A 243,793-nucleotide genomic window follows, 5' to 3' on the forward strand; every position below is an offset into this window, starting at 1 on the left:
ATGAGTTTATTTCATCTGTCAGCTGCGGGTATATTTTAACAAAGACTGGGGGAGCTAGACCCCACACTTCATGGGAGAAATATCAAGAAATGTGTGGTCATCTTTTTTTTTTAAGAGATGGGGTCTCAGTCTGCTCCCCGGGCTAGAATGCAGTGGCTATTCACAAGCATGATGGTAGGACAATACAGCCTTGAACTCACAGGCTCAAGCAAGCCTCTTGCCTCAGCCTTCCAAGTAACTGGGACTACAGGCACATGCCACTGCACCTGGCAATATGTTCATCTTTAATCCACCATGCCATTCTCAGGGTAAAAGGCAGTAGACATTCTACAGAGAGTGGTATGACAGAAAGGGAATTCTGTTCCCTTTCTATTCCAGAATTAAATAGATAGGAACAATAAACTAGTAGAAATTGCTACAGTTAAGACATATAGTTAAGGAAATTATTAAAGCTAATGTGGATTCCAAAAACATATGAGTATATTATAAACAACTTCACGCCAAAACATTTGAAAATTTATATGAATATGAAAATTTTCTAGAAAATACAAATTATAAGACTGAGTTAGGCAAAAACAAAATGAACTGGGTAGTCTTATGCTATGAAAGAAATTGAATCCGAAATCAAACATCTTGCCGCATGGAAAACTCCAGGCCCAAATAACATCACTAATGATGACTTCCAGTCATTCAAGGAATAAATCATTCTAATCATATCCAAGTCTTCCAGAGAATAGAAACAGAGGTTATAATCCCCATATTATTTAATGAGGCTAGCATAATCTCATGTATGATATATGTTTATTAGATAAATTGGCCTGTAATTGCTTTTTCTTATGCTGTCCTTCTCAGCATATTAATGGCCCAATTTTGTTAGTATCCTTTAAGATTTTAGTATCTTAAAATATGGCTTACATTATATATTTAATATTAACATACTATCAAACAATGATTAAACATTAATCCATGTTAATGCATGAAGCTCAGTCCCTCTCAAGAAACTTAAAAGACATAGGTGATTGGATTCCAGGTGATTCTTTCTCTTTTACATTTTTTGATATGACCAGGATAAAAAGGGTTTTTGATGTGAGAGTGTATTCTGTTTTACTCTCCTTTTCTCTTTTCCTACTAAAGATAGTTTTGTCATTGCCCATTTGGATTCTCCCTTCCTACTTTCTCATGAGGATTCCTTCCTTGCTGGACCTGTTCTTTTGTGATGCAAAAGTGTAAGAATGAGACAATGGAGAGTCCTTAGCCATAGAGGCTATGCTACTTGCCATTGAAAGTAATGGCAAAAACCACAATTACTTTTGCACCAACCTCACATATAACAAAGACCTGGGAGGGGAAGATGAAGTGATCCAAAGATCTGGGTTTCTGGGAAGGTTTTGGGAGTTTCCTAAGAGTCTTCAGAGAAATAACAAAATCAATAAGAGGTGCAGCAAACCACCATGGCACATGTATACCTATGTAACAAACCTGCACGTTCTGCACATGTATCCCAGAATTTAAAGTATAATTTTAAAAAAGAGGTATTTTAGAAAGTATAGTTTGGTAATATAAATTTGATCATTATTTTTGGTCTGTAGATGCAAGTAAATATTAAAATTACTTTTCAGTGACTGTTGCAGTAGTAGCTAACCTTATAGTGCTAGTCTTTGCTAACTTATGACGCCCTTCAAAGACTAATATGGAGCACTACAAGGAACATGTCCAATTTTTACACTAACAATTTAAAAAATACAAATTTAACCAAGATATCAGCTGGGGGTCCCCTGTCCTGAACTGAGGAAACTTGACTTGATCTTGCTACCCGAGAAGAACCGAGGTTCTCCTGGTAACAAGTGACTTGTCACAAGAACATGGGGTTTTGATGAGCAGTTTTATTAGTTGTCAAAAGTAAGGAGAGCACTGGGACTATTCTCCAAAGCAGTGTCTCCCTGAGGGGAAGTGACAGGAGGGTTTTATGGGACAATGGAGAGGGGAAGAGGGTACATCACTGCATAGAGAGGAGGGGTCCCACTAGCACAGATGCATTGAGTCATCATGCCAGCACATGATGTTATGGTAATGAAGCCACAGCTGGTCCTCGGATGGAAACTTTAGCATGGCAATGAGGAAAGTTCACTCAGATTCATGTATAAATGGATCTGTCAGGAACTGTTTTCAACTGACTAGGTGGTCACATACCACACAGGGCTTGAACACCGAAAGCCTGTAAGATAGGCTGCTATAAAGCAGGTAGATTGTTCAAGGTGGATGAATTCCTATAGTCCTCAGAAGACCCTCCCTGTCTGTTTACAATCTGATTTCTAACCTATAAAAACACTTCCAAAAATTACAACAAATTCCTGAAGGGTTTATGTTCTCAGAACCACTTTTTCCATCCTGGTTGCACTGCTGTGTATACAATATTACACAAAGCTTGAATCTAGATATGAAACTCAACACTCTCCTCAGTGTGCACACACACACGCACAGATGGCATAAAGCATTCACGAGTTTAGTAGATTTCGAAGGAGGAGATAGGAAATAGCTTCTATCTCAGCTATTCAATTTCCCAAAGAATATTAAGGCTGAACTATTTTTGAATGCTCTTTTGCCACTTTACTATTGTAATATAATTACAAGTTTTCCCCAACTCTCCAGAATCCCTGCCTTCCTCTCCCCTTCTCTTCTCTGTCTTGTACAGAGCAATTTTCCCTCTTCTGATGATGAAAAAATAATAGCTAACATGTATTGAGTACTTCACATGCTTCAGACACTGTGTTGTTTCACAAGTATTACCATGTTTATTTCTCACAACCACCCTAGGAAGTAACTGTTAATATTATTGTCTTTATTATTGATGAGGAAACTAGAAGATTTAGTGATTCTTCCACATTCACACAGCTAATCAGTGGCAGAGCTGAGATTTGAACCCATACAGTCTGATTCTAGAGCCTGTCCTTTGAGCCACTATGTAATACTGCCTGCAACTATAACATATGGTTTTGGCAACTGCCAAACCCTTTCCACAAAGTACAATTTATCACAAATGAGCTTTTTACCCTGAAACTCTTCTCACTGTGAGAAGAATTCTGAGACCAATAATTGTTAAGATAAAATGTTTTCTCATCTCACTATCTCATCTCACTACACTTAATTTTTTTAAAACGTGAGACATAAATTTGGCATGGAACAAGGTAATAATAAACATATAAATAAACAATACAAATATAACTATTTGATCACACTAAGGATATTTATACTGATAAATCAGTGCTCAGACTCAAGGCATAATTATCTGCTTGGGAAAATCGGAGAAGACAAGGGAAAAGGGTGGGGAGCAGAGAGGATCTGAAATGATACCTGTATTCTAAAATAACTTAGGTCTGGGGATACTACCTTCATTATAAAGGTAGAGTCACGTGAATAATGCCATTTCCTACATGTACAGCTTTGGTGGTCTCAATCTATTAAATAGAGATCAGAATGAGGAAGTACAGGCAGCAAACAATAATTAGGAATTAGATGAAGTGGAAGGAATTCATTGTTCTCTATAAGGCTTTGTGTTAGAGACCAGCTGAGGGGAGGCAACCAATAATACAAGATTCAAGGTAGAAGATAGATCTATTGATTATATAAACACATAGAGAGGGACCTGCAAAGGTGTTCTTTAGGATATGAGCCCCTAAATATGAGCGTCACATGAACAACTGAAAGTATTTGTACAAACCAGGGTTTTCTAGTGAAAGGAAGAGAGAGATTGAGCTTAAGGAATTGCCTTACAGATGGGTGCAATGGCTTACCTTTGCACTCCCAAACACGGCACTTTGGGAGGCCAAGGAGGGAGGATCACTTGTAGCTAGGAGTTCAAGACCAGCCTGGGCAACATAGAAAGGGAATTCAAGACCAACCTGGGTAACACAGAAAGACCCAATCTCTATTTTAAAAAAATAAAAAGGAATTGCTTTACCTTATGTGACAGACTGGCAAGTCTGAAATTTGAAATTCATAGGGCAGGCTAGAAACCCAGCCAAGATTTCTATGTCCATTGTGAGGCAGAATTTCTTCTTCTCTGGGAAACCTCAGCTTTTGTTTTTAAGGCAACTGATTGGATGAGGCCAACTCACGTTATCTAGGTCAATCTACTGAAAGTCAACTGATTATAGATCTTCAGCACATCTACAAAATACTTCTATAGACTAATATCTAGATTAATGTCTGAGCAAACAACTGGGTGCCATACCTAGCCAAGTTGATTAATAATTGTAACCATCAAAGTATTCTTTTGAGACATTAGATTCTAGATCTGGAGACTAGAAGGAAAGATTTATGGTGCAACAAGGGGATTTGGCTCAGTAAGGAAAACTTGTGACTGAGGGAGGGGAGCCAGGCTGATGTGAAAGTAGTGGACCTTTCTTTGAGAAACTAGTGAAATGGGAGAATATATGTAATAAGTTAGAAGAACAGGGTTTTAAATGTTAGGTGAAATAAGAATTACCTGGGAAATTTGTTATAAATCAAGATCTCTGCATTTTTTTATTCCATAAGTCTGTTTTGAAATCTATATTATAACAATGATCCCAGGTGATGCTGATGCAGGTCACACAAATATGAAAATTGAGGAAAAACTGATGTTAATGACAGACATTCATCCCATAGCTAAAAATGAGTTCCTAAACATAATACAATCTCAATGAGGACAAGCTTCACCAACTGAAATGATAGAGTGACCAACTAGACCTGAATTATATCATCCCACAGAACGAAGATAAGGTCCATAAAACAAAAGAAAATGATAGCCTAGATATGCCAAGCAAATTTAATTTCAGAATAGCCATTCTTGAATGTACGATGGATTCAGAACAAGTCACAATTGAAAGCCAATTCAGGATATGGCCTGTACTCCACTTTCTATCCCTACGCCTATCATTTGTTTATGGTAATAAAATTAGAGCATATCACAGAGAAATAGAACAAAGTAACTGCAATGCTAAGTGAACAGTTTGTTCTCTGTACCCAGTTTTTCAAACTGCTGTTTATGAAAAACACAACTGCATTCTTTTTGCCAAATGAGATGCTCACCAGTTTGAATGACTTATATAGGATATATTAGAATGCAAGCATACCAAAGACAAAGCTCTGATAGAAGATGAGCTTGAAATAAAATTTTAATTGAATTACTGTTGTGGAGAGTAGAATCAAACTTTCATCTTGTAAGACAAAGCACTATTATTACCATGTGTTTGAAACTGCTCTTGTAGCCATGCAAGAAGAAAAATAAAAATCTCTCCCTCTTTGAACTTAATCTAATTCATAATTGCCAGCCAAAGACCTCTAAGTAGTTTCCTATCATTTAGAATCATGAATTTCTAGACTCTTACATGAATAAGTGGCCTTGATATTAAATCCAAATATCCAAATCTCCTACACAATATATTGAGTAAAGGTCTTCAGGCTTTAAAGTTTCTGATGATGGGAAAGTATTACCTCAAAAGTACCTCTGTACACTTAGCAACACTAATTTGAAAGTTCCTATCTTTGATGTATTCTGTTTTCTCTCACTTCTTTCCCACAATAACCCTCTGTATTAACCAGGGCTTTCCAGAGAGACAGAACCAATACGATATATGTTTAAATAAATAGATGATACGTAGGAAGAGGATTTATTAGGGGAATTAGAGCACATAACTATGGAGATTGAGAAGTCCCACAACAGGCTGTCTGTAAGCTGGAGACCCTGGGGTGCTAGGTACGTGGCTCAGCCCAAGTTCTAAAGCACCACAATCAGGGAAGACAAGAGTATATTTGTCAGTCTGAGGCCAAAGACCTGAGAATCCAATGGGTGCCGGTGTAAGGCCTAAAGTCACCATGCTGGAGTCTGGAGTTTCAATGTCCAGAGGCAGGAAGGGGAGAGTGTTTAAGCTCCAGGAGAGAGAGAGTGGCAGAAAGGGAGAGGAAGTTCTTTCTCATCTCTTTTGTTCTGTCCAGGCCCCCAGCCAATTGGATGGTATCTGCTCACATTGAGAGCAGATCTTCCTGACTTGATCCACTGATTCACATGCCAATCTCCTCTGGAAACACCCTCACAGACACACCCAGAAGTAATGCTTCATCAGTTCTCTAGGTATTCCTTAATGCAGTCAAGTTAAAATTAACAGCCACTTAAAATTAACTATCACACCTTCACTGCCACTCCATCCTACCCCTTACCTCCAACAAACAAAAACAGCCACATACATACAGACACACCCCCCATCACACACAGTCCAACCTCTTGGGGACCTTTGAAAGCACTGATCATGGCAAGGAAGCAGACAAGCAGGGCTAGAAAACATTAATTGTTACTCCAAGAAATACTATGGATTCCACATGGTAATCTTTATCAAGTTTAGAATACTAATATTTTATTGAAAGCCTGAGAAGTAATTAATTTTCAGTTTATTGTTTGTTTGTTGAGGGACTTTTGCTATGTTGCCCGGGCTGGTCTTGAACTTCACATCTCAGCCTCCTGAGTAGCTGGAATTAGATACTGGTGTCACTGTGCCCAGCTATAAACTCAATATTTAATCAGAAAAGAGACTAGAGCTATAATTATAATGTATAAGGCAAATTGGCAACTGTTTTCAAGCATTATGAGTTGTTCGATCCAAAATTTTTGCTTCATTCTTTATAGTGAAAGCATCTAAGAAAGTGGGAAGGATGAAATATAATTTGATATTAGACTGATGAGAATATAGATAAATAACTAACGATGTGATTTCTGAATAGGCAGATCACATGACTCCTCATCACATAAGCAGACATTTTGCAACAGAACCTTTAATGACACCTTTCTTTAAAATGAATGCTCAGATCGTATACATTGATAATTCCATATAAAATGTGGCATGGCAGTTAGTCAAGGTTCTTGATGCCTTCTGGACATCTAATTAATGCCCCAGTGTTTCATAAAAGATGAATCAAGTTAGATAATACTTAACCAATTATTTTGTAGCTATATTTTAAAGCTATTACCTTGTAAAAATAATTTCTTGAAAATATACACATTTTATATATAATATAAAATTTTTCTAAATTGTTTAGGCTCTTTTTACAAACATTAATAGGAAGAATATTAATTTTTTCCAACCTGAAACTACTCATGGATTGAAGCGGCACTGTTGGTAAAATGCTGTTGGTAAAACAGCATTATTTACTGGCATTTCTTTAAAACTTTACTGAAAGTTAACAGTAACTACATCATAGAGCTTATAATTATATTTGCAAAGATAATAGTGAAAAGTGAATTTCCTTTGTATAAAAGAAATCTTGACCTAGTCAAATAAAAGGAAAAGGAATTAGAAACTGCTTCTGCTATTTACCAGCTATGTGACAATGAAAAAGTTATTTATCTTCTATAAGTCTTGGTCTCTTCATTTGTGATAGAGGTATAAGTTATTACTATTAATTACTGTCATTATAGCATTTACAGCATTGTTGTGAAAATTATAAATATTTTATATGAAATAACAAATATAGTACTTGGTACATAGCGAGCTTCAGTAAATCATAGCTGTTGTTGCTGTCATCGCTTCTGTTATTTTGAGTGACCAAAAGTCAAAGAAAAAAGATTCAAAACAAAAGCAGAAAGTTTGACTAGTTTTTCTGTAGTTTTGCTATTCTTTTGATTTTCGAAATTGTAAGTATTAAAGTATCATACTAATATAAGAATTCTTATGCTGACAAGCCTAGGCAACACAGTGAGACCCCACATCTGAAAAAAACAATTGTTTAAACTAGCCACGCATAGTGCCTGCAGTCATAGCTACTCTGGAGGCTGAGGTGGGAGGATTCTTTGGCTATGATTTTGCCATTGCACTCCAGCCTGGGTGACATAGTGAGACCATTCGGAAAAAAAGAAAGAAAGAAAGAAAAAAGAATGCTTATACATATTGTCAGCCTCTAGAAGAATCTTCTTAATATATAGTACAACATTTATAAATAAATATGCAAAAAAACAGAGGAAGGAATTATCATCATATCATTTAAATAAGGAAATTGGGCCTCGGAGAAGTTGCTGCTTGATCTTGATCACAGAACAAGTGCGCTGGAAAGTCAGAACTTAAGGCCAGGTCTGTGAGACAAGTTTCAGTGTTTGGAATAAAAAATTATGAAGAAAATTGAAGCCAAAAAACTTTTCTATTAACAAAAGAGTGGTCCCATCTAAGAATATAAACCAAGAGTATACAAGCAAAGATATACAAGCAAAGATCAAATTATTTGATTCGTCATAGATCCCAAGTGAAAAAGATCACCTCTTACAATTCATATTATGTTCATAAAATGATAAAATCAAATGCAGGATCTGCATAAGAAAAACCTCTTAAATGTTTTCATTAATTGTTAATTATTTACTTATAATAACATATTAACTTTAATTTATACTTAAATTATAAATATTAATATTGTTATATTTATATAATATATATCTTACATAATATAATATCTAATTATTTATTCTCAATATTTGCCAGGAAACATATAGCTATAACATTCACTACAGGAGAAAAGTCACTTAAGTCACTCTTCATTAAAGTCACTCTTTATTAAAATATGCTTCACAGTCCATTTTCTTTATGAGTTGAACTATTATTTTGTAATACCTAATATAAACAATTATGTGACTAAAAATTCATCAAAAGAAATGGTTTTCTCCCCTTAAATTCCAGTTGGTCTGTCAGTGTACTGAGGAGTGTGAATAGAGCTAAGAAGATGACTTAGCTGATCCACCAAAAAGGAGCTCAATAAGTACTTGTTGATTATTTGACTGACCTGTCTATCAAAGCTAAAGAAAACTACTATCAGCTTAGGAGCATTTCAACTTCAATATTTTCAGCTTGCTATATTCAAAAGCTATCCTGAAGAAAGGAGATTTCCTTATTTAATAATGCATTTTAATTAATAAAGGACAAGGCATCAGATGGTAACAAGCAATTATGGTTATATGAGAAAATGTCATACTTCTTGGATGCATACTAAAATATGCTGGTGTGTAAGAATAAAATAACAGTGTCTGGAACTTGCTGTAAGATACTTTAGCAAATGAATATAGACCAGAAATGCATATATATTTTCACCAAAGACATGTACAGGAATGTTAATGGCAGCACTATTTCTAATACCAAAGACAGGAAATAACCCAAATGTTCAACAGATTTAAAATTGATAAACAGTGGTCTATACATTCAATTGAATACTATACTACAACAGAATGAACTACAGCTGGGTGAGTCTCATAAACATAATGTTGAGCAAATCAAGACAGATGCAAAATATATACTATGTAATTTAATTTATATAAAATTTCCAAAACAGGTAAAACTAATCTGCTTTGATAGAGGTCATAATACTGGTTACTCTTGAAGTTGGGAATAGTGATGGAGGTGTCTGGATGGAGTAAAATAGCGAGGGGGTGTAAGGACGGAGAGAAAGCTTCTTCTCCACCCACTGAAGATTTGTTACAATTACTGACAATAGACAGATTTTAAAAAGAAAAAAGCATACAAATTTATTAACAAACATATGGACATGGAGTCCTACAAAGATGAGACTCCAAGAAGGCCTAGATGGTTGAGGCTTACATACACTCTTCATAGGGGAGACAGAAATGGAGAGTTTAGGCAATTGGGAGGGGTAGTAAACGATTTTCAGGGGAAATGAACGAGCCCAGTGCTCAAACAATTTTAAGTGAGTGATTCTCTTTGGAAATTGAATGGGACCAGAGAACAGATAACAGTTTGGGACAAAGTTTGTGTGGGCCCTGGGTGTGCTGTTTAATGCTTAGTCTCTTTTTCTGAAATATGAGTTTTATTCTTTTCCGTCTAATGAAATTTCAGGGAGGGGATTGAAGGCAAATGTGTTCCAATTTGGTGGGTCCAGATTTTAGGTAGATAAGGGAATTTCAGAGGACGGTTTCATCCTGTGGTTTGGGAAAGAGAAAACTGAGAGGCAGAAGGTCAGGGCAAGGTCACAGAGACATTGAGGCTGCTGCTTTAGTTCAGCATGTAAAAGTGCCATGTTTTTATGTATTGCTTTCCGAGCCCTGTTAAATTAAGTTTAACATAAAGTTGTATCTTTCATTTAAAGGTTTCTATAACTTAACTGCATGTGTAAACAGACTGTAACCTACTCTTGTGCCAATCACCGAGTTTCCGCCAATCAAAAGTAGCCAACTCTTCAAGCTGGGTTCAAATAAGGCAAGCTCTAATCTGTAACCAATCTGACTGTTCCTGTACCTTACTTCTGCTTTCTGTATGTCTCTCCTTTTTCTAGCCATAAATCTTCTTTGACCACACATGATAGCACTGGAATCTCTCTGAAGCGAAATTAGGTTTGGTGGGCTGCCCGATTCACGGATCATTCTTTGTTCAATGAAGGTCTGTTAAATTTAGTTTGTCTAAGGTTTTTAACAGACCCAAAAGGGGCATTAGAAATCTTGGGGTTTTGCTGATGTTCTGCTTCTTGATGTAGATGCTTATACTGGTATATTCTCGTGGTATATGGGACTTTTCCTGTATTTGTTATCTTTAAAAAAAAAAAAAAAAAAAAAAGTTTGTGTAAAATACTTCTGAAACCAAGTAAAATGTTGAAGCGATCTCTGGAAAGTCTCAGTAACTGTTAAAATTGGGTGATAAACAGCTGAATTCTACCAGAGGTACAAGGAGGAGCTGGTACCATTCCTTCTGAAACTATTCCAATCAATAGAAAAAGAGAGAATTCTCCCTAACTCGTTTTATGAGGCCAACATCATCCTGATACCAAAACCTGGCAGAGACACAACAAAAAAAGAGAATTTTAGACCAATATCCCTGATGAACATCGATGCAAAAATCCTCAATAAAATACTGGCAAACCGAATCCAGCAGCACATCAAAAAGCTTATCCACCATGATCAAGTGGGCTTCATCCCTGGGATGCAAGGCTGGTTCAACATATGCAAATCAATAAACATAATCCAGCATATAAACAGAACCAAAGACAAAAACCACATGATTATCTCAACAGATGCAGAAAAGGCCTTTGACAAAATTCAACAGTCCTGCATGCTAAAAACGCTCAATAAATTCGGTATTGATGGAACGTATCTCAAAATAATAAGAGCTATTTATGACAAACCCACAGTCAATATCATACTGAATGGGCAAAAACTGGAAAAATTCCCTTCGAAAGCTGGCATAAGACAGGGATGCCCTCTCTCACCACTCCTATTCAACATAGTGTTGGAAGTTCTGGATAGGGCAATCAGGCAAGAGAAAGAAATCAAGAGTATTCGGTTAGGAAAAGAAGAAGTTAAATTGCCCCTGTTTGCAGATGACATGATTATATATTTAGAAAACTCCATCATCTCAGCCCAAAATCTCCTTAAGCTGATACGAAACTTCAGCAAAGTCTCAGGATACAAAAATTAATGTGCAAAAATCACAAGCATTCTTATACACCATTAACAGACAAACAGAGAGCCAAATCATGAATGAACTTCCATTCACAATTGCTTCAAAGAGAATAAAATACCTAGGAATCCAACTGACAAGGGATGTAAAGGACTTCTTCAAGGAGAACTACAAACCACTGCTCAGTGAAATAAAAGAGGACACAAACAAATAGAAGAACATATCATGCTCATGGATAGGAAGAATCAATATCGTGAAAATGGCCATACTGCCCAAGGTAATTTATAGATTCAATGCCATCCCCATCAAGCTACCAATGAGTTTCTTCACAGAATTGGAAAGAACTGCTTTAAAGTTCATAAAGAACCAAAAAAGAGCCCGCATTGTCAAGACAATCCTAAGTCAAAAGAACAAAGCTAGAGGCATCACACTACCTGACTTTAAACTATACTACAAGGCTACAGTAACCAAAACAGCATGGTACTGGTACCAAAACAGAGATATTGACCAATGGAACAGAACAGAGTCCTCAGAAATAATACCACACATCTACAGCCATCTGATCTTTGACAAACCTGAGAAAAACAAGAAATGGGGAAAGGATTCCCTATTTAATAAATGGTGCTGGGAAAATTGGCTAGCCATAAGTAGAAAGCTGAAACTGGATCCTTTCCTTACTCCTTATACGAAAATTAATTCAAGATGGATTAGAGACTTAAATGTTAGACCTAAAACCATAAAAACCCTAGAAGAAAACCTAGGTAGTACCATTCAGGACATAGGCATGGGCAAGGACTTCATGTCTAAAACACCAAAAGCAATGGCAACAAAAGCCAAAATTGACAAATGGGATTTCATTAAACTAAAGAGCTTCTGCACAGCAAAAGAAACTACCATCAGAGTGAACAGGCAACCTACAGAATGGGAGAAAATTTTTGCAATCTACACATCTGACAAAGGGCTAATATCCAGAACCTACAAAGAACTCAAACAAATTTACAAGAAAAAAACAACCCCATTGAAAAGTGGGCAAAGGATATGAACAGACATTTCTCAAAAGAAGACATGCATACAGCCAACAGACACATGAGAAAATGCTCGTCATCACTGGCCATCAGAGAAATGCAAATCAAAACCACAATGAGATACCATCTCACACCAGTTAGAATGGCAATCATTAAAAAGTCAGGAAACAACAGGTGCTGGAGAGGATGTGGAGAAATAGGGACACTTTTACACCATTGGTGGGACTGTAAACTAGTTCAACCATTATGGAAAACAGTATGGCGATTCCTCAAGGATCTAGAACTAGAAGTACCATATGACCCAGCCATCCCATTACTGGGTATATACCCAAAGGATTATAAATCATGCTGCTATAAAGACACATGCACATGTATGTTCATTGCAGCACTATTCACAATAGTAAAGACTTGGAATCAACCCAAATGTCCATGAGTGACAGACTGGATTAAAAAAATGTGACTCATATACACCATGGAATACTATGCAGTCATAAAAAAGGATGAGTTCGTGTTCTTTGTAGGGACATGGATGCAGCTGGAAACCATCATTCTCAGCAAACTATCGCAAGAACAGAAAACCAAACACCGCATGTTCTCACTCATAGGTGGGAACTGAACAATGAGATCACTTGGACTCGGGAAGGGGAACATCACACACCGGGGCCTATTATGGCGAGAGGGGAGGGGGGAAGGGATGGCATTGGGAGTTATACCTGATGTAAATGACGAGTTGATGGGTGCTGAGGGGTTGATGGGTGCAGCACACCAACATGGCACAAGTATACATATGTAACAAATCTGCACATTATGCACATGTTCCCTAGAACTTAAAGTATAATAAAAATAAATAAGAAATAAAATACAAGAAACTAAAAAAAAAAAAAAATTGGGTGATAAATATGTGGGGATTTATTTTACTCTTCTACTTTTTTTGAAATTTTTCATATTAAAAAGTTAAATGTAACTTGAAAAATACTATATCATTAAGTGAGGATCTGAGAATGTAAAGTTTATGTACCCTTCAGATACACAAATTTAAGAATTTAAGTTATAGGTTTATAAATACATATTACATTGACTTTTGTGAAAAATCATCAAGAGTCTGCCCCAAATATCCTTTCCCTATATACACAACAGTTTGTTAAATTAAATTGAGCCACACACCTTAGAGAGATTACCAGGCTAACACAAATATAATCATATTCAATTCCAGCATTTCCTTATTAAAGAAGCTGAAGAAGTTAAACCAAATTGTCAACACTATAACAAAGGTTGGACACCTTTCCTGACACCTGAATAAAATAGTTATGCCTAAGTGAGTTTTATTAATGTTTATGGTGTGCATTATAAAAACTAATTATAAAAGATTTGGATGAGAGTGGGATGAGAAGGAAAAGGAAAAGGAAAAGGTTAGTGGCTTCAGAGCAGTACATCTACAATTTTCAGCAAAGTCATTTCAAATTTAGATGCACGTAGAGTTGAACAAAATATTATTAGGCTATTGATTTTAAAAGGTAAAGAAAAATTTAGCCTACAAGGAACAGTACAATATTTCATTAAGTTAACATGAAACCTCAAGAGTTTGCTGAATAGAACCTACTGGGTGTGCATGCCAGACACATTGTCTTTCAAATTAGACCATTTTTATACCCACTATGAAGAATGCTCTTTCTGAGTGTGTCATTAGTTAAGCTTGCAAGCTTAAAATGGTGTTCTCATGGTACATGAAGAAATAATTAATTTCCCCCTCCTCTTTGTTTTATTTCTATGAATATGCTTTTTGCATTACATATAATCAGAAAACTTGATGTCTGAGGTGAGGCTGAACATTAACAGCTCTAAGTATTGATTTTTTTTTTTTCATTTTGAAACCATTTGCTAGATTATTTGAAACCATTTGCTAGATTATTCCTACTTTTTTTGCCTAACTGGATTAAAAAAAAAAAAAAGTTTTACAGCAGTGAGTTACAACAGAAGTCAGTTTCTTTTCAAGCAAACTAGCACTGCTTGTTGCTTTTTTAATGTCAAAGCTCAAAAGGAAATCACACCTAGTTTCAGGGTATATGAATTGTAGTTAATAAACCATTACTCTCTGTGAACATTATGATTCTGGGCTCCTACTATTACATATTCCTTAAATTAAATTTTTTTTTAAATCTCTCTCCATTCAGTACAAGTAGAATAGGCTTAACAGTATGTAATTGCTGATCATTTTTGCCAGATATTTTTATTAGAATTACATAGTAACTGTTAAAATGGGTTTGCATTTTCTTCGGGAACATTAATTTTTGGATTAAATAAAATACATGGTCTTATTTTAAATCGGGTTCATTTTATACAATACACCAAGTTTTAAATGAGCTACCCTACACTTAATGTCATTAGTAAACAATGCACTTAGTCACACAGGAATACCAGGCTCTTGCATTTAAAACACTTCAGCATCTTGTTATGCCAGCCAAACCCCTGCACAGTGATGTAAACTAACAATAGCTACTTACATAACTGAATGGATATAGAAATACAGGTTTTCTAGAACAGACACTGCCTCTTGTCTAGCCTCTCTAGGACAAGGTCAAAATAGTAAACATTATCTTTATATGTTGAATCTATTTGGCATTTTCCCGGGGAAATTGAGAAACTGTTTGTTACCCACATGTTTTTATAGAATTCCAGGGAAAGTCTATCAAATGAGATTTTCCGGATGATTCTTAGCTCTAGACCTTTATTAATGTATGTCACATGATTATCATAGGTCACACGTCTGTTATGCATGGGGCTGACTGTCTACAATGTTAACATCATCCTATTATTAATAGCCAATGATTATTAAGCATTCACAAGGCAATGTGGTAAATCCTTCACAGGCTTAATCTCATTAAATATTCATAAAAGCCCTTCAGTAGATTATACTTCTACTTCATTTCTTCATTTTACAGAAAAAGAACCTGAGACTGAAGAAAGGACAAACAATGTGCTATTGGTTATACAACTGGAAAATAGCAAACTTGGGATTCAAACTAGGTTTAACCAACTCTAAACAGAAAATCACCCTAGCAACTTTTCTAGCTTTTTAGAATACTGACTTTTTCTTTTTTATTTTGTGTCTTCTATTTAAAAGTAGAGCACAAGCATTAGTTGGTAAACTGAAAGTTGCAGCACTAAATCCAACACAATTGAAGTATCTATGCAAGTTATTTGAAAGTGCCTTGTTTTCTTTATTTGAAATAATCATCAAATTGTGCTGCTTTTATAAGAGACAAAATAATAAATAAAAAATAGGAGTTACTCAAAATTTTTCTTAAATTTAATTTCTTAGTTGCTATCAATTATCATAAAGATGAGAGTTCAGATTTTTGAAATAATAACAATATAGAATACACTAGGTTTGTAAATAAGAAACGGATTGTAAAGTTTTTGAATCACAGATACTCAATGGGATAAAAATGTACAAGATCATCTCATTCCTTTCTGCTCACAACCCCAAGCTCCAATCCACTCTCCATAGCACACACACACAAACACAAATACTAATCGAATGCCCTGTAACAGCATTTCCATAAGTGAAGACTCCATCTCTGATTAATTGCTGAGAAATAAAGGGAAAAGGAAACTCTGTCTTAGGTGGAAGCTTATTCCATTTTGCAGGTAGTTCCAAATGCTTAAATTCATCCAAAAATAATGCTTGTCTCCCAGTGTCACTAACTATGGTAACTCTAAATTTAAAACAAAAATTGCCCCAAATAATAATTGCAACATTAATAAATAAGTTGTCTCCCTCTCTTTCTATTTTTCCTTGTGAAGTTTTACCTCTAACTTCTTGTCTATGATTTTAATGTAATCTTAGAAGAGTACACAGACAAACATGCTTTCAATGGGTTTATTTAAATGAAAGCTTCTCAAAATTTCTCACCTCAATAGCCATCTTAGAAAGGCCTTTTGTGGTGGAGCTTGCAGTGAGCCAAGATCGCGCCACTGCACTCCAGACTGGGCTACAGAGCAAGACTCCGTCTCAAAAAAAAGAAAAAAAGAAAGGCCTCTTGTGAGTTATGCATGCCAAAGAGATTTAACTAGAACATATATAGTGCTTAATTTTTGCACATGAAACATTTCACAGCTAGTTTTCCTATGAAATCCTTACATTTACATATATGTATTTGCAAAAAAAGCATAGATTTATACACACAATTAAAACACTTAAGTTTATTGCACACTAAAAAATTATTTTGTTTTATGATAATGAGCAAAAGGAAAAATAAACTTTTATAAGTTTTAAATTAATAATTTACATTATACATATTTTTAAAGAATTAATTTAGTTTATAGATTTATATTATGGCTCAATAAGAAAGAAAGTTTCAAATTGTTTTACCTATGTTGTAACATCAACATAATCAACCAATAGTAGTAACATCTAAAAGACTAATTTAGGCTGGACACTGTGGCTCACACCTGCAATCCCAGCACTTTGGGAGGCCATGCGGGCGGATCACCTGAGGTCAGGAGTTCGAGACCAGCCTGGCCAACATGGTGAAACCCCATCTCTGCTAAAAATACAAAAATTAGTCAGGCGTGGTGGTGGGTGCCTGTAATCCCAGCTAGGGAGGCTGAGGCAGGAAAGTTGATTGAAACTGAGAGGCAGAGGTTGCAGTGAGCCGAGATTGCACCACTGCACTCCAGTCTGAGTGACAGAACAAAACTCCGATTCAAAAAATTAAAATAAAATAAAAATAAATAAAAGACTGATTTGGTTCGTAGGCATAAGAGTACATTTACATAGATAGGTTAGGTTCTAGTATTCAATAGTACAGCAGGGAATTTATATTTAACAATAATTTATTGTATATTTCAAAATAGCTAGAAGAGAAGAATTGTAATATGTTCAACACAAAGAAAGAATAAACGTTTGAGGTGATGGATACCCCAATTACCCTAATCTTGTCATTTTACATTGTATACATGTGTCAGAATATCACATGTACGCAAAAACTATGTACAACTATTATATATAAGAAAAAATACCAACAAAACAAAGCAAAATGAACAAGAAATAAAATATTATAGAATTAAAAAAAAATCAAAGATCAACTCTCCTTCCTGAAAAGCAGTTCTGTTTTCTCATTTCAAAATATAGTATTATAAAAAAAAAATGCTTTGTCATTTACTTTCGAATATTCTTCAGGTGTGCAGATGGTGAATAACTTTGTTTTTGTTTTTGAAACACACTTTATAACTAAATTATAGATTTATGTAAATGCTATTGCTCTGAGAGTCCATTTGCTGTTTAAGAGAGGAGTGATTTTCTTATCTTTGTTTATTTGATATATTAGAGAGAATCTTCCCTGCATATTATCCACAGGTTAAACTTAAGAACAAGCCCAATTAAATTACTTCAAAACCTGGCACCAACCAAATAGGGCTAGCAGTTTTCTATCCATTTACTACAGAAAATTACCGCAACAAATTTTTGTCAGAGAGAACTCTCATTTTTAAGGCAAAATTGAATGATGTTATTAGTAGAATAAGTAGGTTAATTAAAAAGTTTGTTGTAGATAAGTATTGTTATTATCTAAATTTAGATTAATGCTTCAAGTTATTTCTGCTGCTAAAAGATAGCAATACTAAAATTGATCAGAAAATTTGAGATAATATTTGAAGTTAGTGCCACTCACATAGTAACAAATGTATTTTTGAGTTATTTATTTTCAGTTTAAGCATCAATGAAAAAATAAGATATGTCCCTAGAGGAATAATTTAATTTATGTGACTCGCATCTTTAAATATCTAATTACACATATCTAAATAAGATAGTTTTACTTTCTAAATTGTTTTTCTCCTAAATCATCAAAAATATTTTTATTAAAAACTCTGGTGGGAGCCGGGCACAGTGGCTCAGATCTGTAATCCCAGACTTTGGGAGGCTGAGGCAGGATAAAACTTGAGGCCAAGAGTTCAAGACCAGCCTGGCCAACATAAAGAAACCCCATTTCTACTAAAAAATACAAAAGTTAGCCAGGCATAGTGGCGCATGCCTGTAATCCCAGGTACTCGGGAGGCAGAGGCAGGAGACTTGCTTGAACCCAGAAGGCGGAGGTTGCAGTGAGCGTAAGAGGCAATAATTAGAGTAAACAGGGGGAAAAAGCCAGAAAACTCTCTAAGGGGAAAGAAAAAAGTAGGTAACAGCAAATAAGAATTATCCCTGTTGAAGGTGTAGGGAGGGGGGTTTGGTAATTCTGGAAGTAGCCTCTTCCCATGATGCGATATCGTAATACAACAATAAAAATGCAGAAACTAGAGCAATAAGTAAAAACATGAATAAATTTTATAAAGAATTGTATAATGTTGAGTAAAAGGATACAGTACAAAAATACACATTGTATGGTTTCATATCTATAAAGTTCAAAAAAATATATAACTAAATTACAGCACTGGAAATCAAGATAATGTGCAGAGGCAGTAATGATTGGGAAGGGGTATAATCCATACTGGTAGCATTTTGGCAGTGTTCTATTTTTTTGACCTGGACAGTGGTTTTATAAGTTTTGTTTTGTGTTCAGTCGTTGAGTTATACATTTATACCTTGTGTACTTCTCTTTATATGTGTTACATTCAAAGTGGAGCAAAACAAAAAGTATTGATAAAAAAGGTCAAGCCCAAAAAGCAATGATATACTAGTAAGACTCAAAGCCAAACCGTAAACTTCAATTATCAAATTTTTAAGGCTCACATACTAATATCAATCTGTGAACGTGGGTAAGTGGGACTAAACGACAGGGGAAAAAAAAGTTTATTTAAAAAAATAAAACCAGTGAATTTAAAATGAAGGTCAATTTTGAGAATTTTTTGCTGAGATTAAAGAAAATGTTTTATATAAACATTAAATGCAAACTACTAGCATTGGACTTAATAGAGAAACAACAGACACATTCCCATTAAATCAGGAATAAGTAAAAGATATTCTTTACCACCATTATTGTTTAACACTCATGCATTCATTCAACAAATATTTATTTAGAGCCAACTGGTGCTAACCACCATTTTAGAGAGGACAAATCTTTGTATAAAAATAAATATCCCACTTCCATAAAGACCACAGTATTAAGAAAAAACCAATAAATACATAAACAAATACTAGATGGGAAAAACAGCCATGGACGAAAAATAAAGCAGGGTAATAGAGATGGAATGAGATAAATTGGAGTAAAGGGTGTAACATTGTTAATTTATATAAAGTGATCAGGAATATCATCTCTGTTAAGATAACACTTGGGTAGAGACTTACAGAAAGTAAGGGAGCAAATCATGGCAACATGTGGAGGGGAATCATTAAGACATTAGCCAATGCAAACACATATCAGAAAGAGTAAGCAGAACAAAAATTGGAATGGAAAAATAGATTATCATTATTAGTAGATACTAAAATTGTTTATCTAGAAAATGCAAGAGAATCAGCTAAAAAGCTATTTCAAACACCAGTAAGACAACCAGTATAATACTAATATACAAATAAATAGGCTTTATATATTCAAACAACAATTTAGAAGATGTAATGAAAAAAATTAAAACAACAAAAAGGATAAAACATCAGGAATAAATAAAATAAGAAATATATTAGCTTGATATGAGGAAAACCTTAAAATGCCACTGATGGATACAAAACAGGAGGCAATTATGTGGAAAGACATATCATGTCCCTGGAAAGAAAAATTTAAGTTTATAAATACTTTAATATTCTTTAATTTTTAAATTTTAACTTTATCCCAATAAAAATAGTTAGACAATATTTTTTTAATTTCAGAAGGTGCTTCTAAAGTTCATACAAAAATAATCAAAAAAGAATAGCCAGGAAATTCTGAAAAATAAAGGTACTGAAGTAGGAGTAAAGAATGTTTCCAATTCCAGGTATTTTGTCATTGAAAAACTACAATAGTTAAATTAGAATGAGAAAGAGAGAGACATCATCAAGGTGGCAGAATAGGTGGCTCTATACTTTTCCTCAACCTACAGACACATTGAATAAACAGCACAGATGGATCAATTTCCTCTGTGAAATATACAGACACTAATTGAGAGACTCCTGCACATGGGGTGACTGAGAGGATACTGATATCAAAACAGATAGGAAAAGCTGAGTCACACACTTGCCATAAACCCCATCCATAGCACAGTGCCATACAATTAGGAGGGAACTGCTAAATTTCAGCTGAAGAGCAATGAGTTTGCACGTCACATCTAGTGCCCCAACTTTTCCAGCTGAGGCCTGAGCAACTGGCTCCTAACTCATCTGTCTCTGTGAGCTAGCAGCCTAGCACTCATTAGTCCCCTCGACGAACAAAGAAAAAAGAGGTAGTTTAGAATGGATGCACAGACACTTCTTGTAGCACTTCCTCCTGGCTCAGTGCAGAGTAAATAGACAATAAATTCCAGCTCCCAACTTCTTCCTCAAAGAAATTAGACTACATATCTAATGTATTAACTTTTCTGGCTGCTGCCCAAAGGTTGGTTCCTAACTAGCCTCTCTTTAGGAGCTATGGGGAAGGCAATTGCTAATACTCTTAAGAGTGTGAATGAGTATGTAAGCACTCTGTGGCTCATCCCCCTGGATTGCTCCAGCAATAAAACAGAAGTCTTCAGCTTCTACCTGGAAAGAGCTGAAATACTACCCATCTGGCCTCTCCCCATCTTAACTTTTCCAACTGCTGCCTGACAGTGTGACTTGCAACTCATCTGTTTTAGGCCACTGACAGGACATAGCATGCTCTAGTTTCCTGGGGGTCGATAAGAACAAATATGGTGGGTTTGGGAGAGCAAAAAGCTTCAGTAAGTACTGAGCATCTCTGGTCAGGCTGATGAGGTTCATCTCCCCTATAAGGCCAGTATGTGAAGATGCAGTGATATGGTTTGGATATGTGTCCCCAGAAAAATCGTCTGTTGAATTGTAGTCCCCAGTATTGGAGGTGAGGACTAGTGGGAGGTGGTTGCATCGTGGGGGTGGATTCTCACGAATGGTTAAGCACCATCCCCTTGATGCTGTTCTCATGAGAGCGAGTTCTCATGAGAGCGAGTTCTCATGAGAGCAGGCTGTTTAAAAGTATGCAGCACCTCCCCCTTCACTTACTCTTGCTCCTGCTTCTGCCATGTGAGACACCTTGCTCTCCTTTACTTTCCCCCCATGACTGGAAACTTCCTGAGGTCTCTCCAGAAACAGAAGCTGCTCATTCTTCTGTACAGTCTGTAGAACTGTAAGCCAATTAAACCTCTTTTCTTTATAAATTACCCAGTCTCAGGAATTTCCTTACAGCAGTGAAAGAATGGACTAACACACTGAGAAAGGTGGCTGATTTATCTGATACACAGAAGCCAACACAAGAGTCAAAGAAAATGAAAAAACAAGGAAATATGCTTCAAATAAAAGTTAAGATAAATCTCCAGAAACAAAATCTAATGAAATAGAGGTGTATGATTAATCTGATGGAGAAATTTTTAAAATTCTCATAAAGAGGCTTGCCAAGCCTAGGAGAGCAAGGGTTTAACAGTGAGAATTTCAACAAAGAGACAGAAAATATTTTAAAGTACCAAACAAAAATCATACAGCTGAAGGATACAATAACCAAACTGAAAAATGCAATACAGAGGTTTCAAAAGAACATTAGATCATGGAGAAGGAAGGATCAGCAAACTAAAAGACAGGTTATTGGAAATCTGACTGAGAGAAGCAAAAAGAGAAAAGAATGAAAAGGAGTGAAGATAGCTTAAGGAACTTAAAGGATACAAGAAAGCAGCCACTGTACATAGTATGGGAGTTCCAGAAGGAAAAGACAAAGGGGAAAGCAATTATTCAAAGAAATATTAGCTGAAAACATCCCAAACCCAGAGAAAGAAAAAGACATCCAAATCCAATGAAACTTAAAGAACATCAAGTAAAAATGCTGAGATTACAGGTGTAAAGCACCATGGCCAGCCAAAACTATGACATATTTTATGTAAGCATACCAAAGAAAATATCTATAAAAGTCACACAAAAGAAAAGAGAGACACGAATCAAAGCCTATCAATTAACAGAAAAATAACAGCTGGGCACAGTGACTCACACCTGTAATCCCACCACTTTGGGACACCAAGGTGGGAGGAACACCTGAAGCCAGGAGTTTGAGATCAGCCTGCAAAACACGGTGATACTCTGTCTCTATAAAAAATAAAAATTAAAAAGTAGCCAGGTGTGGTGGCACATGCCTGTTGTCCTAGCTGCCTTGGAGGCTAAGGTAAGAGAATCACTTGAGCCCAGATCTTGAAGGTTGCAGTGAGCATAATCATGCCAATGCTGCACTCTAGTCAGGATGACAGAGTGAGATCCTGTCTCAAAAAAAAAAAAAAAGACAAAACATACACTATGACAGCAAGAGAGAAAAAGAGGGACAAAAAAATTACAAGAAAAACAAAAGTCAACAAATTAGTAAATCTGTCCTTATCAATAATAATTAGTTAAATGTAAATGGAATAAATTCCTGCATTAATCAAAATTTTCTAGAGAAACAGAACCTATAGGATATAGAGAGAGAAATGGAAAGAGATTTATTATGAGGGATTGGTTCATGCAATTATGGAAGCTAAAAAATTCCATAATCTGCTGTCTGTAGACTAGAAACTAAGAAAAGCTGATGGTGTAATCCAGTTAAATCACAGAGGCCTGAGACACAGAGGAGCCAATAGTGTAAGACCCAGTACAAGGAAAAGGGCTTCAAAATCAGAAATGCTGATGGTTTAGGGCAGGAGAAGATGGATGTCTTAGCTATAGAAGAAATAAGAAATTTGCCCTTCCTCCACCTTCTGATCTATGTGTGCTTTCAATAAAATGGATGATGCCCACCCATGTTTGTGAAGTTGATCTTACTTCAATTTAAATGCTAATTTCTTCTGAAAACATCTACACATACACACAGAAATAATGTTTTCAAGCTACCTGGACATCCTTTGGAACAGTCAAGTTGACACATCAAATTGTGAGACAACATTAAGCAAACTAACATCTGCGTAATAATAAACTTCAAAGGACAGGAGAGAGAAAAATATTTAAGAAAATAATGACTGAAAATTTCCCAAATCTGGAAAACACCACCACCATTCAGGTGTAGGAAGCTTGGATATCATCAATCAAATTCAATGCGAAGAAGAAATTGTCAAGAAAAAAAATCATAATCAAATTAGCAAAAATCAAGTAAAAAGAAGGATTACTCAAGCAGTAGAAAAAAAAAAAGAAAGAAAGAATCACATTCAATGACACGCAAATATGGCTTTCAGCAGGTTTCTCAGCAGACACCCTGCAGGCCAGGAGAGAGTGGGATGCTATATTCAAAGCCAAGGTGGGGGGCGGGGGGCGGGGTGGAAAGAACTACTCACCAAGAATACTATACCTAGAAAAGCTAACCTTCAAACATGAAGAAGAAATAAAGAGTTTCCAAGACAAACAAAAGCTGAGGAAATTCCCCAATACCAGGCTTATCTTACAAAAAAATGGTAAAGGGCATTCTTTAAACTTAAAGAAATGGACACTAAAATGTAACAAGGAAACATCTGAAGATATTAAACTCATTGGTTTAAAAAAAGGAGAAAGAAAACCTCTTTTTCTTTATAAATTACCCATCCTTGGGTATGTCTTTATCAACAGTGTGAGAACAAACTAATACAATAAGTGGTACTGCATAGTGGGGTACTGCTGTAAAGATACCCAAAAATGTGGAAGCAACTTTGGAACTGGGTAACAGGCAGAGATTGGAAGAGTTTGGAGGGCTCAGAAGATTAAAATGTGAGAAAGTTTGGAACTTCCTAGAGACTGGGAGGGCTCAGAAGACAGGAAGATGCAAGAAAGTTTGGAACTTCCTAGGGTCCTGCTGAATGGCTTTGATTAATATGCTTATAGTGATATGGACAATAAGATCCAGGCTGAGGTGGTCTCAGATAAAGATAAGAAACTTTTTGGGAACTGGAGTAAAGGTCACTCTTGCTATGCAGAGACTGGTGGCATTTTGCCCCTGCATTAGAGATATGTGAAACTTTCAACTTGAGAGTGATGATTTAGGGTATTTGGCAGAAGAAATTCCTAAGCATCAGAGCATTCAAGAGGAAGTATAGCATACAAATTTGGAAAATTTGCAGCCTGACTATGCAATAGAAAATAAAAACCCATTTTCTGGGAAGAAATTCAAGCCTGCTGCAGAAATTTTCATAAGTAACAAGGAGTTGAATGTTAATCACCAAGAAAATGGGGAGAATGTCGCCAGGACATGTCAGAGACCTTCATGGCAGCCCCTCCCATCACAGGCCCAGAGGTCTAGAAGGGAAAAAGTGGTTTCCTGGACCAGGTCCAGGGCCCCCCTGCTATGTGCAGTCTAGGGACTTGGTGCCCTGCATCCCAGCTGCTCCAGCCATGGCTAAAAGGTGGCAAGGTACAGCTCAGGCCATGGCTTCAGAGAATGCAAGCCCCAAACCTTGGCGGCTTCAATGTGATGTTGAGCCTGCAGGTGCACAGAGATCATGAATTGAGGTTTGGGAACTTCTGGCTAGATTTCAGAGGATGTATACAAATGCCTAGATGTCCAGGCAGAAGTTTGCTTCAGGGGTGGGGCTCTCATAGAGAACCTCTGCTAAGGCAGTGCAGAAGGGAAATGTGGGGTTGGAGCTGCCACACAGAGTCTCCACTGGGACACTTCCTAGTGGAACTGTGGGAAGAGGGTCATCATCTTTCAGACCCCAGAATGTTAGATCCATCAAAATCTTGCACTGTGCACCTGGAAAACTGCAAACACTCAACATCAGCCCATGAAAGCAGCTGGGAGTGGGGATATACCATGCAAAGCCACAGGGACAGAGCTGCCCAAGGCCGTGGGAGCCCACTTCTTGCATCAGCATGACCTGGATGTGAGACATGGAGTCAAAGGAGATCATTTTGGAAGTTTAAGGTTTAATGACTGCCCTGTTGGATTTCAGACTTGCATGGATCCTGTAGCCCCCTTTTTGGCCAATCACTCCCATTTGGAATGACTGTATTTATCCAATGCCTGTACCCCCATTGTATCTAGGAAGTAACTAACTTGCTTTTGATTTTACAGGCTCATGGGTGGAAGAGGCTTGTCTTGTCTCAGATGAGACTTTGGACTGTGGACTTTTGAGTTAATGCTGAAATGAGTTAAGACTTTAGGGAACTGTAGGAAGGCATGACTGGTTTTGAAATGTGAGGGCAAAAATGATTTGGGTGGAGCCAGGAGTGGAAAGATATGGATTGGCCATGTCCCCACTCAAATCTCATCTTGAACTGTGGCTCCCATAATCCCCATGTGTCATCAGGGGGACCCAATGCAAGGTAACTGAATCATGGTGTGGGCTTCTCCTATGCTGTTCTCATGGTAGTGAATAAATCTCATCAGATTTGATGGTTTATTTATAAAGGGCAGTTCCCTGCACATGCTTTCTTGCCTGTTACCATATAAGACATGCCCTGCTCCTCCTTTGCCTTCTGCAATGATTGTGAGGCCTCCGCAGCCACATGGAACTATAAGTTCATTAAACATATTTTTCTTTGTAACTTACCCCATCTGTGGTATGTCTTTATTAGAAGTGTGAGAATAGACTAATACACACACATACTCACATACACAAAAACAGACAAACAAAGAAAACAAGAAACAGACCTCAAAACAATAAAGGCCATATACGACAAAACCACAACTAACAGAATACTAAATACTAAGTGAAAAAATAATTGAAAGTCTTTTGTCTAAGATCTGGAACAAGACAAGGATGCCCATGTTCACCATTTTTATTCAACAAAATCCTGGAAGTCCCATTCAGAGCAGTCAGACAAGATAAGGAAATAAAGGGCATACAAATTGGAAAGGTAGGAGTAAAATTAGCCTTGCTCACAGATGATATGATCTTATATTTAGAAAAACATAAAGACTCTACCAAAAAACTCCTAGAATTGATAAATGAATATGGTAAATTTACAAGATACAAAATCAACAAAAAAGTCAGTAGTATTTCTATATGTTGGCAGTAAAAATCTGAAAAATAAATCAAGAAATCAATCCCTTTTATTACAAGAGCTATACAAAAAAAAGCAAAAACCTAGGAATCAATTTAGCCAATAAAGTAAAAGATCTCTATGAGGAAAACTATAAAACACTGATGAAAGAAATTGAAGAGGACACACAAAAATTGGAAAGATATTTCATTCTTATGGATTGAAAGAATTAATATTTTTTAAACATCCATAAAATCCAAAGGGATATACAGGTTCAGTGTAATCCATGTCAAAATACTGACAACATTCTTTACAGAAATAGAAAAAAAAAAATTCAAAATTTGTATGGAATCACAAAAGACTCCAAAGAACCAAAGCAATCCGGAACAAGAAGAACACAGCTACAGATATCACATTACCAAACTTCATAATATACTCCAAAACTATAGTAACCAAAATAGTATTGTAATAGCATAAAAACAGACACAGAGACCAACGGAACAGAAAAGGGAACCCAGAAATAAATCTACACATATACAGCCAACCCATTTTGAACAAAGGTACCAAGACATATACTGAGTGAAGAATAGTCTCTTTAATAAATTGTGGTGGAAAAATGGGATATCCACATGCAAAAGAATGCACCTAGACCACTATCTCTTGCCATATACAAAACTAAATCAAAATGGATTAAAGACTTAAATGTAAGACCTGAAATTATGAAACTACCAGAAAAATTATGTGAGGAAATGCATCAGAACATTGTTCTGGGCAGATTTTTTGTGTAAGACCTCAAAAGGACAGGCAACAGCAGCAAAAATAGACAAATGGGATTACATCAAGCTGAAAAGCTTCTGCACAGCAAAGGAAACAATCAACAGAGGGAAGACACAATTTACAGAATGGGAGAAAATATCTGCAAATTATCTGTCTGACAAGGGATTAATAACTAGAAGATATAAGGAACTTAAACACCTCAATAGCAAAAAAAAAAAAAAAAAAAAAAAAAAAAGATCTGATTTTAAATGGGCAAATTAGCTCAATAGACATTTCATAAAAAAAGACATAAAAATGACCAACAGATATATGAAAAAGTGCTCCACATCAGTAATCATCAGAGAAATGCAACAAATACATGAAAAAATACTCAACATCATTAATCATCAGAAAAATGCATATCAAAAGTACAATGAGATATCATCTCACCCCAATTAATGGGTTATTATCAAAAAGACAAAAAATAACAAATGCTGGTGAGAATGCAGAGAAAGGAGAATATTAGTACACTGTTGGTTGGAATGTAAATTAGTACAGCCCATTATGGGAAACAGTATGGAGGTTTCTCAAAAAAACTACAAATAGAACTACCATATGATCCAGCAATCCACTGCTGGGCATTTATCCAAAGGAAAGGAAATCAGTATATCGAAGACACATCTGCACCCTCATGTTTATTGCAGCACTATTCACAATAGCCAAGATATGGAATAACCCTTGATGTCCAGCAGCAGAAAAATGCATAAAGAAATTATGGTGTATACACACAATGAAATACTATTCATCCATAAAAAAGAACAAAATCCTGTCATTTACAGCAACATGAATGGAACTGGGAGACACTATGTTGAGTAAAATAAACTAAGAACAAAAAATTAAACACTGTACATTTTCATTCATATGTGAAAGCTTAAAAAAGTTTATCTTAAAGAAGTAAAAGGTAGCAGGGGGCGGTGGCTCAAGCCTGTAATCCCAGCACTTTGGGAGGCGGAGACGGGTGGATCACGAGGTCAGGAGATCGAGACCATCCTGGCTAACACGGTGAAACCCCGTCTCTACTAAAAAATACAAAAAACTAGCCGGGCGAAGTGGCGGGCGCCTGTAGTCCTAGCTACTCCGGAGGCTGAGGCAGGAGAATGGCGGGAACCCGGGAGGCGGAGCTTGCAGTGAGCTGAGATCCCGCCACAGCACTCCAGCCTGGGTGACAGAGCGAGACTCCATCTCAAAAAAAAAAAAAAAAAAAAAAAGAAGTAAAAGGTAGAACAAAGGATACTAGAGGCTGGGAAGGTCAGGGAAAGGAGGGAATAGGGATGATTTGTTAAAGGATACAAAATTCTAGCAGATAGAGGAATAAGTTCTTGTTTTCTATAGCACAGTAGGATAATTATAATTAAAAATAATATAGTGTATAGTTTCAAATAACTAAAAGAAGGATATTGAATGTTCCCAATGCAAATAAATTATAAATGTTCGAGATGACAGATGTAGTAATTACCTTGATCTGATCACTACACATTATATGTATTGAAACATCACTATGTGCCGCATAAATATGTACAAATAATATATGTCAACTTTTTAAAAGTATACTATATTAAATATAAGGAAGAAATGATATACCTTAAATATATACAATTCTTATTCATCAATTATATTTCAATAAGGTAAAAATAATTTTTAGAGAGTACAGAATTTTGGCATATGAACATATGTGTGTATATGGGTATGTGCATATGTATATAATTCATATATGTATACCAATGAAATATTAATAGACCCAAATATATATGGAAGCATAACAAATGATAAAGAAAGCATTAAACACTGAGGTAGGTGGATGGTGAAGATTGGCTTCTTTCGTAAGTAGTGTGCAAATACATACCTGGACAATATGGCTTTGGATCTGCGTTGCATACTTCATACTGAAGTAAATACTAGTTGGATTAAAAAATTGTATTGTGAAAACAGAAGGTCATAAAAGATCTTAGAGTGAGGAAAGCCTTTCTATGTATGATTTTTACAAAGAGGTTCATTAAGAATATGTAAATTAACTAATAAACTCATAATTTTCTAAATAATTATCAATAACCTAGAACAAGTCAAATATATACATATTAGAAAATCATTACCACTCATGCTACAATCAGTTGATTTCTTTAATACAGAAAAAATAATATTTTTTAATTTTTTAGAAAGCTAATCTCCCAAAATAGGCAAAAGACATATAAGCACTTTATAGGAAAAAAATGGCCCTCAAATTATGAAATGACTTCACTTTCCCTTAGAATGTGCGAAATGCAATTGAAAAGGAAAATGAGATACAATTCCAACGATATGATACAATTTTTTATTTATCAGGTTGGCAAATCAGGATGTTTGCTTACACACTGTATTATATTTTTCTGTTTGTCAGAAAATAAGCATTTTCATAATTTGTCAGTAGGAGTGTAAATTGACATATGTTGTCAACATTTTTAAAACATAAATCATTTTATTAAGCAATTCTACCTCTAGGTATTTGTCCTACAGATGTTCTCATACAAATGAAAAATGACACATGTATACAGAAGTACTGAAACGTTGGTGATAGCAAAATATTAGAAAATCTTAAATGCCTATCAATAAGAAACGAACTGTATATATATTATAGGGCATTAAAATAGAAGTTTCTCCTGAGACATATATGAAGTTCCAAAGATAGACTGTTATACATAGAACTTACAGAGCACATTTTAAAAATAATCACTATATCAAATTTTAAAACTTCCGTTCAACAACAACAAAAAAATCAACAAAGTGAAAAAAATCCCATATATAATGGGAGAAAGTATTTGCAAATCATATATCAGTTCTTATATAAGATCTTAATAGCCAGAATTCATATAGAACTACAATGCAGCAATAAGAAATCAAATAACCTATTTGTAAAATGGGCAAACCAGAGCAATCAGACAAGAGAAAGAAATAAAGGGATCCTCATCTCTCACCTTACATAAAAATCAACTCAAGATGGATCGAAGACTTAAATCTAAGACCTGAATCCATAAAATTTCTAGAACATTGGAAAAACTCCTCTAGACATGGGCTAAGAATTAATGACAAAAACCCCGAAAGTAAATGCAACAAAACCAGAAATGAATGGACCTAATTAAACTAAAAAGCTTCTGCACAGCAGAATAATCAGGATAATAAACAGATAACAAGAAAATATTGGCAAACTATGCACCCGGCAAAGACTAAGATTCAGAATGTGCAAGGAACTCAAATTACCAAGAAACAATCACATCAAAAAATGGTCTAAGGACATAAATAGACAATTATCATAAGAAGATATTCAAGCAGCCAACAAACTTAGGAAAAAATGCTCAACATCACTAATCATCAGGGAAATGCAAATCAAAACCACAATGTGTGATACCACCTTACTCCTGCAAGAATGGCCATAATTTGAAAGTCAAAAAATAGTAGATGTTGGCATAGATGTGGTGAAAAGGGAACACTTTTACACTGCTGGTGGCAAAGTAAACCAGTACAACCACTATGGAAAACAGCATGGAGATTCCTTAAAGAACTAAAAGTACAACTACCATTCAATCCAGCAATCCCACTACTGAGTATCCACCCAAACAAAAAGAAGTCATTATATGAAACAGACACATGCAAACGCATGTTTATAGCAACACAATTCACAATTGCAAGGATATGAAAACAACCTAAGTACCCATCACCCAGTGAGTGGATAAAGAAATTATGAGATAGATAGATAGATAGATAGATAGATAGATAGATAGATAGATAGATACACACACACACACACACACACATACACACACACACCCTGGAATACTACTCAGCCATAAAAAGGAACAAAATAATGTTTTTTGCAGCAACTTGGATGGAACTGGTGGCCATTATTCTAAGTGAAGTAACTCAGGAATGGAAAACCAAATATTGTATGCTCTCACATGTAAGTGGGAGGTAAACTATGAGGACACAGAGGTATAAGAATATAATAGTCTTTGGGGAAGATATAATGGTCTTTGGGGAATGTAGTGGGGAAAGCTTGGGAGGTGGTGAGACATAAAAGACTATATAGTTAGTACAGTGTACACTGTTAGGTGATGGGTGCACTAAAATCTCAGAAATCACCACTAAAGAACTTACCCATGTAACCAAAAACCACTTGTACCCCAAAAAGTATTGAAATAAAATTTAAAAATAAAAAATAAAAATGGGCAAAAGACTTAAGTAGACATTTCTCCAAAGACGATGTACAAATGGCCAATAAGCATATGAAAAGATGCTCAACATCACTAATCATAAGAGAAATGCAAACCAAAACCACAATGAGGTATTTCCTCATACCCACTAGGGTGACTACAATTTAAAAACAGAAAATAACCAGTATTAGCAGACATGTAGAGAAGGTGGAACTCTCGTACACTGTTGGTGAGACTGTAATATGGTGCAACATCTTTGGAAAAAAGTATGATTCTTAAAAAACTTACAAATACAACAACCATATGATGATCTACCAATCCCACTTCTGGGTATATATTCCAAAAACTTGAAAGCAAGGACTTTAAGAGGTATTTGCACAATCATGTTTATAGCAGCACTATTTAAAATACCAAGAGGTGAAAATAACCCATATGTCCGTTGACAGATGAATGGATAAACAGAATGTAGTATAAAGATACAAAGGAATTCTATGCAGACTTTAAAAGGCAGGAAATCCTGTTACATGATACAACACGGATAAACCTTAAAAACATTATGCTAAGTTAAATAAGGCAGCCACAAAAGGACAAATATGATTCCATTCATATGAAGTATCCAAAGTAGTCAAATTCCTAGATATCAGAAGTAAAATGGTGATTATCAGGGGCTGAGGAAAGAGGAATATGGGGATATAGTTGTTTTAAAATGTTTCAGTTCTGAGAGGCAAAAAAGTTCTAGAGATCTATATTGCAGCAGTATAAATGTAAACACTACTGAACTGTACATGTAAAAATGGCTAAGATGGTAAATACTATATGTGGTTTTTACACAATACAGAAATTAAAAATACAAAATCACTAACACATTTTACTTTTTGAATATTTGGTATCACTATAAGCACTTTACATGAATTGATTCATTTAAATGTTACAAATCTATGAGAACATTATGCTATTATCTCAATTTTATGGAAGAGAAAACTGAATTTCAGAAAGTTTAATTTCCCTTGTAACAGGCAAATGTGGGGTATTGTCTATTCTCACCTTGCCATAAAGAACTGCCTGAGACTGGGTGATTTACAAAGAAAAGAGGTTTAATTGACTCACAGCTCTGCATAGCTGGGAAGACCTCAGGAAACTTACAATCATGGCAAAAGGGGAAGCAAGCGCCTTTTCACAAGGCAGCAGGAGAGAGAGGAGGGAACAAGAGCAGGGAAAACTGCATTACAAAACCACCAGATTTTTTAAGAACTCACTCATTAACATGAGGACAACATGCAGGAAACTGCTCCCATGATCCAATCACCTTTTGACACATGGGGATTGCAATTCAAGATGAGATTTGGGTGGGGACAACAAAGCCTCACCATATCAGGCAGAATGTGAATGGGCTCGTTTATTTCTTGAATCTGTGCCTCAAAATACTAAGCTATACTACCTTTTCTTTGCCTATTCAGAACCAGTTTCAAGACTAGTGAATGTCTCAGCTGGATCAAGGATACAAAAATAGCTCAGCGTATGGAAAGAGGGAGGATTTTGTGAAGCAATTTCCTTGGAGAGAAATGCTGCACTGATATAAAGAGAAAAGAATGAGGGATGTTCCTCCTTGAAGCTCAAGGAAGAAACAGGTACAAAGGCAAAATTTAAGGGGACTATCTTTGATTAGTATGTATAGTGCTGCTATAAACATTCATGCGGAAATTTTTCTTGGGTATATCAATAGTGACAGAAAATAGAGTAGAGGTTGCCTAGGCTGGGGGTGAGATAAGGAAAAAAGGGAGTGGCTGCTGATATGCTTTTTAATGGGGTGATTAAAATGTTCTAAAATTCTGATGGCTGAAAACTCTTAGAAAATACTAAAAATTATTCAACTGTATTCTTTTAATAGATGAATTCTCTTTTTTTGGCTCTTACCACAAATTGCTTTATAAAAGAATAAAACATTGTTGATACTATCAGCAGTATATATATGGTATGCCAATTCCTCTCTGCAGTCTTGCTAGTTTGGGATGGGCATTCTTTCTCTTTTTTTTTATTTCAATCGTTTTGGGGGAACAGGTGGTGTTTAGTTACATGAATAAGTTATTCAGTGGTGATCTCTGATATCTTGGTACACCCATCACTCAAGCAGTGTACACTGAACACAATATGTAGTCTTTTATCCTTCACCACCTCACAATCTTCCCCCTGAGTCCCCAGAGTCCATTATAAAATTATTATACCTTTGTGTATCTTAGCTCCCACTTATAAGAGAACATATGATGTTTGGTTTTCCATTCCTGAGTTACTTCACTTACAATAATGGTCTCCAACTCCAACCAGGTTGCTGCAAAAAACATTATTTTGTTCCTTTTTATGGCTTAGTATTCCAGGGGATGTATGTGTGTGCGCGTGCATGTGTGTGTGTGTGTGTGTGTGTGTGTATCACATTTTCTTTATCCACTCATGGGTGATGGGCACTTAGGCTGGTTCCATATATTTACAATTGCACATTATGCTGCTATAAACATGCATGTGCATGTGTCTCTTTCATATAATGACTTCTTTTTCTCTAAGTAGATACCCAGTAATGGGATTGCTGGATTCAACGGTAGTTGTACTTTCAGTTCTTTAAGGAATCTCTATACTATTTTCCATAGCAGTTATGCTAGTTTACATTCCTACCAGCAGTGTAAAAGTGTTCCCTTTTCACCACATCCATGCCGACATCTATTATTTTTTGATTTTTAAATTATTGCCATTCTTGCAGCAGTAAGGTGGTATTGCACTGTGGTTTTGATTTGCATTTCCCTGATAATTAGTGACGTTGAGCATTTTCTCAAAGGTCTGTTGGCCATTTGTATATCTTCTTATGAGAATTGTCTATTCACATCTTTAGATCACTTTTTGATGGGATTATTTGAATTTTTCTTGCTGATTTGTTGTAATTCCCTGTAGATTCTGGATATTAGTCCTTTGTTGAATGCATAGTTTGCAAAAGATTCACTCCCACTCTGTGGGCTGCCTGTTTAGTCCACTGATTATTTATTTTGCAGTGCATAAGCCCTTTAGTTTAAGTCCCATCTATTTACCTTTGTTTTTGTTGCATTTGCTTTTGGTTTCTTGGTCACGAAATCTTTGCCTAAGCCAATGCCTGAAGAGTTTTTCCAATGTTATCTTCTATAACTTTTATGAACTCAGGTCTTAGATTTAAGTCTTTGATCCACCTTGAGTTGATATTTGTATAAGGTGAGAGATGAGGATCCAGTTTCATTCTTCTTCTTGTGACTTCCCAGTACTATTTATTAAATAGAATGTCCTTTCCCCAATTTATGTTCTTGTATGCTTTGTCAAAAATCAGTTGGCTGTAAGTATTTGGGTTTATTTCTGGGTTCTCTATTGTGTTCCATTGTTCTATGTGCCTGTTTTTATACAGGTATAATGTTGTTAACTGTAGTCTTGTAGTATAGTTGAAGTCAAGTAATGTGATACCTCCAGTTTTTTGTTTGCTTGTTTGTTTTGCTTACTATTGCTTTATCTATGCATGCTTTTTTTGGGATCCATATAAATTTTGGATTGTTATTTCTAGTTCTGTGAAGAATGATGGTCATATTTTGATGGGAATTGCACTGAATTTGTAGATTGCTTTTGGCATTTTCACAATATTAATTCTTCATTAACACAATTTAATAATATTCTACTTATGAACATGAGATGTGTTTCCATTTATTCGTGTCATCTGTAATTTCTTTCAGCAGTTATCTAGTTTTCTTTGCAGAGATCTTTCACCTTCTTGATTAAGTATATTTCTAAGTATTTTATTTTATTTTTTGTAGCTGTCATAAACATTGACTTCTTTATTTCTCAGTTTGGTTGCTGTTGGTGTACAGCAGTACTCCTGATTTGTGTACATTGATTTCGTATCCTGAAACTTTAATGAATTCATTTATCCAAACTAGAAGCTTTTTGAATGAGTCTTTAAGGTTTTCTAAGTAAACAATCATATCATTCTTGAACAGTGATAGATAGATTACCAATTTGGATGCCCTTTATTTCTTTCTCTTGTCTGATTGCTCTGACTCGGACTTCCAGTACTATGTTGAATAGAAGCGGTAAAAGTGAACATCCTTGTCTTGTTTTAATTCTCAGGGGATTTCTTTCGAATTTTCCCTGTTCAGCATAATGTTGGCTGTGGGTCTGGCATGGATGGCTTTTATTACCTTAAAGTATGTCCCTTCTATGCCAATTTTGCTGAGGGTTTTAATCAAAAAGGGATGCTGGATTTTGTCAAATGTTTTTTCAGTGTCTCTTGAGATGATTATATGATTTTTTTTTTTTACTTCTGTTTATGAGGTGTATCACATTTATGGACTTGCCCATGTTAAACCAACCCTGCATTCCTGGTATGAAACCCACTTGAACATGTGTATTATCTTTTTGATATGCTGTTTGATTCAGTTAACTAGCATTTTGTCGAGTATTTTTGTATCACTGTTAATCAGGAATATTGTTATTTAGTTTTCATTTTGTTATGTTCTTTCCCGATTTTGGTATTAGGATAATAATGGTTTCATAGAATGATTTATGGAGAATTCCCTCTTTATCTTTTGGAATCATTTCAATAGGGTTGATACCAATTCTTCTTTGAATGTCTAATAAAATTCAGTTGTGATCTCACTGGTCCTGGACTTTTATTGTGGTTGGCAATATTTTATTACTGTTTCAACTTCACTTCTTGTTATTGGTCCATTCAGAATTTCTATTTCTTCCTGGTTTAATCTAGGAGGTTTATATATTTCCAGGAATTTATCCATCTCCTCTAGGTTTTCTAGTTTGTGTGCATAAAGGTGTTCATAGTAGCCTTGAAAGATCTTTTGTATTTCAGTGGTATTGGCTGTAATATCTTCCATTTCTTTTCTAATTGAGCTTTGGATGTTCTATCTTCTTTTCTTAATCCTGCTAATGATCTATCAATTTTGTTTCTTTTCAGATAAAAAGGTTATGTTTCATTTATTTATTTAATTTATTTTGTATTTTTTTGTTTCAATTTCATTTAGTTCTGCTTGATCTTTGTTATTTCTTTTCTTCTGCTGGGTTTCATTTTGGTTTGTTCTCGTTTCTCTAGTTCCCCGAGGTGTGAGCTTTGATTGTCTATTTGTGTTCTTTCAGACTTTTTCATGTATGCATTTAATGTTATGAACTTTCCTTTTAGCACTGCTTTTCCTGTATCACAGAGATTTTGATAGGTTGTGTCACTATTATCATTCAGTTTAAAGAATTTTTAAATTTCCATCTTGATTTCATTGTTGGTCCAAAAATCATTCAGGAGCAGATTATTTAATTTCCATGTATTTGTATAGTTTTGATGATTCTTTGGAGTTGATTTCCAATTTTATTCCACTGTGGTCTGAGAGAGTACTTGATATAATTTCTATTTTCTTAAAATTTGTTGAGACTTGTTTTGTGGTTTATCATATGGTCTGTCTTGGAGGATGTTCTATGTGCTGATGAAAAGAATGTATTTTCTGCAGTTGTTGGGTAGAATGTTCTGTAAATATCTGTTAAGTTCATTTGTTTTAGAGTATACTTTAAGTCCATTATTTCAATCTTGATGACCTGTCTAGTTCTATCAGTGGAGTACTGAAGTCCCCCATTATTATCGTGTTGCCACCTATCTCATTTCGTAGGTCCAATGGTAAATATTTTATAAATTTGAGAACTCCAGTGTTAGGGGCATATATATTTAGGACTATGATATTTTCCTGTTGGACTACTCCTTGTATCATTATATAATGTCCCTCTTTGTCTTTTTAAACTGTTGTTGCTTTAAAGTCTGTTTTGTCTGGTACAAGAATAGCTACTCCTGATCACTTTTGGTTTCCATTTGAATGGAATATCTTTTTCCACCCCGTTACCTTAAGCTTATGTAAGCCCATGTGTGTTAGATGACTCCCTTGAAGACTGCAAATACTTGGTTGGTAGATTTTTATCCATTCTGCCATTCTGTGTCTTTTAAGTGGAATACTTAGCCCATTTACATTCAACATCGGTATTGAGGTGTGAGGTAATGTTGTATTCATCATGCTAGTTGTTTCCTGAATACTTTATTTTTTCATTGAGTTATTGTTTTATACATCTTGTGAGATTTCTGTTTTAAGGAGGTTCTATTCTGGTGTATTTGGAGGTTTTGTTTCAAGATTTAGAACTCCCTTTAGCATTTCTTGGCGTGATGACTTGGTAGTGGCAAGTTCTCTCAGCATTTGTCTGAAAAAGACTTTAACTCTCCTTCATTTATGAAGCTTCATTTCACTGGGTACAAAATTCTTGGCTGATAATTATTTTGTTTAAGGAGGTTAAATAGAGGACTCTAATCCCTTCTAGCTTTCAGGGTTTCTGCTGAGAAATCTTCTGTTAATCTGATAGGTTTTCCTTTATATAGAGTACCTGATGATTTTGCCTCACAGCTCTTAAGATTCTTTCCTAAATCTTGACTTTAGATAACATGATAACTATATGCCTAAGTGATGATCTTTTGGCAATGAATTTCCTGGGTATTCTTTGAGCTTCTTGTATTTGGATGTCTAGATCTCCAGCAAGGCAAGGAACATTTTCCTGGAATATTTCCTCAGATATGTTTTCCAAACTTTTAGATTTCTCTTCTTCCTCGAGAACAACAATTATTCTTAGGTTTGATTATTTAAAATAATTCTGCACTTCTTGGAGGCTTTGTTCATTTTTTAAAATTCTTTTTTCGTTGTCAGATTGAGTTAATTGAAAAGTCTTGTCTTTGAGCTCTGAAGTTCTTTCTTCTAACTGCTAGAGTCTATTGTTGAAACTTTCCAGTGTATTTTGCATTTCTCTAAGTGCGTCTTTCATTTTAGAAGTTGTGATTGTCTTTTCTTTATGACATCTATTTCTCTGGAGACTTTTTTTATCCATATCCTGTATTTTTAAAAAATATTTCCTTAACTTGGTTTTCACCTTTCTGTGGTGCCTCTTTGAGTGGCTTAATAATCAGCCTTCAGAATTCTTTATCTGAGAATTCAGAGATTTCTTCTTGGTTTGGATCCATTGCTTGAGAGCTAGTATAATCTTTTGGGGGGTGTTATAGAAACTTGTTTTGCCATATAACCAGAATTAGTTTTTTGGTTCCTTCTCTTTTGTGTAGACTATTTCAGTGGAAAGGTCTGAAATTCAAGGTCTACTGTTCAGATTCTTTTGTTTCACAAGGTGATCCCTTGATATGGTGCTCTCCTCCTTTCCCTAGGGATGGGGCTTCTGAAGAGACAGACTGCAGTGATTGTTATTGCCCTTCTGGGTCTAGCCATCTAGTGGGATACCAGGGTCCAGGCTGATGCTGGGGAATTTCTGCAAAAAGTCCTGTGATATGATCCATCTTCAGGTCTCCAAGCCATGAATACCAGTACCTATTCCAGTGGGAGTGGCAGGGAAATGACGTGGACTCTGTGGTAGTCCTTTGTTGTACTTTTGTTTAGTGCACTAGTTTTCTTGAATGCTGGTTATGCTAGTAGTGAAGTTGTCACAGGAATGGGCTCAGGACCTCTAGTTAGTTAAGTGTTGTAGGCAGTGGAATTAGCTGTTGTTTTCTCCTTTTTTGGAGCAGGGTTGTTCTGAGTTGCTATAATGGCGAGTTGGTTGGCCTCTAGTCAGGAGGTGGCACTTTCAAGACAGCACCAGCTTAAGTAGTAGAAGGGGGATAAAATCTTGCCCTACACCAGCCAGGATGAGTACTCACATTTCTCAGGTGATGGGTGGGGCTATAGAGCTCCCAAAAGCTTATGTCTTTTGCCTTCGGCTACCAGAATGGTAGAGAAATATTACCAGGAGGGGGCAGAATTAGGCGAGTCTGAGCTCCGACTCTCCTTGGGCAGGGTTTGCTGCAGCCACCATGGGAGATGAGGATGTGGTTGTCAAATTAATGGAGTTATGTTACCAGGGGGATTATGGCTGCCTCTGCTACATCATACAGGTCACCAGGGAAGTGGGAGAAAGCTGGCGGGGACAGGCCTCATCCTGCTCCCTCATCCTGCCAGCAAGACCAGTCTCACTCCCACCGTGGGCCCCCCAACCACACCAAGATTATATCCAGGCAGACGGCAAGCAGGGCTGAGATCTTGCCCCAGGCTACCAGCCTCCCCACTGAGAAAGCAACAGGGCTCTCAGGCCTCGCCCTTCTCTGCCTGCCCGCCCACCCTGCTACCCACACTGTTGGCTGTGGCTTCTGTGCTGGTGTCTGCACTTCCTGTTCATGCTCCTGGATTCTGCTCAGGAAAATTCATGCTCAGTTGAAATTATTACAAAGTTTAGCTAGGAGTTTCCTTCACCCTCTGGCCCCTCCCCAATTTCACTGGCTGCCTTCTCTTCTCCAAGGACCTCTGTGAGATAAAGCTAGGAATGGTTTCCTTGGGCTCGAGTTGGGGACCAGGAGTGCCTATGGGGCTCTTCCCACTGCTTCTTCTACTTTCATATTTCGCTCATCTCTCTAAATCTGTTTCAGCTTTAAGTAAGGTTAAACCCTTCTCCTGTGATCTGGATTTTCAGATTCCCCAGTGGGGATGTGGGTTCAGAGGCAGACTTTTCCCCCTCATACTTTGGGAACTCACAGTTGTGCTGTCTCAGGGCATTTTCCGCAACAAGCCACGTCTTTCAAAGGGTCTATGAATTCTTTCAGATTTTCTAGTATGTTCCAGCGGTGGTTCTTGGAGTAGAGGTTCACAGTGTGAGTCTCCAGATGCTGTTCTGTCTATCCAAGTGGGAGCTGCATGTTAATCCTGACTCCTAGACTTCATTTTGGTTTTTTTCCTGTGTTAATAGATGAATTCTATGACATGTGAATATCTCAATAAAGCTTTTATTAAAATTATTTAAGGTGATGCCAAAAACACAGTAATCAAGATAAGAAATAGTTTAATGCAAGATTTGAAAAAATAAAAATGCAAAAACAACCCATGTTAAGCAAAATATCAAAAAGGTAAATAAAGACAGGCTGTTGTTTGCTTTATGACCTTACAGTATTGGGTGATGAAAGAGTCATTTCCAAACAGCCCTTGTTGCAGGGCAGAAAGCCATACGTCCTTCTCACTGGGTATATTTATGTGGGTTGACAAAAGCACACAAACATATTAGACAATAGTGAGACTTTGCATAGTTATTTGGTGTGTGTGTGTTTGGGTGTGGGGAGAATTTTAAACTTTTTTCATTTTGTTCAAAATATGGGAGGATATTTTGATAAGTGTACATAGGGGTGCAGGTTTTTATTCTGCTTCAGGTGCCAGTGTGGCTTGGCAAGGTAGTGGGAAGGAGCTTCTGTTGGGACCAGTGAGATAACTTAAGATGTGTTCCCCGCAGCGGCCCAACTATCTGGGAGCTGAGAAGTTCAAAGGGTGACAAAAAAAGCTAACTTACCACTTGATAGTGATATCAAGAGAGTTCTGTGTTGAGAATGGCCCACAGTCCCAAGCTTGGCAGGATAAAACATGTAATTTTTCCAGGTCCAGTTATAGATGGGAGAGAGAGAACCAAGTTGAGGCAATCTTTACTTAACCTAAGAGGGCTATTGGTAACTGGCAAAGAATGAGGGGACTCATCACTTGAGCCACCGTGTAGGATGGACTGTCAGAGAAATGTAAGTTGAAACTGGAGAGAAAAAGACATGCCGAAGGAAAAGGTTCATGTCTCATGTCAAGAGGGGTATATTTGATGGGACTCAGCAGGGAATCTCTGAAAAGCCTACCAGGGAGAGTTCGTTTTAAACATATGCCAGGTCTAGAGAACATGAAGAATGCAGCTTAAGAGAGACCAGTCCACATTTCTTGCTCTTTCCCATTCTCCTAGCTCTGAAATCCTAAACTCTGAGGGCTTAGAAACCAGCACACTTGAAGGTGCGGGGAGGCAGTTTACAAGGGCTCCATAAGGAAGAAAAGTTTCACATCAAAACAATTCTGTTGCCCTTTTCCTCTGCAGACTTCTAACATAAAGTTTGTTTGGAGAGTAGATTTTTTGTTAAATCTATTTTGAATTGCTTATCTCTGGATGGGTGCAGTGGCTCAAACCTGTAATCTCAGCCCTTTGGGAGGCTGAGGTGGGCAGACTGCTTGAGTCCTGGAATTCAAGACAAGAACCACCTGGGCAACATGGTGAAATCCCATCTCTGTTAATAAATAAATAAATAAATAAATAAATAAGAAATTGAATTGAATTTCTTATTTCTGAATTTTGAAAAATCTCCGGCATGTGCATTCTGATTTTTGAATTTGGTCTGGGTTGTGACAAAGTGACTTTGGAACTGACTCTTGTTTCTCAAGAGGGAGCAGGGAAGTCATGAGAATCTGCCCTAATTCCCACCTAGAGGCAGGCGGAGAAGATTATGGGAACTGAATAAATTTTAAAGGAGTGTAGGCAGAAACAAAAGTTTATTCATATTATATCTCATGAGCTGAGTTACATAATTTATATATGAATACAAAATGAAATGTTATGCACAATTCAAAAGAGTGCAGAAGTTGAATAAGTTTTTATATGAAACCACCTTCAAGATACAATATTTTAATAAATATTAAACTGTGTATGCTATGTGCTATTAAGTAACTTAAGACTAAAACAATTATTTAAAGATGAATTTAAAAACAGAAGAATGGAGAAAAGAGGGATTGCAAACTTAAGGAAATATGAGATGGAAACAATATCATTAAAGAACTAATAATAAATTTCAAAAGCAAGGAATAATTGAGATAGTAATAGTAAATACAGATTTTTTTTTTAAAAAAGGGATGACATTAAACAACCAGCAAAAAGCTCATAGAACTGGAGAACTGACAAATTCTGTGCAATACAGCAATGTATTTTAGGTACAAAAAACAACAACAACAACAACAACAACAAACCACACACACATACAGAGGAACAAATCAATGTATCCAAAGATATAATAAAAAACAAAAACAAAAACTAATGAAGAAACTTTCTCTGAAATGAAGCAAAAATTTAATCTTCAGATTGAAAAGGAACATATATTCCAAGGAAACTTGACACAAACACTCAACCCTGAGGTAAGTCATTATTTGGTTTCATATCATTCCACAGTAACATTCATAACAGAAGCCATTGGAAAATATCTAAGAAATTTTGAAGGAAAAGAAACATAATGCAATATTACAAACCTTCAAGGTATGCAAAATATCCATGTATATAAGATATAAAACTGCAATAGATAGAGCTTATAGATGTCTTCAAACATGCACCCTTCTCCACTAAAGAGAAAACCAGATAAGTACACATTACTTGATAATGAAATCCAGCTACTTAAGAAATGACTGAAAGGTAAGAAAATGAGGAAATACATAAGGTCTTGAGTGAACATCAAATCCATTGAAAATATATTTAAATAATTATAGAATAGAATATAAATGTGTAAACCTTGGCAATATATAAATAAATATTATAAATAACAAGATCAAGAGGTGGAAGAGGGGAAAAAGAAAAGGCCAATGTCTGTTTTCTTTCAGAACAGGAAAACAATTGAAGCCATAGCAATTAACATATGTACATTTTAGAGCTATAATTTCAACATTTTAATGTTTTCAATAATCTCTTCTTAACTTTTAGATGGATCTCTTAAAAAATACTACATTCTGTACTAAATAAAACATTTATTTGAAGTACAGAATTCCACTCCAATTCATTTCAGCTTCATTTGGCTTCTTTCTACTTCAATACTTATTTATAAAAATAGCATGTATTATATGTTAATAATGGTTAAAAAAAGGATTTGGAGTGATTTTTTTAAACCTCTTTTTACTTTTCTGCATGACTTGAACTCATTATAATGAGCAAGTGTTATATTTACAAAATCAATAGTAATTTTTCTTTTAAAAATGAACAAGAAAGATAAAATCAGAGAGACATTTAATTTTTTCAACAAACTGATTTTCAGCTCAATAAAGACAATGTTGTAATTTAATTATTTCTCAGACTTAAGATTTTTCTCTGCACTTGGATAGATCTCATCTCCAAATTCCAGATAAGCCCTTCCATTTGAAAATCCTTTGATTCTGTAAACATAATTTAGCATGCAGAATAAGTCCTAGTACTTAAATTACTGACTTGGCTGCTAAATCAGCAGCATAGATGTGATCCAGGGTTGGAGCCAGAGGAAATGATGAAGGTTTGAGACTAAATATTATTACATGATAATAAGAATGCAAAAAATTGCTTTTACTTTTTATAAAGCCATATTTTGATCAGTTCCTTGTGCTTATACCTGTACCCATTTCATGTGAGTTGATCACCATTTCTTCATTTAGGGTATGGAGGTCAGGTTTTTATCAATGCTTTCCTCATACACATTAAGCGTGAAAACCAATAGATACAGAACATGAACTACAGAACCACATACACTTTTTAAATGGTACATTCATACAGGCTACTGCACAGTAATTCCCTCCTCAATCTCCTTAGAATTTTCACTACATTACATGAATTTCCTAAGGTCAAAGAGCCTGACACATTTTTATTTGTATTTTGTCTTTGTGACTCCTAGATAATAGATATTTTTACAAATACATGTTTACCATGAGAATTTGTTTACTCACTACCTAGATGTGGAAGGAAGAATAATGCCCCCCACCCAAGATGTCCACATTCGAATCCTCAGAATTTGTAAATTTTTATATGGCATAGGAGAATTAAGGTTGTAGATGGAATTAAAGTAGCTAATCAGATCAGCTAGAGATAGGGAGATTATCCTGAATTATCTGTGCAGACTCAAGGTAATCATGAGGTTCCTTATAAGTGCAAGAGGAAGGCAGGAGAGTCAGTGTCAGAGCGATGCAACATGAGATTCAACCTGCCACTCCTGGTGTCGAAGATGAAAAGGGGCCAGAAGCTAAGGAATGCGACTGCCCTCTAGAAGCTGGAAAAGGCAAGGAAATAGATTCTTCTCTATTGTTAACAGAAGACTCTTAGTCCAGTAAGACCCAATTTGAATTTCAGACCTTCAAAATTTTGTGTTGCTGAATTGCGTTGTTTTAAGCCAGAAAGCTTATGGTAGTTTGTTAGATAAGCAATAGACAATACAGTAAAGGTTAAAACGAGACACAGTGTTCTTCCCTGGACCACATTTCTGGATGTCCATGAATACAGGGTATCCCTTGGGAAAAACTTAAAGTTGCTGTCTTGGGCCACTTGTTCCCTGTCAACACCCTACTGCTCCGTCTGGGTAGCTTTGCTTCATAGAAACCATAGAATTCCAGGGCAAGGTGGCCAAATAGGAACAGTTCCAGTCTGCAGCTCCCAGTGATATCAATGCAGAAGGCAGGTGATTTCTGCAGTTCCAACTGAGAAACCCAGCTCATCTCATTGGGACTGGTTAGACTGTGAGTGTAGCCCACGGAGGTGAGCCAAAGCAGGGTGGGGGCATTGCCTCACCTAGGAAGCACAACAGGTCAGGGAACTCCCTCCTCTAGCCAATGGAAGCCATGGGGGACTGTGCTGTGAGGAATGCTGCATTCCGGCCCAGACTACACTTTCCCCATGGCCTTCACAACCCACAGACCAGGAGTTTCCCTCAGGTGCCTACACCAACAGGGCACTGGGTTTCAAGCACAAAATTGGGCAGCTGTTTGGGCAGACACTGAGCTAGCTGCAGGAGTTTTTTCATACCCCAGTGGTGCCTGGAATGCCAATGACACAGAACTCTTCCCTCCTGTGGAGAGAGGGCAGAATACAGGGAGCCAAGTGGTCTAGCTCAGTGGATCCCAGCCTCACGGAGCCCAGCAAGCTAAGATCCACTGGCTTAAAATTCTTGTGGTCAGCACAGCAGTCTAAAATTGACCGAAGACGCTGGAGCTTGGTGGGGTAAGGGCATCTGCCATTACTAAGGCTTGAGTAGGCGGTTTTCCCCTCACAGTGTAAACAAAGCTGCTGGGAAGTTCAAACTGGGCAGAGCTCTGCAAAGTTGGGAAGTTCAAACTGGGCACTGGGAAGTTCAAACTGGGTGCTGCTCTGCAAAGATGCTGTAGTCAGACTGCCTCTCCAGATTCCTCCTCTCTGGGCAGGGCATCTCTGACAGAAACACAGCAGCCTCAGTCAGGGGTTTATAGATATAACTCCCATCTCCGGGGGATAGAACACCTGGGGAATGGGGCGGCTGTGAACGCAGCTTTAGCAGACTTAAATGTTCCTGCCTGCAGCTCTGAAGAGAGCAGCAGATCTTCCAGCACAGAACTTGAGCTCTGCTAAGGGACAGACAGCCCCCTCAAGTGGGTCCCTGACCCCAGTGCCTCCTGACTGGGAGACACCTCCCAGCAGGGGTCGACAGACAACTCATACAGGAGAACTCTGGCTGGCATCTGGCAGGTGCCCCTCTGGGACGAAGATTCCCGAGGAAGGAACAGGGAGCAACCTTTGCTGTTCTGCAGCCTCTACTCATGATACCCAGGAAAACAGAGTCTGAAGTGGACCTCCAACAAACTCCAGCAGACTTACAGCAGAGGTGCCTGACTGTTGGAAGGAAAACGAACAAAGCGATACCATCAACATTAACAAAAAGGACGTCCACACAAAAATCCCATCCGAAGGTCACTAACATCAAATACCAAAGGTAGATAAATTCACGAAGATGAGGAAAACCCAGCGCAAAAAGGCTGAAAATTCCAAAAACCAGAATGCCTCTTCTCCTCCAAAGGATCACAACTTCTTGCCAGGAAGGGAACAAAACTGGATGGAGAATGAGTTTGATGAATTGACAGAAATAGCTTCAGAAGGTGGGTAATAACAAATTCCTTTGAGCTAAAGGAGCATGTTCTAACCCAATGTAAGGAAGCTAAGAACCTTGAAAAAAGGTTAGACTAATTGCTAACTAGAATAACCAGTTTAGAGAAGAACATAAATGACCTGATGTAGCTCAAAAACACAGCATGAGAACTTTGTGAAGCATACACAAGTATCAATAGCCAAATCGATCAAGCAGAAGAAAGTATATCAGAGACTGTAGATCAACTTAATGAAATGGAGTATGAAGACAAGATTAGAGAAAAAAGTAGAAAAAGAATGAACAAAGCCTCCAAGAAATATGAGACTATGTGAAAAGACCAAACCTACATTTGATTGGTGTACCTGAAAGTGATGGGGAGAATGGAACCAAGTTGGAAAACACTCTTCAGGGTATTATCCAGGAGAACTACCCCAACCCAGCAAAACAGGCCAACATTCAAATTCAGGAAATACAGAGAACACCACAAAGAAACTCCTTGAGAACAGCAACTCCAAGACACATAATTGTCAGATTCACCAAGGTTGAAATGAAGGAAAAAATGTTAAAGGTAGCCAGAGAGAAAGGTCAGGTTACCCACAAAATGAAGCCCATCAGACTAACAGTGGATCTCTCTGCAGAAACCCTACAAGCCAGAAAAGAGTGGAGGCCGACATTCAACAATCTCAAATAAATGAATTTTCAACCCAAAATTTCATATCCAGCCAAACTAAGCTTCATAAGCAAAGGAGAAATAAAATCCTTTACAGACAAGCAAATGCTGAGAGATTTTGTCACCACCAGGCCTGCTTTACAAGAGCTCCTGAAGGAAGCACTAAATATGGAAAGGAAAAACCGGTTCCAGCCACTGCAAAAATGTAACAAATTGTAAAGACCATCCACACTATGAAAAAACTGCATCAACTAACAGGCAAAATAACCAGCTGGCATCATAATGACAGTATCAAATTCACACATAACAATATTAACCTTAAATATAAATGTGATAAATGCCCCAATTAAAAGACACAGACAGGAAAATTGGATAAAGAGTCAGGACCCAATAGGCTGTATTAAAGAGACCCATCTCACGTGCAAAGACACATATAGGCTTAAATTAAAGGATGGAGGGATATTTACCAAGTAAATGGAAAGGAAATAAAAAGCAGGGGTTGTAATCCTAGTCTCTGATAAAACAGACTTTAAACCAACAAAGATCAAAAAAGACAAAGGAGGGCATTACATAATGGTAAAGAAATCAATGCAACAAGGAGAGCTAACTATCCTAAATGTATATGCACCAAATACAGGAGCAACCAGATTCATAAATCAAGTTCTTGGAGGCCTACAAAGAGACTTAGACTCCCACACAATAATAGTGGGAGACTTTAACACCCTACTATCAATATTAGACAGATCAACAAGACAGAAAATTAACAAGGATATTCAGGAGTTGAACTCAGCTCCAGACAAAGCAGACCTAATAGACATCTACAGAACTCTCCACCCCAGATAAATAGAATATTCATTCTTCTCAGTACCACATAGCACTTATTCTAAAATTGACTGTATAATTGGAGGTAAAACACTCCTCAGCAAATGCCAAATAACGGAAATCATAACAAACAGTTGCTCAGATGACAGTGCAATTGAATTAGCACTCAAGATTATGAAACTCACTCAAAACCACACAACTATGTGAAAACAGAACAACCTGCTCCTAAATGACTACTGGATAAATAAAGAAATTAAGGCAGAAATAATAAGTTCTTTGAAACCAATGACAACAAAGACAAAATGTACCAGAATCTCTGGGACACAGCTAAAGCAGTGTTTTGAGGGAAATTTATAGCATTAAATGCCCACAGGACAAAGCAGGAAAGATCTAAAATTGTCACCCTAATGTCACAATTGAAAGAACTAGAAAAGCAATAGTAAACAAATTCAAAAGCTAGCAGAAGACAAGAAGTAATTAAGATCAGAGCAGAACTGGAGGAGGTAGAGAAACGAAAAACCCTTCAAAAAACAAATCAATGAATCCAGGAGCTGACTTTTTGAAAAGATTAACAAAATAGACTGCTAGCCAGACTAATGAAGAAAAGAGAGGTGAATCAAACAGACACAATAAAAAATGATAAAAGGAATATCACCACTGATCCCACAGAAATACAAACTACCATCAGAGAATACTATAAACACCTCTATGCAAATAAACTACAAAAATCTAGAAGAAATGGATAAATTCCTGGACACTTACACCCTACCAAGACTAAACCAGTAAGAAGTTGAATCCCTGAATAGATCAATAACAAGTTCTGAAATTGAGGCAGTAATTAATAGCCTACCAACCAAAAAAAGCGAGGACCAGACAGACTCACAACCGAATTCTACCAGAGGTACAAAGAGGAACTGGTACCATTCCTTCTGAAACTATTCCAAACAACAGAAAAAGAGGGAATCCTCCATAACTCATTTTATGAGGCCAGCATCATTCTGATACCAAAGCCTGGCAGAGACACAACAAAAAAAGAAAATTTCAGGCCAATATCCCTGGTGAACATGGATGCAAAAATCCTCAAGAAATACTGGCAAACCAAATCCAGCAGTACATCAAAAAGGTTATCCACCACAATCAAGTTGGCTTCATCCCTGGGATGCAAGGCTGGTTCAACATATGCAAATCAATAAACATAATCCATCACATAAACAGAACCAATGACAAAAACCACATGATTATCTCAATAGATGCAGAAAAGGCCTTTGATAAAATTCAACAACCCTTCATCCTAAAAACTCTCAATAAACTAGGTACTGATGCAACGTATCTCAAAATAATAAGAGCTATTTATGACAAACCCACAGTCAATATCTTACTGAATGGCCAAAAATAGGAAGAATTCCCTTTGAAAACTGGCACAAGACAAGGAAGCCCTCTCTCACCACTCCTATTCAATATAGTATGGGAAGCTGTGACCAGGGCAAGCAGGCAAGAGAAAGAAATAAAAGGTATTCAAGGAAGAGAGGAAGTCGAATTGTCTTTGTAAGAAGATGACATGATTGTATATTCAGAAAGACCCATCATCTCAGCCAAAAATCTCCTTAAGCTGATAAGCAACTTCAGCAAAGTCTCAGGACACAAAATCAATGTGCAAAAATCACAAGCATTCCTATATACCAATAAAACACAGAGAGCCAAATCATGAGTGAACTCCCATTCACAACTGTTATAAAGAGAATAAAACACCTAGGAATAAAACTTACAAGGGATGTGACTGACCTCTTCAATAAGAACTACAAACCACTGCTCAAGCAAATAAGGAGGATACAAAGAAATGAAAAAACATTCCATGTTCATGGGTAGGAAGAATCAATATCATGAAAATGGCCATACTGCCCAAAATAATTTATAGATTCAATGCTATCCCCATCAATCTACCAATGACTTTCTCCATAGAACTAGAAAAACTACTTTAAATTTCAAATGGAACCAAAAAAGAGCCCATATAGCCATGACAATTCTAAGCAAAAAGAACAAAGTTGGAGGCATCATGGTACCTGACTTCAAACTATACTACAAGGCTACAGTAACCAAAACAGCATGGTGCTGGTACCAAAACAGATATTTACACCAGTGGAACAGAACAGAGGCCTCAGAAATAACACCACACATCTACAACCATTTGATCTTTGACAAACCTGACAAAAACAACCAATGGGGAAAGGATTCCCTATTTAATAAATGGTGTTGGGAAAACTGGCTAGCCATATGCAGAAAACTGAAACTGAACTCTTTCCTTACACCTTATGCACAAATTAACTCAAAATGGATTAAAGACTTAAACATAAGACCTAAAACCATAAAATCCCTAGAAGAGAATCTAGGCAATACCATTCACGACATAGGCATGGGCAAAGACTTCATGACTAAAACACTAAAAGCAATGGGAACAAAAGCCAAAATTGACAAATAAGAGCTAGTTAAACTAAACAGCTTTTGCACGCAAAAGAAACTATCATCAGAGTGAACAGGCAACCTACAGAATGGGAGAACATTTTTGCAATCTATCCATCTGACAAAGGGCTAATATCTAGAATTTATAAGGAACTTCAACAAATTTACAAGAAAAACCATCAAAAAGTGGGCAAAGGATATTAATAGACACTTCTCAAAAGACATTTATGTGGCCAATAAACACATGAGAAAAAGTTCATCATCACTGGTCATTAGAGAAATGCAAATCAAAACCACAATGAGATACCATCTCATGCCAGTTAGATGGCAATCATTAAAAAGTCAGGAAACAACAGATGCTGGAGAGGATGTGGAGAAATAGGAACACTTTTACACTGTTGGTGGGAGTGTAAATTAGTTCAACCACTGTGAACAACAGTGTGGCGATTCCTCAAGGATCTAGAACCAGAAATACCATTTGACCCAGCAATCCCATTACTGGGTATATACCCAAAGGATTATAAATAATTCTGCTATAAAGACACATGCACACAAATGTTTATTGTAGCACTATTCACAATAGCAAAGACTTGGAACCCACCCAAATGCCTATCAACGATAGACTGGATAAAGAAAATGTGGCACATATATACCACGGAATACTATGCAGCCATAAAAAAGGATGAGTTCTTGTCCTTTACAGGGACATGGATGAGGCTGGAAACCATCATTCTCAGCAAACTAATACAGGAACAGAAAACCAAACACTGCATGTTCTCACTCATAAGTGGCAGTTGAACAATGAGAACACATGGACACAGGGAAGGGAACATCATACACTGGGGCCTGTCACGGGTTGGGAGGCCAGGGGAGGGATAGCATTAGGAGAAATACCTAACGTAGATGATGGGTTGATGGGTGCAGCAAACCACCATGGCACGTGTATACCTATGCAACAAACCTGTACGTTCTGCACATGTATCCCAGAACTTAAAGTGTAATTTAAAAAAAAAAAAAAAAAGCCATAGAATTCCAAAACTGAAAAAGCCTCTGCCCTTGGGATACCTGCACTGCCCTGTCTTCCAAGGACCATGCACATGGGCCACATTTCCATCACTTCCCATCTGTTGCCATTCATTTCTGAGGCCTCAGTGGTGTGGGTGACAGCCACAATGAGACAGCCTATAGTGTACAATAAAGACAGGATGTCTGAACATAGAAACCATGCAAGAGGTTCATTATCCAAAGGATAAAACATTCCAGGGAAGGTTTCAATCTTTTTTCCTTGTGAATGGGAAGGATGTTGGGCGGGGGCGGGTAGTGGAAGAAGAGGAGCAGACTAGACACAATCACAGTTGGCAAGTAAATCCTGTAGCAAAAAATTAGCAGATATCCAGACATATAGATGGTGGTTTAATATCAGAGAAACTGAAAGGCAGTATTGAGCTCTAGGACAGGTGATGAATAGTATTTGTGAATGGGGATACCAGTAGGTTAATGTACACGAATCTAATACTCATTAGCAAAGCAAAAGGAGAAAAAGGCAGGAGACTGCATACCAGAAAATTATGGTCAGAGTAGAAAAACCTTTAGGCTGAATCAATACTAGGCTGAAAACTTCCAACATAAAGATTCATATATTGTTCTTACCCAGAGATAGGTGTCATCTAAATGTAGGGTTGCAATTAAATGCTCCCACTAGGGAATGGTATAAAGCTATATGAGCAGGCTCCAAGCTAGTCATTATTATAATTACTGTTGTTAAAACTTAATACTTCTGAGTACCATTCTCACTGAAGCCTTTATTTATTAGAAAATACTGGGTGAGAATAAATTTAACCAGATAAACTAATTGAGGCAGCACAACTCAGTACAGAAGTAACTTCTCAATCTTCCTTGGACTGCTCAGGTTTTTTTGTTTGTTTGTTTGTTTGAGACGTAGTCTCGCTGTGTTGCCCAGGCTGGAGTGCAGTGGCGCTATCTCGGCTCACTGCAAGCTCTGCCTCCCGGGCTCACACTGTTCTCCTGCCTCAGCGTCCTGAGTAGCTGGGACTACGGGCGCCTGCCACCACGCCTGGCTAATTTTTTGTATTTTTAGTAGAGATGGGGTTTCACCATGTCAGCCAGGATGGTCTCGATCTCCTGACCTTGTGATCCACCTGCCTCAGCCTCCCAAAGTGCTGGGATTACAGGCGTGAGCCATTGCACCTGGCCAGACTGCTCGTTTTGAACTCTTGCATACCTGAAGGCTGGAGAAGATAACATAAACCCATCAGCAACAGTAGTTTACCATAGCAAGGGATCCCATTTGAGGGGACTTTGGAAGGGGTTTTCCGACCATGAAGGGGTGGTTTGAAAAAGCTCCTTAGCATGACTCTATTATACACCACCTCCTGTCAATCCTGCATCACCAGAGGGAATCCATCTCCCTGCCCTGCTGAAATCACTGCTGTAGTTTAAAGTTGGCCTCACTGGGAATGAGAAGACCAGATTTTGAGTCCTGGCTCCACAACTAATTTGACTTAGACATTCCGGGATAATTTATGACCATCTGCAGCAGAATCACCTATTACACTCATTTAAAAATGAAAATTATCTACCCATGTCAAAACGACTCTGACATTATTGCTCAGGGTCTCCATTTGCATAATCAGAGGTAAGAATTTAGCATTATAAAGATTGAAAACTTCATATTGTAAATGAGTTAAACACGTTATTACTACACTTCTTTGGTTTCATTACCTGAGAAATAAGAAGTTTACACTGGAAGGTATTTATAGTCCTCCTAGTTTCTCAGAGTGGGAGAGTAGTAACAGGGAATTTGGAACCAAAAGGATATAGGTTCCACTGCGCTCGTGGCTTAAAACAATAAACATTTACTATTGCTCATGGACCCATGGGTCAGCTCTCCTGATCTTGGCTAGGCTCTCTCACATGTTTAGGAATTGGTTGGCTTCTAGGCTGGTTGGTCGCAACTGTATGGCCACAGCTAGGACAACTGGACTCTTCTCCATATCATCTCTCATGTTTTACCAGGCTACTTTAGGATCATTTACATGGTGGTACCAGGGTAACAAGGGAGAGGAAAAGTGAAGGACTCTTGAGGCCAAGGTTCCAAACTGGCATGTTGTTACTATTACCACATCCTGTTGGTCAAAGCACTTTACAAAACTAGGCCAGATTCCAGGAACGCAGAGAGAGACTCCTTTCTCTTGATGGAAGAAACTGCAATCTCAGTTACAAAGGACGTACTCCTTTGTTCAAGCCTACAGCAGTGGTTTTCAAATCTTAGCTTGCATCAGAATAACCTGAAGGGCTTGCTATTAATAAAACATAGGTTGATGGGTCTACCTGAGTTTCTTATTCAGTAAGTCTTGCATGAAGCCCAATAATGTGCATTTCTAACAATTTCCCAGGTGACGATGGTGCTGGCTATGGATCACACTTTGAGAAGCATTGGTCTACAATAGAGTCTTCTACTCTATGTAAAACAAATTAAAGTTTAACATATAAGGCTGTGTTCCATGGTTCACACCTGTAATCCGAGAACTTTCAGAGGCCGAGGCAGAAGGTTGAGGCAGGAGGATGAGCACTATTGTACTCTCTACAAAAAAAATTAAAAACAATTAGCCAGGTATGGTGGCATGCTACTTGGGAGGCTAAGGTGAGAGGATTAGCTGAGCCCAGGAAGTCAAAGCTATAGTGGGCTATGACTTCACCAGTGCACTCCAGCCTGGGCAACAGAGACCCTGCCTCTTACAAAAAGAAAAAAACGAACACACATAATTTTATTTCTAAGTGCTTTATTTCTGGCATAGCTTAACATATATTATTCATGATATATTTCTCCCCTAGTAAAATATGAAATTTAAAAAATCTAAATACGTTTTAGAGGACTTTGACTTCCCCTTTTTTTCTGAAAAAAATATTCTTTTTAATATTCTACCTTGAACATATAATCAACTCTAATCAATCAGAAACCACTGAATGATTTTACTTCCTCTCTCCCCATGCCTACATTCTATCCCCCTCATGATTAACACAATTAGGTGAGTAGGGGAAGGTCTTGTTGAATCAAATGAGAAAATTGTCTTTTATATTTTGTTAAAATTAACTAGAAACAAATTAACTAGAAATAATTGAATAACTGAAGGCTACATTCATAGTCTACTTACTTATTACACAGATGAAGTAACAGGCTCAGAGGAGTTGAGTAACTTGCACCAAAATACTAATTTTTTTTCTAATCATCTGTTTGATGTGTCATAAACATATATGACCTATATCAATAGTAATCTACCTTCTACTCTGATCTTTGTTCTCCAAGTAATGAAATATCTCTGGAGATCTTTCGTAAACTCACAGTTAATTGTGATTTCCTGGTTCTTAGAAAATACATCCGGGTTTCTATTCTTTATTAACGAGAGAGAGAGAAGTAATTACTAGGTTCTTACCTATTTTTTAAGAACATTTCCCTGGGAAAACGGTCATTAGTTACATTATACTGTGGAAAATGAGACTTAGATAGGCAGAGATTTACCTATTATCACACACTGGAACTAGGCCTATTTATTTTAAGACCAAATTTTTTCCACTGCATCAAACAAAATGATAGATAAATATCCAGATCAGCCTATGTTAACTATCCATGATTAACTCATAATTAGCTAAATTATTTTTAGATTTGCAGTTACTGGTAGCAACGCCTATAAATGGCCTAATATTCTTTTCATTTTACGTATTTCAAAACCTTGCTATTTGCCTAATATTATCATAAGTAATGCTTATTAATCACTTACTGTATGCACAGCATTATACACAAACCCCATGTTTATTATCCTACTTAATATTCATGATAACTCTCTAAGAGACATACTATTTTTATATTCATTTAACAGATACAAAACAGACTGAAATGATTAAAGAAACACTCAAATCACACAGCTAGTAAGTAGTAAGGTTGGAGCTCAAATAAAATTCGGTTTGATTCAAAGTCTTACTATCGTGTCCGTGGCACTATTCTGTCTTGCTACTTGTACATTTTTTTTAATCAACTAAAGTGATAGTACTACAAAAATAGCTTTGAATCAATTGAACACTGAGTCTTTTTCAGAATAAGAAATTTATGACAGAATGGAAGGGGAAAGGTGAAAAAGAAACATCTGGTTTATTCAAAGAAATTAAACTGAAAATAGCTATGAGACTGACATGTTTAGCTAACACATGTGACCAAGTGTGTGGACCTCCAAAGCAGTCCCTTAGGAAGATATATCTTTATGTGAAGGATGCCATCCTTGCTATAATACATTTCAGACATGTTTTAGGTCTTATTATTTTGCGTATATACCTAGTTTTTTGTAACAGCAATGAAAAATCCTGTAGTATCTAGTTTTTAAGTGATTGCTCACTTAATTTACTTGATTTGATTCTGAACAACGTTTTAGGTATTATCCTAGATTAAATCCAATCTTCAGAGAACATACTATTGCCATATTGCTGACATTCTCCTAAATTGTGATTCCCATTGTAAACATGACTCCTAAAGAGGACATTTTAAATTGTGTAGAAACCAGTCGCGGTGGGTCATGCCTATAATCCCAGCACTTTGGGAGGCTGAGAATGGACGATAGATTGAGGCCAGGAGTCTGGGGTTACAGTGAGTTATGATTGCACCATTGCACTCTAGTTTGAGCAACAGAGCAAGACCTTGTATTACCAAAAAAAAAAAAAAAAAAAAATTGTATGGAGCTATGGCAGCAAACTAGGATCATCAATTAAATAAGTATTTATCATTTTCCAAAGTAAATATTCTAAATATTTCAATATATTCAAAATAAATACATCCCAGTATGTTTATTTGAAAACAAAAGCAAAAATACATTATGAAAGGAAAGATAAAAGATATTTAGACAATATAAATATTAGGTTCAGTCTCTTATAGTACAATTATGGAACTTCCTCAAAAAGAATTGTCAGTTGTGGGACTTTAAAAAAAAAAAAAAAGTCCTTACAAACCCACTCCAGGTTCAATAATTTGAGCAGATCATCCAAACTCAAAACGGTGACCTAGTCATAGTGCATGGGCGGACTCTCAGAAGAGTTTTTTTTACCTGAAATTCTTCAAAATGACTGACATTCAGGGTCATATAATCAAGGCAGATTTTATTTAAAAGCAGAAAACCACAACAATCATGGCAGACATGTCAGTATCATAATATTCGGAACATTCAGCTAACTATGGCTTAACTAAAGAGCAGTTTATTTTTTCATATACAATAAGATGTCTAAAGGTCAACAGTCCAGGACTAATTCAGGAAGTCAAGTTTGCAAACCTGGGTTCTTCCTATCTTCCTTCACTATCTTTCAGAGATTGGTCTTCAACTGGTCCATAACTGCAAGATGGTTGCTCTAGCTCCAGATATCACATATATCACATAGGAAGAAGCAGGTAGGACAAATGCAGCAAAAAGTGGTGGCAGTTGTCACTATTAGTCTTTAATCAGGAAAACAAAAGCATTTTCAGAAGGTTCCTTAGCAAATACGTATTTACATTTTTTCTTTCTTTGAGACAGAGTCTCACTCTGTTGCCTGGGCTGGGGTGCAGTGGTGTGATCTCAGCACATTACAACCTCTGCCTTCTGGGTTCAAGCAATTTTCCTGTCTCAGCCTCCCAAGTAGCTGGGATTACAGGTACACACCACCATGCCCAGCTAATTTTTGTATTTTTTAGTAGAGATGGGTTTTTGCCTTGTTGGCCAGGTTGGTCTTGAACTCCTGACCTCAGGTGATCTGCCCACCTCGGCCTCCCAAAATGCTGGGATTACAGGCATCAGCCACCACCCCTAGCCGTATTTACATTTAGTTTGCCATAACTATGTCAAACAGCTACTACTAGATGCAAAGAAAACTGGGAAATGAAATATTCAAATTTCCAGTCTCTAAATTAGAAAAAGACAAGGAGGGAGGAGGTTAAGAATTAACATCCAGTGAGGCAAATTACAATATCTGTCTCAATGGGACTGACATTTTACTAGGCAGTATGTTTTTACACTTTGTATCATTAAATCATCACAACTGTAGGAGCTGGTCCTTGTTCTTTTAATTTTACTAAAGAAGGAAGTGTGATCCAGAGTCATTAAGAGAATTGTACAAGTCACCCAGTTTATAAGCATTGGAACCAATTTCTATATGACTCTAGAAACTGCTGTCTAACTTGGGTAAAGAAATCTTAACAGCACGCAAACAAATGCTTTCTGAAAGACGAAGTATTGAACTTGCTTTTCAAAGGCAGCATGCAAGACAATCTTTAAAATCCTTACTGAATTCTTGGACATGATCTTGTTCTTACATGTAGCAGAACTTGTTGAGAACTTTCTAAAAGGATAGCCAAGGTCGCTTGGGATGAACAACTGTATTCCATTAGTCACTGAAGCCCTTATATGACTTTCAACATTCACCCACTAGTAGGAGATTTATAGACAGTGAGTTACTTATTGAATACTTAGCTTATATATTTTCCAGACTTGGTTTGCTTGTATTGATTGCAATGTAGTCCTTGATGTATGCCAAAGAAACTCTTTTGCCCTCAATTTTTTCCTGCCATACATAATGCAGAGCCTGAAATATATCACATCTATAATCCCATTAACAAAAATAGGAAATAGAACGTATTACCGTGTTCAGATATTAAACATCTTTTCCAAGTGGTACTAACACTGTCATATAGGTTATTATGGGAGAGGCTAGAAACTTTTGGTAGGACAAACATTTTTGCAGGACAGTAGTTTTTTAAAAACATATCTAAAGTGTTTTGGGGGGCTTAATATCTTTACCTCCCAGAAAAAAAAAAATGTATTTATATTTAACTGTATAATTCTGGCCAATTTGGTACAACTGTGTTCCACACTTGGCTCAAGTTCTCCTTATTAAAGCTGAGTGAGTTGGTAAGTCTTAATAATCTCCAATGGTATTAACTTTTCCCAGGTGCAATCTTATGTATCACAAGGTTAATACATTTGGTGCATAAACTTATGGGAGCTGTTTTTATACATCTTAAAATTTTCATTTGTTAAAAGCCCGGTTTCTAAATTTATGGTTCAATTACTTAAGTCTGTTTTTCAAAGTTTAAAGAAAATATCTTTCTTCCATTAGTTAGCATTCCCATTCCTTCCATTTTCCCTGACTAAATAAAGTTCAAGGTTAGAGAAGTAGACAAGAACAGAGAAAAATGAACTTAGTAAAGTGGCTATCTTCCAGGATGCCTACCATCATCATTGAAAAGTCCATTGTAAACAAACAAACTTACCTGGCCAGCTAATGAGCTACTTTTTCAAAAATATCCTAGTAGTTTTCAATCAAGATGACATATTCCAAGAAAAGTATTTAGTATCTTGCCCACCTAGGTTTTAAAGAAATGGAGAACCTTAATAATAAACTTTTGTTATGATTACAATTAATAACATACTACAAAATCAATTAACTCTCTCCACTCCCAACTATTTTATACTTATCTTTTTCATTATGCAACTTTATTACTAAAACAATGTAAGAGGAAATGTTTGGACAGTTTTCAGATGCCCTTACAAAGAACTATTTACATAAAAACAATTATTTTGCTAATTTCATACAATTATACATCATATATAATTATCTGTAATTCTTATTTTTACTCATTAAGTTATATCACTAAGGACTTCTTTTAGGCAAGCTTAAGTTGGTGTTACTGTTAGTAAATTAATTAATTAGTCAATTAATTTAGATTTCTCACTAATTCCAACTGGCCTTCTCTTGCCCCCTACCCTTTCCTTTGTATTTAATTCTAGGAAATATGCGAACAGAAGTCTGGTACTACCTTCAAAACATACAATTGTAAAAAGGTGGGAAACGCAATTGGTTAAAAAATAAATAAATAAATGAGAGGACACTTCTGAGGCCTTGCAGGTTTATGACCTGAAAGAACCACTGAGGTCAACACCACAGTGTTCCTTTCCTTTGCTGAAAGCTTTCTGACAAGGTCTCTCCTTCCCATCTATTAAAAGCGGTTTCTTATTAGAGGCAATTAAGAGCTAAAGGTTCTTTTGCCTTCCCCATGGATCAGAAGCTCTTCGAGGAGTGGCATAAAATCTTTAGTGCTATCCCATGGCCTAGAGCAGGCTGCATAACCTACACAAATTTTAACTGATTAATAAATGGCCGACATAAAAAGGGAGAGATGCTTCATTAGACATAAATACCCTGTTTACTCTCTGCTTCTTGCTTTCTCTTACTGCTATAAGACATCAATGATAAAAACATAGAAGTCTATTGCACAGAGTCAGAGAAGTGGTGCTCCATAAACTCTAATAAACATAAATAAATGGCATCCACGCGGTTCTGCAGAAATCGCTCAGGATGTCTGGAAGGTGCTCTGTAGCCACATGAAGAGCGTACAGCATCATAGTTAAGTTGGAAACGGGAGGCTGAATGTAAAATAAGTATACTTGTCCACATAGGGAAATAAGTAAGCCTGTCCTATAGCAGAAAAACCGATGCCTGTGAACTAGGTTCTTGGGACCATTAACAAAACTGAAAGGGGGTAAAATGTCAATGGGGTGGTGTCAGTGAGGTGGCAGTGAAACAAAGATCCAAGGCTCCCCTTAAAGGGGGGGGAAAGGAGAGTTTTTTTTTTGTTTTTTTGTTTTTGCCTCCCTGGGGCAGCATGGCTAGCACAGGCAAGACTGGAGACGTGAGACGTGAAGAGATGCAGTGAGACATGAAGAGACTGGAGACGTGAGACGTGAAGAGATGGAGTGACGTGAAGAATGGAGTGAGACGTGAAGAGGATGTCGGTCCGGAGAGAAAGGGAAGAGAGAGAGAGGCGGGGGTCTAGTCCCCAACGTGGTGACTAAGCTGCGCACCTGTGGGGCCGACGCTCTGAAGCGGGACGGGGGTGTTGGTCCAAAGGGGGACCCAATGGCCGGGGGAAGGAGCCCTCGCCCGACTAGAGAGTCTCCGACCCTGACACTCCCTGGCAGCCCTCCCGGGTGGGTCGGACTTTCTTTCGGTCTGGTTGCAGAGTTCTTCCCCAACTGGCTGCGCGCTGCCTGGATGCAGAACTTACTCCTGCAATCTCGGCCCCAGCCGGCGCCTCTAGGGCTGGTTTTATTTTGCTCTTCTCACCGTGCAGCCCGCCCCCGACACCGTCCCGGGCACTGGGAGGAGGGCGGCGCACGTGCAGGCGGCGTCCCGCGCCTCATGAGCAGCGCTGAGTAGGCTACGCGTGTTGACCGGCAGTTGCAAACTATTGGCCAGTTAACGTCCCGCTCGCTCCTCCACCCAACTCCACCCCGTTCTTCTCGCCCCTTCCGCCTTCGTTTTTCGATTATTAGGATCTTCTTCCTTAAGTGTTTGGATAAATTCGCCGTCCGTAATCGGTTCAGTTGGAAACTACCCGATGGTTTTCGTACTTTTTTGAACGCTGACTGCAGAAAATGGCATAGGGAGGTGGGGAAGAGGGAGGAAAGTGTGTGTGCGCGCGCGAGTGACAGGGGACAGAGACAAGAGATGGGGGGGAGAGAGAAGAGAGAGAGAGAGAGAGAGACCCCGAGACCTGAGGGGAGGGCAGGGGGCTTCCCTCTCCTGGAGGACGGACAGAATGATACATGCTGTCGTTAACAGTGTTGACCCACCCAGACCCCACCCTTCGGTTGCATCCATCATACAGTCATTACAAAGAGGTAGCGCTGTCACACTGCTTGCCCTGCTCCTGGGGCTCTCGGCTGGCTTAATGAGGTGCACCCAGCCGAGGCTATTGTGCAGCTCGAAAGAGGCAGGAACGAGACGGCAACGATCCTAGCAGCTGCTCGCAGCAGCAGCCAACCCCAGACCTCAAGTGGATGAATGCCTCTGGAAGTGTTTTCTTGGAGGAACCCATCAGGCAGTGGAAGACTGTGGCAGGGCTAGTGAACTTAGATGGGGATTTCCTCTCCTGCAGTTGAGCTGGCTGGAGGCAAGTGCAGTCACTCGGGTAATCGCGGGGATGCTGGGGGCGGGGGTGGTGGTGGTGGTGGTTTTAAGCCAGTCCACGGTCAAAAGGCGGCTTGGATCAATTTCCCCTCCAACCACTCAACTGGCCCTTTTACCTTTTGTTTTGTTAGTTTGGCTTTTCCCACCCCCACCCCCTCCCCGGTGTGTTCTGAACCGTGCTTCTTGCTCTGGGGTTTGATTGTGCCTTTAAATGTAATTCTGATTGGTGAATGTTCTCTCCTTTTTGTTGTGATTACTAGAGATACTTTAGTCCTGCCTTCCCAGTTCTGCGCCCAGCACAAGCAGTTTTGAAAATTTAAGTGCAAAAAGCATGACAAAGCAATATGAGGTTGCCGTGGTAAGTGAACTTTTAAACCGAAAATTACCATTTCTTCTCGTCTGCTCGGTCTGTGGGTGGTTTGAAGGGGAATCCTCACACACAAAGGGTTGGGGGCTGGGAGGAGGGGGTGGTTAAACAACAACAAAAAGAAACCCGTAGAAACCAGTAGTGCTAATTTTTTCTCTCTACTATGGTCAGTGGACAAGTTCTATATTTATATGTTTGATACTCTTGGGATGGTCATAGGTAAAGTGGGTGAGAGTTGGCAGTCAGCAGGGGAGAGGTGCAGGGAAGGAAGGCGAAGGGAACTAGGTTATTGTCTGGTTTCAAAAGAACTTTGTAGCTCTGACTTCCTGAACTCGGCACATCAGCTGGGTCATTCCTGATCAAAATCCTGAAGAAGAAAAGAAACAATGGGGTCATCCTCAGCCACTACAACTATCTCTGTGTACTCTCCTGCAGTTAGACCATTCTTCCTCACACTTCCTCAGGTAGCAACATTTGAAGTCATTATTCTTAGACAAATTTTAAATACTAAATGATGATGAAATAATACATTTGCAAAGTTGTGGTCTTAAAAGATTTGAGACTAGAGAAAGGAATTGCTTATTAACCCTTCTTCCCACTGCCCTTTCCTCTCCTCTCCTCCCTCTTCCCATTCATCCCACTTTTTAAAGTGTACAGATTCATTTAAGAGTCCTTCTTCAGCATCCGTTCCTAATCCCTTTTGTCTTTAATAGGAGGTATATTCCAGGGATGGACTTCCGTGTTTTGCCCCTTTATCTCATTCATTTTCCAAGAATAGGTATCCAACACAGTATTTGTGACAATGTAAACAATTCCAAGTTTGGTAAAAGACAGCCTTTGCTCTGGAGAATTCTACATTGTTTGGCCTATTCTGCACTTTTAAAAAAGGATTAATAGTGTTTAGTAGTCTTAAAAACTTTCAGTTGCCTTTTAACTTATCCAGGGCTGTTGCCATGGAGAGAACTGGGATGCCCTATATTGGAATGGACCTGACCATTTTCTGATGAGGCAAGGCCATCTAAGTTTTCTCATTTGAAGGATGGGATGGAAACAGAAATAGCCACTGAAAGGAATTGTTTTGTTGAGTCCATTCTTAATTATCTTTTTTATGTGTATAGATATAATTGCATGTGCCTGCATTTCTCAAGCCCTATTCTGAAATACTTTTAAATTGTAAACTTCCCATGATCATAGAAAACACAGAAAATAACTTAAAAAATGATTGTATTGCAATACAGCTTAATGTATTTTAGTGGGCATATATTTTAATAACTTATTTTAACAACTGACTTATTTTTTGCCTATTCTACATGAAGTTACTGTAGTTCAACAGTAACTACCACAGGAAAGTGATACCTTATGCAGTCAGCTTCCAAAGTCATCACTATTGATTTTAGTCTAGCTGTTGGCAATAACCATCCTTAAAACAGTTTTTGAGAGCTAAAACACCAAAATGGTTAAACTACTAATTTGTTGGTACAAGAGGAATCAATTCAGTAAAATTTGTGAAAAAAGAAGAGTTTATAGTATTTTATATCTTTGTATTAGCAAGAATTTCAGCTGAGAAATTTGCTTTTTCTACCCACTAATATCCTTAGACCACAGGCAGTCAGCTAGCAATGTTCTTAACTATATAATTAATTTTACATCATATTACTCAACTATCACAGGATTTAATTTTATAATTCTTAACTATACTAACACTAACTGGGGTTTTAAAATAAACATCTTGAACTATATATATACAGTGCTAAACAAAGAATTCATTATCTACTACTGATGTATAGATATTTATAAGTAAATATATGTCCTGTATATATGTAAAATTAAATTACTTTGACATGTGGAAAAAAACAATTTTATTCAGAGTTATTTTAATCATAATCTCAAACAAGCCATCAGATTTACTTAATTTTTACCTAAACACTGAAAATACTGTTTTAGTTGAAGTAATTCATTAAAAATTATTATTTAAAATAAGCTTGGTAATTGAAAATTATCTTCTAAATAATTAATAGTGCATGTAGTTTAACTGCCTTTAAAATATTTAGACTTTTTAATGCTATATATTTAATGCTATATATTCCTCATACTTTCCTCACCATAATTCTGTGCCAATTTTAGGTTTGCTAAATATTCTTAACATGGAAATTTAAAATGTAAAAGTACAATTACCAATTTTTTTCTACAAAATATGAACATTTTTATCTTCAGTATAATTGCTTTTATACCAAAATTATAAACGTTCTATTTATGTTATTGGCACATTGGAAATACAGTGCTCATGTTCTGATATTTTTCTTGAAACTCAGTTTATTAGAATAAGTTTAACAAATAGCAGAAAGCTATAATGTTCATAAGCACAAAATTCTTAAGTGTTTTCAACTAAGCAATACTCTCATAGAAAGTCATTGCTTCCAATAACAGTGACTTACTTTAAGTGAAAAAGTATTCATGCATAAAGGAGAAAAGTGAGATGTATGAAGTGGCGGTGAATGGCAGCCAGGTTATCTAATGGTACATTGCAGGTTTTGCCTTTGTACCATATCCAGGGGATGCAATGTACCTGCAAGCATAAAAGCAAAAAAGAATGGCTGAAGTGACATTATAATTTTAAAAATGCAAAAATAATCTTCATTTATTGTTTCTAATTGGTATTAAATGTAGTGTGTATCCTATGTCAAATATACAATCTAAAATCTCAAAGAAGTTGACTTTTAATAGTTAACATGTGTTGTCTACCTGCTATGACTCTTAATAGTTAACATGTGTTGTCTACCTGCTATGACTCAGTCATGAATTTAATCATATATGTAAGTGCCTTATATGCAATATCTCAGCTAATCTTCAGAACACTTTAGGTGGTAGCTTTTATTTCACTTAGAAACTGAGTACCTAAAGTAAGACAGCTCATGAACCATAAAGTGAGGATGTGAATCAAAAATCTATCTAACTCAAAAGTTGGATCCAAAGTCAAACAAAATGACAATCAAATAATAGAAAGATAAGATTTTAAAAGGCCTTCCACATAAAGCTCACATAATTGCCACAAATTCTGAGGGTAGGAATTGCCTGTCAATCTTGGCACTTTTGCAATACAACATTTTTGAAGAAAAAAGTTTCTCTGAAATATTTTTAACTGTACCCAAATTGGGTTTGGATAAATTAGCCTGGTTTGTCTGGTTATTTCTCTTTTGGGACATTAATTATGGAGAATTTATTATATTCTCGATTCTATTCCAAAAACAAAAGGAGAGAAAGATTAACTCAGTTATAGCGACAAAAGTATTTTAAAATAAATAGCAAAAATACCTACTAAATAAAAGGAAGACCTAACTGTACCCAATTTTCCTTAAAAAGGAACTTAAATAAGCCGAGTGATTTTAAAAATTTTAATGACTAAAATGGGATTTAATTTTTCATTTTCAAGACTTTTAAAATTTTGATTACACTTACATTTGGTAATGTAATAAAATCTTATGATTTTTATAGGTAGCAAATCATTTGATATTTTTACGATAATATGTATTTTCTAAGCTAGAGTTTACTTTAATATACTTAATCAATTAACTTCTAATCACAGTGATTAAGGGGGATTTTTTAAACTGCCCTCATTTCGTGAACTAAAGAAACATGTAAGTGATACAGAAAATAAAAAGTTTTAAGTAGGGCCCTACTATATGATTCCTTTTTAAACATTAAAGATGATAGACTCTCTAGTAAATACAGAGAAAACATCCTTTCCCATCAAAATGCTCTAAGTTTGACCTTTTTTATTTATAAAATCTTTGGACCTGAGAGATTGGGACATAAATATTGCCTATTCTTGGGTTTGTTTATTAGCTTAGATGTGGAGTAGAGATTGTAAGATTTTATCAAGGTAATTCATTCAAGCCTCTTTAAGTAACAATGAAATATGTTTAAGGACATCATTGACATTCAACAGAAACCTGCTCAATATTTCACTTTTCACCTGAGAAGAAATAAAAGCACTCAGAATAACTCTATCTGCACTATATGCAATAAATGGGCTCCTGAGTTGTTTTGTGTAAATCTTTCTTTAAAAATTGCCTTTTTTTAAAAAAAAGCAGAGTGCTCACATGTTAAAAGAGTATTTGAATTAATGATCTTGTTATGTGAATGACTTAAAAAAATTGATACATCCATTTTATAAGTTTCAATTTTTTATAAAGTGAAACCATCCAAATTAATCATGTTTAAACCTCATTACTGTGAGAGTACTAGTAGATTTTTTTTAAGTCAGATAATTTTGGAATTTTAAGAACCAGGTTATAAAGGGGAGAATTATGAGGTTTGAGCATTTCAACCCCACAGTATTCTAGCATTCAACCACTCTGTTTCACTTTGATCTTGGAAAAACCCCTGAATTTTTACCCCTCTCAAAACTAATTTTAGTTACTGGTCTAATTTTAAATAAAATTCAGGCCACTTTTTTTAATAGCTAATAAAGTGTTCATATAATTTTCTGTTTCATCCCTTGATGTGGAAATTTATATTACATGATTATGTACTAAAATCATACAACCATCTATACAATTTTTCTTTCCATTCAAATTCATTAGTGCACAAATCTGTCTATATAAATGATGAATATATGTAACTATACATATAAAAGTTATGGTTATAGCAATATGAAGCTAAAAGGGGAAGTTATTGTTCAGCTTTAAATTTATGATATAATTAATTCCTCAAAACATAATTTTATCTAATGATAAGAATATTAACTATTACTAACTACAAATCCAGGAGTATTTTAGGATAGGTCTTCTGGAGTCTATTTTCTTCTACCTCTCCATTATTGCTTTGTCATAACTGTACAAAATGATAATTTCACTTGGAAAACTGGTAGGAAAAATGTGAATTATGTTAAAAGTAAGAAAAAAAGAAAGGATCTTAAGGAAGTTCCTGCATAGGTCCTGGAATCCTTGAAGCTATGCACCACAATTATCCCTGTAAATCCTTTTGAATATAAAATCATCACATTTTGTGTTCAAAGTAAAGTTATATGTTGTAGATTTTCAAAGCCTCTCAGAGCATTACAGAAAGGGCAGAGTAACACAAGCTAGATACCGCCTCACTTGACAGACATTGACAAAGCCTGAGAAGGCAGTGTTAATGCTTTTAATTTTTTAAAAATAGAGATTATAAAGTTAATGAAACCTGAGGTCATTACCATTAAGAACTAAGAACTCAGCTTTTCAAGTGTTTTCAGTAAAAATAATTAACTATGGGATAGGTAGTTTAAAGAGCTGATTAACATTATAAATATTTAACAAAATCTAAAATACTACCATGATCCTTTGTTAAAGATAATTAGAGCTAAGATTGCTACAAAAATATAGACTTTTGAATTTCTAATTTCTCAGTGCTTAATTTATCATTAAATCTTACACTGTTGTAGAGATGATATTTAATATATAAGTTTGATTCCTACCATGAATACCACATTTTGATGTCTTAGAATGCAGTGAATGATACACTTCACTCAGCAGACATTATTACATGCTTACTGGGTTAGGCACAGTGCTAGAACCTGATAATACTTGGCTGGAGAAGATGGCTGTGCTGTCAAGTAATGCATACTCTGTGTAAGAGATAGAGATGTCAACAGATGGTTATAACGTAGTGAGATAATTGGTATCAGAGATATGTAAAAAGTGTTTTTAGGAGCACAGAAGAAGCTATCGCTAACATGCCTGTGGTTGGCTTTAGTGTGGTGTTCAGGAAGGCTTCTCAGTGGCGGTGGAATTTTGCTTACTGACTTTTTTTTTTCCATTTTAAAGAAATGTAACAGTGGCTCTTCAAATAATATATAGAAAGATGAAGTATATATTTTTCTTGTCTTTACATATTGATATGTACTTATAATGAGAGAGAACAAGTTTTCTGTGTAGGATGCTGAGTTGTTCAAGATTCATTAGTGTAATTTCTCAGATACACTGCCTTTGACAAATGTGCACAGCCGGGAAAGCCTTTAATATATTGATTATGTTAGTGTTTTGTTGCTAGTAGCATAATGGATAAAGCAAAGGCCCCATTTTCATTCTTCTATGCTCTACCAAAAAAAAAAAAAAAGTATCTTGTAAACTGTGAAAGGCACACAAAAGCAGATATAATTAAATAATGTAAATGATGAGGGAGGTTGCCTGTGATCTGGGCTACAGTTAGAAAGGGGGGTGTAAGAAAGAGATTGTTTGAGAGGAAATGATATGAAAATATTTTAAAATAGGAAACAGAGTTCTGTTTTATAACAATAGATTATCAACTTAAGCAATTTCACTTTCCTTTGTATTACTTTCACATCTGCAGTGGAGGAGAAGGGAAGTACTATTAATCTGAAATTTTCCTTATTTATAAGTAAGTTATACCAGTGATCAGAACAAAATTTGTTTCTTAAACTCCTAAACACGTGTAGTTTTACTGTAAAAAACCTTCACTTCAGAGTGATTAGTACTTTGTGTGAATATCATTATGCATTTTGCTCTCTGATATCTTGACAATACAGTTTAGCTTATTCCCTCTGGGATTCTCTCCTGGCAACAGTTTTTTATTTCCCTGTGTTCATTTTTAGGAAAATCCTCTCAACATTGTTATAAGTATTATTTTATAGGAAGGAAGTATGTAAAATACTCTTGAACTCATTTTACTTGTGAGTTTGAATAGCATTCAGATTAGAATGATTTCCCCAGAATTTTGTAGGCTTGCCCAATCCAGCTGTATATTTTATATGCTAATGTAAATTCTATTTTTGTTCCCCTTGGGGGTTTAAGTGATTATAATTGTTGCTCTTCAAAAGCCAAACAGATGATGATTGCTGCTTCAGGAGTATACCAAAAGAAACTGGCTTTCATTAAACCTGCTCATCCACTTCCTAATTATCTCCATTTTATCTAGCTAAGAAGCAGGAAAAAATGGCAAGTACAGTTCATTGAAGCCAGTTCAGTTATTTAAACATCGCTTTATTGAACTAGCAGGAGGTGTTAAAGTAGGGGGAATGTTTTCATTCTAACACTGATATGTAGCCAGTGGCCCAACTCAAGAGTTAGTTGAGCATCAAATGCCAGAGGCCATAGAGAATGAGAAGGGAGAGATTTTGAGTTATTCTGAGAGGAGTCCTCTAGTGGATGCAATAAATAGTGCTGCAGTGACAGCTATTCTGAAATATTCTTTTTGTTTGTTTTTCTTTCTATAAAATTAAAATGGAGTTAGCTATTTAGTATCCACTAAGAAGCACCCAGAAATGCACTCTGAGTGAAAAGGAAATTTCCTATATATGTGAAAAAAAAAGAGATATATATTGATAAATTCTAAAAGGACAGCAAATTCCTGAGACTGGCCAATATCAAGGGTGCCTCAGGTAACATAAGCCTTGAGATCTGGCCATGAGTCAGAAAGTAGATTCTCATGGAGGCTGGTTTTCCTCAACAGGGAGACCGTCTCTACCATTTGGGGGACAGTGGCTCTGAGATCTGTTCTCCAGTCTTCTAGGGTGGCCTTGGAGTTGAGTTGCACTGGAACTTGTTTCTGATCCCTTTACTGGCTGTCCTCCTGATGGCACAGAGAGGGTCCTTGAACTCTCACTCAGGGGAACAGAAAAATGTCAGAGTCAACAGCTGTTCAGCTTCCAGCTGTGACAATGCAATTCTCTGCTGGTTAAACGAAAAACTCTGAAGGGGCTCTTTCCTCTCTGAAATTTCAAAGAGCCACGTTTTTGAAACTAATTGTCTCAGGCAAGACTTAGATAAAACCTTATATTCATAAACAAAAAAGGAAATGGAAGGTTCTGCATTTTCTATAGATTTTCTTTTTCGTGTTCCATGATATTTCAGCAAGTGTCAGGCAATTTCACTTTTTGAAGTTTTAACATAGAGTTCTTATCTGATGAGTTGATTTTGAAATTTTCAAGAATCATATTGAAAAAGAAAAAGTTTACTTAAGTTTAAAAAAGGAAATATGTTCCTGACAGGCATTTGTATAATTTACTAGAAAGTTATATACATTAAAAATTATTTTCCTCTAATTTCTCATGCCAATAAAAAATTTTTCCAGTGTTCTTAGATTTACTTTTCTTTTAGCTTTACAATAACCCTACAAAGTAAAACAAGTAAACACAATCATTCGCTTTATATGTAGAAACACAGTGATTCACAAAAAGTTTAAAAACTAGAATCTGAGCATACCAACTCCCTCATCGACATCTTGACCAGCATCTCCTTGATCTACCAACAGCTTGCCAATACATGATGTTGAATTATATTTAGATTGCAGAGTCATTTCTAAACCCCGAGGGTAGGGAGTCCCCAGAGAATAAGTATTGTCCCAATGAGCCCTAAGGTAATCTATGCAGTTTGCATTCTTAAATCCACAGAGAGGATATAACAATAGTCTTGTTCTCTAGAAACTCTAAATTAAAACTCTGTCTGGTGGTGTAGCAGCATTGGAATTTCTCTGAATTCCAGTATAGAGATATGCCAGGGTATAAATCACTCTGGTTTCCTACCAAGAAGGCCTATAAATGCCGTAAGTCTGAGAATGTACCAGCTACACCCAGACTTGCCCTAGGAACAAATGGTGGAAACTATCTGATTTGTTTCCTCACCTCCTTATCATCTTCTCTTGATACTTTTAGGATCTGACTGTCCTTTGTTCCCCTAGGCTTACACTGCCACCTTTACTGACATTGCTAATACCCAAGATCTACTAGGACATATCTCTTTCCCTTCCAAGGTAACAGGTTGTTCATCTAATAAATTAGTCTCCACTGAGGGGAAGATATTAAGGAGAGTCCTGATTTCTGTTAATATTTAAAATTGGCTCTTAAGGAAAATGTGCGTGTTTCTGTTAAACAATCATGGTGAGTAACTTGTGGGGTGGTCATGTCAGTCCAACATGTATATTTTTCTGGTAGTTTTTTTTTTCTTAACAGCATGGCACCACCTGATCTCTATCATTGAGGAGAGTGCTTACTTGAAGTAGCACAGTTAGAAATGAACTAACTCAAAAGGAAAATATAACTGAAAAAACTGATTAAGTAATTTTGGCTTATCTGCCTATGTTTATTAAATAGAAGTAACAAACATAACAAACACTAGAATATATCTATGCCAGTGGAATGACTACAATTTCCCAGGGTTATCTCACAGGTTCTTTCATTTTACTAACAGGAAGTTGTAGAAAATCACACTTATTCTGTGACCTCATAGCAATATGAATGTAAATAAAATCTTTGAAAGATATCCTAGTTAAATCTTTTTCAGTATAAAACAAAGTATAAAATCGGCATTTTTTCCAATTAATCTGCTCAGCAGAGATAACAGAACCAAAATAGTTCAAGCCACTGTTTAACCCCATGTAAATTGCACAACTGAAAAACCTGTACTGATTTTTGCTCTAAATCAGTTGTTCATCAGAATCAACTGTGGAGCTTTTCATACACATATATGCTTAGATTACACCTCAGAATTACAGTGAAATCTCTTGAGGTAGAGGGGAAGCATCTGAACTTGAAAAGAAAAAACCTCACAGGTAGGTTGAGGCATTGTTGCACAGCCATGTGTGAGAATCAGTGGGTTTTCCTTTATCCAGTTGTGTCATCTAATGAAGATTCACTCTGTGCCAGGTACTTGACAAATACTTTAGTCACTTAATGCTCACAACAGCCCTAAAAGGTAGGTTATTTTTAATACCCATTTTAAGAATGAGAAAGCTGAGGCTTAGAGAGGTTGGGCAACTTGCCCAAAGTCATATACCAAGGACACAGGAGAGGGAGAACCAGAATTCAGGTCTGCGTGAATACGTTTAACCGAGACAACCGTGAACTTGAAAGGCCTTTTTAATATACAGATTCAAAATGTATGGCCGTATTTTATAGCTGTAATTTCCAACCTAGAAGCTTCAATTTTGCTGCTTTGATTACCCTAAGAATATCTGGAGCGTACAGGGATTGTTTCATTTTATGGCCTTAAAAGAGAGCCACTATATTCATGTGAAAGAAGACATGGTCTAATAGGTAAAAGATACTTTAAAATTATAGGTAAAATGTTTTGCTTTCTTTATATAAAGGTCATAGATGACTTTCTATCTCAGTTCTTAATTCAGAAACTCAAGGAGCTGCTGTAAACTACTGTAATTTCATTGTAAAAATTATTCAGATATGAGGCAGAAGAGCATGATTTTCCTTTCAGGTCAATTTCTTATAAAAAATAATAATTGTGTAAAATCATTGCTGATAAATGCAGTTTCCAGTGTGGACTGTGCAATTTTAGGATTTGTTCTTTTTGATTTGGGACTGACACCAATATTTAGAATAGTGATGACTCATGTCTAGGACTGAAATTTGTTTTTCATGGGTTTATATAGTTTTCCTCTTGAATTGCACCAAAAATGGTTTTTTAATTGGCTTTAACTCATGCCCAATAAATTGGACGAAAATTGATTGCCGCAGTCATGTTTGGTTTAAAATTATTCAAGACTGCACCATGAGTCAAATGAGTGCCTGAGTGAGGGCAGCGACACTTTACGTCCTCTGTATATGACAAATAAGTTTTTTTTTTTTAAATGGTCGTCATTCATATCTTACAATTAATATATGTCTGTGGTTTATAAAACTTAAAAGATAACAGAACACATTAAAATACATCATATTAAAAAATAAGTTTATTTTTGTATTTTTTCTTAGTACCTTCTTTTCTAGTTCTACCAATGTCATAAATCTAATAACAGTATTCCTTTTAAGATAAATAATACCTGTTAGATAGCTGTTGTTAAATTCTTGGTCATGGTATTAGAATATTTCTAAATAGCAAAACGAAATAAGTAAGAATGTTCAGAAACTGTGCCATCAGTCACAGTTGAGATATTGAGCCAGTTTTCCATTCTCTGAAGAGTGATTTTAAAGACAAAAATTAAACAATATGAAAATTGAATTAACTCAGGTGACTGTTTAGGACATTGAAATAGCAATTCACTAATGGTACCTGTCTGGAAGCCAGTTTTTGTTCAATCTCATTATAATTATTTACTGTATTATGGTTTTCACTTACTTATATGCCATAGAAATATAAGCAAATCACTTTAAGGGTTTTGCTGGCTGGGAATGAAGGTTCGTTTTATGAGATTCTTGAGCAATTTGAGAAAAGATTTAATAGGGAAAACGAAATGATTAATTCATTGAAAAGAAGAACATTCCTTGGCCATAATACAGATAGTAAGTGAAAGAAATAATTTATTTTATGGTATATAATTAATATTAGGCAATTTTAATTGGACAGGATAGTTATACCTGATATTGTTGTCTAAGAAAATGGTAGAGCAATTTCTGAGATTTTTGTCATATCTATTTTTCATGTGTATTAAATCTCAATGTGTTTTTATAAGTGAATGTTACTGTGTTTATAAACTGTAAAGCTCACAGGGTGTTACTCTGACCTCTCTCTTTATCTAAGTTGTCTTTTAAGAGGTCACTGGTCCTTACCATCCAGCATCTAGCACCTGCTCCCACCTGGTGGCTGTAGGCCCTCAAGCTTGAGCTGTAGAGTTTTTTCTTTCTGAAACAATAAACTACCTGTTTTTCTGATTTATGAATAAGAATGCATGCTCAGAATTTTCACAAACCCAATAATGCAGAAAATGTAAAGAAAAAAAGTGACTATAAATCCAACTCCCATTACCTCAAAATAGCCACTGTTTAGTGTTCTAGTAAACATCCTTTGTATGATGTTTAATATGCTTAATAATCTTTCATAAATATCTTCACATTTCATTACATAATAAACACTACTTTTTTAATGGCTTTGTAACTGTTTACTATATGGAGTAGACATCTTAAAATATGTAAAAGCTAAGTAATTAAACCACAAAACAATGTTACCTGCTGGTTAGAACAGTCAAGGACATCTTATATAAAATATTTCTCAAAATTCTATTATATTTGACCTGAATCTTTTTAAAGGAACAAATCATCCAACTATAAATTTTCTCTCTCTTCTATTTGTCAGCAGTAGAGAGCATGGCAAGGTATAGGAGTATGATTATTTCTGAAATATAAAGGAGAGCTTTATCTGTTTATGTTCATTGTAATATCTATTTTCCGTAGGCTTTTGTTCTCTTGCAAGTGTTATGTCATCTGTAATTTCTGTTTTATTTCTTTAAAATTACAACATTGTACATCTGGAAGTACCTTAGAGGTACTCTAATAAATAGTGGCTAAGGAAGGACTTGGGCCCTAGAAACAGCCTGTTTATGGTGAAATCCCAGCTCTGTTAATTTCTAGCTGTGTTATCTTGGGCAAATTACTTAACTTCCTTAGTTTCCTTATCTGTAAAATGATAAAATTCTTGTGAGGGTTAACTGATTTAATGCATGTAGAGCATTAGAATGCCACCTAGCTTACATTATTATTACTAATCTAGTCTCCTCCCGGGAATCATGAAGTTTAGTCAGAGTGACTTTCTGAAGAGAATCAGCTAGTTAGTGGGAGAAATAATACTAGGACTCATGTCCCCTTTCTCCACATCTAGAGATCTTTGCTTAATGCCACAGTGCGTGCTTTCCCAGCAGTGTTTTCAATGCCCTCCCTTAGGCACAAAGGTATCTTAGAGGCATCCAGGGCTATGTAGAGCACCAGCCTGACAGGCTTTTGTCCCTGGTTTCTCTCCCTCACAGCTTCTGTGGACTCGTCCGTGGGCTCGTTGTCTCAGAAACATTATATGCTGAGAGCCCTATCTCTTTCCCAGTGCTGGTGGAAATATTTTGGCCATCAAAACACTTTCATTATTGTCAGTGTCATGAACCCTTCTTCTATACCTGTCAGTCTTTTCCTCATATCTATTATAGTCTGACTCTGCCACCTCATTGCAAGGAGTCTCGAATTTTCGACGAAAGCTTCTTAACCCTGCTTATATGTTGGTTCTAATTCCTCTACCTTTGGGTATCTTTCTGGTTGGCATTTCTAAAATTCACAGTTGTCAATAGGTGTATCCTGTTTCTAATAGTTGTATATCTGTACTTCCCTCTACTGGCTTTCAAAGCCAGCATAATGTGACAACACAATACCCACAAACCTGATTTCCTATGCTTTGTAGCCTACTTCTTCTACTATAGACAGGCTGGTATACTCCAACAAATTCTTGTAATTTTCACCTCTCAACCTCCTTTTATTTGCTCTAAACCCCCCCCCCCCACACACACACACATGCATGCACATACACCCAATTGAGTAGATTTATATAAAGACCTTTTAAAACCAATGACTGAACACTATAATATATATGAGTATTTTCCTCTTTCATACAAACCTTACAAAGAGGCTCAAACTTTCATGTATCCTTTTGATATAACTAATATGGAGACACATGTATCTTTTCATATTCATTTTACATCTAGAAATATTAGTATTCAGTATACATCAGGACTCTATAAGTTAAATAATAAGCACTGACATAAAAGAAAGTTTTTTATTGTTTGCACAAGGAATCTAGAAATACCATCTAGAGGAAAAAATTCACAGTAAATTGTGTCAAAGTAATTCAAGGAAATGTCTATTTGTTACTCACGCAGCTTAAACAGTCTATAACACCATTCATTTGTGTTACATCTTCCAACTCACATTTACAAAAACTGACATTTCAAGCAACCATATTCTCTAATTTCTCATACTAGAATGACAATGATCAAAGGTATAGAATATTATTTCTATTACAACAGTATCCTCAGCCTCATCAGAGAAATGGATTTTCTACTTAATCACATCAACATGAAGAGTTAAGAGGGGTTAGTGTGAAATGGCAATAAACAGCAGCACTGGCTGTTCTGTGTGCATGCGTATGTGTTTCTTCTTGGTGCTAATTACACTTGCTCATAGAAGTCTGGCAGTCACATGACTGGGCTTGACCTTGAGTGGATCAATTTTATTAAATTATATGATACATTTAAGATGCAGACAGATGCCCATTGAAGCTTAAAACAAAAACATTAAGTCTGTTTTCTGTTGTTACCTACAATGAATTTAGATCTCTAAAAGTTTAAGGTTCATTCTTTTATAAGGCTGCAAAATATTTCCTTCCATTTCACTTACTCACTGAACACAGCTATAGCTCCATCTATATCAATTCATAGCAGTGTAAGCCCAGGAGGGAACTGCAAAACTATAAAGCATAAGCAAGTTTTAGTATTCTTCTGATATTCTATATTTTATAATGTCAAGTGGATGTTAGTTATACACTTTTGTTTTATTCAAAACAAAAAAAAAACCATTATAAAAAGCCCTTTATATAATCTACCTCTATATTCCTTTAGATATTTATTCTGATAGATTTTTCAAGCACCATCTAAATAGAAAACTAGAGCAGAAAATACTGTTAGCCTATGTAAATGGAATAAAGATAATAGCCTATAAAAATATATGTGGAAATGGGAGAATGAGCCGAGGGAGAGGTGAGTGATAAGTAGATTGGAACTAGTTCCTTTCAATGCCATAAATGAGTAATAACCTTTAAAATCTTGCCTTAGAAATTAACACATAATTGTAAATAAGAATAATGTATGCATATATAAAATTGAATAATAAAAGTGTCTCAACATAAAATCAAAATATTTTAATTTGATTAGACTGTGATGGTATATATTTGACTCAACTTGATTTCATCAAGTAATTAACTGAATTATAAGCTATAGTTAATGCCAAACACTAATGTTTGAGCCTAACTAAAGTAACAGTAGCCATAATTAATGCCAAAAACAGTAAGATTGCAGAAAGACTGACATCCGGGAAAACTATTTCTATTAACCTTAGAAATGTTACCTAAATTCCTAATGCCTCTGTTATGCCCCCTGAAAATGAGAGATAATTTATGTCCTTCTTTACTTCCTGGGGTTACAGTGATAAATATGTAGAAGTACTTTGAGCTTTTTGTGATAAAAGGTACGATAAAAATCTAAGGTTTTTTTTTTTTTATTATATCAATCAAATGGGATCTCAGACTCAGTTCCTTTTTGAAGACCCACAACTTTTTATGGGTGAATCATGAAATTGTATTGGGAAATATATTGAAGTCACATAACAGGGCAGATAGAAGACTTTATGCCTTTTGGTGCCTTTTAAACTTGGTTGCAATTAGAAATGTGAGATAATATTTATCATGAAATATATTAGTTGGGACATTAATGAGAGCTAATGAAAATATTTAAGAGACAGTATGCAAAGGCAGGAATTCTAATTCTGGCTCCATCAAATAAATGTGATAAGTTACCATTTTTGTTCTCATAATTGTAGTTACCATATATTGACTGCTTCCTCCATGCCAGGAAGTTTTGAGTATTTTATACTGATGATTACATCTAACCTCACAGTGATTCTAAATTAAGCATTATTATCACAATTTTATAGATTAGAAAATCAAGGTTTAGAAGCAATAAAGTAACTTGTCCAAGGCCCCGTGAAATCAAGTTCAAATCCACGTGTCTAAAGTCAAAACCCAAGCCACTAGCAATTTGCAAAACTGTAGCTCCTAGAAGGATAATATCCCTTCTATGATATTCCTACAAAAAGGAGTAATTTTTTGACAAGTTATATTATTTAAAAAGTGATTTTGTGCAAAAATTTGTAAGGATAAAAAATAACAACAACATAAACCAGACACACTGTGAATATGCATTATACAATATATTAACAGAGTTATTTAAACCTCTCAAATTTTCTATTTACTATCATTTCCTAAAATATAATCTGATTTCCTTCAAGCATTTATTGTCTCTAATCTAATATTGTTATTCTGGCACATGCTAGGCACTCAGAGGATGCTGAATCAAATTGAAATGGGCCTTTTGTCAAAGATTAAGAAAAATATTTAGAAATACTAAGGGATTATGTATTGCTCCTTTGACCCTTACCTGATGATAAATGTTATATCCGGAAGGACATAATTAGTTATGTGTGATATTTTTGGTAATAGAATTATAATCAGTCATTAAACAAAAACATTAAGACTTTTGGATATTTCAAAAGTTTCCAACATTTTTGCCTTAATACATCATAGGAAGATTGTTTGCCTTAAAAATATAATATCCCATTTCTCACAGAGGGGGATTAATAATTGAAAATCCTTTAAAAAACTAACTTTACATTTTTAGTTATTTTTTATTTTTCATCATTTATAATGAATTGCTATGCCTTTAGAAACCATATATAGCATTCGCTTTGTGACAAAAAAGTATATAAAAACAAGATTTTTTATACTAATTTCATGCTAAAAGATTTTATGTTCATAATGAAAATGTCACTTCTTAAAATTATCTTAGTTTTGAAACGCTATAATTTAAATTTATAAAGTATCTTCACATTTCAAACTTAGCGACAGTGTATCTTTTCATCTTTATGCAAATTCACATCTTAAAAAAGTCTTACCTGTATTAAAGAATAGTTTAAGCTGTCCGTTGTGTGCATATTTTCAATTTGATTAAGAAAAAAATAAAAATCATAGCTTAAGGGGCTTATTAAAGCTGGTAATTCAAACTGTTTTCTAACAAGCAGAAAAATATCTTTGTTATCAGATTATTGGAGATAATATAATACTGCCTAAAATGCTGGAATTCATTAAAATAATATTTCTTAATATACATATATAGTAGCCATTATTTAAACCAATATAACTTTATGGAAAATGATGGTATGGAAAGGAAAAGTTAGCTTACATAACCATAAATTTCTCTCTCATTAAAGGATACACAAGGCACAAATTCATCCATACACTTAAATTTAAAAGAATAAAAAAAACCCAAACACCTATTTTTTGTTAGATATGAAGGATTTTTGCATATAACAATTCAACAGAAATGTCTTTGAGATTTCATGACCTATATTTATTTGCTTACTACCCTATGAATAATCAAATAACAACTTCAAAGTTTATAATTGTTTTTAATTCAAGTAGTTTAATAGTTGCTAAAATTTGTGACAGCATGTTAAAATTTTTCTCATCATTTTTTCCAACAAATTCATTTTTTATTTTTCCTTAGCCTAAAGTGATATAAGCCTTTATATTGTCAGTTAAGTGCATTCTGACATTGGTCACATTTTTGAAGTTAAACAAAATAAAAATTGATTCATTTTCTAAAGCTGCATTAACTATGTATTGTCAGCTGAAGGTAAATTTTATAAATGTTTCTAAGACTTAAAATGTAAATGCCCTTGTGGAAAATGCCATGTATCTTCTCATACTTGCTATGCACCTCATAAATGGACACCAACGAACTTGCAATTCACTTAAGACACAAAGAACAAGGTACAACACTAAGACATTAATGAATCAAGACGACAATGTCACTGGCTATATGCTGGTCATTACACATATTAAATATTTGTGAAAACATCTATTTAAATAATGCATAAAATTTCAAACCTCATATCCCAAAGAGCAGCAGAAAAATGTAGATATAAAGTGTGCGGTAAGAATCAGGTATGTGTTAGAGTACATACCTGGGATTTTTTTTGTTTCCTGTATTATCCTATAGTAATTACCTGGGTAAAGGGAGGAGGGAGTTGAAAAATAACTGTTATTCCTGTAAGTAGGTAAGCAGATTCTTTCCTGTAGATGACAACTTCTTAGGCTATTGTAAAAATCATCCTGGAATCTCTCCCGTGGCCCTATCACTGCAACCAAAAGGACAGGTTAACTTCAATTTATGGTAACTCCTCTGTATCCGGTTGATCTGCTTTTCTTTCAACGATAGGAAAACTTTAGAGTCCATTTGATATCCACTTCCCCTCACCCCTGCTCAGATGAAGACGGAATTCCCTTTTATACCAGACTGATTTAAATTGTCCCTTGATCTCTTATCACACCAAACTTTACACAACTCCATACTGTACTTTTCAATTTGTTTATTCATAGTAGCTATGATTAGGAATCATGGCCAGATGCTGTGTCCCTTTTCCACTTCTCCTCACAGCTTCCCTTCCCCAAATAATTTTTAAGCCCCGTGGGCTTTTTCTTCTCTCTCACTGCCCCCTCCCACTACATTTTTTTTAAAACAATATTCCATTCCAGGCGCCCCCTCTGCCTGCCGAAAGCATTTTAATGACAGTTTACTTTAGCGGTCTATCAGCAGACTGCTGCCTCTGCCACCTGAATTTCAATTTCTTAATTTACAGCCCAGATAAAACAGAATGGAGCAGGATCTGGGCTTCTCTCTACATTGGGTTGGCCTTATCAAGCGTGAAGTTTGGCGCATTGCAAACCTATTCAAGTGATTATCTGTTGAGGACCTCTCGAGCCATCTCCATCTCTGCAGCGGGCTGATAAGACAGCTGTTTCTCTAGCCGCTGTGTCTCCCCGGGCCTCAGTCTTCTTCTGATACAAACTCCGCCTTTGTCACCGTGGCCCGGTGCCGGCACTTGCTCTGTGGGGCAAGGGTTTGATCTGAACACACGTGGGGGTAAAAGTGTGAGCGCGTGTGAGAGCCGAAGAGGGAGGAATGAGGGGGGGAGGGCCAGGAGAGCGTGAGGGGGAGGAGGGAAAGAGTTAGAGACCGGAGGGAGGTGGGGGGCAGGGCGGCGTGCCGAGCGCCCTGGATGGCTCTGATTGACTGGTTGCTCAGCCCGGCTTTATTATTTCAAATTAGACGTGTATCGCACACAAGTGGAAACATAAATCTTCAATATAAGAAAGAGCCTCCGAGCATCGGAAGCAGAAAAACCGTTTCATCGGAGGTCCCGGTAAAGGGGCCGGAGAAAAGACTGATTACTACCAGCTGAGACAGATGGTTTCCTTTAACTTTGGAAACTGCTATTTTTAATTGCTTGTATTAATTTTGCATGAGATGTATCGGCTCCAGGGGGAAGCTTAAAGAAGGCTGTTAGTATCCCTGAAAGAAACGGACCTGAGGCTCTGATTTGCCCTTTTTCACCTCCGGTTTTTGTTTTGTTTGTTTGTTTTTTGTTTTTTCCTTCACCCTCGCCTAGTCGCCTAGATTTTCTCTTTGCATGCTCAGGAAAGACGTGAGTCTATCCTCCTAAAAGTTGCTATTGAGTAAAAGACGGGAGGGAAATCTGGGGACATTTGTGAGAGCGTCTACATAAAATAATCGTCGATCTGAGGCTGCAAATATATTTCCTAGACACTCTGGGACATGTGCAACAGATCTTAGTCTGAATATCTGCAGGCAAATCATCTAAAGGAGAATGAACCTCATACATTGGTCCAGGAAAAAAAAAAGTGTGTGTGTAGGTGGGGGGGCTGGGAAGGGAGAACCAACCTAAGCTGGTCTCAAAGATTTACCGCGACACTAGTTACATTTTTAAAAAGAACATTTAAATGAACAACTCATGTGTCTTTAAGTTTGAACAGCAACCTCAGGATTCAGGGGGAATATTCGTTGAGTGTGCTCTCTTACTTTACAGTCTTTCCCCCTTGAACAGGAGTTTAAAGACACAATGTAAAGAGAAAGTAAAGGATGTTTGAGATCCCGCTCACTGCCGCCCCGGCACTGTCCCCAACGAAAGTGTTTGCAATGTAAAGAATCTTTCGCAAAATAGTCTTGGGAGTCACTCACCTTCGAGTAAAAGGCTTTACCCCTTTGCTAGGGGTTGGAAGGAGCAGTGAGAAGAACCGGGGGAAGGGAGCAAGGGTGAGCAGATAGGCATTTTTGCTGCAATTCCAGCTGGGAAATTCGAGGATTAAAAACTCTGGAGCAGGTTTACCAGACTTTTCGAAGACTACCTGGATTTGCATTTATTTTGCATGAACACTCTGAAGAAAGGCGGGCTCACGCCGGCAAGGGAGTGTATGTAAAAGAGGACAGTGGAAGGTGCGCAGCCAGTTCGGGGCTCTAACTCTCCTGGCGGTTTGTCACGATGGCTGAGTCCTAAGAAAAGCCAGCCTAAGTCAAAATAAATGAGTTTCTGTGGAGTAGGACAGTCTTTTCCACAAAGTCCCGTAGAAAGAAACATTCCCAAGACGCGCAGTTTCCGTGTCTCACAGAAAGGGACAGAAAACACTGTGTCAAGCTTTGCAAATCTTAATTTGAGGGCTGCTCGTCTCTGTCCATGGTGCTAATTCTTGCCTCTCTCTCTTGCATGGTTGCCATGGTATAAATTCACACTGGTGTCAATTTTCACAACTTTTCCCCCCTTACAGTGGAAGGCAAGTCCACATACTACTTTAAGAAGAATAAAAGAGTAATCAGCAAGGTATATGATATCTGTATTTCTCATGCAGACATTAAACTATCACATGTCCAATATTATGAACCACAACCCCCTACTCCACCAAACTAACACATAATATTTTTATTCACCTAAGAAGGTTTACTGTTGGAAATTACTGCCTTAAGCCAAACATTTAAGCTCATTTTAATAGTTTAACTTCTTTGTTTACTTAAAAAACGTTACAAGTAGTTTATAGTAACCTTTATTATAAAATGTAAAATCACTCCCTCCTTTGCCCCCAGGACCTCTAGTGTAAGGGAGTTATTTATCCTAAAAAACATTTTCCACAACAGCTTTGCATATTCTTGTGAATAAATGTTCTTTTATATAGAAACTTTAGTAAAAGAATCAAATTCATTACTTTTTCAGTTTTGAGAACAATTCTTTTGCAACTTTATCCACCTCACACTTTTGCTCCAAGTTCGCAGTCACTCCATCTCTCCCTTTTCTGCTGCAATTCAAAATAATGCCAGAAACTTGGAAGATATGTCAGAGTTCATATGACTTAATCATATTCAAATGTCTTTTAAATATTTTCTAATGCAAATTCAGATGTTGTGGATAATTATTTTACCAAACTGAGTGAAAAGGGGTTCATTGCATTTTTTGCTTATTCTTAAGTGAGATGTTTGCACATAGCCTTCATTAATTAATCGCAGGATAGTATGTATTTGTTAATGTTTCAAGCTATGAGACATGAAAGTGAAATCTACATCCAGATATCACTTGTTTTAAAGTGGCTGTAATCAATATTTTTTATTCTTAAAAGTTGAAAAAGTACATGTTACTTATAATACATCTATCCATTTAAAAGTTTTAAAATGTAAAAACATCTGTTTTAATGAGGAGGTAAAATAGTATTTTAAGATACTTTCACTTTTTAAATTAAGTCCCTTTTACCTACATAAAAACACAACATATTAGGGATGACAATACTTTGAATAATATTTTGTCACTCTTCCTGAACTGAAAAAAACCCATAAATACTGAATCTACAGAATTTAGCATTTTGCATTTGAATGAACAAGTTTACTGTTTTCCATGTAATTTCTTTACATAATACACATGCTAGATTTTTATTACTCCATGTCACTCCCAGCTTTCCACACCTGCCCTATCATTTTGGGTTATCTACAGATAGATATCATAGTTATCTACAAATCTTTTTTGTGGATATAAACATGCACCCAAAAAAAGTATTAGTTTCCACCTAGTTAGAAGGCACTTATATAATTATAATGGTGAAGATTTACTTCAATGTACTGAAATTGTATGGGCATATGCAGCTAATTCAATATTAACTTAAGAGTATGTTAAGAAGGAGGAAAGACAATTCACTTCATAGGTAAGTCTGATTAAATCAAACAGTATTATACTTTCCCCAAATTTTATTCATTTAAAGGTTATTTTCTCTGTAGGGAGCTGGGAACAAGGGGAGGGTTGAAGGAAGATGACTACAAACCCAGTCTTTTGTTATTCATACATCTATTCTAGATGGGGTGGAGTCTTTCTGTCTTTTCCCCCTTGACTCCATTTCTTCAAAGTTCTTTTCTTTCTTCTTGCTATGAGTTTCATCCAGATCTAAAGAATAGTTTTAAGTTGAAATTAAGACTCCAGAGGTTGTTATATAAAAAGTGGGGGTAGAGGTTAAGGCATGATTTTATAAATGCTAATTATAAGATGGCATAGATTCAGGCCTTCATTCTCAACCCCCAGTTATTGTCATGCAAAGTAATAGAACTCGTATATTGTTATACAGGCTACACGGGAGATAAACAGGTCTGTTTTTCACCATTAATCATTTATCAACACTTAAGGACACTCTCAAAGAACACTGATTTATGGTATTCCTCACTTCCAAGTCATTTTGCTTTGGGATCATCTGTCCCATTCCCCTCCAGGACACCCCATCCTTTTGCAATCTGTAACTCTTACCTGTGTCTTCTTTTCTGGCATTCTCAAAGATAGTGACTAGTTGTAAATATGTAAAGGAATCCCTTTCAAAAAGGCATGTGCCTCTGGAGAAGATACATTACATTGTTTGTGTAAGAATGGTAAGAACTGTCTAGGAAGTTGGTGCTATCTTTCAAGATGGAAAGGAGAAATTCTGGCTGGAAAAGAACGTAGGTCAAATGAATATTGTGTCTACTTACACATCCAGACGATCCTGAGGACCTCACTTTCACTTAGAGGAAGAAACAATTATCATGCATAAAACTGTATTCGGTCTCCTGAATGCTGTTAAAATATGGAGTTGTAATAAAGTAGTCTTCCTCTATGAAGCAGACACATTGACAGCACTTGGTCTTCTGGATAAACTTCTTAAATCCTCACAGAAAGAGCCCTGATAAAGGTTCGACTATCTTTGCTGTCAGCAATACATGTGTAGCCCAAGGACTGTACCTGTCTGCAAATGCAGAGGAGTGGCTTGTTGCGGTTTTATATACAGCTGCTCTTTTTGAGAGCCATTAGACACCTCGAAGTGAAGGACCTTAGCTCTACTCAGTACCTCTTTTTCTGGATAGGATATTTATCCTTCACTTTTCTATTCTAACATGAAGTGAAAACTAATTCAAACCGTGCAGCTTTATTTGAGAGCATTTCTGACTTCATCCTTATCTTAAAAGGATGCTTTAAAAAGGGTTTGATGGGGTCACATAAATCTGAAATATGCATATATTAAAATAAAGACATACGATTACCTAACACCTAATACAAAATACAGTACTGAACACAAATTGAAAAAAGGCATGCAGGCAAGTAATGAATGTACATTCATCCCTTTCACTCAGATCAAAGAGAGGGAGCTCTCAATGACTCATACATACCGGACAGGGAGTTAAATGTTATAAAGAAATATGCCATAGATGCAGCAATGATGGCAAAGGAAATGAATCTTTCTGAAGCAGAAAGATTTAAGAGGAAAGGAGATCGTGCCATATCGCAAACTCTGATAGTACAGTTCCAACCCTCCCACGTTGCTCTCTCCACATTTCTTTTCGCTTCTTGCATTTCCCTTCGCCGCCAGTGTTGAGTGTACCTCCCCGCACAACTTACCTTGAAACGGGACTCCATTGAGCTCTCGAGAGTGACACAAACCCATAGCCAATCGTCTCACGCGGCCCCGCCTGGTCGGCCTCAATGGAAACGTCTGGACCAATCAGGATCCTGGGGCGATGAGCAAGTTACGTTGTGGCGCGATTCGGCGTATACTTCCGCGCGTGCTGCCCGGGATAGGAGCCTGGCAGAGCAGCTGCACACACGGCAGTGCGGAGGCAGAGAAGGGGTTGGTGATACGGTGCTATAAATCTGTGGTCCAGTCCACCTCCCTTTTAAGACGTCCTCCCCCCTATTTCTGTTCTCAGTTAGAGATGCAGCAGCTTACTCCTGTAGCGACCTACTAAAAAGCAACAAGGAGAAAGACATCGTCTTTTTGAAAAAACGTTCTTTCGTCTCTTTTCTTTGTTCCTTGGTTTGTTTTTCTTGCCCCTTTTTGTTTAGTTGAACGGCAATAGGAGGGCAGTCTCTCCGTCTTTTTAAACTCTTTTTTAAGTTTCCCCTCCCCTTTCATATTTTTTTTTTCGCCATTTCTTTTAGTATTGGACTTTGGGGTCGAAAGCATTTCTTTTTATTTGCTTCTTTTAAGCCGAGCACAGTTTAGGTTTCGTGCTGTCTTAAGAGAACTATCCAGCAGCTTCTTGCTCATCCTTATTGGGAGAACTGCACCGTTATTTTAAAAACACACACACACAAAAACCTTAAGGGAGAAAGGTAAGTTTCGGTTTGGTTTCTTTAATCATTAGTTGCAGCGATGCGCTGGCAAACCCAGAAAACCTGTAAGTGAGCGGAATACAGAATATGAAGTTAATTGCACATGTTTGTCTCATTTCAAAGCTACTGTTCTGCTTTTTTAATTTTAAAGAGCTAGACTAAAAGACGGTGGACGCATGCTTAGCGTACTGAATATTCGCAAATGTCCATGGCAGAAACTTCAGTGGCAAATGTGGCCAGGGGGGAGCAGGGGTACAATGGGAGGTTAGATGTGGAGTGAGCTTCAGCATTGAGATTGGAAGTTCATTTCGTGGGAAGAGAGGGATAACTTGGGTGTTGGGGATGCATGCCTCTACTTTCGCTCAGCAACCGAAGAACCGAAGAGGCTTTAGAATCATTAAGGGGAATCAGAAGCCTGGACTGGCAGATTAGACCAGCGAAAACCACAGGCTTAATTGCATTAACCAGATAGCATGTGCTGGGGAGATGGGATTGCCAGATGGAATTTAGATGCTGCACCAGGCAGCGAGTTGTAGTTGACTGAAAAAGTACATGCCGCCTGAGGGCTGGGGCTGGGGCTGGGCTGAGGCTAGGGTTGTTAGAAGCTGTCAAAACTCATCATTGTATGCGGGCTCTGATTCAGGGACTTCAATTATCATAATTCAGTTTTAAAAGAAGATAGCCAGTTTGGGGCTGAATTCTTAAGCCTGTACCGGATATGAGATTCCCTTTGTTCGAAAAGCGTAAATAAGATCCTTGGAGCTGTGTCTGTGAAGTGGCGGCTGCTTGGGAGCCTCGCTGTGCTGGGCTCTGGGAAGTGGATTCCAAGCCCTGTCCTTGGTCCTACGCGGCTGACTTCGCCTTTGGGGCGAGGGGGAACCCCTTTGCAGCCGCGAGTCTTCGCAGCCACCATAGGAGCCAACTCGGCTACGTAGCCCTTACCCCCTCCTTATCGCACCCCCCCCCCCCGCCTTCCTCGAATAGCTATTGTTAAATTGACGCCAGGAGAAAGATGGTTGGGGATGAGAAGCTGGGCAGATAGGCACACGCTTCATTTTAACTTTTGTGATTTCTCAGGGTTTAGGAGAAACCAGTTGGCTTTCTACTGCCAAAGAGAGGATCCAGGGTAGATGTGGGAAAGGGGGAGGATGCTCGTGGGGCGGGGAGGGCGGAGGGGGTGGTGGTGGTGGAACGAGGTGCTGGCTTTGCCTAACAGAAGTTTAAATTATTGGCACGAGGGTGTGTGGGTGAGTGTGTGTGCGTGAGAGCGCTCATGTGGTGCTCGGGAGGCAGAGGATGGGGAAAAGCTACAAAGCCGGCTGGGGTTAACGTCTCCTTGCTCCTCACCCCACCCATTCTCCCGGCTGGGAAAGACAGCGCACCGTCAGCCTCCCGGACTCGACTCTGCGAAGGGCGGTGGGGGCTAGGGATGGCAAGGTGGCAGTGCCCACCACTGGAGCTCCGCGGCGGACGAGACCTCGCGTGGCCATTGTTGCTTAATTTATGCCCAGCACGTTGCTACGTACCCACCTATTTCACGTCTGTACAGAATTAATACGAGAGCTATACAACTGTGACAAATTGGAGGTTGGATACGTTCCCCGTTTCCCATTTTCAAGTACCGGTTAGCAAAACTGATGGCGAGACTGGGTATTTTCTCTCGTAATTACCAGCTGCAGGTCTGGTTTTATTATGGCGAGGGTGAGAGAAATAGGCAACCATTTAGTATTTACTCTTAACACTGCTGGACAGGGATGTAGGTCTCTGTACTTTCTCCCCGAAATGCACGGATTCTGTCCCCTGCCCTTCTCATGTACAAACACTCCAGTTGGTTAAGATTCTAAACCTTCAGCCTTTCTCCGCACTCCTATTTATTATACCCATCCTCTGGGGGGTGGGAAGGAGATTAATGTTTTATTTCCCAGGCCTACACTATTAACTGCAACCTATAAAACGTAGGCTTAAAATGAAAATTTTTAGAAAGTTACACAGCAGACAATAGTAACTGAAGAAATTATTTTCCAAGTTGAATATGAGTTTCTAAAGGTCAGAAAAAGGGTGTTCGTATTTTGGGGAACAGAAGGGTAGGAAATGTGTTTGGGCCTTAAGACTTCCTGGTAAAATGGCTTCTTAAATGGGACATCTGAAAGATTTGTCAAAATGAACAGATAAGTTCGCAAAAAAATATGTTGAGAGTTTCAAAGTTGCTATGGGGTTAACATTTTATTTTTTAACTCTCGCCCTTTCTTATTGCTGTCATTGCCTGAGTGTGTCTTACAGCAGGCACTTCTTCCCCATTCCCTCTTTTAACCAAGTGCTTGGGCACCCCGCTTCATAAAGCCTAACCTGTTCTGGAGCTCTTCACAAAAACCGCTATGGTTGTAGGCAGAAGTGGTTTGGAAGACTTGGGGAACTCTTTTGAGAGCTCTCCCATAATTTAGTCAGCGTCAGGAAGTAGGGCGTAGGGCATTCTAAGAGTTTTAGGTTTGGATTGACAAATTAAGTAGGCCCATTTTCGCCTAACGTTTTGGAAATAGGCATTTTTAGCAATCCCGCGTGCCTGGGATGGGAATATTATAATTAACCATTTACCGAGAGGTCAAAGAGGCGCAGGCGCTTTGAGCCGTTTTCCCAGGAACCCACACAAAGTCAATTAAGGTCATTTAATTGCAAATCGCATTTGGGGTGACACAGAAGTGCTGATATAGAATCAATTAGCTGTATCCGGTGTCCCCAGACTGGGTCCCACAAATTGAGGGATGGCCTGTCTCGCTTTTGACCTTGGTTGAGTCCCCTACTCTCACTATGCTGATTAGAATTCGCCCAAGAGGGCAAATTTGCCTCTCCCACCCCCGCCCTGGGTTAGACGAGTCCCCTCCCTTCCCCCCAACCCCGCTCCGCCCGTCGCATGGGGGCGGGGAGCGCTGGACGCCCTTAGCGGACCTTGCTGCATCAAACCCGCATCATGCCCTTGAAGCTGTAACCTCAGTCACGTTCTTGCGGCGACTCGGTCGCCCACTGCTTGGTTCCTTTCTCTTACCTCCTACAATTTCAGGTAGGTATGACAGGTGATTTTTTTAAAGTAGTATTTTAGAAGAAGGGCTAAAACCGATGCCTTTGCAATGAAAAAAAAAATCCCAACTACAGGTGCTCTCGTAATTAAGCGGCCGAGCAGGTGTAAAAACGTGCTCCAGCCGCGTGGCTCCGGGTTCGGTTTTGACTTCCAGCCGTGGGGCCGGGTCTGAGGACAGGCACAGGTTTTTCTGGGGAAAAGGGATTGAGCTTGGCGAGGGGGCGGGCTGAGGCGAGGCAGCGATGGGACGCCCCCTCGGTGAAGAGTTGGCCATTTCGGGTCTTGCGTGGGGGGGCGTTAGAAGGATGCGGCTAGCGGCAAGCGTTTTCATAGCCGAGTGCAGGATTTCCTACTTTGCGTTTGAAGCAGAGTATAGCACCCCGCACAGGTACTCTGGGCTTAAACGTCAGGTTCCCTCTAGAGAGGCAGGGAGGGGCAGCAGGGGCTAAGCCTTTATTTTCTTTCGAGGGACAGGACCCCTTGGCTGCGAAGTAGGGGGAAAAAGAGACTTTTAGAGACACACATATGTGTGTATACTTATATATATTTATAAATACATTTATAAAAACATAAAGTAACCCCCATGTTAGCTGCTCTGACTCCCCGTTAGCGCCCCGGGCCTCGGGGTTTGCAAACTTGCACCTGGAATCGGCCTCCTCTGGGCGCTCAACGCTCTCCACCGAGTCCAGGGAAACCTTGTCTGGGAAGCCTGGTGAGATTCGGAAGCCCGGAGGGACGGAGCTGAGCTGCTGAAGCCCGGCGTCTCCCTGCAGGCACGGACCCGCGGGGCGGTCGGGCAGGGCACGCGCCGGCGGCGGCCGCGGCGCCGCGAACTCGCCGCCGGCCCCGCCTCCTGGCGCTCTTCCAAGCAAGCCCCTCCTTCCCGCCCCGCTACAAACGGCGGGACCGAGGCGCCCGGGCGTCACTGAGGCAGCAGCCGGCCGGGTGAGGAGGGCGGTCGCCGGCGCGGCGCGGGTGGGGCGGGGGTTCTGCCGGCTTTCAGTCCCCCTTCCCGCCGCCGCCACCGCCTCTCCGCGGAGCTCGCCCAGAGCGACTCCTCCGCGGCTGTGCTGACGGCCAGCGGCACGAGCTGTAGTAGCTGCAGCTTCGAGTCACAGCAGGCAAGTGCGGGGGGCGTGGGGGCGTGGGGGCGGGGACGGCGCCCCGCCTTGCCCCTGGTTCATTTTGGACGCCGAGGCTAAGGTCTGTGCGCGCCCCCGCTGCGCCTAGTGGGGTGGGGGTGGTGTGCCCTCGTCCGAGCTCTGGGCGGGAACATTGGTGGGGGCGGCGGAGGTTGTGCCCGCGAAGTTCCTAGAGCTCAGCCCCTTGCGGCGGGAGTGTAGAGAATTGGGCGCCTCGGGGGGTGGCACCGCCCCTCCCGTGGGCGCAAGCAGGTTGGGGGCGGCGGGAGCCGAGCGGGGCCAGTCGCGCCTGGCAGCGTGCACGGGCGTGGACGTACCCGGGTGCGGCCGCGTGTAGCGCGAGAAGGAAACTGCTGGGACGCAGGTGAGTGTATTGGAGGGAAAGTGGGGGAGGGGGCTTTTCTAGAAAAAGGACAGGATTCCTGTGTTGGACTGGCAACCCCGCCTTGCGGGAGGATGTGTGCACTGGCTTCTCCTGCGGAACACGCCGGGGTGGTGTCTAGTGTGTGCCCACTTGCTACGGCGCTTCCGCGCGTGCGGTCCTTGGAGCTCTCGGGGCGTTTGGAGACTTGCACTGGCCGCGCTGTGTGCGGAGGTGGTGTAGGGCCGCGGGCGCACTGAGCAGGAGCAGTGATGATCCTCTTGTGCGTGTTAGGTGAGGCCCGTCTCAGCCGCGCGAGGTCGCAGCTCGCGGTCACATCTTGGGTTTGCGCGCGAGGCGTGCGCTGCGCGGGAAGCGCGGGCGCTCTGCCGGGCGAGGCCGGCTCTGTGATTTCAGTTCGCCTGCCGTGGTTGCGGCGGCTGCTCCTATAGCTTGGCTGGGTGGGCCCGCCTGCAGCGTCTCGGGTTCACGGACGTGTGTGCGTGCACTGGTGAGACTGGGGCAGCCAGTGTCGGTTCACTGGCAGGTGCTCCTCCAGTGGCCGTGACAATGCCCAGCCAGCAGAGTCTTTTCTCACGGCATTTCCTTAAAAGCCTACTTGTTATCCTTGAGGGCCAGAGCGTAAAACCATGCCTCTAGATGCGAGCTATGAGCATGGAGTTGTAGCTGTCCAGATGGTCATTTAGAATTGTGTGCATTTTTAAAGACCGTCTTTACGACAAAGATTTTCAAGTCCTGTCGTCTCCACATTTTCTGAAAACGTGGGAAAAGGAAGATTTGCTACGAGTTGTCCACTCTCCTTTATTCCCTCCCTCCAAGAACGGTTCTTTGCGGTGCCCAAATGTAATACCTTCAACAAGGACAAAAGCGCTTTTAAAACTTAATTTTCTAGTGGCCCTATTCCTACTAATTCTTCATAAAAATTTAGCCCGGCCTCAAAACTTACGGCAAATCAGTCCATTTAAAACCATTCGAATATCAATTGGTGTGTAATGTCCCCATTCCCTCAAGTAAAATCTGTTTGTTTGAAGTATTGTTTTGTTGCCCTTGAAGAGTTTTCTCAAAAGTCGTTTCGCCACAGGCGCTTGAATTTCCCGTTTCTTGTGGAAGCTGACCTGGAGTCTCCATTTTGGTGAGCGGGTGGAAAAGCTGTCCTGGATCTACCTTGTCTTAGGAACCTTAGGGTATATCAATGGTGACTGTATTGCTGAGTGGACCCGAATGTTACTGCATTTGTGGTCAGGTCCTTAATAGGAGGTTTGTTGGGATGTTAACACTGTGAAGGTTGTGGGGAGGATATAGTTAGGGGGGAGGTTCGCTTGCAGTTTTAAACTATGGGGAGAGAAAGAAGAGGAAGAAAACATCTGGAAGATAAAGGCCAGAATGGGGTAGGAAAAATTAGAATATGAAGGAACACATTACATTAAATTTTCTGTGATTCCTCTTTTGTAATTTTATCTTTTTGAGAGAGTATTTTTATTTTTGTGTGATTAAATCTGGCCCCTTGTTGCCTGTTATTCGGGTAACTTTATGCTGCCACCTTTCGGGGAGTTAGTTTTTTTTTTCTTCTTCCCTTCAAAGACAACTTTAGGTGTGTAAGCCCCTCCCTCTTCCTTGTCTTAGGTGTTTTCTTTCTTGTGTAGTGTCGTCTTTCAGGAACAATCAAGTCAGCTGTATTCAGTGCACACACTCTTTGCCTGTGGTTCAAGGGAATTTTAGTTTTAGGGTATGCTCCTTGTTTAGAACAAATACCCAGTGCTGGTCAGTGTCTGCCACTCGACCTGTTACTTACTGTGGAACCTTTTTTCTTTTCTAGGCCTAAGATGTGTTTTTATAGATCCTTTCTGATTTAGTTTTTTTGGTTGATTTGTTCTGGTTACCGCCTCTTCACAAGAGAAAAACAAAGCACTTCTGTCCCAGTTTCAGTGGTCTTAGTTAAGACTCAGCTCCTGGTCGGTTAAGGGAGAATGATGCTGTGTCAGTACCATCACTCCTTGAACCAACCTTTTGGTTATCTGTCCACAGACAGATGCTGCTGGCTGAATCCTTGTAACCAAGCGCTCATGGCTCTTCCAGCCTTTCCTGCTTATCTTTTAAAAATGCGCCTCCCCTCCTGCCACCCCACTTCTATTCTAGAAGCAAGTCTTAGATTCTCTTGAAGGACACAACAAAGCCTTCCAGAATATCCTGACTTCTAAGCTGGGATCAACCTTTTCCTCTTTCTTTGCTGAAAGACCCGGGTTTTGTTTTTGTTTTTGTTTTTGTTTTTTAAAAAAACAAACCTGTGACGCTTTTCAGGCATTAGCATGGCACAAGAGTACCACAGTGGCAAATTAGTCTTCATGTTCTTTTTCCCCAAAGGACTAGATACTCTGAAATAGCTTCTTAAGCTTCTTACCAAGACTGACTTTACCATTCACCTTTTTGATAGCTTGTCTGCATGGTAGCATCAGTTTTTTCGCTCCCATTTGATGTCTTATTAAATCTATTATATCATCACATTCTTATTACCACCTTTATCACTCATAATATTTGGAATTGAGAGAGGCTAGAATCTATGATACTTAGCTTGGTTACTTTTTTGTTGACATTTTAAGGGGGCCGGATAGGTGAGGTGGTATTAGGTCCGGATGGTGTGCCACCCTGTGGAAAACCTGCCCATAGCAGTCTACCCCTGGCTCTTTGTTTCTTGGCTACTCAGCTGGACAAGTCAAAAATTATTGTAAGCTACCACATTTGAGTGTGTGTGTGGGAAGGTTAATTTTTTATTTTTATTTTTTTTGCCATGGGTACTTAGTTATAGGCAGGACTGCTTTTCCAGCTTGTAACCGGTATGGTTGCGCATCCTCCCCAATCTTGAAATTCTTAAGAATTTTTGTACAAGGTTACCCTGCATTTTCATTTTGCACTGGGATGCACAGATTACGTAGCTTTTCCTGGTTAGATGCTTTCCCGCTTGTTAGTATTTAGCTGTCAGTATGGCTGCTTTGTTGATATATTATAGAACTGTTTGAAGGCTTTATGTCTGGTGATGCCACACCTGACTGTCAAATTCACTATGGAGGACATAAAATGCATACAATTTTTTCTTGCTTTGGCCATTTTTATTTTCGAGATGTAGAAATCTTCACCGATATGGTTATGCACGGAGCCCACATATTGTAGTTCAGTGCCAAATCCACACTTTTGTATGTTCTAATTTGGGAAGAACATTTATTGTATATTTATTTGGTTCAGGATACTAGATGGTTTATAGTGCTAGTTAATTATTTCAGGATTTCAAATAATGTAAATTTGCCAAGTGGAAACAGAAGACACTTAAGCTTAAAAGGCAGTGCTTATTTTAAGGCTTTTACATATTAAAAGGTACTTTTTTTTTTTATAGCTTTAAATGATAACTTTTGGAGCCTGAAAAAAGTCGAAGTTTGCGTAATAAAATCCTAGATTTTTATGGAATACTTAGGATATTTTTCACTAGTACATTTAACTGATTTGGCTTTCAGCTTGTGTGATGTGTATTGTAAGTTTCATTTTAGTAAGGTCACTAGAATAATTTTTTATTTCAAGGGAAGATTTTCTGTATCTCTAGGCTTGTATTCCATTGTGTAAAACAAAACAAAAGGTAACTCTTGTGTGAGCAACGCTGTGCTAAATGCTTTCTCATAGACATCTTCCGCTTTAATATCAGTGCTAACTTTCTAGAGATTGGTCTTAATAAAAATATCTATTTTTGCAACGAGTGTTATTTTCTCAGAGCTTTGAATTAGGCTTTCTGTGCGTCAATTGAATTGATATTCTTAATGACATGTTAGCTTTTTGAATATTGCTGAATAGTTTCGTGTGATAATAGATATAGGTTTTCATTGTAAGAAATCTTTATGAAGAGAAAGATAGGGGCTTTGAGGAGTAAAATAGTTAAAATAACCCAGAAAGTCGTAAGAATAGGTGGAATGGGGATAAAACTAAACCAGTTTATAGAATGCCTTACAGTGTCTTTTTTCTTTAAACTTGCAGTTTCTTAGTATATATTTATATTACTGGTTTCCATGACATCAGTTTCTGAATGAAAATGAATAGCAGATAAGGTCTGACATGCAAAATCCCCTTTCCCACTTTTAAAAATGTATTTTAAAAAGCTTGACAAATTTAAAATTATACTTATTGTAAGACAGTGACAGTAAAATGATAGTTTTTTTTTTTTTTTTTTTTTTTTAAGGCACATTGAAGGTTTTGCTTTAGCACTTGTATATTTTTAACCAGGTATATTATCTACAGTTTGATGTACATGTATATTTTTCCCTTGTCCAATCTAACGCAGATGCTCCTGATAAACCCATTGTAAGTTGAAAATGGCATTAAGTTAAAAATGTATTTAATACGCCTAACCTACTGAATATCAGAGCTTAGTCTAGCCTACCTTACACATGCTCAGAACATTTATGTTAGAGTTGGGCAAAATTATCTGGCAACATGGAGTATCGGTTGTTTACTCTGGTGATCCATTGGCTGAGTGGGAGTTGTGGCTTGCTACCGTTGTCCTGTATCAGAGAGTCTCTTACCACCGACTGCTAGCCTGGGAAAGGATCAACATTCAACATATAGTTTCTCCTAAACGTGTATTGCTTTTATATCATCATACAGTTGAAAAATCGTAAGTTGAACCATCATAAATCGGGGACCATCTGTACTGATAGATTTAATAGTCAGGTTTTTCCTTTGACTTAAAAAAGTTTATCATGAAAAGGAAATTTATATTCTAAATGTTCTTTTCTTCCAGAATTTTGTTTTTGTGGGTTGTTCATTATTGGAGATTATTTCAGCAACTTTAAAGACTATGTTAATGGAATGTCACAAAAATCTTTTGTAAATATCAAATCAATAAACTGTTCCTTCAACATGGATTTTTATTCCTTTGTTTCCTCACTGAAAGCTTTAGTACACACTTTCTTGACTAATTTCATATCTTTATGGGACTGGGCAGTGATAGTTGTTTTGAGATTCTTAGCTTTCCTGCATTTTTTTTAGAGTCATTGTGAAATTGAAAGTTCTTGTTAATATTGAGGGGCTGGAGTCTCTTTATAAGCATTTGAAGAAAGCTGTAGCTGTCTCTTCCTAGAGAAATATATACAAATAATTAAGAAATTTCCATACAGTTTTTAGTATTTTGCAGTTTGGGAGAGAGAGTGTTAAAATGAGGTTCCATTTGGGAAATAGGACTTTGGCAATTAGAGTTGTCGTCTTATACTAGTGAGAAAGGGATGAAGCCATTCAGAGGTTTTTGTCTGCTGTTGAGTTAGTGATGTGCGCCTTTAGTGTTCTTTGAAGGATGGCAGACTCTAAGCTTGCCTGTCTCAGTTTGTTTTAAAATCCATTCCGTTTTTGTAAACAAATCATCACACACATAAGGTCTTGTGAGCACCGTGTAGCCAGTTTATTTGCTGAGTTGTCTCAGTAGGTTTTGTCACTTAGGTTGAAACTCTTAATTTAGCACAGGCAGGTGGAAAATACTAGGCTAGAAGTCTGAAGTTTTCAGCATCTGGTTTGGTTTAATTACCTATGTCCTTGGTTTCTTAATCTTTGATGTGTATAAAATCTTGCCCTCCCCATCTCAAGGACCACGTAAAGATGAGCATATTGAAGTACAAGATTTTTGGCAGTGAAATGACATTGACTGAATTGGAAAGGTGGTAATAGGTGGTTACCTCTTGATTAGTTTTATATTTTTGGCTTTCAATGTGTTATGAACCATTTTTAGTGATTTTGTTTTTTTATAATACACCATCATGTTTATTTTTGCCGTGAAGGAAAAGAAAAATCCCAGACTGCAGGGAGGATTTGGGACAGTTGTGACTTTGGACATTTCAGTATGGAAATAGACATATTTATACCTATGATGATGGAACTTGGAAAGTTTAACATGCATTTTCCTTGAAAATATAAATAATGCTAAAAGATTACATATGAGACTGAGGATTTAGCCAGCTAACATTCCAGGAATATAAATGTCTTAATTTAAATTTCTCATATTTTTTTCAGTGAAAAATCAAAATTTTAAATTTAACCATTTATATTAAAATAGTCCACATTTTCCCTGATTTGAATTTTATTTAACCTCTTATCAAGGATCCATTCCTATACATCACAAAATGGAGATTACACAGAAATACATTTTTTTCCCCTCATTGCTAATGGTGTGAACATCATTGATGGATGCCCTGTCAAGTAAGTTATTGGAAATTGCTCACTTGTTCAGTTTTTAAAGGATGTTTAGCACTTTTTTTATTCTTTAGGCGTCATTTGTGTATATCAGAAGTACAAGAGCTATTTCTCAAAGCAAATCGCAGTGTATCTGAAAATAAATTCAGTGAATTGGGTAAGGCTGGGAAAATATTTCTGGAGCAATTAATCTTGTTTTCTCTGAGCTGCTTTTTAAAAGTAAGAATTTTCTGTTATACTGATGTTGCTTTATTGGAGGTGACATGGCAGGTGAGGGGGTCATCCACCTTTATTGCAGAAGTATCCAGAATGTGTTAAATATACAACATTTACTATAGAGAGTGGGCAAGTTTTTGTAACCTGTTCCCAGGTAAGGCCTATTTCTGTTTGAGTTTATTCAACACCAGTTTTGATCTCCCCAGGTGCTATTTACTGATAGCTGGCTTATTTTGTTTAAAAACCCTTGGGGTCTTTTCTGTCCTATAATTATGAATGACTCATGGACTTTTCCCAAATACGAAGTCATCAGTGCTTTTGACTTTCATCTCTTCCCTTCTCCATAGTCTCCGCAAGGAACTTGAACTACCCACAGCCTTCCTCCCCTCTTTGGAATGCCTCTGTACTTGCCCTCTGTCCTTTGTTTATCCTTTTGAGCCTTGTGCTTAGTTCCGGGGCCTGGTAATTTGGGATCAGGTGCAACCTGCTCACCTGTTCCTTTATTTTCTTGTTTTGCTTGTGCTTTTGCATTGGCTCTTAGCACTTTGTTACATTTTACTTAAGAATATCTTCTGTGACCTAGTGAATCGCTGATACCAGAAGGAGCAGTTGGTATCAGTGGACAAATTATTTGTGCCACAGGTCCCGAAGGGTGACCCATGAGCTTCATATGGCCTGTAGGTGTTTTGATTGCCCTGAACTGTGTTTTAAATAGTTTTGAGTTGTTGATTTATGGTTTGGTAATATATAAAGATCTACAGCCAAATGTCTTGCTTCTTGAAAACTTGGAAGGATGGAGCAACAATGGAGTCCACATTTATCGACTGCCGCTTCAGGATGAAGCATGACTTGTTTCACTTTGGCCTTGGTTTGTTTGCCTGGCCTTGGTGTCTCTAATGCTCTACTTCCTAAAGCCACGTGAATTGAAAAGTTAAGTATAAAGACAAAGGCAGTAGTTCTAAAGATTTTATATTCTTTTGATCTCTCGTATTTACAGATAATGTTTGAATCATGTTAAATTGCTCCTTACACATTTAGATCTTACAGTCTCCTTTACCTCAGAGAAGATTTGTTTTGGGTGTCTCCTTCCTTAACCCCTGGTTGAAAAACAGTTTCTCCTTTTATAAAATGAGCTGCTCTCAGCTTAACTTACCTTTTCTCTCCTTCCCCGCTGGGATTTTAGACCTGTCCCCATTGGGAGTAAGGATTTCTCCCTGCCGTTTGCCTGCTTCTATTTGTTCAGATTCTTTGGGGTCAACATTGTTACTTGGTGCTGTAAAAACTAATAGGATGTTATGAGCTGTTTAAAAGAGGCCTGTGGCCCACCTGCTAACCTCATTGCTGATGATGTGAGCTTATAAATGACATTCTCCCCTCAGATTGTTGTGGAAAAAAAAGAAAGCTGATATGAGACTACCAGGTGTGTGGTTTATGTGTGTATTATTTCTCTCCCTTCCCCCTTTATTTTTTTCAGTTTTCAGCCTTTTCTCCCCCACTCCGGAAGCAGCAAGGCAGCCTTAGCAAGGCGCTCTCCCGTGTGTGCCGTAGAGCAGGGGGACGCACCAGCAGAAGTAGAAAGAGGCTCCACATGTCGTGTTTGGACCAATGCTGTAATTTTATTTTACAATAAGCAAGGTGGATAATATTAATCTACTCCTGAGCATAATAGCATAATTTGAATAGCAGAGAGCAACTTTGGTGTGTGTTGATGTCTAGTGAGATGAATACAGTTGAATGCCAAGTAGGTAGAAAATGTCAGTGTAGAGCCTTCCTTTTGGTGATTTAAGCACTTACATTTCTAGTTAACTTTTGTTCAGGCTGGCAAATAGATATAAAGATCTGTTTTATCAACCCAGCATTAATGTAGCTTCTTAGGATGGAACAATGCCCATAAAACCTTGCTCTTCTGGCAGCCACTTGAGCTAGGCCAGTTATAACGATGAATCAGAATGTGCCCCTGTATTGAACATCTTAGCAAAACCCTTCAGAATAATAGCTTAATGTTGGCAGTTTTAAACATTGGCTTACCTGCAACCCAGCCAATTTTTTTTTTTTTTTTTTGATATTTGGGGTGTGAGTACAAGTGTATGCTTACTTAAATACTTAATTTTGAATTAATTGTGTATGATTTTAAAAAATCATTGTTAAGTACATTTGGAACTTTTCTGAGGCACTTAAAAATTCTTGGTACCAAGCGTCCTCTATTTTATGATTACATGATTCTTTTAGATGAATATGTTGCTTGTTTTTGATGCTCCCTGCAGCATCTGATTGCGGCACCTTAGGGTGGCTTAGTTACTGGATTGGGGTGGGGAATTGAACATCAGTAAAAACAAGCATGTTTTATCCCTCTAAAGATTGGGAGTCATTCCCGTGGAGCTTCTGCTGTGCAATAAGAATGACTTTGATATATGTGGGCTGCTGGTTAACTTGAAGTCTAGGGCTTTTCCAAATTCATCTAATTTTGTTTTTAAGTTTTGTTAAAGGATCTATAAAAATATTCTTCAAGTTTTTGTGTTGAGATTATGTTCAGAAGCCAGGAAGATTGTGTAATACTTACTGTTTCATCACAAATTACTGAGAGCTGGATACTGAGAACATTGAGACGTGTATAAAGTGCCCTTTACCTCATATTCCTTGGTCTCTCTGCCTAAGGAGATGAGGCAGAAAATAGCTTAAAAAATCACGCACTCCCCACTCTTGCATTTAATAGTAGAAACTGAGTGCTTGAGGAATTGAGCAAAGGGACACATCCCTGTAGTCTGGGAATCAAGGGATCAGGCCGGGTTGTTGCTTATTGCTTTAGGGACAGGACTATGTGTTTTCTTCATCTGTTTTGTCTATTTTTTGTTTTTTGTGTCTTGTTCCCTCACCCATTCCTCCCATATTTTTTTTGTTACCTTTGGTTTTCTTTTATGGCATGAGTAACTATTTCCTACTTTGCCAGGAGCTCAGTCACAGGTGAAAAATATTTATGCAAAACCTACTCAAGTTTTAGGGTGTGGCTGGAGAGAGACAAGCTGTGACTGTCTTAATTCCACTGTTGTCCCAAAAGAGTGGATCCGAGGCACGTGTGTGTCAAACTAGGTGAAGCTTGACCAAACTATGTGAAGGTCAAGTGTTCAATAGGATGTATGATATCCAAATTGGAATAAACAAAATATCCCCTCAGTAAAGATTGTTCTTGATTCACCTTTCTCCATAAATTTTCAGTATTTCTCCAACTTTACTGTTTCTCCAACTTTACTGTCAGAAAAATTGGTTGGGGGTGGATGACAAAGTTTCCCCTAGAGTTTTATTCTGTTGACAACATTATATGCCAGCAACCTCCTCTGGGTATAGCGTTTATTTTTCAAAACACCTAGGAAAAAGTCAAAATAATTATAACTTTTTTGGCTTCCTCCCTTTTAGGAGTATAGTTGCAGGAGCAAGAAGCAAGTGACAGGACAGAAACTGGGATGCTTTTCAGAGCATTGATCTATGCCTTCTCCTTGGGTCATCTTCATGCCTAAGGCCATGTCTTCTAGGAGCATGTGTTGTCTGGGCTGCTGACTATAGCTTTTTTATGCCAGTGCTTGGTGTTCTGAGGCCTGGCTGCTGCTTTTGTCCCTTAGTGGAATTTACATTACTGTTTTTTCCTTTTTTTTTTTTTCCTTGAAAGGTGATTGAACAGCCTGTACACTGCGTTACCTTTTTGGTTTACTGGAGAGGCTCATTCCTTCAGTTGGAACTGACTGGGAAATAATTTGTATTCTTATTTCTTGGACTTTCTGAAAAAAAGAATTCCCAAATAGTTTGGCTGACTTACAAACATTGTTTTGTGGACAGTAGGGTGAAATAGTTGGTTTTATAGTGAATAATAGTTTGTGATCTAGACAGGAAGAGTGAAGACATCTGTTTTGGTTTTTCTTTTGTACAACTTCTATGGTAACTTCCAAATGACTCCCTCTTGAGAATGCGAGAGTAAGAAATTTTATGTTGGGCAGTCAAGTTAGCAGTGGATTGGGATGGGACAGCAGGGATCTGCCACTTTTTAGTTGTTGACTTACCATTAGGAAGATAGAAAAATATGTGGAGTTGGCAGTTGGAGATGGTGAACTACCCCAAGGTGATGGAACCAGGAGATGGAACATTTCCTCTATTAATGGTGATAACACCTAGTCTTTCTGTCCTTACAGAAATTTGCCACAGCTCCCTGGGATGATGTTTTATAGGTGAGGAAGATGAAGCTCAGAGGTCAGGTGGTTTGCCCAAGGATACAACCAAGTGGGGGAAGTAGGATCAGGTCAGACTCCTAGTTCTGTACCTCTTTCCATGGATCCTAGAATGATGATGTTCTTTCTACTTTTGGTAGTTCTGCTGGCTGTAGTTTGAGGTGGCTGAAATCAGATCCAAGAAGCAACTCAGTTTTCATGTTTGGAGAATATATTGCTTCTCTTAGGGGTGTTTTGTAGTAAAATGGTGTGACTCCAGCAGCAACTGTATCTCACCTCCATATTAAATTGCTGTAGAGGCTGTTTGGTTCCCCAGTGGAGGGGTTGTTGTACCAGCATTATTGTTTATATTTACAGTTTTTTTTTTAAGCTTCACTGTGGTCCCCATAGCACTCCTAGCAGTATGCCCACAACTTGTTCCTCAGGGCCAGGATTCTGACCTTGGATTATTTTAGGTCCATGACTGGGTGACTTCTGGAGGCAATTCCATCACAGGCTGGTGACTTTCTGATGCCAGCTGGCATCCTTGACTTGCAAGATTACTTTTTGGAACCGTACAAAGTATGGATTGGTTATTTTCTGTAAGCAAGGAAATGAAGACACTGTTTTCAGGCTTTTTTTAGGATGCTGTTAAAATCAAGAAAAAGGTGAAAGTGACATTGAGATAACCCTGGCTCATTGTAGTAGATAATCTGTAAGGGCTGTTTTTTAAACTTGTTAAGTTTATGAAAAAAAAGTGTTCCCAATCAGGTGGGATTTTAGAAATACCACTTTTTGTTCTGAGAAAAAAATGGCAGGTCAAGTGTTCAATAGGATGTATGATATCCAAATTGGAATAAACAAAATATCCCCTCAGTAAAGATTGTTCTTGATTCACCTTTCTCCATAAATTTTCAGTATTTCTCCAACTTTACTGTTTCTCCAACTTTACTGTCAGAAAAATTGGTTGGGGTGGATGACAAAGAATTACAGATTCAAAATGACCTTTTTGCTCTTCCCTGGAAAGAGGCCATCTGCACTTGTTCATTACTTGATCTCTCACATAGTGTGTTTGTAGTAGAAATTCAGGAAAATATTTGAAGGTCACTAGAATAGTAGAACTCAAAAGTCTGGAATAGAGATAATAATTTAAAGAAAGAATATAGTACTTGAGACTGATAATCAATTGAAAATTATTTGCATCTGTAAGTAAATCATGAATGATAGGTAATCTTACTAGAATTTCAGTCTCTACAGGGAAATTTTTGCAAAAACTGCCTTAACTACTCCCATGTTTTCTCATGTCTTACATATGCAATTTTTATATTACTTTTGAGTCTCTTACGTTTACTTAATGTCGTGATTCCATGTCCCCCAAAGCTGTGAGGTTCTTGGTGCATCTTTCAATCCAAATGTCTTAGAATTGAGAAGCTGAAGTAGCTGCATGCCAACATGTTCTCTGATTTATTATCTCTGCAAATATTTTACTCTTTCTAGACTATAAATATTATCCTTGTGCTATGCAAAGCTGGTGTAAACCTGAGAAAATAAGGTCATCAGATTGTCTCTACATATTTCAAGCAGGTGCCTCTGGTATAAAATTGGCCCAACAGGCTATACACAAAGCAGTCAGGTGGGATCCTGCCAAGGCTGCTCGGTACCTTTTAGCTGTAATTTAGAATATCACAGGATGAAGCAGAAGTTAATTGTTGAGAGTGAAAGCTCAATAGCATTTTACTTATCATTGCATTTTATAGGACATAGTAACCTTAAACTTTGACCTTAATGAATATGTACCATTTCTCTTTAATTTTTGGTGTGTTTCCTTAAATTTGGCGAAGACTACTAGAGATTTTGTTGGGTAAAATGCTTCTGTAGTTCCCCAGTTCCCTGTGGAATTCAGAAGCATTAAGAGATCCAGGGACTTTAAGTTTTGGCTGTTATAGTTCAGTCTCCTTAAGGAATTTTCTGGACCTTTACCCATAAGGAATTTTTCATTATGGCTAACATTTATTTCTCTCTCTCATTCCCTGTGATTATTCTCTGTTATCATCTCAAAGAAATGAGGCAATTTGATGACAGTTTATTAAATATTAGCCTATGAATATTTGAAATGTTTACATCTAAAGTTTTTATTAGTAGCCACTTTAAAACTTTAAACTTACCTCTCTCTTCCTAGCATTTAACATTTTATTATTTTATTGTTTCTGGCCTCCTGACATGAATGGCATTTTGCTCTTTTTGATTGTCCTTCTATTCAGTTTTTGAGTTGTTGATCCAGCCTTTCCTGTCCTGCAGTGCTTTAAAAACAATTATTTTGCCAGTTTACATTGTGAACATGTCCTTGTTTCCTGTGCAAAGTTTCATTTGTTTAGTAAATATTTGTGGTCTTACTATATGCCACACACTACCTTAGGTATTAATACTATAGTAGTGAATACAGTATACTCCCTGCTGATACGGAACTTAGAATTTATTGGAGGAGACATTATGTTAAAGTTCTACAAATTATTATATATAATTGTGATTTGTGCTGTGAAGGAAAATAACCTTTACGGCTTGTAACAGTGTGGGAGGTGGTTAGTGAAGGTCATTTGTTGACTTCCTTCCTAGCTACCTTATTTTTGCTATACATAAAAACAGACTAGTTTTTAATTTTATAGGCATAAGAATAGACAGAGGTCCTAAAATTAAACTCTATTCTCCTTGATAAATTCATGGTGAACTTTGAGTCCTGGAGCTGATTCCTGCCACCCAGCTTTGTATCCCACCATAGATCTGTCTTCGTGTATTTTTTATGAGAAACCAATTTTAATGTTCTTTGCAGGACAACATAATTTGACAACTTTTACTCTGAAAACTACATGGTGAATGCAAAGCCCAGCGGTGAGATCTGCATTGTCTAAATCCTTTTTTCTCTTTACCCATGACTTTGAAAATCTGTTATATCAGATTTTGAAATATTATCAGTATTTTTTAAAATAACACTTTCTAATGTATTAATTGATGCAGTAAGAACTTAGGAATATTTGTTAGGCTTTTTGTTAGGAATATTTGTTAGGCTTTTTGCTTGGCTTAAATTAGAATTTCACTAATTCATCCACAGTTGTATTTTGTCATTGATTGGACTATTTGGTTTGTGTATGAATGACCTTTTAGATAATCCCTCTGACAAACCACCCCATTGCTTTAACATATTGCGTTCCTTCCAGTGTTCATTTAAATTATAATTAAAAGGAAATACCGTATTAATTGGAATTGTTTTTAAAATATTAGTTGGAATGGAAGAGACTTTAGGCAATTTTCTTTGTAGAAACTTTGGAAGACATTTGTTGTTTGAGAGTGTTGAAAAATACTTAAAAAAAAAATGTCAGTGGCTTCTGTGGAGTTCCTAAATCCTAAAGGGCGCTAGATGTATTCATAGGAGATGGGTAGAATCTGGGAAATTAGTCTAAGCAATTGGAAAAGACAAGGAAAAAAGGATAAGGAAAATGAGGAAGTAAATTCTCCATCTGGCTAGTTTCCTCATTCACACAGTTCACCAGAACTGAAGAGTACAGTGAATCCATGACAAGGATATGATATTTTAAAATAGTGTCTTTCTGACCACCTTATTAGATTATTAAGCTTACTTGGACTATGCTGTTTCCTCAGAGAGGTGGACTGTGGCAAACAGTTTTCTTTTATTTTTAATATAAGCTGGTCTTCAGGAAGATAATAAAAACTTCGCATGCCTTTTAGTTTATACCACTTATAATCGTTTGATTTAACATGGATATAGCATTTTCTTTGTAGGTGGATATTATTTCATCACAGCTTTTAGATTTCAGCCACTTTTCCTTGGGTGCAGAAAGAAGCTGCTGGAAATACAGAGAGTAACCTCAACTCTTGATGGAATTTGGAGAGAAGCAAACCAAGTTTTAGTTCAGGAGAGGAGAATTTTTATTTTACTTCTGGCATTACAGGAACAGCAGGTATGAGAGTTAAGGAGCTGGTCAGGGAATGGGCACTTGGGTAACAACTTTCCATTGCCTTGGGTGTCTGGTCACTTCTTAATAGCTTTTTAAATTGGTTTAAATTTTTAGGGCACAACTTAACTGTTACTTTCGACTACATTGGAAGCTCTTTGATGCCAGTGATTCTTTTTTTTTTTTTTTTGAGACGGGGTCTTGCTCTGTCGCCCAGGCTGGAGTGCAGTGGCGCGATCTCGGCTCACTGCAAGCTCCGCCTCCCGGGTTCACGCCATTCTCCTGCCTCAGCCTCCAGAGTAGCTGGGACTACAGGCGCCCGCCACCACGCCCGGCTAATTTCTTTTTGTATTTTTAGTAGAGACGGGGTTTCACCGTGTTAGCCAGGATAGTCTCGATCTCCTGACCTCGTGATCCGCCCGCCTCGGCCTCCCAAAGTGCTGGGATTACAGGCTTGAGCCACCGCGCCCGGCCATGTCAGTGATTCTTATAACTTTGTTTTCTGAATATAGTAAGTCTTATTGTCTTATTACTGATTTTTTTTTTTTTTTTAAGAGATTTAGTCTCGCTGCAGTGGCATGATCATAGTTAACTGTAACTTCGAATTCCTGGGCTTTAGGGATCCTCCAGTATCAGCCTCCTGAGTAGTTGGGTCTGTAGGCATGCTTTACTGCCACTGGCTAATTTTTAAATTTTTGGTGGAGATGGGGGTCTCACCATCTTACCCAGGCTTGTCTTGAACTCCTGGGCTCAAGGGATCCTTCTGCTTTGGCCTCCCAAAGTGCTGGGATTACAGACCTGAGCTACCTCACCTGGCTAATCTGATTTCTTGAATCTAATAGGTCCTATGTCTTTAAAATGAAGATTAAAATTATAAAATTATATATGCTGAAGGTAAATATTACATGAAAGTTTTGTTTTTCTTTTAATTGTGTATTTGGCCTTGGTATTTTGGTTGCTATGAAGTTGTCTTGTATAACTTACATATTTAACCAGTTGGAGTTAATAAAAATTGTTAATATTTAAACTATATCAAACATTTCTATGTTTTTTAGGTATCACTACTATATGGTAATTAAGTGCTAGATACTGAATAACTTAATATTTTAAGATGACTTTTTTATTACAGTGCTGTTTCTTTTCATCCATACCTGTGAATAATTAAGAATTTATGGTATCTATGTGCAGTCTAGTTGGTGAGTTTAGTTTACTTGGACCACCCAGAAAAAAATATTCAGTGATGCTTCTGTAACCCATTTGACTAAGCTGAAACTATGCTTTTTACATGTGTTTATGACCTGTTAATACAGATTCAAAGTGTGCTATATTAAAAAGATACTGGCTGCTTCAAGGTTGGACTGAAATGTCTTGTGTTTGCCAGGAATAAGGAGGGGTCTCCATGGATGGCCACTAGGCCAGTCATTTAATAGCCATGTGGAACTCCCTTCAGCTATCAGAAGAATGCTTTCTGCTCTACACTGAGTATCTTTGGAAGCAGATAGAGAAGTTGAGGTCAAAGGTAGATGCTCTAATCATGGATGGCTAACTTTAAGAAGTGTTGTTGGTCCTGGTTCTCCTGTGGTATAAGCCAGGCTCACGCTCGTGCATGGGTACACACACAAACCCCAGGTACAGTAGCAGTTCCATCTGTTTTGTATGTTGTGGGCCTGCCTTGACATAGAACTGTTTGTTCTAAAGCAACTCATTTTAAAGCTGCAGTATGTTAAACGGCCAACCCTTCATTGAAGAACTTGGATATGTTGGCAGTTCATCAGCGGCAGGGTTGTGATCCTGTCACTTCCTGTTAATGAAGACTTTTGTTTAGCTTAGCAAATCATATCTCTTGTTAATATCCACTCTCTCAAATGGTAGACTTAAAAGGGATGTTTGTATCTTTTTATTTATTAGTAGCCATGAGGGTGCTTTGGCAGCCCTTGCTTGTTATAGCCCTTTAGCCATATTTCTTTTACGGAGATGTGGTTTGTTTTAAACTAGGAAAATCCCCAAATGATTAACGTCTTTTTTTGTTTATCATTTTTGAAATGACTTTTTGTCTTTCCTGTTAGGTGGTCTTTTCCTTCAGTCTCAATTTCACTTCCATTTTGAAATTCCTAGCAGGGGTTTGTCAGAGCATGTATGTTCCCACTGCTGCAGTTGACTTTCCCAGCATTTATTTGTTGTTCTTGGGTAGCCCAAGAGAATAAGCATTGTCTTCATATTTAATGTACATTTCTTATATATAACAAGTTCAAGGACATCAGAGAATGTTAGTGCTGGAAAGGCCCTACCTATAGTGTTGAACAGCAGTCTCATTTCATATACATTCAAGACCGATGCTAAGATGTGTTCTGTTGTCTAAAGTCTTAGGTATAGTGATTACGGTTGGTGAATGTGACCTTGTGGCTGGTTCCTGACTTGCCTTTCCTGCTCCAAGTGCCCTCTCCTCTACACTGCTGCATTATTTCCTTTTTAAAAATGTAGGTTATGCTTTGGTGGGATTGCAAACTGATAAGTTTTTATAAGGTTTTTTGGGCAGTGAGTAGCGTAATTAAAAATGCAAATAGGCTACGAACCAGCAATTTCTATCTTTACATTTACATTTTTGCTTTACTGTATAAGGTATCTATTGTAAGCACTATTTGAAATAGCAGAGCCTTGGAATGTTCATCAGGGGATTGTTAAATTAATTAGGGTATATATCTCTATTATATAGTAATCTTTAAGTAAAGAGTATGTGCTGATCTTGAAATGTAAAAAGCAAGCTTCAGAGAGCATTCGAAAAGATCTGTGTATTAAGTATTTACTTTTCCTCACCTGTGCCTTTACATGTTTGTATTTTTTTGAAAATGTTCAAATTGTTCATGAAATTGTTAACCACTCAGGTGTAGGTTTGAAGGAATTAAATATTTCTATCTTTTATTGCTTGAACCCAGGAGGTGGAGGTCACTGTCAGACGAGATCATGCCATTACACTCCTGCCTGGGTGACAGAACGAGACTCCGTCTCAAAAATAAAATAAATAAATAATAAAAAATAAATCCATTTTTTATACAGTTCTGTGGTTATCTTTTTGCATCAAATATATATTTTTTAATTTGCACAAATTGTTACAGTAGAATTACTAATTACTTCAAAAACTGATCCCCCTTGGGTTTTTCAGAGCATTTTAATAGATTTCCACTTTCCTTACATATAAGCTGTTTGTTAGCATTCACTGCCTGCCTTGAGCTGAGCATTGTGCGTGGTCTTTGGGTGCTCAGAAACACTAGGATGTGGGTGCTACTTTTAAGTTCTCCAAGTCTGATTGACAGTCCAGAGGCAGAAAATGTGAGTTTATGGGAGGGGAGTTTGGTGTGAGGTCTGCTGCAAACATTGGGAAAAGGTTCCTGAAACCAGGTAGATGTGAGTAGCACTTGAGCTCTTTTATGCAAGTAGGGGGAGTTGTCCCCTCACCCCACCCCCCCATCCCTGGGAGAAGAGGATTAAGTGTGATGTACTCCTAGCATGTAAGGAAAAAGTTTTGATTATTGGAACGTGGGTGGGTTTCTAGAGGACATTGAAATCCATACAGGAACATTGCTGTTTTTTTGTTTGAGAGAGCCAGACTTGGAACAATTTTGTAGGATGGCTTAGTGTGAGGAAAACTGAAGCAAAAGACATGGGCTGATGTGGCTAAAGGGGCCTTGAGGAGGAAGGAACCAGGGTTTTGAAAGGAAGATGGAGCATGCTTGGCTTCCTGACTAGGATGGAAACCCCCAAATGAAAGTGAAAAACTGCTTTTGGCATGCTTTGTATTCTGTAGACTCATAGGATACTCAAGCATTTTTCTAAACCAGTGTAAGTATGCAACATGAAACATGTAATAGCTTGTTATGCTTTGTAAAGTGTCTTTTCTGAGAACCAGAATATACAGTTATGTTTCTCCCACAATGTTTATGTAAAAATTTTACATTAAAGGAAGTTGAGATGATTAACATCTTTTTCTTATAAATCAGGGTGGTACTGGGCATAAGAAGTAGTTTACATAGTCCCAGAGCTGGAGGAACATCCATTTGAAGGTAAGGAGAGTAGTTGGAAGCTGTTGTGAGGTTTATCTGTATGGGCTAAAGGGATTCACCATAAAGGCGTGCTTATGTAGTAATGAATTAGACCAGTGATTCTCAGAGTTCTTGATTAGAGAATCCCTTTATCCACTTAAATTATTGAGGACCCCAGGACCTTTTGTTTGTTATGTTTATCAATATTTACTATATAAGAAATTAAGATGAGAAAGTTTAAAAACATGTTTAAATAGCAAACCCATTACATATTAAAAAATATTTTTAAAGTGAAGAATATGTATATTTTAAAAAAATAAGGGTGGCATAGTTTTACATTTCACATTTCTTTAACATCTGGCTTAATCTAGTCAACTGTATTCTCATTGCAACAGACTGAATGCAGAAGCAGGTGTCACATGTAACCTTTAGAAAGCTCTACTGTACATTTATGAGAGAAAAAGGCTTTCTCTTGACCTCCCAGATGTATGAGGAAGTCTCAGAGGACTCTTGGGTTCGTAGGCCATACTTTGAGAACCACTGGATTAGACTAATGGATTCTTGGAAGACAGGGCTAGGCCCATCTGAGTCTTAAAACTTGGAATCTGTATTGTAGCGAGGAGTGGACAGTCATCTTTCTAGGGGAGGGGTAAATTTAAGAATAAAGCCATGGAATTGGAGTACTTTGGAGGTAAGATTGTCTTTGGGGGTTGAAAACTTGAATACTATGACCTGGTTCTATCACTAGCAAGTTCTGTCGCTAGAAAGTTTGGCCAAGTCTTGGGGCTTGCTTTCTCTGTCTAAAAATTGAGGCTGTGGGCTAGCGTTTGGAAGTCCCTTGTAGCACTAACATTCTATGATTTATGCATGTATGTTTTTATAGCTCTCTTGACACTTTCTGTAAATATACACATGCCCAAACATCTACGTGCAACATACTTGGAGCACTTTGGAAGGTCACGTGAGCTAAAAATGCATCTTGGAGTAGTTCACCTACTCCATGCGTTTTCTTTTTCCCGTATTGGTTTCATTGTCCTAGTTTGTTGCTCAAGTAGATATTGCCTAAATGGTACCCAGGGTGTGTATAGCATCGTAACCTCTTTCTTCAACTGTGGAACATACCTGCACTTAAGAAAAAAACAAAACAAAACAGATAAACAATCTTCCACTGTATTTATTTCCCCTCACCCCATTAGTCGTGGGATTAGGTGGGTAAGGAGGAGGGAAGTGAGATGTTATCTAAAACCACCATTATCAATCAGGGCTCCACCTGTCAGTTCCTGTTTGTAGCGCTTGTTAGAAGAAAACTCTGTGGGAGTCCCTTCCCCCTTTAAAATGCAAAATAGGGTGTTGGTGGTGAAGGGTGCCCATTTATTTTTCTGTGTATGATTCCACATTTAATATTCTAATACAATTTTTCTAGTTTCAAATGTGCTGATTTAGACATATTCTGCATTTTGTTTGGATAACTAATTCCTGAACATTCTGTTGTCAGATGTTGACCTTTGTATGCCCTGACTGGATCAAGAAATGTCAGTAACAGTGACATCTAGCATTCTTAATGATGTTGATTTCTGTTTAAAACTAAAGTCCCTTAGCTACGACACCTCTTTTGGGTGAGGATCATTGATATTCTGGAATTTCTGCTTGCAAGAAATTTACTCATCTGAAAACTGTGTAGCCCTTGAAGGCAGATACACACTTTATGTTCCGATAGTTCCTGTACATAGAGCTTAATATTTATTGAGTGAATGACAGTAAAACTTTTCCTTTCAAGAACAACATTCGAGAGAAGAAATACTAGTTTTTAATTTTGAAATCCCTTGTAGCTTTAAAAAATCTTCAACCTGAGAAAATTTCTTCGAGTTTAAAAGAAAGCAGAGGTTGAGTTTTAAATGTTATTTAAAAAAAAAAAAATTAAACTTGAGCCTATTTTCAGTACTGTTTTTGTATTTTTTCTAGGCTCTTAATATTTATTTCATACTTCAGCTATTCCTGGGTAAGTGTACCTACTTCCAAACAGAAAGTTTTGAGAAATAGTCTGGAGGGCTTCTGTGTCTGTTAGGTAGCTCCAAATTGAAATAAAATGTAAAAATGGAAGGCAGGGGGTGGTTGCTATACAGTTCACAATTAGCCTTGATTTATAGGTCTCTGCTGGGTCCAACTGTAAAGTTTATTGGTATAAAATGTGTTCTTGATCTGGAAAGCCCTCAAATAAGGTGCCTTTCTTTCCAACAAGCAGGAAGGAAATGTTAATGCCAGTTTTCCTGTGGCTTCTGTTTAATGTGAATGGGATCCTCTGAGGAGATTTAAAAAGCTACTCATTGCCCTTGAAGGCACCCATATTGGATGAAGATAGATCTAAATTAGTGTTTGAATAAAAAATTTCATACGTCATCTGCTTTCCCAAACTAAATTTAAAGTTTAGTTTTAAACTTTTACTGTAAGTTATTTTAAGTAAGTCGAATTTTCTAATTTTGTAGATTCATTTGCCTGAGAAGCATTCTGTACTGCTTCTCTACCCCCAAAACCAAGTAATCTGAAGTAGTTTTCCAAAGTATGGAATAATGACCTATGTTCTTCGAAAGAATTCTTAAAATTTCCATCTAATGTCTTAAGCATATGGGGCTGTAGTGCATTTCACTTCATCGTTGAATGAAAGGAAAGGGGGCTACATGTTCTGCAGCTTGTGGGGTCGCTCTCCTCATGGAAGCATGGTGCCATTTGCTCGTTCTGGCTTAGTAGAGCTGCGATTGGGCTCTACCATCCCGAGTTGTGAAGGGTGCACTTAGGCCCCTGCGTGAGCAGATAGCCTGAGTTGCACATTTGGTGTTAAAATAAGCTGAGGAGAGGAATAGGAAGTTTATTGTTTTAGGACTTGATTGTTACACCTCAGGTTCAGAATGTGAGGTCCCTATTCAGAGTTACTCCACCTTTCCAAACCTTAAATATCTGACCTACAGAATGGGAATAATGAAAGGTTGATTGGGATGCTTTATGGTGAAGCTCTCATTATTAGCTACTTACTTTTCTCATTTTTGAATTGGGATTCTTTGGAAGACCGAAGGAAACTTGCCTTAATGAGGCTATTTTAGGAGAAATATTGGACTTTAAGGCTTTGTTTCTTTAATGCTTTGTTTCTCTAATGTTCTTCCAATCTTGTGTAGGGAAAGATTAGGTCTGTCCCCTGCACCCACCCACACAGTCCTTGGACAGCTATGTTTAAAAGTGAGGGCTTGGTTTAGATTTGCTGGGAGACCTCTTACAGCTTTTGGGAAAGGAAGGAGAATGGGAAACTATAAAGAGTTTAAGATTTCTCTTTTCAGTGATAAATAGAGCCCTTTCAGGGTTTTCTAATTCTTAATAGATTTCTTGCCCAACTATATGTCTCTTGTTTGGTGTATTAGGTGTGTAAAGAAGCTTAGTCTAGCCAGAAGCACCTTGGGTGTGGTAAGGCAATTAGGGGCTCTCAATAGAAGATGCACTAATTAGTGACCTGCGTGTCTTTCAAACTAGGGTGTTGGCTGCTGGGAGTAGCAAGAGTTACTATTAAGCATCAGTGACTAAGAATCTTATTTAGTTGGAAATGGGGCTGGATTTTGTAATTAGATGTGAGAGACCCAGTGATCAGACTTGAAGATGGTAGGCCCTCAAAATTCTACTTTTCCCCACTCACATGGTGGGGTGGAGTTAAGAGTTCAAAATCTTGTTTTGCATGGAGGGACACCTAGGTTCTAGTCCGGGTTTCTCCCAGAGTGCCTTAGGAAAATACTCACTTTTCAGGGCCTGAATTTCTTACCTCTTAAAATGTGGAATGGGAAACAAGGTAACAAACAGGGTTGCTTTTCTCCTCTAAAGATCTGAGGGGGTGATGTCAGAACCAGGGGAACGGTTGGTGCTACTCCTGACTTTATTTGCTTGTTTGGAAGTCATAGGCGAGAGGTCCTACTTTGTGTTTTGGGGTTTTTTTGTTGGTAGTTTGGAGACAGATGGAAAAAAAGTTTAAAAAGCTTCTGTGAGATTGTATTAGATTTTCTGAGGTTCTCTAGTTAGATTATGTCTGTCTTAATTGTGTAATAATTAGCACTTTAGGAAGGCCATTATGATAAGGGTTTTAATAGTTCTTCCGTCCTTCACTTTACATGACCGCCACCTGGGAGAAAATTTTGTACACATATCAAGGAAGAAAATGATCAAGTTTTGGATTTAAGAACCTAATTGTTAAATCTTGATTAAATGATGCCTATTAGGTTGTAATTATATCTCTCTATAAAAAATGGATGGTAGCAGATTTGATTGCTGCATTTCCTAAAGCAGTTTTTTAAGATAATGAATTTAATTACACGTGTGCCTGGGAACCATTTTAAACCATCGAGAAGGGAAAAATGGACAAGGCCTATTGGAAATGGAAAGTGTTCACCTAGGTATATAGCTCTTGGCTTGTGGTTTTGAAGGATAGGAGCAGAAGAATCTGACGCCTCCCTCATCTCCCTTCCCACACGCATGCACCCCCTGCAAAGGCAGAATCAATATTCTCTTATTTTATATGAAATGTTACAATAACATTTGTCAGATGTCAAAGGTATTGCATAGAAGTGGTTGTGTCAGCATAATTTGAAGGCTGCTGCTTTGTGCCAGGCACTGTTCTAAACAGTCTATATGGATTCACTCACCTGAGTTCTTAAAACTCTGAGATGTAGGTAGTATAATTATCTCTCCCCACCTCCCGCCATTTTATAGATAAGGAAATGGCACATAGAGTGGTTTAAGTTGCTGGCCCAAAGATGCAGTAAATGACAGAGCTGGAATTAGAACTCAGACAGTCTGGCTTCAGAGTGCACAGTAACAACTATACTAGAATTCTCTCTGCCCAGGTATTAGAACTAAATTATTGAATCAAATAAAGAGTTCTGTTTTGCTGTTGTGACCTTTTTGCACTAATGTTATGAACTGTCTCCTCAGATAAATAACCTTGCAGAATTTAGGCACATTTGCCTTAGAACCTTCTAAGAGACAGATAAAGGACAGCTTTGGCTCTCTCGTCCTTCCTGAAGCCTTCAGTGGCTCCCTATTGCTTACAGAACAGGTATCAAACACTTTCAGGCCTTCAGAGTTCTCCATTCTTTGCCAGATGCAATGTTTACTTCATGAACTAGCCAAATAACTTTTTCTCTTGATCATGGCCCATGAATTCTTATCCCATACCTTTTTTTTTTTTTTTTTTTTGAGCAGAGTTTCGCCCTTGTTGCCCAGGCTGGAGTGCAATGGCATGATCTCGGCTTATCGCAACCTCTGCCTCCCAAGTTCAAGCGATTCTCCTGCCTCAGCCATCCGAGTAGCTTGGATTACTGGCATGTGCCACCACACCCGCCTAATTTTGTATTTCTAGCAGAGACGGGGTTTCTCCATGTTGGTCAGGCTGGTCTCAAACTCCTGACCTCAGGTGATCTGCCTGCCTCAGCCTCCCAAAGTGGTGGGATTATAGGCGTGAGCCACCATGCCCGCATCCCATACTTTTTATTCACTCAAGTATATAATTATGGCAACCCTAAATCCTACACATGGTGCACTTTAAAAAATCTCTCAGTCCCTACCTTTTAATTATTTCTGTCATTATCTGCCACCCATGCCCCCCTGCTACCAAGCACCCTTTCTGTTTTGAATTCCCAATACTTGGTCTTTGGGGATTTTATTGAAGTGTATCTTACATGAGATTTACCAGATAACATGAAGATGACTTACACATTTCTTCATTTAGTTTGTGTTTATATTTACACTGTTCCTGTGATGTACTAGGGACTTAGCATGCATTATAATTTAAGATCAGTTTAATGATTTTTAGAAAGTCATTCTCTTTTTGCAGTGCCTTTACTGGTTGTATTTTTTTGAAAACAGTTGTGTTTTTCTTTCAAACAGAGGATAGAAGTTCACTTTTGGGCTTAAGTAGAATTAGTAGAATTCATTCTGGATTTTGGTTCATTTTTGTCTCGAATCTTAAACTCTTCAAATCCTATTGTTAGCTGCTCAGGACTCAGCTGGGCAGATGGTAGCTATTGTACAAATTAGGACATTGAAGCATAAAGGTCAGGTTAATTCAACCTGTGTCCATTTAGCTAAATTGGCTACCATGTCATGCTTGTGAGTTAGACTCTGCATCAACCAGCTTTGCAGTCCATTGTCCCTGTCCTCATTCTTTGTAGTTAGCTATTTCTCAAATGCATCCTTATTATTTGGAATGAGGAAAATGGGGTTAAAATGAATAGATAAGCAAGTCCAAATCTATTTTCTCTAGTATATTCCATGACTGTGATATTGCATCAGTAGAATAACCTATACAAAGGACACAGGGCAAGGGCAGTTCTCAGAATATTTTTCACATATTTGGGATATTACTCTTTGTTTTGAAAAAAATTATAGAGCTATGATTAAATACCTTCTTATGCAGGGAACTAACTCTACATATAGATTTGGCAATAATAGTGTCAAGGCTCTCTGTAAGGATGGTAAACCCTGGATATCTTACAGAGAGCCATTGCCCTAGTGAGCCAAATCATGCATCTTTGGATCATAATGACTAAGCAGCAGAATTATAATCTGGCAACTTTGTGGGTTTACCGTTAAGAGTGTGAAGCTGTTTTTGCCTTTTGGCAGTATTTTGCTTTCCTCAAGATGATCTCAGCTTTCATTAAGATTTCATCTGACTGAAAAGATTGATTTTTGAGTAGGTGAGAGTCCTTTTATGTGATGTCTCAAAGGACAGAGTATGGGTCAAATCGCTCTTCAAATGGATGGTAATTGTGAGGAAGAGGCTTTTTAAATGGAGATTGCAAGTTATCCAAAGCTTATTAGAACTAAGAGCTTTTATATGTAATAAGCTTCCACATTTGTAAATAACAGGAACTGTAATAACCCAGTGAAAGCCCCGTAACCAGGGCTTGACCCAGAGTTATATGTTAACATTGAACAGCCTTCTAACTCTCTAGTGTTTTATAGTAGGCCCTAGAAAGTTCATTTGTCTTTTGGTTTAATTCTTCTTTGGATTGCCGAAGTATGTTACTGTTAAAGTTTTTGTTTCTCTTAAAAATTAAGAAACAGTCGAAGGTCCAAGGACCAAAATGGGTACACTTTGTTTTCATAATATTCCAAAATCTAGTGGGAAACGATATTGATCAAGAAAGTCATTTAAACATACACTTATGTGCTTTTTCCCCTGGTTTGTAAGAATGTGGTGTGCTGTGGAGCAGGCTGTGAAGAGGAGTCAGTATTAAAAATGATTGTTTAGCTCTTAGACATTATTTCCTGGAAATGCTAAATAGCAATAAAATCAGCTTTCAGGGAGGAGATACATTGCCATTAAATGTCTTGTTTTTGTCTCAGCTTTGTGATGAACAAAGGAATATTCATAAATATGTGGAATCTTGAGATTTTAATTCTGTTTTAATATTGGCAACTTAAAATTTCTTCTCTGTAAGAGGTTCTGTATTTTATGACAATCCTATTTTTGAGGCATTTTATATATTAATGACTATGGACATAGTATTTTCCAGTACTTACAATATTGTTTTCTCCATTTATTTTTTATTTTTATTTTTTTGAGATGGAGTCTTGCTCTGTCTCCCTCAGGCTCGAGGGCAGTGGTGTGATCTCGGCTCACTGCAGCCTCTGCCTCCCGGGTTCAAGCGATTCTTCTGTCACAGCCTCCCGAGTAGCTGGGACTTACAGGCATGTGCCACCACACCCGGCTAGTTTTGTATTTTTAGTAGAGATGGGATTTTACCATGTTGGCCACGCGGTTCTCGAACTCCTGACCTCAGGTGACCCACCCGCCTCGGCCTTGCATAGTGCTGGGATTATAGGCATGAGCCACCACGCCCAACATTTTCTCCATTTCTTAGTCACTGGCAGGATCTTAGGTTCTTAGGGAGTCTTATATAAAATATAAACAAACTACCCACTTGATTATAACGAGCCTGTGGCCTATAAAGGTAGGGACTTAATTTTTCAAAGTTGTCGACTTTGAAAATATTGCTTCGAAATGTGTTTTTTTAATGTCTAAAGAGCAGTAATATTATTTTAGTCCTCTGGTTTTTTTTGATAGCAGTTGATCAAAAGCTATTATAAGGCATGTATACAGATGTTTTGTAGGCGTGCATAACATAAAATAAGGCGGGAAATTTGGTTAAAGAAGTGTTAATCTTTAGCTTTAGTTAAATTTTATTTTTCTAGGAGCTGTGTATTCCTAATTTATATGGTCCTGGCTCTCTACATATTATTAAAACAAGAGAAGATGGGAACATTAATGGATACTCTGCCGTATATTATCTGTATTTTCTACTGGTCAGAAAATCTTTCCAGATTGTAGGGAGCATTGCCAAGTGGTTGGTGTACTGGCTCTGGAAAGATTAGACTGGTTTAGCCACACAAATTTTTTAATGATTTTCCTAAACATTAAGGATTGATTTGTACAAGCTTTGTGTAATTTTAATAACTAGTCTGGTTTGACTAATGTGGTTATTTGATGTAAAAATGATTGATACTTTGGAATTCTCAAATTCTAGGAATGTTTAAAACTGAATGTATCTTATTCAGCCTTGAATTTGAAAAATGGGGACTATCTATCCAGTATGGATTAGGATATATCTTTTCACTCCCTAAGAAAAATTGTCCTCAGAAGCTTTTAGGAACTCTGGCAGGACAGCTTGCCTTTTCTCCTGCAAGAGGCCTGCTGTACATGTGTTTAACACTCAATCTGTTGTAGAAGGTGGGTGGTTCTTTTCCCCTCTTGAGGGGAAGCTGATGGCCCAACCCTTTTGGGCACTCAGTGTTCCAGGAAAGTGTCACTGAAGTCCCTGAATGCTACACTATCAGTTTGCTTCTGATTCCAGGCCCTGATTGTCGATGTGCTTGGTGTCATTTCTCTGCCCTACCACCCATAAAGTTAGAAGGGGAAAGAGAAGCTCACGAAGCAGCTTGAATGCTGTTGGTATGCTAGTTAGTGACATTGGAGTATCTCTGGGTGCTGCTGACTGCACTGCCCTTTGATTTAGATCAGAGCGATGAAAGAACTAAAGCTCTTCTAGAATTTTAAGTCTCCATTCTGGTTGTGTTTCTATATAAAGATGACCACATACAGGTGGAGTCACTGATGGGGCCTTACAAATGGCTGTATGATATAGTGCATGCTAAGTTACCAAGACAGAGCTCTTGGAGAACTATTTTTAAAGGGGTAAGCAAAATTTATTAGGGAAGATGAGCAAAGCTTATAATGAAGAGCATGTGTGTAAACTGGAACTAGTAGGGAGAAGATGATGAGTGGAGAAAATAGTTACAAAAGTTTGGAGGTGGAAAGTCCACTGAGTGAGACAGAGGCTATTTTGGGGGCATGTAAAAATCAAGAGCCAGCCTGTAATCCCAGCACTTTGGGAGGCCGAGGCGGGCGGATCACGAGGTCAGTAGATCGAGACCATCCTGGCTAACATGGTGAAACCCCGTCTCTACTAAAAACACACAAAAAATTAGCCGGGTGTGGTGGCGGGTGCCTGTAGCCCCTGCTACTCGGGAGGCCAAGGCAGGAGAATGGCGTGAACCTGGGAGGCGGAGCTTGCAGTGAGCTGAGATCGCGCCACTGCACTCCAGCTTGGGCAACAGAGCGAGACTCCCGTCTCAAAAAAAAAAAAAAAAAAAAATCAAGAGCCAGGTATTCAGTTTGTTGGAAATCGTAGTATATTAATGTATTAGTTTTGTTGCTGGGATTTAGGTGGCAATTTTAGAAAAAAAGTCGAGGGTTTGAGAGAAGAGCTGATTCAGCTCAGATCAAATCTGTATGTGTGTCTCATGGTCTCTAGACCTTACTTAGGATGATAATATTTAGGGGAAGATGAGAGCCTCCGAACACTCTGAATTTCATTTGTGTCAGATCTTCCCATTTTCTATTTATATGGAGCTGAAATTGGTGCCATCTTTCAAATATTGTGTAAGTACCTGGCTTGATATGGTGGAGCTAAAAGCCTATTTGAATAAAATCAGTATGGGGCAGAGCATCATTTAAGGGTAGAAGGTTTTGCCATAACAAGCCCCTTGTGATTGTGTAATGTTCTTCAGAACTTCTTTCTTCCAGCTCCCATTTAGAAAGGAAATAAGCAGAGAGGACATTCCAGATTGTCACAACAATAAGAATAAAAGCAAGGAAACAGTCCAGGCTGTGGTGCCTCAATCCTGTAATCCCAGCGCTTTGGGAGGCCTTGGGGGGAGGATTGCTTGAGGCCAGGAGTTCAAGACCAGTCTCAACAACATAGACTGTTTCTACACAAAGTAAAAAATAAAAAATACCTGGGTGTGGTGATGCATGCCTGTAGTCCCAGATACTTGGAAGGCCGACGGGGGAGGATTGCTTGATTTTAGGAATTGGAGGCCACAGTGAGCTGTGACTACACCTCTGTACTCCAGCCTGGGCGACAGAGTAAGAATTTGTGTCTAAAAAATAAAAATATGAAAAAAGGAAATAAAAGAATGTGACAGATTGAGAGGATGGTTATGGGTCATTTTGACCTTATGCAGGGTTTTGGCTTGAGAAGTTGGGAGAAAACATTAGGATGGATTAGAAAGTTGAAAAGGCCCTTGAATGAAGATCTATCTGTATACAATTGATGGTATTTGAGCAGGCGATAGCATGAGATGTTTTGGGGAAGTTGAAGCTAGCCATTATATAAAGATGAGCATGTTAGTGGAGAAGACAGATTTGAAGCAGTGTATATGTGATGATAAAGGCTTGCCCTGGTGTCATGGGAATTGGAGGACGAGGGGTAGATATTGGTAGACAGTCATTTTAGTGAAGGTAAATTAGCAGTTATGGATAGCTGACAGTGTTGATTCAAAAGCAAGGGGGCATGGTTCAATGGCTACAAGAAGGCTCTCTGACTTATGATGGGGCTTATGTCCTGATAAACTCATCTTTAAGTTCAAGATATCATAAGTAGAAAATACATTTAACATACTTAACCTGCTGTACACCATAGCTTCGCCTAGCCTGCATTAAATCTGCTTAGAACACTTGGATTAGCCTATAATTGGGCAAAACAATCTAACACAAAGCCTATTTTATAATAAAAGTGTTGAATATTTCATGTAATTTACTGAATACTGAAAGTGAAAAATAAAATGGTTGTGTAGTTACTTGAAGTACTGTTTCTACTGGATGTGTATCGATCTTGCACCACTGCAAAGTTTAGAAACTGTTAAGTCAAACCGTGTGTGTTGGGGACTATCTGTATACCTAAGGTTCAGATTCCAGGAAAAGATTGGGTGGCAGCAATTGGAAGAAAAGGCAACTGAGAGATTAAGAATTGGTGTGGGGTTGTATTAGTTTGCTTGGGCTGCCATAACAGAATACCACAGCCTGGGTAACAATAGAAATCTATTTTCTTGTGGTTCTGGAGGCTGGAAGACCAAGATCAAGGTGCTGGTAGTGTTGGTTTCTGGTGAGACCTCTGTTTCGGGCTTGCAGAAGGCCACCTTCTCACTGTGTCTTCACTTAGCTTTACTCTGGGTATGTAAAGAAGGACAAATCACTGGTGTCCCTTCCATTTCTTATATGGACACCAATCCTATTGGATTAGGGCCCCATACTTGTGACCTCATTTATTCTTAATTATTTACACTTATGACCTCATTTAGCCTTAATTATTTCCTGAAATAAGGAAATACTGAGAGTGAAAAACAGTGGTTGTGTAGTTACTTGAAGTACTGTGTCTACTGAAACTACTGAACTACACAACCCTGTTTTCAAATATAGTCACATTGGAGATTATGGCTTCAACATGTTAATTTTGGGAGACACAGTTCAGTTCTCTTAAAGGGGTAAGGGTATTTAATTTCTCCAGGCATGAACAGAAATGATTCTTTTCCCCTGAATGCCTGATCTACAGTTTTAGTTTTTCATTGCAGAAGGGAAATGCTTTCTCATCTTTACGGTTGGTCAAGACTCCTTGCTCCCACCCCCATGATTAGCATTTGCCGTTTTCAACCTGGAGATTTCTTTTCCATTTACCCTGTCTGTACAGTAGTTTCTGAGCACCTCTGCCTTTTAAAGTTGAGTTTTGACAGTTGATACACAATTGATTTCTTCTCTAACCTCTTCAGTTTTATAGTTTGACCTCTTGTTTCTAACTGCTTTTAAAGGCACCATGCTTATGCTTTAAAAGCCACTTAAACAGGACATATATTTAGAAGACACGATGCTTTTGCCACAGATGTCAAGAGGGTCTTGGCAGTGTTTTCACAGAATGTCTGCTGGTGTCTGTGCAGCTCTGAGACTCTAGGCACTCTCTACTTAGAGAACATGTAGAGGTTAAGTGTTCATCAGAAGACCTGCGATGTTTGTGTTGGAAATGCTAAGAGATGTGAGGTTTAGGATGTTTTGTGTTGTGTTGCTTTGTGTACTTATCCAGAGCAGACATCCTCAAGTCAGAACTTAATGAGGTACGTGGAAAATCACCAGGGGAACCCTAATATATAAAACATAAAATTAAAGCTCTGGGATGAATGGCTAATGCCTAGTTACATTAGCTAGTCAGTTTATAGTTATTGGCTCCAGCCTAATTTTGCTGTCTATCCAAGGTAATTGTCAGAGAGCCAAACCTTTAACTTTTTCTTGAGGGACTGCAGTGAGCCTTTTAGCTTTCTTTAGGTTAAGGTTTATGGGCGACAGATGAGATGAAGGATATTATTTCAGTTCCTTCAAGTTTTTAGTGTGGCCTCATTTTATTTGAAAGTGAATTCCCAGAGCAGCCGATATGCCTGTAATTAATCCTAAGTAGAAAATCTATTCCAAAGCAGAAAATATGTTTTGGTCTTACCTGTGCAGTCACAGAATGGGAAAGGGGGTATGGGGGTCTCTGATAATGTGGATTTAAATGGTTTGGTTAAAATATCTACTGTCCTTTCATCCAACCAGGTATTTCTGTATATTTTTGTGCCCCTTCTCTTTTTTTCAACCACAGAAGTTTAATTTTAAGATTTTCTGTCTCGTTTCTCGCTAGTATTCATTACACCTGTTACATCTGTTTTGTTTCCAGTACAAAACAGCACTTGGACCCACCTCTTTTACAGTGGTCCTCTAACCAAAGAATGATTTAGGAGAAAATTTGTCATTTCTTGGAAGGTTTTTTTTTTTCCTTTTTTACCATCAACTGTCATTTTGTATGTATCTTAATGGATTTATTCAAGCCCTTTGAAAACTTTGGTTTCAGGCATTAGAAATTAATGTAATTTAGGAACACGGTTACCCCTTGCTTTACCTGTGAGTGTTCTACCTCTATACATTCAGGAAAGGGTTTAAAGAGCATAGAACACTTAAAAACTTCAAATATGTTTTCTCATTTATAAGTGATACTTAGTAAAGGCTTGAAAGATATGAGAAGCTAACTCTTTTACATCCATACTCTGTTCCTCCCGGCTCCCTTTAAGAATGTTTATTTACTTTTCTGGGGGAAGGGAGAAACGTGATAGCTTGTATAATATGATACATTATTTAGGAAGCAATTTCTTGCCATTCAGATTGTGGGTTTCGGATCATTTAGCTAAAAGATTACCCTACTGAGTGTGTGGAAATCATCTTAATACAAAATAAGGGTTGTGAAAATGAAAGTTGAATAGGAAGTTGTGCAGATGACCAAGCTTTATCATTCAGCAGGTGTCAGATTTTAAGTTGTGTGGATTCTTTTGAGTAATAATTAAAAGTTTTACCGAATTCTATTACTATTTTGAACTGTTTCCTAAATACTAGGTCCCAAGAATTCAGTTGAGGACACCTATGCAATTTAATATATAATTTTGTATATAACATAAATTTAATAAATCACTTAATATATAAATTCTATTTGTGAAATGACAGTCACTTCAGTAAGGGTAGGGGACATACATTTCACCTTACCACTTAGAAAAATGCTATTTCTTGTGGCTACATCTAGTGTCTGGGCACTGGCCTAGACTGATGTGTAGAGGGTTACTGAAAATAGGAACTGAATAAGCAGGCGAAACTTCTATTCTGCATCATTTACTGAGTCTTTAACAAGGCCATCTAAAGTTTTAATGGTAAGAAGGAAAAAATTGGGGGATTATATTTTTGCACTGCCCTCTATAAGAATAAAGAAGCTCTTGGTCTCTTTTCTTTTGCTTGAATGACAGTTGTCCCTCCTTACCCTCAGTTTCACTTTCCATGATTTCCGTTACCTGCAGTCAACCGTGGTTCACAAATATTAAATGGAAAATTCCAGGCATAAACAATTCACAAGTTTTACACTGCATGTACTTCTGAGTAGTGTGATGTACCCTCATACTGACCGGTCAGGATGTGAATCCTCCCTTTGTCTAGTGTATCCATGCTGTTAGTCCCTTAGTATACCCATCTCAGTTATAAGATTGACTTTCGAGGTATTGCACTGCTCGTGTTCAAGTAACCCTTCTTTTACTTACAGCGGCCCCAAAGCACAAGAGTAGTGATGCTGGCAATTCTGATATGCCAAAGAGAGGGCGTTAAAGTGTTCCATGTTCCCTTTAAGTAAAAAGGTGAAAGTTCTCTATTTAAACTAAATATGCTGAGAGAGAGATCACATATACATAACTTTTATTACAGTGTACTGTTACAGCGGTTCTTAGTTATTGTTAATGTCTTGCTGGGCCCAGTTTATAAATTAAACTTTATCGTAAGTATGTGTAGGAAAAAACATGGTAGGGGTCAGTACTATCTGAAGTTTCAGGCATCTATTGGGGCTTTTGGATGCTTGAAAAGGGACTGCCATATCTCATGTATTTCTTCCAATAACTGAATGAGATGACATGATTATTTTCTCCATATCCTAAATGAGGAAATCAAGACTTAGGATGGCAAATGCCGTAGAGATGATAGTTGTAACTACTAGGCTATATCTGATTGCTCAGCAAGCCCTGCTTATTGTCGCTCACTTCTTGTATTTTGTGTCCTGGTTCATTGGCTTTAGGTTAGTCAACTGTTATTTTTTCCATATTTTTCTAAAATTCATACCCATTGGTTACATTAGCTGTAAAAGTCATTTTGTGTTCCCTTCTTACCTACAGTCTTAAAAGTAAAGATTTTCTAACCTGTACTTTGTTCTCTTGGCAAAATGATTCCAACCTGTTTTTTTCTGCCTTTTTAATCACCACTTGGATTAAAGCCTGTGTTCAGACTTTCCTTGAACTTACTCTGGATCAGCTCTGCCTCAGCACCTCCACTGTTTTTGAACTTCTGTTTTCCCCCTAAAAGTTGAATGACTCCCCCAGGCTCTGATTATTTGACTCTTATTTGTTTGGCACTACCCAACTGATAGTCCCCTTGTCTTATGAAAGTATTTTACAGTGGCTCTCATCCTTGCCTGCAGATTAGAATGAAATCGGGTGCTTATAAAAATGCCAGTATCTGGGCCCTTAGGAGAGATTCTTATTTAATTGGTCTGGGGTGCAGCAAGATACTGGTTATTTTAGCTGCTTCATTGATGTGTGGTGCGAAGAGCATGGGCTTTGGAGTTTGTTGGATCCAAATTGGCAAGTTTTGTGAGTTCTGAACAAGTTAATCTTTTTTTTTTTTAAGCCTATTTCCTCATTTGAAAAATAGAGATGAGGCCGGGCTTGGTGGCTCATGCCTATAATCCCAGCACTTTAGGAGGCTGAGGCAGTTGGATCACCTAAGGTCAGGAGTTCAAGACCAACCTGGCCAACATGGTGAAAACCCATCTCTACTAAAAATACAAAAATTAGCTGGGCATGGTGGCGGGTGCCTATAATCCTAGCTACTTGGGAGGCTGAGGCAGGTTGCAGTGAGCTGAGATCATGCTGTTGCACTCCAGCTTGGGAGACAAGAGCGAAACTCCATCTCAAAAAGAAAAAAAGGGATGAAGTGACCATTTTATTAAGTTATTAGGATCACATGGGGGGTAATGCCCCTGAAAAGGGCTTAGAGCATGGCCTAGCACATCCTAAATTAAATTAATAGCTGTCATCCTACCCTATCCAACAATATTGTCTTCCTTTTCCAAATGTTCATATTCTTCCTCACATTTGCCGTATATATATATATCTGTTGCCCTTTCCTTATGTTTGAATTCTTGTCTTTCCCATTAAAATTTATTTACAAGTCCAAGGTCCTCAGTGATGCTTTATTCCATTGTGTGCTTAAATAAAAGTGTACCTTTTACCTTCTGCAATATATTAGACATGAAAAACTTCCAAAGAGAAATAGAGAAACAGCATCAGAACTTCTTTGAATAGAAAAGTAAACTGGGTCATGTGGGTGTCACTTTAAAATTTCAGTGGCTTAGATTTTTAAAAGGCTTTCCTTTCTCTCTCTCTTTTTTTTTTTTTGGCCGCTGAAGTCTGTTACTGAGACTACAAGTTTCCTGCTTATATACTTTTTGAACACTAATGTCTTCGTTTTCTGTCTTAACAGACTCCTGGTCCTATCTTTACCTTGAAGTTTAATATTTTCCTCCAAGCTTCTTATAGCTTCAGGGTAACTTTCTGAGTGATATATTCTATCTCCAATAATAAAGGGCAGATCAACACCAGTTGAAAAGGATAACTGTCTTTCTATTTTTAAAAGGTACATTTTTATTGAACTGCATTTTTTTTTTTAAAAAGAGTGAAAGAGACTCTGACCTTCAACTTTCATTGTTATTCTTCTGATATATCAGTAATCACCTTTGGGTTGTCATCATTTCAGTAGCTCAGGGTCAATGTATATTGCTAAATCATTCATGTCCTGTAAATTTCAGTATGAAATAAGCATTTACTGGTTCCTTGCCTGGATAGTCTGAGTGAGCCTATATAGTTTATCTCAATATAAATTAGATCTTTATTGCTTACATCATTTTGATGAAATTAGGTATTATGGTTGTCATTTTTTTTTATAGTTCTTGACTTTCCTGGTATATAACAGAATTTTGTTTTTAAACTGCTTTTCTATGTTACTTTTTAAATAATAGTGCACATGATGTAGGCTTTCGCTGCAATTCTTCTGGAAGGTGACTTTTCTTCATTGTTAACAGAGATAAATACTCTGCATTTATCACAAATGTTTCGAATGTCCTTGGAAAGACTTAGAAATCTCTCAAGTTCAGCTAGCTTGAGACAGTGTACAAAGTAGAATGTAGCATCAGTGAACACTTCAGGCTGTTCTTCTAGTAGATCACTATTCCAGGTGACCTCATAGTGACCTTCAAGTACCCAAGTCTGGAATTCTTTTTTTTTTTTTTTTTTAATTTATTTATTATTATTATACTTTAAGTTGTAGGGTACATGTGCATGGAATTCTTAATTAGTGTACAGTCTATTATTTGGGACTGGAAATTCATTGAAAAGGCTGAGATACTTTATTTTTGAGTGGGACCCAGTGTCTCCTCCTCTATCAAACCGATCAACTACTTTTCCCATTGTGTGTCCTCTCCAGTTTTGATCTGTTATTCTGCTCAGGCTGGAGCTGGTCATATGCTTCAGAAATACCTGTTTTCAGGTTGATTCAGACCTGGAGCAGCTGCTCATTGGCAGAATAGGTCTAGATTTCTATGTTATAACTGATTAGTACTGATACTGGGAGTTTTAGGTTAACAGACATGAGACAGAGGATCGAGCTATAGTGGCTTCAATTTGAAGGAGATTTTTTCCTCCCTTGTTGTTTTTGTTTTCACACTATCCTTAAAGTAATGCAAAGTTTGGGATATCTGATTAAAAATGTTTCCTTTTGCCTATATTTGACTTGTAGGGGCAGCTATGATAACTAAAAGATCGTAAGTCCTTTCTTATCCTCCAGAACACTGAGTTAAATTCATCAAAATTCTCATTTTATAATGTGCTTTGGTCTGTGTGTGGGCTCTTGGTTGCTGAAGAACATAGAATTGTGTGAACTTGTATGACTTTTTATCTTCCTATCTTTCTTGTTCATCTTCCTTGATAAACACTTTGTTTTCATTTATTGTGCTTTGATGAACAGTGCTGCTATGAACTCTGAGTGGTTCCCCCTACTGCCTCAACCCTCTTTGTAACAGTTGTTCCTTGATACATGTATTTCTCAGGGAAGTACAATAAGAAATAAAACTGTACATTGTGGGAAGGAACTAATAGGTTTGTCAACTCTATTTTGCAAAGGAAAGGCATTTAAGACCATCTGACACATTATCTATTATCACTGTCATTTCCTGGATGCTTAGATGCCCCACACTAGGGTGCACGTAACTTCCCAAGAGAAATTGAATATATTTCACTTTACAAAATACTCATTACATTTCTTTCTTTGCCTGGAACCAAATAATATTTTCCCCACAATGTCTAGTGAAGTGCTTGACACTTAGGCCTAAGTCTACCTATTTTTCCCTATGGATATTGTTTCTTGTACATGATCGATTTACTGAATTCTGACATGCCAAATAAATTCTGATTAAAATGTTAATTGGCAGTGTGATGTAATGGGAGTTACAGGTTGTGCCCCACCTCTGCACCTACCTAGTTCAGAAACACCGAGCCAGTCTCTGGGTTTCATTTCCTTCATTTGATAAAAGGAATGGTTGAGGATAGATGGGTTTCAAGATCTGTGTAGCTTAAGTTTTATCCATAATTGTAAAATTCTGCCTGCTGGGTTCCACATACTGCATGTAATTGCATCCCTAGGATAAAATTCCTCAGGGTACAAGTTATGTCTTACTCACCCGTCCCGCTGCCCACCACACTACCTAGTATGTGTGTGGCACCTTCATGTTTATCTTTAGATCTCAGCTTAAATGTCACTTAATCTGCAGAAGGCTTTTCTTCTGATTACTGTCCCAGTTTTATTCCCACAGCATCCTTTTTTCCTTCATGGCGTGAACTGCAGTTCTAAACACTAGCTTTATTCTTTGGCTTGTTTAATATGTCTCTCCCACTACCTTAGTACCTGTCTTGTTTATGTTATAGTCTCTCTGCCCAGCATTTTAAAAATGATTGCAACTATGTGTACTTCACCCTCTATTTGAACCTGTGACAACAGAGAGCCTAGTGCACTTGCTTTTTTCTGTTCTGAGCCTGATTTTTTTCATCTGTCATCCAGATATAATCCCTCCTTCTCACACTTACCAGATTGTGTCCTGTGTTGTGGTTCTGCATGTGTTCCCTTCTTTGCTTAGACAGTAAGTGGGAACTCCTTATCTGAGTCATCTTGGATATACAGCACAGTGCCCTGCACATAGGATTTGCATATTAGAATGAATGCAGATGTCTGTCCTTCGAATGTGTTGATATTTGAGGCGTATCTATTTTTTTCTATGTCCTTTTAGTGGTGACTAAAGCTTTATTTGAAAGCTCCATCTTCAAGAGTTCCTGTTGCCTTTATTCAATAATGAGCCTCGTTGTTTTCAGGTTGGTGCATGGCCACTTTGTAGTTGTGCAGAATTGTACCAGTTTTTCATGCTCTCTGAAGTTATGTGTTTTTCTAAACAGTTTAACTTTTGGTTTTGCTTGGAGTTACTCCATTTAAGTGGCTTCAGACTGTGAGCTCAGTGAGATCTTGCTGTCTTGCAGCCTTGGCACCTTGAATATTTCCTTTTTTTTTTAACAAGCTAGTTTCTCTTTGGCTGTTTTTAATTTGGGAGACTGAAGTGTAACAGATGAGATAAGGATAATTCTGCTTGTTACCTTATCTGGAAGTATGACGACTTCACCCCTTTGGAGAGTAGAGTTTGGCTACCTTTCACAGGTATTAGAGTAAATTCCAGGTGTATTTACTGCCCTTTTGAGATACGAGTTTGTTGGATGCATAGAAAATAAAGTGGGCTCTCATTCTAGCCAGATACTTACCAGTTAGTGCCTTGGGATATCTGCGGACTCAGCTGAGCTCTCAAATGGGAGTGGGGGTGAGGGCGCAATGAGCAATTAAAATGGGAAGCTAGGACTGGAAAGAGAAGGGCCTGTCAAAGAAATTTAACCTCCTTCCTGGTTTTTCTCATCAGTTCACTTCTTGTGCCTTGGGGTCTCCATCCTCAGCTATGCTTCCACATTGTGTCCAAGTCTATTTACCAGATCTTGGTGGTCAAGCAGACTGGTAAATAGTTTATTAGTAAATTCAGGTAGAATTGCCTTATTGGAAGAATATACCAAGAAGTATTTGAGCATATGAAGTGTTTTTCTTGGTGTGGGATGGAACATACACTAATTGTCTTCAGGTTTAATCTTAGTTCATGGTTGCAGCTCTTTAAAAGGACTTAATCTCTTGCATGGTTTTTTGGTTTGGTTTGGGTTTTTTTTTTTTTTTTTTTTTTTTTTGAGACGGAGTCTCGCTCTGTCGCCCAGGCTGGAGTGCAGTGGCCGGATCTCAGCTCACTGCAAGCTCCGCCTCCCAGGTTCACGCCATTCTCCGGCCTCAGCCTCCCGAGTAGCTGGGACTACAGGCGCCCGCCACCTCGCCCGGCTAGTTTTTGTTTTTTGTTTTTTTGTTTTTTTTTTGAGACAGTCTTGCTCTGTCGCCCAGTCTGGAGTGTGGTGGCAGGATCTTGGCTCATTGCAACCTCTGCCTCCCAGGCTCAAGTGATTCTCGTGCCTCAGCCTCCTGAGTAGCTGGGATTACAGGTGTGCACTACCACATGCAGCTAAGTTTTGTATTTTTAGTAGAGCTGAGGTTTCACCATGTTGCCCAGGCTGGTCTTGCATGTTTTTAAATGCTAGTCTTGCATTTTAAGAATGCTAAGACTGTGCATTAAGCACTGTGCTAGCCTCTGAGCAAATGCTCACCATGTACTTTGATTTTGAATTTTTTAGGAATAGCTATAGTGTGTGATTCTTAAATTGCCAACTAAACATCATGTCTGCTGTTCAGTAATAGTGTTTTGACTTGGTTATCTGCTTGGACATTTTTATGTTAAAGAAACTTCTTGGTTGGGCGTGGTGGCTTACGCTTGCGAATTCTATCAGTTTGAGAGGCTGAAGTGGGAGGATCATTTGAGCCTAGGAGTTTGAGACCAGCCTGAGCAACATGGCAAGATGTCATCTCCACAAAAGATTTAAAAAACTAGCGGGTGTGGTGATGTGTACCTGTGGTCCCAGCTACTCAGGAGGTTGAGGTAGGAGGATTCCTTGAGCCCAGGAAGCTGCAGTGAGCTGTGATCACACCACTGTACTCCAGCCTGGGTGGTGACAGATTTAGACCCTGTATTCAAAAAAAAAAAAAAACGAAAGAAACAAAAAGGAAAGAAAAAAAAGAAACTTCTCTTAAATATGCTATTCTGCTGTATGTTTTGGTGGCTTAAATATTTGGTACTTGAAACATAGTATATTGTAGAGTTCCTGATCTGCTTGGTGAAAAAATGACCTTTTGAGGGAAAGAAGAAAGCAAAGCCTGGAGTGTGTGTATGTGTATCTTTGACCATTAATTTGAATTTCTCAGGTTGCAGTGATAATGGCAGCTTGACCTTACCATAAATTAGAGATGTGTTTTTAGGAGAGCATGAAAGCAAAAAACAATTCTCAAGAAGGTTAGTGCCTTGAGAACAATACTCTACTTTGTATAGTGCCCGAAATTTTTTATAAGTCATTCTTTTATCTGTAATTTGTTATAGCTTATTTCTTTTAATAACCCCGTTTGCTAGCAAAGTGAGAAAAATCTGTTCTTAATAGAAGAGGGAAGTTATGAAGGTAAACTTTTTAAGGGTCACAGAACCATTAAGAAATAGATTTAGGACCAGTAGTGATTGTCTTTCGACTTCATGTGGGCTTTTACCTTCATTCTGGTCTTTTTTTCCATATCCTTGTTAGTTTGTTAGCCTGGGACTTGGGAATGAGATAATTGCCTCTCTGAGGCCACTCCTAACACTGACTCTGTTTTATGTGAAAGCTTAAATTTGCTCCAGATTTCCTGAATGCTACATAGTGTTGTGACTTGTCGTTTCTTGGTCTTAATTTACCTGGCCATGTCTTAACTCTCCTGAAGAGCTGAACTGAAATCTTCGTTTTAATGTAAATGGATGCCTTAGGTTCTGATGTTTTAGATATGAAAAATAGTGCCTGTGTTTTGGGTGCTGCTGTGTATTACACGTGATCATTTGATTTGAGTTTAGACCAAATACTCTTATTTCTGGAACTTGGCCATTAATGAAGAATATAAGAATATTGGTGTAAGCCAGCATAGTTATGGATGTGAGCTTTAAGTTTTACCAAGGTCACAGGAAATGGACCACAAATTTCCTAAGAAAATAATTGTAAAAAGACTCATAGGATTCAATATTATAAACTTTCAACAAATTGAAAATATGCTTAAAAAGCAATTTTCCAAGTTTATTAAGTTGGAAATTTATCTTAAGAGTTAACAATTGAATGTCCAGGGGGAACCCTAAACACTTTTTAGTGTTTATATTTAAGTAAATGTGAGAGCTTCACATTCTGTTTAGAAAGTTCTCTATTGTGAGACTGTTTTCTTATTTTTGAATCTCACGCACTAGATTAGTAAATAAGTGTAAAGTGATTATTATAATTTACTATTATTTAATACCAATTGTTGGTCTGTTCTCAATTCAAAATGTTTTATAATACAGTCCTGGAAAAGATACCAACCTAAGTTATGTGTGAGGTTTTGTAGAATAGATGATATATTCTGCAGATCTAGGAACCCATACTTCACCTTGTAGTAGAGATTGGACTTGAAAGTTCATGAGGAGTTTTTTTTTTTTTTTTTTTTTTGAGGAAAATTATCACTGATTCTGGGGGAAAAAGAAAAAAGCCAATACTCTGCAACCTTAAGGGTTTGCAGTTGATAAGGAATGATTTAATGTGTCCTATAAAACCCACAATTTTGGAATTGCTCCAACTTTTTATTTTTAGCTGTGGCTTCTAGTTAATGAGAAGAGGTGAAAAGTATAGTTTCTCCTGGTCTCTGCCTGAAATCACAGAAACTTTCCACACTGTGAAAGTTCAGGGGATTCTGGGAGACCATCCTTATGAATTGGGTGGTGGTGTCTCCTCCTCTTTGTTCAGGCCTCTTTATCTAAAGAGTTCAGGCCCCTTTTTCTAGAGAATAGGAAAGAATGGTGAGTTGATTACCTTCAGATTTTAACCAAACTGTAATTGCTCTGATATTGTCAAATGCGCCTAGGGACCGTGTTGCAGTATTTTGAAAACTTACACAGGAAACAAAATAGCAGCTTCGGAGGCATGGAAGAATGCATTAGTTTCTGAGTCTAAGGAAGCCAGAAGGAAGCCCGCCCACCCACTCTCTAGCTTTCATATTCCCTCAGCCACCTCCCAGATCTTCCATTGCTGTGCTATAAATAGCCAGTGTTTAGGCAGGGCTTTTTTGCTTTCTCCCTTGCCTTTAAAGACTTTCTGCAGGCCCTGGAATTGCCTTTGTTCCTCTGCCTGCCACTTTGCCAGTGTGAAGCAGGTTTTCATGGGATTCTATTGGGGTAAACCAAAAGGAGCAGAAAGAGTGTGAAGTAAGACCTCTTATTTACCCTTCCATTCCTTCCCCAGTTACCTCCTATTTTACCTCCAAAATATAATTTGTGATTTGTCGTGAGACAGTTTTTAGAGCGTTAACCTGAAAATGTAATGTTAATTCAAGGGCTTCTGGTATAATGCCAGGTGATTTTTATCTTTTTTGTGTACCGCCCTACTCCCTGCCTCATCCTGGGGATAAAGCACTTAATGGGCCTCTCCTCTTCTTTCTTAGAGCAAAATATTTGATTACGTTTGAATTAACTTTCTCCTCAGCCCCAGAAAAGACAGGATATACCTAATTCTTTGTGGACAAGATGACTTTCTATTCCAAATCCCTAGTAGTATGAACAGGCCAGAATGAGTTAGAGTGCTTTGGATGTCTGTGGCAGTCAGTCATATTAGGATGTTTAGTAACACAGACTTGATGCTTTTTTGCCTTATGTTTTGTTATGCATGCTCATTAGAATATTTTCACAGATGATTAGGTCTACAATTAAAGATCCTCAGTTTAGATGACCTTTGAAAACCCCCTCCCTCCACCAGTACTCTGACATTCTGAACCTCTCCATCATGGTAGAAAAGCATATACTCTTTAGCACATTTGACATTTAGGCTATGATATTCTTTTACTTAAAATCCAGCCCTTGCAGGGGCCGGAACATTAAGGCTGTATTGGGAGAACTGGAAAGAAGGCGCCCCGTTTATAGGGCAACTTGTTGGCTAGTAGCTCTGGGAATGTGAACTCTTGGCAAACTTTCTTTATTAAGCGAAATCAGAAATGTATTTTTATAAATGTGAAATTGCTACATTGGTGAAATTTTAAACGGTTGAACACTACTGATTTTTTTTTTTTATTTAAAAGGACATTGGAGAGACCACATAACGTGTCTGCTTGTTTCTGTCCATCCTTGCCACTTTTCCTTTGTCCTTCTTTTCAGCTTCCCATGTGATTTATTTAAGCAGAGTCCATTGTTTTCTTTTTATTTTTTTTGTTTTTACCAGCTGGCCCTCAGATTCTGCCATTTACTTGAATGCTTAATACTTTAAGTAGACTTTTGACTCCCACCCCCTCAATGTTTTCTTCATGCTGGTCATAGCCGCTCGGGGGGGTCTTGTTCACCATTGCCATTAGGTATATGATGTACTTTGTATCAGGAAGAATGTTCAGAGTGGACACCTGGCTGCTGCTGTTTATGTTGGCCATGTTTATTAGAGTAGGTCTTAGTTAATGTGTAGTCAACCTTGGTGGATAAAGAAGATTCACTTGTTTCCATTTTGGTAATTTTTAATGTAGGAGGCCAGCTGTCTCTACTCTTGGCAAATAAAGGTGTGGGTCATTTTCCAGTTAGAGCAAGAAGTTACTTCAGAGAACTACTGCTGTGTTGGTGGCCAGCGATGCAGAGCAGTTGTTCTTTCTTACTCTGATGGCAGTGAAATTTGGTCTAATTACTGTTCCAATGCAGTGGAAGTTTTCTTCAGTTTATATTTATTCTTGCTTCTACCTCATGATATTCCCCCTCCCTCCCCCCCCCCCCCCCCCCCCCCCCCGGTTGCTCTTTAGAAATGGAGAATAAAAAATAGTGTCCTGATGATTCAACTCAGTTCCAAGGCCTGTAGTCTCTAGATCTTTGTTGTGAATCCTGGGTTTTAGCCTGACAAAGGATGGATGTAAAAGCATGCTTGGGTGGGGCAGAAAGGTATAGAAAGAGCACATTTCTAAACCACCTACTCCCTTATAGTGATTCTCAACTAGAGACTGGCACTCAGAATCGTCAAGGAACTCTTTAAAATAGTCTAAGATAGAGTGATAGAGTGGCATTTGAGTAGATCTACACTCTTCACAGAACTGAAAACTTTGGGTTCAGGGTCATGGTTCCCTTTAGAAGAGTAGTTTAAGGATCTTTTTGTTCATACCCATCTCAGATTAAAGTAGTGGATGATAGTAAGAATTTCTTATTAGCTTGATCTGAAAGAGATTGCAGTCCTAACTGCTCTATACTATATTTCCTGGTACTTAGTAGGTACTTCCTGAAAGTCTTATCAACAGTCAAAGACTATTTACTGCTAAACAATTTACATGTTAAATCTACTCTGAGAGTTCTTTTAAAGAAACTTGAACTTTACATAGGATAAAGTTGTAACAGGAAATGGGTACCCAGAAACTCTGAGCAATTCTAAATCAGGAAAACTTCAGCCTGCGCTTCTTTAAAATATAAAATTTTCTTAGTGAGGCAGAAGTCCACTTTAATGTTCAGTGTCAATGCTGTGTAGTCTCCTATTGTCTAGCATTTTAAACACTGGGAAGCAAAATGCCTCATTTCTTCTCAAATACGTGTCCAAATTCAAATGTTGAGGGTTAGAAGTGGTAGTTTCCATAGCAGCAGTGATTTTGCCTGGTTTTTGTTTTTTGTTTTTTGGATAGCAAAATATTTAGCATAGGTCAGGTAGAGAAGTGATTATTTCTGGCTGTGGGTTCTTAAAGTTTTCCTTGTGTGCATTTGATTTCTTTGGACACCTTCTTAGGGCACAGGTGTGTTCTGGAGAAGTTCCGTGAGGGGTGGAATGAGTGGGGTTTTGTACATCTTTGTTTTCCCAGCATCGGAGCACAGCGCCTGGTACATGCAGTGGATCAGGAATGTTGCTTTTCCAGCCTTGGGGAGTTTCTTTACTCTTCTTTTTAGTATTATTCTACACACCAGACCTTGACTGTGTTAGGGAGAGAGTATAAACTTCAAGTTTCCTCTTGATTTTACACATTGGTGATGAGATTGGCTTATTTTAAACTGTGAGGTGGTGACAATGGAACACAACTGTCCCTGGTTCCTCCCTGAGCTTTATATTGTTTTAACAAAGTCTTGTAGCTAGGAATTTTAAAATGCTGATTCCACTTGAAGTTTGAGCTTACAATGTAGAATTAGTAGCTATATGTGGAAAGAGATGTGTGTGTTAGCGGTAGGACTTGACAGCCTACTTTCCCCTTTTTCCACTTGATAGTCTACCTTCCTCTTTATAAACAACCTTGACGTCTACCTTCCTCTTTATAAACAACCTGAGATGACTTTGGCCGTCTTCTCCAGGTATACAGGGTTGCAATGGAAATTTTTACCACTTGGCAGGGAACATGGATAAGTAAGGGGGATGTTTTTTACTTGCCACCTTGAATCAGTTTGTGACATTCATTCTCTTCGTGGATCTATCTTGATATTTATTACTGGGGAGATAAAGGTAAGTCAGGCATATAGGAGCACACAGTTATCTGGTCCAACTGAGTGGTTCACAGAAGGCTTCCTGGAGGTGTTGTGTGCTCTCTTCCTGTGCTGAGGATGTTTCCATGAGGCAGGAGAAGAAAGGTAGTGAGGCTGTTGCAGGTGGAGAAAACAGATTTTGTGGCACTGGGAAGCACTAGGAGTGGGAAGAACTACTGGGAGCTTATGTATGTGATGGGGAGTGCTGGGCATGTGGATGAAGATGTGGGAGCTGGTTGTCAGCTGCCTCACTGGGGACCTGAGATGTTACTTCATAGGCCCTGTGGAGTCAGCAGAGCTTTAAAAGAGATGGTAGTGGAGTGCTGACCATTTTTTTAGTTAGATCCCCATAGCCGCGGAATGGAGGAAGGATTGGAGAAAGGGGCAAGCCTGGAAGCAGAGAGATCAGCTAGGAAGCTCTAGATGGGGTCTCAGCACTGATTTCAAATCCCAGTTTCTCACTTAATACTTGTGTGAACTCTTGAAGTTTTGAAATTCTCATTCGTAAATTAAAGAGAATGTAATATAGCTTATAGTGCATAAGATTTGTTTTGGAGATAGGGTCTTGCTCTGCCACCCGAGCTGGAGTGCAGTGGTGTTAATCATGGCTCACTGCAGCTTTGGCCTCCAGAGCTCAAGCAGTCCTCCCACCTCAGCCTCTGGAGTACCTGGAAGTACAGGCATATACCACCATGCCCAGCTAATTTTCATATTTTTTGTAGAGATGGGATTTCTCCATGTTGCCCAGGCTGGTCTCATACTGCTGGACTCAAGTGATTCTCCCACCTCCAACCTTCCAAAATGTTGGGATTACAAGCATGAGTCAGTTTGCCTGCCCCACAAGAGGATCAAATAAGATTTTGTTTGTAAAATATCTAGCTTAAGACTTGACATGGAATGAGGAATCAATAAATGCTAGTTTCTTTCCCTTGCTATTTATTTTTACTCTCTTTTAGTTGTAGGATTCATTGGATTCTACAGAAAGCAGGGAGATCATCTGAACTTCTTTACTGTAGCAAAAGATACTCAAATCCCATGGAGAGTTCCTCTTCTATTTTTCTTTTAATTAAATGTGATTTTAAAGCCACAGTTTAAATTCAGGTCATTTTGAAAATCATGACAGGAGAAAGATGATTGGAGAGTGTATGATTTTGTATGAATGTACATACATGGATCATTTGCCTTATCCATTAATTGTTGAAACTTGATCCCATGTGATCTCATAATGTGCACATTATCAATCTAGATTCTAGGGTATAATCGTGAGTTAGATTTCTACACTCTTGTTTTCTCTGTATTGTAAATCTGAATATAAGTAGAAGATGCTTGGATCATCTTTGGAGTTCTTAGCAAGAATAGGGAGGTCACAATTTCTAATCTTACTCAAATTCCAAGAGCCTGAGCATAAGACGACTTGAAGAGGATGGGAGATGTGTATTTTTTGGAGGAGTTGGGGAGGGGGTCACACACTTTTAAAAGTAAGGTAAAATAGACAAGGCTGTAATTCTAATGTGAAACGCTTGGGCTGTTGGTACTATATATATTTAAACATAGTCTTTGGAGGTCTGGGGTTAAAAATGGCAGCATTGCAAGTAAAAATTTTTAACTTCCTTAGTCACCGTTTGTGACTGTGCTAAATGTAGTTTAACATAGCATCTGCTTCAGTGGTCCAGGACAGGAACTAACAGTCATGATTAGGAAAAGTCTGCATACTGTACTTTCTGTCCACAGCATTTCATTTCCATGTTAAAAAGCTTGCAACACAACTCTGCAGCCTTGCGTCCATTTAGGTACGGGGGGAAGAAAAACTGATAGGCTTAATCCAAAAGACAGATAAGCAAATTTTCTTTGTTCTTTTTTCTTTCTTTCTTTCTTTTTTTTTTTTTAACGGAGTCTCGCATTTTTGCCCAGACTGGAGTGCAGTAATGCGATGTCGGCTCACTACAAGCTCCATCTCCCGGGTTCACACCATTCTCCTGCCTCAGCCTCCCAAGGAGCTGGGACTACAGGTGACCGCCACCAAGCCCGGCTAATTTTTTTTTTTTTTTTTTTTAGTAGAGATGGGGTTTCACTATGTTAGCCAGGATGGTCTCGATCTCCTGACCTTGAGATCTGCCCGCCTCGGCCTCCCAAAGTGCCGGGATTGCAGGTGTGAGCCACTGCACCAGGCCCAGATAAGCAAATTTTCTATGCTAACGTTTTAAGAGACATCTTCTTTGTCCAGCAATAATGATAATACCCTCTATTCACTTGGCACCTTAGAGTCTGTAAAGTGCTTTGACATTATCAGACAAAATATGTGTATGTAATTAAAGCTTTTAAAGCGAACAGACCCCTTTACCTGCTCTTTTCCTTCCCAAAGTGGAAATAATTCAAAGGCTAATGCCTTTGTGGTTTGAGTCTTAAGAATAATTACCTGTTAAAAATGTAGCCTGTAATTGTGTATGTGCTCCCTTCTCCTCTTCAGCCTATAGGGGATAGATGTTTCTCATCAACACTTGGGAATATGTATGTATATGTATATACAGGTTATATACATATATGGTCATACACTTGCTTCATTTTTCATCTCTAACGGGGGGTACTTGCCCCACGTACTTTTTGAGATCCTTAAACGTTTGTTTCAAATGTGCTTCACTTGAATGATACTAAGATTACTTGCAAAGTGGGAAGTCTGACAAAAGTTGGAGTGAGAGGAAGCACTTTGCTGGGTGAGATGGTGAGAGGTCATCAATCTAAGCATATTGACCCCTTTCTCTGTTAGGGGGTTATTCGAGATTGGGTGTATGTGCCTGCTGTGGATGTAAGTGGATAAGGTCTGAGGCTAAGAAGGGCTTTACCTGTTCTGTAGTGTATAGCATTAACTTTTTTGAAAAACATTATTAACTCTTAAATACATTCTTATGTAGCAGATTAACAAGAAATTTCCTTGAGATACTACTTTCCCTTATCAACCCTTTCCTCACTTTGGAATCACTGAATAAAAATAACACTTGCATTGAATGTAAATGCTTCTCCTCCCCAACTTTTTTTTCTTGAAATGTAGTGAATAACTAGAAACTTAATTACCATAAAAAGTCACAGATGTACCTAGGTGTTTTTTGTTCTAGCTGGGATGTCTCTTTTTTTTTTTTTTTTTTTTTTTTTTTTTTGAGACGGAGTCTCGCTCTGTAGCATGGGCTGGAATGCAGTGGCTGGATCTCGGCTCACTGCAAGCTCCGCCTCCCGGGTTTACGCCTCCTGCCTCAGCCTCCGGAGTAGCTGGGACTACAGGCGCCCGCCACCTCGCCCCGCTAGTTTTTTGTATTTTTTTAGTAGAGACGGGGTTTCACCGTGTTAGCCAGGATGGTCTCGATCTCCTGACCTCGTGATCCGCCTGTCTCGGCCTCCCAAAGTGCTGGGATTACAGGCTTGAGCCACCGCGCCCGGCCTGGGATGTCTCTTTTTAAAGAAAGCTGTCTTTGGCGGGGAGCAAGAGATAGAGGTGGACCAAAGGAAATAAAGTTACTATCTTAGTGTGTGAATTTTGTTTTTATAAGATGCCTCAAATTTCCACAGTAAATAAATCATAGTTACGTCTCTAAATCACAGGTATACATGTCTTGGGAATCTCAGGATATTACACATCAACAGTAAAGAAAAATACAATTCATAGGTGAATACCAGTAATTGAGATGATCCACAGTTCAGAGCAGAAGGAAGCTGTCTGTATTGATCAGGGTTTAGACTCCTTGTTTTGCTCTCCACAATACATCAATGAATTATAAGATATTTACATGCCCTGGGATGGCATCCCTTTATTTTCAGTTTCTCTGAAGTTCTGTAGAAATATTTGTAGCCTCCTAACATTACTAAGGACAGTAATCTTGTTAGTTGACATTTTAGATCCTTTGTGTGTGTGTGTGTGTGTGTGTGTGTGTAAGCTGCTTGAGGTTAAACAGTATAGCATTTGGTTTTCTATGTCTTAAGTCCTGCTAAATAACAGTGAAAAATAAAATGTTAACCTAAGTGGCCAGGAGGAGTATTGTGGCACTTTCTAACTTTTGTGAGTTAAAAAACATTATTTGTATCCATAAACCTTCCTTGTCTTTTATATTCGCTTTAAGATTAGTCATTCTTTCTGCTTTGGAGTTTGTACATGACAGAGTATTTTAGTGTCTACCCAACAGAGGAGCTATGTTTTTAACCTACCTAATGAAAACACTCAACTACTGGGATTAATTTGAGGATTTCCAATCAGCCTTTCACCATTTGTACTACCCTGAGGGGGTTCCCGATAGCTGTGACTTTTGTAGAAGAATGTGAAGTTAATCCAATTTCTGTGTTGATTACTATGTTAACTGCCTTAATTTAGCAATTCAGATTTATCTGCCTATACCAAACAAAACCTCTGCTACAAAACTGAGGGAGTAGTTGATTTTATTCTTATTGTACTCATACCACTTTTTAGATTCTATAGCCAAATAATGGCATGGAAATTAATTAGGTCTACTGAGGTTGGAATGATTCATCACCAGAAGGTAATGATTTAGCGTATTCCAGCCTATAACCAAGATTGAGTTAACCCATGGCTTAACCTTTACTATTGTAGAGGTATATAAATGACCCTGTTGAAAAATATAGATTTTAAAGTTTACTCCCATTTCACAAAATGTGACTTAATCTCATCTTCATCCACTTTGTTTTTAAACTTTTCGGTGTGGGGAGCGTTGAGATATTTTACTTCGAATTCTCAAAGTGTTAAGGGGGCTCACATAGATTGCAAATCAATTTTCTGACATACTATGTTGAGTAGTTGCATCTTTTAAGCTACTGATGTTTGACTTTATATTTGCTCCTAAATGAATCAGTTGATTCTTTTAAGAAGCTGGCAGTGGATTCTTTTAGTAGCAAATACGAAGTGAATAGTGAATATCCAACCATGAAGTGAATAACTTCTGATTTAATATTTATAAACTCCAAATTTTTGTATGTTGGGTTTCCTCTATGTATCTATAGATATAGATATCTCCTTTTTTGTTTGTTTGTTTTAAGGCACAACTGTCCGTAAAATATCTTCCTTTGCTTATTCATCATGTGTTCTTAGTGTCCAGAGCATAGTAAATGTTTTGGTGGTTTGTAGGAATGTGAGCAGTTAGAATCTAAGCCAGTTTCTTGACAATGGATTTAAACAGTGTACTGATGTAATTAAAGTGTAGCACATTAGTAATGTGTTATCTTCTGGGTATATCCAGAATTTGATGACTTCTCCCCGACTTCACCCTGGTGGGAGTCACTGTCATCCTGCACCTGAATTGCTGCAGTTGCTTCTTAACTGGTCTGTTTCCAAACTCACTGAGTCTTCCTGCACACCCACACACAATTTATTTTCACAGTAGCCACATGCTACTCTTTTGCTCAAAACCTTTTATAGTTTCCTTTTTTGTTATGGTGGCCTTCAAGACCCTATGTGTTCTGGCCTCATTACCTCTTAGACTCATCTCCTCCTACTCTCCCTGTTATCTCCTTGTCATTCTGCACAACAGACAAGCTTTGCACTGGCAGGTCTCTGCCTAGAATCTTTTCTTCTAGATATCTCCATGGGGGCTGTCTTTATTTCCTCTTAGACCTATAACAAATTACTTTAAATTTATTGGCTTAAAACAACACAAGACTTATTATCTTACAATTCCGAAGAACATCAGAAGTTCAAAGTGGTTCTCAGTGAGCTAAGATGAAAGTATTGGCAGGGCTGCATTCCTTCCAGAGTCTTTATAGGAGATTGTTTCCTTGCCTTTTGCAGCTCCTAGACGCTGCCTATATTCCTTGGCTGGTTGCCCCATTTAAAGCCAGCAATGTCCTTTCTATTCTTCTCATGCTTCATCACTCTGACACTGTCTCACCTTCCTCTTTCACTTATAAGGAACCTTGTAATTACATTAGGCCCACCTCAGTAACCAAGGAAAATCCCCTTCTCAAGGTGAGCTGATTAGCAGCCTTAATTCTACAATCTTAATTCCTGCTTGTAATGTAACATAACATGTTCACACTTCTGGGAGTAGGATGTAGACATTGAGGGGAAGGGGATTATTCTACCTATCACAGCAGCCAGCCCATATCTCCTTCAAACCTTGATTCAAAGCTCACCCTCTTCATTGAGGCCTGCTTGTTTAATGCTGGAAACTACCCATCTTCATCTCCACATTTTCAACCCCCCTTATTCTTCTCTATATGTATTCCAAAGCACACTTACTTATTGCTAATACACTGTTTTTCTTCTATATGTTCGTACTTGTATATGTTCTGCACACACCATCCACAGCAAATCAGCACTCCAAGATACTTCTTCATTGCTGTACCTCAGGACTGTCCTGAATTTGTGGGAACTGCATGGAGATGTTCATTAAATACATGAATGAACAAAACATGAAACTTAAGCAGATCTTTTTTGCCAGATCTTTACTTTCCCATTGCTCAACCTGGATACCTGTAATGGACCTAGACTGAAGAGAAGGACTTGGGACCCTAAACTCATTATCTTACCTCTCTAACCTCAAAGCTTTTAAACCTGGCAGCTCTCAGACTACAAAACCTGAGAAAGACTGGCATGAAGGAGACTCTGTACTTCCTCTGTAGAAGTCATAAAGGGCCAAGAGACAGAAAAGTGTTACTGTTCGCTGCCAAAGAACATTCTCCTTATGACAGCCTGCAGCTGTTCAGTGCATTGTCTCTGCAAGTGCTTGGGCCCTTGTTAGCCCCAAGGCCAAAAATGTGGGTTTGAGGAATTCGTAGAGCTAGTGAGACAGCTAACTTGGTATGTGGGTGGTCTGGAGAATTGACAGGGATTTTAGATTGAAGAAATCCTTTGACATTTAAAGCTACAAACCTTTATTTTAGGAACCACAAAGCAAAGAGAGTTGAAGAAAACAAACTAATGGCTTGTTCCTGTAACTGACATCCTTAGCCTTGTGATTTTAGCACTTGGTTGGCTATTCTCTTGCTTAATTAAGTGAAGCCAGAAACATATCCTGAAAATACCACTTAGTGAATGGGAAAGATAAAGCATTTGCTGTAGGAATGCTGTGTCTCAGGCAGATGACCCCATTGACTGCCTACCCAGCTGTCATCTATAAGCTCGTATAACTTATTTCACCAATTATTTTGAGTGCTTTTGTCCCTGCTGCAAGTTCCCCAAAGGATGGTGTGGTAAAGGTTGTGCTGCCTGGGAATTTTTTTTTTTTTTTTTGGTAGATTTGGCTCTAAAACTTTAGAGACCAAATGTCTTCTGTTTGTGTGTAACTTGGCATTTAGGGAGAGGTTTGTCGTGGTCAGAAGGAAGGCCTTTGCACTGGGCTGATTCTGTGCTGGTGTGCTGTGTTTGAATACTCAGGGTATTCATACCTTCTAGTTGCAAATAAGTGTAGAGACCAAGTTCACTCTATTCAAGCCGGGCCTTTCCAGCCTTGAGAGAGATGCTTGTCTTTGCTGCTAGCCATGATTCTTTTCAGAGACATTATCGTTTCTATTTGCCTAAAGTTTCCTAGTTAGCATCAAGATCACTTGTGATCCATGATTTAATCATGATGTGCTTTCTAACTGCTAGCCATGATTCTTTTCAGAGATGTTATCGTTTCTATTTGCCTAAACTTTTCTAGTTAGTATCAAGATCACTTGTGATCCACTACTTAACATGATGTGTTTCTAAATGTCTTCTTCAAGATCTGTTTAATTTTCCTGCATTTACCTTTGGTTTTGCTATTTTCCTGAAATTGGACCCAAATTCCACATGCCCATATCTATAACTCTGCTGGCCAGAGGCTTGGATTTGTCTTGTCTTCCAGGGTTTTGTAGTTGGGGTGATAGATTGTTGAAATAGAAGTACACAACTGTTCACAAAGGTAAATGGTTTCCTTTGTTTCGCCATATAACAGGAATTTAGATTTCAGTGGGTGAGGGTGGCTGATGGAGTGCGCCAAAACTTGAAAATACGCTTTCATAATTCTGGTTTAAAATACTTGGTGGGATAGAAAAACAAGTTAGTGCCACTCATGATTATTTGTGCTTCTAATTTATAGTTTAAATTTATTTATAAAAAGTAAAAAAAGTTACCAAGTTTGTACACATTTAGGGAGGGGATTTGCTCTTTCGTTCTCCAATTTTTAAGAAACTGTTCTTGCCCTTTCCTTTTTAAATGCTTAGTTTGTACAAACCCCTGAAATGGAGGTGGGGTGGGTTTGGATGGAGCCTTGAATAAAGGAGATGGGACTGCATAAACAAAGCTAGAAGAGTGAAGGTATTGGACTGTTTGAGGGACAAGGAGTAGTTCAGATCTTAAGGTGCTTGAATAAGTGGGTTGGTAAAAGTGGTTGTACAGGATCTCTGTTGATATCTAGTAGTTTACACTTAATTTGATAGGCAGCAGGGAGCTGTGGAAGGGTTTAGAAAGTCTTCCTGGGAACAGTAACAGTGTTAGGGTAGATGAGGATGAGGAGAGAGGCACCTTTTGGAGGCTTTAATTTGGTGGTCCAGAAGAAGATGAGAGCCCGGGTCAGGATGGTGACCATGGCTGGAGCAACAGGACCAGCCTCACCAGGGGTCGTTGTATTGGCCCTTTCAGCAGCCCTGCTATGACTAACCCACAGAAGTCTGTCCCCTAAATCAGGTGGTTTCTAGGCTATGGAACCTTTTTTCCCTCCTTGCAACATTATACTGAGTGAACTTCATAAAAATTCTCAGAATATAGTTAAGATATGTTTATTTATTTATTTTGGAGACAGAGTCTCTTGCTGTCACCCAGGCTGGAGTGAAGTGGTATGGTCTCGGCTCACTTCAACCTCCACGTCCCGGGTTCAAGCCATTCTCCTGCCTCAGCCTCCTGAGTAGCTGGGACTACAGACCACACCTGGCTAATATTTTGTATTTTTAGTAGAGGTGGGGTTTCACCGTGTTACCCGGACTGGTCTTGAACTTCTGACCTCAGGTGGTCCGCCTGTCTCAGCCTCCCAAAGTTCTGGGATTACAGACGTGAGCCACCGAGCCCGGCCTATTTAAGATGCTTTTGATTAACTCTCTGGTTTGGTGACTGTCTGCAAGAGGTTTGAAAATAGTGAAAAAACTGATTACCTTAGTTCGCAGAATTTTTTAATTGTAAGATTAGAAAATACAGGCCACTTTTCTCTCATATGACCAGGAAACTATTGGATCAGTTTGACTTCTCAAATTCTTAACTCTTCCCAGATACGAGAACTAAAGCATTTATTCTCTAAATTCCACTATTGTGAAAACAGTAGATGTTAAAATTCATAGAGAACCATTTAAATAAAAAGTTTAAAAGTCTTTATGGCTTTTTGGAAGTACTTGTGTGCCTAAAAGTAGAGACCATCTTCTATTTCCCAATAAAAGCTACGCTTTCACCAAAGTAACAACCATTTTACCTTGGAGCCCAGTGAAAGTTTAGAATATTCTGGATTCATCTATGCTAAAGTGCCTTTTCATAAATTATTACTTGGATAATAACAGGAGGAAAAGCAGTCTGAATTGGCGCAAGTGATGTCTAAATTAAGAGGAGAATATATATTGAAACATTATTTTTTTTAAGCCTTAAAATTAATGGCTCTGTTTCACTGGAATATGGCCTTTTTTTCTTTCCGAAGAGTTTCAGAGCCAATGGAATCTATAAATAGTGCGCAGCCCAGTTGTCTGTGGTAGATTGAGTAGAGCAGAATTGCCTGTCTTTAAGTGAAGGGGAAGTAGCTTTACATTTTTAGTAACTGAATTGTTGGCCAGCATAAAGGTAAGGGCCATGTGAGCAACTTATTTATAACTTCCCATAAAGGTATGTGTCTGCCTCAAGCGGAGAGACTGTCTGGGGTGCTTGAAATGTAAAAGTGCAGTAGAATCATTTTCCATACACAGCCTTCCTATCTAGTTGGTGCAATAAAGTGATTGTTCACCTCCCTGGGGCTTTCAGAAAGAGGGGTGTCAACAGATTAGCTCATTAGTGTCCTCCTCCTATGGAATAGAAGGGACTAAGGCAGTTAAATTAAAATCTGTTTTATGTATTGAGGAATGTTTAGATTGAACTCCTGAGGGTATTCAGGACATACATTTATGCCTGCTTTACCCTGCTGGGTGTGGTCTTGCTCATGTAGTCTAACTACAGTTGGGTTCTTATAAAAAATCTTACATGGGTGTAAAGCACTTTTTCACAGGTTCAGTTCAACTATAAGTAGTTTTTTGAAAAATAAAGAACATAGGATCAGACCGAATTCTCTTGTTACAGTGGGAGAACGGAAGAAGAGTAAAACATTTTCATGGCATCCTGTAAAAAAAAAAAAAAAAAAAAAAGACTATGTTAACCACTTTTGGTAGATGCCAGAAAGTGGAATCCATTGTTACTGGCAGCATTGCTAATATCAAGAGTACATCACTTACAGCCAGGATTGCCTCTCACGATAAAATTTTTATAATTATAAATAAGTAAAAGACATTTTCGGACCTCTTCTGTTATTCACTGTCTATTTTTAGAAACTAAGTTTTCTGATTATTATGTTGACCATTTGAAGCATCTGCATATATGACAAAAAAAAGTAAACTTTGGCTTTTGTGCCAATATCATGGCTCTGTTTGGTATTTGGGCAAGTTGCAATAAATGGTAAATGGCCCATTAACTATACTGGAGGCCTCATAGCAGCACTAATTTCAAATCGTGCTGGGTTTACAATTTACATATTAAAAAATGTTCACTTGATTTTGTTCAAGGGACAAAGCTGACATCCTATGCAAGCATTACTCCAAACAATCCTATTTATCGGTCCAATTATTTCAATTGAAAGATGCTGGTTTACTGCCTCTTAGTATATCTGAACAATTCTCAGTGAAACTGTTAGAAACCGTTTGACTGTAGTGGCAAAATAACCTCACAGGGTTTCGATTCACTTTTAATTTTAAGTCCCAGGATTAAGGATCATTTGTAGTATAATGTAACAGTGTGGGCAAATACAGCTTCTCTTAATGTCCTTCTGATATTTTGGGGAAAGAGTGCTTTTATGCAAAGCAATCACTTAGGAATTGCATGATCACTTTTTCCCACTATAAAATTTCATTCACATTTCCTCCCTTCTCCCACATCCTTAAGAGATAAGATAGCCTGCAGTATTTTGCTTTATTTTACTTTATTTTTAAAATTTTTGAGGTGTGGTTTAAATTAGTTCTTTAGAATAGATGCCAAGATAACTAGTTAATATTGTTTTAAAATCAGGCTCTTAATTAAAATGCTTATATTTGTGCAAGAAAACTACATGTTGAAATGAATTTGGAAAGATTAGATTGGAATTGCCTCAATTTCAATTAAGCCACACTGCATGGACGTGCTGGGAATATCAATACAATCACTGTAAATTTTGTACAAACTGATTTGTTGCATTATCATGCTCATCTAACATACGGTACTTTTTGTGTCCATATTGCAGACGGCAACTCCAAACTAACATGGCAGTCAGACTGTGTGATGTGGCTTCTCTGCTTAGAAGTGGTTCGTGGGCAGCAGAGCCTTGGACCGGGGTCTGTGGGATTTTTCTTAAATTCTGTAGGCTACTTTTTTTTAGCATGTTGCAGGAGTGCTGAGGCCATACCAAACACTTGAATCTTTCATTTGGCATACTAATTATTCTTACATTTAACCTATTGTGGTATGGCCATCTTTAGGACTTAAAGCACATTGCAATTTTAACTGTAGTGGTATACGTAGCATCAGAACCATGCTCTCGTATGTAATTTTTTAATAATCTAAATTAGGATTTAGCGCAGACTCAAAAGAATGACAAGCTTTTTTAAAAAAACAAAAAAAAGTTTTGGTATGGTCTGAATACTAAGTTACCGTAATTCTATACATTCTGTTTACTATGTATTTTTTTGGTTACTAAATTTTGAAGTTATTTACAATTCTTGATGCTCCAAAAAAAAAAAAAAAGTTGAAATTGTAAATCTAGCTGAAAATTATTTGCCCAGTAACTGTTGAAAGAGTTTGCATTCTGTGAACAGTTGTGTTGAGCCTATCAATGGAATATGCATTATTTGTAAAATATAGCACATTAGTATCATTTTATTCTGAGCAGATGGTCCTATAGCAGAGAGATGCTGTAATTTTCAGCGCACACAGCCTACTGCAGCTGTTCACTTGAATGTTGGCTTAGGAGCTCATTCTTGCCACCTGAACATGGAAATAAATGTGCAATTAAGTGAGGAGTGTTTGTTGTCCTTTCTAAATCTTGCTAATTTCAGTCAATGAACACTTTGTATTTCAAATGCTATTCCAGTGAGCTTTAGTCCGAATCTCCCATTTGGGGCTCTCGTAGTTTCTACACCTATCCAAACTTTTCAATAGTGATTTATGTGTCTTTGGCCACTTTAATCTTGTAGCTCATTGTTTCCATAACTGCTGGGCAAGGGTTAACCCCAGAATAATTTTGCTGTGAAAAGAGTGACCCATAGCTAATACTCTACAAACCAGAACAGTTATGTTTAATTAGGAAATCTGAAACTTCCCTTTTCAAATTCAGATAGATTTGTTAGTTATAGTAAAACCCATATCTTGATTTAAGATTTTTAAATACAGATTTCCAAAGGTTTATTTTCCCTCATCCCTTTAAGTATTCCCTGAGAAAGCTTACATACCCAAGAGAAACAGCTTGCAGCTTATAGAATAAATACCCACTTCTTTGACAAGGAAATGAAGTCACGGAGGGGTTACAGGTTGTTGGATATTTCAAAAGCTGTTCTGGATTTTGCCTCCTGTTTGTTTTTGTTTTTGTTTTTTTTTAAATCATGACAGCACTGATTCTTGTCCAGTCTGACCAGTCTCAATCTGTCCTACACTGCCTTCTTTTGTTAACATCTGGCAGTAGAGATTTCTTCCTATATGTTTATCTGCTAATGTGCCCTTTTGGTTTTCTTAGGCAATATGCGTTTTAAAAGACAGTTTTTTCTCTTTCCTTGTAACCCTCTTTCCCTTTACTTTGCTTTTTTTCTTTGCCTCAAGTTCTTTGCCTTTTCTATGTTAAAACTTCCCTAAAACTAGCATCCCGTCAATTCGGAACTGTCAGTTTTGAGAAGTAGTTCTTTGTGGAGGTGAGAGATGTATGCAATATGAAGGATGATCCTTTCAGTGATGCTTTGATTTTTAGATTCCACCACAGTCTTGGCTGTCCAAAGTTAGGTAGTTACTGGAAAATGCTTTTGGAAAATATGGGGCTGTGGTTTGTGACTCTTTGGCATAGGATTGGTTTTAGGAAACTAGATTTAAAACTGCTTAATAAGTGATTTTTAGAGTAGCCTGAACAGTTTGAGGCCATTTTCCCCAATTCTGTTCTTTATCTGGTGTTTGGAGTTTATAGATACCCTATTACTTGAATTTTCAACAGGCTTATGTGCTCAAATGAGAATTCCTTGGGCTGGTCTGTTTGCAAAAGTTGATATATTTGCATTGTTGTTTTCATTGACTGGATAGGTTTTCTTTTTTCTCATTAAAAAGCAGAGTCAAGGAAAAACACCATATCGAAGTGTTTGGGGATTTTATTTTGATGCTGTAGATCAGTTGCCTTGTTGATTTTTAGCTGCCAAGGTTGACAAGAGTGTCCTATTAGATTCTACCAGGTAGACAAAGTATTCATAGCTTCATTCCCAAGTTACCTTACAGTTCCTTTCCACTCCCTAAAACATAGCATCTATTTTTTTCTTACCAATGGTAGATGATATTATCCATCAAAAACATTTTCAATATGTAACCAAAACAGTACATGTTGACAAATTTATATTTTTAAAAGTACTCTTGCTCTTTGATTTTTAAGTTAATGGATATCTATCAGTTTTAGAATATTGTGAACCTCTTAGGCTAACTGAAAATCTCTTCAGAGTTAGGTAGGTCATTTTTTTGTTCATTGTTGTAGCATGTTAAGCACTTTTATTTTCTAGTATGATTTTTAGTTAGGGTTCAATTCTGTGCCCTTTGGTACTTAATTTTCTCATCTGTGGACACTACAGGTGAGTAAGGATATGTGAATAGATGCAGAATGTGATTCTAGAAAATGTTTAAGATTTAAATTGTGCTTATGTGCATGTATGGAATATGTATGTGAAAATATAGTTGTAACCTTAAGATGAATAGGTTAATAGGAAGTAAAAATTAGTGTAGGTGTTATACTTTTTGTTGAAGCATTGTTGTAATTTCAGTAGAACAACTGTGTTTAGTGACAAGTGTTTAAATTCTTGGATGGAGTCTCTAATAGGTTGTGAAATATGAATTCTGACATTTCTTATTTTCTCTGTTTTTAGCAGGTAATTGCTGCCATGGAAACACAACTGTCTAATGGGCCAACTTGCAATAACACAGCCAATGGTCCAACTACCATAAACAACAACTGCTCGTCACCAGTTGACTCTGGGAACACGGAGGACAGCAAGACCAACTTAATAGTCAACTACCTTCCTCAGAACATGACACAGGAGGAACTAAAGAGTCTCTTTGGGAGCATTGGTGAGATAGAGTCCTGTAAGCTTGTAAGAGACAAAATAACAGGTAAGCAGTTTTATGTAGATGACTCATATTTAAAGGATCGTGTCTCAAGATATGAGAAAATAAGATTACTGCTTGTAAATAATTCATGCTGCGATTTTACATATCTAGATTTTCTCTGTTATTACATCAGCAATATGAAACTTAGTCTAAAATTTTCTTTTTGAAGCATAAACTATTTTTGGTACAGTATATATTTTAACTGGACTTTAATATACTCTGATCTGGACAGTATCTTTGGAAAATGTTCTAAAAGTATGTGTATCTGGGATAGCAAGTGTCATGTTAACCTTTATCTTTTAGTATCCAGAGTGTATTTAATTTAGCATTTCAACAGTGAGATACAATGTGTGTTTGGGAGAGGGGAAAAAAATCTTGAAGTATCTTTTCTTTATGTTAGTATAATCCTTTTGCTTATATATGATAAAATAAATGGTAATGTTCACATTGTCAGTGTGTAAACATTTTCACTGATGCAATACCGAGTGTAATGAGATCTTATTTTCTGTTCCTTAACAAGGAAAGGATGACATGGTATATGATTGTCCTTATTATCAGAAAGATAAGGCCTTAATTATAGTACATTTTGAATATTAGGTAGTTGACAATCTTCTTAATATTTTTTAAGATTTGACAAAATTTTTAGAGTAAGCCAAAACCTAATTTAAAGAGCATGTGCTTGGGATAGAAGGGTTAATGCTTCCTGCAGGAGTTGTTTTCAAACACTAAAAATATATGAAGTTAGACGTATATATGAAGTTAAACACTAAAAATATATGAAGGTAGACAAACCCCGTGGATTTTTCATGTTAATTAAATTTGATTGATGGTATATACCAAATTCCTTTACAAAGCTTATAACCAAAAATATAAAATGGTATATTTGAAATGAGTAAAAGATACTTAAAGACAGTGTGAAGAATGAGACCAGGAGTCTGAACTCTCACCTAGTCATGTGACCTTGGACAAGTCAGCTCTAGACTTCTGGTTTCCATTGGCAAAATTAGGTAAAAGGCAGAGAAAAGGGCTCACACTGGGCCATTTCTAAGTTCACTTTTGACGTTTTCATACATGGGACTTTGAGCTATTCTGCTAATCATTAGGGCTCATTCTCTGTAAGCTCTACAAGTGAGTTCTAGAGCCAGCCCCTGGGCTTGGCTTCATAATCATATGTCCTCAAGCTACAGATTGAGGTTCACAGAGAGAACTTACTGAAATCAAGTTAAAAACTAAGTACAAACTGATTGTCATTGATCCATATCAAACGGCCATTCTATTTTAATTATGTTGCTTAAATGTTCACTATGATATTAGGAAGGTGGTTCTTATGTTCCTGAACATAAGATCATCCGTCTGATAATCAGATGGATGAGATTTTTCAGTTTCTTTTCCAAAATGAGTGTGATAGGCATATGTGAAGTTTATAGAGTTTTTAATAAGTTGAAAAAGGTGAAGAACAAAATGCTGCTCTTATGTCTCTGTCCTGATGTTGAATTTTATCTTTTTTTTTTTGTTAAAGTAAAACAACATCCCTTACATGTGGATTTTACAACCTTTTTAATATAAAAGATAAAATATGATAAATGACTTGAGGACTGTGACAAAAGTGATGCAATTTCTGATTGCTTAGTAGAGTTCCCCTAACCATTAAGAAGAAAGATGAATGAACAGAGCACGAAAGTCATATTTTGTTATGAAACTGTTATGAAATGATACATTTTATCATTTTATAAGATGGAAATATTAAAAAATCATACGTCTTTCATATTAGGCATTTGCCGCAGGAGACATCTTACAGATTCTCACATCTAACCTCTAGTCAATCTTGAATTAATCTTATTCTTTTGTAAATCTTTAGAGATGTTATGTGACAAAATGGGATAAATTTGAGTTCTTTATCTTCATCTCCTTTGCCTCTCTAGCTTTAGTGTGGTAGACAGTGGTAATAGAAGAACAACACATGGACATTCTTTAATACATGGCTAGATACTAAAAAATTGTGTAAATATTTCTTGTCCATTTCCTTCACCTCTGACCCCTGCCTATTGTCTTTTCAGTGGCTCGAGGGGAAGGCTGTAATGGAGGTGTCCACTGTGGTAAAATTTCTATTAAAAATATTTGGTAAGCAAGTAGAGTCCCCAAGAAATTCCACAGTGGGCATGAGTATTGAAAGATGTTTATAAAGATGTAACATTTTTATATATGTGTGTGTACATGTACATATCTATACATACATATACATATATGCATATATGTATATACACATACTATAATACTATATATGATATATACACATGTATACACTATATATTATATATAGTATATATTTTTTATATAGTTAACACATAATTGAACAAATTGTGGAGTACAGTGAGATGTTTTGATGCTATATACATTGTGTAATGATCAAGCAGGGTATTTAGCATTTCCAAATCTCAAACATTCATAATTTCTTTGAGAGTGCTCAAAAATCCTCTCTTCCAGCTATTTTGAAGTATGCTATACAGTATTACTAACTATATTCACCCTTCTGTGGAATAGCACACCAGAACTTATTTCTTCTAACAGTGACCCTGTACCCATTAACCATCTAGCCCCCTCCTTCCTTCCTCCTCTCTTCTCCACCCTCTGGTATCCACTATTCTGCTCTCTGCTCCCGTGAGATCAGCATTTTTCGATTCCACCTATGAGATCATGTGGTATTTGGCTGTCTCACCTCACTTAACATAGTATCCTCTAAGTTCACCCATGTTTCTGGAAATGACAGAATTTCATTCTTTTTTGTGGCTGAATAGTATTTCATTGTGTATATATAGCATATTTTCTTTATCCATTTATTGGTTGATGGACATTTGGGTTGAGCCCATATTTTGGCTATTGTAAACATTGCTGCAATAAGAATGCATCTCTTTGACAAACTGATTTCATTTCTTTTGGGTTAACATGCAGTAGTGGAGTTGCTGGATCATATGGTAGTTCTGTTTTTAATTTTTTGAGGAACTTTCATACCAGTTTTCCTAGTGTATTTAGCGTATTAATTGCCTTCCCACAATAGTATATAAGATTGAAAGATGTTTTTCAACCTTCGTTTCATTAGATAGTAGTAATTATTTCTTAAGTATTGTATTGACAGACAAGTTTAGGAAGTGCTGCACTCTGTAGTTCTTTAAGATCCATACTCGATAATCACTGTATTAAGAACTATGAAAAATATAGCAGTAAAGAAAATGTTTGATTTATAGTCCCCAGTCTTATTTGATCATATAACCTATTTGGGGGCTGTTGGAAGGGTAAATACATCTCCCTGCCAGTAGATTCCACTGAACATGGTGCTATAAAAGCTTTTGAAATCATTTGTTATTAACTGATTATCAGACCAGTTTAACCTGTTCACATCAATAACATATGAGCATGTTTCCTAAAAGAAACATACATGATAATAAATTCAAAAGTGGAGTAGGTAAATCTGAACACTAGGCACCTCAACTTCTGGTAATCTTGGTTTGATTTGGACCACTGACATCTTATTTGTAATATGGGTTAAAATGCCTTTTGGAAGGATCTCACTCGTTTAGCTTAAGCATAAACTGCTTTAGGATTTTTTTTTTTTCCTGCGTTTCTCACTAAATATTTATATTGAGTAAAATAGTCTAGAAAATGGTAGTATCTAAAACTGGGTTCTGAATGGTTATACTTTGAAAAGTAGGCGCACTTTCTAAGAAGTAGTATTAATGTATCTTTAGCAAGGTTTTGAAAGAATTGTGGAGCTTTGGACGCTGCCCTGTGATGTGTAGCACTACCCATCTTGTGCAGTTTCTCAGTAAGCATTTTAGGTACAGATCAGAGTTCTTTGGTCCTTCTCTAATTATCCAGCTTATTCTGCCTTCTGGGGAGCAGTTGGGACCCATTTCTGTATTCTGATTTTGTAGGAGCATGAGCATTAATTGGTTTACAGGAAAACTCTGGAGTCACTCTGCAGGAAGATTTGAAATGTTTCCTTTTCCCTTTTCTTAAATCTTAATGCTGAATTAGGAAACTGTATCTGAGGAACAGAAATATCTAGTTAGGAAAGTGTGTGCCTCTTAAGTCCTTGAAGAGAGTGTATAATTTTTAGACTGTCAGTGTTAGCAAATTAATGTCACTATTTTGATCGAGTGAGGATTACGGAAGTACATTAAGAAATGTCTTCGGTAGCAAATACAATAATCTCTCTAGACTAAGTTCTATTTATTTTGTTTTTTGTCAGGTCCGTCTCTTTGGGCTTCTGCCCAGCTGTATGCTTCAGACTGTTTCCTATCTATAGGCATTCATCATGAGAAGCTTCTGCTGCTTGTACAGCTTAGCTGACTTTGGTCCATCCCTTTGCGTTCTTAAATGCACTTCGGAGTCCTTGACACCTGCTGATGTTGCATTCTAGATGAGCAAAATGGATTTTGTGATGCAAGGAATGAATAATAAAGCGTTACAGTCAGAAAAGCCCTAGAGGTGACCTTAGCCAACCCTCTCCCTTCTTTCCACCGAACATCATAGGTGATGAGAGGCCCAGGTTTGTGAAATGACTGGTCCAAGGCCACACAGCTATTAAGCACTAGAGTAGGGACCAGAATTCTGATTATCTTATTCTTTACCTGGATGTTTCCTCTTTGCCTCTTGTTGGAGGCAAGACCTCACTGTTTAAAGATTAAGCACAGGGCCAGCTGATGAATTTATAGAGAGATGTGTAATTTTTACAGAGTTATCCAGAGGACGTCTTCTGGTGAGTGTGTCTTCTGTGGAAGGGAAGTGGAAGGTTTTTGACAATTAAAGACTGACGAATACACCAAATGAACAAGAACATCTGTCCTTCTCTAGAAACATTATAGTCAATGGTTGTGAAGTTGATATTCTAGCCTGGTGGTTCCCAAATTTGGCTCTACATCCTCACCTAAGGGAGTTTTAGAATCTGTTGTCAGAGAGCTTCCTAGGTGATTTTGAAGCCCAAAAAGTTTTGGGATCAGACTGTGTCTCTTGAAGTATGGTCACTGGGATTCCTGCATTGGAATCACTTGTAATGAGTGCCAGAAATGCATGGTCCTGGGCCCTGTCTAGGCCTACTGAATCAGAATCTGTAGGGGTGACCTGGAATGTACTAGTTAGCTAGGAGTTATCCATGTCTTGAACATTTCACAGGGAGATTGAACCAGGCATTTCCAAGTTTACCTGAATTCTAGATTTAGGGGGTTATGAAAGAGGTGTTAACAATTGCAGTACTTAATTCCTTGGAAAGTTTAAGTTTATTACTCTCCCCTCCTCAGCATTGGTCTCTGAATTAATTCCTAGGGTTCAGAACTAGAGATGTTGAGTTTAAGTCACTAAGCTGTGTTTTTACTGATCTGATAGTAATTAGGTTTTTGAAACACCAGGGTAGATAGTTCTTTCACTGTTATTTTTCCTTCTAAAAGAATGGCTAGAGTAGTAGTTAGTGGAAGACCTCAGGTAATGAGTATTTCACTCTTTCTTTGAGTTATTTGAGGTAGGTCTTGTACTGATCTCATCAACTGCTAACTAGAAGCTTTTACAAAAGGGGAAAAAACAAAAACCCAAATATAAATTCCAGGGAGCCCAAAGAGATGTTGATTTACAAGGTAGTGCCTTGCATGATAAGGCTCCTGCCATACCCCAGCACACCTTACGGCTAGGATCTTAAAATCATTTTTATTAATATATGAGTGTTCTTAGCTAGGTTTATCTTGTGTCTCTGCTTGCTGAGAATTTTAAAGCTAGTTTTGATCCTTGTTTATTCTATCAAAATAATGTGATTTCCAAAGTTTATTTTAATGGCATAGGATTCTCTTCTTTTTAAACAAATACAATCTTAGCTCCTCAGGATTGAAACAGATAAGTGGGATTTTATTCGACTAATGGGAACCTTCAACTTGGCACTTATTTCCTATGAGTCAATCACAGTGAACACAAAGCTGTTTTGATGAACATTAATTTGAAAATGTGATTCTGTATGTCAGTTACAGTTGTACAGTGAGCCTGTGAAATGTCCGTAGTATCAAGATGTCAAGAATTCTGATTCTTGCAGACTAGTAGTTGGAAACAGCGGGGCGATTGGGTGGGTGGGTGGGTGGTAACTTAATAAACACCTCAGTTTGCAAACTCTGTATGCTATTTAATTAGAAAGATGGCAGAAAGGCTGTGTGTGTTCTTAGGGTCTGTAGGAAAGAAGATAGGTAAAATGCTTTGGTCCCCAGTGCCTTAGCTGTGGAATACGGTAACATTTGAATCTGTTTTGAGATTTTACTGGCTAGGTTTGTATAAAATGAAATTTGTGTCAAGTTTGTGGAACCTCTATTTTTGGAACATCTCTCATAGGTAAAAGGTAATGGAGGAACTTTATTTGCATCTTAATTGATGTGTCTTTAAACTTAATTATTTTTTCATTATATCTTGTTTCTTTGCCAAAGGTCATGCAGTCCTTTAAAACATTTGGTGTTACCACTATAGAAGCTTCATATACAATTTTGGAGAAAGACATTAAAGTTTATTCTTCTTAGGTTCACTTTTTACTTGAACCTGGGTATTTTTATAGAACAATTTTCAGTGTGAGCCTTGATTAGTTTAGTTGAAAGATTACAGGATGATGAAACTAGAAATTTGTAACATTTTAAGAAATAAAATACAGTACAGTTCTTTATCATTGTTAACTTCTGTCCTCTTTAGTACCTGGGGATTTGGAAATTAATTGGAGAAATGGCACACAATTTTTGTTAGTATTTTATATGTTTGGGAGTTGACAGAAAAGTGTTATAAAACTCAAGTGGTCAGGGTTGGGGGGCTTATATACCATTTTAACAAAGGAAAGGTTTGGACTTTGTGGAATAGAAAATTGTGGGGAAGTGTTAAGAAAATATGTAAGGGGACAGATAAGGGAAATTTTAACAAGGTTGGTTTATACAGACCTGTATGCATAAACAATCTGGTGTCGACTGTCTCAAGTAATGAGTTGCTTACCTCTGAACTGGTACAGGACAGAGGGACACCTTCCCATGGGAAATTTATACTCTGCTTTTAGGGAGAAAAGGGGAGGGAAGAGAACTCTTCTTGCATCTGTTGATTTTTCATTTTCCTCAGTATAAGATAATACTTAATGCTGGCCAGGTGCGGTTGTTCATACCTGTAATCTCAGCACTTTGGAGGGCTGAGGTAGGTGGATCACCAGAGGTCAGGGGTTCAAGACCAACCATGGCCAACATGGTGAAACCCTGTCTGTACTAAAAATAAAAAAATTAGCCAGATGTGGTGGTGCACACCTGTATTCCCAGCTACTCACAAGGCTGAGGTGGGAGAATTGCTTGAACCCGGGAGGCAGAGGTTGCAGTGAGCTGAAATCATGCCACCGCACTTGCATTTTATCCTGTGCGGCAGAGCAAGACTCCATTTCACAAAACAAACAAACAAAACAACAACAAAAAAAACAATGCCAAAGTGGAATATTTTGGGGTGGCAAATCTGGACCTCTTCACTATTCAGTAAGTTAATTCCCAGTTAACAGCTCTTCATAAATCAAAGAGCTGCTTCTTTAGATAAGCAGTGGTAATGAAGCCTTTAATGGCTAGTTGCTAGGAAGAAGAAACATCTATTTGAGGATACAGAAAAATATGAAACAGTATTCTTCTCTAGTAATTTGTTAATCATCCAGATTTGTTTCTCTGATTTCCTGATACTGATATTTGTGTTACTTGGTATTTTGGTCCATTAGAATAAAATGTAAAAAAACTTATGTGTCACTCCCAGGAGACACAGTTTTCCAACAGCTTTCTTAGAATGTTTACTGGGAAAATAAGGTTGAATCTATGGTGAAAATGAGGTTCAGGAGTTTTGATTTTGTTCTTTCCTAGCCCTTATCAGAGGAACTTTTAGAATAGCCATGTTTGCCTTACCAGTAGATGAGGAATAGTCTTCAGTATCTTTCTCTTTGTTCCTTTGCTAGTTTGACAGAAAACACAAACTATGTAAATATATTCAAATTCATAGAAAATAAAATTACAGTTGAAATTCTCTTATAACATTTGACTCTTTATAATTTAGCATAAGAGTGCATGTGTGCTATTTGCTATTCCAGACCTTTTCTGGGGGTAGTCTTTGTTTACTTTGCATCAGGAGATTAGTGGTATAGAAGAGAAACCATTCTCAATTTAAGAGCTTGTTATAGGAATGATGGAAAAAGTAGATGAGAAAGAAGATGGTGAAGTAAAATGAAGATAGCTCAATTAGGAGATAAAAACCAGTTAAACTGTGATAAAACTTGTTGCTTCTTTTTTTGTAATTTATAGAATTTTAAAATAGTTTCTTCTCTGGTATGAAAATAATTTATACCCCCCAATTTTATGATATACAAAATCAACCTGTTTTTGACAGTTTTCATTGTATTTCACTACCGTAACTATTACACAACTGTGGCCACCAGCCTTTTATTTTTTATTTTATTTTTTTTTTACTTTGTTTAAATTGAGAATAGAGCGAAGCACTTTTATTCTGTACCTGTTGGAACATTTCCTTTCAAATATTCCTGAACAGAATAGTTGATCATTGGAGCTAAAATTGTGCTTCAAAATTTGCCAACTTCTTTTGAGCTTGTTCTAAGTTAATTGACTTTCAGCTGAGTACACTGCTGCTACTGAATGTTGAGAGCTGTGGAAGCCCTCAGAGCGTGCTTTTCCAGCTCAAAAGGTCAACTTTAACAGATATTTTCTGGCATTTTACTTGTGAGTGTCATTTGATTTGTCAGGTCTATACAGTGGCTTAATTAGCATGTTTTAGTCCTTAAGGTATTTGTTTTGGCTCTTTAAAGTTTTAGAATGTCAGTATTTCAACACCCTTGGATGCTACTTTTATTGGTGATGGTAAATGTAGTCAAATATTTTTTGAGGGGCTATAAATCACAGAGTAGCATTTGCTGCTCTAAGTGTTGTGAAGAAACAGATCCTCAGTTAAAAACATCTTTTCAGACTCTACTTGGTAATCTCTGACACCATGTATCATCTTTAGGTAATCGAGGGGTGATCATTCTGTATTGTTCTAAATTAGAACAAAGATTTACCTTATGCCTCCTTTAAGGGGGAAAAAAGCAAGACGGAAGTATTTAAGTTGTGTTTATAAGAGTTCCTTGGCTGGGCGTGGTGGCTCGTGCCTGTAATCCCAGCACTTTGGGAGGCCGGGGTGGGCAGATCATCTGACATCAGGAGTTCGAGGCCAGCCTGGCCAACATGGTGAAACCCCGTCTGTACTAAAAATACAAAAATTAGCTGGGCGTGGTGCTGGGTTCCTATAATCCCAGCTCCTCAGGAGGCTGAGGCAGGAGAATCGCTTCAACTCAGGAGGCAGAGTTTGCAGTGAGCCACTGCACTCCAGCCTGGGTGACAGAGTGAGACTCTATCTCAAAAAAAAAAAAAAAAAAAAGTTTAAGTGGGTAGTAGAATTTACTAAACCCTTATGTACACTAGGTTTGTTACTTTAGTTTAGGAATAAGTTCTTGGGATTAAGTTTCAATCAAAATACTAGGAAGGTAGCCTACTGAAAGTAATCTTACAGCTTTTAGCTTAGAATATTGTTACACTTGGGTTCAAATTCCAGCTGAGCCACTTAATTTGTGTCGTGGCCTGTGTGGACTTTATGAAACTTCAGTTTCTTTCATAAAGTACCTAGCACACGGGTACTGTCTCTCTTTCCTGTCCTCTTACCAGTTAATAGTTAATATCCATTGAGTTGCATGACAGTTGCAGACTTTTTTTTTCCCCCCATAGGTGTAAACTAGTTTTTGAAAAACATCTTGAAGTAGATCTGTTGTCCTAGAATTCTTAGAGTTTGTCATGATGTGGGAAGAATGCAGAGCTCATATTCCATTCTTTGCTTTCTAGGTTATTTGACCAACATAATTGATTTTCCAGGGGTGGAACAAAGTAAGAATAGAAAGTACAAGGCAGGACTTGGGAGCCCAGAATGATGATTAATGATATTACACCAGCCTTTATGAATTAGAGCACTGGAGTGTGGAATTATTGCTCTATGTGGTATTGTGTAAATGTTTCAGAATGAATTAGCTTGACTTAATATATGAAGGCACTCTCAAGTGAGCTTCCCGGTGGACTATTACTGGGCTTCGAAGGTCAGCAAGTTGTTAAATTGAGCCATGAAGTATTGGTTAGATAAAAGCTGTGGCTTATTTTTACTTTTATTGACATCATCTTCCTTAAGATGAATATCCCTTTAATATAAAATGCAAATACTATACTAAATATTCTCATTTTATTAAATAAGATGTCCAAGTCTAGATGTACAGAGACCTGGGTTTTGGGATCTTCAGAAACCTAGTGTTCCTGCAGTGTTAGCAGATCAGAAGGCTGAGGAAAAGAATTCCCTTTGTTTTCTCTTCTGTTGAAATAGTCACTGAAAACATTTAAAGCATTGCTTCATTCAGTCATCACAGACTTTACAGATTTCAGTTTGTGTGTATGGGGGAGGGGGCAGTTTCTATGAGGGTATGGTTAACTTAGCAGATGCAATTTTACATCTTGTTTTCCTTTTTTGTTAAATCCTTATGCATATTGTGAATTAGAGTTTATTTTTAGCTCTTAATGAGTTCTTTTCTCATCATTGTACTTTTTGTTGGAACTCTGTTTTGTACATACTGCTTCGATTTTTGTAGGGAAAATGTGTATGGCGTACAAGTCCTCTATCCACCACTCCCCAACTCCTGTCCTCTAGCTCAACAAAAATTTGCATTTCTTGGTGAGGGATGATAGACTTGAATGTTTTTTTTTTTTTTTTTTTTTTTTTTTTTTTTTTTTAACCTTGTGGAGTAGATCTGGTGGTGTCCTTGACTCTTTACAACCTGTTTGACCTTTGGACTTAATATTGAGAAAGTCAAATCCTCCTTTTAAAGTTGAAGGGAGGCATAGCTGCATGTAAACTGGTAAATCAGGATCATTGCACTATTTTCAAGGTCACTGGAGCCTGAGAGAACAGTTTTATTTCCTAACATATTTTAATGCTTTAAATCCGGTCTCAAGGAGTTGCCTTCAAGGGTACCGTCTTATGAATCCTTCTTTCTAAACCTGGTACTAGGCCATGGGAGCTTTTTTCATTCCACTTAAATGAATTGTAGTTTGCTCTTATTCTACTTTAAATGTATCTAAACATTTTGAACAGAAATGAGAGACTGATTATGGTATATCAAATCAATTGGCATCTTCTCATGTAGACAAGGGCTCGCCTAAATGACTTCCCAAATCCTAACTCTAAAATTGTGACTTTTCTTTCTTTTGTGAACCTGAGTATTAGGTGAGCTCTTTTTAAACATGGTGCCAAGTGATTTTGCCATATATGGTGCAGCCAGTGTATACAGAATGATTTGGGATGTAGTATCTTAAAATCTCACAATGTTATACCAGGTTTGTTTTTAGACTCTCATATTCTTTATTATTTGTGGACCTTTATTTTTACAGAGGTAAGCCCATTTATACATATTCCAATAAGATTAAAATACAGAATTGTTAATACGGATTTATTACTGTGTTTTATATTAATATATTTATTTTTTAAGTGCTGGAAATCGGGAGCCTTTGCAAAAAGGCATGATAACATTCCGTTATATCTCCAGCTCTGGAACATTCAAAACTAGTCCTGATGTGATACTTAAAAGTGGAATATGGAATCTTCTGGGATTAATTTCTTACTCTATTTGATATATTAGTTCTCTGAAGGTTTATGGAAAACAGTATATTTGGACATAGCCATCAAAGTAAGGAGGATGTCTAATATTCTTTCCTGGCCTTTATAGCTGGACAATGGACTTTTAAATTAAGAGTCTCTTTTTTCCCCCCTTTTTAAGACAGAACCCTTGGAGGCCACTGTGTTCACGACCAGTGACTGCTTGAGACTGGATTTATTAAATGGACCTATGTTAGTATAGTGAATAACAGCTCTTAGGTAATTTTGGGTAGTTGTTAGTAGGCACCAAAGGAGGAGAGGTGAGCCTTAGTTGCTCTATAGGTTATAATAAAAGAAGGTCTCAAGCCAGATCCCACCACACATAGATACCTCTATCTAGCAAGCAGGACCAAAGTGATGGATAAGCCTTTTCTGAGAGCTTGGTAAAGTTCCACTTCTCTGTTCTTTTTTAAGTGCTTTGAACACACCTTACATGAAATGTTCACCGAAGGCTGACAACATCCCAAAAGTCGTGTTCTGCACCCTCACTTTGCATCATGCAAAAAGAAATCCCTTTAAACAAAGACTGAAGCCCAGGACCATTTAATATTTAGGGGTTCTCTCCGTAAAGATATAACCACCTTGGATTATGCCACCTTGGATTTTTGTGCCCTGTTTATACAAAGGTGGGAAGTGTCTCTAAAGTAATTTAACCCATCTGCATGTCTTGAATTCCTTTAATTTTACCAGTAAGACCCCATTTCTAACATGCATTATACTAATTAACAAATAACTGGTTTACAGAACAAAACTGTATTTTGACGTCCATTAGGTGAATCAGCAGAGAATTGGTTGTTGATTTAGGTATGGATAATATGTTGGCTTACACTAGTCACTTGAATTTTAGCCTACTTGTATTATACTAACTAATCCTGGATTGTGCATTAATTATAGTATGTTAGATGACCCACAATTAAAGCTTAAATGGCTGTTGAACACATGTCCTCAGGTTAATTCTAAACTTTAAAAAGAAATGTTTTTATTGCGGCAAAATATAAAATTTATCATTTGAACCTTTTCAAGTTTACAGTTCAGTGACATTAAGCACATTCAGAGTATTATGCAGCCATCACCATTATCCATTTCCAGAACCTTGTGGTCATCATCCCAGATGGAAACTCTGTAACCATTAAACAGTAACTCCTCACCCACCTCCTTTGCTCCCAGCCCTTGGTAACCATTATACTTTCTGTCTATGAATTTGCCTATTCTCGGTACCCCGTATAAATGAAATCATAACAACATTTGATGTACCAAAGTATTTTGAAAGTAAACTATGATGATTGTTCTCAGGAGATACTAGTTTTTTCCCCTTGGGCTATAGACTCTTCTGTATATTTTATTTCCCTTCCTCTCCAAGTGGCTTTAGTGACCAACCCCTCCCCCTGAAATAAATAGCCTGTCTTCAAATTTAGTTCATGCCACATTCCCCATAAAAGAAACATCCAATTAAAATACTGAATTTGTGCAATATTTTGCCAGATTGCTGACTACTTGCAGGGACTTCATCTTACCCCCTTTGTAGTTGTTCAGCCTGATTTCAGGCTTATTTTCTTCTTTTGAAAATTACCTTCAATCTCTGTCACTCCCCGTCTACTGGCAAGTCACCTGGAGGAAGAGGCAGTGGTGTAAGTACGGTAGGTCAGAAAGAAGAACCCAGGTAGTTTTGCTCCCTAGGAGTCTCCTCTGCCTTCATACTTTTCTGCTCTTTTCTCCCAGAGAGTCAGAGCATCCAGGGACAAACATCCCTGTGGGGTCTTGGGACACAGGACACAGTGTGCAACATCCCCAGACTTCTTGTTACCTCACTTCATCCTCTGCTGAGCACTTGAAGAAAATCTTGGCAGAAAGCTATTCCTCAATCAGAGTCAAAGAGCGAAGAGTTAGAAATTCTCTTCCGTAGTTTTAGTTCTTCCATTTTTTCCTCCCCCTTCCCTAATACTCTCCTCCTACCCCTCAAAGAAACCCCCCATGAATATAACAGTCAACCACCCAACCAAAAACCCACAGGACAGAGCCACTTTTTTTAGACCACTGGAGCAATTATTGTAGTTAGAGAAGAGTTAAATATCTTTCTGAAGCAACCTTGGGAGACAGATGCTGATGTATGTTGAAGCTAGAGGCAGGTGGTTTGTGGCCTATTTCTGCCTTTGCATTATTTCAGATTCTGTTACTGAGTAGAACAGTCCTTTAAAAAAAAAAAATTTAGGTCTTATATCTTGGCCTCCTGCCTTCTCTGTTGGCATCAGCCAAATGCATGTTGGCTGCAAGTACATCATTCCACACTTAGTGACTGGATTTATTTTCAGACGTTGGTTATTGACAACTGAAAAGCAATTTCCTGTGTTGGGGCTTAACAGAAAGCCTTCCCTGGGTTGTAAGAGTTTAATGAAAAAGGCGAATACTTCGTGGTTAAAGTCTTAATGCAAGCTTTGTGTGGACTTCTCCCCACTGCCTGCTTTGCACTCATGTTTGTAGGGAGTTTCCAAAAGCCTGTGATTTGAGATGAAGAAGGTGTTCTACCTCTGGAGCTGTAAGGTCTTGTCTTGACTAAAGATGACTCAAGCTTAACCAGTTGTTCAGCAGTCTTTGTCTGAGCTTTGGGTGTGCTGGAGAATATCAGCCAGTGTTAAGTTATTGATTTCAAGTGGTGACTGTTGAAGAGAACCTATGTCATGAAATACAGTAGTCCTCCCATTATCAACAGTTTCGCTCTCTGCAGTTTCAGTTACTTGTCATCAACCATGGTGTTAAAATATTAAATGGAAAATCCCAGAAATAAACAATCCATAAGTTTTGAGTTGCTCACCTTTCAGAGTATCATGATGAAATTTTGCACCTTCCTGCCCAGGATGTGAATCATCCCTTTGTCCACGTCATCCATGGCTGTACATGTTCACTGTCCTTCAGTCACTTAGAATCCATCTTGATTAACAGATCGGAAAAAAAAGTGGTGTATGTTATATTGGATTCAGTACCATCTGTGGTTTCAGTCATCCACTGAGGGTCTTGTAACCCCCAAGGATAAGGTCTGGGGTGGAGGACTACTGTACTAGGCTAGTGGAACTTCTTGTGGTGCACCTCATGGTTCAAGGGAGGTAGAGAAGGAGGGAATTGTCATACTGTGAAGGTGGAATGCGGAATGCAAGATGTTCTAAATTGGTGCTTGTTTTGTTGAGCTGAGATGTAGAAGTATAGTCTGGTTCGCTAAGATTTGTTGATGATTTCATTTGATGGTTAATATGTGATGCAGTCATTTATTTGAACAGAAAGAGAGGCTTTTTTTTTTTTTCCAGTTTACATGGAAAGATTTCTAAGGATGTTCATGGATCCAAGACAGACTTGTCTCAGTCTTTCATTTCATCAGGATCCTTCCATATTGGAGAAATCTCTTAGTATATATCCGATGGGAAAAAGCTAATTCCAGAAGCCAGTGGGGCTGGTCCTCTCTGTGCCTGGCTTCCTATAGGCAAGCAGCCAGTAAGGAACTCTACCTAGTAAAGTCAATTAGGCATTTTCTCTCAGGACCCAGGGTTTTAAGGAAGTGACAGAAGGATAAGATGGTGATGATGACTCACCTCTCTGTTCTGAGGTGGGGATAGTTTTACTTCATACTACTTAACTCCTTGAAGTCTGGTTCCCAGCCCTTACTCATTCTGAAAACCCTCTGTGACTATTCCAATGTGTTTCTTTGTGCCAGTTAGCTATAGTCAGTGTACAATCTAGAACTCCATTGAAACAATTTTTATGTAATTCATATTTTTTATCTTTTTCTATCAGTGTTTTTCAACTCAAAAGTAAGCTTATTAATTTTTATTGGTCTCAATTTGACTATAAGAGAATAACTTTTGTAATTGGTTAGAAGCCCCTGTTGTGAACTCGCCATAGCTATTGGTAAAGGAGTTTGTCTGTTATGAGAGGTATGTACTCGTATGTATGCATATTTTGTAAATAAAGTCACTTGTCAGTGTCTTTCAAACAATTTACTCATACTTGTGTCACATTGTTAATGTTGGGGGAAAGCAAAGTTTGAATTTAATTATGCAAAATAGTAGGTACAGTGAAGATACTGATCCTCCCTTCCAAGTCACCTCTTGTGATTTCCTCCCCCTTGTGATTATGTTTCTTGGGCACTACTTTGCTCCCTGAGTGTGAGCAAGAACAACCTGAAGAATGACTGAGATGACCACCAGCAGTAGCATTCACACAGCAGGTCTTTTTGGATGTTTCGTCTCTAGCTTTTAATCTTCAGGGGTCGGTAACGTTTGGCGACTCCCATTGCTTTTAGTAACTAAGGAGAGCCATATATCTTGTGGAAAAACAGATTTGCCTGTGAATGACCTGCATTTATCTCCTCTGCTTATTTAATGGTCATTTCTTTAAAACCCTTTTGGTTTCCAGCCATGTAGGGACATATGTATGCTTACAGGCATTAAATTTCTGTGTCCTATGGGATAAGAAGTATATGTCATCATTAGGTTTTTGGACAGTCTTTGGTTCTCCTTGAAGAGATTCAGGTCTTGTTTTACCTTTATTTGCAGTTTGTTTTCTTCCCCAGCAAGTAAGTCATTGATGGTGAATCATAAATGCAATTGTTCAGAAACGAATCTAGTCAATTTTATGTTCTTCTTTGCAGCCTGTTAAGATATTTGTGTACACCTAAAGGATTTGAATGGGATATCTGTTCAGGTGGCTGTAAGTGAAAATGTGGTGGTGGGTAGGGCAGGGGAATGACACGGCCAAGATACTACCAGGTTATAGAGGATTACACAGAAAATCTTTGTATAACATCTTAATACAGCTATAGATTCTACATTCAGAAAACATACTTCTTTGGGGATTGTAAAAATCTACCATAGCTCCTGGTTATTTGATTTGTATTTTGTTTGTTTCTTGAGACAGAGTCTTGCTCTGTCACTGCCCATGATGGAGTGTGGTGGTGTGATCACAGTTCACTGAAGCCTCAACCTCCCAAGCTCAAGTGATCTTCCCACCTTGGCCTCCTGAGTAGCTGGGACCGCAGACATGTGCCATTATGCCCAGTAATGTATTTATTTTGTAGAGACAGGTTCTCCCTGTTGTTGCCTAGGCTAGTCTTGAGCTCCTGAGCTTAAGTGATCCTCTAGCCTCAGACTCCCAAAGTGCTGGTATTTGGGAGCCACTGTGTTCAGCCTGTTTTTGTTGTTGTTGTTTGTTTGTTTTGAAAATAATTTTTTTTGCTTCATTTTCTTTAAGTCTTAGATTACAGTGACAGAGAATGCAAATAAAGGAACAAATTAGCTTTGTAGGGAATAATGAGATCAAATAAGTTCTAATTCCTTTAGTATTAGATTTAATTATTACTTTTTTTTTTTTTTGGAAGGGGGTGCACAAGAAGGATAAAGAAGCCCAAAATAGTATAGTAGGCTTTTGTGTTAAGATCCATTTCAGTATATATATGTTTTCTTGCTAGAAAATACTCTTGCTTGAGAAAAATAAGTTTAGTAATCTAAGTAGAATACCTTAATAATGTTGTTGTCAATTAGGATAACTAGAATAAGCACTTAATAGGTTATATTCTATTTGGGTATGGGGGCTAGTAAGTGATCTGGCAGCATACATATTTCAAGTTTTTCCCCAAATAAAGGAGATTAGTTTATAATATGTAACTATTGTGTTCCTTCATTATAAATAGGAAGGAAGAAGTTTTCAGCCACAAAATAGGAAAACTCTTGACAGCATAGGCTATTCAATATTGGAATGAGCTGAAAAACTAGTTTAGTGAAACGTTCATTTCTTCAAGTGGTGTACTTATAATTGAATACCTAACATTTTGTATGGCATTCTACATTGTAGGAAGCTCTTTAACAAGACTGATTCTAACATGCAGATCAAAATCTATTTGTGAAACTTAAGGTGGAGATGGTGGAATCATAGGTGGGGGCGAGCATCAGAGAGTACCTTTAGTGCAGTTTCTTTTCCCACAGATGAGATACCAATCTCAAATTCATAAGGCTAGTTAGCTGGAGGCCTTAAACTCCTAACCTCCTTTTCCTTAGGGCCTCCTTTGTGGTAATAAGATGGATTCTTCTAATCCACTTGTCTTTGCCTTCATCTTAAAATGTGTTTGCCAAGTGGGCATGTAATGTGGCCCAAATAGCTGAGAAGCTCTGTGTATAGAAGTTACTTCCCACATCAGATGGTCCTTCATATTGTTTAATCTGGTGCCATAAAAACATAGCGCCTTCCCCAAGAGTGGGTCTCAGATATGTGAATAAGCAAATTGAGTAACTTCAGTCACAGCAGATTAAAGAAAGCATCACATTAAAAGTTTTTAAGATGAATTAAAATTGAAGTGTTGTTGAACAAGATTTTTTTTAACCCTCTACCCTGTTACACATTTAAAAGTACTTGAGATAATAAAACGGTAATATGTTAAAATTGTGTTTAGGATCTTCCTGTTTCATAGGAAAGACCTGTCCAGAATTAGCAGCAATAGTCAGGTGTACTAAGTTGCTGGGTATATGATTTAGATAGTTTGTTTTTAATATACTTTAAAGTCAGTGGTAAAAGACAAGCCTCTGTGCTCTGCTCATTTGGCAGTGAATCATTGTCTAGGTAAAATCATTTTAGCAAAGTCTTCCTCAAAGTGTCCGTGAATTTTAAATTTGGAGGATTACAATAGCTAATCACTTCAACTTTTAAATGAGGTGATTTGGGAAGAAATGCTCATGTGTGATATGAATGTGGCAATTGTGGGAGCTGCACCATTTTGTACTTCTCTTTAGGAGCCATCTGTTAATTGGTGGGCAGGTTGCCCCGTGGTCTCAGAGTGGCTTGCTGTAGCCTAAGCTGTCCCTGAGCAAAAGCAAAATTGGTATTTATTTCTGTCAGGGTACCTCTTTGACTTAATTCGTAGCCATGGTTCCCATCTGACCCATAGCCTTTACAACTTTAACCATATACAGCTCAGTTTCCTCTGTGGACTGTGTTCTATTGGGATTCGTTTTCTTTATTGCTTCAGAGAGAGTGTTCTTGAGGTTTTTGAAGCTGTGTCTGTAGTATTTAAATAGGTTTCCTTTAAACTCAGCATTTATACCCCCACCAGCCCAAACACCATCAGTCTGGGGATTTTTCCTAAGCGTATAAAAGTCAGTGCTGTGTGTGACTATTTTAAGTTTAGAGGAAGGAAAGAAAAATGTTCCTCAGACCCTCTTGATTAACTACCTCTTCATTAACTATAAACTAAGCAACATGTCCTGTACCAAGAGAAGGAAAATCGTATGTTATTTATACTTAATCCTTGTGTTGACTGGGGAGGATGGATGTCCTTTGGAAATTTACTTCCTTTGTGTTTGCTAAAAATATCTCTAATTTAATTCTGCTCTTTCTTTTTGATATAAAAGGAATTACAGTGGACAGTTTCCCCCCGGTGGAAGGGTTGTACATACCACTTTATAGCAGATACTTTGCGATCAGTACACATAAGGTGAAATGTGTTTTTACTTTATTGAAACATCTGATCATGTGATGCTACCCAATATTCCCTTCTTAATGACTCAGCTTCCCTCCCTCGCCCACTCCTTTCTAACTTGATGTCACCATATTATATGTGAAGGACATAGGTATGTGCGTGCATTCACAAGGCATGTGTAATTTTGCAATTGCAGCTCAGAGTTAAAAATAAGTTTCGTTAACACTTGCTGTAGTTTTTCCCCACTTATGGTAGTTATTAACACTTTGTCCACTGATAATAGCAGCTTAACTGGGTCTGGGGGGTGGGCAGAAAGAGTTTTCAGGTACTTGTTTTTACAGCTATGTAAAGGAGGTCTCAGGAAATCATAAGCCCTCCCAGATGTAGTCATCTTGGGTAAAGTAGCTTTTTGATGGTTGGGGTTATCCATCTCAGTTTTATAGTGCAAGAATATTTGCAAGGCTGCTGAGTTGGTGTGTTGTATTAATCTCTGGGTATTATGGTTCAAAAGGTTTCTTGCCTTCTAGTTAGTTTTACGAAGGCAAGACGTTACCATGCCAAGAAAGTATGGATCCTCCTGGGATGCAAGGAGTTGCTAGGTTTCAGTCCTGGCCATTACTCTAGAAGGTCTGTAACCAAACCCAGGTTCAGCTGCCTGCCACTTGAAAGCCAGAACACCAGAGGCAAGGATTGGTGGAAGGAAAAGCAGTTTTAATGGGAGCCAGCAAACTGAGAAGATGGTAGACTAGCATTCTAAAGTACCATCTTCGGTTTAAAAATTTACCATAGGGCTTTCAAAGGGAAATTTGGTATGGGAGACATGCAGAAGTGGTACAGGACCTGTGTGTCTTGTTCAGTGGTTCTCTTGGGTGTCTGAGGGTCTGACTGGCATTATCTTGACTTTGGTTCATTGGTGGTGGACTAATTATGACTCCTAATCATGAGGATTTTGCAGTGGGGACTCTTCCTGGTTTGTTTTAAGATTAGCCTCTGAGATTTCTTAAGAGTGTGGTAGATAAGCATGGATTGCCTGAGGGGAGTGTCTAGAGAGGGAAGGAATGAAGAGGTGAGAGGGAAGGGAAGAAAGAAAAGGAGGTGATTTCTAACACCGAGGTCCCTAGTTACAGTCCTATATCTGCATCTGCTCAGTGATTGTACCAGGCTACTAAGGTGACTGTCCCTGGGTCCCTCGTGTGCCTCTTTCCTCATTGTGCCTCAGGGCTTGGTGCATCCTGCAGTTTGCTATAAACCTTCACATGGGCCAGCCTTGCTCCCAGGATGAGGGGGTCAGCTTGCTTACCTCTACATAGACGCCTTATGTTCAGCGTAGCATGTCTTTGGTCTGACTGTCTCGTTTATACTTCTTTACAAATTTGTTCTTCTCCATGTTCCTATTTCGTTAATTTGTTTGTCAGGAAACACCTGAATTTCATCTTTTCTGTTTTAACACACTAAAGAGTTCTCTTTTTCAAGCTGGTCCTGGTTAAGCCTGAAACCCCTGCAATGCACTTTATGTATTTCACGTTCATTAGGTGCCTGCATCTCCGTTGTTTACTGTGTGGGGCTTAAAATTTTTGAGCATCTTAGAGGGCAGAGACCATGTGGTATTGATCCCATCTTTTTTCCACTGCTATGAAATCATGCTATGCGTATGAAAGCATTTTAATGCAATCTGCTGAGGAGAGAAGTGTCTTGTGTGGGAGACTGTTTTGGCAGTAGCAAACATGTTTGGCTTTAGCCATAAGAACTGCTTTCTGAGTTTGGAAAAGGAGTATGTAAATCAAGGCCCATTTTAAATGGATCTTTTTATAATGCAGATACCTCTCATCTATCTGTTTTGTAATGATGGATTTGTTTCGGGGACTTAAGTGGTTTGTGCACCTGCAGGATGTCCTTCCTTTTCTTTCAGGTCTTTTTTTTTTTTTTTTTTTTTCCTTTCATAGTCTCTTGGATGGCTTAAGAAAGAATTGACGTTCCAGTCAATTTATTTCATGACAAAGAACAAGAAAAATACAGATGTATTTGGAGATTATAAGTATTCTGATTGGAAAGATGTAAGCTTTGGATGTACAGGACTCTGCCACAAAATAATTTCCACACATGACCGAAGGCAGTAAAGTGTACGCTTTCGAAAGGCTGAGTTTGGAAAGGTTGATTGTGGCGTGAAAACCTAACTGCTCCCTTGCGCTAGCTGTGTGTGCCTTTGAGCAAGTTAAATTAGCGACTTTGAACCCCCAGCTTTGTCTGTAAAATGGATACAGGTGTATTTACATGTAGTCTTGTGGTGAGAATTAAATGTGACATATGTAATGTAAGGCTCATAGTTGCTTGATAGTTTAGTTTGGCAGTGGCCTGTTGACTTCAAGACAGGTAGACATAGCATTTATGGGGCAGTGTGAATGGGCATTTTTCCCCAACAGACTTGCCTTTTCATACTGGAAGGTTTGGACTGGTGAACTTTTAACTTTTGGGTGAGAGAGGGATTTTTTTAAGAAAAATGTGTTCAAGAAGAAAATTTATCTCTAACAAGAATTTTTTTATCACGTGGACTTGGTGAGTTTGGTAGAGACTAATTTTATAGTTTTCAGTCCTTGGCAAAATGGGGAGCTCTCCATGGTGGTTTGCAGGACTCTGACACAGTTTCAAAACAGGCGCTGATCTAATTATAGTGCATAGGGCCTTTAATTTTTTTTTCTCGTATCAGAATTAAAAAATGATCTCTTACAGAGAGAAAAACACATTAAGAAGCCATACTGCCTCTTGATGTACTGCTTAGTGGGAGGGGTGTGTGTGTGTGTGTGTGTGTGTGTGTGTGTGTGCAGGCACAAGCAAGAGTGCATGTTTGTGAAGATTGACACCAGCTGGTCGCACAAGCAACAGCAGATGCCCTTTTTACTACCACAGTTAACTTGTTTTCCTCTACCACAATACTATTTTGAGGAATACAGTTCCTTTGCCTTCATCCTAAATGATACTTACTTGAACAACTCCATTGTCTTTTAAGTAAACACAAGATAAAGCAGATAATATAAGACTGTGTGTGTGTTGGGGGAGGGGGGTGGCGGATCTGTATAGAGTCATTTATAATTAACAAAGAAATGAGAAAGTTGCAGCAGACCCAAACCTTTAATTGAAAGTAGATTGGACTAGCCCAGAGTTGTTAATGTTCTAACCTTTTTTGAACTGTCGAGTGTGACTTTCAGGCTATCTGAAGGTATTTTGGCATTTGCTCTATCCTGGTGGCAGCTCCAGTGTTTGAAGGTAGAACTGCTGACCTATCTTTTAGAGAAACTACCTACATCAATAAGTAATGAGAACCGCCTTTTGTTTTCATTGTGGTGAGCTTACACTATCTCAGTCACTTCCTTTCGAGCTGGAGAACCTGCCTTCAGGTAGAGTCTCATCCTGTGTATTGTAGAGGAATTGGTTTATTTTTCTACTGCAGATAATTTTTCCGAATCCTCCTGGTCTTGGATGCAAGACATCTTTGTGTACCCGGTGTAATACTTGGCAAGAATTTAGAGGATTTAATATGCTGTTTCTGTTCTCAATAGTCTAAGACTGAATTGTGTGGGAGTTCTTAATGTTGTCTGAAAATGTGATATATTAAGAACCCACAGTTTCGCCAACTTAAGCAGGGTCATGCTGCATTGCCAGCAGATTCATAATTACTGGGACTGGAACTGTAGGAAAATAGAGCTCTACCAGTTGCATAATCAGGGGACAGATACGGCTATTAAAATTAACTTGAAGGGAAAATGCCCTGGTGCTGAGGACGTTAACCGCTCCCTCTAGAATTAGGCTGCCTAGGTAATATTTACCAAACGATCACTATTTACAACTTTGATTGCAGCAGAAAAGTTATAAACTCTTCTATATTAGCTCCATGTGTCTGTAAAGTCCTGAAAATCATTTAGAAACATTGGGGCCTTTCAGTCTCAGGCCAGCTTTATTAGCATTTGGGTGGAAGATGAGTCTTCGAGTGAGCCATCTGTTTTCTGTATTATGTGAGTGTCTAGGTTGAATTCTCCATCCTTGTGATAATCCCTGGTAATGTCCTTTGGGAAGCTGGTAGAAATGCTCCCAGCTTTCAGGAAGGCTGGCTTGGACTGTAGTAATGGGATCTCAGCAGCCCTCCATCTCACAATTTGATCTTACTCATTAGAGGGCAGCAAGGGGGACCTGTTTAACTTGACCCACGTTAACTTGAGTGTTTAAATGGAACGACCTGCTGCATCTGGCATGCTACATTTGAGGAGACTCGGGTTAAGTCAGGAATTAAAATGTGGAGAAAAACGTGTCTAGAGAGAATTGCATCCCTCTGTTCTAAGATTCTCTCAAACCTTTTCCCTGCTGTGTGGTACCCACATGATTTTGCTGTGTATCAAATCTGAGATACTAAGAAAGCTCCTTTGCAAAGTCTGGTGCAAGTTGCTTTGGTGCCAGAGTTGCAGTGCACAGCCTGTCTGAACAGACACACATAATGAGTGCCCAAGAACAGTAAGTCCATCGGAAGAAATACAACATATTTGCAACTTCATTGTGTGTTTGAGGAAGGAGAGAGGAAGGATATTAGGAAGGAACAGGGTCTTTATTAAAAACAAAAATTTTCCCCCCTTGTAATGAAAACTTGTTTTTGCAAATCAAATTATTTGCTTTTGTTGTTGTTGTTGTTAAGGCATGCAGTTTAATGCTGTATTAGGGTTGTGTTTGGAGAAAGCAAATCCTTCCATTTTGCTTTTAAAAGTATTGCATTTTTAAACCTCAGGTTGCAAATCTTGCTTGACAGAGAGGACCATAGTGACCTGTTTCTGCTAACTGTGGGATTTGAAAAAGACCCACACTGCTTTTATTCTTCTATTTCATAAAACATTACTACTGCTCTAAATGAAATAATAGATACACATCAATCAGTGTAGTCACCTTTTATTGTTGATTCAACTACCAGGTTTTTACAGAATTCACTCTGCATTTTATTTGACTTGTACATGAATAGTCTCGGCAGACTTAATTATATTAGTGAAAAAGTACTTTCAACAAAATTATATGCTGACATCCCGTAATTCATACTTACAGATTTGTGAAACAGATTTATGTAAATCTATCAAATTACTCTAGATGACATTTTTTAAAATTGAGACTTCATCTTAATGGTATTTGTAGAAATTTTTCATATGAACAATTTTACACGAACTATTTAAAACTCATATGACTTCCTTATGAAGGCAGAATACTATAGCATTTCAGCATCTTGCCTCCACATGTTCTGTAATCCATCTGGTACAATGTAGGGACATGAGAAACATGTTTATAAGGGCAACTGTCCTAAACCACAGGCTCCTAGAGGGCAGATGCTGCTGTTCCTTCATTTGTTGTTCATTCAGTCCTTCACAGAACATTTAATGATCTGTCTTAGGGTCCTGTTTGTCAGGAACTATGTTCTGCTTGCCCTTGCTCGGCAGTCTAGTGAGGGAGCATCCAAAACCCCAGGCATACATAGCAAGATAACGGAATAATATAAGAAGCTGTGGGAGGACTAGACAGTGTGCATCGGGGAAGGGGCAAGTTGTGGCAGGAAATGACTTCAGATAGTCTCAAAGGATACATGGGAGTTGACTAGTTGGAGAGCTGTGTTCCAGACCTAGGGTGTATGTGTAGGAGTGGTGGAAGATGAGCAAAAGTAGAAGTGAACACAAAACTGACAGTGACTGGAAACCAGAGTATGGTTAGATTTGTGTTTTAGGAAGTTCTCCTGGACAGTATTTTGGTGGAGGATGGCTGTTTTTGGAATTAACGGGAGTCTAAGCAAGGGGTGTCCTATTAGGATAGTGTAGCAATAATCAGGGCCAGGATAATACAGAACCAATGCTAATGCAGACAAAGGACTGATTTAGATGGTAGAACTGGCAGAATGTGATGCATGTATGGCAGAACTTGGAATGGAATAAGTCTTGCACATCTTCACTGTTAGACTTGAGCTAATTCCTTCAAGCCTTGGATCAAATGTTACCTGCAGAATGGGGCCTGCTCTGACCACTGTATTTGAACAGCAGCCCTGCCCCTCCCCTCCCCACTCTCATCCCCTGCTGCTTTTTTTCTCCTTAGCTCTATTTTCTTCTAATACCCTGTAGAATGTGTTTGTATCTCCACTTGTCAGAATATAGGCTTTATGAGAAAGAACTTTTTCTCTTTTGAATTCTCAAGGCCTAACAAAAAGTATGGTTCCCATAGTTATTGAATGCTTATTTTACATGAGAAATTTGTAGGGTGACTCTTGTTTTTTGGTGTTTTTTTAATACAAAATTTTATTTTCCACAATTTTGTGTTGAGGGTCTCGTTTAATATTGGTTAGATAAAATTAATGTATCTTTTAATCAAGAATTAATCAATGTCTGTTGCCTTTACCTTTAAACCTGAGGGGGTAATTTGATTTTTCTGAACATTGGTAGTAATTTAAAATAGAAAAGACTAAATAAAGTGACCTTTGAATGAAAGAGGTCCAGAAGATTGTGTATTTCTAATTAAAATATACAATTAAAATTTTAATTAAAGTAGGGTATTACAAGCAATGTAGGTGGCAGGGGAATGGCTGATGCTTTGAATTACGCACAGTTTGGGATAAATTGGCGTTTACTGGGTTTCCCACAGTAGCACTCTGCCACTAAACGGGCTGTCTTCCTGTTTTCCTCTCCTTGCTCTGACCCCTGTGCTCAGTAGTCTTTGGTCCTCTTCAGAGGCCTGTGGAGTGCTTCAGCTCTGTGATATAGATCCCTGGACCATGATTTCTACCAGCCTGTTTATAACTGTTTGCGTTGTGCCAGGAGCATTTTATAAGCTATTTTTCTATCTCTTGTGAAGAGGGATTTCTTTTCTGTGGCATATATGTTAGATTAAAAAGAAGGGTGTAAAACAAAAGGCATTCATACACCATAGTGCAGCACAGAATATAACAAAGTTCTAGAATCCGTACCAAGGCAATTAGAATCAAGACTTGGGGCCAGGTACGGTGGCTCACGCCTGTAATCCCAGCACATTGGGAGGCCGAGGTTGGTGGATCAGTTGAAGCCAGGAGTTTGAGACCAGCCTGGCCTACATGGTGAAACCCTGTCTCTACTAAAAATACAAAAAGTAGCTGGGTGTGGTGGTGCATGTCTGTAATCCCAGCTACTTGGGAGGCTGAGGCAGAAGATTCGCTTGAACCCAGGAGGCGGCTGTTACAGTGAGCCGAAATTGTGCCACTGCCCTCCAGCCTGGACGACAGAGAGAGAGACCTTGTCTCGAAAGAAAAAAGATTCGGATTAATGGTTTTGAATATTCTTAAGAACACGTGACCACAGGTAGCTTTTGAGAATAGCTGAGGACACATGGCGTTGACCCTATTCTTTATGTTCAGTTACCAGGCAAAGTTTTTAGCGTTTAAAGACTTTTTTTTTTGAAGAGCCTTAGCTTTGTCATTCTGGTCAGAACAGTCTTTTAATCATGTTGGTTTCCATAATGGTTACACTTGGAATTTAAATGGAGCATTTTATAAAAATTTTTTAAAGAAATGAGTCTTAGTTTGGGGATTATCAGTATGCACATTCTAAATTCAGAGAGACTTGAAAAATAGGTTTGGATGATAAGGATAAATGTTGCTTGGTTTCCAAGACTTCCATTGTGGCCCATGACTGTTACTGATGAATACAAGAGTGGGAAAAGGGTAGGTTAGGTATTTTTTTTTTTTAATGTTTGCTTTGCTACTGCTTTTATTTTTAAAAACTGTGCAGTCACTTATCACCAGAAATATGCACTATATAAATAAGATGCAATTTATGTTGTCATAGGAATGAATAACGGCACAGAAATTCATATATAGTAAAAGTGGTATTTGTGCAAAAGGTACAGAAGTTTGAGATAATAGTCAGCCAAGAAGCATCTTTTGTGGTAAAAGTGTCAGAAGTGCCTGGTTACATTATTATTCAGGCATATTGGGTACAAACTAGTCCTGGGCTTATATGTAATATGCCTGAAGTCTCAGTTCAGGTATAAACTAGTTGTTAATTGAGTGGAGAAGAGCACAGCATTTGAGAGTCCTGACTTTAAGTCCTGACTTTACTACTTCCTCCCTGCCTTTTTGATTTGTAGAAGCTGATTGACCTTGCCAAGCTTCAGATATCATTTCTACCTTGTAGGAGAAGAATCTGAATACCGAACATGGTTAATGTGAAGCTACAATTAAACAGTAAAATACCATGTAGCTAAAAGGTGAGAATCGGGAGGCTTGCCTATCTTGGTATCATCTGTGATGCCCTTAATATATTTTAAACATCCAATAAGTATTTGCTGCCTTGATTACAGATTTTCACTGTGAAGTAATTTAAAGTTCTAACTCCCTTTTGTTACAGTGCCAACATTTTAATACACCAACGACGGTAGGTTTAGAAATACAGTCTTTTAATAGCAGATACCCTCTTTCATATTATTTTGCTCAGGGTAATAATACAGTTTTGCTTACCTCAAACATATTGTGAGTGGCACTCATCCTAATAATACCACTAGGCAAGTAAGAAACTTTTTACAAGGAGGCAGAGTCATTTGCGGATAAATATTTCTGAGTATAAACAACAGATATTAGGTAAATATTAGATAAATATTAGGTAAATATTTCTGAGTATCTAACAGATATTAGATATTTGACTCATCATAGCCAGTCATGATTGCTTGAGGGTGTCACGTGGAAGACCCATCTGATGGTTGGGTCCTGTGGTGGTGGTGGTGGTGGTGGTGGTAATACCTTTGGTTAAATAACATCAGTAAGTTTCTCATTCTTTCATTTAGCAAACATTTGCGTGTCTACAGCAGGCCCAGATTTAAGAGTTCAGAGGCCAGAGTGGGAAACAGCTAAGTAGGAAGTAAGCAAGACAGGTTTTTCACTTTACCCACTGATCTAATCTCAGCGGGCACTTCTGTGCCCCAGACTGACCTCAGGAGGCCAGTAAACTGTTTCTTTGAAGTAATAGGTAACTTGAAGATTTTAGAAGAAACACATCCATATGTATCTAAACAACATGGCTATGAAACGGCAGTCATCCCTACAAGACCTTTCTTAGACCTCCCAGTAGCCCCGTTGTAGCCCCACCGTGGTTCTCACCATTAAATGCAGTGATTTCTCAACATGGCGGCTGTACGTTAGTCACCAGGGTTTTAAAAAGCTAGTACCACTGCTTCACGACAGACTGATAAAATCAGAGCCCAAGGTGGGAGGATCGCTTGAGCCCGGGAGTTCAAGCATGGCCCAGCCAACGTAGTGAGATCTCATCTCATATACATACATATACATATACATATACATGTATACACACACGTATATGTGTGTGTGTATGTGTGTGTGTATATATATCTTTGGGAGTGGGATTTGGGGATCAGGGTGTTTTTGTTTTGTTTTTTTTTTAAAGCTTTCTGGATGATTCCATTGCAGTCAAGGTTGAGAATGCACTGGGGTTAGAAGCTGCTAAGATGCAGGAGGAGTAGTATCTATCAGTAGAAAGGGCAATTAGACTATGCGGATATAATTGATTTATTTTGTCATAGAATAGCAGTGTGACAAAACTATGATATGTTTGTGTTGCCCTTTTCTTTTTCTCTTATATTTGTAGCATCTTTTTTATTTAACTTTAAATGAATACACTTAAAATCTTTAACAGTAAGCTTGTTATTTTTTTCTCATGTTATCTTTTGACTAGGGTGATGATCTACTTTCATCATTAATAAGTATTTTCATCATTGCTTCAGCAACCTAGTTGGGTAGAAATTATCCTCATTTTAGAGACAAGGAAGCTGTGGTTCAGAGAGGTGTTAAGTAGCTTCTTCAAAGTTGCACAGCTGAGAGCCAGTAAACACCAGAACCAGTATTGAAATCTGTCTTCTTTCCACTGTAAGCTGGTTCTTTGAGCAGGTTTTGTTACATTCAGCCTATTTAATTCTACTTAATGACAATAGGACCGCAACATACTTTCATAAGAGGGGCACAATGCATGCAGTAGACACATGATAAATGTTGAATTAATGAAAAGCTGAATGCTTAAAAATACAGTGGCTTCACATGTGACTCTTTACTAGAACTATAAAATAAAACCTCTCAATTTTAGTGTGAGATAAAATTAACCTAATTAGTTTTTAGCTCTCTATTCCTTTCTCTTAAAAAAAAAAAAAAAAAAAAACCGCACAGGAAAAAATACATTTTGATAAGAGGGTACAAGCAGTGATTATCCAAAATTCTGGTTGTGGTCCCAAAATATAATCACCAGTTTTCATATTGGGCACTATATTTAGCCTTCTCTTTTTGTTTACATAGTAACAAGTAGCCACATTAGGATAACCAGAGTACCTGTCTTAAAAACCCACTTGTACCTACGGTGCCCCATCAAGAACAAATACCTTACTTCCCTTTGAAATCGATGCAACAATAGAACTTAGTAAAAGCATTTGGACTGTCCTTGGTCATCTGGGAAATCGTCATTTAGTTTGTTTTGACTTTTGTAGACCAAACTTTTCTTATGCCCATTTTTGTCACCTGTATAATGTTTCTTGCCGTTTCAAACTGAGAAACTTTCTTCATTGAAAAATTGATACCTTTGCAATTGACTTTAGTTATCTTTGCACTCCATTGATTCAGCTGCTTTTGATAGCTCCTATTTTCTGAGATTTAGGGCATCACTTAGCCAGGAGTGAGAGGGCTCAGATGATTGGGGGAGGGTGGCAACAACAACAAACACTTTTAAGCAACTTTTACTCCAGACTTTTTTTCTCCTGTTATTTTTGTTTATGTTCTATTTCTTCTTTTCCTATATGTTCTCATTGTCTTCGATGTCATCACTGTAAATGTTCTGTGTTCGTATTTCCCTGTTCTTATGTAGATCATAAAACCCTCTTTGGAGAAATTTGATTGAGTGTATTTGAAGATAAGCCCTCCTCTAAAATAAACTTACACGTATACATGCCCACACATGGTTCTTCACCATTTTAGACTCCGACATAATTGTACTTGGTAAAGGCTGTAAATGTGTCAGGGTACAATTTACAGAACACTGACAGATTCTTGGTTGATGTTTTCTGTCTTCCCATTTTATGGCTAAGGAAACCGAAGCTGAAAAGGTATTGCCTGTTAAGCCCTTTCCATAGCACAGAGATTTATCCCCACAGTTTCTGGAGCTGAGCATTGTCTTGCTGCTGGTATACTCTGGCTCAGGCAGGGCATGTATGATGGAATCCTTTGGGGATGTGTGTGGGTTTTTTTTTGTCCTAAACAGCACTGCTTGTTGAGTTCTAAAACTTGCAAATGTAGTAGACAGGAAACAAAAAGACTTCATGTATATTTCTAGAATTAATAGAGAGTTATTTTTACTGTTGAGGAAATATGCTGGTGTTAATGACAAGACCATATGCCAAAATGAAAGTCGATCTCTGTCAGCAGTGTAGAACTAATATATGCCTTTTTCCCCTTCCCTCTCATTAGGGCAGAGCTTGGGATATGGCTTTGTGAACTACATTGACCCCAAGGATGCAGAGAAAGCTATCAACACCCTGAATGGACTGAGACTTCAAACCAAAACAATAAAAGTATGTTAAAAAAAATTTTATATCTACTTGTAGAACAGAAGTTTAAAAAAATTAAGGTTTACTGGTAGTTTTTTCCTTTCTTCCTTTTGGGCCCATATAAACAGTTACCTGGGAGACATAGTGGAATTTTGGTGTTTGTTGCATGATGGGGGGAACTGTTCAAGAGTACTATATATAATCATTCATGTATTCGCAAAGGGACAGAGCAACAACTCTCTTAGATAAATATTTTAGTAAGCCTATGGAATCAGATCTTCTTCCCTTACAGAGAATTACTTGCCCTATAACTTGGGGAAACCTTAGACTTGTTCTTCTCTAAAGGTCTGGGTATTAAATAAGCAAGATTTTGCGAGCCATGCAGTCAGTCACAACTTCTCAACTCTGCCTTTACAGTTTGAAAGCAGTAATAGCCACTACATAAACAAATGGATGCAGCCGTGGTCCAATAAAACTTTATTTATGGGCAGTGAAACTTGATAAGATGTTTGTGTTACAAATATTATTTTTATTTTTTCCAAGTTAAAAAATGTAAAAACCATTCTTAGCTCATGGATTATACAAAAAGGTGGCAGGCTAGATTTGGTGCTTGAGTTGTAGTTTGTTCTAGCAAATTCAGCTTGCTTTGAGGAGACTGACTGGAGTAACTTACGTGACACAGGTTATTTTTTCTGTTTTTGTTTTTAAGACATACAGTGAATAATTTTGTAGATATTTTGCCGCTTTTGTGAATCTTTGAAATTCTTACGTAGATTCTCTCTGGAGAGGGAGCTAATCCAATTCACAGCGTACATTTCTTTTCCTTTAGAAAATAAGAGGGATGTTGCCTCTGGCAAATTCTTAGTACGTGTACCATCAATTTGCTCTCTCCTGCCCAGTGCAGACATTGCCAATCAATCATGGCACTCTTTCTCACAGAGTCTAGATGTGGCTCCCAAATATTTTTCAAAATAGTGTTCCAGACAACCTCTATCAATTGACTCAAGTGTGAACCTATTTTCCACCCTTGATTTAAGAAACCAGCTCAGGCGATAGCCTGAAGTAGTGAGAGGGAAGTTAGTCAACGCTGACTGTAGTATCCATCTTGCTTAGAGACTGATCTAAAAGATTTTTGCCCATTTTTTTCAGGTATCTAGAAATGCAGTATCATTTTTGTGCTTTAAAGTTGCTTTTTTAGAATTACCAGTTAAGGTAATTTATTAGCCCTGAGTGGTTTTGACACATCGTTCTTTATATTTATTGGGCCCCAAGAAAAATGCCTACCACCCCTGTCTTATCTAAAGGAAAGTATATAGTGGTTCCCAAATATACTAGGATATGAGAGGTCCAAGAATTCTAGATATTTCTTGAGCAAGAAAATGTCCTATGAAAAGATTCACCAATCAGAAAATGAACTGGTTACTGTATATTATCAAAATGTGAAGGGAAAAATCAGATTTCCAATAAAGTCTAAGGCAAAGCCTTAAGTTTGCTTTGAAGTTTTTTCAGTCTGAACTACTTTTTCTGGTTATATTTCTCTGCATACTTTTTATTTGTGTCAGAGATCTTTTACTAATACTATTAAGTAACAAGTGTTCTTTAAAAAGACATCCAGTGTTCAGTTACCTTCAGACCATGTGCTCTCTATCCTACAGATTTTTGCAGGTTTCTCTACCTCAATTTATATTGATTTCCAGGGGTGCTGCTAATTTGTCCTAGTTCTGAGGTCCTGAGTTGTGGTTGAGAGAAAATGGAATAGATGGTCAGGATGGCTCATCCCAGGAACTATCCTTTTCTCCATTCCAGAAATAATTACACTTACTTCATTCTAATGTGTCAGTTATTTTACTATATATCCTCACTGCACTAAGATCCAAAAGAAGGTAGAAATGCAGGGGAAAATAGGTCTCCATAGGAGAAATGCCTGTGGCCTTCAAGGAGACAGTTGATGACAGCTGCTTCCTTTACTGTTCATAATCCAGCCTTTTCTCTTTAGGGCCCAGCTGCTTGGGCTGAATATGTGGAAGAAAGGACAGTAAAGCCTTGTGGCTTTTATACTGTGACATCAATTTCTGATTTTCTGAGATGTGGGTCAGGGTAATGGGTAAACAGCAGGCTACTACTTTCCCCGCCCCTATTTGATTCCTGTAAAAATATCAGATAACAGCTGGTATCCTCAGTTTGGCCCAGATTTGTCCAACAGGCAAAGCAAACCATTTCCCCCAAGTATATAGCATCCCCTTTGCTTGCTTGTTCTTTCTGTGTTTACTTATTTCCATTAGGCAGATTCTGTGTTCCTGTACAATGTCTTGAGCCAAGTTTTTCTAGTATTCACAGCTTTAAGAATGATTTGGAAGTTGAGTTAAACCTTTTCATTTCCTGGGATACTATTCCATAAATAAGTCTTTTCCCTCCTCTAGTCTATACTGGTGATGGTTGTCAGCACCACTTTCTTACAAAGCACCACTTTACTCATGTTACTGCTCACTCAAAACTCGATGGTGTTTCTCTACTGTTTTACCCTATCGTCTGGCTGAGCTTTGTAGCAGTGACGCCAGTGCTATTGCTGTTCTCCACTGTAGTCAGACTGGCTCTTTAGTTGTAAGCTGATCTTATTCCCAATGTCTATGCGTATGCTTTTGCAACTCCTACTTCCTGGTATACCCTTTCACACTCGTTTTTAGTTTAACTGTGGTCATCTCATGTTTTGGAGCCCATCTAAAGGAATTCTGTCCTTCAGCTTCTGTCTTGCCAGGTTATTCCAGCTCCTGCTGAGTTCTGCCGTCTTTGAAGTCTATATTCTTTACCCTTGAGGAATCACAGACATTTTGGAATTACAGGGGGACCCATATGTAATTTAGGCTTAAGCACTGCTCTCTGTCCCCAGTCAGCGTGGAGATCTTGGTGGTCATACAGTTTAGCCAAGACCAGGCAGTTGAAGACAGAGCTGTGACTCAGAACAAACCCTTGTCTTCTGATCGTTATATCAAAACTCTTGCCAGGACACTGTGCTTTACTTTAGAAAGGTACAGAAGATTGGTTAGTACGTACAAGTGTTTGTGTACTCTTAGCATTTAGTATGCGTTTGGTAAAATTCCTGGTTATTGGGATATTGAAACAGTGAATCAAGTGCTGTGAAAGGTGGTTTATTTAGCAGTTTCTCCTGGGGCTCCCTAATAGCATTAGCTCAGTAGGGTTTTGTGCAGTAGTTGGTGTGTTGAATAAATGACAGATATTCAGTATTTCCGTGGTGAGTGAAGTCCCTCAGGCTCTGTGAGGACCTAAAGCAGTTGTTCCCAAACTTTGGTTGCATCTTAATCCCCAGAGAAGTGGGTTGGAAATGCAGTTTCTGGGATCCACTTTAGATCTGCTAGATCACTGTCCACAAGAGAGATTCAAGGTTCTGTTTTTTATTATGCTTCCCAGGTAATTTATGACAGCAAGTCTAAGGCCTAGCACTTAGGAATCACCAAAAATGTTTGGCGGTTCTCTATACATTTGGTATTTTTTGTGCAAAGTTCAGTTTGTCTTCTAGCATTTTACCTTAATAATCCTCCTGTGGTTCATTCTGTTAACCAAAATATTAATGTTTTTTCTTGAGCATCCTGGGTGATCATTTAGCATTCAGAGTTCAACATGGTTCACCAGCCTTTGCTTTTAAAAAACATGGCATAGAAATTGAAAACAACATACTCACCTCATAGTAAGATGCTGTTTAAGTAGTAGCAGATACAGGTTAAAGTCTCGAGGTAGTAGTTCTCTTGTCCTAAGGGTCACTTTTTTCCCTGGTTAAGGAGATGTCCCAGAGGCATACCTTGCTGGTGAAATCACATCATCCCTGTACTACATGGGAGGCAGCTGTTTTGGGTTAAGCCTGCCCACATTGTCCCCCAGTGTTGACATGGTAAATAAAGTGTGAATATTACAAAAATGTTTTAAAATTCTCATTAGGGAGGGTAATGAAAAGGTAATATGTGTGTACAGTTCAGGCATGGGAGTGGGGGAGTAATCTCCTGGAAGTGTCAAATTGTATGCTGATGAGAAGAGAGGTTTTTCACCAAAAGCCTTCAGGTCCCTATGGGAATCCTTCCTTTGGTGGATTATACATGAGGCGAGTGGTTGTACCTACTGAGTTCAGTCTTCATGCTCTTCCTCTACTCATTTTATTTTTAGGGGTCTTAAGTATTGAAAAAATCTAGATAGTATGTGGAATTTTTATGGCTTAAAGCTAATACTTTTGACTTGTTAGGTTAATAGTGTCAGACTGAAGTTCATGATTAGCAAGCTAAAATCATTCATTTCCAAGAATATGTATAGACTTCCTCCCTCCTCTGCATAAAGAGCTCTGGATAGATGATTATCACATAACAGTGAAATGGATGCATGGCTCCCAGCATCTCTCTCAGCTTTTCCCTTCCCTACAATGGGCCTACGATGCTTTATTTTTCCTGAAACTGGGGTTGATTTATCTGGAGAGAAGGAGCTATTATCTCAGGGAATAGAATGTTTTATTGTTATTGGTAGGTTCTAACCCCTCAAAAGAAAAAAAAAATTCTGCCTAGAACTACTACTATAGAAAAACTGCCCGATTTTTGTCTTAATTTTCCTTGATCATTCAGCTATAGACCAGGCTAAAATTTACCTTTGCTTAAAAGTTATTAATTCGTATACAATCATATGAAATTTCTTACACTGAAATAATTAAACCACAATTTAACCACATTTGGAAAATTCTATTATAAAAATGAGAATATTATAAATAGTATTATCTATTTGTTGTGTTCAGTTTGAGTGATTAAACAAAGCTAAGAAACCTGTATTCTAAGCTACTGTATTGCCATTAACTTTTTGTTAAATTTATACCTTTTTCTAACTAGTTTATCCTTTTCTCATTAGTAAATGTCATATTTATACTTTTTTTTTTCTGTTTAGCATGAACTTGACCCTTAACATAGGAGGAATATAGAACTACATTTCTGAAGTCTTACCCTGTCTAAATTACCTTACTAAAATGATTTAACTGGCTGCGTAATCTTGGACAGAGCTTTTAACCATTTAAGTTTCCATTTATATCGTTAAAATAATTTATTCATCACTGAGAATGTTCATTACCTGCCTTTTAGGAGAGGAAAAAAGCTTTTGATGGTCTGCCAAGTTGCATATTAAGAAAAAACGTAACTTTTTAAATGAATTCATGTTTATTGTATAGAATGATTTGATGAAAAGCAGCACCCTCTCCTGAAGAGAGAATAATTTTAACTGCCTTCCTCTTTCACTCTTGCAAGTTTAACAGCCACTGTAAACTTTATATTGGGATTTGAGTTTCTAGTTCAAACTCCTTTTGCGACAGGATTATTGGGAGTGGGGTGGTTTTTCTTTATCATTATAATTTGTTCTTTTATAAAAGTTAATACTGACCAGGAGGAAATATTCTTAGATGCTGTGTAAACCAGTCCCCACTGTAAAGAAAGAGAGGGAATATGCAGGCAGGAGTGTAAGTAAAGCTATGCTAAGGGCCTGCCACCCAGTAGGTCCTCTGTTAAAATACCTGCAGCATAATTTTGTGTTTGAGATAAGTGGCTCTTTTAATAGTCATAATGCTGAGAGTTCATGGCTTTTGTAGGGCATGGAAGGTTTAAAGCAGTTGATAGGGGAACCATATAGAATTTGCCCAGAAAGAAAGAAGGATGGGAGGCGAATGTGGGAATGAGCCTGAGTTATGGGTTATAGAAGTGTGTTCTGGGTGCGCATGTAAAGGCGTTGATGTTTTGTTCTGTAGGTGAGGATGGGGCAGCGGAGGGTTTTGAGCAGAGCAGTGTTGGGATTGACTTTGAGTATTTATTAGGAGAGGAAGGTTTGCTTTGTATTTAAACTCCACATCTTTCTGAGCATTTCAGCCCACCCTAGTGTTTCTCTGGCTTGTGTAGTTTGTTATTTTCTGTGATAGTACAAAGGGTAGAAATTTATAAATCATCTTCTACAAAGTACTCCTCATTTAAAAACTTGGATATATACCATTATTTCCCTTTTACCTTGAGCAGCTTTGGAAAATTTAGAATTAATAGGTTGAAGACCAGGCCTCAAATTAATTGACCTACTTATGAGGTGTTAGCCTGATAACTGTCATTTATCTGGACCAAAAAAAAAAAAAAAAAAAAAATTGAAAAAGTAGATACCAGGAGTGGGGTAAAAATGGAAACATTGAGTAAATTGTTTGTTTGCCTTTTAAAGAATACAGACTGACGGAGTACATGTTTTCCTAACTACATTGTTAACTTGTGTTCTGGAAATTTCCACAGCCACATGTCAAGTTTGAACAGTATATTATGTCTTCTTATCAGCACTTCTTCAATACATTTAGATAAAATTCTTCTATCTATATTGAGTCCCATTTACATAGTCCTTACCTGAAGTGAGAAGCGACAGATGACTTTTTTATTGTTATTTGTATAATGCCCTTCATGTGTTTTGTAGAATTCTCTCTTTTCAGCTTTAATTTTTTTCATACAAAAAGCCCAGAAATTTCTTACTCACCTAGTGTGATCTAGGGAATGTGGGTAGGTAGCCCAAGTAAGATCCAGAGCTTGAATGTCCTGTCCTCAGGCCGCTTGTGTTACATCTGTTCCTTCTAGCTACCTCCAAAGTGAGAGTTAATTGGAATTCCCAAAGGCAATAACTAGGCATTCTTCCAATGGATTTCCTTTAGATTTTCCCACAGTTGTTGGAGCAGAGGCAGAGCCTACAAAGAGGGAAGGATGAGGAACAGGGTTCCTGGTGGCACTGTCCCCAGCTTACTTCCTGCCTGCCAGCCACACACTGGGTAGTGATGGTGGAAGAGTCTCAACAGTTGACTGAACCCATCTTTATTGGAATTGATGGATCATTTTGTTACCTAAGCATGCTCCACAGGGGTATCATAGCCCTTCATGGCAGATGCTTAAACTTATGCTAAGTGAGGTCTATACCAGAAAACCCTGGCTCTTTCATTTCTGTAACCAGCATGGAGAATTTCAGGTTTCATGAAGACCTTCATTGGAAACTGCCTCCTTGTGAGTTATTGCTTCTGTGTAAGGCAGGGGGAAAGCCACAGAAGTAATAACTTGTATAGGTTTAGGAAATTGTTGCTGTCTGTGTGTGTGTGCACGTGTGGAATTGAAAGGTTCACGTGGTGGGGATGTCATTGAAACTTACTGTCAGAAATTTGAGTCATTGAGGCAGGACCCTTATAACAGCTCAGAGGTCTAGAATGTTAAGTGCAAAATTGGTTTTCTAGTAATAATAAGGCTGAGGAAGAGATTCAAGCAAACCATGTGCATCGTGATAGAAGACACTGAAAATAGTTGAACCACATGTTCAAATCTGTTTGAGTTTGAGTTCTAAGATAACAGTGAGATAAGATAAATTGAAACTGATCGGGATGGCCAAAAATCTTTTCTACGTGAACATCACACTGCTGGCCCTTGTTGCTTTACTTCTCCACTGCTTTTTAAGGGGAATGTGGAGTAGGGCTTTTCTTTCATTTATGACCTGGGAAAAGTGGTGCTAGGTCAGTTTGGCTTCAGTCTATTCTACCACATAGCTGGCTTGCAAAGTTAAGATGATTGTGTCAACTTCCCAAGAAGGAGCCCTTAATTCTTTGCTGTATCTACTTTTCAAACAAATTTCATAGGATTATTATCTTTTTACTGTTTTGAATTCATGCAGAAACAGCAGTAGTCTCTGGTAGGCAAATACTTAATCCCTTTGATGAAATAAAGCTCAGGTTAAAGGGATTTGTTCAAAATGAAATAGCTAATAAGCACTACCGGCATCAGAAATGCAGTATCATGTTGGCTGATGCCGTAGCTTTTGTTGCTTTCTTTCCATTTCACATTATTGATGTTTAACTGTTTTGCTCAGATACCACTCTAAATAAACCAACTAATAGAGGCCTTAATTTGGTCCTTTGAGTGTCTTTGTCTTGAGACTTTCTGGACCAGATCTCTTAGTGCCAGGGAGTGGAGCTGTCTTTGCCTAGGAGTGAAGAACTCTGCCCTCTTTCAGGGTGAGCTCTTGAGACAGACAGACAGACAGACATATAGTTTGAGAAGAAAACCGGACTTGGAGGTCATACTTAGCAGATAAGTGAGTTAACATTGATTCAGTTATTTCAGTTGTAATGAACAGTGAAATTATTATTATAGTAGTAACTTCCTGAATTTGTTTTTTAGGCAGCTACCCATTCTTCAAGAATATTTTTCTGATAGGTTCATGTAAGTCTTAGATGCTAGTTTAAAAGTTACAGAAATGTGCATTAACATTGGTCTCTCTTTAAATTTCCACAGACTCTTTAAAAAAGCATGGATGGTACATTTTCTTTTACTTTCACTTCTGCCAGCCTTTCCTATCATTACTTTTAGTGTGTGTTCTCAGCTGCATGTACTACATTAGAATTACTTGTGGATGTTTTATTTCCAGAAGTGTCTCGACCTGCTGCTTTTGGGCAACGAGACAGGGCTGTACGGTTGACACTTGAACAGTTCTGGGGCTATGGGTAACAGCCCCCGTATGACAAAAAGTCTTAACTTTTGACTCCTCAAAAACCTAACTACTAGTAGCCTACTGTTGACTAGAAGCCTTATTGATAACGTAAACAATTATCACATATTTTGTATGTTACATGTATTATTACATATTGTGTTCTTACAATGTAAAGTAAGCTAGAGCAAAGAAGATGTTAAGAGAATCATAAGGTAGACAAAATATATTTACTGTTCATTAAGTGGAAGTGGATCATCATAAAGACCTTCACCCTTGTCATCTTTATGTTGAGTAGGCAGAGGAAGAGGGAGGGGTTGGTCTAAAATCCCATATTAAGTGCACCCACACAGTTCAAACCCATGTTGTTCCAGGGTCATCTGTATTTTGAAAACAGTACAGGCAATCTGATACTTGTCTGCCTCCTCTCATTCCTTCTGAGAAGAACTCTTTTGAATGCTGCAATAGGACTTGGAGGTATAAATCTTGGATTTGTGTTTTGTTCTTGGTTTCTTGATCAGGTGAGCTGCAGGAAGGACAAGGAAAAGTAGAACAAGCATGTAGTCCTGGAAACTGATAATTCAGAAAAAGTTTAGTTTCCAGTGTTGTTAAATGTCTGTCTAGAAATTTGTGCCTGCCTTAACCAAATAACCCTATTCATATTCCTAGAAAGAGTCATTGAGAGAAGCTCCTAACTTCATAGAATCAAGCACAGTGGCCTTTTTGAAGAGACTAACCCAGTTGAGCCACATCCAGCCAGTCTGGGTTCTTGGAAATAGCTTTGGATGAGTTTCATGGGCTTTATTTTACGTCTGCATTTTTGCATTTGCAGGTGATTTATATTCCTAAATGCTTTGCTTTCAGGCTACCTGGCATTTGTCTTACTTATCAGTGGATGGCAAGGAAAAGGGCTTGGCATCCGTGATTCTTATGAGCTATCTAGGAAACCCTAATATGCCCATAGTTTTGAGGATTATTTCAAATGCCTTTACACAAGAGACTGCCAACACTTTAATGTTTATCTGAATCAGTGGGATGGGGTGGTTGATAAAAACTGCAGATTTCTACACCCCAACCAAGACTTAATGAATCTGCGTATCTGCAGAGAGAGACTGAGGAAATTGTATTTCAGCAGCCACCACAGGTGATTCTTAAGCGGGTGGTGGCTTGACCTGAGAAGCACTGTTCAGTGGATCTTAATGATTTGCACTTGGGTAGGTCTGTGGTGCTTATTTTAAAACAAGTCTACTTGTAAATAATAGGATTTTCATTTGTAGGTTATATCAAGCTATCTTGAATGGCTGGGATTCACTAATGTGTTTTTAATGAATATAGTGCTGGATTTACCTAAGAAATAATATATACTCTCACATACAATTTGCTCATTTTCAAAGCATTTGTGTGTCATTAAATACTTCAACATCACAATTATGTTAGCATAATTTATTTGCTTCTGAGAGTATTTGGAGAATTTTCAGTATGGTTCTTTAGGGCCCATCCATTTAAAATGGGTGTCTTGGCCGGGCAAAGTGGTTCATACCTGTAATCCCAGCACTTTGGGAGGCCAAGGTGGGCAGACCACCTGAGGTCAGAAGTTCAAGATCAGCTTGGCCAACATGACAAAACCCCAACTCTACTAAAAAGTACAAAAATTAGCCCAACATTGTGGCGGGCGCCTGTGATCCCAGCTACTCTGGAGGCTGAGGCAGGGAGAATTATTTGAACCTGGGAGGTGGAGGTTGCAGTGAGCTGAGATCGTACCACTGCACCCTAGTCTGGGTAATAGAGCAAGACACTTCTCAAAAAAAAAAAAAAAGGGTGTCTTATAGAGATTGGGAGTTAAATTCTGTGATCCAGGATGTTAGATTGTGAAAGCAGCTTTTGAGCCGGGCACAGTGGCTCACGCCTGTAATCCCAGCACTTTGGGAGGCTGAGGCAGGTGGATCACCTGAGGTCAAGAGTTTGAGACCAGCCTGGCCACCATAGTGAAACCACATCTCTACTTGAGATACAAAGGCAGGCGCCTGTAAACCCAGCTACTGGGGAGGCTGAGGCAGGAGAATTGCTTGAACCTGGGAGGCGGAGGTTGCAGTAAGCTGAGATCGCACCATTGCACTCCAACCTGGGCAACAAGAGCAAAACTCCTGTCTCAAAAAAAAAAAAAAAAAAAGGCTTTTAAAATTTAATAAAAATTTGTCTTACATTTATAGCCTGCCAACGAAACCCCTCTTCCTTCCCTACCCAGTGTCTTGATACTTGAACTTTCTAGCCAGGGCCTCAGTAAATGGGAATTTGCTCTGTTATAAGAGCTTTCACACATTTTATGCTATAATTTTTTAAGGAAAAAATTTTTTGATATGCAACCTTAATTCAGAAACCTTTTGACCTGTGAACTGAATGTCGCCGCAAAGCTACGTTAAAGCAGTGCGTACTTTTGCCAAAGGCTTAGAATGTTTTCCCCCTGCTCCGAGTTGCAAAAATGAATAAGAAACCAAGGATTTTTCTTCATGTTCTTCATTAAGCAATGTCTGGGGGGAATTGTAAAATATGCATTGTCTACAGTATATCCTGGTGCACAAAGTCAAATGAACTGTGAAGGTGAGGGGTAAAAACACCCCTCTCACCTTTGTACTTTGTTCTTTGGAGTATTAAAGAACATTGATCTGCCAAGTGGCAAAGGGGATGCTATTTGGTGGTTTAATTACAGCCAGTGAGTGTTATTGATGCTATCAATCAGCAAGACCCGGGGAAAGGGCCTGGTGCCAAATCATTCAGTGTAATTAAATACCTCAGGACGGGATTCTCAAGGTGCTTCTGCAGATCTGAAGCAGGAGTACACTTTGTCTTAGAACAAAGATAAAGGTGGTTGTTCCCGTCCTTGCTGCCCATCTTTAAATTTCTGCAGGTGTTGTATAGATGGCAATGATATGGTCTCTTTATTGCGTACGTACAGTGAAGGTTGTCCATGTTTTCCTTAAAAACTCTTTCTTTTAAAATCTTCACAATTGTCACACGAAGGGTTTAAGGAATACAGTAATTATTTGTTGTTAAAGCTGTTAGGGGAAATATACAGCTCAGGTGTCTAATAGATACTTGGAGAATGAAGGATTATCTTTGAATGAGACTATTAGTCTTGCAAATCAGTTCATTTAAAAAAAGCTTTCCCTGTGGTTATTCTCTAATGTCTAATCCTGTTGTGAGAGAAATATCTTGGTAGACTTAAAGTCATAAAACACTCACTAATGTTTCAGGGGTTATCCCCTTATGTATTGAATAAATTTTTCATAGTTGTATAACTTAGTCAGCTCCACAAAATATGTGTAGGTAAAACTTCCTTTGGCTCTGTGGGGAGGGCTTTTAATAACATTTCTGTTACTCTTTTTCCTTGCTTTCTCCTTTATCATACGTGCCTCACACAAATTTCCATCTCAGCCTGTTAAATGCCATAAGCAATCTGCAGTGTTTGCTGTTACTGCTTTTTAAATTTTTTAAAAACTGGTACAGTTTCTACTGATTGAGGCTTACCAAAGACAGGCTGCCCTTGAAAGAAAGTGAGCTGGCTTCCTAACTCTTTTGTGTATGTATACCTGTATACATACATTAGATCCCTGACAATTGGGTCAAATCAGGGCCCAAAACACTAAATCTTGGATAGCGTATGGTTTACTTGTAATGTAGATACGGCTTGCAGATTGTGTTTTAAATTTAAAACAGGTGTTTGAATGAGGATTGTTGAAATAAAACATCCTTTAAGAGGAAGATTATTTGTTAGGAGTTTTTCTCTGGGTGTTGGAGGACTAATACTTTTTAAATACATTAAAGATTTAGTAGAAGCAGTTATTTTATATTCAAGACTTCCCTCCCCTTAGAACTTTATTATATTATATGGAACCGCACAAGACTAATAGGCCTGTCTCCAAGTTTGTAGGGAAGGTCAGTAGCTTTAAAAGATGTGTGTGATGCTCACCTTGCCCACAAAACAAAGAGCCAGGATGAACAAATGTAAAAATCTTTGAAAAGTATTTAATTACAGGTTTTTTGTTGTTGTTGTTGTAATCTTGGCTATACAGTGTTGGACAGGGAGTATCTGTAATTAAATATTTTATAAACATTTTGAGTGCTTAGTGTGGGCTAGTTAGCTTTGCTAAATGTTGGAACAGCATTAAAATAAGACAAGAGGTAGCCTTGTCCTTGATGTCATTGTGTCGTATAGGAGACAGCACTTAGTTTATACGACCATTATTTGGATATATGATGAGTGAACGCAGAATACAATGAAAATGGATATGCCACTTGCTGTCTAGAGGCCTCTGCGACGATTTCAGAGGTGATAGTGTTTTACAAGCTAGGTTTTATGGGGTGGAAAAAGAAGAAATGTATTACACATAAGGGAATGTCTCATCCAAAACCACAGAGGCCTTCATGTGATGTGTACCTTTTAGGAGAAGCTTACCTCTGAACACCATAAAGTATACTTATTCTATCAAGTAATAACCTTCTACAAAAATGATTGGCAGGAAAATTTGATTAAACCTAGCCCTATACTTTACATTTATCCCCCTTTAGTGAAGACCTAATTTATAAGAGAATCTATAGGAATGAATTTTGGGTAGATCAAGTAATTTGCTCATAGAAACATATTTGCCTTGCTCTGCAAAGATCCATGGAGACCTATGGGACTCATTTAAGTATTTACAAATGGTATCAAGATGAAGTTTCTCTAAGCAGTATTTAGTGTACACACAGAGGAAATGATCATTATATTTTCATTACTGTATATATAAGTAGGTCAAAGGAGACTTGGGTTTCTGAACATTGTTGCAAAGCAGTTTTTCTTCTAGTTATAGTACAAACAGAAACTTAACTGTAGATGGCATTTACATTTAACTTCTCTACCACACTGATTTTGACTGTTCTCACCTGGGTTATGAAGAGAAACTGTCTATATATTCTCCTTCCTTACATTTCTATCTGATAATACTTACGAACATTTAGATTGTTATTCCTCTGCTCATGAAAGTTTTGCCCTGACGTTCAAGGGCTCTAGATTCTGCCCTCAACTCACTGTTCTGGTGTTGTCAGTGTCCTACAGAAATCTTTATTCTGGCTCAGCTGGGCTCTTCATCATTCAGTATGCAAGCCTAATTCTCCATTGCCTTGGATTATTCTCTGCCTACATGGCCCTCTACCCCTGTCATTTACAAAGTTTTATTTGGCCATAAAATAAATTAATAAAGTGGATAAAAATGTATTCACTATACATTACCTTTTTCTTCTATTTGGTGGTCTGCTCTCTGAGGGCAACGAGATTTTTGTCTTTGGAGAGCAACTTACAGAATGTTTTTATTTATAACCTCTATATGAGGAAACTTCTGTCTGTTGCTTATAAGAGACAGTGAAGACCTGCTCTATGTGCTCAAAGATGGAAAAAGTCACAGTTTAAGTGAAATTAAAAGTTGAAATTCTTGGAGGTTTTTTGTTTTGTTTTGTTTTTGTTTTAATGCCATTTTTAACTTTGGGTTTTTCAAAACTTCTTGGTAGGTGTCACTATACATTGAAGATATGATTGGATGAAGGATATATAAAGGACTTAACAGCTTTTTGGTTTCATACAAAAACAAATATTTAAGTAAAGGTATCCCTTTATGTGAGATTTTCTGCATAATGTCCGCCTGCCCATCTCTTTTCTTATCCATTTCTCCTTTTCATGTACTTCTCTCTTTGTCAGATTATGGATGAAGAAGTGAATGAAAGTCCTAGAATGTTTAATTCACTGAAATTGGCTTGATGAGAACCTTTTTTCTTTTTTCACATTACCAACCAGTACTGGTTGGTTTTTAAGACACCTGCAGTTTATTTATGCCAGCCAGTGTCTAGTCCTTCTTTAGTTTAACATTCTAGCTCAGCATTTTAATCTGTTGACAGTGCCTTAGGCATACTAGATATTCAGATACTATACAAATTATATCTTAAGTATATTTTCGGAGATAAAGTTGCCATGGTTATCTTGATAGTATGGCATCTGTTGGAGATGTCATTTGGTCAAGTTTCAGAATCTTGAAAGAATCCGTAAGCCATTGCTGGAGAATGGGTTTCTAACAATTAGATGAGTACATCTGATTATCTGTAAGCCAATTTAGCCTGCATTGTTTTCAGTGAAGCAGCAAAAGCCAGGTTACTTGGGCAAATGCCACAACTTCTAATATCTTGCTTGAGAGGTACTTCAGAAAAACCTGGCCGGGCACGGTGGCTCATGCCTGTAATCCTAGCACTTTGGGAGGCGGAGACGGGCAGATCCATGAGGTCAGGAGATATCAAGACTATTCTGGCTAACACTGTGAAACCCCATTTGTATTAGAAATACAAAAAAATTAGCCCGGTGTGGTGGCGGGCACCTGTGGTCCCAGCTACTCGGGAGGCTGAGGCAGGAGAATGGCGTGAACCCGGGAGGTGGGGCTTGCAGTGAGCTAAGATCGCGCCACTGCACTCCAGCCTGGGCGACAGAGCGACACTCCGCCTTGAAAAAGAAAAACCTCCTTTACAAGGCCATGGAATATATACATTCAACAGGTATTAGAGTCCCTACTTGATGGGTGTGACTATGTGAGATAGGCATCATATAAAACTAGTTTCAACCCTCTAGAAGTATAAAACCTAGTAATACAAAAGCTTTGAATGGGAATACTATTAACTTGGGAGGAAGCTTTGAGGCAGTCTTGTGCTCTGGCCATATTTAAGAGGGCTCAAACCCATCTGAGTACTGGCTACTGAGTACTGAGATTTTTCTTTTAGTCTCTCGAATGTATTAATAGTATATTTAATGAAAGTGAAAGTTTTATAGTGGTACTTGATAGTGTAGCCTCTTCAGTATTTTTTTTAAACTGGGAAATCATATTGAATCATCAGGTGGCCATTTGCATGGTAGCTTTTAACACATTCCACATGCAGAAACATACACATAACTTTCATCTGAAGATAGAAGTTATTCCATGAGGTTCATTTATATTTCTACTATGTCTATCCAAAAGAGTATTTCTCATTTACTAGCTTAGGTTCAACAGATCTGTACAAAAGAGAATTGAGGTAATGGGAGGTTTAATATGTAACAGCCTGATGGGAGAAATAAAATTTTGGGGCCTTACTGTTGGCCCATTTAAAGATGTTGAATATTTGTTCTCTGTATGTCAGTAAGACAGCTCCTTCCTTATGTTCCCTCCATCCAGGCTGCAGGCTTCCCAGCACACTCATCTGCTGTCATCTTACAAAATACTTGGAATATTCAAGAATTAACTTTAATAATTATCACCATGGATTTGGAAGAAGCCTCATTTATATATGTAATTTTTGCACTGTTTCGGTGTTAGAGTGCATACATTGTTATTGTGCCAAGTCTCCTCCTCTGTGTCATCTTTCCTGACCTCAAAGATACTAGTATTCCTTGAGTTTTTGTCCCATAAGTTGGGGATGATGATAATATCCAATGCATAGACTTGTTGGGAGAAGCAGTTGAATTAACATATGTTACATATCCAGAACAGTGTCTGGCACATGGTAAACACTTAATAAATGTTAGGAGCTATCATTATCTGAATTGTTTCCTATGTATGTATATAAAATGATATTATAATTAAAACATTATTATGGTTCCCCAGCTCTGTGCTAATAGTTTTATTGTTCCATTTAATATTTGTAAGGTTTCCATGAGGTAAGTACTGTGATTAACATCAAATTACAAATAAAGAGATAGAAGACCTAAGGAAATGATTAACTGGTAAGTGACAGAGCCAAGACCTGGACCTAGCTCTGTGTGACTCCATACCATTTTTACTCCTTAACATTGGAGGGTTCTGATCCAAACATTCCATCCTAACCACTAGTTCATAATATGCTGTGTAGTGGCCAGAACTTTACCAGTTATAGTGTATTCTCTTCTGCTTTTTATAATATATTTTTTATCCTGGTGCTAAGCTAACTCATGATTGCCTCAGTTGCAGCCTATTCACATTACTTAATATTTATAAATATTATGTGGCCAAATAAATGCAGTCTCATTTCTGAAGTTAAAAGTAAGGGAGTTAGCATTCTTAACCACTACTGAAAATTTTCTAATGCAGAGAGAGTAGGAATAGACTCTGGTGGTTACAGCTAAAACTCCCATCTATTTTTTATACTTTTTTAGTGTAATCACCTTCTAAAGTCTGGAAAGGCTAAGTGAAATGTACGGGATTAGCAATGGAATATTTTGATTGACAAGTTCCTGCTTAGACTTGGAATGGCTAGTCTGTTGCCACTGCCGTAGTGAATTTGATTTCACTGCCTCCACCTCAGATGCTGTATCCACTACTATTGCTCAATTGTTTTATTTTCTGTTAAGTATCTCTGCAGGTAAAAAATTTAAGAAACGGTAAGGTATTTGTGGCGTAAGTTGCATTTCAAGAATATTTTTACCATGTATCTCATTTGCCTTTACCAGCATGAGATGTCCTTGTTGAACCAACTTCATACTAGAACCAAGGAGAAACAACAATAATAAAAGGGCAGAAGTTATCTACCAGTTGTACTTTAATAAAAACGAGATGCCTGTCAGGGCAGCCTATTTGGACCCTCTTTGATACACATGGATGTATATGTTTGGGTAGCATTTAATAAACCCCACTCAGTGTAGTTTGTTAGAGGCTGTTGAAGATGTGTGAAAATGGAGGTCTAATTTGCCAAGTCTGTAGTTTATGATTAGTTGCTTGATACAGATCTTAAAGCCAGGACACTTGTTATTTTTCTGTGGCTATTCAGTAGTTTTATTATTGCCTTTAACAATGTCATAGGATCACTTATTTTTATGACATTACTTATTTATTCCTAGCTTCATCTTTAAGTTGAAGCTAAGATCAACTGCCTTGACTGTTATTTAATGAGGTTGCATTAAAACTTGAAAATTATGTGAAAATGAGAAGTCTTCCTAGTGTAAACAACCAGTTGCCATTCTGTTTTCCTGTTAAATGGTTTGTAATTTTATAAAAGGGCAGAGACACTGACTATCAAAAAGATTCTGGCTATTGTAGGTTGGTACATTTTAATTGGTGGAAAATGCTGGTCTCAGGATTCTTAGTTTGATTTTTCTCTTCCAACTCCCAAAATAATTAGATTTTTTCTCCAACATCTAAATAATTCTCAGGCATTACTAGTAGAAGAAATACAATAACTGTCCTAAGACAGTTATTTTGATGTGTTTTATATTTACTTATGTGTATACAAGAAAATATTCTTTGTAGCAAAGCTAAGGTTCTTTCTTGGAATAGCTCTTCGGATAATCTCCTTGGAAATGTCTGATTATCATCCTAGTCACTGTCATTTCACAGGAAAATTTTATGATTTTGAAGACTATGTTGCAGCTAATGGTGTAACGGAAAATCCTGTGACGAAGAGCTAAGGTCCCCTGAGTCCTACACCCAACTCTTTTTCTTTGTATCTTTGGAAAAGTTACTTTACCTTTCTGTGCCTCAGTCTTCCTCTTTCCCAAATATAAAGAAATTGGACCAAATGATCACTGTATTTTCTTTTTGCTCTAAAATTAAGACTCCCCTCCCCCACGCCCTTCTATCAGCACCATATTATTTTGTTGAAGATTGTGTCACCTCTGGGGACTTGAAAATTTGAGAAGTGAAACTTCATTTTTGAAATGTTTAATAGAATTTTCATTTTAGTCTCTACACAAAGTACCATTGCCTGTAATGTTTGGTATATTACAAAGATTGTGGCTTCTGTTAACTTTCAAACAATATTTCAAAAATAAACTCTCAATTTAGTATGTGATTATAAATCATCTTCATTACAATAAGTGTGTGGTAGGTACCAGGATGTACAAAGTAGGATGAGGACAAGTTTTCTTATTTCGAGGGGTTAAGTCAGTCACAAGACAGGGTTAAGAGATAAGTACATTTTGGTTGAGTCAGTATTTAAGAGAACAAGGCATATAATGCAGTGTGGGTATGGGTAAGAGGCACTTAACTCAGACTGTAGTGGAGAGGACTGATTAGTGTTGACTTTAGGGACAAGTTGATACCCATGAGGTGTCTGAAATGACTGAAATTTAGCTGATTGGAAGGAGAGCAGCTTATTTTTCACACAGAAAAGTGAGAGCAGGAAGCTTGGAAAACTACTGAAGGTTTTGTATACTTGTATAGAAAAGGTAGCTAGCCAGTGCTCTGATCATAAGGGAGTCAGAATTCTAAAATTTATCTGAAAGTCTTAGGGAGCCCTTTAGGGAATTTAAGTTGAGGATGACATTATCAAATATATTCCACGGTATCTCTGAACTTCTCACTGGAATTAAAGCAGTTGTTCAGTCTTAAAACATTCAACAAATCCAGTCAAAATAAAATTTAAAGTTCTGTATGTATTGTATGTATTTTCCACTGATAGTTTCCTAAATCCTGTATTTTGGAATATCCATTAAAGATAACTGCCCTAACCTTTAATACCTTTTATAAAATTTCCTGTTTGATGTGATTGTTTCTTTTAGCTCTAACAACTTTGCTGGAGCAAATACTTAATTTCTTATTGTTATCTTAGGCTTAGTCATTTTCGATCCATTATGAAATATGCCCTTCTTTATTGAAAACAATACTGGACTGTGATACGTGTATGCCTTGATGTGTGTTTGAGACTTGTTCCTGGTAGGATTTTGTATTTAGAAGCGGATCAAAGTACACATCTTTCTTCTGGGTGAATTTTGAGGTCTCTGGCCTGAGTTGTGGTTAGAGATCCCCTTCTTCTGTGTACTATGCTTCTGAGCTCATTCGGAGGGTCTGATGTAGCCAACTGTCTAGATATCCATGATGCTGTCACAAGACCTTTGCTACTGCTTACTTAGAGCTAGAGCTAACTTTTATTCAGTTGTAGTATCATTTTTCAGATAGTCCCATGAAGACTCCATCATGAACAGCAATTAACTCTCCGTTTAAATAGGCATAACTGTGACCTTTCAGCTGAAGAGATTGAATGGAGCTTTTTGAAAAAAGTCTCAAGTGGCAAATGTCTAATTTTCAGGTTTAGTGTTTGTAGTCCTGGGTGAGTAATTGACAAGTGATAAAAGTTGTTCGGTGGTGATCTTGTCAGTGGGTGACTTCTCAAGTGTTCTTAGTTTAAAAAAGAGGGAACTTCCTTGTTCATGTATGGACCTTATCACTGTAATCTGTTGGTATTAATGTCCACTGTTACTGATCTTTCCATTGATGAATCTGAGAAACGAGAGCAGTTGTGTGTTTGGACAAAAGCATGTAGAGGGACTTGTGAAAGTGATGCACTGGGATTTTAAACATCGCTGTGTATATTTAATTAATAAAGTACTAATTCATAAGATGGTTTTGTTTCTTTGTATATTTTGATTAACTTTTGTTTTGATAGCCCACTGTTAGTACATGTGTTACTCATCTTTGCATGTTTAATGTATAATTAGTTTTAGCTGCTGATGAAGAACTGAGCTTTTAAAAAATTTCAAGGAATACACTATATTTCAAGCTGTTCCATTTTGACATAATTAGATAGATTTCTATCTTTATTTTGTCCTGTCTAGTCTTGTTTGTGAAGAACAATTTGAGAAGCCATGGGCCATTTACTTACTTACCTGTAGTAGCAAGTACTTACTGCTCCCCTGTCTCTCACCTTCTCTCATATAATGTCAGTATTGCTTGTCTTTGTTTATTGTATCACTTGTAGGGTTGTGAGAAATTCCAGAATAAACCTGAGTTTTAAATTGCTATCTTTGGAGTAGATTGGTGTTCAGTGTTGTACTCCCTGTATCATCTTTAAATATTTAAATTGCAGACTCTCTGGCTGCCTCTTAAATTAGATCCTTCACTTAGTAGTTTTGACATTTCATAACCTTGCTCCTCATGCATTAAATATTCACCTGTTTAAGTGGCAGTGAAAATTTAAAATCCAAACCCATATATTAATCCAGCAAATGTAGAATGGAGAACAGCTTGCAGTGGAGAAAGAGGCTATTTTCACCTCAGTAGGACATATGCTAGAAGTCCATTGTATTTAAGCATTTCTAATATAGAATTTGTCATTTAAAGTGAACCCTCTTTTGGGTCTTCAACGGAATTTAGTCTTGTAGAACCAAAAAGATACTTGAACGCTTTCTGAAGATAGCCCCTGCATGGTTCTCTAGGTGCGTATGAGGGCGCCTGTACAAGACCTAAATCCATAGGAAAAAAAAAATCAGAATGGAGAAGGTTGCTGATAATTGTCAGATACAAAATTTAGTTTGGTAACTGATTTGAGTCTTCAGAGTGTGAGTCCTTATTCCACTATCAGCCTTCTTCCCACTTTGGTCTAGATACATTTTTTATTTATAATCTTTTGAGATGGAAGCAGAAGTGTTTCCAGGAAGGGAGGATGTTGATGACAGTAATATCCTTGATAATGGAAGGGAAAGGAAGCTGTTTTAATTATAAGAAAGTAAATAAAGGGATAGGGGTGGAACCTTGAGCCTTAGTCTGGGAGGAAGGAGAAGGCAATTACCCTTTCTTACATCTTTATTTCCTGAAAGTGAGTGGAAATGGCATTGCTTACTCCTGAGATTAGAAAGTAACAAATATTAATTTAAAAATTCTAATGATGATATGTAGTTTGTCTGGTTAATCTTAATTAGTGGCCACTTCTCTTTTCTTAGAAAAAGTTACTCTTAAAAATATTAATGGAGCCGGGCGTGGTGGCTCATGCCTGTAATCCCAGCACTGTGGGAGGCCAAGGCGGGTGGGTCATCTGAGGTCAGGCTTTCGAGACCAGGCTGGCCAACATGGTGAGACCCTGTCTCTGTTAAAAATACAAAAGCCAGTGTGGTGGTGCATGCCTGTAATCCCAGCTACTTGGAAGGCTGAGGCAGGAGAATCACTTGAACCCAGGAGGCAGGGGTTAAAGTGAGCCGAGATCATGCCACTGCACTCCAGCTTGAGCAACAGAGTGAGACTCCATCTCAAAATAATAATAATAATACGAAGTGGAATAAAATAACTAATTTTAGCAACATCCTGTTTTCTGTCCGTGGCCAGTTTTTCTGTGTATGCCTTTAAGAAACAACCAAGATTTATTTAATTTTTCATAACTCTTAGAAAAAGTGAACTGAAAGGCTCATTTACCATAGTATTATGGAAGGAAAACTGGATGAGGAGACCAGGACACAGAACGAGAAAGATCAGAGTTTGACGCCAGAATCCAACACTAGTTGTGTATAACCTTAGACATGTTATTTACCTTGTCTATGCTGGTTTCCCCAGCTACAAAATGCTAATATGTATGCTGCCTACCTCATGGAGTTGTTGTGAGGCACAGACAAAATATGTAGTTTGTGAAAATGCCTTGTAAATGGTGAAGTCTCATAATCCCCTAAACGTAAGTTTAGCATTAAGCATTGTTACCAACATAAGTTTATGTATAATCTAATCACTCCTGTCCTGCCTGTGGTAGTGGAAAATGGTTCTTTGACAGTGTTACTGAAAGAGACTGTTTTGAGAAGGTTTGTCTTGTAGACTTTTTAATGTGACTGGGAACTAAAGATGCAATATAAACTGAAGAGTGGACATTGGAAAAAAAAATCACGTAACCTAGGTATGTTTTCAAAGCCTTTATATAAGCACTAAATATAAACCCATTTTCCTAAATATATTTTAGGATGACTTTTTAAGACACACCACCTACACTCATCTGAATTGTACAAAGCGGTGAATGTCACTGCATGAGTAAATTGTTCTGGAACACTGTAATGGACCCAGGTTTCTCTCTACTTTAAAGTGGGCTGGGTATTTACCTAAATTTTCAGATGCATGTAGAGGTAAATAATATTTATAATGTAGTCACATAGGTTTTTAGATTCTGAAGCTTTTCATGTGGATTAGAAATTATTTATTCCTAATAGCCATATAAAGAAGGTAGAATTGTGGTAATAGGCTTGAATAACTTAGTTCTAAGTTCACAGAACTGTTGATGAATTAAACCTAGTTTTGAGCCCAGGCACACTGATCAACCATTACCTTTAACCACATTTCCACTGCCTCCTGCGACACTTGATCTTGTGCAGAGCCTGTCTCCTGCTGCTGCTTGTTTCATCAGTCGTTGGAAGTTAGCCTCCTTGGAGAATGTGTAGATGCCTGCCCTGGAGCCCATGGGACATGGCTCTTCATAATGGGAGTACTTTAGTCACATGATCTGGAACAGAGTAACAGCTGACTTGTTGAGTGCTCCCTCCTGTTGAAATAAAGCCATAGAATCCTAGATAGGGATGCAGGTCCCAACTGGTGGGGTTTCAGCTTTTCTGAATAATTGAGAATCTTACAACAGAAAAGAAATGACATTTTCATTGATTCATATTACTGAATGCATATATAATTCATTGGCCTTGTTTCATCAGTTTATGGCAGTCCCAAGATTTGATTCCATCTAAGTTATAACACTTGAAATTGGCCACTTGTTTTTCACGTACATTTGAGTTCCCCAATCTTCACTGTTCTTAAGTATTTAGGCATAGAGAGAAAAAGTACTATATGAATAGTTATGTATGTTCTCTCCACCACTATTCCAAATTCCTTGTTTCTGTAGGACAGGACAGTGCTAATATAACTTCCAAATACAGCCCTTGGAACAACAGGTATATTTTCACTTGTTGATGAGCAAACTGTTTGAATAAAGAGGAATATTAAATGTTAACACCATTGGGGCAGGGGTGTGAAAGTTAACGTCTTTATAAAGTAGTATAAAAATTGGCTTTTTTTTTTTTTCTGGAAAGCCAAGAAAAAGTGGCAGCAGAGCTGTGGGCACAATTCAGATTATGGGGAAAATGTTTGGTGTTTCATACCTAAAGTTATTTCAATATTAGTGTAAATTGGGAAAGTTTGTTTTTAACTGGATTAGAGGTGGGTGCCAATAATAAAATGAGCAGGCAGTAGTTATCACTATACCTCAGCAAATCAACCCCAGACCCATTGACCATTTTTAGGAATAATCTGGAGGATGGGGTATGCTGTGAAATACCTGTCCCTTGAAGTAAGCTAGTCCAGAATATTACAGCTAAACCAAAGGGAATGTGATCAGGAATAGCTCATGAGACTCAATGTTGGCAAAGATAGGTGATAGCTAGAGAGCCATCAATTACAATTGGGGCAGGAGATCTGGATGACTTGAACTGACCCTTAAGTGTTCTGGTTCAGTAAGCCGTTGTGGATCTGCATGATCAATGGGGTATTATTGGATGGGCTTTACTCACCAAATATGTTAGCATCTGTCACATGTCAGGCATTCACTAGTCATTGAGGATACAGTGATGAGCAAGAACGATAAGGTTTCTTCCCTCATGGAGTTTACATGAGGAATGATGATTATAAACAAATACATGCAGACCTATTTAGTCTTTCATCCTTGTGGGATTTTGTATACCATATCTCAAAAGACATGAAACTTTTGAAAGTACTCTCAATGGCAGGTAAAGTTAGTGATAGGGACTTAAGACCTTTTGAAAATCAAGGTTAAAAAGACCTGTGGATGAGAAGACAACAGACAAAGGATAATGAAGGCTTGTTCACACATTCAAATTTCTGGGAATTTGTGGACAATGATATGGACAATGATAAGGGTGAATTTTTTTTATAAATGTAGCACTACCACCCACACAGATAGGAGAAGCTAGAAAACAAAAAATGTCTCCATGAATCTGGAATCTTAAAGCTTAGAATGATTGGGCTTAAATCCCTATTCTAGGGCAGATGTTCCCAGCCCCTGGCCGTGGACTGGTACTGGTCCGTGGCCTGTTAGGAACCGGTCCACACAGCCAGAGGTGAGCAGCAGGTGAGCCAGCATTACTGCCCTAGCTCCAACTCCTGTCCGATTAGCTGCAGCACTGGATTCTCATCGGGGCAGAAACCCTGTTTTGAACTGCACATGCGAGGGATCTAGATTGTGCGCTTTTTATGAGAATCTAATGCATCCCCCACCACGGTCCATGGAAAAATTGTCTTCCACAAAACCAGTCCCTGGTACCAAAAAGATTGGGGACCACTGCTCTAGGGGTTTGGCCCCACAGAAGACAACCTATTTTCGTGAATAGTACTATGCTATATGCACCACTGGTCTGTTTAAAGAACTTTAAATTTTAGTGAATTAAAATTGGATTAAAGGTGGGTACAAGTGTTAAAATGAGCAGGCAGTCGTTATCATATCACTATACCTCAGCAAATTGATCCCAGACCTATTGACCATTTTTAGTAATAATCTGGAGGATGGGGTATATTGTGAAATTTCTGTCCCTCGCAGTAGGCTAGTCCAGCATATTACAGATACTCTCTCCACCCAGGGGAGAGGGAATGGGAATACTACTACCTATGTGTCTAGAATTTTCCCAGAAAAGAATAAAGCATTTAGCACGTACCTGACTTGCGTGAACTTCAGTGTTCTATGCTCTTTATGTGAAAGTTACTGAGGCAGTTTTTGAGTTTCTAAAGGGAGGTGAGTGAGCGTGCATATACATTTAATTTTATTTTCTTTTTCCAGGTTTCCTATGCTCGCCCAAGTTCAGCTTCTATCAGAGATGCAAATTTGTATGTCAGCGGACTTCCAAAAACAATGACCCAGAAGGAGTTGGAACAGCTTTTTTCACAATATGGACGCATTATTACTTCTCGTATTCTTGTCGACCAGGTCACTGGTAAGTAGATAGCCACTCTGGACAGTCTTTCCCTGTCTCTGACTAGCAGATTGTGAAATATTCTGTCTTTCCATGTAGCAGTCTTGCCTCTAGAACATATCAAAGGTATATGTGGGCCAGAAAATGCAATTTTCTGCTGTAATTGTTCATAAATATGCATGGATAAAAATAGATTGTGGCGTATAGTGAGCGTGCTTGAGTCATTCCCACCCCGAAGGTGCAGGTTTGAAGCCTGTTTCATGGCTTGTAATAAATTTATAGATGCTATAATCTTCATTTCCAAGCCACTGTGTGATAAAAGCCCTCATCCTGCTTATAAAGTACTAATAAACAACCTTACTTTTGTCAAAAAGCGAAGTTTAATGCACTAGTATGCAGCTAGTTCTCCAAGGGAGGCTTACACTACATCCACACTGGTAATTGCTGTTCAGGCTGTTTTCCAGATTCATGCTGTGCTGTATGGGCATATGTAAGAGTATGAAATTTTGAATGTTAAAAATTTATTTTATTTCTGATACCACTGTTAACCCAACTGAAATGGGAAGACTAAAATGTTCATTAAAACTTTTGAATGTAAGGGAGCTGTTCTGCCAGATCTTTTAGTTAAAGCTAGCAATGTAGATTTGATTATGGATTTTAAAAATAAAATACAGATATAGTTTTCTATTATAAAAGCAATACTTAGCCAGGCGCGGTGGCTCATGCTTGTAATCCCAGCACTTGGGGAGGCCGAGGCGGGCAGATCACCTGAGGTTGGGAGTTGAAGACCAGCTTAACCAACACGGAGAAACCCCATCTCTACTAAAAATACAAAATTAGCTGGGTGTGGTGGCCTTGCCTGTAATCCCAACTACTCGGGAGGCTGAGGCAGGAAAATCACTTGAACCCAGGAGGCGGAGGTCACGGTGAGCCGAGATCGTGCCGTTGCACTCCAGCCTGGGCAACAAGAGTGACACTCCATCTCAAAAAATAAATAAAAAAAATAAAAGCAATACTTGTTCTTTAGGAAACAGTTAAAAAAAATAGAGAAACATCGTGAGGGGGAAGTAGAAACAGTTAAAAAAAATAGAGAAACATCGTGAGGGGGAAGTATTAGCTGTAGTATCATAGACTGAAGCAGACACATGAAGATTTGTGAGGTTGTTTTTGTTTTTTTAAGGTAGCTTTTCTCCTATTTGTTTGTTTGTTTCTCTCTCTCGACCCGCATAATGATAATACCCTGGAGGCATGTTGTATATTACAATGTCTAATTTTTTTTAAAGAAATGACTTCAGAAGAAAATCGAGCCAGATTTTTCATTAATCAAGTGAAGATCCATTTAGTTGATCTCAATGTAATCAGAGGAGCCCATATTACCTGCCTCTGTGCTGTTAATTGGCTTCATAGGAAGCACCACGTTTAGAGTTCTGAGAGAGCTAGCACTATATGCATGCTGGGAGAATAGCCTAAAGATTTTGCTGTCATGAGAATATTTAGTCAAGTGAGAATATGTAAAATACAGCCTCCTTAAATGTGTTAGTTAATTCGTAATACTCATACGTTGCCACCCTGTGTTATTATCACATAGACTAATGATGGTGTTAAATAGAAATCCAGGCCTAGAAATACAGATGAATTTGTTGAAAGCAACAAAAATGTATTTTATTTCATTCATGCTTTCTATTTCATTTGTTCTGAGATCTTGTGAATTGAGAGTAGGTTTCACCTGTGACACAAAGTGCGTCTCCTTTTACCTGATAGTCCATCACAGGTGGACCTAGCTTGTTTTATCAGTGGTTCTCAAGTATGTCCCACACCTGCCATATCAGCAGTCTTCGGGAACCCTGCTAAAAATGCATTCTTGAGCTTCATTCAGAACCTACTGAATAAATCTCTGAGGTTGATCCACAGGTTGTTCTTATGTGTGCTCAAGTAGGAGGACCACTGGTGTAGGTGACTCAAGTTGTGTAGAGGCTGTTTTTTTGCTAATCTAATGCTTTTCTAATGGAACAGCTAAGTTCTAGGGGTTATTAATTCTTAATGGGCGCTAGTAGATAAGTGAAAAGATATATTTGCTATCATTTCACTATTTATTCTTCATACCTAAGGCTTTCAAAGTGAACTTACTCAATTTACCTGAAATGAAAAATGAAGCCCTGCAATTTTCTTATTCAGCCATCAGGTGGTAATAATGTGCAATGCATGCACTTTAAATAGAAAAGGTAAAGTGATAGGGGTTATCTTAGATATGCATATGTGGAAAAAAAGCTTTATCTACATTAGAAAGTTCTAAGTCATTGATCTTATACAGTATTAATTTTAAAGCAAGTAGACCTTCATTTTTTTTTTAAGTTCCTCCAAGCATGATGGTCCAGTGCTTTTTCTCTGCATACCTTTGTTAGTAATCCTGTTATTTTTTCTTCACTGACATACTCTGAATCATCTGTACTTTCTTGCTACTAGTCTAATCCGGTCCTGCTAGTACTCATTTACTTTCCAAAAAAAAATTTCCCTGCCACTGCTTATCTCATGATGACCAGCTGTGGCCACCCCACTGGCCTGTTCACGCTAATTAAATGGAATGAGCTGGGTTTCCCTCTACAATTTTTCATAATCTGGAAAGGTTCTTGGCTCTCCTTCTTTCCCATTTGTGTCTTTCACACTGGGGAGAATGTGGGGCAGGGAGTGATCTTCTGTAGTCAGGAGTGATGCTGCTGAGGTCAGAAAGCTTTGATGCTTTGCTTGTAGAAATTTATTTATTTTTAAAATCTAGGTCTTTTTCTCCATATAATATTATTTCTGTAATAAAATACAGCTAGTTAGAAGCACAAGAGAGCTTCAGAGAACTGGAAGAGCCTCTCAGGCGTTTTTTTCCCTAAAGGACCTATATCCTGTGCAATATTATTAAGCTGAATATATTATTTAAAATTTCAACTGAAGTGTCTTTCTACCACAGTGTATGTATTTTTAGCATAGCTTTGTAGCATTTTTAGCAAATTCTTCTTTCTGTTCTCCTTGTTTCAAGGACAGGAGCTACTGTGTCCCTCATTTCTGAGCTGCTTGTCCAATAGCACAATTTGAAAAATGGAACTCCAGTACACTGTTGACATTAAAAGAGTGTACAGGAGGGAGGTGGGAGAGAGAGAAAACATGGACATGCTTGTGCTTTCTTGTCTTAGGTTATTGGAATGCATATGATAATGGGTACTCAGATTATATAAGTGACATGAATTTTTCTGAAAATGCGAAATTGTGATTCCAAACTGAATGGCTAGTAACTTAAGGGGAAAGTTTCTTCCTTGTGTGATTTTGTGGCAAATGTTATATGTAGGTGAAAACATGTTCTCTAGAAGGAAGAATTAATGTGTCCTTTCTTCTCTCCTTCCCTTCTCCTTCTGTCCCCTCTTTTCCAAATCTTTACTCAAATCTACCTTAGGCATATCAAGGGGTGTAGGGTTTATTCGATTTGACAAGCGAATTGAGGCAGAAGAAGCTATCAAAGGCCTAAATGGCCAGAAACCTCCCGGTGCCACGGAGCCAATCACTGTAAAGTTTGCTAATAATCCAAGCCAAAAAACCAATCAGGCCATCCTTTCCCAGCTGTACCAGTCTCCAAACAGAAGGTATCCAGGACCGCTAGCTCAGCAGGCACAGCGTTTTAGGTAAGTCTGGTTTGGTTCTTGTGCCCACCTACTAAACTGAAAGAGAATACTCAGGTTTACTGTCCAGTACTTTTATTGACAGGATCTCTGGTTTGCTTTTGTCAGTGTTGCTGCTTTTATTATTAATTTTTCTTCTTCATGGGCACAGAGAGAATCTACTTGAGGAATAGTGTCTTTTGCTAATATTGGAAGGTAGGGACCAAAGGAAATAACCTACAGCAGTGATTCTTAACCAAGGGTGATTTTGCCTCCCAGGGAACATTTGGCAGTGTCTGGAGGTATTCATGTTGGCATAACTTGTGTGGGGTGCTACTAGCATCTAATGGTAGAGGTCAGGGATGCTGCTAAGCTCCTACAATGTACAACATAGCCCCAACAACAAGAAGTTACCTGGCCCAAAGCATCAATAATGCTGTGGTTGAGAAATTCTAATCTGTAGATTTCCAGGGGGTCATCTTAATTGTTTTCAGGGCTTCAGATTTCCTCTTTTTTTTTTTTTTTTTTCTTAAAAGATTTTATTCTCATGTGTCAGTTTTTAGGTCAAGCTGTTTCTGTTACTTCACTTTATAATATGTGCACAGTTAAGGATATATAACCTATGTGACTACATTAAGTTTCTACAAATGAGTTCCTGTCTTCCTTTTTAAAATTGTTCATAAACAGGTTGGCAAACTTTCCCTGTAAAGTACCAGATAGTAAATATTTAACTTTATGGGTTATGGTCACTGTTGCATCTGTCTTGTTTTTTTTTTTATTTTGTTTTTGTTTTTGTTTTTTTCTTAACCTGTTAAAAATGTAAAAGCCATTCTTAGCTTATAGCCCATACACCAACAGGTGACAGGCAGTCTCCATTTGGCCTGTCGGTTGTAATTTACTGACCTCTCTATAGTCCATAGAATGACCATGGCTTTAGCCCAAAGAAGACACTCTATCTCATTGACAGGCATAAATAGTCTAACTTTTTAAGTTTTATTCTGATCCCGGAATAACAAACCAGGAGTCATTGAAAAAATCTCTAATCTGCATGTGAGAAGAACAATGACTTTAAGAAGTTAAGCAGAGCAGAGAGTTTTTGGTTTCATAAGCAAGTCATGCAGTTTTTATTTTCCAGGACATTTTTAAATATCCTTTTTGGCCATATGGCATACTACACCCAGAATGCTATCTAACCCCACACTGATTTTTAAAGATTATTTCCAAGTGCATATCAATTTTATTTAATTCCTGGGACGGAATAGTTAATTACCAAAAATAAAATCACAAATACAACCTAATAAGATCAAGGAGTTATGTTTTCTAGATTAAATCTATGCATTTATTTTTTTTCATTGGAATATTTACAGTGCTGAAAAGAGTGGAGATAAAATCAGTCAAAGTAGCTCCTTTTAAAAAATACTAAATTATGTTGCTTGAGATATGAGAAGGAAATTTGTTATAAATGCCACATTAAATTTCAACTTAAGTTGGCCTTTGCTGTGGGAGAAGAGGTGGTACTGTCAAAAGGCTACATCTGAACTCTGGGTTATTAGGTTGCCAGTGGATCGAGCCTTGTACTTCACGCTCTGCTGTGAGGAAAAGGCATTGATTTAAAATTAAAAAAAAAAAAAAAAAAACCTTTGCCACCTTTGACTTCCCATGGTTGTTGGTGATCAGTCTAGAGTGAGAGATGCGTAGGGCTGCTTGATGCTTGCCTTTGTGGAGAAAGAAGTCTCACACAGAAAGCCCTTTTTCAGCTCTGCACATAGGTTTCCTCTGTGACATCTTAAGTGAATAATATATGTGTAAATATACTTTTTAAAATGCAAATGTAGAACAAACAAGCCTGAAGGAATTTTACAGGTTATTTCCTAGGCAGCTTGTCCAGTTAATTTCAGAGCTCTTTGGGGCCTTGAAAATGATCTCGAGTTTAGATAGAGGAAAGTTCTTCAAAATGTGTTGGTTGATTTTTAACATTGTGAAGTTACAAAATGTTTGCTGTTAGTAGAAAGCTATATTAGTTATTTTTTTCCTGATTGAAGCAATAGTTTTGTTTAATAGTTATTAAGAAACAGTGTTCTTGAAATCAAGATTGAGTTCTTAGGAAGATTGAGCAGGAGGACTGAGAAGACAGGATTTGGGGAGTGCCTGATTATTGAATTGGCAAGGCTTGTAGGTGACTCAGGTGCTAGGTTGTTGATGGGTGTCAGCCCTTAGGTTTACCTAGCCTCCATCCCTGTAGGCTCTGTGCTTTTTATTTTTGGTTGGGTAAAGCTTTACAGGATGTTCTGATGGTCAAATTTAATTATCTTTTTCTGGCCCATTCTGTGTTTTTGTCTTTTAGTACCATATGTTATCATTAACTTGAAAATTCTCTTTCTTTGACTCCTATAGAAAGACATTTTGGAAGACAAGAATAAGAGATTGTCAGTTGTAAGGGAAACTTGGTTTCAGAAAATGGGAGAAATTCTTACTCTCTCTTCAGATTTTTAACTGTTGTCCCGTTCACCCCATTTCTCATTCCTCCCACGATCCCTGTCCAGATAATACAATATGAATGAGTTAGTGTGCTCAGAGATAGTGTTTGATCTAGATTTGGTGTGTTGGAAGAAATTAGAATTCAGGTTTAACCTGATGTTTGGTGCTTCTCTTTAATACGGTGTATTGAACTTGGCTGTCATCATCTTGGTTTCCGCCCCACTCCCGCTTCTTTCACCTCATAAAGACACTTGAATTAAGGGTTTGCTGCTTTTGTTGATATTTTGCTGTTTTCTATAGTTCGAGTCTAAACCATTGCACAGATATTTTGTCCCTGATATTTGTGTTTTATTGCTCTTGCCTTGAGTTTGTCACCTTTCAGCAGACATGTAGAAAATTTCTCACTGTATTTTTTATGTTGTAAATAGTACCTTGGGAGTTGAGAGGGATTGAGGAATATAAGTTATATGTAATATAGTCAAGAATACTTTTAATAATCATAAAGTATGAGCCATATCTTTTAAGGTCAAAAAACTTAAAAATCCGTGTAATAAGGGTTAAGTTTAAAGGTGGGTTTGTGAGGTTTATGGCTTAGTCAACCCGTATGAATGATTAGAGAATTATTGTAATATGAGCACTGCTGGTCTAATGTGCTTGTTTAATTGACTGCAGCTTTCAAAATAGGACAAGCCTTATTTATTTGGATGGATGGTGTAATTCAAGCCCCTTAAGTATATTCTTGGGACATGATATCAGAATTACACTTTAGGCCAATTTTTTTCATGTTCTTTTCTTGTGGAGCGCTTTAATTTTATTGAATATGACCTAGTCTAATGGCCTGTGTGCCTGCTTCTATGAGCCTTTATGCAATTTTTAAAAAGCCTTTTAAATCAGCACTTGAGTTGCCTTTAAGGCATGTGCTGGTTGCATTATCACAGTTTCCTTTTGGAAGAAACTGGTATCAATTCCCTTGAATAATTTTCCCGTTTCTTAGAGGACAGATGATACCATCTAATTGAATAAGGCAGTAAGGCACTAAGAAGATGGTCTTGTTGTGGATAATTTCCAAGAAGTTCCTGGTTGGTACTTTGGAGAGAGTTTGATAATCGTTATTTGTGGGATTCCGAGTATATTTTCTTACCCATCAATAACTTCATATTTTTATTTCTGACTTTAATTGGGTTCACATTTCTCCTTACTTACATGTAGGCCTTCCCATAGTCCCTCAGCTAAATTTTTTAGAAACTAGGCAGGTACTTTATTTTCTACTTATAAACACAGAGCTTTAAAATAGGAATGATCTACCTGATACATGGTTCTGTTCAAAATTTTGACAAGTTATAATTGGAGCTGTGTTCCAGTTGATAGAAAAATGTTTGTACACATATCTCTCCTATGTGCCTTTTTCATAAACTACATATGTACATGGACTTGTGCTATTCATTAAATTGTAAACTCTAATCAAACATAAAAAAGGATAAAGACGGACAAATATATTAAATATCTTGCTCATTACTATACTGCTTGGCTTCATTTTCCATGTACCTAATATCTTAGTAAATATCTTTTAAAGCAAGATCCATAAAATCATTTCAGATTTCTCATCTGACTTCATGTGATTCATGTTGGATTATCTTGTGTCTAACCTCATAATGTAGCTTGTACTAAGAGTAGGAGAAATAATCGTCTCTCCCTTTTCTTATTTACTTGTATTTCCCTTACTGGTACCATTCTTTACTCTGATTTTTATTTGTAGTGATCTTTTTTTAAGTTACTTTTTCTTTAAATGAAGGTTATTTTAATTAAAGCAGGTCATCCAGACTAATCCTCCGTATCTGCTTACTGTGTTACTTGTAAAATGGATTTTGTTCGGGCTAAAGAGCAGAGGAGAGTGCCACTGGCCACCTCTCCCCTTCGATGATTGCTCAGTCTTCCACCAGGGAGGCAGGTGATACACAGGACTGAGAGGGTTACTGGGTTCAGTGCATCTATTAAATATAAGTAAAAATATTTTATTTTAAATACATATTTATTTTATATTATATTATATTTTAAATATATATGTAATGGATACTTTAATATTAACCTTCCATGATGTAGTACATTATCATCCACACCCCTCTGTGAGATAACTCTGGAGGCAGCTAGCTTGTTCTCCATTTAAAAATTGACTTCCATTTATAAATGACCATAAATAAAAGATGTCCTTGAGCAGTGGACAGACCCAGCAAAGACATATTTCTAGGGGCTTGTAGTAGTCCTTGTGTCTTAGTTGCTGCACCATTTTCTCTTACAGCTGCCTGCGTTACAGTTTGCCAAGTGCTACTAGATTTGGAGTGAATGGTGTCCATGTGGAGCACCCGCTGCCTTTTCTGAGCTCCCATGGGAAACATGAATGTGTGGCACTGAGAAAGCTAGGAAACACTTCTGGGCCCAGCTGCATACTGGCAGGGGCGTTTCAGCAGTGCCTGGGCCCTGTTTTCTAGGTTCCGTGCTTCTCCCTACACTCGTTGGTGATGGGAGGAAAAGAAATGTTAGAGTAGATAACTTGGCTTAATTCCAAGGACCATTTTTTTTTCTAAAATGAGAGAGAAGTGAAGAAATCAGTGAAGATCATGGTATCATGTAAGACTTCACAGATAGGGTAAATAAGATGCCCTATCATAATTTGGAGGGTCCTCAGAGATCCTGTTATAAAAATTCCAGCCTTCCTGTCTGGAAATGCCAGAGATGGAAGTGGGGGAAATGGAGGATGGAAAATGAAATGTTTCTCCCTCATTGCGTGTGCAGTCAGGCATCACATAACAACGTTTCAGTCAATCACATGTATGACCATGGTCCCATAATATAGTAGACTGCAAAACATTCCTATTGCCTAGTGATATCATAGTCATCCTAACATTGTGCAATGCATTACCTTTTTTGTGTTTAGATATGGTTAAATACACAATATTTAGCATTGTGTTAGAATTACCTACAGTATTCAATACAATAACGTGTTATCCAGGTTTGTAGCCTACGAGCCATAGCCTATACCATATAGCTAGGCGTGTGGTAGTCTATACCATCTAGGTTTGTATACGTACATTCTCTGATCGTACAACAACGAGATCACCCAGTGACACATTTTCAGAACATATCCCCATTGTTAAACGATGCCTGACTGTAATTCATTTTAGGGGCAAGTTTGATTTCTACCCTGTTTGAAAATTCTGAAAACTCATTTAGGAAATTCTGTCTCTGGGCATGTGCTTGGTGTCCTGAGTGGGTGGTAGCAAAGCGTGACCTGTCCCTAGCTGGATGCAATTAATGGGCATAGATGGTGTAACTTTTGAGTGAATTGATAAGGTGCCTCTGCATTCTGGCCCTCTAGCACTTTGGTTGGAGACCTCAATATGCTGTTCTGTTCTATAGGTACCATATGCCAAGTGCATTCTGTATTGATCATTCCAGCAATTTGATAAAACTGTGTTGTTACTTTATGATTGGTGATGCTAATAATGTGTTTGTCTTTATTGCTGGTATTGGTGACCCTTATTCTTGACTATAAAGGCATGGCATCTTTGACTATACTCATCTCTGCAAAAAATAAAACCCCACATATATACTCTTTTTACTTATGTGCAAACAAGGTCATCCAACCAATCCTCTTAGTAGTTTTCATTCTGGACTAAGTTGACAATATTTTTGGTAACCTCATTGTCTTTTTTTGGTCATCATATATTTATTATAAACTATCAGTGACCCTGGCTTGTGCTCAGTAGTGCAATGAAAGGGTGGTAAGTCAAGGCACACACAGACACACACACACACAAAGATCTTTTGTCATTGTGGTCTGTTCTGTTTCCTTACACTTTGCATAAGCTCAGTTCCTTTCATCTTTACAAAACAAAATTTTCAGTGGAGATTGAGGGCAGGGATGTGGGGAGACTATATTTTTCCCCATTCTGAAAGACCAGATGAGATGTGTTTTGGCTTTTACAAAACTAAAAGGAGTTACTTTTGCATGTGTACTTTAGCATGACTTGATGCCACAGGTTAGGCAATAAGGTTGAGACTTTTTTCAAACTTAGCTTTCACAGGTGTTAAAGAAAAAATTCTCCCCACCATCCCCAGTCCTGGAGGGACAACCCTGGGATGTCTTTGGAGAGTGTTGAACATTGTAGCAGTTGAGAGTGGTTGTGGGCTATGTATTGTATTAAGTTATGCCTACCTCCTCAAAACACGTAATTAATTGGTAAGCATTGTGGAAATTTTGGGACATTAGAGTGATGTTTTGAAACTGATAAAGAAGAAGCAAATGCTGTAAAACTAATTTTTGATATAAGAAAAAGGTAGAAGGTTTTAAAGAGTAATGACACCCCCAACCCCACCCCTATTTACTTTCTTTAAACATTTTTAAGTGAGGCTCAGGTTGGCTTATTTTGTTTCCTACCTGGCTTTTGAAAACTGAGTAGGACGACACTTTCTGTAGCATAATTTGAATACAGCATCCAGATCAGGATCTGAACTCCTGGCTTTGTTGCACATAAGAGTGGTGGGTTTTTCTTTTTTCCTTCTCTAGACCTCAGCTGAGCACATTTCAGAAATGGGGAGGGTTAGCTCGGATTGTCTATAAGGCTTTTTTCTACCTGTAATTATACCTCCTTGATTCTAAGAGATGAAAGTCCTTCAAAGTTGGGAAATGAAAGGGAAACTTACGGAATTCTATAACCTGCAGAGTTTGAATATCAATGCCATAATTTACTAGCCCTGTGGTCTTGAGCAAGCCACTTAAACCCTGTGTGCCTTAGGTATCTGCAGGGACCAAAGGAGTTTTGAAAATCAAAAGTCGTATAAAGTACATGTAGCTGTCCATTGATCACTTTGAACCTATCTGATGAGAACCCTAAAGTTAACTATCCCAGAGCTTTCGCACTTCCTCTCTGAAAGGTATCCTCAGATGACCGTTACTGTGTCCCATGTACTGACCCTTGTAGAGAGAAACCGTTCACTGGAAGAACTGTCCTGTGGCAGTTGGTGCCCATTAGCTTAAGAATGTAAAAAGACCCAGCATTCTGAGACTTCACATATAATCAGTGTACAAATATCCCCTCGGAAGACGGCAGTAATGAGCCCAGCTTTCTTGAACATCAAGGGGAAAAATTAAAAACTGAAGTTTGCTAAATGTGTGTTTTGCAGGTTGGACAATCTGCTCAATATGGCTTATGGAGTAAAGAGGTAATGATAGAGGTTCATGATACTCATAATCCCTTTCCACAGTTGATTGGTTTCTTTGATTTTGGGAGTGCTATTCACACCCCTCATAAGTTTTTGTTGGGTTTTATTTTGCATGTGCAACCTAATGAAAAGCTGCTCTTGGAAACACAATTGACTCAAGAAATTTTTATACCACTGGATGCCACCTGGTCTTAAAAACCCATCATTTATTTCGTATTGCGTTATGACGTTATAGCATGTTTACATATGTGTTGATCCCTTCCCCTGCCAATCCTGCTTAATTCATGAAGCCAGTTCTAAATATATTTCTTTGCTATTGTGGATGATATTTAGTATGGTGAATAATGGTCATTTTATAACTTATTAATATCTCAGTAGTCTAGCATGTCACTGCAAAGCCACACACAGACCTTGGTCAAAACATCAAGTGGTTTATGTATTTGTTGGGGGAGGAGAATTACTAAAATTATTGGGGATGGAAAAAGTATAAGTTCATTGCTATAACCAACCTCTGTTTTCATTTTTTGTGTGTATGTGTGTGTTTCCTATTCTGTTTAGTAGGTTTTCTCCAATGACCATTGACGGAATGACCAGTTTGGCTGGAATTAATATCCCTGGGCACCCTGGAACAGGGTGGTGTATATTTGTGTACAACCTGGCTCCTGATGCAGATGAGAGTATCCTGTGGCAAATGTTTGGGCCTTTTGGAGCTGTCACCAACGTGAAGGTCATCCGTGACTTTAACACCAATAAATGCAAAGGTTTTGGATTTGTGACTATGACAAACTATGATGAGGCTGCCATGGCAATAGCTAGCCTCAATGGATACCGTCTGGGAGACAGAGTACTGCAGGTCTCCTTTAAGACAAACAAAACGCACAAAGCCTAATGAGCTCTTGTCCTCAGTCCATTTATATATGAAAACTATACAACAAAGGCAAGTTAAGAGAAACTTTATACATTAGTAAATGTCTTTGTAAGTCAGTGTTGAGATGGGGATAAAACGACTACTTAGCATCCTAAGAAATATGTGAGATTTTTTATTGCTAGTATTTGAATTAAAACTTCTTAAATATCTTTTATGTTTGAATATGGACAAGAGGTACAGGGTTTTTACCTGTCACATTGCATTCTATTGCCTTCTTTGAAGAAGGTGGACCTTTTAAAGTGTTTCAGCTAAGGGAAGACATTTCTTTTCTTTTTACATAACTGCCTTGAACCTGTGAGTAAATATTGAGGCTTTGTGTTGTAATTCTTCAGTTGGTTGTGTCTTTTTTTTCCCCCCTTTTTTTTCCGTTTTCTGATTAGCTTTGTGTTTGGTTTACATTTAAAGCATTGCTGTTATGTCTGTTTAAGAAAAGTATTTTGAAGTTTACATTTTTATTTATGAAGTTTAAAACAGTATTTATTTTGTAATTATGATTTGGGTTGGGGAAGGGGGGGCTACATTATAAACGCTTATTGTAAGAATACTGGAGAACTTTTCGTAAAGCAGTACCTTGCCAAAGAGATAAGAGCCTCTTTGATGTGGGTTTAAAAAAAGCATCTATTTTTATAAAAAAGAAAATTTGGAGAAACTTTTTACTGGTCCTGGAACAAATATTTTGACTTGAATACTTTGAGAAATCTCTTCATATGACACCTAGTGAGCTTTTAAAATTTACCAGGAAATTTGCAGCGGTTGAAAAATTTAGAAAGATTTATGGTGTAGAAAATACTTTTGAGATCTTTGTATGAAAGGAGTAGAATCATTGGGGGAAACACTGCTGGTTTCATTTTTGTAATCACCAGTGGAGCGTCTGATCATCCTGGTTATTATGATAGGTGGCTCACATTGATTTGTGATTTTGAAACAAATAAAAAAAATTTACAAAAGAATATATAAGAGCAGGCAAGAAATTTAAATTACCGAGAGATGGGGGAAAAATCTGTTCTTCCTAAAGAAATCCCTTCAGATAGAGCTCATGGTGTTTAGTGATGTACTTGCAGTATTGTTTGAAGAATTGTTTTGTCTTAAGGAAAAAAGACGTTGCACATGATTTGTACTGCAGCAAATCAGCAAAAGTGATCTGAGTTGGATATATTTGAAGGTATTTTGAAAGTTACGTTCAAGGCTAACACCTGAGCTTTGTGTAATGTAAATAAGACCTTGTGTTTATGAACCTTTCAGCTAATTTAATTTTTTTTCCCTTACATGCCAAGTGATGTTCAGGTTTTGAATGTTTTTGTATCAGTTTTTTCCTTTGTAAATGGCATTAACATTGTTACTTGAGGTCTTGCTTAATCACTTTTGTTGTCCTGAGGACTTGAATTTACAGTGCATCAGATTTGTTGCTAATTTCGTCTGTAGATAGTCTAGCTTCAGCTGTTTATGGTGATGCTACATTTTCGTTTATAAATATGTTTGTGGTATAAAAAAATGAGTATAACCATAGGTTTTGAACAAATTTCCTTACATTTTTCATACAAAAATCATAAATATCTGTATGCTATTGAAATTTAACTTTGTATGATGCTTAAACCACTATTTGGGGAAATAATAAAATAAGTCTTTACCATGTATGAAAGAAATTTTAAAAAATACAAAATATTTTCTGATTAGCATCTAGCTTATAATAAATTTTCAAAAAAGCTGAAGGCAAAAATGCCTTCATCAGGATGCACTGAGAACTATATAGTTACGTCCTGCTTTTTGTATAAACTGAGATGCTCACATGCTTCCCCTTAGAACAGGCAATGTGCTATGCATAACATAGTTGTACATTATCTTTGCGGTTGCTTTGAGTTTTATTTTTTATTATTTAAAATTGTAGTTATAAAATTTTTCAGTATAGTACAGTACATATACTGTGAGGCGCGTGCTAAAGTGAATAAGCGAGTTTTCATGCTGACCCACTCAATGCTATTCAGAAATCAATTGGCTTAGCACTTTCTCATATCCTTAGGTGCATTTAGATTGTCAGAGTTAACCTTCTGCGTTTAAAAAAAAAAAAAAAAAACACTAAAAAATAAAATACATGTATATACTTAAAAAAAAATAATAAGGTTTCCCTCAAGGGAAAACAGCAGCTACATGCTTCTTTCCTATACTACTGTAGCAAACCAAGGCATTGATGAGAGGGCATGCAAATTGTGCTTCACTTTACAGTGTTTATCAGAGCACTTAATAAAATGTAAGGCTGGTATTTATTTGAAGTTGTACAGTATGACTTAATTCACATCTGTTGGAATAGAAAATATATTCTGTTGAGTATTTAAGAGGCTGTACATGTTTTCTTTTGTGTTTGGATTCTTTGTACTTTTTCATGTTCAGTACATCAATAAACAAAGTTGAAGGGAAAGAACAGTGTGGTGAGTAGGTCTTTATACACAATTCGGGCGCACCTGTGCTCAGTCTAATACGCAGACTTGCCCTCTTGAGTTAAAAGAAGTTCCCTCAGAGTTTCAGTGGAAAGCAGTGTTACCTCTTAGAATTCCAAAAGGCAAGTTATTTGAAGTAGAACACGCAAAAAATTTTTGGACTGAATGACACCTTCTGATTAGTTTTCAAATATTACTAAATGAGTAATTCTCACAGGAGAACATACTTTCATCTGCTAGTTGTAAAGTTTGGGAAATTGGATATCAACACCATTTTATGGCTGGGATTCTACCTTCAGCTTTTTGCACAAATAATCACCCTTACACATTTGTATGAGTTAAAAACGAAATAGAAGGAAAGTAGCTTACTCAGCTTCCACTGGCAATCTTTAATTCACTCATGGGATTAAATGTTGGTGTGTAAAAGTTAACTTTTTTGCACACATGCTAGATTGTCAAGAGATTCTTCCCTAAAATCAGAAACTCAGTTTCTATTAAATTAGTGTTGTTCTGTGTTGCACAGGTTACAAACCGTGAACTCTGCCAACCCTGTGTTTCGCATACAAGTTCAGTTCTTGTACACACCCTTAACAGATCTGTGAAGGAAAAAAAGATTTCCTGCTGTTCTTTTGTGGAAGGATTCTACTTCTATAGAACTTCAGACAAATGAGTATAATAATGAAACACTTTTTTTTAAACAAAGTATACTAAATGACTTATTTTAATTTTATTGTATCTGTTGGCTTTTTTGGTAGAAGCCATTCTAAAAGTAATTGTCCTGAATTCACAACCTACTAGTCAAGAGCGTAGTTGAGTGACAAGACACTTTCTTTTTTCAACATGCAATTAGTCTTTTCTTATTATATGAATTTAATACTCTAATTTTGTGATGTTGGAACATCCTCCCCTCACCTCTCTCCTCTTGCATGCTGTATCAGTATTTTGATTGGTTTGCATGTCAGAAGTTCTTTTATAATTGAGCAGATAGTGGAAAAATTCTCAGCAAAGGAAGTTGATTTAGTAACTACTGGTATGTTTGAGGAGAAACTTCGTTTTTCTCCCTTTTTTTTTTTTTTTTTTTTTTTTTTTTTTTACCTGTGCTTGGAAATTATCTGAACAATATTGAAATTCAGTGTTAGAGTGGCCAACATGAAATTCTTAATGTTCACATCATTTTACATTATTTTAATCTGAGGAAAAATATTAGCAATTTAACCTTACTGTTTTTTAAGATAAACAGATTTCAAGATTTCTACTCTTTATAAGAAGTTTACACATGAATTGTAGTGGAAACTGACAACTACTTGCTTACAGCGTTAACCTAGAACAAAGAAAATGTGTTTTTTAATAAGTTTGTTGAAATTGTAGTACCTAGGCCTATTAACCTACTTATGGAGCAATATGCCATATACCTTTTACTGGGTAGAATAAAAAAAGGGGAACATTTAGCTTTTTTATGCCTCTATTATACTGGCACCTCAAACAGTGGGATCAAACAAATACTGATAAAATCATGACAGTTTATTACTGGATGAAGAGCATTTACAGTCTGTCATTGCAGTTAATAGTCCATATTTCTCTACTTCTAGTAGTATTCACACTCTTCCTTTGAAAATTTCCAAAAGTAGGCCCATTTCCCTTCAAGTTGGAAAGATTGAATATTTACACCACTAATACAGGCATCCTGTGGATATAGGATGGACCTTACTGAAATTAACCTTTCTAGAATTCTGGCTCATAGAAATAAACAGATTTTTTGGTTGGTCAACACATAGTTAGCTATCTGCTGTGCCCTGGGTCTATAAAAGTGAGCAAAATACTGCTCTTACCTTCTTGGATACCACCTAGAAGGGAGGACAAACAAGCCAGCAGGTTATGACTGCAACGTCCTAAGTGCTGTGAGAGTCCAGGAGCAGCTGTCAAGCTAGTTTGCTGTAGTTTTTATAAATCCAGTTACAACTCACAAAAGTAAAACCTGTTCTACTCCTCTTATGGATGCTTCTTTCCCTTTCTTGGACTAATTATTGGCTGATTGTTTAATTTTCAGTCTGACAGTGGTATCACTTAGTTTTGCAAATCTTTGAATACTCTCATACTCAAGTTGTCCAGATCCTTTCTTTAAAAACGCGAAGCTACTGATACACAATAAGACACTGTCTATCTGAATAATTGGATGGTGTGAGGTATCTGACTGGATAGTCTTGCTCTCTCTAAACATAATCTATGGAGTGACCATTTTGAATGTACTAATATAGTAAAGTACTCTGGATATTAAAAGTATGATTGATGGGTTTTACCCTACCTTAAGACCACTATCTTAGGATCTTAAACTTACTATTAACATTACTTTTAGTTTAAGTAACTGAAGATGTAGGGGAGGAGTACATTAATACTTAGCCTCAAAAACACTCATAGGTGTTTTTTTCAAATAAGTACCTTATAGCAACCTTATATATAAAACTCTTTCTGCAGACATAAATGTGTGGAAGACATGCCTTTCTGCTCTCTTGGAGCCTGTCATGCTCTAGAAGATTACATCTGCAAGTAACTGCAGTAAAGTGTTGTACACAAAGTGTGTTAAAGGAGGAGGAAGGGGAGACTCCTAATGTTGTGTGTAATCGGGGAGACGGTTGTTCCTGGGATGGGAATGCTGAGTCACACAAAAGTGACAGCAGTTGAGCTGGGTCAGTAAGGGTAGGTGGGATTTTAAAAGATACCAGGGGAAGCAATTCAAGAAGAGATCCCTGTGATCAAAGACATAGGCAAGCCTCTATCTACTTCTATTATTTCTGGAGAATTAATAAGTCATATTCAGTGCAGACTTACGAGTTCTTGGACATTTTTGTGCCCTTGACTAGTTAAGTCTAAAAAATACCGAAACAGCAAAACTTTTTGCTTTCTTGCCCATTTCTACTGAAATACTAAAAATTATTTGCCATGATAGATTATGTGTGGTTTGGGGAGTTCCATAGAACTTGCTAGGGACATTCCTCTCTTTTAAAACAGACATTTATTTGGGGTGTGTCAGGCAGTCAGTATATGTGAAAAGATCAAACAAAAACAGAATCTCCAGCAAAGGAATACTGATCTGTTTCTCCCACTATTATACCTATCAAATTCTATTGTTAACATGATAACAGTGATCATTTATTAGGATTTATGCTATTTCTACGTGACAGTACCTGATTCATTCCTTTCTTGGATATGTATTTTACACTCTTCTTAACCTGTATCACTCAAGCATCACCTTCATCGAAGGCAAGAGAAAATTAAAATTCAAATATTTCTCAGATATTTGTAAGATGAGGTTTTAGTTTGATAGGTTGCCTTTTTGTTGTTGTTTTTTGTTTTGTTGTTTTGTTTTTTGGTGCTTGGAAACTCAGTAACCATTTCAATGATGAACCTTGCTGATTTTTTCAATCCTGTAAGGCCCTTTGACCTACAGGTTGTCGATAGCCATATGCTATCTCTAATGCTGATTTTCATGGTATGCTCCTTTTGAGAATCCTCCTCGTCCTGTTGAATGCATGCTTCAGAAGCCACCCGCCCATCTGTGGATTTTCTTGCAGACATGATGAGACCAGCAGCCACTCTTAGGGTGACTCACCGTTTGGAATGAAACACAGTTGGCAAGGTAGCTTTGTTATCTGGATTGCGGGTTTTTGATTGCAGTGTGGCAAAGGTGCAGCAGCTGACCATGAGAATGGGGGAGGGAGGTCATGACCCATAAATCTGTGTAGGCATCCGGAAGATGCAGTGCTTTATTCCTTGGACCTTGAAGAAAAAAGCAGCCCATCAGGAAGTACCATTGAGCACCTTGTTGAAAGAAAACCCCCGTACTTCTACATCCATATTATCGATCATCTATTTCTTTAAAAATGTTGTTATGCTTTAGGTAGTAATAATTACAAGAAATACTGCATATTTTCACACACACACAAACCCTGAGTTACTATCAGAAAGGTTAAGCAGATATTACTATAAATGCTGAACCAGAAATTGCAGTTGTTACTGTATTAAATGTTCTTTAGTAGAAATTTCATCTCTCAAGAATGGTTGCTACAGTGTGTGGTCTGTATGTAGAGAACTGTGTTGTTGAATGTATTCTGTTTTTCAGGAGTTACTCTTAAAGAAGTACCTGTCTTCTATTCATACAATGCATAAGTAGACTGCTACTTATGTTTTCTGTCTTAAGATGGCCTGAGGACCAGATGATAAGCCAAGCATTCGATCTTTCCTACATAAAGGTGGTGAGAACTTTTCGTAAATTTAGTCTGAAACTTATCCTAATCCTAATAATGAAAATTTATTTTATTTTTTGCTGAAATAGTAGTACATTTTAAAAGTTGTGCCTCCCAAGCTCTTTTATGTCATGAGTGCCTTTCCTAAGGGGGAGGAACCTTTATCTCCACACACGTACAACCACTTCTAGGCCTAGCAGCACACCAGAGCTTATGTGTGGGAAGCTCTGTTTTAAATACTTTTTAAAAATTTCCATCCTTTTACTAAGTGTACGTAAGCGCCTGCTCTGTACCAGTCACTATGTTGTAAGATTTAGGCTGAAGACTTAATTTATGTTCTATTTCTCCGTCCAGTTTTGAGTTGGAAGACGTTTCAGTGGTCTTGTTCAGCACACCTTATTTTGCAGATATATGAGCCAGACCCAAAGAAGTTAAGGTTCTCCAAGATTTTTTGCTAGCCTGAGACCTGGCACTTAAACCCAGCCCTCCCCACTCTTGGAACTCTGTCCTTCCTACCATCAAAGTACTAAAACACAAGCTGAATTAACTTTAATAAGCTGTGTCCTTTTATGACATCAGAGTTTTGAAATCCTTCAGGGTATGTATGGCATCTAGAATTTGGACATAGGTAAGTGCATATAGTATTTTTTGATGTGCTCAATATCATTTACCTCCCTTAAGAATAATTTCAGTCAATAATAACATAGTCAGTGTCAAATGTATAAAGTACAAAAAAATACAAGTCAAAATTTCCTCAGTCCTTTCATGGAAAGAAAACATTTTTTAGTACATTTTGTTTCTGCCTCTTTATTTTTAATCCTTTCTACAACATTTTCAAACATTCAGATTTGCTTTTTTCTTTAATAAAGTTTTTTTGCATTTTTAATTGTGTTCTTTATGTATATGGATAATATTTTTTGAGACATAAAATAATACATATCTGATTTTTAAGACATGTCAAAGCTGTTTTCTGTTTTTTGTTATATTGAGTGTTGCTGACATGTCAGGGAGATATAAAAATCAGGAGTTCTGTGTGGTTTCCTATTACAACTGTATTTCTCCAGGCTTTTTTTTGTGTGTGTGAGACGGAGTCTCGCCCTATCGCCCAGGCTGGAGTATAGTGGCACCATCTCTGCTCACTGCAACCTCTGCCTCCCGGGTTCAAGCGATTCTCCTGCCTTAGCCTCCGGAATAGCTGGGATTATAGGCATTTGCCACCACGCCCATTTTTTTTTTTTTTTGTATTTTTAATAGAGACAGGGTTTCACCATGCTGGCCGGGCTGGTCTCAAACTCCTGACCTCATGATCCACCTGCCTCAGCTTCCCAAAGTGCTGGGATTATGGGCCGGAGTCTCCAAGCTTTTAAAAAGGCTAAAGACAGATTAAGTCCAGACACTAAGATCTCTCCAAACCTCGGTTTGGGGTAGTGATGCCTAAATGACTACTTGCCACTGTGTTCGGTGGGCAATTTGGTTGCAAGCATCAGCTATGCAGTAGGGTCATGGATAGGGAGAGAAGTATGAAGCTATTTTTTCTCTTTATGGACAGAGGGCAAGTAGATGTCATAGGGTACTGATAACTACTTCTGTCCTTTCTTTTCTTAGCAAAAGAAAATGCTTCCTTCCCTAATGGGGACAGGAGGAGAGGACGAATATGAACCCAATTGTGGGTGAGTAATCTTTCCTCCTCCTTCCTGGGTCTGTGATTGCGGTGATGTTCTGTCTTGCAAGGGTCTGGGTAAATACTGGCTCCTTATTGCTTGTGCTCAGAGAAGTAGCTGATGGTAGAAGAGCACTTTTAAAGGAATTGATGAGACTGAAAGCTGCTTGTTAGAGTGCACCTGGATCCTGTCATGACATCACAGGCGGACCATAAACGGCTCTCCAGAAAGCACGACAGCCTTTTTTCACCCCTTTCTTAACAATGAGACGTAGATTGGGCCTGTTCTCTATTCAAGCATCCTTATGAGTAAATGTCTATTTTTATGGTAGAGCTGCACTTTAAAAATAGCTCCAATCAGTGCGACTCTTTTCCCCCATATGTTAAAAAGTTATACATGAGTTAAAATATCTCAGATTGCTTAAATTCTTCCAAACGCAAGGCACATTCCTTTTCCCTTTTTTTTTTTTTTTTTTTTTTTTTACTGTGGGGGAGGGGTTTAGGTGGGTGGGAGGGTCGGATTAACTACAAAATAAGGACTTTCAGGGCCTCCTTAACTCTGTTTGAGACTTTTTAGCAGTAGCAAGATTTTTAAACTTAAGATTTGAGATTTCTGACTTTAAAAATTCATTAATATTTGGTGGATACAGTCTGCTTCCTGAAGCGATTGTTTATTTTTGTTGCTGAGAGCAATTAGCTAGAACAGTCACAGTTGCAGCTGTTAGATACTATAAGCTCCAGCGGAGATCACAAAAGGCCTTATGCACATTTAGACTCTGTATTTGGATTGTTGTTAATGGGTGATTCTTCTGGAGTCTACTGTGTTAGCAAATTCGATTGGGCGATCCTGAGCCAAATCAAATGTACAATGGGATCATCAGCATGCTGTGTTGATCAGAGTCACTTAAACACCTTGCTGCTTTGTGCAAGCCAGGATGGCTGTGGCTGCATGTGCAGAAAGAACATGTAGTGTTCCTTCTCCTGAATCCTCCTCATGCAAACCTGGATGTGACTCATCTCAAAACATTATGCTGTTTTCTCAAGAATTTTTCCTTTTGTGTTTACTTCTTGTTTGCTGCTTTTGACTTGTTAGAGCTTTTGTGAGATAATCTGCATGTGCGCGCATGAGAAAGAGATTCACAGATACAATCTGGTGCCCATTGATTTATGTCTTTTGGAAAGAGTATCTTCTTAGAGAATCTTGGCTCCAGTTTAATGGCTGACACTTCAGAAACAGCAGCTCAAATGAAGGAGTTGTTTCAGTATTTTTCTAGTGTCTGTACTTCTGCCTATGAATATCCTTTTGGTGAAGGAGTGTATATTTCTGTGCATATCCATAATCATACTGCCTTAGGATTCACAATATGCTTCGTGTGTGAGAATTTTTTATTGGGGAATGGGAATGGGAAATGTTGCCTTGGGATAGGATGTGCCCCACCTGACAGGGAACGTCCATTTGCGCTCTAATCTTCCTGGGGTACTTTATGTAACTTTCTCTTGGAGCTGCTCTTGCTGCCAGCAGCCTCTTCAGGTCAACTGCTGACTGGCTCCTTCCTCTTTGAAGGAGAATTTCCTCTTTTTCTTAGCGACCCTCCTGTTGCCTGCCTCTTTGGGATCACTAACTGCTTCCTTCTTGGGTGAAGATGTCTTCCTCTTGGGAAGACTGATGCTGCCAGGGGTCTGTTCTCGATGGCTACTAACCAATTTCTCCTTGGAAAAAGATTTCCTTTTATTAGGTTTGGAGAAATAGTTAGATGGATCTTTCATTCCATTCTCCTGAGGAGCCTCCTGGGGCTTTTGCTTTTTCTTCTTTTTGGGTTTTACACTTATCTTTGCATACTCCTCTGGAGTTCTACTGCTATTTTCCAAAGACACGACAGCAAGCACAGCTAGCATTTCTTTTCCCCTTTTAAGCGTTTCTACGCCTGTTTCTCCAGCCTCCTAATAATCTCAGCAGCAGTTTTCTCTACCTGAACCATTTCTGTCTTCATGACATCCGGTTTCTTTCATGGGATCTTGCCAGTCTCATAGAAAGATAGTCTTCAACTTGTTCTTGAAGCGTCTCCCCAAATACGCTCATGAGTACCTCGGCGAAGCAGTTGATTTGCGAGGCAATACTGCAATTGTTTGCCAGGTATCGGGAGATGTGGCCTTTATTCCTAGCAGCTGCTTGGCCAGTGAAGGTGGAGTGGAAGATGAATCCATATTTTGGTGTGTTACCACTTAGCGTCAGGGCTCCGGAGACTTGGTCCCTTTGCAGGGCCCTGGGAAACAATAGGCTTTTTCATACGTTTTCTCCTCTGATTCTCACAACCTGTGAGGCAGAGAATTCTGTATTGTTCCCATTTTACAGAAGTGTACGTAAACTTAAGAGTTGGTAAATAGCAGCACCTGCTTCCTTTTGTGCACTGTTGCCATTTTGTGGAAATAAGAAAATGCATATTTTGTATATTCTGTAGCTAAAGTAAATTGATGGACTCCCCTACATTTAAAAGGCTGGTAGAGTTTGCCCTAATTGTAGGACTAGTTCATAGTGGCTTCATAGTAAGTGGAATCAGGAGCTGTTACTGTGTCTCTTTTTGGGGAAATAATTTGGGAATGTTGGAGGGTTTTGGTAATTGTATTATAAGTGGGAATCTAAAGTGTACATTGAAAGTTTGTTTCCTGCTAACTAGCATAAATTAATTAGAAGTCATTACATTTTGATGAGATTTAGGCACTTATATGAAGATATTTTTAGAGCAGCTTTTCAAATGGCAATTGATTGACCAGATGGCAATCTGTTTGAGTAGCCAGCTTAGATCTGTTACTAAGTCAAGTAGTGTAGTTCTTTAATCACACCTCCCTGCAATAGAAATTTTCATATAATTGGAGAGGTATAAATGCTGGTATATTTTATCTAGTAATTTATCTAGTAATTTTAATAAAACTTTTTCTGTGAATATTTTTATCTCTCTGCATAACGATTTTTAAATAATACTATAGTCTCCTACAGTATTTGTGTTTTGAATTGACCACACACAAGTTTCAGCAAATGCAAGACTTTCTTCCCTTTTTCCTTCTAATGAAGATTAAATAATTGCAATAGTGTGAATCGTTGATGGATTTTTTTTGTTTCTTTGAGACAATTTATATTTTATCTGTTTGGAAACCAAGCCAATATATACTAGGACACCAGAATCAGAATTGAAGTGTGTCTATTAGACAATGTTTTTTCATACTCAGACTTGATTATAAATGTATTTGAAAGCAGTGTGGTAACATCATCTTGAATAAATTAGTTAAGGACCCATCAGAGATACGGAAGTGAGATGAGAAGGGTGTGGAGCTGTGAGTGAGGATAGAGGGGTTGACCAGACCTCTGAGCAGAGGGATCAGTGAGGGCACCTCTGTGTCATGCTCTCCTTTCCCACACAGTGAGCAGGAGCCCTGGGCAAGGAGTGGAGGTAAATCAGGAAGAACTCCATTAGGAAGACTTCTGAATGAAAGTTTGGACAATGCTCCCGAGGTTTTGAAGACTGGACAGGTGTATTGGGCTCAAAGTAAAACATCAGATCTTAGCTGAATCATGTCTCAACATATATTGAAACACTTATAAAACATTTTATCTTCCACTGTGGCTCTCAAACTTAGGTATGCATGATAACTCACATTTGGAGCTTATTAATAAAGATGCTTCAGACACAACTGGATTCTGATTCAGTGGCTCTAGGGTAAGTCCCAGACAGGTTTTATAACACACAGGGCTTTTTCAGCCAAGTTAGAGACACAGTAGTGGTTGGAGTTAGCTGGAAAGGGTATAGGAAATCTGAGGTGTTCTTACTCTGCTCATTCCTCCTCCTCCTCCTCCTCCTCCTCCTCCTCCTCCTCCTCCTCCTCCTCTGTTGTGTTCTCTTCAGGGTCCAGGAACCCTGTGGTTGTCTGTTTCTACACCAGTTGACACCCAGAAAACTTAAATTTGACTAAGTGATTTGGGTCAAGCACTGTGCTAAGTATTTTCTGTGCATTATCTCACTTAACATTATGAGGGCGATACTCCTAATCCAATTTTACAGAGGAATAAGATGAGACTGAAAGAGGTTTAAAAACTTGTCCAAGGACTACAATTAGCAAATTGTTAAGCTAGATTTGCAACTCATTGTGTGACTTCAAAACTTGCAGTCTTAACACAGTATACAGTAGTGGTCAGTAGTAGGTGGCCTTGATAGAAATATTTGAATTTTACCCTTAAGCGAGGTGGTTTGGTTTTACTGCTGAAAATACATCACTTAGAAAAAAGTCTAGCTGGGCTTTTTGTGTGTGTGAGGGGAAGTCTATAATACATATATAACTTAGCTCATGTTTTAGCTTTCTAGACTGGAAAATTCCTTAGAGTAGTACCTTTCTTGCAGGTCAGCTTGTTGTTTCTTTCCCTCTGTATCCACCTCAGTTCCTTGAGCATAGTGAGCACTCAGAATGGATGTAGGATACATAAAAGGTGAGAGTGAAGTCTGAGGAGTTACTGCGTACTCACAGTTAGGGTGTGAGACCTGGCTCATTTTAAAATTTATTTTCTCTATCAGAACATTAGTGCTGATAATATTCGTTGTGGGGTTTTTTGTTTTTGTTTTTTTTAATATTTTGGATTCGCTTGTTTCGAGGGTATGTCAGGGTTGAAAATAATGCCCAAATTATAAAACAGTGACCCCAGGAAAAGTATGGAAAAGGAATTACTGTGTTTCAAGAGAAAGTGCAAGTGTACACACTCAGTAAACTGCTATGTGTTGTTTCTGTTCTCCTTGGATAAAAACGTCTTCTAAGTGTGAATGTTTCTCATATAAAGTTAGTGATATAAACAGTTAATTATAATGTCTTCTGTCTTGGGCAATATATAAACTGTGTGTGTGTGTGTCTTTGTGTGTGTGTGTTGTTTGTGTATCAGTATAAATCAGACAAATGTAAAGAAAAGTTGAAATGTCTGGTGTTCTATTAGGAGACCAGGTGAGTGGTATTTAGTGTACACTTATAAATACAAGACTTCATAACTCTCCTCTTTCGATGGAAATATTATGGTGTTATAGCCAGAAAGTAACCTGACTTGCTTGAATTTACTCTTAGTGGTAGAATATCCTCTACTTAGAGTTGATAGCTTGACTAATGCCACCACAGACCAAAGCTGAATCCTAAGAGTCATACAACAATATCAGGAGGTTATGCGCGTGTGGAATTCTTGGGTGTACTTAGGCAGATATTTCTCTGACTTAGTGTCAGACTCTTATATAAAACTGTCTTGTCATTATTGCTTTCCTTTGCTGAATGTAGACCATGACCTAATTACTAATTTTCATAATTCTGAAAGGTACATATTATCCCCATTTTACAGATAGGAAAACCTGAGGTTTGGAAAGACAAAGCAACCCCTAATGGAATAAGGGGTTAGGGTTTAGCTTCTTTCATCATCACAGAATAAGATGGAAAGATGAGTTATCTGTTTCTAGGTAAGTGAACGAAAAACGACTAAAGCGTGTATCCTGACTAAAGCATGGTCAGGGTCAAACTTTTTGGAGTAGAACCCAGGTTGTTTCCGTTTTGTTTTGTGGTATGTGAACCTCCAAGAGGTAAGAAAACTTGCAAGCTTCAATGGAACCCAGTTCAGATTAAAATCTTTGATTAAAATCTTTATTTTTCTGCCTTCAGAGACAAGGGAACATTTGTTCTTTTGGTGGCAAGGTAAGCAATGACCTTAACTGCTTTTTGTGTGTAGAAAATTATCTTGGTAGCAGTTGTGGGTATTTCTGTTTTTGCTCTTTCCTGTTGTTCATGCATGCGGTTGTACGCTTAAGGAGTAATAAGCCTTGTGGATTAGTTGATGCAAATGCCTTTGTTTGGCAGGTAAGGAACTCTGGTAAAGGAAAAGTGATTGATTTGACTAATGTTGTGCACTCTGTTTGATTAGAACCACAGACCTCTATGTACCAAGCTGTGATTTAGAAACTGAGTAGTATCATATGAGTGAAATAATACCTGAAAGTATTCAAATACATTTTATAGTAGCACTTGCTATCTAAATTGAAGTGCATAAACATGAAGGATATGGACTTTCCTGAAATAAAATGTGCAGTATTTCAGATAGTGGTCCAATTACCACCGTATCACCTTCAACATCACATAATCCTGGTTGCCAAAGAAGATTGCTAATAAATTATTATAGTACATAGAATAAGAGCACTGGACGCTGTTCTAAGTATGGTTCGTCGATCAGCAGCATTGATACCTTTGGAAACTTGTTAGAAATGCAAACTCATTGTATAATGGCTTCTATCCCTAAACTACTGAGTCATAATCTGCATCTTACCAGAAGTCCCAGGTTGATCCATATGCGTATTAAAGTTTGAGAAGAAGTGATGTGAGGCAGTGTTTCTTGAACTTGAGCATTCTTAAGATTGACCCAGAGGACTTGTTGAAACATGTATACGTAGATTCCTGGGCCCAAAACTTGATTTCATAGGCCTGGGGTACATGCATTAGGAGTTGTCTTTTCCCTGGACATCTTGCAGCATTGGTTGGATGGCCCCCAGGGCTGGGATATCCCAAGTGTCGTTTAGGTGGTTGAACTCAATTAGTTTAAGATTTGTCTTAGTCCATTTTACGCTGCTATAACTGAGTACCACAGACTGGGCAACTTCTTTTTAAATTTTATTTTAAGCTCTGGGGTACATATCCAGGATGTACAGGTTTGTTACACAGGTAAACATGTCCCACGATGATTGGCTGCACCTATCAACCCATCACTTAGGTATTAAGCCCAGCGTGCATTAGCTATTTTTCCTGATACTCTCCCTCTTGGTACACAGGCCCCAGTGTGTGTTGTTCCTGTCCCTGTGTGTATTTGTTCACGTGGCTCAGCTCCCACTTAAAAGTAAGAATGTGCAATGTTTAGTTTTCTGTTCTTGCATTAGTTTGCTGAGGATAATGCCTTCCAGTTCCATCCATGTCCCTGCAAAGGACATGATCTCATTCCTTTTTATGGCTGCATAGTGTTTTGTGGTGTATATGTACTACATTTTTCTTTATCCAGTCTGTCATTGATTAACAATTGGGTTGATTCCATGCCTTTACTATTGTGAATAATGCTGCAATGAATATATGTGTGTGTGCATCTTTATAATAGAATGGTTTATATTCCTTTGGGTATGTACAGACTGGGTAACTTACAATGAACAGAAATGTATTGGTATCATGGTTGCAGAAGCTAGGAAGTCCAAGAGCTTGACACCAGCATATGGGTAGGGCCTTCTTGTTGCATCGTCCCATGGTGGAAAGCTAGAGGGCAAGAGAATGTGAGAACAAGAGCAGAGAAGGCTGAACTTGCTTTTCATCTGGAACTCACTCTTGTGATAATGGCATTAATTCATTCATGAGGGCAGAGCTGTCAATGCCTAATCACCCCCTAATGGTTCTACCTATTATATTGTCACAATGGCATTTGAGTTTCAACATGAGATTTGGAAGGGACATTCAAACTGTAGCAGATCTTTACAACCAGTTCTGGTTACTTTTACCAAGGGCTGGAGGTAGAATCTACAGTAGTTCCACATTTATTTGTTAAAAGTTACTCTGCAAAGGACTATGGTTGATGGAAAAAACTGTTCTGTGGTTACTAGAAGTGAAAATCTATGTAGAGATAAATAGGCCAGAGGAATAATATGCAAACAATTTCCAGTAAACCATTTAATGGGTTGGCTAGGGGCCTTGCTGTCTTTGTCCATGGAAAAGAAAAAACAAATTGCACATCTCTGCTTTTCTAAATTCCACTTCCTTCTGAGAACTTTGATGACTTCATCATTCCTCTTGCCAGGTACAGCCAACACATATCAGAACCCTGCAGCAGCTGACATCACCATTTGGTTTTTCCTTTTTGAACTGATTTAGGGCAGTTCTTGAGCAGCCAAGGCTTGGCCGCCACCTACTTTGCCTTAAGGTGTTTTTATGTGTTTATACACTGAGAGCAGGGGTACATTTGAGGGTTGCAAACAGTTCGGTTGATCAGTGTGGTCAGGAAGTACTGGCCCTCACCCTTGTAAGACTGCTAAATCTCTAAGCCTGAGGAAACAGGAGGATTTGGATATTGGATGGGTTTCAGTAGGTATGTTTGTGTTCTTGTCAAAATGAAAATTCTTTTGAGTTGACAGGTATTCTTGTTTGTGTTGTAAAATCTTAGTACAGCAGTGACACAGGAAAAATTATACATACCCCAGAAGTAAGTTTTTCTAAGGATCTTTTTCCTATAATGTTTAAACCATTATTTATCTTCTCTGGTTGGCATCAAGTGCTTGATACGTCTTACTAGAAGGGAAATAAGTTGTTTCATTACTTGTAGTGGGTGCAATCCTTAGCAAACTCTACTTTTTAGAGTTTGGGGTAAAGCCTGGGTATGTGAAGTTTTGTTCGTTTGTCCTTAATTTTCACTTATCTCCTTTAATAAAAAGTAAGTCATTTATAGATAATATAAAGTAAGTGCTAAGAGAGGACATTCCTGTATGACACGTGTCAGGATTTTGAAAGCTTTACTGCCTGTAGATTTCTTTTGTTTCAGTTTATAAAGGTGTGCTTTTTGGAACAATATAAGAATTGAAAAGGTTAGCCATCTTAAGTTTTGTGTTCATTTTGAGCATTGCTTATTATATATATTTTAGATATAATACCAGAAAGCCATTGGATAATTACAGAAGATTTAGTTGGAAGGCACCACAAGATTAGAAGAAGAAAACCAGTGTTTTATTTAGTATCCATTGTTAGCCTCGCCTTGTGTGCAACACCTCATAGTTCTACAAATGAGTTGTGTCTTCCACTCTTACAGCTGAGGAAATAAGAGCGTAAGTAGATTTCCAAGATTTATTTGGAGAGCTAAGATTTAAATTTGAGGTTTTAACTTGGCCTCTGGAACCTGTTCTCATCGTGTACCCTGTTTTATTGAAAGCTGGGTAAAACAGATTTGAGTCCATGCCACCATTAAAAATGAAAATGTCTGATGACTACTTCAGGGTTGTAAAGCTTTGAATATACATTTTAATTTGATCTGCAGAATCTTGTGAGATAGATAGGGCGAGTGCTAAGATGCTCATTGGGATTGGGGTGAGAAGGTAAGAATCTGAATCTCGAGACACTGAAGGACTTGCTGTATGTAACAAAGGCTAGTAAATGGCGGAACCTAGGATTGCAGTTGCTCCTGGTGACTCGGAGCCTCATATATTTTCTCATGCCCGTCCTACCAGTTTGTTAGAAGTGTATTTAAAAGAGCCTGGAGAAGTTAAGTGGAATATTTCAGGATTGTAACATTTCATAAAAAGCGCTGTAAAGTACGCCTTTACTTTCACTCCCCACTCATCCTTTCTAAGCTGACTCTAGCAGAAAGCTGTGTGGAGCTGAGCGCCACCTGGATGAAGCGTGTTAATAGTTTGGTTCTCATCTAATGATATTCAGTAACCCATATCTTCAGAATTTAATTTTCTTAGGGAAATTAATGCCCTGCTTATTTGAACATTAATTATTCTTTTCAGTGGATTGATCATACTTACTATAAAGCTTTGTTGATCTTTTGGCTTATGTCACCATGTAATGTTTATGTGATTAATTTTTGTTTGCATGAAAAGGAGGTTTTACTTACCACAACATTTTTAACCTCTTTGGTCTAGAGACATTTGGAGTTTGATGGAAGTGTTTTGTGTGAATACCTGTGACTTTGATAGTGATTGTTGCAGGGTGGGTTTTCTTCTTTCTGGAGACCAGCTTTGCTTTTTTGATGACCTATTATCCCTGAGTGTCTGGCTCTGTCTAGTCATATGTATGGGTCTGTTCTTCCTGTCTGGTCCACCCAGGCTTGGGAAGTAACTTGTCAACCCTGCCCTCAGAGCCTGCTTGAGAGGGTTGGCAAACTCTCCTGGTCCTGCTGTGAATCCCTCAGGCTTGCGAGGGACGACAGATGGTTGAGCTAAACTCGGAGCCACCCCTCTACGTAATGATGAAAAATGACCAGCCTCCTGGTAAGTGGAAATCAGGACCATGCACCTTCTAATTCTAATGAACAGGACCTTGAAACAGTGAAGAAGGAAGAGGAAACCCTTTCATAAGTAACCTGTTTTTGTTAGTACTCTTTGTACTTACTAGTGGGAGAGATCTTCACGTATGTATATACTATTTTATCAGTGTAGTCACTACACATAGACTGTTGAGACTGAAAGTAATCCTGTGTGCCCTTTTGGATATAAATAATCTCTGTAAAAGTCAAAAATGTGAGGCAGAGTACAAACATGGATGTGGAATTGCTTTCTGTACTACATGAGCAGCATGGGGCTCACTGTTCTATGGTCCCTTCCATAGGTATCTGCCTTTCCCATAACTTCTGCTAAAGTTGGGGCCCTCAGCAGCCCTTGAGGCCCCCACTCTTGTACCTGGCCTCAGTTAATTGGTGCCTCACTCAAGGACAACAAATCTGTAGCCTAGCCAATGAGTGACTTGGGCCAGTTACAGAGAACAGAAACAAGTTAATAGAAGGGAAAGCAGATAGGCAGAGGAGCTGCGTCAGTAATAGTGATACGCAAGAGTGAACACCCATAAACTTGTGCTGCTGGACATCCTTCTAGTTACTTTGGCTCCACTTATTGTCTCCCTGAAGCAGGTTTTTGGGCTCTTAAAAGATCCTTGTCTTCCACTTTACAGCTCATATCCTTATGATGACGCTACCTTGTGTAAGTGGCCTTACATGAATCTCAGTCCATGGTCAATATAGTTTCATGGTTCCAAGTGAAATTAGCCTCTGGAGTCAGCAGCTTAGCTTCGATAACAGCTTCACCCATTCCAAACTGATGAGCTCTTGTAAGTTCCTTAATTTCTGTAAGCATCTATATTCTTCCTCTATAAAATGAGACAGCAGTACCTACCTGAGAATGCTGGAAGACTTAATAACAGATGTAACCATTAACATAATGCTTGGTACATGCTTGAAAGATGTTAGCTGCTGCTGTTACTATTATTAATATGTGATTCTGTTGGGGCCTTTCAACATTGACATTAAATGATGCAAGGCTTTCTTTTACTTTCCCTAAGCCCCTTGGAACTCTAAGCATTAGCCTGATCATTGTCTACAAACCTGAGGCTCTTTTCAGCTGCTCTGTTTAAGAGAGAAACATCTTATCTACCAAGGGAAACCCCAAATCTCACAAGTCTCAGATTACTAAGGGGTTGTCTTACCTGGATAAAATCATATTTATGTGATGTCTTCCTTAAGTATATGCCCACTTTAAATGTCTCTCTGTCAACTAATTATAAAAGGGAAAAGGAGTGTAAGACACTCCATTCTATTTTCCCAAATGACTGTTGTTGCTCACTGAAATGCACAAACATGCCACAGTCTTTTGACCGTATCTCTTCTCTTTTGATGACCAACATGCTTTAGGTTATCTCCTGCTAGCACCTGGACCAGAAGTTAGCAGATACGGTCTTCTGTCTCTGGACAGTTCACCTTTGGCTCAGTGCCCTACTGCTTGTATACAGGAAAGAGAGAGTAGTTATTTAAGAGAACTTCCCCACTGTCTGTGCTGTGACCTCCTTCTCTGACAGCCAACTTTTTAAACAAGCATCTTAATATTTCAGCAGATGGTGCTAAGGTTTGTTGAAGCAGCCTACAGTATTCCCAGTTCATTCCCACATTTCTGGATTCTTTGTAATTAGCTCGCAACATGCGTGAAAGCGAGCTCAGATATAACCTAAACCCATGGAGCTTGGAAAAAGAAGCATCTGCTGAGAGGAGCAGGGTTGATCTTGATTTGCTTTCAGGGAGTTGCCCCAGAGGTGAGCTCTATGAGATTATCAGCAGCTAGAAGTCATCGCAGCTGTGTTCTGTCATCTGTCCCGGCTGCCCGTTTGCTTCTAGTTACAAATCAAGTATTGGTTTTCATTTACAAAAACCTATGTCAATTTTGTTCCCACCCTGGTTATCATGAAATCAACTCTTTTTTTTTTTCCTAGTTTATTATTTGCTCATGGTCTCTGTTCCTACAATTTGTGCCTGTGTCTGGGGACCTCATGTAGAAGGTGTTAAAAATTTAGAAAAATACTGAGTTAAATTTTGTAAACAAATAAACAAATAGTATATTCTTAAGAAAACATTGTAAGGCTAAATTTAAGCCAAGTACTTTACCGTGTTAGGATCAGTGATACTATTTTCCTAATGTTTCAGCTACTTATACTTTCTTTGTCTAAGAAACATTTATTTTACAACCCACGGAGCAATGCTGGGGATGTAACTATTTCTTGATTGATTCCTGTGGCACAGCATCATCTGCAGAGACCTGCATTATATGAAGCAGCATCTTCTTACCCTTGATGTTGAAACTGAGGGAAGGTTCTTGTCAGGCTCACAGGTATCGCCACACAGGGTTTTGAGACCAAAATCACTAAGAATTTTCCTTTGTCTCCAAGTATATGACTCAGAAGAAAGTCAAGAAAGATATTTTCCCTTGTGACTTCTTCTCTGCTCCACCTTTGTTTCTGCTTCTAACAGCAACTATGCTTTTAGCAGGAACTTTGCTCAGTGATGATTGTTAAGTACATATTAAGGACTTACTGTGTTGTGACTCAGGCTATTAAATGACTTATGTGCATTTTTCATTCAATCCTCACAATAACAACACCAGTAACTACGTTATTATTTTGTTTTATAGATGAGGACTCTGAGATTATCCAGGTAGTAAATGGTAGTTTCCATGTGTTCTCTATACAACTACTCAACTCTTTCACTTACATGAAGTCCATCATACTTCGAAAGCCTATTGGCTAAGATTGAATGATGAGAATCTGTCAGCAGTTGCTTTTCTTAATGCCTCTGCTTCTAGTTGCCTAACTTTCCCCCCGTGTCTGTTCTTAATATTGTCTCTTTCCTATTTGGGGCTGAACAGAACCAACCCTTTACGGCGAGCTTGTCCGACCTGTAGGGCCACTTGCATCCCAGGGTGGCTTTGAATGCAGCCCAACACAAATCCATAAACTGCCTTAAAATGTGAGATTTTTTTTTTTTTTGCATTTTTTTTTTAAAGTTCATTAGCTATCATTAGTGTTAGTATATTTTATGTGTGGCCCAAGACAATTCTTCTTCCAATGTGGCCCAGGGAAGCCAAAATATTGGACACTCCTGTTATACTAGCAATGTTGTCCAACCCGCCTTATTTTGTTTTTGTTGTTTCTGTTTTGTTTTGCATTGTTTTGTTTTAGGCTTTTAGCAGCCTGAAGCCATGTCATACCTAGATAAAATCATATTTATATGGTGTCTTCCTGAAGTATGTGCACACTTTAAATGTCTCTCTGCCAACTAATTATAAAAGGGAGAAGGAGTTTAAGACATTCCATTCTATCTTTATATAGTTTTTATATTACATCTCTAGTGATAAGCGGAAAAGAGGGATGAGGAAGGGGCTTTATTGGCTCAACCAGAAACAGAAACCAAGAACGCACGACTGTATTCCTCTCCCTTGGACACCCTGGCTGAGCGTTAGGAATGAAATGGGGGAAAATGTGTTAAGCTCAGAGTCCTAATTAACTTTGCAAATTTATGGTTTGTTCTGCGGGGAAATATTCTTTAGGATAACAAGGTCTGAATATCAAAGATGAGTTAAGGTGGTTAATGAGAAGGAGAAATATTGTTATATCTAGAGGACAGCTACTGTTGTTAGCCAGTCAGAAGGTCTTGTTCTTCCTGCTTTCTGTGCATAGCAGAATATCGGAGTATCATCTTTTTCATCTAAGGGAAAATTTACTGTCAAAGGAAAGTGAAGAAATTTGCTGAAAAGAGGTCCCTGAATGAGTAGTCAGCTATCCTTGTCTTCATCCTTATAATCATCTTCTGTCATAATTATTTGAGACTTCTTGTCTCAAGGGCTTTACTTAACATTTTGACAGAGAGCAAATACCTGAGGTTCTAGCCTTGGAACTTAGGATTCCCCTCCTGAGTGTTCAGCAAACCCGAATAGCAAAGGTACTCCTAAGGAATCCTCTTTGGCCAGATGGATCAGGGATACATTTCCAAAATTAGTGCTGCACAGAGAATTCTCTCTCATGGACTAATTCTTCTCCCCCTCTCTGAGGACCATCTGTCTCATGGGCAGAAGAAAAATAGGCATCTGTTCAGATTTGCAGGGTTGCCACCTGGACCTGTTCCTATAGTGTTTTCAAGCAGAGGGTTGGGATGTCTGTGGGCCAACCCAAAGCCTTAAGTACTAAGATCTTCAGTGAGGAATTACAGCATCAAGACAAAATAATTTTGACCTAGAACCAGGTTTTGCAGAGCAAGAATTAGTGAATGCTCCACCATTCTAGACCAGGGATTGGCAAAATTTTTCTGTAAAGAGCCAGGTAATATTTTAAGCTTTACAGACCATAGGATCTCTATACAACTACTCAGCTCTTCCAGTGTAGCACAAAAGCAGCAGTAGATAATATTTAAATGAGTTATTGTGGCTATGTTCCAGTAAAACTTTATTTACAAAAAAAGTGGCTGGCAGGAGTTGGCCTGCAGGCCATAGTTTGCTGACCCTTTCTCTGGATTACAAGAACTCAATCTGTATAGGAGATTTCCCATCCAAGGATTTGGATCCATGCGATGCAGTTAACAAGGCTGCTGTTGTGAAGTCTACACCCTTTGGTTTTGTAAGTTTGGTTTAAGATAGTTTAGCCCTGCACCTACACAGTGTTCAGTCTCTATTCGCAGTTCTAGTGATTTAACAGTAATGTTATCAACACAAGATGACACCAAAAGATCTCTTGCTGATGCTGGATTCCTAGTGGAACACCAGGTACCTTGGAACATCCATTAGAACACATCCCTTTAGATAATGCTGCTTTTAAACCGAGCATGACTAGATCGGTTCTTAGACATTGTTGGGTATACTGAATAAAGTTAATCATGCTGAATAGACTGTTCCTTCTAGATTCTGCCCCTATGTGGGTTGGAGTTCTTCAGCATGAAACTAATAGCTTCCTTCTCATGATGCTGTGGGTGGTTCAGCATATCACAATCACAGTGATGGATTTAGGCCCAGTAACTTTGTTCCCTTCCTCGTTTGGCTCTGAAAAAAATACATTGAGGGGGAAAAAGCTGCAGATGTGAGCCACCAAAATAAACACACTTGTGACAGAACTTATGCTTCCTGTTTCTCGGTTGAGCTTGAATTCTTTACATCCAGACTGATGGTTAACTGTCTAGGCAAGTGAATTAGAAATTGTTTGCAAGCTAGAATGTGAATACCAGTTAAGTGTCTCTGCATTATTTTACATCATTTCCCCTCTCTCTGTTCTCCCTCGGGAGGGTGCTAATTGTGCCCACCTGAAAGTTCTGCTTTTATCTGCCCAGTTTAAAGAGGTGCGTGCCTTGTTTGATATGTCTAGTATTTGCCTTTGGATTTGTGATCAGGAATATGTGGCAGGGAGAGGCACTAATCTCTTTGCCAAGTGATTGGAGGGCAATATTAACATTATAAATGTTTTATCACTTAATTTTCTTTGATTGGATGAGTCAACAATTGGGCGACTTGTTGCGTCCCCACTTAAACCTCTCATTGTTGGAGATACGTGGAAGCATCAAAGGCCCATGGTGCCTTACGCACTCGAGAGCTTGTCTTCACTGGGAGAATTGGGAGAATTTACTCTCAAACAACAGAGAAGATTGAATGAAGAAAGAGAATGTGAGGAAATGCAGTGACATAGAGGGATGAATACTGACTTTATTTTCTCCCATATTAGTCCGGTGGACTGGATGCTTCTCGGTACCAACTGAGGTTAATGAAATTTATGTAATAGTCTCAAAAAATGGTACATGGAGCAGTCGCTCGTCATACTTATTTGTATATTAAGTTGATTCACTTATTGTACTCTCCTACTGATGGATGTTCGTTAAGCCCTCGAAGGGGCCAATATCTAAGGTAGGTAGATCTAAGAGCAGAGGAAATAAATGGAAGAGAGTAGAGAAAATATGAAGATACAGTTTTTTTCTTTAGTATTTTTCTTCAGAATCTGAAGAAGAGTTGTGAAAAATGAGTAATATACGAGTGAATTCAGTAGTATTGGCTTGTTATGGAAAATAGTTCATTTTTTCATGTGTGAGATTGCAGGATTTAATGACGCTCAATAGCTGTTTAAGATAACAAGTGAGAAAGACAAATAGAAAGGCATTTGCAATACTGAATGGTGAGTGTGAGTGTATCAGGGTGTGTAGAAAGCAAAGGAGCGCACCTTAGATGTGAGGAGACAGACATGTTTTCCTGACAGACGTAACATATCAACTGATACTCAGAGATAAGGGGGAATTAGCTGGGCACATATGAAGAGCAAGGAGAGGCATGCCATGTGCAGAGGTGGTCCTGTGTAAAGGCTTAGAGTAAGAAAGAATATATGAGAGTTTAAGAACTTTCCAGTATTCCTTTTAACTAGAGTTAGGGACAAGGCAGGGAATAGTGAGAGGCAAGGCTCACAGATATGAATAGGGGCCAGACCTTGGTAGACAAGGCGTGGGACCAAGTTAGAAGTCCATGAATGTTCAGTGAGAGGGCAGGTTTGCAGATGAGGAGTAGTGACTTAGTTTGAACTCTATTTGAAGAAGAACTCAAGAAAGATGGAAGAGGACTAGGATGCTAAGTGACTTTGGAGTAAGCCAAGTGAGAGGAAAGGAAAATACCTATGGAACTGGAATGAAGAGACTTGCAAGAAAATGCAAGTATAGATGTTGATGGAATTTGTCTGTGATGTCAAAGAGGTTTAATACAGTTATAAAGAATTATTGCTTGCAAAACTAGCTCAATCTCATCTTTCTAGTTTTACCTTATACGGTTCCTTTCACATGCTTACACCTCAGCCAACCTAGATAGTCTGCAGTTTCATAAATGTGAGCTTCATTTTCCACCCCGTTACATTTTTTCTTTATTGTAAATGTCCTTTTTGCACTTAGGAATCCCTGATGAACCTGGAAGGGAGAGTAGGATTTTAATGAGAAAAGGGAACCTTTTTCTCTCTGCCACACCTTACTTCAAACACCACCTTCTGAATCCTTCCCTCTTGGTCTAAAATCTGTTGTAGTGCCTGTATTATGGTTAGTGGGTCACACTTCTGACACGTTGACTACCTATGTCTTGTTTATTTGTGCCTGTTTTTCCCATTATACCTAGTAGTTTCTCAATAAAAGCATGCACA

At 37.9% G+C, this 243,793-nt stretch overlaps 2 protein-coding genes and 1 long non-coding RNA gene across 43 annotated transcripts; 1 reads left to right on the plus strand and 2 right to left on the minus strand.

The window, feature by feature from the left end:
* Window positions 1-57,239: 57,239 nt before the first annotated feature.
* LOC123569141 (uncharacterized) lies at window positions 57,240-79,898 on the minus strand. Its single transcript, XR_006692689.3, has 4 exons — window positions 79,785-79,898; window positions 79,065-79,196; window positions 63,964-64,094; window positions 57,240-61,895 (listed from the first exon to the last, which is right to left on the minus strand). It is a non-coding gene; the product is annotated as an uncharacterized lncRNA (long non-coding RNA).
* Window positions 61,431-220,650, plus strand: ELAVL2 (ELAV like RNA binding protein 2). Of its 41 annotated transcripts, none has more exons than XM_015437097.4 (8): window positions 61,431-61,519; window positions 146,906-146,996; window positions 149,766-150,009; window positions 180,711-180,814; window positions 205,850-206,003; window positions 209,419-209,644; window positions 217,280-217,318; window positions 217,877-220,650. In XM_015437097.4, exons 2-8 carry the CDS (start codon window positions 146,925-146,927, stop codon window positions 218,205-218,207), a joined length of 1,170 nt encoding a protein of 389 aa, XP_015292583.1. In that variant the 5' UTR covers window positions 61,431-61,519; window positions 146,906-146,924; the 3' UTR covers window positions 218,208-220,650. The 41 variants fall into 41 exon arrangements, with proteins under 41 accessions (XP_015292583.1, XP_073874210.1, XP_073874211.1 ...); XM_074018109.1 differs by having other exon boundaries at window positions 217,880-220,650; XM_074018110.1 differs by having other exon boundaries at window positions 149,769-150,009.
* LOC102128075 (uncharacterized) lies at window positions 189,662-203,473 on the minus strand. The gene is made up of 3 exons (XM_015436504.3): window positions 203,341-203,473; window positions 192,096-192,312; window positions 189,662-189,833 (listed from the first exon to the last, which is right to left on the minus strand). The coding sequence occupies exons 1-3, from the start codon at window positions 203,471-203,473 to the stop codon at window positions 189,662-189,664; spliced, it is 522 nt and encodes a 173-aa protein (XP_015291990.3).
* Window positions 220,651-243,793: the final 23,143 nt, after the last annotated feature.

Source organism: Macaca fascicularis, chromosome 15 (assembly GCF_037993035.2).
Source record: "Macaca fascicularis isolate 582-1 chromosome 15, T2T-MFA8v1.1".
Classification (NCBI taxonomy): domain Eukaryota; kingdom Metazoa; phylum Chordata; class Mammalia; order Primates; family Cercopithecidae; genus Macaca; species Macaca fascicularis.

Coding starts and splice junctions, on each gene's coding strand:
- ELAVL2 (XM_065530436.2), top strand. CDS start 88,839: ATGGGACGCCCCCTCGGTGAAGAGTTGGCCATTTCGGGTCTTGCGTGG. Junction 150,010..180,710: donor TGTAAGAGACAAAATAACAG/GTAAGCAGTTTT, acceptor CCCTCTCATTAG/GGCAGAGCTTGGGATATGGC. Junction 217,319..217,876: donor ATGGCTTATGGAGTAAAGAG/GTAATGATAGAG, acceptor TATTCTGTTTAG/TAGGTTTTCTCCAATGACCA.
- LOC102128075 (XM_015436504.3), bottom strand. CDS start 203,473: ATGGGCTCCAGGGCAGGCATCTACACATTCTCCAAGGAGGCTAACTTC. Junction 192,313..203,340: donor CAGTGGAAATGTGGTTAAAG/GTAATGGTTGAT, acceptor TTCGTGTGACAA/TTGTGAAGATTTTAAAAGAA. Junction 189,834..192,095: donor CTTGAGAATCCCGTCCTGAG/GTATTTAATTAC, acceptor TCCTTCCTGCAG/CTCACCTGATCAAGAAACCA.